Raw genomic sequence first — 288358 nt, 5'->3', positions numbered from 1 at the left:
TTGGATGATCCTAATATTGTTAAAGCTTTGACTTTGAATATTGCTTCATCTGGATATCACATGGAAGAGGGTAGTAAGCCTTTTGCTTTGATCTATCGCATTTATTACAAACTAATGGGTACTCAAATGAATCCTTGTGCTATAATGCCTAGAGAACCTTCAGGTAAAACCATGTTAATTCAATGTTCAACTCCTGATGCTAAAATCCAAGTTCCAAGAATGATTCAATGTTAGAACAAGAAACCCCTCCTGCTAAACCCATTTTTGATGAGCTTGATGTCACCCATATTCAACAATATCTTGATGGTACTGTTAAAATAAGTTTTCAAAACAATCCACCTTTGAAGATCAACGAAGGAAGACATTCCTTTGCTGGATCTGAAAGTATTTCAAAAAGAGATCGCGAGATCAATGAATTTTTGAAAAAGAATTTGGAAACATCCTCTGATTTAAAGCTAAAAGGTATTTCAAGTGATAAATCCCAATTTAGCTCTGTTTACTATTCAACTAAACCTGAAACTTCCACTCCATTTAGTAAAACTGCTAATGAAGATGAGGAAGATACTGTTTCTGTTACTCCATCTGATTTTGAGTCTTCTATTGAAAATCCTCCTGTTTACCAAAATCAATTAAGAGTTTTGACTGTTTTAAATAATGATTTTTAAATTGATTGGGATTCTTTGTACAATGAGTTTATGCTCGCTTCAAACAAAACCAAGAGAAAATATTTCCAAGATAATTTTGCTCAGTCTGATAAAGACCGTGTTAAAAGAAAATGGTTAGAAATGATGAATCAATTGAAAAGACATATTTTGTTTTTTGATTTTCTTGAAAACCATTATGTTCCAAATAATGAGGTTTCAAAACAACATTTGAATGTGATAAAGAAATCAAATTTTGTTAAGATTGATAAAACCATTGTTAGGTCTAGTCATCCTCCTCTTGATTCAATTTTGATAACTACTAAGAAAGATGAAGTGACAAAAGAGGAAGTGAAGGCCTCTCCTTTCAAAATTGCTGATGATCAAACTCCTATTGTTAGCCTTATTGAACAAAACAATTTTACTAATCAATCTTTGCATATTATTGATCAACAGCTTGACCGTATTGAAGAAAAATTTGTTGAAAAATCTGTTTCTGCTTCTGAAAAACCTGTTCTTGTTAAAACTGAGAAACCTTTGATTGATTTACCCAGTCAAAGAGAAAAAGTTGTGTTCAAAACTTCTCAGTCCAAGACTCTTGAAATTGTTGAAAAAATGCTTTCTGATTTAAAAGTTAAACCTGAGGGTACTTCTACAAGAACTCCAACTGCTCTCACTATTTCCAAAAAAGACAATGTTTCTGAAGAAATTACAGATTCTGATACTGTGTCTTCTGTTTCTTCTGTTCCTGTTGATGAACTTTATGAATGGAATATTGATGGTTTGTCTGAACTAGAAATCGTTACTAAAATGATTCACATGTCTATGGTTGGTATTGCTTATCAAAATAACCATAATCTTGATCAACCTGATGTTATTAACTTACTTGTTACTGGGTTTTCTGGTGCTCTTCGTGGATGGTGGGATTCATATCTCACTAAAGAATTCAGAGAGTTTATTAAACATGCTGATAAAAAGAATGATGACTGTTTGCCTATTTTTGATGGAAGTATTGTTTGTAATGGAGTCAATACCTTGGTCTGTACTATTCTCAAACACTTTGTTGGTACTCCATCCAATATTTCATCTCATGATTATTTAAATAATTTGAGTTGTCCAACTATGTCTGAATACAGATGGTATCAAGATGTTTTTATTTCCAGAGTGATGCTCCGGAAAGATTGTCTTAAGTTTTATTGGAAAGAAAAGTTTATTGACGGTCTGCCTCCTATCTTTGCTCATAAGATAAAACAAGAATTAGTGGGTAAAAATGATTCTATTGATTATAATAATTTAACCTATGAAGATATTTTTAGTACTATTAAAAAACTTAGTACCAATAGGTGTAATGATAAAAAATTGTTAAAACACCAACTAAGGTACAGATATAACTTTGTTAAACCTAATTATTTCTATGCTAAGAAGAGATTTGTTAACTGTGGAAAATCTGGATACTTTAATAAAAATTGTAAAAGAAAACCTAGAAATTTAAAAGACAAATCCAACATACTAAATATTGATAATTCTTTCGATATTAAAATTGGTAGTAGAAATTCTTGCTGCAATGTTATTAAAACCAATGTTCTCACCAAGAGTAAAGAGGATAAAACTTTGGAAAAATTTAATAAAAAGAAAGCTAAAGAACTAAATGTTAATGATTTACAACATGAAATTAATATTGTTAAACAAGAGATAAGCGACTTAAAACATGATTCTAAAGATGTTAAAAGTGATAAAAATAATCTAAAACAAGGACTTGAGCATAATGATGGAGATGAATCCTGTCAACAAGCTCTTCTTTCTGGTAAAGGTATCCCTGATGATGTTACTATTTCTCAACTTGCTCTTGTTAATAAAATAATTCCTCCAAAATGGTTTACAAAAGTTAAAATTGTTGTTTCTCTTGATTATCATTTCACTGTTATTGCTATGATAGATTCAGGGGCAGACATGAACTGTATCCAAGAAGGACTGATTCCTTCAAAATACTTTGAAAAATCTACTGAAAGATTGGTTTCTGCTAATGGTTCTCAGATGAAAATAAAGTATGAATTGAATAATGCTCATGTATGCCATGCTAATGTTTGTTTCAAGATTCCTTCTGTTCTTGTTAAAAATATGACTAATAAAGTGATTCTTGGTTTGCCTTTTATAAATGCTTTATATCCTTTTTCTTGTTGAACATGATGGAATTACTACTGATCCTTTTGGACAAAAAGTAAAGTTTAAATTTGCTTCGAAGTTTGATATTGATACTAATACTGCTTCAAACATGATTCATGCTAAAATTAAACATCTTCAATTTCTTTAGCAAGAAGTTAGATACAAGAAAATTGCTGAACAAATTTCTGATAAATTGTTGCAATCCAAAATTGATAATTTTAAGAAAATGTTGATTGATGATGTTTGCTCCGATGTTCCTAATGCTTTCTGGCATAGGAAAAAACATATTGTTGATTTGCCATATGTCAAGGATTTTGATGAGAAAAATATTCCCACTAAAGCTCGTCCTATCCAAATGAATGTTGAAACTGTTGAATTTTGCAAAAAAGAAATCCATGATTTGTTGCAGAAAAAATTGATTAGGAATAGCAAGTCTCCTTGGTCTTGTTCAGCCTTTTATGTCCAAAAAAATGCTGAAATTGAAAGAGGAACCCCAAGATTAGTCATTAACTACAAACCACTGAATAAGGTTTTAGAATGGATTCGGTATCCTATTCCCAACAAGAATGACCTTGTCCATAGGTTGAATGAAGCCGTTGTGTTCTCTAAGTTTGATATGAAATCTGGGTTTTGGCAAATTCAGATTAGTGAGAATGATAGGTACAAAACTGCTTTCACCACTCCTTTTGGACATTATGAGTGGAATGTTATGCCATTTGGCTTTAAAAATGCCCCAAGCGAGTTTCAAAATATCATGAATGATATTTTTAACTCCTTCAGTCATTTCACCATTGTTTATATTGATGATGTTCTTGTTTACTCTAGCTCTATTGACGAACACTGGAAACATTTGAATTCGTTTCTAGATACTATCAAAAGAAATGGTCTTGTTGTCTCAGCCAAGAAGGTTAAACTATTCCAAACCAAAGTTCGTTTCCTTGGCTATGATATCTCTGAAGGACAGATTCGTCCTATAGATAGAGCCATCCAGTTTGCCGATAAGTTTCCTGATGTTATCATTGACAAAACACAACTCCAAAGATTTCTTGGGTCATTAAACTATGTTGCAGACTTTTACAAAGATATGAGGAAACAATGCAAACCTCTGTTTGATCGGTTAAAAAGTAATCCTCCTCCTTGGTCTGATGTTCATACTTCTATTGTTAAACAAATCAAAACTCATGTTAAGACATTGCCTTGTCTTGGTATTCCTATTGTTGGAGCTTTCAAAATTGTTGAAACTGATGCCTCTGATGTTGGTTATGGTGGTATTCTAAAACAAAGAATTTCTCCTGAGTCATCTGAACAAATTGTTCGTTTCTATTCTGGTATTTGGAACAATGCACAGTTAAATTATAGTACTATTAAAAAGGAAATTTTATCTATAGTACTATGTATTTCAAAATTTCAAAGTGATTCGTTAAACCAAAAATTTTTGTTACGTATTGACTGCAAAAGTGCTAAATATGTTATTGAAAAAGATGTTGAAAATATTGCCTCAAAACATATTTTCGCTAGATGGCAAGCTATTTTAAGCGTTTTCGATTTTGATATTGAATATATTAAGGGTTCTCAAAATTTTATCCCTGATTTCCTTACCCGTGAATTTCTGCAGTGTCACCATGACAAGTAGAAGACCAAAAGATAATCCTCCTGCTGAAACTGATAAACAAATTGTTAAAAAGGAACCTGCTTCTCCTCTTGAAATAACCAACCGCTTCACCACCCTAGGAACCATCCCTAGGATTAATTACTCCACTGTTCTTGCTTCATTTTATGATCCTTATGCCTTAACCCCTGTTAACTGGCCCATCAAAACTGTTTATCCAAAAAATTCCCCTCAATACATCAAAAAACAATATTTCCAACACCTGTTTTATATTGAACCCAACAGAGCCTCTATTTCTGATCCGCTCAGACTTGCTAGGAGTTATTTCCCTCCAAAGTTTCATTGGATTCCGGAGCATAGGGAAAAGAATTTAAATTATTATTCTGATCTTCTGCGCCATGAAAGATCTATTATTATTAACACCATTTCTGATCACAACGATGTTTCCAAAATTATTTACCACAGTGTTTACTTGGCCAATTTTATTTCTGAAGAACAATGGGGCTCTTCTCTTACATCTACCCGAACAATGCCAAGTTCCCCCATTCCCTATTCATATTATGATTATATCATGGCTTGGTCAAGATTCATGCTGCACCAGAATGAAAACATGTCTCATTCCTGGTTTGTTAACTTTGACAAAGAATTCACTGGTGATTTGCCCCTTTGGTTCAACCGCTGGTGGGCCCAATTTGGTCCTATTGTTGATTTATTTCCTGCACCATTGCTTGAAGCTTTCAACAGTTTCAAGAAATGTTTTAGGTGTGATGCTTATGGAGCCAAATTTCCTGCCTTGCTTCATTTTGTTAAAAAATATAAAATACCTTGGATATTGAAATGGCAATATGAGAAAGATGGTGATGTTCTCTCCAGGCATTGGTATGTAAAATGGTGGGGAAAATTCCCTCACACTCAAAAGATCATTACCGCTATTGCCTTTATCTCTAGAGAATCTTCATCTGCTGCTGCTTTGCCCATGACCAAAGATCATTCCCCCATTCAAACCCCTGCTCCTGCTGATGCTCCCTCTTCTTCTTCCAGCAAAAATGTTCAGACTAAAAGCTCCTCTATTGACAATTTGAGAAAGAATCCTGATGCTCTTCTAGCTTTACTCAAATGGGCAGAAGAAGCTGTTGCTAATCAGGAAGAATCCAAAGAGTCCTCTGAAGAATCTGTTGCTCACAACCCTTATTTCCCATATGACCAGGAGCTGTTTGGACATGATGAAGATACTCCAAATCTTCGAGAAGATTGAGCTTATTTGTCTAGCCTGCATAAAGGCCAAATGCTACACTGTTTACTAGTGGACTTTCACTGTTAATTTCCACTCCTGATGATACTGTTTACTAGTGGACTTTCACTGTTAATCTCCACTCCTGATGATAAGTTGATTCTCCGTGTTTCCTGTGACTTTTAGTCACACCAAGATTGCTTTCAGCAATTTATCTTTTACTGTTAACTTTTACTGTTCATGAGTACTGTTTACTCAAAGCTTTGCCTATTTAAGGGGGGATGTCCCTTAAGGGGTTTTTTCACAAGCAAAGTTACAAGAAAAGTTAGAAGTCAAGTTCACTTCTGATTTCTCTTCCCTTAGAACTAGCCTTCTTAGAGAGAGAACTCACCCTACTTCTACTACTACTACCTTGTTCATCCTTGTTCACTACAAACTTTGTAATCCTACAAACCTTGTAACTAGGACTAGTTCAAGCTTTGTAATTGTTAACCTGTAACTGTTGAGATCTTGTATTCACTACTACTACTGTAAGTGTTTATCCTACTTTCAATAACAAGTATTTTCAGTTCTATGTTCATTACTTTACTTGTTGCTACCACCACCTTGGACGGATTACCGCCATACCGGATGGTTTTAAATTGCTTTCATTTATTTTGAACTATTGCTTTTATTTACTTTGAATTATTTTGATATATACTGCTTGGCTGGTTCTACCGCCTTATTATTGTTCTTACATTCAAGTTATTTATTTTCAAGCTATTTACTCTCAAGTTCTTTACATTATCTCCATTTACACTATTACTGTGCTTCCGTCTCCTTCTCTTCAGCAGCGTGTCCCCTTCCCCCTTTATGATATATATATATATATATATATATATATTCCTATTTTGTAGAATTTATTTTGAAGTTAGATCAAGAGTTCTATATTAAACATATTAAAGTTCAAGTGCATTATTAATACTATATTAATTTATAATGATATTTTTATGATCTATAAGTTTATTTTTAAGGCTGTTTGGTACTATCAACAACATTGCATAAATGATAATTTAAATTCTTCTTTCATTGTTGGATTTTTTTTTCATAGTCGATAGGTTTCCCGTGCATCGCTCAGGTTAGCGACTAGTATTAGTTATATATAAACTTATGCTTGTCTGATTATGATTATTTTAGTTTTAGATTTTTTTTTTTTTTTTTTGGTTGAGAAGTCCCCTTTTTTTAGTTGGTGTATAGAACTATGAAATATGGAAATAATGAAACATTTTTTTTAATTTGTAGATCATGAGTAAGTCCACTACAATATTAAAATTTTTAAAAGAAAAAATCTGATGATTTTCTAATGGACTCTATGATTTTGTACTTTGAGAAGGAGATTGCTGCAAAATTTGGTACAAAATCAATTATAGATGACTTTCGAGACTTAAAAGAGCATTGAGTTCCATTTTAATAAATGTGTTGAAATGTTTAAAAAACACTTATTTTGTATGTTATACTTTGTCGACATTTTTATAATATCAAATGTTTAAGAAACACTTATTTTATATGTAGTATTTTGTTGAATATAAAATAAATGTTAGTTTTTATTTTCATAAAAAAAATTAAAAAAAAAATTGTTTTAAGCTTTGGCCCTCCCAGGTTCAAATCCTGGTTCCATCCCTGTATGTTTTGTTGCTTTTGTACATTCATGTACTCTTAATTTGTGAGTCTTGATATACAGAAACAATCGGAGGGATCATGATACTACTCTTTTCATAATAAAACACTTGAAGAAAGATATACCTGAAGACCCCAACTCACCTACAGAATCTAGTTGTGGGGGCAACTCAAAAAAAGAAAGTGGTTCCACAGGCTGGTCTGATCAAAGAGAGACTGTTGATAAAGAACTTCCATCAACATTCTCAGACACGATTATGGTTAGAAATTTTCAAAGAAAGCCAAGAAGATTTGGAAGGAGCGCTAATGATAGCAGGCGTATTCAAATTCTTGCTACATGCCTTTAGATGTATCATGCAAGTGTAATTGATGACAATGGAAGCAATTTTGGTTATCATTATATCACTGCATTCTAGGTCAAATTATCTCATATTTTTAACATTACGAGAAGTCCTGAAATTTATGATTGTGTCATGTTGCGATGGGAATGCAAGTCAAAGGTACAATGAAAAGGATATGCCATTGTCCACACCGGGCTCACCCTTGAAATGTTGATCAAGAATGAGGGGAGTGGGTTAGTTGTGCTATGTAGCAGAATAGCAGTTGGTTAAATGGAAGTATACTTGAATCTAATCCGTGTGGGATTTAATGAAATCAAATGGAAATATACAAATAGTGAATAGTATTGTTCAAAAAACATGTAGATAGTGACACACAATAGAACTCTCTCTCTCCTTGGGTTCAATACTATATAATCATACTGATATTTTGCTACAAGCCAACAGATTGATAAATAAGGTTGAGCAAGTTGTTGCTTAAGATGATTGGCAACTAGTAGTGGTATAAATCCTAGCTATGACCAAGGCCGATTTGTGCATTACAAAATCATGGCAAAGAGATCAAGTCATGGGAATAACATTCATGGTACAAACGGAAAAAAAGGGTTTATTATCATTCCAAAAATGTACTATTAGAGCATTCTCATCAAGAGTTTTAAAAATTTTAGCATTTAACACCTAAAAAACCAATTTTATAGCATTTAACACATCACTTTATAATACACCTAACATCAAAACTTCTATTTTTTTTACCACTTAATTAAAATATTATTTATTTATCATTTTTTATACTTTTTGAGAGAGAGTGGGGAGTGAGATGTGAGAGGAGAGAGAGAAGGTGAATAAAAAAAAAATTTGAGTAGCAACTTGCTATAGTAGGGTGTTAGTAATAACATCTTATTATAGCAAGGTGCTAAAAAATTTAAAATTTAGCATCATTGATGTAGGGGCTTTTTTAGTGGTTTTGTTGCTAAAAATAGCTTTTAGCATTTATCCCACCTTTGATGAGAATGCTTTTATAATGTTGTCAAACCCTTCAACATGGACGGTTATGTCATGTATTTCCTATTGACAAACAGCTAATACCTACACTTGATACAAACTCCCTCCTAATACTAAAAACATCTAGCTAATATTGATTGATTTTTAAGGTTCATATTTAAGACCTAAATACAATTCTTTAGATATTGTAAAATTTGTCAATTTCTTTTGATAAAAATTAAATTTAACCATGTAACTTGTTTTCAAAAAAAAAAAAAAATCCAACTATGTAACTTAATTTTCTTGAAGAGATGGAAAGCATAGTTCCCTAGTTTGAACATGGCAAAACATCCACACTGCCACGAAATCTTCATGCTCACGCAGGCTATGTTTATGGCAAAACATGTTCCACCCTTCCTTAAGAACATAAACCCTACAGGACTCCCAAGATTTAACATCGTTGAGTATTCCTTGCCTTTTATGTCATACACAATGACATGAATTCCATTAACAACAACTTCGTTCTTGTTTAGCAATCGTAAGAGAAAGTTTTTGACATCTAGTTTGTTCAAGGACAGCCCACTTTGCTCACCCCTTACTAATTGGATGTCAATTACTTCCCAAAAGGCTTAGAGCATGCTTCTATGAAGCTGTTGAGGCTTGGGACTGGTGGGAAATTAGGGGGCTTGTAGGCATAGGCTTTCATGGACAGGCTTAATAACTCTGGTGGTTTTGGCTTGCTAGTATTATTTGATACATGTTGCTTATGTCTAATTTGTTGATTTTTAATTTCATGCAAAGCCAAGGAAGTTTTCTCATCCAAATTGGAATGCTTTTTGTGAAGAAGAATCATGGCAGCATTGTCTTCCTCATTGAATTTGACAAGGAAGTCCTTGCCATTTACTTATTCACTCAGCCTTCTTTTCCCCATAGTTTATTTCAGTATGGAAGTTTTTGTGAGGAAAGGAGTACAGGCTATAAGAGTGTAATATAGTAATGGGATGTAATACATTGAAGCATAAGCAGTGGCTGCACATAATCCCTAATGGGTAAAGAAAAATTGTTCATCAAACTATAATTCATAAATTGTGTGTTCACTATTGGATCCAAAAACAAAATTGTAGGTTTACTAAAAATATTATTTAATTCATTTGAACAATTTGGCTAAGAGGGGTGGTAGAGCGTTAAATAATTTTTAGAGAAAATAAAGAATTTATTTTATTATTATCATAAATCATAAGACGTATAGAGTTGTAAGAGCATAATTATTTCTGGAAAATGAAAATAGATGTGTGAATGCATTGGAATAGGTTGGATTTTTTTTTTCTTTGTAAACCCGACATAAATTTCACATGTTGAGAAATTTTCAACTCAACTTGTTCTATAGGCAACATTTAGGGTTGGGTTGGGTCGTTAGAACCACTTTGTTAGGCCTAACAAAAAGTTTGGGTTTTCATTCACCAATTTAATCCTATTTTTTTATTAAATGATTAAAATTTCATCTAAACTAATTAAATTTCAAAATACTAAAATAAATTAAAAAAATTTATGGGTTTATAAATTCTACAATAAACTAAATTTTTTGATAGGTGTATAAAATCTAAAATAAATTAGATTAAAAATTTTAAAATACATATATATATTTTTTAGATATTAATTAACAGCGGGGGTTGGGTCAGGATTGAAATTTTTGTCAACTTCAACCTGATCCAACCCAAGTTTCAAAAAATAAGGACCCAACCAAACCCTTCAACCCACAAAAGAACAAACCCAGGCATTGGTTTGGACCAAGTTCATCAAATTGGTGGATTTAATGAATCTACACATCAAAGATGAACAAACAAAAGAACTATAAAACTCATTGAAACAATAGAAAACAATTAATGTGGATGTTAATGGTCTATACAAGCTAAATTACATTAAAAAAAAAAAAAAAAAAAAAAAACAGTAGCAATCTTCCTACAAACTGTCACAAAGGCATCTTGGAGTTCAAACTTTTACATTTATTACAAACATTTAAGAAACATAGTCTTGACTATTGATTTATTGAACAACAACCAGAAAACCCAAACAGTACTTAGAATTGGAACTCCAAACAAAATAGGATCATTTTGAAGCAAACTGGGTGAACTCATAATCTTCAGCATCATTCTGCCACGAGTAAAGCAAAAAACCAAACATATGGCTTATTAAAATTGACAAATTCCTGTTCCAAACCACAAATAAGACATCGTAGCCAAACCAAATCTAAGAAATCCCTGTACATACAATTGAAACTCACAAGCATGATTAGGAATATTGACATGCATGAAGGTCACATAATGAAAAAAACTCAGAAAAAGTCGGGGTTACATAAGTCACCATTTTGTATCTTCCAATCACACATCACTCATAGAGTACTAACTTGAAACATATAGTAGGTATTACGCACACATAGAACATGCCTACAAACACACATTCACACATGCCTACACACCAAAAAAAACATATTAAAAACAGTATTTTGACACATGATCTAGAAGCCAATTCATTCTATTTCAAGGAATTTGATGTATATATCAGTTTATGCCAAGTTGGTAACTAAATCAAACTCCAAAGAATTAAGCAATAGCAAGCATTGTTGGGCATGAACATGATTACTTATTTATCATGTCAGAAATCATTAGTTCCAAAAACTTAAGCCATTATAAAGTGGATAAATAATATTAGTCAAGCATGTTACGTACATAAATTTGTCAGTGAAATAACTTAAATGAAGCAAAGTTTTTTTTTTTTTTTTTTTGGGGAGGGGGGGGGGGGGGGGAAGGGGGGTGTAGATGAAAGATAAAAATGAATGCGATAACCATTCATGAAAAAAGATAAAAAGAAGAAGAAATACCAAGAGAATTGAGAAGCTACCTTCATGAAACATTCCCGAACTACTACTAGATGTAGACCTTTGGGATGAACTGTAACACTAAATCACAAAGAGTAACTTATGAGTTATGACTAAGAGTATGATAATAAATTCAAATAGATATTGCTAACTTAGGTAATACAAAGTATCAAGTTGTAGTTCCAATCACATAAAAGAAGAAAAACAAAATTGTTCAACAGGTATTAGTTGGAGATTATGACTTGGATCACTCATTTCTCTTCGTGAGTTTATGACAACCTAACAATGACGAATGCCATAAAAATATATTTCAATGCAAGAGATCTGCTACCTAAAAGAAGAATTGGAAAAATAGATAGAAAAATTGTAAATCTCATTAAGAATTCATATGTAAGTCTTGTGAATCTTCTAGCTAGTTGTTTGTGCATCTCTTGGTTACTAAGGTTAAGAGACGATGCAAAAAGAAAGTACAACCTAAGAGCCAGTCACGGCTCTAGGATTTTTTTTAGGGGGGTCAATAAGAAGATAAATCTTAGATAAAAAAAATGAATCTTGTGGTCTACGTTGTTTCTTTATTACAAATTTGTCCATAGTATTAGCAAGAAAATAAAATATAAACTATTAGTTCACTTGGCATTTAGTTTCATAATACAATGAACATATTAATTATTATTGCTAAGATGAAATCTTGGAAATCATCCATTGTTTTCAAATACAAAAAACATATTAATTCGTATCGCTATGTGAACTTTAATTGTTATTGCTCAAAATTCTTTTATCTATTAGTTTGTTTTAACTCTTTACAATTCTTGTATTTAACAATTCAACTCAACTTTGACAATTATTGTTCTTTGTAATTATATTAAGTGTGTTTGGGTCTTGATTATAAACCAACTTGTTACTTCATCTTTTTTCCTACTATTTGCGGGTCTCATGTGAGTTTCTACTTATGTTATATTTTAGCAAAAAGTTAGATAAATTATTCCCAAATAGATACTAAGAATTTTTTTTTTGTGTCAACATTTACTTTTGTCTTCACTCAATCACTCTTGGCTCATCCCACGCACCAAATCCTCACTCAACAGATAACAAATTATTTTATAAAAAAAAATAACAAATTAAAAGCACTTCAGATTCGACAATTAATTGTTAATTTCAAGGTTTTAGATTAAATTGGTTTGTTGTTGGGCTTTTTTTTGTTTTGTTTAAAAAATACCAAGATATTGGTAAGAGGATTATATTTAAGGTTATTATAGTTGTGCTTAGAAAAAAAAATATAGGATCAAAGTGTTCAAATTTTTATTTTAGAGGGTCAAAACAAATAAAAATTATATATATATATATATATATATATATATGGCCAAGTCAGGGGGCTCATTTGAACCCCCTAGGCTATAGCTAGCACTGCCCATGCTAAGGGCATCTTCACAGAAACAAGGCACAAGTCCCTGTCCCTACATGATCTCCTCAAAACAACAATGTCTCAGCACAAATGGGGAAAATAAGAGGGGACAACATGTATAAAGTCAAGAAAATTATTTCTGAACATGGATAGCAATATTTACACGCCCGTATAGGGGCATCAATGACAAGATGTAGGGAGCATGTGCCAAGCTAAAATGCAAGTACAAAAGACATCCTATCTTAAATTAGACTATACAACTATAACCTCAGTGTGGGAGACTAACAATGTGAGCACTTATCGTTCAAACATCCTATTATCTATGTCAAAAAAAAAAAGGTTGATGAGAAGCAAAGTCAGCACTTGGAAGTTCGAAACAAAAATATTTATATGTAAATAAATCACAGGCTAACGTGTGGCTTACTAAAACAGACAATACATGGTCCAAACCACAAATAAGACATCATAACCAAACCAAATCTAAGAAACCTCTATACATAAAATTGAAAATTAACATGTATGAAAGACACATAATGAAAAATCGAGCAAAAGTTACATAAGTCAATATCTTGTATCTACCAATCACACAATGTCCACAGAGGACTTTCCTTCGAACATATGGTGAGCTTGGCATACCCACATATAGAGCGCATTTATAAACACACTAACATACATGCATATGCACCTTAATACATATATAAACACAACATTAAAAGTCAGAACCTAAAACTAATTCTATCTATTTCGAGGAACTTGATGTGCCTATGCCAAGATGGTAGCTAAAAAAATCTACAAGCAATGAAGCAGTAGAAAGAATTAGTGAGCCTGATTCTACCATAGGTAACATAAATAAATAAATACAGAGATGCGATAAAGTAAAATTAATCGTAAGAAAAGATTATTTATTTATCATGTCAGAAAACATTAGTTCCTTTTCAAAGTGAATTAATAATATAATATAAATTAAGCTTGTTACAAACGTATACAAATTTATTAGTGAAATAGCTTAAATGATGCAATATATATATATTTTAAGGATAAAAGATAAAATAAATGCAATGACCATTCATTTAAAGATAAAAAGTAGAAGAAGAACAGATAGACATGAGAACGTACCTTCTTTAAACATTCCAAATTACTACCAGATGTACAACTTTGGGATGTGCTTCACCTTTGGAAAATCTAATCTTCCTTCTCTCTCAATGCGATTTTTAAGTTCCATTGAGACAGATTTCAAATCCAGTTGTCGAAGATTTTTAAGGTATTCAATGCCCTTGGGCACTGTCTTTAACTCCATGCAGCTGTCAATCTCTAGGGATTTCAGATTTGGCATCACCCCTTTTTCTATTATTATCTCATTCAATGGAGGCAAATTACGAATCTCCAATCTTGTAAGCTTAAGAAAGCCTGTACTGAAACATAGCTGTTGTCCATCATAGGCATTAATAAGTACAAGAAGTCCCAGATGGGGCAAAGCAGCGATGTAAGGGAGTAGATCTTCTTCTAGTCTTGACCAATGCAATTGCAAATTTGTGAGGCTTTGAAGTGAACAAAACCATTGTGGCACCTTCTCTAGTTTTCCAGTCAAAATAAGCTTTCGAAGGTTAGGAGGAGCAGATGAGAGTGCATCCATTCTGAGAGTTTCCTCCTCATTAGTTACCATGATACCCAAGCTCCTAAGACTTGTCATGTTTTGAATTGAGATACATAAATCCGTCTCATTTGCTGCTTTCACTTTTGAAATACCGAATGTGGTCAATTGGGTCATGCTTCGAATTTGTCTTATCAAGTCATCATCTGCTTCAATAGTACCCATAGTTTGCAAATTCTTTAACTGAGTGATATTTGATGGTACTTGCATCCCTGTAAAACATTTGGAAGTCATTCGAGTTTCCAATGTAGCGATAGTACATAATTAGATGCCGCAACTTTTGCAACTTTCCTATTCCACGAGGAAGGGTCTTTATTTGTGTCTCCAATGTCCAAGGTTTCAAGATTAAGGAGCTTTCCTATAGAATTTGGGAGCTTCTTAAGTAAGGTTCCCCTTAAATTCAAATATCTTAAGTTGAATAATTGGAATACTTCATCAGGCAATTCATCAATGGGGGCATCCTCCAAATCTAGAACCCTTAACATTTTACTTTCTAAAGGCAATGTTTTCAACGTCTTGTTAAAAACAAGAAAAGAGCGAATCTTTGACATATTTGTAAATGATTTGAGTTCTCCATCTGTTTTGTGAATTGAAATGTGGCGTGCTCTGCATTCTTTCATTCCTTCTCCTCCATCATGTGCAACACCGAACTTTTCTTTGACTGATATTGATAGAGCAAGCCCTCGCAAAAGATCATGCATTTTACATCTCTGTGGCCTACCAAATTCATTCCTCTTTACAACTTGAAGCATGTTCCTGAAAGTGAGTTTTACTAGATAGCTATCTGCTACTTCTTCTAGAGTGGACCCTTCAACTTTTTCCACAAATCCTTCTGCCATCCATAGCTTAATGAGCCTTTTTCTTCGAATCTCATGATCTTCAGGGAAAATAGAGCAATATAAGAAACAATGCTTCAATTGATATGGTAAATCGTTGAAACTAGGCAACAAAATGCTCTTCACTGCTTCTAGCTCAGGAGTTTTACTTAGATCCCAATTCAAGCTACTATAAATTTGATTCCATTGAGACGTATTCTTGGAGTACATAAGACTGCCCAAAGCCACTATAGCAAGAGGTAGGCCTTGGCATTTTCCCACAAGTTTTTTAGAAAAAGATTCAAGTTCTGGCGGACAGCTTCTGTTTGGACTGCTTAAGAATGCTTTCTTGCAAAAGAGTTCACACGCCTCTTCCGGTTCTAGCAATTGAATATGATGAACATAAGGTATACCAATAAAAGGATGGCCAGCTACATCATCTTTACGAGTTGTAAGGATGATTTTGCTCCTGGATTTGCTCCCAGGATATCTCTCTCGAAGTGATACTTTTAGTTCGTCCAAGACATTTGTGTCCCAAACATCATCTAGGACAAGAAGATATGACTTCTTCTCTAAGTAGCTCACCAGCATTTCTACTAACAGTCTGTAGTTCATGGAATTCAAGTCTGATGGATTTGTTTCCTTCCTTGACTCATAGAATTCCTAAATCATGCTCCTCAGTAAGTGTTCTACATCATATGTTTGGGAGACAGTGATCCATGCATAGCAATCAAAATGTCTCTTTACAGCGGCACTGTTGTAGGTGCTGGCAACTAGTGTGGTCTTGCCAGACCCTCCCATCCCTAAGATTGAAATGACAGTCTGTTGTTCTCTATCCTTCAACCACGTCTTCAATTGTTTTCTTTTATCTTTGATCCCTACAAGTTCATCTTCTTCAACAAACAAAGATGATTCAGAATGCCGCAGAACCCATTTGTGACTATCTTCTGTACTGCTCCCCTCTATGTGCTCACCATGATATTTCTGATTTAACTCTGAAATGGTCTTGATTGTATTATTGATTTTCTGCAACTTGCTGGCTATTTTATGCCTCACGCAAAGAGTCTGTGGAATATAAATTGTGCGGTGAAGGAACCAAGCAAATAGACCCCCAATTTGATGGCTATTGATGTGATACATGAACATATCAATGACATCTTCAACATCATATGCTGTGTTCTTCACTTGTGTCAGCGAAGTTTCCTCTCCGGCACTGCTTGCTCCCTTTTTATCTGCATCTATTAAAAAAGATCGCATTCTCGTCAACTCATGCTGGACATCTTCAATTGCATCACGGACCCCCGTTAACAGCGACGCTTCAGTTGCAACAGCTGAAAGGATATTGTCAATCAAGTGTTGCACTATAGCCGAGTCCATTTTCGCTTTCAAACTCGCTCCTAGCTCTATTGCTGAATTGTTAGGCTCCCCTTCTTCCAATCATATAAGTTGGAACTTGGAGAATAGAGATGAAGGAAGAGAAATAGAGGGTCATGCTCTGACTTGTTGCTCACCACACACAGGCCTACGGCTTAAGAATCAAGGTAAAAGTTAAAATGAATGAAGGAATTTTCCTTATATAGGCTTCTTTAATTTTTTTTTTTTTTTTTTTTTTTTTTTTTTTTTTTTTTTTTTGCATAATACTCTCTCTGTTCCAATTTATTTGACATATTTGAAAAGTCAAATTTTTTAAAGAAATATCATTTATTATCTTGTCTGCCGGTATAAAAATGTATAAATTTTCAAAACTATCCTTAAGTAAATGTATGAGTTTTTTAAAAAAAGAGTTATTCTTAATGAGACAACTAAAAATATGCCCAATTAGATTGATTTTTTTAAATTTTTGTTAGTTTTCTTTTCAAATAGTTTTGAAAATAAAGTAGAAGTATAATAAAAACATTAGTAAATTAATGATTTATATTTTTAGAAACAAGACAATATTTTGAGACATTCCAAAATGGAATAAAGGATAAACGAACTAGGACGGGAGAGAGTAATGGTAAGGGAAGATGAGGGTACCGAATTAAATGGTTATAAAAGGACTAAAATGAAATAATTGATAATTGGAAAAAAAAAATTTACTTTTCTAGTTCGATCAAAACAAAATAATTGAATCTTTCTAAAGAAATATCATTCTTATCTGACTACACAATTAAAACCTTTGAACAGATTATTACTTACTTTATAATAATCGAAGTCAAGATATTAAAAGACATTTCTTTGATTTGCCATTTTAAGAGATGCTTTACATTTTTATTTTATATTTTTTATGGAAGAGATGCTTTACAATTTACATTTCAATTTTTCCTCAATTTATTATTTCTATATTAAGAAACCATAAAGTCATTTCCCATGAGGGACCAGTTTATTTTAATTGTTTTGAAAATTTTCATTTTAAGACAAAAATTTCTATGTTATTTCCAATTTTTAGTGTTTGATTTTACACTCCATCAATTATGGTATGTAATGTGTTTGATTCAAATAAAAATATTTTTTTAAAATTTTTATTTTTTTTAAAATGTAACAATATGCAATTGGTGGAACATAAAATATAACACTCAAAGTTTGATTGTATTGTAGATTTTTATTCCTCTATCATTAATTGACCAAACAATTTGACCTTTTTTTCTTTTCAATCAATAAGTATTACTGATAATAAAAGCATTGCAATTTCAATTACAACCAATACAATTAGACAATGGGTGACGAATGAGAGAAAATAGAAAATTTAATACATAAAATGCAGTGATTCCACTAAGTGAAAAGATAAAAGACCCTTATTTATTCCTCATGAAATACCCCTACACTTGATTCAGACCCAATACAATTTATTTTTAGAAATGAGCATGCGGGCCAACGCTTGGGCTTCTTGACTTAATAGCTTGAAGAATAAAAGAAAAGTGATGAATCCATGATTTATCAACAATAAGGACGTAGAAAAAGATCAAATTTCTTATTTATCTTTCTCCTCGGGATGGCCGAGGATCACTATTACACTTGAGAGAACTTTACAATTTATATTTTGAGTTTGAGTTTTTGTTTTTTCAATCCCTGTTCACTTGAGATCTTTTCCCTTTTATAACAACCTGTTCCCATCTCAGCCTTTCACTTGGAGGGTTGCTAATCTTCCCTTAGATACTTGTCCCATCCTTGCCTTGCTGGTGGTGGTTGAGTAAGATACAGGTTGTGTGGGCACTTTTCAAGTGTCATTCTGCCATTAATGTAGAGGTGATGGTTGTTTTATTAGGAAGCTTCCTTTCTCTCTCACCTGCATCTATCACTGCAGCCTTCTTTGATTCTGTAACTCTTAATTTAGGTGGCTACCCCCTCGTCTTCGACAAGACAACCTTTGTGGTGCCTCCTTAGGTGTGAGGTTTTCCTTGAGTTTACTTGCTCATTGGTTAAACTGGGTATCTCAGCTAGGCTGGGCCTAGTTTGAAGGTGGTCGGACCTGGTCATTCCTTAGGCCTATTTTAACAAGGGTGCCACACCTAGACCCCCCATAATAGCCTCCCAAAACTCCACTTCCCTGGATATTCGAGGACTTAGGGTTTTGGTAAGGAGCAGGGGTGCTAACATGTGCATCGTATTTTCACACACAAGTATGGCTTTTCAAATGGCTCTGCATGTTCCTGACGATTCAGCTTCCTAATGCTATAGTTAATGCTGTAAGCGGCTACGTGTTCCCCACATTCTACAATGAGATGAAGATTGGCCGAGCTGTTTCTCTTGGGTGAACGAGAGGGAAAATTTCCGCCCCTTCTCCACATATATAAAGGGGTGGTTTGGGCTCATTCTCACCTTCAAAGAAGTCTCTCAAACCCAAAAAAAGTTGCCTGAAGAGTTATGCTCCCAATTCTATAAGTTTCTTACACCTCCTTCGAACCTTGGTCATTAGAGTTTTTCCTTTAGTTTTTCTTTTGGTTTTACTCTCCTTAGGATGTGTAGGTTTGCTAACTTAGTAGATACTCCCGAGAAAAGCAAGTTCTTTAAAACCAAATATGGCATTCCCCCTGATGTCTCTATAGAACACTGTGAAGTGGGGGAATAATACATGAAAAGGCCGATGGGGTTGTGGCCATTCCAATGATTGACTTCATAAAAGGTGGAATGAGGATTCCCATAGATAAGGTCATGAGGGATTTTTTTGTTATTTTTTAGGATTTGTCCTACCCAATGTTCCCCTAACCTTTTCAGAGTAGTTAATCGCATAGCTTGGCTAAACAAAAAGATGGGTATCAATCTTACCCACCATGACATTAACTAGGTATACAACTGTCATGATAGCTCCAGCTCTGGGTACTACCTTCAAACTAGGAATTCTCCCGTCAGGTTGATATTTTGTCTTCCTGAAACTAACAAAGGCTTGAACGAGGACTACCTAATAATCTTAGGGAACTGGCATGATGGACTTCATTGTTCCATTCAAGATAGAGCACTAAGTGGGGGAAAGGAGTCTAGGGGTGTGATCTTTCTTTTATAGCGTAGAGTTTTTCTTTGAATTTTTTGCAACTTAGTACTAATAGACGTTATTTCTTTATTCTCTTCCACAAAATCTAGTTGTTCGGTCATGGACGCATCATTTGTGCTTGAGGAAAAATCTGTAGTTTTCATGCTCAACAAGCCAACTTCCACGGGTATCACTACTTCTATTCCAAATGTCATGAAAAAGGGGGTTTCCCCCGTGGACCTTCTATGTGTGGTCCGATAAGCCCATAACACATGGGGTGATTCTTCAGTCCACTCCCCTTTGGCACTATCTAACCTCTACTTCAGTCCATTGACAATAGCTTTGTTCGTGACTTCGGCCTAACTATTGCTCTAAGGATATGTCGGTGACGAATACATGTCTTTAATCCTGAGGTCACTACAGTACTTTATGTATGCCTTACTATCGAATTGTAGTCTGTTGTCTGAGATTAGGGCTTTTGGTATCCCGAACCTAGTGACAATGTTCTTCCAGACGAATTTCTTTACATCGACATAATGGATGTTTGCCAAAGCCTCAACTTCTACCCATCTAGTAAAATAATCAATCGCTACTATAACAAACCTCCTATTACCCGTGGCTTGAGGAAATGGGCCCACAATATTTAGCCCCCATTAAGCGAAAGGCCACGGAATAGAGATTGGATTGAGATTCCCTTCGAGCTAATGGATGTTTGATGCATGCCTCTATCATTGGTCACACTTCTTAACATATTCCATGGCATCTCTTTGCATACTCGGCCGCCAAAATTCCTGTGTCATCTCTCAATAGGCCAACGACCGACGACCAGTGTGGCTCCCACAAACTCCTTCAAGCAATTTGGCAAAGAGTCACATCGTGGTCTTTGGGTGCACACACAATAGGTAAGGTCCCCCAAAAGATCGTCGGTATTGTCCTTTCTTAGCTAATAGCCAAAACCTGGCTGATTTTCTTCGTATCGTCTTGGCTTCCTTCTTTTCACTAGGGAGTTTTTTGTTAAAGATGAATGAGATAATGGGGTCCATCCAGCTTGGAGAGGCAGTTGAGGTTGCAGCTACGCAATGCGGATGATCTATGCTTTGGAGCTCCAACGACTCTACTGAGATAATCCAAGGTATACAATCTCACACGGATGAAGCTAGAGTGACTAAGGAATCTGCATAACTGTTACTCCCTCTAGAAATTAGAGATACCTTCACAAACCCAAAACTTGCTTGCAGTGACAGTACTAGCTTCAGGTATTTTGCCATTGTGGGGTCCCTTGCTTCAAAAATCCCTTCAACTTGGCTCACCACCAATCGTGAATCTGAATAAACCTCCAACTCTATGACACCTAGCTTCATGGCTACTCGGAGTTCGGCCATCGATGCTTTGTATTTAGCTTCATTGTTGGAGGTCAGGAAACCTAGCCTACGCAAACGTTCTAGTTTTATACATTCGGGAGATTCCAACACGATTCCTATCCTAGCCCCATAGGCATTGGACGCCCCATCCACATACACCTTCCATGGCCAAACTGTAACCTGACAGACCCTATGTTCGTTGCTAACTAGAGGGGTGAATTCCGCTATAAAGTCAACCAATACCTGTCCTTTTATAACGTTTCTTGGCATGTACCTAACATCGAAAGATCCCAACCTTGTCCCCCACTTGGCTATTCTTCCCGTGAAAGTAGTGGGGTAGGTTTCTTGTGGCATGCACCAAGGCTAGCGCCATCTTTTCCAAAGGAAAATATCAAGTTTCTGAATATACTAGGGCCTTGCTAATGTATTACCCATGCCTCTACACCCCGTCTTGGATCCTTATCAAAATCGTACTTACCGCATGCTCAGACGCTGCTAGGTACATGCATAAGTCTTCACTAGGCTTATCGAAAAAAGTCTTCATTGGGTTCTGGGTTAGACATAATAGAAGGGTAGGCAGATAGAGCTTCAAACTCTGGAAAGCACCGTCACATTCTTTGGTCCAATGTAACGTTTACCACCTCTTGAGAAACTAAAAGAACGGTTTGCATTTGTCAGCTTATTTGGATACAAATCGGTTTAGGGCTTCTATCATCCCCGTAAGCTTCTACACTTCCTTGAGATTGCTCAATGGATTGAGCTATTGAATTGCCTTGATTTAATTAGGGTTGACCTCCATCTCTTGGCATGTTATCATATACCCAAGGAACTTTCCAGACCCTACCCGAAATGCACACTTAGCAGCGTTGAGGTGTAACTTGTGATGCCTTAATATCTCAAACACTTCAATTAAGTTCGGGATGTGTTCTTCGGGCTTCTTACTCTTAACCACCATATCGTCAATGTACACTTCCATAAACTTTCCAATTTATTTTCTAAACATCCTTGTTGCCATCTGTTGATAAGTCATCCCAACATTCATCAAGCTAAAGGGCATAACCGTATAATGGTAGTTGCCTTCAGAGGAGATGAAAGATGTTTTCTATTGGTCTTCTAGTGCTAGGGAAATTTGGTGATATCCTTGGAAGGCGACCAAAAAGCTCATCCTTGGGAGACCATAAGTGGCATCCACTAGCTAGTCTATCTTCGGGATGGGAAATAGGTCTTTGGGACATGCTCATTTAAGGTTAGTAAAGTCAACGCAAACTCTCCATTTCTTATTCTTATTCTTCACCACCATAGTGTTAGCTAACCAGTAAGAACACCTCTTTGATAGCCCCAACCTACTTCAACTTCTCCACTTCCTCTTTCATAGCTTCCACGTTGTGTTTGGCAGATTGCCTCGGCTTTTGTTTCTAGGGTGGAAATAGGGGATCCACATTCAATTTGTGCACTATAAATTCTGGATCAACGCCAAGCACTTCATACAAGCTCCAAGCAAAAACATCCAAATTTTGGACTAGTAATAACAGCATCTTCACATGATCTTCGGTTGGGAGGTTCTTACCTATCCAGAAATACTTATGCTTGTAAGGAAAAATATGGACCTCAATTAATTCCTTGGCATTGTTAACCCCATTAGATTCCTCGGGGCACTGTAATTGTTATAACAAACCCAACTTTGCTTACTCTTTTTGTTGATCTCATGATTGATTGCAACCACCAAGTACTGATGGGTTGCTTTTTGGTCCCCCTTTACCACCACAATTCCCTACTCAGTGAGAAATTTCACCTTCACATGCAATGTGGATGGCATAGCGCCTATAGCATAGATCCAAAGTCTCGCCAAGATCCTTGTGTGTAGCTAGAATGCATTCACTACTGTAAAATTCACCATCACCTCTTTTCCTTCAGTTACCACTAGGATTGTAATCTTCCCATCTGGCATTACATTTTTTTATCAAACCCCACAAGCGGAGTATCGTACTTCGTGAGATTCTCAACTTTCAAACCCAAACCTTTATACAAATTTGGGTACATTATCTCTACCCCACTCCCCTGATCAATCATCACGAGGAAACCCCCAATCTTGGGGGTCACGACTTGTGCATTTTCGACCGATGGTCTATTGGGGAGTGATGCTTAGATTCCCCTCCAACGACTGGCACTCACTCTAATGAATGTTGCATGAATAACCTCAATGATCCTAATGGGGGGGGGGGAGGGGGGGGAGGAAAGGCAACTCCTCGGCTTCTTGACGTCTGTTCGACGATGCCCCCCCTAGTCGACCACGTACTCCCTCAAATGCTCAACTCTGATAAGCTACTCCAAGTAATCTTTGAACATCTTGCATTGTTTGGTGGTGTGCCCCTTGTCTTGGTGATACATATAATACAAACTTTGGTTGCTTCTAACTAGATCCCTACCCATCTTTCTAAGCCATGAGAAATAAGATTCGTGCTTTGTTCTCTCCAAAATCTTTTGTACTGGTTCTTTGAATGCCACGTTTACCCCCATTAGCTCAACCATCAGGATTTTATCCCTTTAGTTCTCTTCGGGGTCTTAGTTGAAAACCCATAGATCAGTGCTCCTTCTGGTATTGTAAAGCAACAAGAGCCTTTCCCTTACCCTGTAATTGGTCATCCTTTAGCCTCTTATGCTCTTCATTCCATCTCATTAATTGGTACATGTTTTCGGGAGGTCTCATAGTAAAGGAGTATCTTGACTTGGATTCTTGGGGAAGCCCTAACCTAAAGGTACTAGTAGCTACTTGCTCGTTGCCTTCTCAAATCTCATTGTACAACTCCCAATACTAGTCTGCCTACGATCGGAGTGTCTCTTTACTTCCCATCTTCATAGATATCAGGGCATTGATGGGCAGTGGGACTCGATTGCATGACATAAAGTGTGCTCCAAATGCTTGGATCAATTCCCCGAAGTTGTGAATGGAACCCTTCTTTAGGAAATTAAACCACCTCATTCTCGTGGGCCCAAGGTTGGAAGGGAATACTTTACACAAAAGACAATCATTTCCAGAATAGAATGCCACGAGTTAAGTGAAGTGGCTTACATGCTTAACTAGATTGGTCTTGCCATTGTAGCATGTGGATGGTGGGCGAGTAAAGTGCCTTGGCATCTCGGTGCACTTTATTTCCTCAGAGATGGGTAACCAGGCTACTCTCCTGAGCGCTTGGCTTATGGCATCCAAGGCAGCACTGGGATGTCCGCGTCTTTCCTTCCTCGGTGATAGTGAATGCAGCCTCTAGACTCATTTGATCTATCCCTTGACAGCCCAAAATGTCCGTGGTGGGACGATCCCCCAGTATACCCAGTCGTGGTGGGATGTCTCTTCGAGATTCCTTCTTCAGCGCCTACCCCTCATCTCGAGCTCTAACTCTTTGATTTACCTTTGCAAGCTCTCCATCTCAAAGTCTCGGTCATTGTAAGATGAGTCCTTGGGCTCATAAGACACGATTTTCTCTTCTCTAGATGATGTTGCATGCAAATCTACCCAAGTCTCATGCTTATCCTGACTGTGACGCTCTCTCCTATGCTCTTGCTCAATTAGCCTTTAGGCTCAGGATGACCCACTTAACCGATTTCCCCCAGACCTTGTTGATTCCTCATTTGCATGTGGATTCTCCATCTTACAAACCCTCTCACCAACTCTAAACCTTCAACGAAATAGGATTCCCCACAGACTGAACTAATTGTGGTAGCTCAGCCCAACAATATGAGGACTTTATGCTAAGGGCTCCAATTTATTTGTATTCTGGGTTAGGTTTATCCCACAGTGGGAGGCCCAAGAAATGGTGTTACAAGTTTCTGATGGAGTTTAAGAGAGGTTTGCACCCATAACTCTATCAATCCTAGACTAGTCAAGAAGATGATTGTATAGCCAACCCTCTTTTCTAAAATCCAAACAGGATTTCTTAATCCCCAAATATGTCTTTCCTTGCTACTCTCATGTTTCTCTCTCCCAATTTTTCCAACCCCTTTCTTACACCCTTCTTCCCCCTTTTATAGCCTTCCTTTAGTGGGTTTGTGTAAGGTTGAATTTAATCAACCATGTGTTGGCTTTATTCCATGACAAATTTGCTTGTAATATAGCTCTTAGAAACCTTGTATTTAGGTGGGAATCATGTAAGGGTAGTGTGTGAGAGAGTGTGAAGAATTGCTCAAGACAGTGCAGTGAAGCAGAGTCTCGCGGCTAGGACTCGCGGGTGTCTCGCGGCTTGCAAGCCGCCAAAAGTTGCTCACGTGCAGAGCATGCAGGGGAGCTGAACAGTCACGCCACCTGGAGCACTACACGACAAAAATCCAGACTGGCCATTAAGTTAGCTCGCGACTTGAACTCGCGACTCAGTCAAGTCGCGAGGTCAAGTCGCCAGCCAGCCCTGTTTTTGGAAAAACTGACTCTTCGTATTCCATTCTCACACCAGTATAAATACCCCTCATTCCCACAAGATATGTGTGGCTATTCAGAAAGAAAAACCCTAAGAGAGGTTTCTTCAAAACACCCACCCAATTAGAGAGAGCTACTCATTCTTAGAGAGAAATCTTTGTAGTCTCTTTTTATTCCCTCTCTCAGTGACATACCTATTGAGAGGAGATTTCTGTCCAAAGACTACCCACACCCATTTAGAGTGTTGAGTGTTCTTGGAGTTTTGGGAAGCATTGGAAGATGCCAAAGATGGCGGATGCTATGGTTTAGTAGCGGAATCCGGTAAGCTAGAAAAGAAAAAGGTTCGGCGCAACCTCGTTGGAGCAAGAAGCTTAGAGGGCTTAGGTACATCGGGTAGATTAGGCTTGGAGGGTCTATTGCTGTTCATGTATCCCAACTACATTTTCTAGTGGATTATTGACCGCTTGGAGGGCGGCGGAGAGGTTTTACGCCGAGGGCTTCGGTTTCCTCTTCGATAACACATCGTGTGTTGTCCTTGTGTTTGCATCTCTCTTCCCTTTATCTTTGCCTTTTATTTTCTGTTGTGGATGTGATTTATAATTGGCTTAGATTGTTTTCCAATTCTGTTTATAGCTTATGTTCATTTTCCGCACACTTGTTGTTTGACATAAAGCTTGAATTGGTTAATTTGTAATTTGGGGTCTAAACGTTCAAGGGAGTTTATACACGTTTTTGAACTTTCAATTGGTATCAGAGCGGGTACACTTGTTGTGGTTTAAATACCTAAGTGTGATCCTTGACCCCTTGTGTTTATTTGCCATGGATTGTGCTTTGTATGACTCTTTGCATGATTTGGTTGGTGATGAATGTAACATGCCACATGTTTGTGAAAATGCCTCTATGAGTGTTAATTCTCATAAGTGTGATGACATGTTATTTGAATCTATGGGTGTTGTTGACAAACTCTTGAAGAAAAATGCTAAGAAGTTTCAAAAGAATTTGAGCAAGTTATTTTGTGAAAAGGATGATTTGATTGCTAAGCTCAATGAATCCAACAAATTGGTTGAGAAATATAAAAAACTTGCTGAAATTTCTCTTGAAAAGCTGAAAGAGTTTGAACGTTTGAATATGGACTTGGATGCTAAACTTGTTTTGTCTAACAAACTTGTTGATGATCTTAAATGTGAAAATGAATCTCTTAAGATGCATGCCAAGTGTTTGATTGCTGAACCTACTGTTAAAAAGGATAAAAATATGTGTTGCAATCATGTTGTGGTACCCGATTTTGTGCCTAGTGTGTGTTCTACCGTAAAGGACAAATCGGCGTACATTCCTCCACATAAAAGAAATCAAAAGGTGGAGAGAAAGGCTGTTAAGTCAAAGCCTCTGTTTAGGTCTCAACATAAGGTTTTGGATGGATCTAAGTTTGTTCCAACTTGCCATCATTGTGGTGTGATTGGTCACATAAGACCCCAATGCCCCAAGTTAAAAAGAGAACAAACCTTTGTTGCTAGATCTCTTCCCAAAAAGCCTAGTAGACCTAAACACATTGTGTGTCACCATTGTGGTGCCTTTGGTCATGTAAGACCTCAATGCTCTAAGTTTCATGCTTTTAAAAGAATCAAAAGAAAAGAAAAACTTGAGCTTTTTGGAAGTTATGCTAAAAAGAGTAAACCGGTTTTAAGTGAAAATAGCATGTTGTTAAAGAAAATGTTTAATGCTCTTAACTCCTTGACTATGTGCATCTCCGGTTCTCATTCTTCCAACCCTCATCTCATTTCTCAAGAGACACTCATTCCAAACAATTATTCCGTTTGGATGAGGAAGGGTTCCTATGGTTGAGCTTTTGCTCTTTTGGTCCTTGATCTAATTCTTTCGATCTTTGTAGGACCCTTCATGCATTAAATGTCATAGCTTCATGCATTTTGTGCATCTTGCATTCATTTATATGCATTGTTTTGTTTTTGATCTTACTTTTATATTTCAGTTTTGTGTGAGTAAAAAATCCAAAACCACATAAAAAGTGAAAAATTCAAAAAGTTTGATCGTATATGTTTGAGCACATATCACATGTGAGTTTGGCCTTGTACCTTTGTACAAATGGCTTTGTGCATTTACGAGCTTAGCTTGTTATTTTTGCACTTATATCTTTGTGGGAAAAATCTTGACATCTTTGTGTGATTGTTGTAAATCGATCTTCAAGCTTGTCATGAATGATTTGTCAATAGTCATGTTGGTTTTGATACTTGCGTAGACTTGTGCTTATATCTCTTCCCACTCTTTTATTTTTATTGCTTAAAGAGCTCAATAAATGTAAATCTCAAAATGAAAAGAGATAATGAGCTGCAAAAGCCGTCGCACATACTAGTATTCGACTAGGAAAAAGGGAAAGCGACTTATATGAAAATGTATGATGCCCAAAAAGCCGAAGGCTTGTTCATCAATTTGAAATATCAAAAATTTCAGGCATCAATCTCAAAAATGAGATGTATTGCTCAAAATGAGTTGTATTGATTCAAAATGATCAAATGTTATGAATTGTAAGAAGCCAAATGAAAAGCTTCAATCTTATGTAATCATTTTCTTGTGGGAGGTCATATATGTTCATTTCTATAATTGAGATAGACCACTTGACTTAGTACTAGTTGTGTATGACTTGATTGAATTGATCATTGAAACTTCACTCTAGACTAAGGACTATTCCACATTCGATACACACACAACACACTTGCCTAATGTTCAATGAATGTCTTATTCATTTGTTAGATTGTACTTGTCTAAATGTGATGTGCGTGTGCTCAATCTTATATGGATTAATCCAAAAATATTTTTGATCATTTTATATGTTTTTGGAAGTGATTTTTATCACTTTTTGTGTTTATGTTTAGTGCTTACTTTGTTTTTCAATGTTTAAACATGTTCTGGTTTGAAAAACAAGTATCAGATTTTTTGGCCACTCATTTTGGCTACTTGCGTGAGCTGCCAGCAAGCTGCCAGTTTTGGCTGGTCAGTTTGGCGGCTTGCAAGCCGCGAGTCTAAGCCGCGAGTTCAGACAGAGAGGTTTCGCGGCTCACTCGCGACTTGGCTCGCGACTCGCCAGTCGCGAGTCGCCCAGAATCAGCTTTTTAAAGAGCTTTTTCGTGGGAAACTTGTTTTAAACCTCTCCCATCCTCTCTAAAACCCCTCTTTCAATATTTTTACATCAAAACCCAACCAATTTGAATGGTTTTTCAATCCATTAACACCTCTAAGGTAATTATAAACTCTTTTCATTGATTTTGATCCTTAGATTATGTTTTGGAGAGTTTTGTGCTCTTGGTTGGGATTTTCATCATAGGGGTTGGGAAAACTTATTTTCTTGTCAATTTTCTTCATGGGATTGGTTTCTTTTGTTGATATGCATTGGATGTTGGCCCCTTGTGGCAGTAAGAACATGTATTAAGGGTGGATTTCATGATGTTCATGCATTGTTTCACATTTTTGTTCATAGTGTGCATGTTAGGTGTTTGATAAAATGCCTCTTAGACATTTTCTCGCTTGTTTGGACTCCGATGAGTATCAAACTTTGGGGTTTCTCATGTTTCCTCATTAGGAACATGTTTGGTTCATTGGTTGTGTTTTTAACACACCTTGCCCCACATGTGCATTTTTCATGCATTGGTCATGCATTGCACTTAGCCACCTCTTGCACACACCATTGCTACCCTTGTCATGCATTGGTCTTGACCTTGCTGTTTCATCCTAGCATGTCATGCTTACCTTATGCTTTGTAGCATGTTACTTTGTCTTAGGTTTGAGCTTCATTTTCTCATTCATCTTGCACCCCTCATGCATCATTAGCATTGTTCATACCTTCATCTCTTGCCCTCGTTTCTTCTTGACCGTTTGTCTATTCATGACAAAAAGGGGGAGAGTATACTCTAGAGAATGTTTCGGAGTATTTTGTCATTTCTATATGACTCTTGTGCACATCCTTAGGGGGAGAAATTCTATTTCTCACATGCACATTTAAAGGGGGAAAGATATTCCATAGGGGAGATGCATATACCAAGGGGGAGAAGACATTGTGTTAACTAGAAAACTTTGTTATGTTTGTTCTCTTGTTGGCTTTATGGTGTTTTGAGTTATGCTTTGTTGTTCTCATTGCATCATGTTTGTGCTTTGGACATGCATACTTCCTTATGCTATAGTGCTTCATTGAATGCATGTTCGGATGATCAATTGCTTTGCTATGTGTTCATTGTAGTCATTTCTATATGACTGTTTTGGTGTTTGATCAAGTTGCTCATATGTTTTACATCATGTTTACTTGATCGCAATTTGCTTGTTACATTATACTTGTCCTTTTATTACTTGCTTTACCTTGAGGGTCTAATGTGTTTTGTGCAAGTGTTTCAGGTTACAAGTATATATGTTCCAAGTGCATCACAGCTTCTCATCACTTTGAAGGGGAGAAACTTTATTCACTTTTAGTTTATATTGTTTAAGTTTTTATTCAATATAATGTGTTTGTACCCTTGTGCTTTTGTAAGCTTTTAGGGTTAATGTTTTATGCATAGTTTGTAGGCTTTATGGTATGTACCTTGCTTAATGCAGCCTTTATGCTATGTTGAAATCAGCACTTTAATCTAAATGTCTTGCATTTTGATTTATGTACTGTCACTCTTGTGCCCTTGTAGGATTGTTCCTAGATGCATATACCTTGTGTGTTATGCATTGGTTGAGTGTTGAGCATACAAGTGTCTTGCCTTGTGCTTGTTAACTTGTATGTCCTTGTGTTCATTCCAAGTGTGAATGAGCACTGTGATCACTACCTTGTGGTGTTCATTTGGTTGATCAAGCCATGGCTTGTTTCTTAACTCCATCTTTGCTTGATCACATATTGCCTGTTTCATATGCATTTATAATTTTCTGCTTGCAATGATCATGGTGTATTGTTGTGTTTCAGGAGATTCATGTTCATATGATTCAAGAGCTGCACAGCTTCTAGATTTAGGTGTGAGTGAGTTTTGCCATTGTTCCCAAACTCACGTTTTAGTCTAGAGTCTGTTTTAGGGTGTTTTGTCATGGAATAGCCAAAGGGGGAGATTGTAAGGTTGAATTTAATCAACCATGTGTTGGCTTTATTCCATGACAAATTTGCTTGTAATATAGCTCTTAGAAACCTTGTATTTAGGTGGGAATCATGTAAGGGTAGTGTGTGAGAGAGTGTGAAGAATTGCTCAAGACAGTGCAGTGAAGCAGAGTCTCGCGGCTAGGACTCGCGGGTGGCTCGCGGCTTGCAAGCCGCCAAAAGTTGCTCACGTGCAGAGCATGCAGGGGAGCTGAACAGTCACGCCACCTGGAGCACTACACGACAAAAATCCAGACTGGCCATTAAGTTAGCTCGCGACTTGAACTCGCGACTCAGTCAAGTCGCGAGGTCAAGTCGCCAGCCAGCCCTGTTTTTGGAAAAACTGACTCTTCGTATTCCATTCTCACACCAGTATAAATACCCCTCATTCCCACAAGATATGTGTGGCTATTCAGAAAGAAAAACCCTAAGAGAGGTTTCTTCAAAACACCCACCCAATTAGAGAGAGCTACTCATTCTTAGAGAGAAATCTTTGTAGTCTCTTCTCATTCCCTCTCTCAGTGACATACCTATTGAGAGGAGATTTCTGTCCAAACACTACCCACACCCATTTAGAGTGTTGAGTGTTCTTGGAGTTTTGGGAAGCATTGGAAGATGCCAAAGATGGCGGATGCTATGGTTTAGTAGCGGAATCCGGTAAGCTAGAAAAGAAAAAGGTTCGGCGCAACCTCGTTGGAGCAAGAAGCTTGGAGGGCTTAGGTACATCGGGTAGATTAGGCTTGGAGGGTCTATTGCTGTTCATGTATCCCAACTACATTTTCTAGTGGATTATTGACCGCTTGGAGGGCGACGGAGAGGTTTTACGCCGAGGGCTTCGGTTTCCTCTTCGATAACACATCGTGTGTTGTCCTTGTGTTTGCATCTCTCTTCCCTTTATCTTTGCCTTTTATTTTCTGTTGTGGATGTGATTTATAATTGGCTTAGATTGTTTTCCAATTCTGTTTATAGCTTATGTTCATTTTCCGCACACTTGTTGTTTGACATAAAGCTTGAATTGGTTAATTTGTAATTTGGGGTCTAAACGTTCAAGGGTGTTTATACACGTTTTTGAACTTTCAGTTTGCCATAATGAGGGGTGGTCTTCCCCAAGCAGGTGGGTCCCTCTTTGCTCTATATTCCTAACTAGATGGGACTCTCTGCACACTCTTGAGATAGCATCCTTGGAACTTGCACCAAACGCTAGGACATGCTCGATAGGCGGATTACCCCAAGGCATTACCTATCATCCACAACTATGCTCGGTACCGTTCCTTGAGTCGTCACATGCTCGGTAATGTTCGATTTAGTATCGAGATATGCCAAGTTGACTTTAGGGAGCAGGCCATAGTCTTAGGTCATGCTTCTGTTTATAATCCATACATATGATATAGACATAATTGAACAACAATTACAATATCTTTAAATTAATAAAATAAATAATTAATAAATAAATAAAAATTTTAGCTCCAACCTTCCCTAGAAAATGGGTACCCAAGACTTAAACCATCTAATATTCAATTTGAAGTTTGATGCAGGAACCTTCCTATTAAAATAAATGTAGGAACTTAGGAGATCCAAAAGATTAAATTATCAAGGACGATGCTATTAGATGCATTTAGGACAATAGTTAACAATCCATTTAAAGAAAGTTTTTATGGGAAAAGAAAAAAAAGAATTAATTAATATTTTGACAGTTTTTTTCATTTCCGATAAAAGTGGTGTCAAAACTTTCCTAAAATGAATTGTTAATCATCACTCTAAGGATACTTGTTAGCATAACCTAATTATCAAATACAGAAACAAATGCTAATTAATGCTTTTAAATATTTAAAATACTCAAAATAAAGTGATGAAGTATTTTAAAACAGAAACTTACTTGAAAATTACAATTGAATATATTCTTCAGGAAACTTGCGGACTTCGAGAGCTTTTACAAGAGGAGTTTACAATTGAAGGTGATAAAGAAATACAAATAGTGAGGATTGCAAAAGAGAATAATACAAAGAAGGCTTTTCTCCACTCTCTTCACTCGAGAATGAGTAGACTTTTCTTTCTTCTCAGCTAAACAGAGGATGAGCAGACTTCTACTGTTCTACAGACTTGAAGTAGCAATTTGTTGACCACTTCTTTCTTCTTTTAGTCTTCACTTGGCTTTTTCCTCGCGCTTTCCTCTTATTATTTAATTTCCCAAATGGGTTGTCACGGACTGAAGAATCTTGACTTTTTAAACTTCATGATTTCTGCTTCATTCTTTTAAAAAATTGGACCAAAAAAAAAATAATAATAAATAAATAAAAGCTTAGTTAACTTTAAGGCATCAACGCTTAAAAAAAAAAAAAAAAAAAATACAATTTTTCAAAATTATTATCAATAGTTTAAGGGAAAAGTTAAAAAACGCTCAAGGGCATTTGTTAGTGAACTATATTAAGAAAATTTTTAGAAAACGTCTAGAGATGACAATGGGGTGGGGCGGGACAGGGCTAAAGGATGAGATCTTCACCCTCGACTCGCATGGTTTTGTCTTACTCCATTTTCACCCTGTCTCGTATGACGGGAAAAATCTTCTTACCCCATCCCCATCCCTAGAGCCATGTGAAGCTCCATTCCACCTTGTAAAACTTTACTTTTTGTTAATTTGCCTCACAACTATTATACTTTTTTTCAATAAAACTTGTTTCATTAATAACATTATACTTAAAATTACAACTAAATTTATCCCAACAAATCAAACTAATTTTTAGAAAAAAACTTAATAATATTATCCAAGTGTTTAACAAAACAACATCACAACAAAAACAAAAATCTCATAGTACAACAAATAACAAAATAAAGGCTAAGAACCACGTTGAGTAGAATAAAATAAGATAACATTGATATGTTTGTTTAAATAGTGAGGTTTTAGAATATGAAAAATTTACAATTATAACATTATTAACATCGGGTGAGGTGGGGCAGGGTGGGTGTAAAAAGTCTAAACCCATCCCCACCTCACCACCTTTACAGGGCGGGGAAAACTTGCCTGGGGTAAAGCGGGGATGGGCAGGTCAAGTAAGGTGGGGCAAAATTGTTATCCCCAGCTAAGTCTACAACATTTTCACAAAAAATTATAGGTGGTATGTTTTTATTAGCTCTAACTTGAATCCACAACTCAAATTATTTTTTTGTCTATCCATAACAACTAGTAACAATCTACCATTTTAGGATTTGTTGTGCAAATGTTGTACAAATATTGTAAACATAAAATTTCTCAAGTTTTTATGGAAAAAGAAAAAAAAACAATTAAAGTTTTAATAACTTTTTCTATTTCCCATAAATATAGTTTTAAAATTTTCTTAATATAGTTCATTAACAGATACTCTAAGGGCATTTGTTAATTGGACCTTTATTTTTTTGAAAAAAGTTAATTGGACTCTTAATTTAATAGAAGTGTTACATTCACAATATTTTTACAACAAATAATAAGTGATAAGTTGTTATTGTTCTAATTTAAATCTATCACTAAATTTTCTACCAACAACAACCCGTAATGGTAAGATAAAATTTAGAATGCAACGGAAATAAAACAAACATAAACATACATTCAACCATAGTTGTTTTAAGTGTTTAGAAAATAAGAAGACTCACTATATAATAACGTATTTATAAAAAATGTCTTCTAGTCTATGACATTTATCTTACATATTTACTTTTAATGGTGATGATGCCGAAAATGCCACCAGTAAGCCACACGGTCCTCGCGCGCCCTAAGTAGCACCTGCACAGCGAAAAGAAATTATCTAATAGAGAGTACCGGTGTGGTACCGGCCAAATACCCTCCAAAAATCAAGTCAGAACTATTCTCACTACTCTAGAGTGCTAGAGAGGGTAAATTATGCGTACCTTGGTTCGTGAGGGTGCACGGGTTTCTATAATAGTAGGGATTGATCCCTTTTCTTGGAATAGAAGTCTTTTCCTTATAGGAGTCTCCTTGGACGTATTTTACGAGATCCTTTCCATATAGGAATCCTTCTTAGGTTTCACGAAACGTGGAGAGCAAGCATTCTTTGACTAGTGCCGTCAGTCTATGACGTGCCTTCAGTCTACATACCATCAGTTGTTAAACAAAGGCTGACGGCCCAATAGGTACCGTCACCCTTATCTCTCATTTGACCACTCTTTTATCCTTATCAGTTGCCCCCTACTCCATACCTCTGTCATTTTTTATACTGGGGGGTTATGGAGTTAATGTCTCAGTTGATTGTGTTATTTTCTAAAGAGGCGGGAATATTGTTCACATGGGTCTCCTCGAGCCGTCGTGCACTTAATGCTTTAGACAGGTGGCTTGTTTTTATTGGCTTTGCTTCTGACGAGGGTGTCGCTTCGTCTTCCGCTCCCTTTTATCCCATATATAAACAGCACCTTCTCCCCATTTTCCTCTATTTCATTCCTGCTGATCTTTGAGAGGGAGACCGTCGCCCTTTTTTGTCAGCTCAATCTTTAATTCCGTCGCTGTCTTTGAAGTCGTCCAGAGGGCCATCTTATCAGTAAGGTCCATCTCCTCTTCTTTTCCATTTTTGCCTATTTCATTAGTGAGGACGTCAGCCTAGGTACTTAGATTGGATCCGTCACTTGTAGGTAGTCAGATGTCAAGTGACGCGTCGTGTGAGGAATCGTTAGTCCGCGAAGGAGCGGGCTACGACGAGGCCTTTGGTTCTGGTAATGAGTCAAAGGACTTTTCCCTTTCGTCAGAGAGAGAGAGACGTCAGCCCGATCTCTTGACGGTGATGAGAGTTACGCTGAGGGAGATAAGGATGAGGAAAGAGGGGACAGAAATGACAGGGATAACATAGACGTTGACAGAGACGATAATGACAGAGATAAGGGATCCAGTGGAGGGACCTCAGAGGGTCCCGGAGATAACAGTCCCTTCATTCTCCCTGAGGATTAGGCTGTCAACAAATTTTTGCCTAGGATGAGTGATAAGGTTTTTAGGGAGTTGCGCATTCGTTACCAAATCCCAAACCATATCCCGATCCGTCTCCCTAGAGAGAATGAGAGTTGTTATTCCGGGAGGACCGTTGACGTTGGCATGTATGATGCCATGTTTGCTACGGGCCTGAGGTTACCATTGACGGCCCTACACCATCAACTTGCTGACTTCCTGAGCTTATCCGTCACTCAAATTGCCCCAAACGCCTAGAGGACTTTCATAGGAGCTGAAATCCTGTGGGGCCGTCTAAGTGGAGGACACAGTCAGCTTACCTTAGACGAATTTTTTTACTGCTATAAGCCCCACCATATTACCTCGTCTAAGGGTACATACCATTTCAATGCCAGGGAAAAAAGTTTGAGGCTTGTGTCAGATATACCAGATTCCAATAGGAACTAGAAAAGTAGGTATTTTTTCGTTGAAGGGCCGGATTGGGTTTGCCGTCAGGAGGAGTGGGTGACGATGCCCCGTGGTTACTTTGACAACACTTGGGCTTTTGTCAGGGACTCAGGTTAATCCCGTCAATTATGTTCCTTTTGTTTTTGAAGTGACACTACTAACACCTCTTTTTCCTTTTCAGCCCATACCCGTCCTCACATAACCGACGAACAGGAAGAGTTCATCCGTTGGGTTCTGGAAATCCCTTTGGAGGAATGTAAGTGTAGGGATTTGATCACCCTCGACACCATTCATTTATACTGTGGGGGTCCAGAATCATTAAATGAAGCTCAAAGGTTGGATGAATTTTCACATCGACGTGAGTAGATTTCTTATTGACTCTGTCAGTTTTATTCCTCCGTCTCTTGCTCTAACTATCTTTTTTGTATTGTAGAGATGGAATCCGCAAAACAAAGGATAAGGGCTGCCGCAGCTCGTCAAAAGGAGGAGAAGAGGGCAAAGGAGGCAGGAGGGGAGGCCTCATCAACCCCCAAGGCCGTCACTAAGGCGGCGAAGAGGAAGCCCGACGGGAGTGACGGCCATCCATCTAAAAAGGCCATCGTCACTCCTGGGGATAGAGCAATAAAGGAAAAATCCCCTCTGAAGCCAAGCCACGGTGCGGGCAAGGGGGCAATGACTTCTTCTGGCCCCATCAGCGAGGGTCCTTGCTGCCTCTTGACCCATAAGGACTAAAACCGTCGGGGAGGTTTGAGTCCCTAATAAAACCGACGAACATAGAACCTTGTGATCAGGTGGGGATAGAGGATTTAGGGGCGTCAGCCCTTTTTGATCTCACCAGGGTATACTTACTACTTTTTTGGTCGAACTGATTTTATTTTGTTTTGATAGAATTTGACTGACGGTTATGTTCTTTTCTTAGGCCTTGGTGCACGTCAAGGCCCTTCAAGACCGTTGCATTGCGAAGGAGGGAGTCGTCACCCGAGTTTGGAAACACAACGCAAATCTGATGAATGAACAGGCTCAATACAATGATGCCATCCGTACCCTGAACCAGGAGCTGAAGGAAGCTAGAGAGAAGCTGGTGGAGGCCAACCGTCAGAATGACAAGCTCTAGGAGGAAGTGATGGTTCTAGGCCAAAAGTTGCAGACAGCGGGGGCTGATGCAATTCGAGACTTTAAAGTGACGCAATCTTTCATTGACTCCTGTGCCGAGTATTACGACACTGGGTTTGATGATTGCCTTAAGCAGGTCGTGTCGGCCTTCCTAGAGTTGGACTTGTCTGGGATTACCATGGATGATGGAGATGACGACTCCTCTCTACCTAATCCTACTCCGGAGCCTGACGGCGTTGTAGTCCTAGCTCAGCCTGCTGCAAACCCTTCTGCTTCCAATACTCCAGCTGTGATCATGAACGTTGAAGATCAGCAAGCTGACGGCAATCCTACTGACGCTCATGCTTCTTAGTTTTTATTTTCATTTTAACCTTGTATTCCAATTATTTTGCAAACAATCGTTGTATTTCAATTATTTGGCAAACAATTTGTTTAAGTGCCCGTTTGGTTTTTTCGGGCTTTTGTTTATATATAGCTGTGTTGATGTTTATTTCTGTTGCTTTCATATCTCTTAATCAATGATTGAGCCATACGAAGTCCTGGTAAACATTCCCGTCTGTTTTGGGAACCTGTCAGTTTCTGAACTGGTTGGAAGACTTCGTCGATATGACTAACGTGTATATCCTTCTTACCTCGTCGGTTTCTCGGCCTTGTTCATCATTTTTCAAGGTTCGTCCACTTAGTTGCATTGTCCAAGTATAGGTTCCGTCGCCTGGATCCCATCAGCTTTGCAGCTTTGCCCGTTAGTTGTACTGCTTTTTATGGCCGTTAATTTCCTAATTTTTTAGTTATCTTATAGGCTTAGTGTAAGTCTGTCGACCTAATCTGTTTGATGAGACCGTCACTTTTTTGGTTTTAGTTTGTTATGGGCTTGATGAACTTTTCACCTTTGTAGGCCCATTGGCTTTTGAACCTTGTCCATATGATGATGGTTTCATCTATTAGGACCGTCAACCTTTTAGCTTCAGTCTATCATGGACTTGATGAGCTCGTCATCTTTTGTAGGGCCGTTAGTTTTAGGACCTCGTTCATATGATGATAGTCTCATTTATTAGGATCGTTAGCTTTTTAGCTTTGGCCTTGATGACCTTGTCATCTTTGTCGGTCTGTTGGTGTTAGGACCTCGTCCACATGAGGATAGCTTTATTTATGGGGCCATCAGCTTTTTAGCCTTAGCCTTGATGACCTTGTCATCTTTGTGGGTCCGTTGGTTTTAGGGCCTCGCCCACATGATGTTAGCTTCACCTATGGGACCGTCAGCTTTTTAGTCCGTGTGTTATGGACTGAATCGTTTTGGTTGTTCACTTTTGTGAACTTAGTTGCCCACTTCTATGGACTTTAAACCGTAGATTTCTAAAATAGATACTTCAGCAATTTTGAATAAACTCCTCTTATTGCCATGCATTTGTAAATAAAAGTAATTCTAAAACCGAATCCTGCTTTTTGGGCATAAAACAAAAAAAAGAGGCATTGTTGCAAAAAACTAAAGTAAATGATAAATCTGAGGAGTAAGACTAAAATTTGCTGGAAAATAAAAAAGGTTGGTCTTCATGCTGGTGCTCCTACTGGTAATACTTTCGTAGGTGCTCGGTGTTCCATAGGTGTGGCAGTTTCTGTCCTTCCAACGTCTCCAGGTGGTAAGTACCTTTCCTCTGCTATGATGTAACTTGGTAAGGTCCTTCCCAATTGGGGCCGAGTTTCCCTTAGTTAGGGTCCTTAGCGGCACCCATGACCTTTTTAAGAATAAGGTCTCCAACTTGGAAGTCTCTGTGTCAGACCCGAGAGTTGTAGTGTTTGGCCATGCGGTCTTGGTACCTAGCAAGTCTTTGTTCTGCTGCCGCCCTGATCTCGTCCACTAGGTCAAGCTGTAGTCGCATCGCCTTATCATTTTTGTTCTCATCATGGTTGTGTACCCTGAAGCTTATGAGCCCAACTTCGGCTAGGATGACTGCTTCGCTTCCGTACGTCAGTCGGAACGATGTTTCTCTCATTGGTGTCCTTGCCGTCGTCCTGTATGCCCATAGTATGCTTGGTAACTCTTCAGGGCATATACCCTTTGCCCCCTCGAGCCGAGTCTTGATAATCTTGAGCAAGGATCGGTTCGTGACTTCGACCTGGCCATTAGCCTGAGGGTGGGAAGGGGAGGAGTAGTTGTTTTTTGTTCCTAACTATGAGCAAAAGTCCCGGAAGGAGTCATTGTCGAATTGTCTCCTGTTGTCCGAGACAAAGACCCTAGGAATGCCAAACCTGCATATGATGCATCTTCAGACAAAGTTTCACACGTTCTTCTTCGTAATTGTGGCCAGAGCTTCAGCTTCCACCCACTTTGTAAAGTAGTCGATGCCCACCACCAGGAACTTCAGCTATCGTACTGCTGTAGGGAATGGGCCCATAATATCCAACCCCCATTGTGCGAATGGCCATGGGGCCGTCATCAGGGTTAACTCTTCGGTTGGTTGTCTAATAATATTGCTGAACCTCTGGCATTTGTCACAGGTCCTGACATAAGCTTCGGCGTCCTTCTGCATGGTGGGCTAATAGTACCCCGCTCGCACAAGCTTGTGTACCAATGATCTAGACCCCGAATAGTTTTTGCAGATTCCTTCAAGTACCTCTCTCATGACGTAGTTTGCCTCTTTCGTACCTAAGCATCTTAAATATGTTCGGGAGAAGTCTCTTTTGTACAGGACGTCTTTTATTAGGACGAACCTCGCTGCCTAGACCTTTAGTTTCCTTGCAGCCTCCTTTTCGTCTGGTAAGACCCCGTCTTTTAAATATGAAACTAACGGCACGGTCCAGCTACTGTCAGAGCCTATTTCCTGCACGTTGCTGGGGTCTATTAATGGAGAAAGCTGAACGAAAGAGAGTACATTACCAGGGATGACCATTTGTTTTGTTGAAGTAGCCTTTGCGAGGCGGTCGGCTCGCTCGTTTTCTCCTCTGGGAATTTGGACGATTTTGGCTTCTAGGTCATCCACTCTCGCCCTTACTTCATCAAGGTATTTTTTCATCCTTTCGCCCTTGCACTCATAGTCTCCATTTATTTGGTTAGTGATGACCTGAGAGTCGCAGTAGATGACTACCTTCGCGGCTCCTGCTGCTTTGGCGGGGTCGAGCCCTGCTATCAGCGCTTCATACTCTAATTCATTGTTGGTAGCGGGGAAGTCGAGACGGACCACACATTCAATGGTGTCTCCTTCGGGTGATAGTAGCACAATGCCGACCCCTCCGACTTGTCTGTTGGACGACCCGTCCGTATATATGCTCTAATGAGGGAACTCTTCTGCCCCCTTGTCTTCGTCATGAGTGAATTCAGCTATGAAGTCTGCGACGACCTGTTCCTTGATGGCGGTCCGTGGGCGGTACTGAATATCAAATTCGCTCAGTTCTATAGCCCATAACGCCAATCGACCCGTAGCCTCAGGATTGCTCATTGCCCGTCGTAAGGGCTTGTCAGTCAATGCGTTCACCATATGAGCTTGAAAGTATGGTTTGAGCTTGCGGGCCACCGTAACTAATGCAAAGGCAAGTTTTTCCATGGGCGGGTATCTTTCTTCAGCACCGCGAAGCGCTCGGCTTGCGTAGTACACGGGCTTTCGTACTTTCTTTTCTTCTCTGACAAAGGCAACACTAACGGTTGCAGGGGAGACGGCTAGATAGAGAAAAAGCTCTTCTCCTGGCTGCGACGAGCTCAGCAGTGGTAGGGAGGAGAGGTAAGCCTTCAATTCCTCGAACGCTTGTTGGCATTCGGTAGTCCACTCGAAGGATCTCTTTAGCGTTTGGAAGAAGGGCAAACACTTGTCTGTTGCCCTTGACACGAACCTATTCAGTGCCGCTATTTTTCCGTTGAGGCTTTGCACCTCCTTCACATTTCTTGGTGGTGCCATCTCCATATTGGCCCGAATCTTGTCCGGGTTTGCCTCGATTCCCCTTTGGGACACCGTAAATCCTAGGAATTTTCCTGCCATTACTCCAAAGGCACATTTTCCTGGATTGAGCTTCATGTTGTAGGAGCGAAGTGTGTCGAATGTTTCTTTGAGATCTCCCAGATGATCTTCCTCCCTCCGACTTTTTACTAGCATGTCGTCAATGTAAACCTGGACATTCCTCTCAACTTTGGTACGTTGTGCCTGCGTTCTTTAGGCCGAAAGGCATCACTTTGTAACAGAAGAGGCCTTGGCTGGTCACGAACGAAGTTTTTTCCTGATCAACTTCATGCATTTGGATTTGGTTGTACCCTGAGAAAGCGTCCATGAAGCTCAGCAACTGGTGTCGAGCCGTTAAGTCTACTAGGACATCGACCCTTGGGAGGGGGTAGCTATCTTTGGGACAAACCTTGTTAAGGTCAGTGAAATCCACACACATCCGCCATTTCCCGCTCGCTTTTTTTACCATTACTACGTTTGCTAGCCAGTCGAGATAGTATACTTCCCTAATGAAGCTCGCTTCCTGTAGCTTTTGGACTTCTTCTACTATGGCTCGGTCTCGTTCGGGGGCGAACACTCTCTTCTTTTGTCGGATAGGTGGAAAGGCAGGCGATACATTCAACCTGTGCACCATGACTGAAGGGTCTATTCTTGGCATATCTTCATAACCCCAAGCAAATACGTCTCGATTGCCTCTGAGGAAGGTTATAAGCTCCTGACGGATCGCGAGGTTAGCAAGTGTTCCAATTTTGGTCGTTCGGCCAGGATCGGAACTGTCAAAGGGTATCTCTTCTAACTTCTCTACTGGCTCCATTACCGTCCGGTGCTCTTCTATGCTTAAAGCCTGAACCTGATCCTTTATTTCCATCATGGCTACGTAGCATTCGCGCGCGGCCATCTGACTTCCGTGCAGCTCCCTTACCCCATAGTCAGTCGAGAACTTAATCATCAGGTGGTAGGTGGAAGTTACCACCTTCCAAGAATTGAGCGTGGGTCGTCCAACGATAGCGTTATAGGCAAACGAGTAATTAACCACCAAGAATGTCACGTCCTTGATTATCTGCTGAGGGTAATCGCCTACTATTACGGACAATGTGACCGCGCCTAGGGGGAATACCTGGCTCCCTCCGAAGCCAACGAGCGGGGCATTTGTCGGAATCAATCGCTCCCTGTCGATCCTCATCTGTTGGAACGCAGGGTAGTATAAAATATCTGCTGAACTGCCGTTGTCGACCAACACTCGGTGCATGTTGTAGTCTTCTACCCGCAAGCTGATGACGAGCGCATCGTCATGTGGATGGTGAAGGCGTCGTGCGTCCTCTTCTGAGAACCCGATTATGGGGCCTTCTCTTTGTGCTATCTTTGGCACGACTCCCGTCAACTGAACATTTTGTACCATCCGAAGGTAGGTCTTGCGGGCCTTCTTAGATGACCTGGCTACAGCCGTTCTCCCTACGATCATCTTTATGTCCCCTATCGGGGGCCTTGGTCACTCATTATCCCGTCGGGGGTGTTGGTCTTGTGCGGGTGGATTCTTTTTCTCCTTACTAACGAACTTCTGCAGTTTTCCTTGTCTGATAAGGGCCTCAATCTGCTGCTTGAGGTCATAGCAATCAGCCGTATCGTGACCATGGTCGCGATGGAAACGGCAATACTTATCCCTGGAACGTTTGTTGGGATCACTCTATAGCTTTCTCGGGAACGTCAGAGCCTCCTCGTCCTTGATTTGCATAAGGACTTGATCTATCGGGGCTGTCAACGGAGTGAAACTCGTCAATCTTCCTCCCAGGGGCTTAGGGCTCCTCTCGTCCTTTCGGTCTCCTGTTCTTGCCTTCTTTCGGCCTTGGTCCTACCGAGTGTCTTCCTGCCTCTCTCTTTTCTTTGGCCTCTCTTCTCGGGCTAACAGAGCGTCTTCAGGGTTCATATACTTTGTGGCATGATAAAGTACTTCCGACATGGTCTTTGGGTCATTTTTGTATAGGGAGAACAAAAACTTACCCTTCTTCAAGCCATTCGTGAATGCCGCAACAAATATCTTATCGTCGACTTCGTCAATCGAGAGTGCCTCCTTGTTGAAGCGGGATATGTAGGCTCTTAAAGTTTCATCCTCTCACTGCTTCATACTCATCAAGCAAGCCGTAGACTTCTTGTACCGATGGCCTCCGATGAAGTGTGCAGTAAATTAAGCACTGAGTTCTTTGAAGGTGTTGATGGAGTTCGGTGTTAATCAGCTGAATCAAATTCTCGTTGTGCCCTTCAGCGTTATAGGGAAGGCCCTACACATGATCGCGTCTGCTACTCCTTGAAGGTGCATTAGGGTCTTGAAGGTCTCCAGGTGGTCCAGAGGGTCCCTGACCCCGTCATAACTGTTTATCTGTGGCATGCGAAACTTACTCGGTAGGGGGTAGGAGTTGACAGTGGCGGTGAACGGCGAGTCAGTCTGGTTGACAAGGTTGTCAAGATCGCTGGACATTCACCCCTTGAGAGCGTTCATCATAACCTCCATTTGTTCCTTCATAGCCTGCGTCTCTACGATAATAAGTGGCAGAGCTGTATCTGCAAGGGAAGGGAGGCTCACGTTCTGTCGCTCCGGTTTGCTCAGGGCGTTGCTGGCCTGGGGTCCCTCCTGGTTCCTTCTGTCGGCACTGGTTCCTTCTTGATCAGCTCCTTGATTGTTTGGTGCTGCGTTTTTTTGGCGTAGCTGCTTTTCCAGGTCGCGGTTTTGTCGGGTGAGACGTTCCACGGCCGCAGCGAGAGTCTTGACTTGCTTCTCAAGGGCGGTCGTGGGTGGTTCTTCTTCTTGAATGTCGTTAGTGGTTGCCAATGAGCGGGTGAGCACCATGTGACTTTTGTCCGAGAAGTGGTAATATGACTTTACACTACACGTTCCCACAGACAACGCTAACTGATGATGCCGAAAATACCACCAGTAAGCCACACGGTCCTCGCACGCCCCAAGTAGCACCTGCACAGCGAAAAGAAATTACCTAACAGAAAGTACCGGTGTGGTACCGGCCAAATACCCTCTGAAGGTCAAGTCAGAACTATTCTCACTACTCTAGAGTGCTAGAGAAGGTAAATTATGCGTACCTTGGTTCGTGAGGGTGCATGAGTTTTTATAGTAGTAGGGATTAATCCATTTTTCTTGGAGTAGAAGTCTTTTCCTTATAGGAGTCTCTTTGGGCGTATTTTGTGGGATCCTTTCCATATAGGAATCCTTCTTAGGTTTCACGAAACATGGAGAGCAAGTCATTTACTTATACACGCAAACGTGGTTAGCAAGCATTCTTTGACTAGTGCCCGTCAATCTATGTTGTGCCTTCGGTCTACATAACGTCATTTTTAGGACGCCCTTCAGCTTTATTATCCCGTCTGCCTGTGGAACTCTTCACTTCATAGCGCCGTCAGTTGTTAAAAAAAGGCTGACGGCCCAATAGGTACCGTCACCCTTATCTCTCATTTGACCACTCTTTTTATCCTTATCAAATGGAGATAGGTTATATATATAGGCTAGACTAAGAACCCTTTTAAATTAAGATTTATTTCATAACCCTCCTTCCAGTTTAAAACTTGTAACTTTAAGGTGTTTATTAACCAATTAAGTTATACCAATTGAGAGTTACCTAGAAATTGTTATTCACCATAACATTTTTCACAAATAAAATCCTTAATACATGAGTTTTCGTTTATCACATAAATGTGAACCACAAAAATTCTTTTTAAAATCTTACAGTAATAACCTGTTATGTATGATTTGTTGTGAAAATATTATGGATACGATATTTCTCTTAATTTAAACTCTAGTGAAAGAATAGTATTGACATTAAAAAAAATTAAATAAATTAGAAAATTTAGTTTTAACTTATTAAGGAATACTATTTTGAAACACATCAAAATAAATAAAAGAACAGCAATTTGAGACGGATTATTTTAGTTTAATTTTTTGGGCATAGTCTAACAATAAAATAAAATATTGAAAAAAAGTACTAATTTTGTCTCTATAGTCTATATTCAGTATGCACTGTAAATTTGGTGTCTCCAGGAAAAATGTTGTCGGCCCACCAAATATGAAATATAATTGTGGGGCATGTTCCCAGTCAACTTTATTTAAAATAAAAAAATAAAAAAAATAAAAGATTCCTGGTCAACTTTATTCGCAAAAAAATAAAATATATATATATATATATATAATCCAAGCCAACGAGAACGGGCAGGTGGCGAACACGAATTTAGATTGCAGTCCACCAAATCACGTGGTATTTTTACAGTGTTGTGTTAGAGCATCCACAGCAGTGGAGCTAAAAATTTAGCTTTTTAGCTCCACCAAAAGTTACTTTATCTATTTTACCTACATACATGCTGCAGCAGTGGATCTATTTTAGCTTTCCACACAATAAAATAATATAAACATCACAATAAAATAATATATCCATTACAATAAAATAATATATCCACTACAATAAAATAATATATCTTATATAATAAACAACAACCACAACCACCTTCAACCGCCACCGCCACCGGGGTCGCCACCGTCACCGCCGCCGCCGCCACTGCCGCCACCGCCGCCACCGCCAACGACTTTTTTTCCACCGCCGTCGTCGCCGCCACCACCACCACCGCCACCGACGACTTTTTTTTCCGCCGCCGCCGCCGCATGATAGCAAATAATCGTCTAGTGTTATATTTTTTTTTAACCCCAAATTATACTCTAATATTTTTTTTTTACTAAAACAAATTTTCAATTATCATGATAACGTATTATCATCTCAATTATCCGGAAGCAACCTTGGAACAATGTGAACTATAAAATGAAGGAACTTTATAATGTAGTCCATAGATTTATAAGAAAACATATAAAATAAAATACATATTATAGCAAGAACAATGTAGTCCATAGATTTGCTCACCTACATAACTCAAACCAAATTACAATAAAACTCACACACTCGCACAATAATATGGTTTTGTGCAACACAATAATTTACAGAGATCAGGTTTTGTGCAACACAACAATTTACAGAGACCACCCATACAGAGACCACCCATACGTAAAAATTACACTAACAAACAGAAAATTCCACTAACAAATTACAGAAATCACAACACAACAAATTACACTAACAAAAAAACATAAAAACTTTCCCGCACAAATTACAGAAATCACATAATCCAGACAAGAAATTTCTGCAAATAGAAAATTCTCAATTCAGAGCCCACATAATCCACGCAACCAATTCCCTGCAAACAGAAAATTCCCAATACAGAGTGCACAGCATCCACACAACAAAATAACGGAAAATTTCCAAAACACAAAATTTCCAATACAGAGACCACATAATCCACACAACCAATTCCTGCAAACAGAAAATTCCCAATACAGAGAGCACAGAATTTACGCAACAAAATAACGGAACATCACATAATACAGAGAGCAAACGGAAAATTCTCAATACAGAGACCACAAATAACGGAAAATTCCACAAAATCACAATAACCCAGAAAAATTAAGCTATGAAAAAATTCACTACAAAAGAAAAGAGAGAGCACTGACCTGAAGTGGATCGGCTGGGACGGCGACGGCGACGGCGTGGGCTGGGCTTGGACGGCGACGGCGTTGGCGAGGGCTGGTCTGGGACGGCGATGGGTGAGAGAGATGAGTGCGATGGGTGAGAGAGAGGAGTGAGGGAGATAAGTGAGGGACGGCGACGGACGGCGTTGGCGAGGACTGGTCTGGGACGGCGATGGGTGAGAGAGATGAGTGCGATGGGTGAGAGAGAGGAGTGAGGGAGATAAGTGAGGGACGGCGAGGGACGGCGTTGGCGAGGACTGGTCTGGGACGGTGATGGGTGAGAGAGAGGAGTGCGATGGGTGAGAGAGAGGAGTGAGGGAGATAAGTGAGGGACGGCGAGGGACGGCGTGGGCTGGGCTGGGCTGGGACGGCGAGGGCTGGGCTGGTCTGTGGCGGCGACGGTGACGAGTGATTTGGGAGAAGGAGATTGAGGGAGAAGGAGATTGTGACTGAACGGAATGAGATAGAGAAATAAAAGAATGAAAAAAAAATGGGATGAGCGATTATTTTAATCGGTTGCTGGTTAAAATATTATTTTTTTTTTTTAGATGAGCGCTACAGTGCACATCTATATATAGATGTGCACGGTAGCAAATCAGCCAAAATATTTGGCTTTAGCTCCACTGCTGTGAGCTTGTTTTGCAATATTTGTGGAGCTAAAATAGCATTATAGCTTTTTAGCTCCACTGCTGCAAATGCTCTTAGTGTTACGTAGAGAAGTATAACTTGTGCCAAAATATATCCATATAACGAGTGATGAGTGGTAAAAAAATAATAATAGGTTTATGTAAAAGAGTAATTCTTAGGTACACTAGTATAACTTATTTTCACATGACCTGACAACACGTTTGTCAGTCTCCTAAGCCATTCAATTCCATTTGTCAGTCCACTAGGCCACGTGAAACTCAAAATGCCATGTAAAAAACTCATGCAACTTCAAGCAAGAGAGTTTTAAATTCAGTAAAGTTGTACTCCCTTGTCTTGTTTTGTTTTGTTTGAAGAAATGTTGTCTTGTCTTGTCTTGTACTGTCCAGGTTGGAAGCATGAAAAAGTAGAGTCAAAAACTTTTTTATTTTTTATTTTTTATAAAATAAAAAACTTTTTTACTTTGTTGATAGAGAAATAAGAAAATAAAAAATATATATAAATTAAAGAAATTTACTTTCATGTTTCTAGTAAATAATTTTAAAAAAAATATCTTATTAGAGAAAAAAATTGAACGTGTAAATTTGCACCATGTCACTCACATTTGCCACCCAAGTTTTTTTTTTTTTTAATAAATTATGTTAACGGGTGTTTTTAGAACAATAGTTAACAATTTATTTTTAAAAAATTTTGCCACTATTTTTATGGAAAATAGAAAAAATTATTAGGACTCTAACTTTTTTTTTTTTTCTCATAAAAAATTTTTTAAAATAATTTTTTATCAATTACTCTAAAAACATCTGTTAACATTTATTTTATTTTTTTTAGTGTAGAAAGAAATTCATATAATATACTTCATGACTCATAGAAAAATTCATGTAATATACTTTTATGTCCACGCTTACAATGATCAAGTCATTGCAAAAAATTTGAAAATTTGTATAAAAAAAATACTATGTATATATTATTATATACTTTCTTTGTCCCAAATTGTTTGTCAAATTTAGAAACTCCAACTTTTTAAAAGAACATAATTTAATGTGTTGTCTTTTAAGTAAAAGAATACTATATTCAAAACAATTATCATTAACTTAAGAAAAAAGTTAACGAACTTCTATAGGTGGTAAGTTTTTATTGATTTTAATTTGAATTTATAACTTAAATTATTTTTGTACCCATCAATAACAATGGATAACAACCTATCACTTTAAGGATTTGTTATGAAAATGTTATGAACATAATATTTTTCAAGATTTTATGAGAAAAAGAAAAAAAATAATATTTTGATAACTTTTTTATTTCTCATAAAAATGGTATTAAATTTTTTTAATATAATTCATTAATAAATGTCTTAGATCTGGCACAATTGCAATTACCCTAGACTATAGCATCATATCAAATCCTTGTGTAACATGGGTTCAGTTTAGCAAATGATGGAAAATGGTACTATGGTAGCGGGTTAACTCATATTTGTGATGTATTGATTGTTTTTTTTTCCTTTTTACAATGAATTCTAACTAGGATATGTGTGTGTGTGTATATATATATATATACATGTAAATTGCAATAACTTGCTTCAAAGTTTTTTTAAAAAAAAAAAAAATAGAAAATGAGGTTTCTGGTGTGGACTCATCGATCCCATCCCACATGACGACAATGAGTAATACCACATGTACCACACAGACTTTGTTGGAACTATTGTTCAAACAACTCTTTTTTAGGTGTTGGAACAAAGACTCCTACCATCGAGCCACATCTCGTATGGTCCTCCTTCAAAGTTGGGAGAAAGGTCAACCCCTTATTTTTATAAATGACATTCTATCCCTTGATATTTTGATTTATTATTTTATACAACAAGTAACCTCTTATGACCAAATAAATTTAGAGTGTTTATACTTAAAGACCCTTTATGTTTCTACCATGTGGATTTTTTCTCATGAGATGAAAGTGTATTTTTTAGTTAAGTAATTACATGACTCAATTTTAAGTTAGGAACTTAAAGAACAGCACCTCTAGGTGCTATTGTACCTAAGTTTTATTCTGGACAGTTATCCCCTATACTCCTTTCCGCATGTGACTTTTGGAATAATTGTGATTGGATCTTGGTTTTTTTGATGAAAGTTTGGTATTGAATTATTGATCACTTGGACTGAACGATCGATATATATATATATATATATATATTTTGGCTGAATGAAAAAGGGGATTTTTTTTTTTTTTTTTTTTTTTTTTTTTTTTGTGTGGGCTTATTGACCCCACACCACATGACGACAATGGGTATACTACGCGTACAATACGGACCTTGCTGGGGCAATCGCTCGAAACTCTTTGGATGTTTAGAAAAGGACGCCTACTATTAAACCACACCCCCATGTGGTGACTGAACAATTGATTTTGAATCTACATTATCAGCTTAGCGAATATGAGGCAATGTTTGATTTCTCTAACAAAAATAACTTTTACAGCTTCCAACTTGTATCCCAACAAGTCCAACAAGTTCAAAAGTTCGTATGTTTGTCTTGGAATCGTTTATTTTCGGTAATTTATTTGTGTAGTGTTTAATAAAAACTATAATTTTTATGTTAAATATGTTACAAAAAAACTAAAATTAGTTTATTTCGAAAAAGCTAAAAGTTAAAATATTTGCAAAAAAACAAAAAAAAAACAAAAAAAACAAAAGAAGACAAAAAGCAAAAAACAAAACTTTTCTCAATAATTTCCAAAAGGCAAAACTAATATTTCCAGCCGAAACTTTAAGCCATAAGGAATCCTTTTTTTTTTTTTTTTTTTTTGATAGTTCGTTAAAAAGTAAAGAAAAAAAAAAATTCATGAAGACATTATCCGTGGGCTTCAATTCTCACGGATTGAGCCCAGCCTCGAATTTCCACGTATTGAAGATAGAAAAAAAAAAAAAAAAAATATATATATATATATATATATATATATATATATACACACACTCCTAACTTAGGTTGAAAAGGCTGAATCCTTGTCATAAGGATATCATACGCTGAATCCTTTCATTTCTCTCGAACTGATCATATTCACTACCTACACGTTTTAAGACATGGCAAAATGTTCGTCATATCATAAATGTTAGTGTATAGTTTAGACTAGTTTAACCCATTGGGCTTAACCCAGTATACTATACTTGTAGTTTACTCTTTTTACTTGTACTGCACACATATCTAGCCTGTATAAGGCTCTCTATTGTACATTATTTCTCACACATCAATATACAAACTATTCAGTCTTTCTCACACTATATATTGTTAACATGGTATCAGAGCCATTCCTCTGACTTTCTAGTTTCTGTGGACATCTCCAATGTTCTTTCGCTGCCCTCACCTTCATCCAGTAGTCACTGTCAGTAGCGAGTCACCACCGTCACGCTCACAGTCCTAACAACTCTCGGATCTCATTGTTATGCTCATCCAACTGTCAAAGCAAAGGCACAGAGTGACAGAATAGAAAATCCCGAGCAAAACTCAACCAAGAACGGCCAAAAAACACCTCACACACACCTTCACGCGCCGCCTGAATTTTCTGCCTCACGAGCACGCGCCGCCACGCATAGTCAGTATCCCTCACGCCCCACACGAGCCAGGACGCATTGCCACACACGTCCCCACGCGCTCACACGCGCTTGCTCCGTTTCACGAACTGCCACGTCAGCCTTAGAGTGACGTCACACTGCCACGTCAGCACACGTCATCCGTTGACCGTTGACTTGACCAGACAGTTGACCGTTGACCGTTGACCATTGTTTCTAACCAAGTCAATTTTTCAACAGGACCTATCTTGCTTAGTTTTTTGCTTAGATTCTGATTTTGGGCTCCGTTTCTACATTTGAGATATCTAAATCTTACTTTTTGGTCATTTTCTTTATTATGGCTCAACAAAGTGAACGAGATATCATACGTCCTATCACCATTATGTTGGATGGTCCTACTAGCTATCATGCATGGTCTCAGAATATGACTGTCTTTCTCAAGGGTCATAAACTGTGGAGATATGTGACTGGTTCAATTTCCAAGCCAGTACCAAACCCTAAGTCCAGAGCCACAGCTGCTGAAGAATCTTCCAAGACTGCTGTTACAACAGATGATTATGAAGAGCGCCTAGAGGAATGGGAGAGTATTCAGAGTAAGATTTTTTCTTGGTTTATCAATACCTCTATTCTCTCGATTCATAATCTTCTTCCTCATCTTGAAACTGCTGAGGCTGCTTGGAAATTTTTGGCCGATCGCTATAATTGCACTAATGATTCAAGTTTAGAGTTTCACATTGAATCAAAGCTTTATCAAATGCGCCAAGAGACAGGTCAGTCCATTTCTGATTTTTATTCTTAGACCTCTACTATGTGGGAACAACTCTGTGCTGCAGATCCTCCACTGGTGTGCTTTAAGGACATTGAGCTCTTTGTCAAATATCGACTTCTACTATGTGGGAACAACTCTCTGCTGCAGATCCTCCACTGGTGTGTTTTAAGGACATTGAGCTATTTGTCAAATATCGGGATCGCCGTAAATTTATGCACTTCATGATGGGTTTACATGAGGATTTTGAGCATACTAGGGCTTCTCTGCTTAGCCAGTCTCCTACTCCTTCTCTTGATGCTGCAGTAAAGGAGCTCATTTCTGAGGAGAATCGTCGGCCTACTTATCACATGACATCATTTGATCATGTATTGGTTACACCCTCACCACAGCCTCTCATTGTTGCATTCACTGCTTCTCTACGAATAAACTCCGGGCGTCCCACCTCTCAGTCTTCCAGAGGTACTCACTGCAAGTTTTGCCGTGCCAAAGGCCATGACATCTCTGTTTGTCGCAAACTACAGAAATTTGTGCAAGAGTAGAATAAAGCTTCTCTTCCTCAGGCAGTTGCTATATGTCCTTCAGATTCATTGGTTCCTATAGGTCCATCTTTGGCTTCCTCACTTACTATGGCTGATATTGAGGCAGTTGTTCAAAAGGTTTTATCCAAAACTTCCACTGCCCTTTCTATCATCTTAGGTAAACAACCTTGTTTTTTTGATACTACATGTTGTAACTATATGACTCTTGATGAATCCCAATTTTCTGATAAGACACCCTTAGAAAATCCAATCACCGTTTACACTGCTGATGGAACTCCTATGCCTGTTAGTCATAAAGGAACAATCTCTTCTACTTGTTTATCCCTTAGTGACACTTTTCATATTCCAAAGTTATCCCTCAATTTGCTTTCTGTTGGTCAACTTTGCGAATTAGGCATTGATCTTCTATTTACTAATCATGGTGTGGATGTGCTGGATCCCCGGATGGGTCAAGTGCTTGGGACAAGCCGTAAGGTTGGTCACATGTTTGAGGTTCATGACTTGAAAATTCCTTCACAAGTTGTTTCTACAATTGCTACCACTACCACCTCCTCACCTGATCTATGGCATGCTCGTCTTGGTCATCCATCCTTATCTCGTCTTCAGTTGTTAGCTTCTCAAGGTTATTTAGGTTCAGTTCAGTTTCAAAAATTTGATTGTACTTCTTGTCATTTTAGCAAACAAACAAAATTTCCCTTTAATAAAAGTGACTCCTTTTCTTCTGCCCCTTTTGATCTTATACATTCTGATATTTGGGGTCTTGCACCTGTTCCCACTGAGGGGGGATCTAAATATTTTGTCATATTTGTAGATGATTTTTCTCGATATACTTGGATTTATTTGCTTTACCATTGGTCTGAACTTGTGTCTATTTACCAAACATTTCATAAAATGATTGAAACATAGTTCAATCGCACTGTTAAAGTCTTTCGATCAGATAATGCTCAAGAATATAATGATAAATCTTTCCTATCCTTTTTAGACAGTCATGGTACTCTTCTTCAACAGTCTTGTCCTTACACCTCTTAACAAAATGGTTGTGTAGAACGAAAACATCGTCACATTCTTGATGTTGTCCGCACCCTTCTCATTTCTGCCTCTCTTCCTGAGTGCTTTTGGGGTGAGGCCGCACTCACTGTTGTGCACACCATTAATCATATTCTTTCACCAACTACACACAACAAATCACCATTTGAGCTTCTTTATGGTCAAACTCCTAACTACTCCTCTCTTCGGGTTTTTGGTTGTGCTTGCTTTGTCTATCTTCCTCCTCATGAACGAACAAAGCTCCAACCTCGTACTCGTCTCTGTTGTTTCCTTGGTTATAGTGTGTCTCAAAAGGGGTTTCACTGCTATGATCCCATTTCTCATCGCCTTCGTGTCTCCCATCATGTTGAGTTTTGGGAACATCGTCCTTTCATGAGTCTTCAGCAGTTTCCTGCATCTTTTTCCTCAGAGTCTCCCATTTTTACTGATCTTTTCCTCCCTCTCTGTCTTGAACTTGTGGAGGATTCTTCAACATCGGCTGCCTCTCCAGATGACTCATCTCTGGTTCTGTCTCCGGCATATGACCCGCCTGTCTTGGATCCTGTGGCACCACCCTCTCCTGAGTCTCCTGTTGGTCTTGAACTTCGTCGTTCCACTCAGATAAGCATTCTTCCCCCTTATCTTGCTGATTATCATTACTTTTTTGCTCTTGCTACCCTCTATGAACCTCACACCTTTCGTGAGGCCCATACTGACCCTCTTTGGCAGCAAGCTATGAACGAAGAACTAGATGCCCTTCATAAGAATCACATTTGGGATATGGTAGATTTGTCTCCTGGTCAATCTGTAGTAGGTTGTAGGTGGGTTTACAAAATCAAGACCAAGACTGATGGATCTGTTGAATGATACAAGGCTTGTCTAGTTGCTAAGGGCTTTACTTAGGAGTATGGTATTGACTATGAGGAAACATTTGCTCCTGTTGCTCGCCTTACATTTGTTAGATGTCTTATTGCTGTGGCTGTTGTTTGCCGTTGGCCTCTTTATCAAATGGATGTGAAGAATGCTTTCCTCAAAGGAGATCTCCATGAAGAAGTGTACATGCAACCACCCCCTAGCTATCCACACTCAGGCAGTCAAGTTTGCCGCCTTCGCCGTGCTCTTTATGGCCTTAAGCAGGCTCCTCGAGTTTGGTTTGAAAAGTTTAGCTCAGTTGTTGCTCAGAAGGGTTTCACTTCGATATGATTATCACTGGAGATGATTCTGCAGGTATCCGCTCTCTTCAGCACTTCCTTAGTCGGCATTTTGAGATGGAAGGTCTGAGCACTCTCAGCTATTTTCTTGGGCTTGAGGTTACCTCATCCTCTGATGGAAACTATCTTTCCCAGGCTAAATATGCTTTTGATCTTCTCTCCAAAGTCGGTATCGCCGATAACAAGACTGTTTCCACTCCTTTAGAATACAATGCAAAGCTCACACCCTTGGACGGTGAACCCATATCCGATGCTACTCGCTATCGTCAGTTAGTTGGCAATTTGATATATCTAACTATTACTCGTCCGGATATTTCACATGCTGTGGGTATGGTTAGTAAGTTCATGAATGCACCTCATTCTGTCCACTATGCTGCTATTCTTCGGATTCTTCGATCTATCAAAGGCATACTTTATCATGGTCTGCATTACTTCTCTCGATCTTCTCTAGAGCTTCATGCTTATTCAGATGCTGACTGGGTAGGTGATCTGACTGATCGATACTCTATCACAGGTTTCTGTTTCCTGTTAGGTACTTCTCTTGTCTCGTGGCGCAGCAAGAAGCAGGATGTGGTTTCCCGTTCTAGTACTGAGGCTAAGTATCGTGCCCTTGTCGACACCACTTGTGAGCTTGTTTGGCTTCGCTGACTCTTGGCTGACATGGATGCTCCATAGCCCACTACCACTCCTCCTTATTGTGACAATCGTAGTGCTATCTACATTGCTCATAATGATGTCTTCCACGAACGCACCAAGCATATTAAGATCGACTGCCACATCACTCGCCAGCATCTCAAGAAAGGAAATCTCAAGTTGTTCTCCATCTCCTCTGCTGACCTGTCTGCTGATATCTTTACCAAGACTCACCTGCCTGGTCATCTTCGAGATCTTATATCCAAACTCCAGTTGGCTTCCTCCTTGCCACCTCGAGTTTGAGGGGGGATGTTAGTGTATAGCTTAGACTAGTTTAGCTCATTGAGCTTAGCCCAGTATACTGTACTTGTAGTTTACTCATTTTACTTGTACTGCACACATACCTAGCCTATATAAGGTTCTCTATTGTACATTATTTCTCACACATCAATATGCAGATTATTCAGTCTTTCTCACACTTTATATTGTTAACAATAAACAACACAAAGGATAAGAGTTCGGCATCTAAGCCTAAAAGTAAGCATACGTTTAAGAGCATGAAAAGGCAATAATTGGCAAGATTTACCATTGCCAAAACAGGGAACCATATGATACATAACTTAAGTATAAGATTCATCTATATATGCTGCCCTTGAAGAGGATGGAATAATCAATAGTTGGAAAAGATTTACAACTTTTAAAGCAGTGTACCATGTCTTAATTTACTAATACTAAGATTTTGAGACCATGATATCCTTTTCATCAAATAATCATTTAACTAGTGAATAAAAAAATTTCAGCTTCAAAACAGAATAAGAATTAAATAAATGTCTTTGTTCAAGGCTTAGGATTTATTGTCACGCCCCAAACCCCAAAGGGTCCAAAACATGAGAGAGACGTCTCAAGTACCTGTAAATTTTTTCCTTTTTGACAATTCAATCCACATGATTATTATCGAGTGCCAACAACAAGGATTATCATAATCATCCCATAGAATATACTTTCAGAGTAAGTCAAAGCTCTAAGCATTAATTACAAGGACCATAGGCCACAAAAGAATAGAAGTCTAAAAACAACAATTACATAACAACAGCTTGTCCCAACAGTGGAAATACAGTCATAACCACTATAATATACAAAAGAATGAGTCAAGCCTAGACTAAGATGTACACCATCTAATATATCCATTACACAAAAATTCAGCCTCCATCAGTAGTTAGTCTAACTATTATTAGCCACCAAAAAGCTGTCTCAAAAGATTGTTGCCTACTCTGAAAAGTTATAAAAATAATGGAATGAGACAAAGCCCAGTAAGTAGCATAATTAAAGGGGGTGGGGAAATGCAAGTTTCATGATGGTAACAATTTACAAATCATGCTTTTAATTCGGGAGTTTCCAAATAGTTTCTACAAAACCATTTCCCAAAAATAATATGACAATAATGAATAAATTGACACAGCACAAAACTTTTCAAAATGTTCTCATGAGATTACATACTATATATTCCTCAAAATATCTCAACATGAAACTACTTACTATACTGTGAGCAATAACACACCGTTCCAAACCAGAAAATCTAACCCAAGGCCACATGATAATCGCCGACACAAAGCCGGAACTCATTGCCGACACAAAGCCGGAACTAAACTGCCGACACAAAGCCGGAACTCATCGCCGACACAAAGCCGGAACTAATAACCATCACAAAGACGGGTGCTAAGATACTAATGTCATGCAGACTATAGTATCTAGCTAGGTAATCACCGAGTAATCACATGGGTAGAACATAAAGAGCTCACATAACTTTAATTCAAAATACATAATTTCACTTCTAAGTAGTTTCATAAAACATTTGAATGCCCAAGATATTCACAAGGTTCTCAATGCCTTCAACTTATTTCTTGCCCAAGAGATTTTGTATTAACTTCCCAAATAACATAAGCCAAGATAAAGCATCTTTATATTTTTGCAAATAATGCAATAAATCCATAATACGCATTTTCTAGAATTTAATCAAAGATGCTAGTCTTTTCTTTGCTAACAAATCATGCAAATCCCCCATATGCAATAAGACTATGCATTTTCATATATAATCATATATAGTAGGGTCATAACACAACACCTTTTAGAAAAACAGAGTTCCACCATTAATTTTCCAAAATGTGTTTGACCCAAAAACAATATTTATAAGATATGGTTATTTTTCAAAAATACCCATTAAAAAGCTACTTACCTAGCAACCGCAAAATCCTAATTCTCCAAGCTCCAAGGGGAGATTAGCTAGAACCTAAACAATGTCAAGCAAATCTATCACAATGAGCACAAAGCTTGAAATTGTATCTAGCTACATATTAGGAATTGCCAAATAAGCACTAAATTAGGCAAGCCTAGATTTATCCTCACAAATAATATTTTCCATCTCCAAAGTTTCTCAACCAATTACTTTACAAGACATAGACTCCCATTATACTTATGAATCATAAAAGGTATTATTTCTAACATCAAAACCTCAAAAATTTATAAATAGTTTCCACATGGTTTTCACAGCATCATCAAGAGACCCATGACACCAAAATCACAATATCCTTTCAAACAAACAATTTAGATCTTTAACTAGCTCCAAATAAACCATAAAAATTATATTCACAATTTCATTTCACAAGATATACCTCAAAACCCCTAAATTTTCACCATAACAAGCCCTAGATACCCAACATTGTAAAAAGCATGAACTCACTCAACAATTACATCCACCAAGACCAAAACCCATATGTATAACACATGAATATCATTTCCAAAGCTCTTAAATCACATGAAAATCATTATTAAAGCTTGGGTAAAATAACCTCAAATAAGAACATAATACTCATCAAAAGAGATTAAAACTTTTACCTCAATTAACTTATGTGAAGGTGTGATGTTCTTGAGGATTTTCTAGTTATTTTGCCGGAAAAATGGTAGAGGTGAGGATGAGGAATGTACCGGTGAGAGGGTGAGGGAGAGGAGTGTGTGTATGTGTGTTGTGTTGACTGAAAAAGAAAAAGAAAAGGAGAACAAGAGTTCCGGCCAAAGAGAGAAAAGAGGGAGTGGATTGTGTGATGGGTAGTGGGGTTAGGTGGGGGCACATTGGTCCACAAAAATTCTGACTTACCTTTTTTTTTAAAAAAAAAAAACTCACGGGATGTTACATTTATGGTTTCAAAGACACTGGCAATTAACGACGACAACCCAATTAAATTAGGACTCTTAAGCTGATTCAACTGTTTCTTACCTTGGAGAAATAAGTACACGATGTAGAGGAAATTTTTCCGATGTACTTGCTTGGAATTACAATGGAACTCAGCTGACCCAATTGATTCAATCTTATGTCGATCTTCAGCAGATTTGGAATGAGCTGCTCACAAGTCACAAAAACCCTCTATATAGACGTAAGTACTTGCTCTTGCAATCCAGAAAGCCTTGGACTACTAGAGGTTCCCATAGCATCTTCTCGTTAATTTTGAAATTAGATATGCTTTCTAAACAGTCAGAAAAGGAATTTATGAAGTTTCTTCACTCACACTGCAAAGCAATATAAAACACTATTTATTTGTAAAACTTAAACAAAATTAACCATAACTACATTTTGAGGAAACAAAAAGGCAAGCATGTTTGAAAGCAAAGAGAAAAGACATCAGTACTTCTTCCTTTGTAAAATGATTACAAGATAAAAAGAGTTGCATATGATAGAGGAGAAAAACTGCACAAAGAGGCTATTATATTTGAAAGTTCAAAAACGTGTACAAAACACCTTTGAACGTTTAGACCCCCAAAATACAACTTAACCAATACAAGCAATATGTCAAACAACTAGTGTGCGGAAACTTAACACATGCTATAATATGAAATTGGTTAAAAACTATCTAAGCCATAACAAAATAAAATCCACAGTAGATAATATAAAGGCAAAGATAGAGAGGAAGGAAGATGCAAACACAAAGACAACACGCGATGTGTTATCGAAGAGGAAACCGAAGTCCTCGGCGAAAAACCTCTCCGCCGCCCTCCAAGCGGTAATCAATCCACTAGAAAATACAGTTGGGATACAAGGACAGCAATAGACCCTCCAAGCCTAATCTACCCAGTGCACCTAAGCCCTTCAAGCTTCTTGCTCCAACGAGGTTGCGCCGAACCTTTTTCTTTTCTAGCTTCCCGGATTCCGCTACTAGACCGTAGCATCAACCAATGAAGATTGGCTCCTTCCTAACTGCTTCCCAGAAACCCAAACAACTGTCTCACAGTGATGATGATGATGGTGAGAACTAGGTTTGGTATAATGCCTCTCAAGGATTTGACAATGGAGAGGAAGAGAGTAAGGGAATTTGAAGAGACTCTAAGGTATAGATTGTGGGTGAAACAATCTTGTTTTTCTTTAGGGTTTCTCTCTCAAAATTCTCTCTGGAAGCTCTCCTTCAATCGTGGGTAAAAGGGGTATTTATACTGGAGTGGGAGAGGAATGTGAAACGTCAGGTTTTACAAAACAGGGGTGGCTCGCGGCTTGACCTCGCGGCTTGACTAAGTCGCGAGATCCAGTCGCGAGTTAACCGTATGGCCAGTTGTCTTGTTTTGTCCTGTAGTGCTCCAGCTAGCATGACTGTTCATCTTCCAGCATGCTTGGCACGTGTGCTGCTTCTGGCGGCTTGCAGCCGCGAGTCCACCCGCGAGTCCCAGCCGCGAGTCTCTGTTTTCTTGCACACTCTTGAGCAATCTTCACTCTATCTCACTCACTACCCTTACAACAAACCCACCTAAATACAGGGTTACTAAATGCTGAATTACAAGCAAATTTGGCACGGAATAAAGCCAATTAGATGGTTGAATAAATTCAACCTTACAATCTCCCCCTTTGGCTATTCCGTGACAAAACCCTAAAACAGACTCTAGACTTAACATTTGAGTTGGGAACAGTTGAACAAAACTCACTCACACCTAACTCTAGAAGCTGTGAAGCACTTGAAACATATGAACATAATACTCCTGAAACACAACAATACACCATGATCATTGTAAGCAGAAAATTATAAATGCATATGAAACAGGCAATATGTGATCAAGTAAAGATGGAGTTAATAAACAAACCATGGCTTGATCAACCAAGTGAACACCACAAGGTAGTGATCACAGTGCTCATTCACACTTGGAATGATCACAAGGACATACAAGTTAACAAGCACAAGGCAAGACACTTGTATGCTCAACACTCAACCAATGCATAACACACAAGGCATATGCATCTAGGAACAATCCTACAAGGGCACAAGAGTGACAGTACATAAACCAAAATGCAGAACATTTAGATTAAAGTACTGATTTCAACATAGCATAAAGGCTGCATTTAAGCAAGGTACATACCATAAAGCCTACAAACTATGCATAAAACATTAACCCTAAAAGCTTACAAAAGCACATGGGTACAAACACAAAAGCATTCTGAATAACATCATCAAAATATATTAAAGTTTAAACCAAGAGTATAAGTTATGAGTTAGGAACAGCTATACACCAAAACACAGTGTATCAAAACCATAAAAACACTAAAAGTACCCAACAAACATAAACCTAAAACCATAAGTTTAGAGGATAAGACTAAAAACAAAAGTATGACAAAAGTATGTGTGTACTCCCCCTATCACTATGCACACTTCCCTTTGAACTTTTCTCCCAACTTTTCTCCCCCTTACTGAATGCTCTCCCCCTTTTTGTCACGAATAGCTAAAGACTCTCGTCCAACTTTCGTTGAATCTCATCTAGCTGATTCTCCATAGTCTCGAGGCGCATTTGGACATGGTTGTTTGTGGAGTAGAGAAGTGCCACAAGCTCATCAACACGTTTCTGAATATGCTCAAGTACACTGCCGACTCTATCAGTATGAGGAGCAGTCTGTGCTTGCGGAATACTAGCCGGTGAAGCTTCATGAACAGCACGTGATGTAGATGTGGTATGTGCAGGTGTCTCTGAGTCAGGGGCAGATGGTGTAACCGGAGAGATGTGAGCACTTCTTGGTGATTTAGAGGAGTGACTTCTGCTAGCTTGAAGAGTTAACATGGAAATGGGACGTTGACGAGTCAACATTTTTCCATCTGCAGGAGGAATAATGCCTGCACGAAGAATGAGCTTCATGATGAGGCTACAAAATGGAATAATTCCTCGAGCTGCAGATCGACACGCGGTCTTCCTCAAGGTGTAGTATATGTGAGCACATATATCAATGGGGGCTCTGTAATAAGGTCACAAAGAAACAGAGCTCTCCCAAGATTGATGAATGTAGTGTTGGACAGTGGGTATAGATTGGTGAACATGATCAACTTCAGTGTGGTTAGCTCAGGTGCAAACTTTGCGGTGTTGATGGATGTTCCTGCACTGGATACTTCATGATCGTGTCCTAGGATTTGTAAAATTTCTCCAACTTTTGGATTTCGTTCATCATAAGGAGTTAAATTCACATTCTGAGGTCTGGTGATGCTGAGAAGATCTGCGATGGAGTCTGGGGTAACACTAAACTCTGTTCCTCTGACCCAGAAAATGAGTTGAGGTCCAAGATCAGTTGCATTGGAGAAGCATTCTTTGACCAGCTCATCCATTGGATCATCAAAGTTCCCGAACAAGTTTGCCCAATCTCGTTTCTCAAAGATTCGAGGGATGAAAGTGGTCCCTAAAGTATTGAACTCTACCACCCGTTCCACTATAGTGGTTGACTTGTCAAACACATTTGAGTAGGCGTGTGAGTTAAGCGGAAGTCTGAACCTATCCTCATTGGGATCTTGAGATGCCTGAGATGATAGACGAGTCCTTTTAGCAACTGGTGTTGCTGGTTCGTCAGCAACAATGTCTTTACCCCTAGAAGATCGACGAGACATCTGCAAGAGAACAGGCCCACAGCAAAGAACCAAACAACAATACCACACAAGATAATTGTCAACAAGATTCAGTGTAAACAAAATTTCAATATATAAACACAAACTGAGGATAGTGCAGACCCAACCAAACTTCCAACAATACAAAGAAGCACAAAATAACAGGTGCAGCAAATAGGTGATAGTGCACCAAGATATAGATAGACAGCACAACTGACAAAGCTGTCAATGAGACAGGTTATCATGACCATGAAATGCAAACAGATACAGCATTCGAACAATTAGAGCAGATAATATAAATCACTCCATCAGAGATATGAACAAGGGAAAATTTTTCAACATGAAGAAACCAATCAACCACACTAGAGCACATGGTTTAGAGACATAAAATATGTTATCATAAAAACTCAGTAACCAAAACCAAACACCAACATCAATACTTAAGCAAGTGAAATGAGTAAGTCAAATAGACACCAAACCCATTTAGGAAAAAATTTTCAGACTCAATAATAGGCAAAAATCAGAACAATGAAAAACACATTGTGACCGCTCAACATGAAAACAGGAGAGAACAATATCAAACGCGACACACCATACCCATTACACAAAGAGAGAAGTATTTCGAACAAACTAACAGTCCAAACGGTAACAAAAATATGCAGGAAAAAGAAAATGAGATTGAGACAGCAAAACCCATACCTTTTCTTGATGATTTGGATAAGAAATGAAGCACCAAAGAGGTTTGAATAATGGATTCACGAAGAGTTTGGAAAGAAAATAGTTTAGAGAGAAGATGAACAGTTCCAAAAGTTCGAGGGAAAACTGAAAAGAGGTTTAAAAACTGCTCCTGTTTCTGCAAAACACGCGATTTTCGCGACTTGATTAAGTCGCTACACAGTTGCCAGCTCAAGCCGCCAAAGCACTCAAGAACAAAAATTTGAAAATTTTTTCTAAGTGTTTTTTGCGACTGGAAGGTCTACCCGCGAGTGAGTCGCGAGCTGAGCCGCGAAAATCTCTGAGTGAACCTCGCGACTGGACCTTCCACTCGCGAACAAGTCGCCAAAAATGACTAGCGAAGATGCGACTGAGGCTCGCGACTTGACATACCCGCGACTGAGCCGCCAAAACAGAGCAAAACTGGATTTTTGAAATTTTCAGATTTTTTAACACAAAATACTTTCCAAAAACACCTAAAACACTCAAAAATCTTTTTGTGCTTGAATTAACAAAGATTGAGCATGTGAAAACACATTTCATCAAGTACAGTCACACAAATGAATATGGCATTTATTGAACATAAACTTGTGTGTTGTGTGTGGATATCAACAATGAGATAGTCCTTCGTCTAATGTGAAGTTTCAATGATCAATTCAACCAAGGCATACACAATTAGCACTAGATCATGTGACCCATCTCAATTATAGAAATATGTATATATGACCTCCCACACAACTTGATAACATAACTTGGAGCTTTTCATTTGTCTCCACTTTCAATCATAACATTTGATCTTTTTGATCTTTTAAGGCAATCACCTCTCATTGTGAGAGTGATATTTGACATTTCACCTTAATGAACAAGCCTTTGGCTTTTTGAATAAACATTCACTTTAATATAAGGTCGCTTACCCTTTTTCCTAGTCAAATACTAGAATGTGTGACAGGCTTTTGCAGCTCAATATCTCTTTTCATTTGGAGATTTACATTTGGTGAGCTCTTTTTAGCAAAACAAAAATAAAAAGTGGGAAGATATATAGACACAAGTCTATGCATGTCTCAAGATCAACATAACCATTCACTAATCATTCATGACAAGTTTGAAGATCTATTTACAACAATCACATAGATTTCAAGATTTTTCCACAGTGATATGAGTGCATGAAAACAAGCAATGCTCGAAAATGCACAAAGCCATTAGCACAAAGGTACAAGGCAAAACAAGTTTTGAGACAAAACTCAACAAAGTCAATCAAGCTTTTTGATTTTCTAATTTTTTATGTGATTTTTGGATTTTTGACACAAGAAACAAAAAGATTGATAAAACAAAATTAAAGATATTCACAAGATGACAAGCAAACAACCAACATCAAAAACAGCAAACAAACCAAACAAACATAGTCGCAAAGCATAGGAAGTATTAATGCATGGACATGTTGTAATGCTTATGCATGAGTACCCTTTTTCACCCACACGTCACTTGCGTTTGGGGTGATTTCCTTATAGGATTGGGTACGGGAGTTAGGGCTTTCAAACCTTCGTGAGAAGCTTTCCAAGTAGTTGGTGAATGCACCAATCATCTTCATCACGTTCATCATTCCGGGATCTCCATTTTGATCTCTAGATTGATCACCTGCCCAAATTCTCCTATCATTTCTGGGTCCTCCTGACCTCTGAGGAGTTGCACTGTTCTTTGCTCTCAGCTTTTGGCAATTTGGTCGAGTATGCCCTTGAAGTCCGCAATAATGGCACACATAAGTTCCTCTAGGACCTCTTTGTGGTCGTGGACGTGACTTGGCACGAGATTCAGACCTGCCCACAGACTGATTACGGGGATTCAGCATCCGTTGGTTCACCACATTCTTCTTCTCCTCCACCTCGAGCTTCTCACCAGTAGGGTCAGCTACAACTGGATCTTTGGCCTTTACAAACTTCACTTCTTTAGTGACATTTCCAGATGAACTACTTCCTCCGGTATATCCCAATCCGGATTTGTCTGAAAAGCTCTTTTGAGATGAGATAACATCATCTAGCTTCTTGGTGGTGACCCTCTCTATTTTAACATTCGCTTGCACAATCTCATTCTCAAGAAATCTCACTTTTGTGTAAGCTTCGGACAACTCACCATTCAGTGTCTCTATCTCACATTTGGCCTCCCTATATCGAATTAGGAGACTTTTGTAGTCCTCCTCAGCCTTCTTCATCTTTCTCACAGCAGCCTTGGCCACCCTTGTGTACTCACCCGACTTCTCCAAGAGTGAGTTATAATTCTCTTGAAGATTTGCTGTGCTTTCATCTTCTTCAGCTTCTGATTCTTCAACAATTCCTAGTGATTCATCATCACTATGTTCTCCAAGGTCTCGTACAAGCAGATTCAACTCATCCGAAGACTCAACATGAGCAATAGTCATAAAAGCTGAATAATTCCCCTCTCCATCACAGCTCTCTTCAGATTCTGAGTCAGACGAATCCGAGTCACTCAAGGTCGTGGCATACACTTTGCCTTTCGATTTCAAATAATTCGGACATTCCTTCTTAAAGTGTCCATACCCGTTACATTCAAAACAAGTGACACCTTGTGTGGGTTGGGATTCTTTTCCATCTTTCTTTTTGAAATCCCTCTTCTCCCTTCCAGAATTTTGGAATTTTCTTTTATCATCAAATTTGCCATTATTTTTGAATTTCAAGAACTTTATGAAATTTTTGACAAGGTAGGCTACATCTTTGTCAACCACATCTTCTCCCGATGAGTTTTGATCTTCCACCTTCTCATTAATGGTCTTTAGAGCAAGGGATTTACTCTTCCGTTGATTGGGCAGCGACATCTCATAAGTCTGCAGAGAACCAACCAGCTCCTGTACTTTGATGTCATCAAGATCTTTGCTCTCTTCAATTGCTGTCACTTTAGCACGAAAACTTTCCGGCAATGATCGAAGGATCTTCCTTACAATCTTTGAGTCCTCTGTTTTCTCCCCCAAGTTAAACTTACTGACAACCACCTCATTTAGCTTCCCATAGAAAGAGTCAAAAGACTCATCCTCACTCATTTTAAGCTCCTCAAACCGAGTGGTCAGCATTTGTAACTTGGTGTCTTTCACTTTCTTCGTGCCTTCATAAGTGGTTTCTAGAATCTCCCATGCTTCTTTGGCAATGGTAATGTGAGAAATCCTGTGAAATTCATCTGGAGACACACCACAGAAAATAGCATTGAGTGCTTTGCTGTTAGCATTAGATGCAGCAAGTGCTGCCTTATCCCATGTGGATTTTGCTGCCTCAGGTTTGGTCCAACCAATCTCAACAGCATCCCAAACGGATTCATCAATAGAACACAGAAAAGCTCTCATACGAACCTTCCAAAAAGCATAATTACTACCATCAAAATATGGAGGTGCATTTAGGGATTGAGACCTATCCATCTCAAAAGGGAGTCAAGGATCACACAATGGTAATGAAACCAATAGCAGTGTACCCGCTCTGATACCAATTGAAAGTTCAAAAACGTGTACAAAACACCTTTGAACGTTTAGACCCCCAAAATACAACTTAACCAATACAAGCAATATGTCAAACAACTAGTGTGCGGAAACTTAACACATGCTATAATATGAAATTGGTTAAAAACTATCTAAGCCATAACAAAATAAAATCCACAGCAGATAATATAAAGGCAAAGATAGAGAGGAAGGAAGATGCAAACACAAAGACAACACGCGATGTGTTATCGAAGAGGAAACCGAAGTCCTCGGCGAAAAACCTCTCCGCCGCCCTCCAAGCGGTAATCAATCCACTAGAAAATACAGTTGGGATACAAGGACAGCAATAGACCCTCCAAGCCTAATCTACCCAGTGCACCTAAGCCCTCCAAGCTTCTTGCTCCAACGAGGTTGCGCCGAACCTTTTTCTTTTCTAGCTTCCCGGATTCCGCTACTAGACCGTAGCATCAACCAATGAAGATTGGCTCCTTCCTAACTGCTTCCCAGAAACCCAAACAACTGTCTCACAGTGATGATGATGGTGAGAACCAGGTTTGGTATAATGCCTCTCAAGGATTTGACAATGGAGAGGAAGAGAGTAAGGGAATTTGAAGAGACTCTAAGGTATAGATTGTGGGTGAAACAATCTTGTTTTTCTTTAGGGTTTCTCTCTCAAAATTCTCTCTGGAAGCTCTCCTTCAATTGTGGGTAAAAGGGGTATTTATACTGGAGTGGGAGAGGAATGTGAAACGTCAGGTTTTACAAAACAGGGGTGGCTCGCGGCTTGACCTCGCGGCTTGACTAAGTTGCGAGATCCAGTCGCGAGTTAACCGTATGGCCAGTTGTCCTGTTTTGTCCTGTAGTGCTCCAGCTAGCATAACTGTTCATCTTCCAGCATGCTTGGCACGTGTGCTGCTTCTGGCGGCTTGCAGCCGCGAGTCCACCAGCGAGTCCCAGCCGCGAGTCTCTGTTTTCTTGCACACTCTTGAGCAATCTTCACTCTATCTCACTCACTACCCTTACAACAAACCCACCTAAATACAGGGTTACTAAATGCTAAATTACAAGCAAATTTGGCACGGAATAAAGCCAATTAGATGGTTGAATAAATTCAACCTTACAATATTAGTATATATATGTCCAACAGTGAATGACAAAAGAGCAACTTACGAGTTATGACTAAGATTATTATGTTCACAAATTCAAATAGATATTGTTAACTTAGGTAACGCAAATTATCAAGTTGCATTTCTAATCACAAAAAAGAAGACAGACAAAAATGTTCAACATGTAGTACTTTTTTTTGCTAACCCTCAACACTTTGTACTTGGATATTATGACTTTGAGCACTAATTTCTCTTCATGTGACAACCTAAGAAATAAGGAATGCGGTAAAAATATAGTTTAAAGCAAGAGATTTGATTCCCAAGAGAAGAATTGGAAAAAAATTACTACTAGGAACCTCATTTAAGAATTTTTATGCAAGTCAAAGATTTTTAACTAAGACTCAAGAACCATAGGTTAATAGCCAAAGGTGCTCAATAAAGTACAACTAACTAAACTATGATAATATTTTCCAAAAATAAATAAACCTTAATCACATTGCTTGCATGTATAAATAAACCTTAATCACACCTCATTTACAAAGGAATTGCAAATTAAAGAGCATAGGGTGTAAAACAAAAACTGAAAACGCTTTTCCTAACTTGATACAACCACATTTTCAAGCATGGGTACAGAAATGGATGGGAATCGTGCATCTTCTGGATGGTAGTTCGTGCATCTCTTGGGTTCTAAGGTTAAGAGACAATGCAAAAAGAAAGTACAACCTAAGAGTGTCTTCCCAAAAACAAGGCACTTGTCCCCCCTCCCGTACATGATCTCCTCAAAACAACAATGCCTCGGCATAAATGCAAGGGGAACACCTGTGAGGAAAATACGAGGGGACAACATTTATAAAGTCAAGAAAATTATTTCTGAACCTAAATGTTGCGTCTCATATGGATAACATAATAGTATGTAAAAGGGCATCAAGGAAAAGACACTGGCAGCTTGTGTCAAGCTAAATTGCAAGTACAGAAGACATCCTATCTTAAATTAGACAATAAACCTACCACCATAGTGTTGGAGACTAAGGGTCCGTTTGGATTGAGCTTATTGTTGCTGAAACTAAAAACTGAAAATTGAAAACTGAAAACACTGTAGCAAAATAATTTTTAAATGTGTAAATAGTATTGGTGGACTCATTTTTAATATTTTTTAATACGTGAACAGTGTGTGAACAGTGAATTTACTGTTCATAACAGAAAAAAAAAAAAGAAAACGTGAACTGATCAAATGCAGACGCACAAAACGCCCAGCCCAAACGCCCTCTAACAATGTGAGCACCGAGAATTCAAACATCCTAGTATCAATGTCATAAAAAAAATAATTAAAAAAAAAGAAAAAGAAAAAAAAGAAGCAAATATTAATCAAAGTTTCTCACGAGGACTAGTTCTCATATTATACAAGAAGCAAACACTTAAAAGTTTGGAACACAAATATCTATATATAAACAAATTGCGGGCTAACATGTGGCTTATAAAAACAGACCAATACATGTTCCAAACCACAAATAAGACATCATATCCAAACCAAATCTAAGAAACTTCTGTACATACAATTGAAAATCATATGCAAGCTTAGGATAATCAACACGCATGAAAGATACATAATGAAAAATCCAGCAAAATTCGTGGGGTTACATAAGTCACCATCTTGTATCTAATCACACAATATCCACAGAGGGCTTTCTTCAAACATACGGGGGGCTTGACATACCCACATACAGAACACACCTACAAACACACTAGCATACATGCATACACACTAAATACATATATAAACACAGCATTATGAGTCAGACCCAGAAACTAATTTGATATATTTCGGGGAAATTGATGTGCTTAAGCCAAGATGGTAGCTAAAACAAAGTACAAGTCTACAAGCAATCAAGCAGTAGAAAGCATTAGTGAGCCAGATTCTACCACAGGTAAGAAAAAAAAAATTGATATGGTAAAGTAAAATTAATCGTTAAAAAAGATTACTTATTTATCATGTCAGAAAACATTAGTTCCAAAAACATAAGCCATTTCAAAGTGAATTAATAATATAAATCAAGCATGTTACAGGCATATATAAAATTATTAGTGAAATAGCTTAAGTGATGCAATTTTTTTGTTTTTTAAAGATGATAGATAAAATGAGTGCAATGACCACGCATTGACGATTAAAAGAAGGAAAACAGATAATTAAAAAGCTGCCTTCATGAAGCATTCCGAATTACAATCTTATGTAGATCTTTGGCGTGTGTGTGTGTCTGTGTTGTTTAACACAAATTCACTAGTCATGCTTAGGAAAAAAAGGAGAGAAATAATGATAGTGCTTCCAAATTCATGAGAAGATTGATATTTCTCCCTGTAAACTCTGCTAAATTATGATCAAACAACTGCATTGCTTGCTTAATAGCCTTAACACTTCTTTATATATTATTTTCATTTCATTCCTTCTTTAATATACTTCATGAGCATTAGCACATCAAGGTCAAGTATACATCTTGACGACAATCTGGTGCTCTTGTTTCTACAGAGCTAGCTGCCTCGGTCCCTCGCACTGAGATAGTGGGCAAGAGCGATTATTTTCGTTTTGGGATGAGGGATTCTCTTGCGATAGAAGCATCTTTCTTGCAGGTAATCTTTTTAGACTTTTTAGTTAGTTTAATAATAAGCTTTTCCCTTCATGTTCATCTTGGATTGCCGGATATCCTTCAGAAACTACAGACATAGGAAAAAAATGCTGATAGTTCCTGTTGCTAGTGATTGGTTTGAGCCGGATGATTGTTATTTGTTGAGTTGGCGGCTAATCTAAATGATTTTCTCTATTAACTGAATCACTTGTTGAATATACATTTACAGCAAGAAGAAGACTTGCTCTCTAGTTGGTGGAAAGAATATGCAGAATGTAGTGAAGGTCCAAGATGACGACCCAGCTTTAGTAGGGTGGATAAGCAACAAAGTGGATCTTCTTTGGAGGGTGCTCGATCAGCCCAACTATATGAAGTTGAATAATAGAGAGTTGGTGTCCTTGTAAAGGGAGGACTCTATGAGGTATCTTTAAAAACAATTGTTTCTGCTTTAAGATATTCTATCTTTCGATATATATATATATATATATATATCAATAGTTTTCAGTGAGCAATCTATCTTAATATTTTTCTTTTTCTGGTGACTTCTTCGATATATATATATATATATATTAATAGTTTTCAGTAAGCAATCTATCTTAATAGTTTTCTTTTTCTGGTGACTTCTTTGAAAATTCCATTTTGAAATGAGACAACTACTAAATTTGATGCATATATTTGTTCTTTGATCAATGTAGATGAGAACTTAATAGAATGACTGAAAAAGAAGAAAAGATTGTCCGAGTCTTTAATTTCTTAGCCCTCAGTGAAGAAAATTGAAGACCTACAGAAGGGATCCTATAGAAAATCAGGAAAAACCAATTCAGATCTAAAGCTTTGTTAACATTTGAGAAACCATGTTGCTCTTGGTGAAATGGCAAAAATGGAAAGGGAATGAAAATCATGCAGAAGATTGTTTTACCTTATGATATGTCAGTGTGCCTTTTTAGATGACAAAGGCTTTGTTTACTTAACCTGTATCTTATTTGGTGATAGTTGTCACTTTTATGCTCAATTGAACTTTTATCTATGAAAGTTCAAAAACGTGTACAAAAACACTTTTGAACGTTTAGACCCCCAAAAACCAACTTAACCAACACAAGCAATATGTCAAACAACTAGTGTGCGGAAACTTAACATATGCTATAATATGAAATTGGTTAAACAACTATCTAAGCCATAACAAAATAAAATCACAGCAGATAATGTAAAGGCAGAGATAGAGAGGAAGGAAGATGCAAACACAAAGAGATAACACCCGATGTGTTATCGAAGAGGAAACCGAAGACCTCGGCGAAAAACCTCTCCGCCGCCCTCCAAGCGGTAATCAATCCACTAGAAAATACAGTTGGGATACAAGGACAGCAATAGACCCTCCAAGCCTAATCTACCCAGTGCACCTAAGCCCTCCAAGCTTCTTGCTCCAACGAGGTTGCGCCGAACCTTTTTCTTTTCTAGCTTCCCGGATTCCGCTACTACACCGTAGCATCAACCAATGAATATTGGCTCCTTCCTAACTGCTTCCCAGAACTCCAAACGACGGTCTCACAGAGATGATAATGGTGAGAACCAGGTTTGGTATAATGCCTCTCAAGGTTTTGACAATGGAGAGGAAGAGAGTGAGGAATTTGATGAGACTCTAAGGTATAGATTGTGTGTGAAACAATCTTGTTTTTCTTTAGGGTTTCTCTCTCAAAATTCTCTCTGGAAGCTCTCTTTCAATCGTGGGTTAAAGGGGTATTTATACTGGAGTGGAGAGGAATGTGAAATGTCAGGTTTTTCCAAAACAGGGGTGGCTCGCGGCTTGACCTCGCGGCTTGACCAAGTCGCGAGATCCAGTCGCGAGTTAACCGTATGGCCAGTTGTCCTGTTTTGTCCTGTAGTGCTCCAGCTAGCATGACTGTTCATCTTCCAGCATGCTTGGCACGTGTGCAGCTTCTGGCGGCTTGCAGCCGCGAGTCCACCCGCGAGTCCCAGCCGCGACACTCTGTTTTCTTGCACACTCTTGAGCAAACTTCACTCTATCTCACTCACTACCCTTACAACAAACCCACCTAAATACAGGGTTACTAAATGCTGAATTACAAGCAAATTTGGCACGGAATAAAGCTAATTAGATGGTTGAATAAATTCAACCTTACAATCTCCCCCTTTGGTTATTCCGTGACAAAACCCTAAAACAGACTCTAGACTTAACATGTGAGTTGGGAACAGTTGAACAAAACTCACTCACACCTAACTCTAGAAGCTGTGAAGCACTTGAATCATATGAACATAATACTCCTGAAACACAACAATACACCATGATCATTGTAAGCAGAAAATTATAAATGCATATGAAACAGGCAATATGAGATCAAGCAAAGATGGAGTTAATAAACAAACCATGGCTTGATCAACCAAGTGAACACCACAAGGTAGTGATCACAGTGCTCATTCACACTTGGAATGAACACAAGGACATACAAGTTAACAAGCACAAGGTAAGACACTTGTATGCTCAACACTCAACCAATGCATAGCACACAAGGCATATGCATCTAGGAACAATCCTACAAGGGCACAAGAGAGACAGTACATAAACCAAAATGCATAACATTTAGATTAAAGTACTGATTTCAAACATAGCATAAAGGCTGCACTTAAGCAAGGTACATACCATAAAGCCTACAAACTATGCATAAACCATAAACCCTAAAAGCTTACAAAAGCATATGGGTACAAACCACAGAAAATCCTGAATAACAGTTTTACAAAACACAATATATCAACTTAAGGAGAAAAATGAAACTGAAAAAAAATAAAGACATTCCCCCTTAGATAAAGACGCTCCCCCTTAGGGTAATATCCTCCCCTCTGATTATGCCTATCACTCCCCCTTTTTGTCATGGAATAGGCTAGTCATCCTCTTCTAGCTTTCTCTGAATTTGATCCAATTGAGTTTGAAGAGAAGTAAACTTCATATCCCATCGGGTGCTTTGATGGTGTAGAGAAGCAGTGAGTCCAGACATCTTTGTATTCAACTCGTGGACAGAGGAGACAATGCGATCAAGTTTCTCATCGAGGGAGAGATTGCTGAACTGAGAGTCACTGTGAGATGCAGAAGTTTCTGGTTTGGCTCTCTTCCGACTATGTCCAACACTTGCATTGTATGTACGCATGTTGATTGGACTCGGTTTGGGGAGAGGAGACTCATCAGCCGTTGGATAAATTCCCTTGAGCTTCAAGATCCGTGAAATGAGACTGCAGAAAGGAATGCATATCCGAGACTCACTTCGAAGAACCGTTTTGCGCAGAACATGAAAGATATGAGCACAAATGTCGATTTTCTTCATCAGAGATTAGATCATGAAGAAACAAAGCACGTCCAAGGTTCATATACCCAGTACTTGATAAAGGGTACAAATTGTGAAACATCACAATTGTAAGCACTCTCAGTTTTGGAGAAAGGGAGGAAACACTGATGGATTTGCCATTGGGTGAGAACTCCAAGTCTGGACCAAGACTTTGTTTGAGAAGCTCCTCATCAGGACATAGATCATCATAGACCGGTGAATGTCGAAAAATGGGTCTGTTGATGTGAAGAATTTCTGCCAGGTATGTAGGAGAGACAGAAAAGCTCCTTTGCCGAACCCAGCACTTAAGTTCATCTCCTTCCACAATAGCGTTAGCATAAAATTCTTTAACCAACTCTTCATACACGATATCCGGATCAGAGAGAAGGTAATTCCAATCCTTGTGTGCAAACCATATCGGAATGTCCGTGTTATGAAGTGAGGGCAGATCCACAGCTCTCTCTAGTAATGGTGTGGCATGAAGAAAAAAATTATCATATGACTGATAGGCTGCATATGATCTGAACTTATTGGGATCGAATCGCTGTGATGAAGAGCGAGTCACTTTCGGAAGAGGTGTGTCTTCATCAACATCAATTACGGGTTCCTTCCCTTTGGAAGAACCTCCTTTCACAGCAGCCTTTTTGAATGGAGACATGACCAGTCTGCATTATAAACAAAGGAAATGACAGAACACAATCCAACAGACTATATCAGCAGTGGGTTAGTGAAAATTTATGGACAATGAAGAAACCCTAACAGCTGAATGAGAATGGTCAGAAAATATCAATGAGGGACACCAAAGGCCCAAATTTGAACTACACAGTATAGAGAGATCAAATACAACCACATAATTAGCTGAAAAGGGACCAAAATCAATTATCACATCAACAAGATACCACACAGGATCAAAGTGAAACATGATAGCAACTGCAGATCAGACAAAAATTAGCTAACCCTAGCTAAGCACAGGATGAAGAACACAACCAGCAAAATCAACTAGCTCAAAACCAGAAGCACAAGCTACCATAAGCACAGAAAGGACAACGAGAAACAGTTGAGCTAAAAACCCATCACAAAACTACACTCAAAAGTGAATAATCCAGAGGGAAAACCATGACAGCAGGAAAATTAGAGTGCAAGACAGAAAACCATACCTGTTAGTCGACGATTTTTAGCTGAGAAGAAGCAAACAATGGAGATCGACAATGGAGGCACGGTGTGAAAGGGAAAGTGCAGAAGAAAAAGACAATGAACAGTCACAAAAAGATCGAGGGAAAACAAAAAATTTTAAAAACTGCCCCTGTATGTCCAAAACACGCGATTTTCGCGACTGAAACAAGTCGCCAAACAGTCGCCAGATCAAGCCGCCAAATTACTCAAAAACAAAAATTTGAAAAATTTGTCTAAGTGTTTTTCGCGACTGGAGGGTCTACCCGCGAGGGAGTCGCGAGCGGAGCCGCGAAAATCTCTGAGTGAACCTCGCGACTGGACCTTCCACTCGCGAACAAGTCGCCAAAAATGACCAGCGAGGATGCGACTGAGGCTCGCGACTTGACATACCCGCGACTGAGCCGCCAAAACAGGGCAAAACAGAATTTTTGAAATTTTCAGAATTTTCAAATAAAATACTTTCCAAAAACACCTAAAACACACAAAAATCTTTTTTTGTGCTTGAATTAACAAAGATTGAGCATGTGAAAACACATTTTATCAAGTACAATCACACAAATGAATATGGCATTCATTGAACATAAACTTGTGTGTTGTGTGTGGATATCAACAATGAGATAGTCCTTTGTCTAATGTGAAGCTTCAATGATCAATTCAACCAAGGCATACACAATTAGCACTAGATCATGTGACCCATCTCAATTATAGAAATATGTATATATGACCTCCCACACAATTTGATAAACATAACTTGGAGCTTTTCATTTGACTCCACTTTCAACCATAACATTTGATCTTTTTGATCTTTTGAAGCAATCATCTCTCATTGTGAGAGGGATAGATAACATTTCTCTTTGAAGAACAGGCCTTTGGCCTTTTTGAATGAACATTCACATTTAATATAAGGTCGCTTACCCTTTTTCCTAGTCAAATACTAGAATGTGCGACAGGCTTTTGCAGCTCAATATCTCTTTTCATTTGGAGATGTACATTTGGTGAGCTCTTTTTAGCAAAACAAAAATAAAAAGTGGGAAGATATATAGACACAAGTCTATGCATGTCTCAAGATCAACATAACCATTCACTAATCATTCATGACAAGTTTGAAGATCTATTTACAACAATCACATAGATTTCAAGATTTTTCCCACAGTGATAAAAGTGCATGAAAACAAGCAATGCTCGAAAATGCACAAAGCCATTAGCACAAAGGTACAAGGCAAAACAAGTTTTGAGACAAAACTCAACAACGTCAATCAAGCTTTTTGATTTTCTAATTTTTTATGTGATTTTGGATTTTTGACACAAGAAGCAAAAATGATTGAACAAACATAAAAAGAAACAACAGTATTCACAAATGGACAAACAAACTAGAAACATGATGCACAAAAAGACTAATCAAAAGGTGTGTGCCCCAACACAGACAGATTTAGCTTATTATAAATATGTGAAGCACAAAACACACAAGAGAGTCAAGGAATTGTACCAACACCAATGGTCTTACGGAGTGATGCAAACCGTGGACCATCGAGAGGCTTGGTGAAGATATCCGCCTTTTGATTGTCGGTGTGTATGAACTCAAGACACACAACTCTTTCCTCTACCAAATCCCGAATGAAATGGTAACGTATCTCTATGTGTTTGGATTTTGAATGCTGAACAGGATTCTTGGAAAGATTGATGGCACTGGTGTTGTCACAGAAGACACACATCGTTTCTTGAGGAATTCCATAGTCATGAAGTAATTTCTTCATCCAAAGAAGCTGAGTGCAGCAACTTCCAGCAGCGATGTATTCTGCTTCTGCAGTAGATAGAGACACTGAATTCTGCTTCTTGCTCATCCACGAAACAAGATTGTTACCAAGATAAAAACAGCCGCCTGAAGTGCTTTTCCGATCGTCTACACTGCCAGCCCAGTCAGCATCTGAATACCCAGCAAGACACGCATTTGAGTCTTTTAAATACCACAGACCATAGTTTGCAGTACCGTTCACATATCGAATGATTCGCTTAGCAGCAGTCAGATGAAATTCCTTCGGATTAGCTTGGTACCTGGCACAAACGCCCACACTGAAAGCAATGTCCGGTCTACTTGCTGTAAGGTAGAGCAAACTTCCTATGATGCTCCTATACAATGTAGGACTTACTTCAACTCCTGATGAATCCACATTCAGTTTAGTGGAAGAGCTCATGGGAGTGGAGGCATGTTTTTTGGAGTCTAGGCCAAACTTCTTGACAATGTTTCTGGCATACTTCTCTTGAGATACAAATATACCCTCCTTCTGTTGTTTGACTTGAAGACCCAAGAAGAATGTGAGCTCCCCCACCATGCTCATCTCAAACTCCTTCTTCATCTCCTCAGAAAAATCAGTAGCACGATCTTCGATAGTTGCCCCAAACACTATGTCATCAACATAGACTTGTGCCACAAGGAGATAATCTTCATCATTTTTGACAAACAGAGTTCGATCGGCGTACCCTCTCTTGAAACCTCTATCTAGAAGATAATGTGTAAGACGATCGTACCAGGCTCTAGGCGCTTGTTTCAAACCATAAAGTGCTTTCTTCAATCTTAATACATGGTCTGGAAAATGAGGATCCTCAAATCCTTTTGGTTGCTCAACAAAAACTTCTTCATTTAGATATCCATTCAGAAAAGCGCACTTAACATCCATTTGATAAAGTTTGAAATTCAACGTGCACGCAATGGACATGAGGATTCGAATGGATTCGAGTCTTGCCACCGGAGCAAATGATTCATCAAAATCCACCCCTTCTACTTGTGTGTATCCTTGAGCCACCAACCGAGACTTGTTTCGAATTATCTCTCCATCTTCATCAGTTTTGTTTTTAAAAATCCACTTTGTGCCTATAACATGAACGTTCTCAGGCCGTGGAGCAAGTTCCCACACGTCATTCCTCACAAACTGATTCAGCTCTTCATGCATTGACTCAACCCAATTCTCATCTTGAAGAGCCTCTTCAACCCTTTTTGGTTCAAACTGTGCAAGATAACGGTGATATGTTACATGATTGGCTAGTAGAATATTTCCTTTCCTGAGGCGAAGACCGTCATCAAGTGATCCTATGATATTACTTTCCGGATGATTCTTGATAACTCTTGAAGATGGCCTTTTTGAAGTGGAAACTTCATCACTACGAGAGATAGGAGGATGAACTTCTGGAGGAGTAAGAGGACTTGAAGTTCTAGTCATCGATCTCGTTTCCATTCTTGGAGTCGATTCTACTTCTGGTATAGGTTCTTCACCTTCTATATCCAAAGCTTCTACCTCAACATCAGGCTCTTCGGTGCTCGACCCTTCTACATCATCAATCATTTCCACCTTAGGTAAGGCATCATCAATCTTGACATTTATGGATTCCATCACAGCCTTTGTTCTCTTGTTAAACACTCTATACGCTCGACTTGTAGTAGAGTAGCCAAGAAAAATACCCTCATCACTTCTTGCATCAAACTTCCCAAGATTCTCTCGATCATTTAAGATATAACATTTGCTTCCAAATACCTGGAAATACTTCACTTTAGGCTTCTTCCCATTCCATATCTCATATGCAGTCTTCTTTGTACCAACTCGAAAGAAAATCCTATTGCCAATGTGACACGAGGTGTTGACAGCTTCTCCCCAAAATTTTTGAGGTATTTGCTTGTTAAGCAACATGACTCTTGCCATCTCCTGAATCACACGATTTTTTCTCTCTACCACTCCATTTTGTTGTGGAGTTTTGGGAGTTGAAAACTCTCTTTTAATACCATTCTTCTCACAGAAGGACTCGAATCTTGCATTCTCAAATTCTCTCCCATGATCACTTCTAACTTTGGCTATCGGAATCCCCTTTTCATTTTGTAGTTTCTTGCACAGAATCTCCAACCTCTCACAAGCTTCTGATTTTTCTCTAAGGAATTCAACCCAAGTGTATCTTGAGTAGTCGTCCACAATGACCATAATGTATCTTTTTCCCCCTAGGCTTTCAGTTCTGGTGGGCCCCATCAGATCAACATGAAGTAACTCCAAACATCGAGAGGTGGCTATCACATTTACCTTGTGATGACTTGCCTTAGTTTGCTTCCCCATTTGACATGCACCACAAATGGTCTTCTTTACTTTTCCAAACTTAGGAAGTCCCTCGACTGTTTCAAGTTTGGAGACTTTTGCTACTTGTTTGAAGTTGGCATGCCCAAATCTGTGATGCCACAGCTCCAACATATCCACTCGAGCACTTCTACACGATATTGGTGCCGTGGGAACTATTCCATAACAATTATCCGTAGTCCGATTTCCTTCCAAAACCTGAATCCCCTCTTCATTGATGATCAAACATCCTTTCTTGGAGAATTGTACCAGGAAATCGTCATCACAAATTTGAGTGATGCTAAGCAAATTCGCCTTCAGCCCTTTTATGAACAGCACATCTTTCAACAGAGGCAAACCGGGTATCTCAATGGTTCCTTTGCCTAGGACTTGAGCATGGCTTCCATCCCCAAAGGTCACATAGTCACCTACCTTTTCTTTGAGTGACTTAAACAGTGACTTATCCCCTGTCATATGGCGAGAACACCCACTGTCAAGATACCACAAACATGCATTAAACACCTTTAATGAGGTATGCACAAATAGGTTCACATGTGACAGACATTCTTGACCTTCAAACACAAACTCATCATCAGGTTTCATGCTACTTTTAGATTGATTTTTCATTTTCAGATTCTCAATCATCTCACACAACATTCTATTCTTTCTTTTATATTTCTTAATCAATGATTTTGATTCAGATATGCTACTGTGTAAGACAAGATTCTGATTCTCAAGATATTCCAGCATGTGAACAAAAACTCTAGCATGTTTCTTAATTTTTAATAACTCTACAAGATCATCATTAAGACATCTTTCAGACATATGCATAGAGACATTTTCACAAACACTTGAGCTACAATTCAGCATGGTATAAACGAAAACAACAACCACAACACAGGGGTCTAGGATCACACTAAGGTAATAAAACCAACAGCAGTGTACCTGCTCTGATACCAATTGAAAGTTCAAAAATGTGTACAAAAACACTTTTGAATGTTTAGACCCCCAAAAACCAACTTAACCAACACAAGCAATATGTCAAACAACTAGTGTGCGGAAACTTAACATATGCTATAATATGAAATTGGTTAAACAACTATCTAAGCCATAACAAAATAAAACCACAGCAGATAATGTAAAGGCAGAGATAGAGAGGAAGGAAGATGCAAACACAAAGAGATAACACCCGATGTGTTATCGAAGAGGAAACCGAAGACCTCGGCGAAAAACCTCTCCGCCGCCCTCCAAGCGGTAATCAATCCACTAGAAAATACAGTTGGGATACAAGGACAGCAATAGACCCTCCAAGCCTAATCTACCCAGTGCACCTAAGCCCTCCAAGCTTCTTGCTCCAACGAGGTTGCGCCGAACCTTTTTCTTTTCTAGCTTCCCGGATTCCGCTACTACACCGTAGCATCAACCAATGAATATTGGCTCCTTCCTAACTGCTTCCCAGAACTCCAAACGACTGTCTCACAGAGATGATAATGGTGAGAACCAGGTTTGGTATAATGCCTCTCAAGGTTTTGACAATGGAGAGGAAGAGAGTGAGGAATTTGATGAGACTCTAAGGTATAGATTGTGTGTGAAACAATCTTGTTTTTCTTTAGGGTTTCTCTCTCAAAATTCTCTCTGGAAACTCTCTTTCAATCGTGGGTTAAAGGGGTATTTATACTGGAGTGGAGAGGAATGTGAAACGTCAGGTTTTTCCAAAACAGGGGTGGCTCGCGGCTTGACCTCGCGGCTTGACCAAGTCGCGAGATCCAGTCGCGAGTTAACCGTATGGCCAGTTGTCCTGTTTTGTCCTGTAGTGCTCCAGCTAGCATGACTGTTCATCTTCCAGCATGCTTGGCACGTGTGCAGCTTCTGGCGGCTTGCAGCCGCGAGTCCACCCGCGAGTCCCAGCCGCGACACTCTGTTTTCTTGCACACTCTTGAGCAAACTTCACTCTATCTCACTCACTACCCTTACAACAAACCCACCTAAATACAGGGTTACTAAATGCTGAATTACAAGCAAATTTGGCACGGAATAAAGCCAATTAGATGGTTGAATAAATTCAACCTTACAATCTATAATTCAAGCCCTCATAAATCTCTGCAGAGGTGGAGACTCATAAATCTCACAAGTCAGCACAAAAAAATTGTTTTGGGCTCATGCTTAGAGGAAGGTGGTAGACTGAAGTGACCAAGGCCATCTTTTGTAACCCTGTTTTGAGTACAGAGTGTCCTTTTTAATTCATAATTGAAATCAAATTTGGGTTTGTGTAATTATGTCATTAGCAATCATCGAAGGGGTATATAGTGGAGATCTATTAGATGCCAATGAGAAGAGAGGACTGATATATGGCGGAACCGCTGTACCTTCCTTGAATCAGGACAGCTAGGTAAAGCTTTTTAAAGCCGAAGCTTTTTAGGTATAGTTGTAAATTTACGCAGCTCTCACATTCACCACTTTGAGGCCATGATGATATTATACGAGCATTTTGTTTGGAATAGGTTAGGAAGCAACCCTTGAACCTGTTGATTGGTTGCCTTGGGCCACCTGCAGTTTTGTTTTTTGGTGGGTTTGGGTGGGATTAGGACGGGGGCAATAGGGTTCATCAGGTCACCATATTCTTCAGAGGTGTATGCAGTTACATATATTTAAATGAGCTTCGTCTGGACCCATTCTTAGTGATGGTGAATTGTGGTGGATTCCACTGGTTATATTAGTTGTATTTTCTATTTTGGTCTGTCCAGTTCAAACTTTAAAATTGATGTGATAGGCTTCCTTAATGCCAACTGTCTCTGGCAAGGTTCACAACAGGATCCTCTCAAGGACCATTGGCTGTACCTCAACTCTGAGTCTGAATTTGTTTCTTATATCATTTGTAGTATCCACCGGCCTCCCCCAAACTCTGAATCTGATTTCGTTTCATATATTATTTGTTGGAAATTATAGACAATTACCTTAAATCATATATCTTCTTTGATCCTTTTGTTAGTTTTACAATTTTGATGTATTTATTTTAGTGTATGAAAAATTTCTTAGAAATGATATTCTATGGTTTTATAGGCATTTTGAAGAACTTTGTTGTTTTTGTTTAACTTAAATCATTGTTTGTAAAAGTGAAATTACAATATTTATGCAGGTAGATTTAGTGAAAAGACATTGTTTCCCTGTTTATTGGAATGGAGAAAATCGGCTTGTTTTAAGAGGTCATTGATTTGCCCGTAAGGGGGGCCTTGATTGGCTTCCACTTCGTGAAGACGTAGCTGAACAACTGGAGATTGCATATCGTAGCCAGGTTTGACAATACTGGGTTTTGACATTTTGGATTATTATGTCTTTTGACTATGAGGATTTTATATGTATTCTATTCGTTACTACTAGTTGTCTGTTATACTCAAGCATGTATATGTACGACACTAGAGTAAGAAAATTTGAAGTTTACGTGGATGTTGAAGATTGTGTTTTCTTCTTTAAGCCTAAAGGGTACATAATTTCAGGTCCATGGTATAGCTTTCAGTTGTTGCAGTCTGCATATTCCTTTTGAAAGATTTTTGAAATTTTAAAACGTTGAAAGTTAATATAAGATCTTTGCACCATTTGGTTAAGCGGAGATTTGAGCATTTATTTGTTTGTTTGTGCTTTTTTTTTTCCTTGTTTATTAAGTTATAAACAGATGATAAAAATGAATTTCTTGTATCCAGGTTTGGCACCGTCGAACATTTCAACCATCAGGTCTTTTTGCAGCTCGAGTTGATTTGCAAGGCTCTACGCCAGTATGTGTATTGTTTTCGTAAAGCAAGAGTCCCATTTAACTCATTGTTAATATCTGGTGCATGAATACATCTTGGGGATGTTCTTGTAGTGGTTGCATGCACTTTTTATTGGAGAAGATGATACTTGGGAGACTTGGCTCAACGTTGATGCCTCTGGTTTTTCTGGTGTAATGGGTTTTAGTGGAAGTGGAATTAAGATAAGGCGTGGCTATTCCACATCTCACTCACCAAAACCTACCCAGGTTTCTAAATTTTCTCCTTTTTAGTTTTGTAGAAACTTTATAGCCTTCCTTTTTATTTCCTGTTATATGTTTGTACAACATATATGGCTTATGCCGATGGTATTTGGACTCATTCCCCCTTGAAAATAAGGGTGGAGGGTTCCTGTATGGGGGTGTGAGTTGTGTTATGCTTGTATGCATGTGTATGGGAACAGTTGTTTCCATTTATATAATGGCTGCTACCCCCTGCCTCCCCCGCCTTTATCTCTTTTAACAATCATTTGATCTTCCCCCTCTATTTCTCTTTAGGATGAATTACGTCAGCAAAAGGAGGAGGAAATGGATGATTACTGTTCACAGGTATGCACCATAGCATTTTTCTTGTTATGAGTTTGTTCATTTTTTTAATGCACTTTGTTTGTAATATTTGTATGTTTGTCCCTATATTTTCCCCCCCTTCTAATTTAGACATGTTGTCTTCATTAAAACTCTAAAAATCTTGTAACGGTTTTGATATTACAAATATGAGGTGTGGGAGGATAAATATATAAGTGATATCTTTTAAGTAGTCTCAAGCATTTCCTCAGTTCAATGGACAAAGAGATTTTTTATTTTTTATGCGAATGGACAACGAATTGGGTGCGGTGTTGCCATGTTAGCTAAGCAACTAGTGTTTGTAACTAAAGAAACTGTGCATATTTATAGTTAATGTGATTAGATGTTGAACACAATTTTTAAACGTGTGGGCTGCATATCTAATAATTTGGGCCATCCAATGTAACATAAAGTTATGTGGCCAGAACCTTATAATCAACTTACATTTTGGCTATTAGATAGTTTCATCTGTGTTTTTCCACAATTGTTGCATAAAATTATAATTTTAAGAGATATTTTGTAAAGAATATTATCTTGGGCTTAATTTGTTCTACAGCATATTTGGAGGGCTGTTTATATTGTCTCTTTAATTTGAAGGTAAGGTCTGTTTCAATCATTAAAAGCAACTTCAAATTATAAAGCCATATATTTGATTATGGCAGTACACCATGCTTGATGTTTTTTATTCGTAGATGGCCTGATCTTCCTTTGTAGGCTGTAATGGAGCTGATTGAACTTCTTTTTTGAGCTAGGCTCGATCTCCACTTGAACACTTCAACTTCAGCTCCAGCTAGGTTCAGTCACCATTTAGGGTCCCATGTCACCCAAGGGAATTTGGTTAAGCATTTTTTCTTCCAGTATTTATCTGTTTTTGTAGAAAGTGTCACCCCCCTAGTATCTGCTCGTGTTCAATGTGGGTCACATAAGTAGGGTGGGGATTAGGTTAAGCACAGAAGTTTTAAGAATCAGAGGATAGAACCTCGCTCAAGTACTTCATATTTTTTTGGGGGGTATATGGGAAGGTAGTTTGAGAGCTCCCACAATTTTACATCTTTGCATGATTCTAACCTGATCAGGAAAGAGTAAGATTGAATTAGCCATTCCTTAGCAGGTTTAAGTGGACCTTGAGATCGCTTGAGCTATTGGGTTTCCTTGGGCTTTCAGTGTCACTTTCTAATATGGGGCTTGCTTGTGACTACTTATGTCCTTCTAAAAGAGTGGGTTCATAAGCGAAGTTGTACTATGTTCGAGTTTGACCTGCTTTTATTGAGCTTGGGATTTGCATGTTTTTTATATGAAATGAGACCAGCTGAACATCAGTTGTTTGCAAATGGCTTGACTCAGTTGCAGCCTTCAATAACTCCTGTGATAGACAAAAAGGGGAAAGATAACATTATTTATTCATATTCATTTTCTCTGTTTCAACTTTTCCTTTCTTCTTTTGGATCCATGGTATGGCAACCTTGTCCAAAGACATGTTCCATGCTAGTGTTACCGGCTTGTTTTGTTGAGACAGGTGTGTTAAGGGACAAGTCCATATGCATAACTAGATTTCATGTATTGAACCCAGAAACTCATCTTCCTCTTTAGTATTCAACACAATAAACTACCATATCATTTAAATGATCTTTGTCTGACTGAAATTGTTCTAGGTACCTGTTCAACACTTAGTTTTTATGATTCATGGTATTGGTCAAAAATTGGAGAAGTCTAATTTGGTTGATGATGTTACTAATTTTCGCCATGTCACATCAAGTCTTGCTGAACATCACCTTACTTCGCACCAACGTGGCACACAGAGAGTCCTTTTCATCCCATGCCAGGTAAATGCTGCCAATTTATTTTACATGAATAAAGAATTCCTAGGCATTTAGTTTCCTGTGATATTGACAAGATCAAGCTTTGTTTATTTGAGGAAAATAGGATATAGAAAATATGAATGTATGGATGAGGTTGGACAAGCTATTTGTTATAGTGATAACTATCTTCCTCCTTTCCTTTTTTTTTTTCGAAGTTTTTTTATTGGTAATTTAAAACCCTGTGGGTTTTGAATTCACAAACTCACCTTCCACCCATTCTTATGGAGGAGGATGTGCAATTTGAGCCAAAGCTGTTTAATTTCTCTCTCTCTCTCTCTCTCTCTCTCTTTCTTTCTTTCTTTCTTTGGTGGGTAAATGTGAGATTATCATAATGTTTAGACTATATTGAATCAATCACATAATTTGAGATGTATAGGGAGTGAATGTGCTTATAATCTTCTCAAACTGATATGCCATTCAAAAGGTGGAAGCACTCTCCTTCAATTTAGAGCATTATAGCACATTTATCATCAAATTATAGGGGTTTCTTAAGCTGCAAATTCTATTACAGGTCACTTGTTACCGCTCTATAGTATTCTACAATCTGTCTTGGGCATTGTGTTTTAAATTTATTGTAGAGATTTATGCCATTAATAGATTCACCATTAGTTGTCTATTTTCATAGAGATGGCTATGCAATTAGCAAAAAACATGGTCCCTAAATATTTAAGTTGTTCCTGCAAGGAAAACAAATTAATTCATTGATTCTTGCAAACATTGATAACAATGGTCCAACCAATCTATTGGTGTAAGCATGTTTAAACCATTTTCTGAAAATAGAAGCAGCATAAGAAGTAGATTGAAGCTGAAAGTATTTTTGGGTTTGCTTTTAAGCAAATCTTTGGAGGACAGAATTTGCAATGTTTTAAAGCAAGAAAAGTTCTTTAAAAAAAGTTGTTAATTGGATAGTACCTTATGTTAAGTGGTGCAAGTTGTAAGGAATTCAAATTGTTTTCGAAAAAGATAATGGTTCTTCTGTCTCCTTTTTTGAAAGATTTGAGTGCTTGGGTTCGGGTTTATATCTTGTTAATTGGAGTATTTGGTGTATGTATGTACTCTAACTAACTTGATGGTATTTGTATTCTAGTGGAGAAAGGGTTTGAAGCTTAGTGGTGAAGCTACAGTTGACAAAATTACTTTAGGTGGAGTTCGAGGTTTACGTGTCACATTGAGTGCAACTGTTCATGATGTCTTATACTACATGAGCCCATTTATTGTCAGGATATTATTGACTCGGTATGGCTCTTGTGTTCTCTTGTAGTCATTTCTATTTCTATTTTTTAGTTCTTTATGTATAATTAGTTTGAATCTATTTAATTTCAGTAAAATCATCACTTACTGGAAAAGGATTTTTTCAACTCCGCACTTCTAACTATCCTTCCATTTTATAATATTTTGTTGAAGATATCATGTTCACTATTGGCAATTCTTAAGCATCTTCATAATACATATTTTATCAGGGATACTTTTTTCTATTAAACTGTCTATATCATAGGAATTTTTCTCCTTCCAGCGGGGGGTAGATAGGAATTCATGTATTGAGTTAAGTTGTTGGACGCTTAATTCATTAGTAAATTAATATTCTAAAACAGTACAAGGAAGGTTAATTCATAAGTATATTAGTACATAGGTACATTAACTCAGTTCCTTGCTTCCTTTTAATTGTTGGGGGGTGGGGGGGGGGGGGGGGGGAATTTCATTATATGGAAATAATGAAACTCTAATGTTGCTACATAAGCTTTTGAAAGTCTACATTTTTTTCACTGTCATTGATGATGCCGAAAAAATCACCAATAGGTCACATAGCACTCGCACCCTCAAAGTAAACCTGCACAACAAAATAAAAGAAGACCTCACAGAGAACACCGGTGTGGTTCCGGCCAAATACTCTCCGAAGGTCAAGTTAGAATTATTCTCACAACTCTAGAGTGTTAGAGAGGGTAAATTACGCGTACCTTGATTTGTGAGGGTATTGGGATTTTTATAATAGTGGAAGGTTGGCCTCTCTTCCTTGATATTGAAGTCTCTTCCTTATAGGACTCTACTTGAATATTTTCGAATGTGGTGAGTAAGGTTTTTTCCTTGTAGAGAAGATCTTCCTTTGGCGCGCGTATCTTCTAGAATCCCCTTTGCGCTAGGACTTCTATTTTGGGATTCTAGGGTGATTCAGGCGTAAGTAGCAAGGACTCTATATCCAGGGCTTTTACTGTATCTACCAGCGATGGGTTTTAGCGAGCGTTGGGCCAGCTCCTCGTTGGCCCATGGAACCGGATCCGTCAGGCCCATTACAACAAGCCCGTCAAGCCATATTTTGTCCTCTTCAGTCATTATTCTAATATATATTTTAAATTGAATTTAAATTCTACAAACCTTCTTTATTTACATCCTTTGTTAAAATCTTTCCACATCATATTTTCTTTAAATAGTATAATATGGTTCTGTATAGAAACACCATACTAATAAATGCCTATTAATAGCTACCATAAATATCAAATTTCATAGTTAGTGAAGAGAGAGAGAGATAGAGAGACAATTATATTTTGTTTTATTTTTCTCTACATTACATGGGTTATTGATTAGTTATTTTATTAAAAGAAAGGTTAGTGTACATGATCATACACCAAGAACTAAAATACCATGATAAACAACTGTTGGGGTTTCCTTAGAAAAAAAAAAAAAAAAAAAAAAAAAAAAAAAAAAACCCTATTGTTTGGGAAATTATTCTTATTTAAATAGTGGGAGAGGAGGAAATTTCATTCCATGAAAATAATGAAACATTACCTATAAAAAAAAAATGAAAAAATTGAAACTTTATATTCCTTTATTAGACTATTAAGGAAGGTTGGTCTACATTATCATACAGCAAGTTCTACAATACCATGATAAACACATGTTGGGGCTTCCTTAAAATAACAACACCACCAAAGCTGTAGTCCCAAAAAAACTGTTTGGGAAATTATTCTCTATTTAAGAAGTGGGACAGTGTCACAGTGATCAGATTAAGATCCAGTCAATTTAAGAGTATTCATGATATTCTAACATCCAAGTGTCAAATGGGTATCAATTGCACCATATGACTGTAGGTAAACAATATTAGAAAGAACTGGCTGGTGCAACATAAAGCTGATGCAATACCAGTCATGACGAGGTAGATTTACAATAAAGAAACAGATTATAGCAAAAGGTGGGGAGAGGTATAAAGTTAAAGCTTAAGGTAGGGAGAGGTATAAGAGTTTGGGACTCCAGGCTCTAGTGGCACAAGAGATTTTTTAAGTCTTAAATTTCAGATATCATACGAAAAAAGAAAAAAACTGTGTTCATAAGGCGCTTAGAAGACTAATGAACAGGGTTGTTTTTTTTTTTTTTTTTTTTTCCTTGATAAACAGATTCATATCAGCCTTTTAGGATTTTTTTGGGTAAAAGGTGAAGATGTGCTCTGGGTTTGGTCTCATAGGAATTTGGTTATGATCAATGAGAGGATCATTAGAGGATTTTTATGCATAAATATGCAACAGTTGCAAGGGATTTGCTGATCATAGTTATTGATTAAGGAATTCTTCATGCATTACCTTTTGTTGGAGATATCTTGAGCATATAAGATTACATTGATTTGTATTCTTTTTTGAAATGACATTAATAGATATATTTGTATTAAATATTTTATAACTATTTATTTTCTTCCTCAGCAACTTCAGCTGTTGCTTTGGAAAAGTAATTTTTTTTAATTAGTAGTGACCAACTCAAGCTATTAAGGACATTGCAGGTAACAGCATGATTAGTGCTTGAATTGATAAAAATACTTCCTCCTCCAGGTATCCATCCAATTGAATCGGTTATACTTGAAGTTTTTGAAGAGGAATCCAGGCTATGATGGAAAGGTTTGCAGCGGAATGCATCCCTGGTTTTTCTAATTTTTTAAAATGAAATATAAGTTATGTGCATAGAATGATATGAATCACGCTAACATTTATATAGGTTTCAATATATGGGCATTCGTTGGGAAGTGTCCTTTCCTATGATATTCTCTCTCATCAGGAGAATTTATCATCCCCATTTCCAATGGATTGGATGTACAAAGAACGTCCTAGAAATGAAGAAACATCTCCTGATGTCATCATTAGAATTTATCCAAGCAACCAGGTGGTGAGAAAGATGTTGATGAATTACTTTGTGATTCTAGTGACATACTTTCTCAGAAGAGGGATGCCTTGAGTGAAACTACGAACATGGATTCTGGCATCCAGATTGAGGGTTTGGAGAAAATGACTGAGGACATGTGTGAAGATGAAGGCAATAAATACAAAGCAATCAAATTGCTGAAGAAAGAGGTGTGACTATAAAAAATGATCATTTTTCTTCATGGGTTTCTATGTAACCTTTTGTATAACATGTAATATTTGCTGCTTCAGATTGATTCGTTAAAGACCAAAATAGTGGAATTGGAAAAGCAATGTGGTGGTGGAGATACAAGGTTGCATCAAGGTGACCTCCAATGTTCACATAAAATTTTCCCCCTTTTTTTGTTTTTATATGTCTGAGTTTTGATGTGTAAAATACACAGGAACTAAGAAGGATCTTACAACTATTCAAGAGCAACACATAGATGAGAAGCTGCCATCTGGGCAAGATGATGCACCAATGAATTACACCCCATATATTAAGTACACGAAGCTTGAATTTAAGGTAAAGAAGGGAGATTTCTGGATCTTTTTTCCTTTTTGCATAATGGAGTACCTTGTTCTTTACTTTATCTAGTGCTTGTGGATTTTCAAAAGTAAATGCTTGCATCTCTGAAGAAGAATGAAATTGGTTCTATGTTTAGTTGCAAATCAGATCTGCTCATATTTTGGAATGGGTATATTTTCTCATATGACTAAAATCTTTTACATCAGGTTGACACATTCTTTGCAGTTGGATCTCCTCTTGGACTATTCCTCGCCCTTCGTAATATTCGTATTGGCATTCGTAAGAGTTAATATGCACATGGATTTAAGACCCTGTATATGTATTGGTGCATGAATATCCTTTTTGCTAAGAATGTTGATATCTCTCTGAAATCTTCCAAAGTTCTTAAACGGTTATAATTATCTTATGATTAATTAGTCTAGATATTTAGTTCGTACTGGTAGTATAACTTTCTTTTCTGGTATGAGCTTAAGTGTCTAACATCATGTGTTTATACTTCCATGTAAAATTTCCGCTTTTTTAGAGACTAAAATGTAACTGAACTTGATGCTCAAAGTTTCTAATCAATGTTCATTCAAATACTTATTTGTGGACAAGAGCTTCCGTATTTCTTAATTTTGAGTTGGGCTCTGACTATTTTTTTACTTTATTTAAATGTAATCTACCTGATAAATATGCAGAGGTCTGTGCAGAAAGTTAGTTATCTATAAATGAATTTGTGGTTTGTGTTCTCCTAGTAATGGGCATAGGTTTGTTCAGGATTTGGTGAATTTTGGTAGGTGTCAGTCTTTTCTCTTGGGGTTGCTAATTTGCTTTGTAGCTTTAGGCTGTGTCTTTTTCTTTAGTTTTGAATCTCTGTTACTCTTTTATAAAATTAAGTAGTTTCAGATACGTGTTCCAGATTTAATGACTTGCTTTTCGTCTTCATCCCAGGAAAAGGAAAGGAATATTGGGAAGAAGAAAATATAAGCGAAGAGATGCCAGCCTGTCGGCAAATGTTTAACATTTTTCACCCGTTTGATCCTGTGGCATACAGGTCAGTCATAGTTCCTCTATTACATTGATGTTTCTCGTTTTTGTTTTGTTTTCATTTGCTTAGTAGACATTGTATTTTGTTAGAATTAGGTGTATGAAGGGCCGGATGTGGGTTCAACCAGCTAGTTTGTCTTTCCTCTTCTTGATTTTGTTGGTGGATTGATTTCTGTGTGCTAGTTTCTGGTTCCATTTTTATGGATTTATTCATCATTATTTGATTCCTCTTGCATACTTAGATGTGTACTTGGGTTGCAACTTGCAACCTTCCAATGAACTTATTTGGTAAGTAATTTTAATTAGATCCGTGTAAAAGATGTAGTGTTGATGGCTAGAGAGGAGAGAATATAGAAAGATTGTGTGAGCTTGACTCCAGAGTGGCTGCCTTCTCTTTTATATATCACTAGCCGCAAACCCACGCAATGCGTGGGAATATAAATATTATGTAATGACATGTAATATATAAAGAATAACAATTACTTCAAGTATTGTCTATCCCAAGCCAAATAATTAAAAATGAACAGACCTATATAAGACCCACAACACAAAAGAGGTAGTAATAAAAGAGGGGAAAAAAACCAACAATCAAAAGAACCAATACTATTAATCTAATCCTTACATTGAATTATAAGTAATAGACATTAGTTGTGAATTTAAATTTGTGCCAAGGAACTGCATAAATTAATAAAGACACATTCCACAGGTGCAAGTTATTAACAGTTTTGTACCAAGGAACTACATAAATCAAATTATTTGCATCAAGGGGCTTGTTGATTTTTTTTGTGTTTTTTTTTTCTTGCAACAAATTCCGAACCCAAAGAAGTACATTCTTGAAAGTGGGAAACTTTTACACCCACCTAATTAGGAGAGAAGATTGCAAAAGCCGAAAGGTCCACGGGACAATGGAGTGACATCCTAAAAAATCCACATACAATAACTATGAGACATGGTGGGAAATAGAAAACCCCCCACCTTTGCCCAAACATGTCTGCAGAATTTCAATGATACACACAGTATGTTCCTAAATCCAGGAATACGGACTATATGACAGTGAAAAGATAAAACCCGCATCTTTTCTCAAAACATGTCTGAAAAAAATACAAAATTAATTGAATCACCCGAAACAGGAATTCAATCATATAAACAGAGAAATAGGTACATAGCTAGCTATGTTCATATATGTTAATTATGCAAGAAAAAACTCACAAACTTCATGCGGAGATGCAGAGGGAAAAACTGCAAAGATGTTCACCTACAAATATCATAATGATCAAAATAAATAAAATCCATTATACAAAATTTAACATTTAAATAAAGCAAGAAGGTATGGTATGTGTTTAAAAAAGTACCTGGAGTCTGTGTGAATTAAAATAAAAAAGAATATGAAAAACATAAAAGTGGTGTGTGTGCTATAATTCTTCTTAAGCTATGAAAAATTACAGTCTGCATCTATCTCTATTCCTCTATAAGTTATTTTCTCTAATTTCCCTCTTTTATTATTTCAATTCTCTTGGAGGTCAGGCTACCTCGAATTAGCCATAAACTCTTGAATTAGGATCTTAACTATGGGGTCTTTTTATAAAAGACAATGACAAAACACTAATGTAGTTGTCCTGAACCTAGACATTCCGAACTCATGACCTTAGAAGGGATACACCCAAAAAAAAGAGGAAAAAGAAATTCTAATCACTAAACTGATTATACAAATATAAGAGTATGGCCTTGAACTTCAAGTTATCATAGTTAGAGGTGGGAGGTGTTTAGGCAAATCCAAATTGAAATAGCTAAAAGAGGATCTCTGCCAGTTATATAAAAGGGTACAACTTATTTCTCTCTTTTCTTCTTAAATATTCTGTTCTTATATGTTAAAGAAAAGAGAAAAATTATTGAGCTGCAACCTGAATGAGCTTAAACAAATATAGTTATGCTTCTGTATAACTTTGAAGACACTAAGGCAAATAAATAAAATGAAACTGAGTTAGCATGAAGCTAGGTCCCACCATTAGATTTTCCCAAAAATACAAAATTAATTGAATAGAGAAATAGGTACATAGCTAGCTATGTTCATATATGTTAATTATGCAGAAAAAAACTCACAAACTTCATGTTGCGATGGAGAGGGAAAAAAATTAGCGACTGCAAAAACTGCAAAGATGTTCACCTGCAAATATCATAATGATCAAAATAAATAAAACCCATTATACAAATTTTAACATTTAAATAAATACATAAAAAAGCAAGCAGGTCCGACAGTATATCTGGACTATCTGCAGCACTGGAGAAGAAACAACTCATGCTACCAGATACAACAATAACAGATGATAGCAAATATAAGGCCCCCAACTATGTGCACAATACCTGTCAAGGGACACATCATAAGTAGATTTAGTATCACGTTTTCTGCCCATCCCATAACCGATTTTAATAGCATCTTCCAAGACAATTTGTCTACTTACAAATATTGGTGCCTGCACAAAGCAAATTTTAAACTGATTATAGAAGCTTTAAAGAAACATTCATACATAATCAAGGAATGTTATTAGATCTGTTGAAGTCTTAAAGGACGTCAAGAGGGATAAGGGGGTGGCATTGTTGTGCAGTCCCTGTCAGATTTCATGACACACACACACACACACTCAAACAACAGCCTATTAAATTTTTTTTTTTTTTTTTTTTTAAAAAAAGAACCACCAATTGGAAACTCCATTCACATCAAGGTAACTTCAACTGTCTTGAACTTGAAAGTCTGAATTTCATTATTGTGCAAAATTGACTTGTACCAAATTCAATGCTAATCTATGGAAAATATATACCTTGCATCTATTTGCCACATTTATGGCATCTGAGGGACGTGCATCCACACTTAGAATGCCATTTTTCCCAGGCTGCAGATAACAAATGCCTTGATGTAACATAAAACTGAATTAAACATAATCAAGACATACTGATCGTAAATTTCTAACCACCTTGCTAAAATATAGTCTGGCAAAGTAAAATATTAATGACTCTTTTTGTAATTCTCACCATAGTAACCTGAAACCAAAGGGGAAAAGAAGAAAGAGAAAACTTTAAAATAATTGAATAGATTTATACCCCCAGTTTTCATATAAAAAAGGACTTAATAAAACAGATGTGCAGTAATATTAAGTCAGAAATTGAGAGACATACACCCAGTCATAGTCACACCTTGGACCTCATAAGTTCTTTTTCGATCGGCAAACTGACTGAAGTTTGCAATATTTGTTCTATTATCAAGATCCAGTGTTACATCATGGGAGCATATTAGCACTCCATCTTAACTGCCGAGGATGTCTGTTTCTATGAAATCTGCCCCCTCTTCAATAGCTCTCACCTAGTGTTGCGTTCAAGTTTTAAAGGTCTGAAGTGAATCATCAAATATACTGTTTTAGAAAGCCAAAGGTCTGAAGTTTTGAAACTATCTTTGGAAGAAAGAGAGGTTGGCGTTAGCTAGCTGAAGGGCTGAAGTTTTGAAACCGTGGAACACTGGTAGAGCAAAAGGAGGGGATATAGAAAGGGTTGGTGTTATAAAGTAAAGGCTATTAAGAATGGGTTTGGGCGTTATGGTGGACAGCATTTTGATAGTCCTCTGTTAGAATGTGGGGAAGGGGAAGGAACACGGTTTGTGTGAGGAATCTGCCGTTAGAAGGTGGGGAAGTGGAAGGAACACGTTTTACGTGAGTAACAAAAGGGAAGGAAATCCAAGAAATTGTAACCGTGATTTTCTAAGGGTTTTCGGTTGAGAAGGCTTGGGTTTGGGCTTTTATGTTAGAAATAAATTTAGAAGAAGTGGGCTGCTGGAATTAAATTTATAGGAAGTGGGCTTTATGATAGACATAGACTGGAAATAATTGTAGTTTTATTAGTATTTTAAAATTGATAAAAATTATTTTAAAATTATAGGATAAATTTAGGAAAGAGGATGGGAATGACATGGCTGTTGACGTGGCTTAACGTGAACGTAGCAACATTAAATACATGCTACGCTTCAGCTTTTAGTAATATATAGATTTATGAAGTAAAATTACAAGTTTTCTCATGTTGAATATTAAAAAAAGAAAAGAGAAAATGGTGCATGTAAGGCATTGCATTGCTTACTTATAAGGGAAAATGATGTAAGCAAGACATGTATTTAAGTGTGCTATTTAATAAATTTTAACTCGATTGCTGGAAATGGAGAAGGGCCTCCTTTCCTCCTCCACTCTCTTGCTCTTTCTACAAACTGATACAAACGCACACACACCTACCCCTTTTTTACTTTGCACAAACATACACATCAAACCATGGTGGTGCCACAGGACCAATAGGAGACTCAAGAGAGGGTGGTGCCACAGGATCCAAGACAGGCGGGTCATATGCCGGAGACAGAACCGGAGATGAGTCGTCTGGAGAGGCAGTCGATGCTGAAGAATCCTCCACAGTTCAGGATAGAGAGGGAGGAAAAGATCAGTAAAAATGGGAGACTCTGAGGAAGAAGATGTAGGAAACTGCTGAAGACTCGTGAAAGGACGATGTTCCCAAAACTCAACATGACGGGAGACACGAAGGCGATGAGAAATGGGATCATAGCAGCGAAACCCTTTTTGAGACACACCATAACCAAGGAAACAACAGAGACGAGTACGAGGATGGAGCTTTGTTCGTTCATGAGCAGGAAGAGAGACAAAGCAAGCACAACCAAAAACCCGAAGAGAGGGGTAGTCAGGAGTTTGACCATAGAGAAGCTCAAATGGTGATTTGTTGTGTGTAGTTGGTGAAGGAATACGATTAATGGTGTGCACAGCAGTGATTGCGGCCTCACCCCAAAAGCGCTCAGGAAGAGAGGCAGAAATGAGAAGGGTGCGGACAACATCAAGAATGTGACGATGTTTTCGTTCTGCACGACCATTTGTTGAGAGGTGTAAGGACAAGACCGCTGAGGAAGAGTACCATGTCTGTCTAAAAAGGATAGGAAAGATTTATCATTATATTCTTGAGCATTATCTGATCGAAAGACTTTAATGGTGCGATTGAACTGTGTTTCAATCATTTTATGAAATGTTTGGTAAATAGACACAAGTTCAGACCTATGGTGAAGCAGATAAATCCAAGTATACCGAGAAAAATCATCCACAAATATGACAAAATATTTAGATCCCCCCTCAGTGGGAACAGGTGCAGGACCCCAAATATCAGAATGTATAAGATCAAAAGGGGCAGAAGAAAAGGAGTCACTTTTATTAAAGGGCAATTTTGTTTGTTTGCCAAAATGACAGGAAGTACAATCAAATTTTTGAAACTGAACTGAACCTAAATGACCTTGAGAAGCTAATAATTGAAGACGAGATAAGGATGGATGACCAAGACGAGCATGCCATAGATCAGGTGAGGAGGTGGCAGTGGTAGCAGCTGCAGAAACAACTTGTGAAGGAATCTTCAAGTCATGAACCTTAAACATGCGACCAACCTTACGGCCTGTCCCAAGCACTTGACCCGTCCGGGGATCCTGCACATCCGCACCATGATTAGTAAATAGAAGATCTACGCCTAATTCGCAAAGTTGACCAACAGAAAGCAAATTGAGGGATAACTTTGGAATATGAAAAGTGTCACTAAGGGATAAATAAGGAGAAGAGATTGTTCCTTTATGACTAACAGGCATAAGAGTTCCATCAGCAGTGTAAATGGTGATTGGATGTTCTAAGGGTGCCTTATCAGAAAATTGGGATTCATCAGGAGTCATATGGTTACAACATGCAGTATCAAAAAACCAAGGTTGTTTACCTGAGGTGACAGAAAGGGCAGTGGAAGTGCGGGATAAAACCTGTTGAACAACTGCCTCAATATCAGCCGTAGTAAGTGAGGAAGCCAAAGATGGACCTGTAGGAATCGATGGATCTGAAGGACATACAGCAGCTGCCTGAGGAAGAGAAGCTTTATTCTGCTCTTGCACAAATTTCTGTAGCTTACGACAAACAGAGATGTCATGGCCTTTGGCACGGCAAAACTTGCAGTGAATACCTTTGGAAGACTGAGAGGTGGGACGCCCGGAGTTTATTCGCGGAGGAGCAGTGAATGCAACAATGGGAGGCTGTGGTGAGGGTGTAGCCAATACATGATCAGATGATGTCATGTGATAAGTAGGCCGACGATTCTCCTCAGAAATGAGCTCCTTTACTGCAGCATCAAGAGAAGGAGTAGGAGACCGGCTAAGTAGAGAAGCCCTAGTAGGCTCAAAATCCTCACGTAAACCCATCATGAAGTGCATAAATCTACGGCGATCCCGGTATTTGACAAAGAGCTCAATGTCCTTAGAACACACCAGTGGAGGATCTGCAGCAGAGAGTTGTTCCCACATAGTAGAAGTCTGAGAATAAAAATCAGAAATAGACTGGCCTGTCTCTTGGCGCATTTGATAAAGCTTTGATTCAATGTGAAACTCCAAGCTTGAATCATTAGTGCAGTTATAACGATCGGCCAAAAATTTCCAAGCAGCCTCAGCAGTTTCAAGACGAGGAAGAAGATTATGAATGGAGGGAATAGAGGTATTGATAAACCAAGATAAGATCTTACTCTGAATACTCTCCCATTCCTCTAGACGTTCTTCATAATCATCTGTTGTAACAGCAGTCTTGGAAGACTCTTCAGCAGCTGTGGCTTTGGACTTAGGGTCTGGTACTAGCTTAGGAATTGAACCAGTCACATATCTCCACAGTTTACGACCCTTGAGAAAGACGGTCATATTCTGAGACCATGCATGATAGCTAGTAGGACCATCCAACATGATGGTGATAGGACGTATGATATCTCGTTCACTTTTTTGAGCCATAATGAAGAAAATGACCAAAAAGTGAGATTTAGATACCTTAAATGCAGAAACGGAGCCCAAAATCAGAATCTACGCGAAAAACTGAGGAAGACAGGTCCTGTTGAAAATTTTTGACTTGGTCAACGGTCAAAGTCAACGGTCAAACTCAACGGTCAAAGTCAACGGGCAGGCCTGGTCAAGTCAACGGATGACGTGTGCTGACGTGGCGGTGTGACGTCACACTAGGGCTGACGTGGCAGTTCCAGAAACGAAGCTGGCGCGTGGGGCGCGTGTCAGCGCGTGGAGCGCGTGGGAGGACGTCTGATCTGGCGCGTGGGGCGCGTGAGTGAGAGTGGCAGCGCGTGGCGGCGCGTGGAGCGCGTGCTCGTGAGGCAGAAACTTCAGGCGGCGCGTGTGAAGTTGTTTCTGGCCGTTATTGGTTGGGTTTTGCTCGGGATTGTCTGTTCTGTCACTCAATGCCTTTGATTTGACAGTTGGATGAGCAGAACAATGAGATCCGAGAGTTGTTGGGACTGTGGGCGTGACGGCAGTGACTCGCTTCTGATAGTGGCTACTGGATGAAGGCGAGGGCAGCGGAAGAACGCCGGAGATGTCCACAGGAACCAGAAAGTCAGAGGAATGGCTCTGATACCATGTTAAGATTATAAAGTGTGAGAAAGACTGAATAGTCTGTATATTGATGTGTATAGAACAATGTACAATAGAGAGCCTTATATAGGCTAGATATGTGTGCAGTACAAGTAAAAAGAGTAAACTACAAGTACAGTATACTGGGCTAAGCCCAATGGGCTAAACTAGTCTAAGCTATACACTAACAGTATAAATCAGCTATAAGTTTTGTTTTAGTTGTTACCATTTTTCCCTTTTATATTATTTATTGGAATTTGGTAATCTATGGCAACATTACAGCACATTAAAGAATATTTTTTGAAATTTCTTACAGAATAGAACCACTTGTCTGCAAAGAATACACCAATAAACGCCCTGTTCTTATACCTTACCACAAGGGTGGAAGGCGGTTGCCTATTGGATTCCAGGTACGGCTCTTTAACAACACATAAATGTGGATTAAAGTCTCGTTCTCTCCCTGTTTTTAATATGCTCATGGCCTGTGGTGTAGGAATTTACTGAAGATTTGGCAACTCGTTCTCATGCAATCATGGATCATCTACACTCCATAAGGGTGGGCTCTATTAACCGTTCCAAAGTTAATATATCTCTCTAATTTCTTACATGCAAGAGTTTTATTTTTCAGATATAGAACTTAAAGAATGAGTCTAATATGCAAGTCCTGTGTCATAATTGGCATGTGATTCCATTCTTCTTTGAGAGTTCTCGACGCAGAACGGATTTTCATGAATAATAAATAAAAGGGAAAAAAAAAAATCCTAGACTTCACCACCTAAGGGTGCTTAGAATCACCACCAACTTGTAGAGAAAACTCTAACTCAAATTGAACTGTCTCAAACTATTCTTGGAGTCTCTTTTTAATAGGCTTCAAGGCTTACATCACGTTACAATTACATCCCATGAAATCCTCAATAAAATTAGAGCCAAAATTTAAAATTCAAAATTTAAAAATGAAATCTTGTATCTTAAATAAGAAAATATTTGTAACAAATAAATGTTAGAATTATGGTTAAATGATTAAATTAACCATTTTCTAACACCTTAAGCTTTTGGGGAATTAGTAATTCAACATGGTATTAGAGAAGGAGGTCCTAAGTTTGATCGTTGTCTCCACTGTACCTCCCATTCTTAATAGCTTAAGCTTTTGGGAGAATCGGTAATTTGACAATAAACTCTGAATAAATTTGATTGTGCTCTCTACATCACTTCTTTTTGTTAGGGTCACTGGATCTTTACACACATTCTTTAACTTCTTTTCTAAGCTTTATGTCAGCCACAAGTTTTAATTTCAAATGCGTAGTAACATTACATTCTGAAGAGCTGTAAGATAATATAACTTCCTTGATTACCAATTAATAGTGGAAGATAAAGAATATTGTAGTAGATATGTGGCTATGGTTTGGAGATGCTCCCTTCTGCTTCAAAATTTTTTGCTAACATCTTAATTGTCGTCTGAAACTTTGGTTTTATTTCTCTTGATGATTGATCAGCACCTGCCTTTTGATCAAGTTTTCTATCCTTTTTGCCTGCTTTGTGCAAGCAGATTTTAGGTGATCATAAGGTTTCTCTTTAGACATATTACTAGGTTAAAATTACAGTTCAGGGTACCTGCAATATGGATAGAGGTTAAATGGTTCTTGTAAATGAAGTTGGCAGAGAGGAGTAAGAAAAGGGCTCATAAAGGAGTTGACAACATTTTGAGTGGGGCTTCAAAAAGAATCTAGATATGGAAAGCTTTGGGTGGGGGAAGGTTGCTTTAGTTTAACCTTCCCTTTGCATTTTTCTCTTTCTTTTTAATATCAATAACTGGGATTATAACTCCCAACTTATTAGTGGGGAATCAAATGTCTCTTTGAAGATAAATGAGATTGAAAATGAAATAGAGTATTCTTTAGTATTTTTAAAGGGGCATGTGCCTTGGGCGGGGGTTTCATTTCTTTGAAATTCTGGCTATGCTATTTGGTGAAATTTAAAGGTGGATTTGCCAATGAGCTGTGGCTCAATTGGCACTTCCTTGCCCCTTAGAATGGGGTGGACAGATTTTGAAATCCACTAGATGCATGTATAACTTGCCACTTATAAAAATAATGTTGGAGTTTGAGCTCTTGAATCTGTTGGTTTCAAGTACAATGGCACTTGTACACCACTAGTTAAAAATTTAAATCTGGAAGAAATGCCTTAATCTGGAAACACCACTTTTATATACTTACGTATGTGACTTTTAAATAGTTTATTTTTGCTAAATAGTTAAAAGTAAACATTCGTCCTCTTCTAATCCTAGAAGTTGAAATATTTTCCAAATTAATCTCAAGATTTTCACATATACTAAAGCTTCTACTTGATTGGTGGGTTCGATTTTGGCTTGACCCATAATTTAGCATGGCCATTGTCAGGTTCCCATTTCTCTCAACTTTGAATGAAGTAGTGTGTATGTGCATCCAAATTGACTACACTGGTTGGGCTGGTTTCCAGTTTGGGAGGATAGAATGCTAGCTCAATAAGTAATCATGTAAATATAAATAATCTCATATCGTTTCTGTTTATGATTAACTGTTCTCGTATTCATTTATAGTACTAATGACGTTGAGCTTCAGTCGGGCCCCTCAATCGCTCTGTTATATTTTACCATATTATATGTGTGTGTTGGTTGCTTTTTACTCATGCAAGATGTTAAGTTCTAAGCTGTATGCTGTTTAAACAAGTCAAAGTACTCACAGTTTGCCAATCCAGAAGCATGGATAGACTAGAAGGTAACATAATCTTTCACCCATCTGTTTTGCATTACTTTTCCTGTTTCCCCCCTTTCATGGTTACTTCATATTCTCCTCCTTCCGTTCATAAAGGTAAGGAGGATTGGGGTAATATATCTTAACAGAGTTGTACTCTTCCAAGTATCTACATCAACCCCCCACCCCCCTTTCTCCACGCCCCTGTTTTTTTTACAAAAAGAAACAAGAAAAACAGAGAAAAATAAATCAATCTCTTGCCCCACGACCAAAAAATAATTTTGATACTATAATCCAGCTCCACTGAGTGGTGGCTCAAACTAATCAGTATTTATTATGGAAATCCATTTTTTGCTATTTAAGCCTATCTACGGTCGTGTGCTGAAGTATTTTAATCAATCTTATATTCTTTGATCTATATTATTAATACGTGTAAAAATTCTAATGTTTATATTGCAGAAGAGGGAGAGGATTCCCAAGAAAAAGAGGGGAGATCATATGGTTCTCTTATGATTCAGAGATTAACTGGAAGTGAAGAAGGACGGATTGATCACATGCTTCAAGTGCGTTGTTTTACCAATTTGATGCTAAATCTTACAACCATGTACATGGTCATGCACATGCACATACTGATACTGCACATATATTTCTAATGATAACTGGGATTAGCATCTTGCATTTGTTACTTGTTAGAAGTCATTAAAAATGGATAAGGTAGTACCAGTTCAACATTCAAGGACCTAATCTGATCATTGGAGCAGCTTTCTTGCTAAATTCTTTGTATGTATCCCCACCTTGTTACATTCTAATCTTAAAACAAGGATATGGACATGGTGCTGTGTACCCAGCTCATGTAGGTCTTAGACATGGCAGCATTAAGATAAATGCCATGATGTGAGTGTTAAGAGGGTTCAGATGGATGACTCACAACATGGAAAATCAAATGAGGAGTTGAGATATTGATGCAAAGATTGGCATTGCATCAATCATGGATAAGATGCGGGAGTCACCTCAGATGGTTCATTATGTGTAAAGAAGATCTACAGATGCGCTAGTTTAAAAAAGTTGATACAAGTGGAAGGAGTGTTAAGAGTAAGCCGGTAAGGGGATTAAAAAAATACGTGGGTAGTAGTAAGAAGATTTCCAAAGAGTTAGCAAAGAACATGACTTTTGAAGTGTTGAAGTGGAAAAAGACTCATGTAACTGATATCAATGTTGTGATTAAGATTAAGTTGAACTTGAGTTGTATTTGCATGTTGAAATATGTTTTTCCAATAATAGTTTGATGTTGTTCGTGCAGGATAAAACATTTGAGCATCCATACTTACAAGCCCTTGGAGCACATACGTAAGTACCCGCTTTCTACTTTCTAAAAAAAGTCATTTTATACATAATTTTGGTTCTGTCAAGTATTGCTTGTTATTGGGCAAGTACTCACTATCTACATTGTGTGCAACTATTATCATCTGCCTTCCATCATTAACTTCTCGTTTGAACATTTGGCACAAAATGTTCATGCAATTAGCATGTAATGATTAATGTATTTGATCCCACCAAACCATGTTTAAGCAACAACTATCACTATGATTCTTCTTGTGTTTACATTTATTGGCCTTTTTTGCATTTTTTCAAGCTATCCTATTTGGTTCTTATCTAATAATCTGTTTCTGCTAACCATAAGGTTTTCACAATGTCAATGATTACTATATACTTGCAGTTGCTAAAAAGTTTTTTTTTTTTTGGTTTCTCTTTCTTATTCTTACACCACAGAAGGGTTAAAACATTTTTAACAAAATGTCAAATTGAGTTTAGGATATTTATGTTCTTAGAAATTCTTTTTTATCTGTTCATAATCATTTGATAAATTGCACTGATCTTTTTCATCTGTTTGTAATTGTTAAATTACCGATTATCCCAAAAGCTTAAGCTATTAGTATATGGTAATTTAATCATTTAACCATAAACTTCTTACATTCCCCCTCATGTGTGGGCCGAAATTATCTTTTAAAAGGTGAGGCCCAATACGTGGGAATTTAAATTAGAGGTAGAATGGACGAGACAAGGATCAAACTTAGGACCTCCTGCTCTGATGCCTTATTAAATTATCATTGTCTCAAAAGTTTAAACTATTAGGATATGGTAAATTTAATCATTTAACCATATACTTCTAACAGTAATCTTGTTTATGACTAAGAAACTGAATTAATAACATAACTACAAAGAACAGATGTAGCACCAGCTTGAATTAATAACATAAGTACAACAGCAAAATCCGTAGGCAACAAAAATTGTCACAAATCCATAATTTCAGTCAGAAAGAAAGAGACTAAGTTTCAAAATTGGAGAAAAAGATTAGGGAAAATTACATTTTACACCATATATTTTATGGGTTCTTTCAAATATAACCCAATAATTGTGGTTCCAAAATAAATCCTATAATTTCAAAAATTTCAATTAAAATCGTGAAGTTTTAGACTGTTACAAATTAAACCTTATAGTTTTGTTAGTTTCAAACTCTGGACTTTTAAAATCGTATCACTTTAAACTATGGGCCTTTTGAGTTTGATTTGGGGGCTTGATTGTGGGGTTTAAAAATTTAACAGTTTTCTTCTCTTTTATCCCCATTCTCTGTAGTGGGGAATATAATAACAGACAAGTAACTTGAGCCTGCATGTTGTGTTGCTTTTAATTTGTGAATCTTGGCATACAGAAACTATTGGAGGGATCATGATACTGCACTTTTCATATTAAAACACTTGTATCGAGATATAACTGAAGACCCCAACTCACCTGCGGAATCTAGTGGGGGCAACTCAAAAGAAGAAAGTGGTTCCACAAGTTGGTTTGATCAAAGAGAGACTATTGATGAAGAACTTCCATTAACATTCTCTGACACAGTTATGGTTAGAAATTTTTCAAGAAAAGCCAAGAAGATTTGGAAGAAGCGCTAATGATAGCATCAACAGCAATATTCGAATTCTTGCTGCATGCCTTTAGATGCATCAGGTAAGTGCAATTGATGACAATCAAAGCAATTTTTGTTATTATCATATCACTGCATTCTGGGCCAATTATCTCATATTTTTAACATTGCGGAAAGTCCTGAAATTTATGATTGTGTCATGCCGCGATGGGAATGCTAGTCAAAGTTACAATGAAAAGTATATGTCATTGTCCACACCAGGGCTCACCCTTGAATTGTTGATTGAGAATGAGGGGAGTGGGTTAGTTGTGCTACGTAGCAGAGTAGCAGTTGGTTAAATGGAAGTATACTTGAAACTAATCCCTATGGGATTTAGGTGAAATCAAATGGACATATACAAAAAGTGTATAGTGTTGTTCAAAAAAACATGTAGATAGTGACATACTATAGAATGATATAGAAAGGTGTTAATGGAACTCTCTCTCTCTCTCTCTCTCTCTCTGGGTGATGAGAATTGCAAAAGATGGTGTAAATTTATAGCTTTATTGTATAAAAATACTCCTTTTGTGGTGATTTTTTGAGCTATCAAATGGAAAACTGTTGTGGTGTGTAACTTTAAAAATCAATGCACTATATTGAAATACTATTTAGTCATGTTGATATTTTGCTACAAGCAGACAAATTGATAAATAAGGTTGAGCAAGTTGTTGCTTAAGATGATTGGCAACTAGTAGTGGTATAAATCCTGGCTACGAACCCATTGAGGCCAATTTGTGCATTACAAAATCATGGCAAAGAGATCAAGTCATCGGAATAACATCCATGGTTCAAACGAAAAAAAAAAAAAAAAAAAGGTTTGTTGTCATTCCAAAAATGTACTATTATAATGTTGTCAAACCCTCCAACATGGGCGTTATGTTATGTCCTGTACTTCATACTGACAAACTAAAAATATTTTTGCTCAACCTCCCCACTCTAGCTAACAGTAATAGTTAATACCTTCACTTAATACAAACTCCCTCCTATCACTAAAAACATCTAGCTAATATTGATTGATATGTAAGGTTCATATTTAAGACTGTGTGTGTTTGGCAAAAATTAAAAAGCCAACTTATTTTACTATTCAGCTTATTTTTGCTACTATTCATGGGTCTCACTATACTATTTCAGCTAACTTTTAACTTTATCTACAGTACTTTCAGCAAAAAGTTTTCAGTTTCAACAAAATAAGCGAATCTCAAACAAATCCTTAAATATAATTCTTTAGATATTGTAAAACGTGTCATCTTCTTTTGATAACAATTAAATCTAACCAGGTAACTTCTTCTCAAAAAAAAAAATTCAACTGTGTAACTTAGTCTTCTCGAAGAGATGAAAAAGCATAGTTCCCTAGTTTGAACATGGCGAAACATCTACATTGTCACAAAATCTTCATGCTCACGCAGACTATGTTTTTGGCAAAATGTGTTCCACCCTTCTTGAGAACATAAACCCTGGACTCCCAAAGTTTGAACGTCATTGGGTGTTCCTTACCTTTTATGTCATACATAATGATAGGAATTCCATTATCAACAACTTGTTCATGTTTAGCAATGGTAAGAGAGTTTTTGACTTCTAGTTTGTTTAGGGACAGCTTGCTTTGGTCACCCCTTTCATAATTGAATGCCAGTTGCCCCTCAAAAGGCTTAGAGCATGCTCCTTTGAGGCTATTGAGGCATGGGAATGGTGGGAAATCCAGGGGCTTATAGGAATAGGCTTTCATGGACAGGGTTAATAACCATGGTTTTCTTTCGAAACATTGAATGGGTTCTAGCTTGCTAGTATTTGCTACATGTTGCTTATGCCTAATTCTTTGGTTTTTGATTTCATGCAAAGCTATGGCAAGTTTCTCATCCAGCAATTGGCATGCTTTATGTGAAGAAGAATCATGGCAACTTTGTCTTCCTCATTGAATTTGTAAAGGAAGTCATTGCCATTAACATATCCACTCAACCTTATTTTTCCCAAAATCTAATTTCAGTATCTAAGTTTATATGAGGAAAGGAGTACGACTACAAGACTACTATAGTAATAGGATGAAAAAGGGTTCATCAAACTATTATTCAGATTGTGTGCTCACTATTGTATCCATGAAAAAATTTTGTGGGTTCTCTAAAAATAATATTTAATTCGTTTTAACAAATTTGCTATGAAGAGGGGTAGTAGGGTGTTAAATAATTTTTAGATAAAATGGAAACTTTATTTTATTATTATCATTAATAATAAGATGTACAGAGTTACAAGAGCATAATTGTTTATGAAAAAAGAAAATAGAGGTGTGAATGCATAGGAATAGGTTGGATTTTGTTTTGTGTTTTTTTTTAAAGCCAACAATTTCACATGTTGAGAAAAGTTCAACTCAACTTGATTAATAGGGAACATGTAGGGTTGGGTCGGCTCGTTAGAACCATTTTGTTAGACCTAATAAAAAATTTTGGTTTTCATTCACCAATTTAAACCCATTTTTTAATAAATAATTACAATTTCATCTAAAATAAATCTCAAAATACTAAGATAGTCCGAACTAACAAATTTAAAGTAACTTTAAAGTCTGTGCTATGTATCTAAGAGTTAGGCTTTTTTGGATATACACTACCATCAGTTTCTTTAAGACCTTCTCCCCTTTCTTCATGTGCATGTGTTAAAACACTTAGTATTAAAAAAAAAAAAATGATAGGTATATAAAATCTAAAATAAAATGAATTAAAGAGTTTATACATATATTGTTTTTTAAAGTATTAATTAATAGGGGGTTGGATCAAGTTATTTGGATTGAAATTTTTGTCAACTTTTCAACTTGATCCAACTCAAGTTTCAAAAAATAAGGACCCAACCAAACCCTTCAACCCACAAAAATCAAACCCTGATGTTGGTTTGGATCAGGTTCATCAAGTTGTTAAAAAAGAATAAACAAAACAACTATAAAACTCAGAAATAATAGAAAACAATTCACACGAATGTTAATGTTTTACACAAGCTAAATTACATACAAATTACAACACAAAAGATGAGTAAATCCATGGTTGAACCAGTAGCAATCTTCCAACAAACTGCCACAAAGGCATCTTGGAGTTCAAACTTTTACATTTATTACAAACAAATAAGAAACAAAGTCTTGAGTAGTAATATATTGAACAATAACCAGAATACCCAAACAATATTTAGAATTGGAGCTCCCAACAAAACAGAATCCTTTTGAAGCAAACAAGGCAAACTCATAATCTTTAGCATCATTTTACCATGAGTAAAACAAAAAAAAAAAAAAAAAAAAAGAGAGACATGGCTTATTAAAACTGACAAATTCATGTTCCAAACCACAAATAATAAGACATCATAGCCAAACCAAATCTAAGAAAGCTTTGTACATACAATTGAAAATCACAAGCAAGATTAGGATTATTGACATGCATGGAGGAAACATAATGAAAAAACCCAAAAAAAAGTCAGCGTTACATAATTCACAATCTTGTATCTTCCAATCACACATCATTCATAGAGGACTTTCCTGGAACATATGGTGGGCATTACTCACATACAGAATATGCCTACAAACACACATTCACACATGCATACACACCAAAATACATATTAAAAACAGTACTTTGACACAGGATCTAGAAGCTAATTCATTCTATTTCAAAGAATTTGATGTATTTATCAGTTTATGCCAAGATGGTAACTAAATCAAACTCCAAGCAATCAAGCAATAGCAAGCATTGTTAGACATGAAAATTGTTACTTATTTATCATGTCAGAAACCATTAGTTTCAAAAACTTAAGCTATTACAAAGTGGATAAATAATATAACTCAAGCGTACATAAATTTGTTAGTGAAATAACTTAGATGAAGCAAAGCTTTTTTTTTTGGGGGGGGGGGGTGGGGGGAGGGGGGTTTAGATGAAAGATAGAAATGAATACGATAACCATTCATGAAAAAAGAAAAAGAAGAAGAAGAAGAAGAAGAAAAACACAGAGAATTGAGAAGCTACCTTCAGGAAACATTCCCGAATTACTACCAAATGTAGATCTTTGGGATGCACCGCAACACTAAATAACAAAGAGTAACTTATGAGTTATGTCTAAGAGTATGATAACAAATTCAAATAGATATTGCTTACTTAGGTAACACAAAGTATCAAGTTGTAGTTCCAGTCATATAAAAGAAGACATAAACAAAATTGTTCAACATGTATTAGTTGGAAATTATGACTTGGATCACTCATTTCTCTTCATGAGCTTATGACAACCTAACAATGAAGGATGCAGTAAGAATACAATTTAAAGCAAGAGATTTGTTACCCAAAAGAAGAGTTGGAAAAACAGAGAAAAATTGGAAATCTCATTAAGAATTTATATGTAAGTCAAGGATTTTTAACTAGGACTCAAGAACCATAGGTTAATGGCCAAGATGCATCAATAAAGGGAAAATAATTAAATTGTGATTATACTTATTAGAAAAAGAAATAAACCTTAATCACATCTCATCCATATATGAATTGCGAACTTAAGAGCATAAGGTCTAAAACAGAAACTGATAACTTTTTTCTTAACTTGATACAACCACTTTTTCATGCATGATGCATAGATATAGAAATGGAGAGAAACTGTGCGTCTTCTGGCTATTAGTTTTTTCATCATTGGGTACTATGGTTTAAGAGATGGTGCAAAAAGAAACTACGACCTAACTCCTAAGAGCATCTTCCCAAAAACAAGGCACTAGTCCCCCTCCCCTATATGATCTCCTCAAAATAATATTGTCTTAGCCTAAATGGGAGGGGAACACCTATGAGGAAAATACGAGGGTACATAAAGTCAAGAAAATTATTTTTTAAATTATATGTTGCTTCTCAAATGGATAGCAATATGTATAAACGAGTACAAGGGGCATCAAGGAAAAGACAAAGGGAGCATGTGCTAGGCTAAAATAACAATTACAGAATACATCCTATCTTAAATTAGACTATAAATATATGACCTCAGTGTGGCAGATTAACAATGTGAGCACTTGAGAGTTAAAACATCCTATTATCAATGGCAAAAGAATAAAAGTAAAATAATAAAAAGAAGAAGCTATTATTGATCAACGTATTTCATGATGACTAGTTCTCAAATTATATAAGAAGCAAAGTATGCACGTGGAAGTTTGAAACACAAATATTGATATATAAACAAATCACAAGCTAACATGTGGCTTACTAAAACAGACAATACATGGTCCAAACCACAAATAAGACATCACAATCAAACCAAATCTAAGAAACCTTTATACATAGAATCGAAAATTATATGCAAGCTTAGGATAATCAACACCCATAAAGGACGCATAATGAAAAATCCAGCAAAAGCCGTGGGGTTACATAAGTCAACATCTTTTATCTTCCAATCACACAACATCTACAGAGGACTTTCCTCAAGCATATGGTGGACTTGACATACCCACAAACAGAATACACCCAAAAAATACATATAAACAGTAATTTTGAGTCGGCCCAAAAACTAATTTTATCTATTGCCAAGAATTAATTTTATTTATTTTATTTTTCTATGCCAAGATGGTAGATAAAACAAACTCTAAACAATCAAGCAATAGCAAGCATGATTCTACCGTGGGTAAAAAAAACAAAGATACGATTAAGTACAATTAATCATTAGAACATATTACTTATTTATGATGTTAGAAACCATTAGTTCAAAGAAATAGCTTAAATGATAAAATGAATGCAACCATTCATTTAAAGGTTAAAAGTGAAAGAAAAAATAGATTGAACTGAGAAGCTACCTTTGTGAAACCTTCCGAATTACTACCAGATGTATATCTTTGGGATGTGTTGCACTTTGGAAAATCCTCGTTCTGACTGCGATTTTCAAGTTCCATTGAGACAGATTTCAAAGTCAGTTGTTGGAGATTTTGAAGGTATTCAATGCCCTTGGGCACTGTCTTTAACTCCATGCAGCTATTAATAATTAGGACTTTCAGATTTGGCATCACCCCCTTTTCTATTATTATCTCATTCAATTGAGGGAAATTACAAATTCTCAATTTTGTAAGCTTAAGAAAGCCTGTACTGAAACATAGCTGTTTTCCAACATAGGCATTAGTAAGTGAAAGACGTCCCAAATGGGGCAAAGCATCGATGTGAGGGAGCACATCTTCTTCTAGTCTCAAACTAATAACACGAGTTATGATAATGAAAAAGGGCGTCGTGTCTAGGCGGGCGGGTGGGCAGAATGGATGAGTGCTTGAGTTATTGCATGATAACAAAACTTAAAAAGACCTCTAATAACCCAACAATAATTTCAACCAAAGATGGCAAAAATTCAGCCACCCCCAATAAACCCAACACACATTTTAAGCAATCCTCACACTAATAAAGCTTTCAAAAGACTGCTAACTCAATTGACAAAGTCTCTTGTCATAAAATAAAGGACTTGTACTAAAACTCATTTGGCGTCTTGGCCTGTGACAATAGATTTTAGATCAAGTTTTTTTTTTTTTTTTTTTTTTTTTTTTTTTTTTTTTTTTTTTTTTTTTTTTTTTTTTTAATGGCCTTTAAAAGGAGGAAAATGCTAGAGTTACAAACATTTTTTACAAATTGCTAATGTGATGAGTGGTTATTGGTAAGTTAAAAAGTGATGGGACTAGATACGAACTAATAAGAATTTACTACCTTAGTAGTTTGTAAAAATATTATAGAAAATTTTGTAGCTATAGCATTATTCGTAAAAGATTCAATGATATTGTTAAAGGAGTAAAGTATAATTTTATAGAATAAAATTGCTAAAATTAATACCTATATTATATTAGTATTATTTAAAAAAAAAAATTGAGGGTGGGGCCATTGCCCCACTTGGTCCAATTATGCCTCTGACCCTGCATGGGTTCAATACTATTTAATCATATTGATATTTTGCTACAAGCCAATAGATTGATAAATAAGGTTGTGCAAGTTGTTGCTTAAGATAATTGGAAATCTAGTAGTTGTATAAATCCTAGCTATGAACCCACTGAGGCCGATTTGTGCACTACAAAATCATGGCAAAGAGATCAAGTCATGGGAATAACATTCATGGTACGAATAAAAAAAAAAAAGAAGAAGAAGTTATTATCATTCCAAAATTGTGCTATTATAATGTTGTTAAACCCTCCAACATGGACAGTTATGTCCTGTACTTCCTACTGACAAACAACTAATACCTACACTTAAAACATTTATCTAATATTGATTGATTTTTAAGGTTCATATTTAAGACCTAAATACAATTCTTTAGATATTGTAAAATGTGTCAAGTTCTTTTTATAAAAATTAAATTTAACCACGTAACTTCTTTTCAAAAAAAAAAAAAAAAAATTCAACTATGAAACTTATTCTTCTCGAAGAGATGGAAAAGCATTGTTCTCGAGTTTGAACATGGCAAAACATCCACACTGTCACGAAATCTTCATGCTCACGCAGGCTATGTTTATGGCAAAACGTGTTCCACCCTTCCTTAAGAACATAAACCCTGGACTCCCAAAATTTGAACATAATTGAGTATTCCTTGCCTTTTATGTCATACACAATGATATGAATTCCATTATCAACAACTTCGTTCTTGTTTAGCAATGGTAAGAGAAAGTTTTCGACATCTAGTTTGTTCAATGACAGCCTGCTTTGCTCGCCCCTTACATAACTGGATGTCAATTACTTCTCAAAAAGCTTAGAGCATTCTCCAATGAAGCTGTTGAGGCTTGGGACTGGTGGGAAATTAGGGGTCTTGTAGGCATAGGCCTTCATGGACAGGCTTAATAACTATGGCGGTTTTGGCTTGCTAGTATTATTTGATACATGTTGCTTATGCCTAATTCGTTGGTTTTAATTTCAAGCAAAGCCAAGGAAGTTTTCTCATCTAAATTGGAATGCTTTATGTGAAGAAGAATTATGGCGGCTTTGTCTTCCTCATTGAATTTGACAAGGTAGTCATTGCCATTAACTTATTCACTCAACATTCTTTTCCACATAATTTATTTTCAGTATGGAAGTTTTTGTGAGGAAAGGAGTACGTGCTACAGACTACAAGAGTGTAATATGGTAATGGGATGTAATTAATACATTAAAGCATAAGCAGTGGCGGCACATAATCCCTAATGGGTAATGAAAAAGTGTTCATCAAACTATAATTTACAAATTGTGTGTTCACTAGCTATTGGATCCAATTTTTAATTTTTTTTTTATTTTTTTAGGTTTACTAAAAATATTATTTAATTCGTTTGAACAATTTGGCTAGGAGGGGTGGTAGGGCGTTAAATAATTTTTAGACAAAATAGATATTTTATTTTATTATTATCATAAATCATAAGACGTATAGAGTTGCAAGAGCATAATTGTTTATGAAGAATGAAAATAGATGTGTGAATGCATTGGAATAGGTTGGATTTTGTTTTTTTTGTTTTTTTTTTCTTTTCTTTTCTTTTTAAACCCAACATAAATTTCACATGTTGAGAAATTTTCAACTAAACTTGATCCATAGGGAACATTTAGGGTTGGGTTGGGTCGTTAGAACCATTTTGTCAGGCCTAACAAAAAATTTTGGTTTTCATTCACCAAATTTAAACCCATTTTTTTATTAAATGATTAAAATTTCATCTAAACTAAATTTCAAAATACTAAAATAAATTAAAAAAAAATTTATGGGTTTATAAATTCTACAATAAATTAAATTTTTTGATAGGTGTATAAAATCTAAAATGAAATAAATTAAAGAGTTTAAAATACATATATTTTTTAAAGAGAAATGCTAAAAGATGCCCTTAGGGCAATGGTTAATAAATTTTTTTTATTTTAAATTTCATGGGAAAAAAAAATTAATATTTTGACATTTTTTTTTTTCATTTCCCATAAAAGTGGTGTCAAAACTTTCCTAAAATGGATTGTTAACCATTGCTCTAAGGGCACTCGTTAGCATGACTCTTTTTTAAAATATTAATTAACAGCAAGGGTTGGATCGGGATTGAAGTTTTTGTTAACTTCAACCTGATCCAACCCAAGTTTCAAAAAATAAGGACCCAACCAAACCCTTCAACCCACAAAAAAAAAAAAAAACCTAGGCATTGGTTTGGACCAAGTTCATCAAGTGGGTGGATTTAATGAATCTACACATCAAAGAAGAACAAACAAAAGAACTATAAAAATCATAGAAACAATAGAAAACAATTAACGTGGATGTTAAGGATGTTAATGGTTCATACTTTATACAAGCTAAATTACATAAAAAATTGAAAAGATGAGCAAATCCATGGTTGAACCAGTAGCAATCTTCCAACAAAGTGCCACAAAGGCATCTTGGATTTCAAACTTTTACATTTATTACAAACAATTAAGAAACAAATTAAAGTCTTGACTATTAGTTTTTTGAAGGGTAAATTGCAAATCACACCCCTGAAGTTTGGGGTTGACTAGATTTTACACCCCAAAGTTTCAGAAACTTGATTTTACACCCTGTAGTTTGATTCCATTAGCAATTCACACCCCACAGTTAGTTTTTGGTGTTAAGTGACACATATGCATGCTGACGTGTTTTATTTTTGCCAAATCAGCCCCAAAAATAAAAACTTACCTGCCACTATACAAACAGTACCGTTTTCCCTAAGCTAAAAAAAAAATCCAATCCTAAAATTACACCGTTTCAGCCTAATTCTAAAATCTCAAATCAATGAATCCCTATTCCCGTTCATCTGAGCAAGCCTCATCTTGTGAACCCAAGCAGCAGCGGCGGCTCTAGGCAGCCACGTCGACGATAAAACCAAATAAACCTGAGCTGCTCTTCTTGTGTGATTGATTTGTTGATTGGGTTTGGTGGGGGGTTTTGTATAAATGTTTGGGTGATTGATTTGTTGCGGGAACCTCATATGATTTAAACTCGTTGTACAACTTGCATCTTTATTGAAACTATGTGTTTATGGTGAAGTTTTTTTCTCTCTGATTTTTTTTTTTTTTTTTTGGTTTCTATATCACTTGAATTTTTTTTTTTTTTTTTTTATAGGTATTCTGTATCACTTGAATATTGTTGATTGGGATTAGTTTTGTATTATTTTGTTGTCAATGGATTATAATATAGTTGGTTGTATTTTGTCTTGTTCTGGTTACTTTATTGATCTTTACTTTTGGTGGGTCAGCTTGTTGGATGATGATTAGTTGTATGTATTATCTGGTGTAAAATAATGTGTATTTTTTATTGATAAATTGACCGAGTGCGATGGTTGTGGTCCAAGTGAGCAATACATGTGTTGTGCTTTGTGCCTCATATCTACATGTATGTTTTGTTGCATTTATGTGTGTATTATATTTTAGTAATATATTAATTATAGGTTATATTTTAGTAATGCATTTATACGTATGTGCAGGGCATTGAATATGGATCAACTATTTGATATGTGTATACATCATGGAGGGGTATTTATTATGCATAGTGATACACATGTTGAATATGTTAGAGGGACTGAATCAAGGGTTTCTGATATTGATATTGACACTCTTGCTATTTTTGATATGCCTAAGTATGCCAAAAATCTTGGTATTACGAATGTAAAAGAATTTCTTTACCAAATTCCTCAAATGGAACTTCATAATGGCTTATGTTCATTGACTAAAGATGGTGATGTTAGAGGGGTTGGATCAGGTTATTTGGATTAAAATTTTTGTCAACTTTGAACCCGATCCAACTCAAGTTATAAAAAAATAAGGACCCAACCAAACCCTTCAACCACAAAAAACAAACCCTGATGTGTTGGTTTGGATTAGGTTCATCAAGTTGTTAAAGAAGAATAAACAAAAGAACTATAAAACTCAGAAACAATAGAAAACAATTCACATGGATGTTAATGGTTTACACAAGCTAAATTACATACAAATTACAAGCCACAGTTGAACCAGTGACAATCTTCCAACAAACTACCACAAAGGCATCTTGGAGTTCAAACTTTTACATTTATTACAGGCAAATAAGAAACAAAGTCTTGAGTATTAATTTATTGAACAATAACTAGAATACCTAAACAATACTTAGAATTAGAGCTCCAAACAAAATATAATCCTTTTGAAGCAAACAAGGCAAACTCATAATCTTCAGCATCATTCTGCCGCGAGTAAAAAAAAAAAAAAAAAACAGAGATATGGCTTATTAAAATTGACAAATTCATGTTCCAAAACACAAATAATAAGACATCATAGCCAAACCAAATCTAAGTCTGTACATAAAATTGAAAGTCACAAGCAAGATTAGGATTATTGACATGCATGGAGGACACATAATGAAAAAACCCAGAAAAAGTCAGCATTACATAATTCACAATCTTGTATTTTCCAATCACACATCATTCATAGAGGACTTTCCTAGAACACATGGTGGCCATTACTCACATACAGAACACGCCTACAAACACACATTCACACATGCATACACACCAAAATACATATTAAAAACAGTATTTTGACACAGGATCCAGAAGCTAATTCATTCTATTTCAAAGAATTTGATGTGTTTATTAGTTTATGCCAAGATGGTAACTAAATCAAACTCCAAGCAATCAAGCAATAGCAAGCATTGTTAGGCATGAACATGGTTACTTATTTATCATGTCAGAAACCATTAGTTTCAAAAACTTAAGCTATTACAAAGTGGATAAATAATATAAGTCGAGTATACATAAATTTGTTAGTGAAATAATTTAGATGAAGCAAAGCTTTTTTTTTCTTTTGGGGGGGGGGGGGGGGTTAGATGAAAGATAGAAATGAATGCAATAACCATTCATGAAAAAAGAAAAAGAAGAAGAAGAAGAAAAACACAGAGAAGTGAGAAGCTACCTTCATGAAACATTCCCGAATTACTACCAAATGTAGATCTTTGGGATGCATTGCAACACTAAATAACAAAGAGTAACTTATGAGTTATGTCTAAGAGTATGATAACAAATTCAAATAGATATTGCTAACTTAGGTAACACAAAGTATCAAGTTGCAGTTCCAATCACATAAAAGAAGACATAAACAAAATTGTTCAACATGTATTAGTTGGAAATTATGACTTGGACACTCATTTCTTTTCATGAGCTTATGACAACCTAACAATGAGGAATACAGTAAAAATACAATTAAAAGCAAGAGATTTGCTACCCAAAAGAAGAATTGGAAAAATAGAGAAAAATTGGAAATCTCATTAAGAATTTATATCTAAGTCAAGGATTTTTAACTAGGACTCAAGAACCATATGTTAATGGCAAAGATGCATCAATAAAGGGAAAATAATTAAATTGTGATTATACTTATCAGAAAATAAATAAACCTTAATCACATCTCATCCATATAGGAATTGCAAACTTGAGAGCATAAGGTCTAAAACAGAAACTGAAAACTTTTTTCTTAACTTGATACAACCACTTTTTCATGCATGATGCATAGATATAGAAATGGAGAGAGACTGTGCGTCTTCTGGCTATTAGTTTTTGCATCTATTGGGTACTATGGTTAAGAGTCGGTGCAAAAAGAAAGTACGACCTAACTCTTAAGAGCATCTTCCCAAAAACAAGGTGTGGGGACCGGCCCAAAATAATAGGCTGGCTGGGCCCTAGGCCCGTCCGAGAACGAAGCCCGTCCGAGAAGACATCGTGGCCCAAGCAATCCTTATTTAGGCCCACTGGGGCAAAGAGAACATGTCCGAGGAGTAATTTCTCCTCGGACACTGCAAAATCCAGATCAAAGGCGCGTCCAAGCCACTACAGTCCATCTTCCAAATACGTAAAAAAGGAAGGAAACCCAAGATATCTCAGCAAAGGCTGCCACCACCACATTAAATGCATTACAACTACTCTCCTGGCCGCATTAATGAAAAGAAGACCTCTGAACAGTACTACCTTGGCTATCGCAACTCACAAAGAATTGATAGGGGTGTCTGATGGGATAGGTGCTCAAGTAGGGGTTTGGATGATCAACAAGTGTAAAGCCCAGATGATATGAAAGGGCCTATATAATATGTAAAAAGTCCCCCAAGAGAAGGGACAGAGAAAAAAAGGAGGAGAGAACACTGTAGAGAAATCTTACTGCATTAATATGTGTCCATTAATCAAGTTTTATGCCTCATCATTTGTGAGGGACCTCTCTTTACGGTGGCATTTTTCGTCCTCATTTCTGTATTCCCTTAACCCATGCATCAAACCGTTTAAGTTAACTGAAACTAAGTTCTTTAGTCCATACTCTACAAAAAAATTCATTGTGTGAGACTTCTTGGGCCAAGACTTGACCGACAAGGATTGGGCCATCAAAATTGTGCCCCTACAATTGGCGCCGTCTGTGGGAAGAACTTAGGTGTCAGTAGGCACAACGGTTAAGCATGGTAGGACTAGGTCCACACCAGGAGAATCCTCACCAGGCTAACCCTCAACAGACAAAACCCATTGAGTCTCAGCGGCAAAATAATCCTACCAACCCAGGCAACAAAAGGAATCATAAGGGAAGCGTACATACTACCCAGACGAGCCAAAGTCATACCCAAATAGGTAGTCACGTATCCCAAAGGCGAAACAATCATCAGGCTATGCAGCGAGAGATAGATGACCTAAAAAGAAAGTTGCGACGTGCGCAGCGAAAGCGATCTCCCTCCAGCTCAGATGCATCCTCTAACGAGGATGACGTGAGTTATCGACGGAGGTCGAGAACACCCCCAAGTGAGACCTTTTCTTACGAGAAGGAGTCTCACCATGTGCGAAGGTATGAGAGCCCGTCCAGCAAGGGTTTGGGAAATGACGCTATGAACAAGGCATTAGATCAGATCTCCAGATCACCTTTCGCGCACAGAATCGAAGGGGCTAAGTTACCTCGACGCTTTAATCAACCAACGTTTGCCATCTACAACGGCCGAGCAGACCCGGTGGAGCACGTAAGCCAGTTTAACCAAAGAATGACCATCTACTCCCAAAATGAGGCTCTGATGTGCAAAGTTTTCCCGTCGAGCTTGGTGCCAATGGCGATGAGGTGGTTCAACAGCCTAAAGACAAATTCCATAGGCTCCTATAAGCAGCTCACTCAGGCTTTTTGTTCTCGCTTTATTACAAACAGCAGGGTCCCTCGACCCCTAAGTTCGTTGGTAAACCCGTTGCCAACGTTCATCAGTTGATGGATAGGATTGATAAGTACAAAAGGGTGGAAGAAGATCAGCTACAAGGAAGGGGAAAGGAGAAGATCATTCCCCCCAAAGGGAATGATTTCAGGTCGGAACGATATAACCATAACCAGCCGAGGAGAGATTTTTCGAGATAGGCTAGACAAAGCAACATGCAGACGGTTAATGCCGTGTTCAGAGAGCCAGTACAACAAGTTCTGGAGAAAGTGAAGAACGAACCCTTCTTAGATGGCCGGGAAAAATGGCTGGGGACCCTTCGAAACGCAACCAGAGCCTGTATTGTCACTATCATTAGGACCAAGGGCATGCCACTGAGGATTGCAGGAATTTATGGAACCACCTAGATCAGTTGGTCTGAGAAGGAAGGTTACGTCACCTTTTGCACCCCTCTAGCGGTCATCTGAGCCAGGCAATGCAAGAACCTCGAAAAGATGTGTCGTTACGGCCTCCCACGGGAACGATACATGTCATCCTCGCCGCCCCAGGAAGAACCGGCTCATTTCCTTCCAGGGTGCTGTCTGTAGTGCGAATCTCTGCCGAGGACAGGGAAAGAGAGTGTAAAAGGTTTAAAAAGGGAAGCCCTTTAATATTAGGATTCTCGGACGAAGATAAGAGGGGAACTATCCAACCTCACGACGATGCCTTAGTAGTTACACTGAGGATCGGAGGTTTCGATGTGAAGAGGGTACTGGTAGACCCGGGCAGCGCGGTAAAGGTAATGTACCCTAATCTATACAAGGGGCTGAACTTAAGGCCGGAGGATTTGACGGCTTATGACTCTCCCCTTATCAGCTTCGAGGGAAAGATAGTTGTACCAAAAGGGCAGATCAGATTACCCATCCAGACCGGGTCAGAGGTAGTGGAGGTAGACTTTATCGTGGTCGATGCCTACTCGCCCTACACGGCGATAGTGGCCAGGCCATGAATCCATGCCCTAGAGGCCGTGTCTTCCACACTTCACCAAAAGGTGAAATACCCATCCGGAGGCCGAGTGGAAGAGATTCGTGGAGATCAGGCCATGGCTAGGCAATGTATGGTGGCCGCCATCTCACGTCGGTCCAGGGCCGAGTCCTCAGCTCCTGAAAACTTATAGCAACCAGCCACCTCGGCGGGGCATATTAGCGGGCTAGCCGAGGAGATAAAGTGTGAAAGTTTGGAAAAGTTTATCGTTGACAAGGACCCAGAAATATTTTTCCAGGTTGGCTCGGAGTTGCCTCCTCAAGAGAAAGAGGAGCTGGTCGGGTTTCTGAGGAGAAATGTTGATGTGTTTGCATGGGACGCTTATGATGCCCCAGGGGTTGACCCTAATCTCATTTGTCACCACTTGAATGTGAACCCTTCCTCCATTCCAAAGAAGTAACCACCCCGACGTCCCTCGAAAGAACATGCTAGTGCCATTAGAGACGAAGTGACAAAGCTGAAAAGGGCAGGGGCTATCAAAGAAGTCTTTTACCCCGAATGGTTGGAAAATACGGTGGTGGTAAGAAAGAAAACAGGGAAGTGGCGAGTCTGCATAGACTTCACAGATTTGAACAAGGCATGCCCGAAAGACCTATTCCCGTTACCTCGAATTGACCGACTGGTAGATATGACTGTAGGCCACCCTCGAATGAGCTTCCTGGACGCCTTCCAGGGCTATCATCAGATACCACTGGCACTAGAGGATCAAGAGAAAATGGCGTTCATGACACCCGTCGGAAACTATCACTATAAGGTGATGCCTTTTGGACTAAAGAACGCAAGGTCAACCTACCAAAGGATGATGACAAGAATGTTCGAACCTCAGCTAGGCAAAGTTATTGAAGTCTACATAGATGATATGGTGGTAAAAAGCAAGGTGGTGTCCGAGCACGTGAAAGACCTGGAGATCATCTTTGGCATCTTAAGGGAGCATAAGTTGCGGCTCAATGCTTCCAAGTGTTCATTTGGGGTCGGATCTGGGAAATTCCTAGGCTATATGGTAACTCACAAAGGGATAGAGGTAAGCCCAGATCAAATCAAAGCGATTAATAGCCTACAGGCTCCTCGGAATCCGAAAGAGGTGCAGAAACTCACTGGCATGATTGCGGCATTGAACTGGTTCATATCACGATCTGCAGACCGATGCCGACCTTTCTACCTCTTAATGAATAAGTGGAAAGCGTTTGAGTGGTCGGAGGAATGTGTCTTGGCCTTCCAGCAACTCAAAGAATACTTGTCGCGACCACCCATTATGTCTAGCCCTGAGGCGGACGAGGTACTGTTTGTATACATAGCGGTAGCCCCTCATGCTGTAAGCCTGGTACTAGTACGGGATGATAATGGAGTACAACGACCAGTGTATTACGTAAGTAAGTCGTTACATGAGGCTGAAGTGCGTTACTTACCATTGGAGAAGGCAATTCTAGCAGTGGTGCATTCCACACGAAAACTCCCCTATTACTTTCAGGCATACACGGTCATTGTTCTAACCCAGCTTCCCCTTCGATCGGTGCTTCGAAGCGCCGACTACACAGGAAGGATTGCCATGTGGAGTGCACTTTTGGGGGCCTTTGATATTAAATACATGCCTAGGTCCTCTGTCAAGGGTTAAGTCCTCGCGGACTTAGTTGCAGAATTCGCTGAACCCTCCGTAGAAACAATAACCAAGAAGGAAGACATGGATGGAAAATCGGTTGGCACAATCTCAGCACGTGAGATCTTGCGTTGGAAAGTCTACGTGGACGGCGTAGCCAACCAAAGAGGATCTGGAATTGGGCTAGTTCTAATATCGCCCGAAGGTATTGCCATTGAAAAATCGCTAAGACTCGGGTTCTCGGCTATGAACAACGAGGCCGAGTACGAAGCTTTACTTCAAGGAATGATGATGGTTCAAAAATTGGGCAGAAAGGCAATGGAAGCGTTCTCGGACTTCAGATTGGTCGTTGGCCAAGTGATGGGTGAGTTGGAAGCTAGAGATGCTAGAATGCAAGAATATCTCGGTCGAGTCAAACGCCTGCAGTCAGACTTTGAATCCTTTAACCTGACGCATATTCCTAGAAGTAGGAACACACATGCGGATTCGCTGGCCACTCTTGCCACGTCCTCTGCACATGATCTGCCACGAATAATCCTTGTTGAGGATTTATGCTAGACAAGTTCAACCGGTAGAGAGATAGCTTGGATCCATCAGATTAGAAAGAATCCCAGCTGGATGGATCCTATAGTGAACTTCCTCAAAGACGATACATTGCCAGAAGGAAACCTGAAAGTCGAGAAGATACGGAGGAATGCTCCTTGGTTTTGGTTATCAGAAGGCCGCAGGCTATACCGGCGCTCCTATTCTGGGCCGTACCTGTTATGTATACACCCAGAGGAATCCGAGTCCTTGCTTGAAGAGCTACATGAGGGGATTTGTGGAAGTCACACAGGAGGGAGATCGCTGGCACACAGGGCTTTCACTCAAGGATATTGGTGGCCGAACATGCAAAGAGAGGCCCAAGAATATGCGAAGAAGTGTGATCAATGCCAGAGATTCGCCCCAAATATTCACCAACCATGAGGAGTCCTTAATCCCCTCTCCAACCCTGGCCGTTTGCTCAGTAGGGTCTTGATATTATCGGTCCTTTCCCTAAAGCAGCAGGGAATAAGCGATACATAATAGTCGGCACCGACTATTTCACCAAGTGGGTAGAGGCTGAACCTTTGGCCAACATCAGGGATGTGGATGCCAAGAAATTCATTTGGAAAAACATTATTACGCGCTTCGAAACTCCTCACACCCTCATCTCGGACAACGGTCTTCAATTTGATAGTAAGAACTTCAGGGAATACTGCAACGAGTTTGGCATCACGAACCGATATTCCACTCCCGCCTACCCCCAAGGAAATGGGCAAGTCAAGGCCGTGAACAAAGTCATAGTGAGCGGTCTGAAAAAGAGATTGGATGATGCAAAGGGGAGATGGGTGGAAGAGCTCCCGCATGTTTTATGGACCTATTGAACGACGCCGCGACGGTCAACGGGCGAAACCCCCTTTTCAATGACTTATAGGGCCGAAGTCGTACTCTCGATCGAGAACAGCTTCCCCACATTGAGGTCTAGCACTTTTACCCCAGAAAACAATGACGAGTTACTGGGGAGAAGTCTAGACTTAGCTGAGGAAAAAAGGGAAAAAGCGATGATCCATATGGCCTATTATCATCAGAAGCTAAAGTAAGGATATGATGCTAATGTAAAGCTGCGACCTTTAAGTCCAGGCGACCTCGTAATGAGGAAGATTCTCGACAGCGCTAAGAACCCTTCTTGGGGCAAGCTGGGACCCAACTGGGAAGGACCGTATCGCATCACATCTGTGGCCGGAATAGGTGCTTATTACCTAGAAGACTTAGATGAAAAAACTGTGCCTCGCCCGTGAAATGTAAATAATCTAAGAAGATATTATTATTAATGAAAACAGCTCTGCCTATGTTTTGTTCCATGATCATCGCATACCCATTGGTCCATTTCCATCTATGCAAGTTTTAAACAGAACCTAAGTCCTGCATGGCTCCTCAGACCACTGGCTTAGGGGAAATTAATAACTTATGGTGTCTATCCAAGTTTTAAACAGAACCTAAGTCCTGCATGGCTCCTCGGACCACAGACTTAGGGGAAATTAATAACTTATGGCATCTATGCAAGTTTTAAACAGAACCTAAGTCCTGCATGGCTCTTCGGACCACAGGCTTAGGGGAAATTAATAACTTATGGCGTCTATCCAAGTTTTAAACAGAACCTAAGTCCTGCATGGCTCCTCGGACCACAGGCTTAGGGGAAATTAATAACTTATGGCATCTATCCAAGTTTTAAACAGAACCTAAGTCCTGCATGGCTTCTCGGACCACAGACTTAGGGGAAATTAATAACTTATGGCATCTATACAAGTTTTAGACAGAACTAAAGTCCAGCATGGCTCCTCGGACCACGGACTTACGGGAAATTAACAAATTGGGACACTTGTGCGATTTTAAGGTACGTGTGTAGTTTAGTATAAGGGCATCTATTGTTCTAAGTTCGCCGCACGGCATTGCCTTTTCTCATTCGTTTATATTTGTTTATATTGTTGCAAACATCAAATAGAGGAACTGTATTAGCTTTGAACAAAATAATGGAACTATATCAACATCAATCATAAGTACCAAAAGAGAATGGAAAAAAGAACATTCTATATCAATAAGCCAAAGTCAATACAAAGAGAGGTCTTTACAAAAGAACAAAAAATAAGACAACTCCCGTTCTAAAAAAAAAATGAAATACAGTAATTAAAAACCCTACAGGCTAAGCCTCAGCAGGAGGATTCTCTTTCTACTCTGGTTGAGGAGGAGGAACCACTTTGGCTTGGGAATCTGCCCCAAGACCCTCGGAGACGGACTCCTTGGCAGGATCCTTGGCATTATCAAGCAAGGGGATGGCATCAGGGATAACCGGGGCCTACTCAGAAGCTTCAGGGGCGTCGTCCGGGATCTCTCGGATCTCAGGAGGGAAGAAGACCTTCTCGGGCAACCTCAAGGCCGAGTCTGCAGGAACCCCTGCAGCATCAAGAGCATGAGCCCATGAGATGCTGCAGTAATCCCTGCATACCTCTGGAATCTCCTCAGAGAGCCTGGCTTCAGTCTCCTCCGCCCCAAGCTGATAAGAGGCCTTCTTTTCAACCTCAGCTGCTTCCCAAACTAGCTGAGCCTCTTCTTTAGCCAGCCGGATCTCCTCCTCAGCTTTCTGTAGCGCGGCCTTGAGATCCAACACTTTGCTTCTCAGTGGCAAGGCTGGTCTCGGTCACAAACAATTTTTGGCGCTGGTCCTCGGCTTGGGTTTCAGCATTCTTTAGCCCGGCCAGGGCGCTCTTGCGGGCTTTCTCTGACTCTTTGAACTTCTTCGAGAGGTCAAAATTCTCCTGCTTGAGGGACCCTACAGATTTCTCAACCTCGACACGAGACTGAGCCTCAAGTTCAGCTAAGTTGCGGTTGTTGCAGCAGTACTCCTCGGCCACAAACACCTACTGAGTGATCTGCCCACAAAACAACAAGACAATGTGTTAGAATGCAACAAGGTCTAATGATTTAATGGAAGGATAGAAGAGTCACTTACCATTGCAAGGTCCCTCTTGAGGGATAGAAAGAGCTCGGGCTGGAAGAATCGCCTGTAGGCCTCCATGTCCCGAGGAAGGAACACTGGCTGCTCCAAGGCTTCAGCTATGTATCCTGCTCGGCCCCTATTGTATTCTCGGACCAAGGCAGTATAGGGGATAGCGACCCCGTCTACCTCCAGCTTCAGGCTCCAAGTGCGCGAATTAACACGCACTTCGGCCCGATTCTCTTCCTCCTGGCTTTCTACGGAGGAAGCCATTTTATTCTTCTGCCCTCGGGTGGTTTTTTGCTGCTTGATCGGGCGGGGGACCACCTCGCCTTCCTCGGGGGTGTCAACTGGCCTTTTCTTCTTTAGGTCCGGGTTAACCTTAAGGCCGAGGTCAGACGGGAGCTGAGGAGCGACTAGAGGAAGAACAGGGGTCTGCGACTGAGCTGGTGCCTTGGATGATTGACCCTTGCCTCGGGTGGCCATCAACTCTTTAAGGCTTTTTCCTTTGTCGGAGGCCATATTATCTACCTCTTCGTCTGAGGAGTCTTCCGAGCAGGCTATAACTATTGGCGCGCCGACCACTGAATTTCGGTCCTGCTCTTCCTCGGGATCAGAAAGCTCAATCAGAGGAGCTTTGGGAATATCTTCTTCGAAGTAGAACTCGTCTATCTCCTCCTCTAGAGAAAGACGAGATGATTCAGCTTCTTCTTCAGGTTGTGCAGCAACCTCAAGATTGTCTGGTGGAGGCAATTGCGCAACTGGTGGAGGATTCCGAATGCCAGGTAACACGACAGGCTTGAGATCTTGTCGGGCCAAAAACTTGGGCTTGGATACGTCAATCCTAGCTAACCTTGGACTACCAGCTTTTATGGCGTGGCCAATGGCTTGGAAAGAGCGGGTTAGGGGTTGGTAGCCCAAAACCAAATGAGTTGCGCATAGCTGCCCGTCCTCGGTAACGTAGATCTCTGACCTCAACAGACAGTTCAAGGCCTGAACGTTTACGTGGCTCAGCTTAGGAGCAACTTGAGCTCTATCTACAAAATAGCCGAGAAGGAAATTAGAGTTAAGTTATAAAATTTTTTGATTCTCAAGCAAAAAAGGGAATGAATCCAAAGAGCTAAGCCCCCTCCCTAAAGGATTGGCCTTAAAGGCGCCACACCTGGAATTCCTGCCCGAGTTGGACAATGAAAACCATCGCTCCACTCTCCTGAGGCAATGAGGAAATCATCCTTCATAGTCTTATTAGATATGGGGAGGCAGGAGATTAGCCTAACGACCTCGGATCGAGAATTAAGATAATACCCCCCCCTTCTCGATGTAATGGCACTCGTACAAATGAACCACATCGTGCCAGGTAAGGCCTAGACCCATCCGCTCGTTCAGAACATCTACGCAGCCTAATACCCTGAACATGTTTGGAGCGCACTGATGCGATGTCAACCTATGGTGGTACAAGTAGTCCCGGGTAATCCTACGCATGGGAAGTGTCATTCCCCCTTCTATGAAAGCAATCATGGGAATGACGACTTGACCCACATCTCTATCTGTTAATATTCCTTCTGGGGGACAATACCGCAGAACCACACCCGGTGGGATATGATATTTTGCCCTAAAGGCCTCCATGGCAGCCGGGGTATCTACTAGATCCTTGAATCTACCCATCTAAGCTAAACTGGGGGGACAGAAAGAAAACCGAGATGAAAATTGAGAGCCGAGGAGAAATTCGAAGCAATGAAACGAGCGGAACTTACGAGTATCTTCACAAACGATCAGCAAGATGCGTGGAAATCTTTTCAAGGAAGGATGCTTTGCAGAAATGGCTATAGAAATTTGGAGGTTGGAAGTGCTCGTAAATCTCTGGGCGCTGGACTTCTCTGGAGTTCTCTGGACTTCTAATATGCAGATAAAAAAAAAAAATGAACCTCTCTAGGGCTTTATATAGCTAGGTGGAAAAAAGGAAATCATTCCCGCTCAAGAATTCAGGGAAGAATGTCAGTCGTTAGATCTACGCCTCGCCGTTGGATAAGGGAGACACAAAGCCACTTGGAGTAAATAGCTGCGCCTCGTAAATTGTAGCGCGTCAAAAGTAGTTGCCCTCACAAGCGTGAACCAGGATCTAATTAATTCCATCCTTTGTAATGTCAAAACCCCGCTTTTCTCCTCGAAAGGAGATCAAAAACCAAAGTTTTGAGGGGCTATTGTGGGGATCGGCCCAAAATAATAGGCTGGCTGGGCCTTAGGCCCGTCCGAGAACGAAGCCCGTCCGAGGAGACATCGTGGCCCAAGCAATCCTTATTTAGGCCCACTGGGGCAAAGAGAACATGTCCGAGGAGTAATTTCTCCTCGGACACTGCAAAATCCAGATCAAAGGCGCGTCCAAGCCACTACAGTCCATCTTCCAAATACGTAAAAAGAAAGGAAACCCAAGATATCTCAGCAAAGGCTGCCACCACCACATTAAATGCATTACAACTACTCTCCTGGCCGCATTAATGAAGAGAAGACCCCTGAACAGTGCTACCTTGACTACCGCAACTTACAAAGAATTGATAGGGGTGTTTGATGGGACAGGTGCTCAAGTAGGGGTTTGGATGATCAACAAGTGTAAAGCCCAGATGATATCAAAGGGCCTATATAATATGTAAAAAGCCCCCCAAGAGAAGGGACGGAGAAAAAAAGGAGGAGAGAACACTGTAGAAAAATCTTACTGCATTAATCTGTGTCCATTAATCAAGTTTTATGCCTCATCATTTGTGAGGGACCTCTCTTTACGGTGGCATTTTTCGTCCTCATTTCTGTATTCCTTTAACTCATGCATCAAACCGTTTAAGCTAACTGAAACCAAGTTCTTTAGCCCATACTCTACAAAAAAATTCATTGTGTGGGACTTCTTGGGCCAAGACTTGACCGACAAGGATTGGGCCATCAAAATTGTGCCCCTACACAAGGCACTAGTCCCCCTCCCCTACATGATCTCCTAAAAATAATATTGTCTTAGCCTAAATGGGAAGGGAACACCTATGAGGAAAATACGAGGGTACATAAAGTCAAGAAAATTATTTCTTAACTTATATGTTGCTTCTCAAATGGATAGCAGTATGTACAAACGAGTAAAAGGGAAATCAATGAAAAGACATAGGCAGCATGTGCCAAGCTAAAAAAAAATTACCGAAGACATCCTATCTTAAATTAGACTATAAATCTATGACCTCAGTGTGGTAGACTAACAAATGTGAGCACTTAAGAGTTAAAACATCCTATTATCAATGGCAAAATAATAATAATAAAATATAAAAAGGAGAAGCTATTATTAATCAATGTATTTCATGAGGACTAGTTCTCAAATTATATAAGAAGCAAAGTATGCACTTAAAAGTTTGTAACACAAAGATTTATATATAAACAAATCACAGGCAAACGTGTGCTCACTATAACGGACCAATAAATTATATGCAAGCTTAGGATTATCAACACCCATGAAAGACGCATAATGAAAAATCCAACAAAAGTCGTGGGGTTACATAAGTCAAAATCTTGTATCTTCCAATCACGCAACATCCACAGAGGACTTTCCTCAAACATATGATGGGCTTGACATACCCACAAACAGAATACACCCAAATACATTTATATAAACAGTATTTTGAGTCAGGCCTAGAAACTAACTTTATCCATTGCAAGGAATTTATTTTATTTTTTTATTTTTCTATGCCAAGATGGTAGATAAAACAAACTCCAAGCAATCAAGCAATAGCAAGCATGATTCTGCCGTGGGTAAAAAAACAGAGATACGATTAAGTACAATTAATCGTTAAAACGGATTACTTATTTATGATGTCAGAAAGACAGAAACCATTAGTTCAAAGAAATAACTTAAATGATAAAATGAATGCAACCATTCATTTAAAGATTAAAAGTGGAAGAAAAATTAGATAGAACTGAGAAGCTACCTTTGTTAAACATTTTGAATTACTTTGAGATGTAGATCGCTGGTATGTGTTGCACCTTTGGAGAATCCACTTCGCGAATGCGATTTTGAAGTTCCATTGAGACAGATTGCAAATGCAGTAGTTGGAGATTTTGTAGGTTTTCAATGCCCTTGGGCGCTGCCTTTAACTCCATGCAGCTGTAAATCCCTAGGGATTTCAGATTTGGCATCACCCCCTTTTCTATTATTATCTCATTCAATTGAGGCAAATTACGAATATTAAATGCTGTAAGCTTAAGAAAGCCTGTACTGAAACAAAGCTGTTTTCCAACATAGGCATTAGAAAGTTCAAGATGTCCCAAATGGGGCAAAGCAGCAATGTGAGGGAGTAAATCTTCTTCCAGTCTCGACCAATGCAGAGCCAAAGCTGTGAGGCTTTGAAGTGAATGAAACCACTTTGGCACCTTTTCTAGTTTCCCAGCCAAAACAAGCTTTTGAAGGTTGGTAGGAGGAGATGAAAGTGCATCCATACGGAGGGTTTCCTCCGCATTTGTAACCACGATACCCAAGCAGCGCATAAGCTTCATGTTATGAATTGAATCACATAAGTCCATCTCATCTGCTGCTTTCACATTTGAAAGAACGATCATGGTAAGCTGAGTCATGCTCGGAATCTGTTTCAACAAGTCACCTTTTATTTCTAAATATGTCACAACTTGCAAATTTTTTAATCTACAGATATTTGATGGTGCTCGCGGCCCAATAACAAATTTGAAATCATTCCAATTTCCAGTGTATTGGTGTAGAATTAGATGCCGCAAGTTTTGCAACTCTCCTATTTCACAAGGAAGGATCTCTACTTTTGTGTCTCGGATGTCCAAGGTTTGAAGGTTTTGGAGCCGTCCTACAGATTTTGGAAGCTCCTTAACTAAAGTTCCCCTTAAATTCAAATATCTTAAGTTAAATAATTTGAACAGTTCATCAGGCAAGTCATCAATAGGGGCATCTTCCAAATCTAGGACCCTTAACATTTTACTTCCAAAAGGCAATGTTTTCAACATCTTGTTAAAAACAAGAAAAGAACGGAGCTTTGGCATACTCGTAAATGATTTGACTTCTCCATCAGTTTTGTGAATTGAAATGCGGCGTGCTTCGCATTCTGTCATTTCTTCTCTTCCAACATGTACAACACCAATCTTCTCTCTCTCTGATATTGATAGAGCAAGCTCCCGCAGAATATCATGCATTTTACATCTCTTTGGCCTTCCAAATTCATTCCTTCTTACAACTTGAAGCATGCTTCGAAAAATGAGTTCTAATAGGTAGCTCTCTGCTACTTCCTCTGGCATGGACCTTTTATCTTGTTCTACAAATCCTTCTGCCATCCATAGCTTTATGAGCCTCTTTCTTCGAATCTCATGATCTTCTGGGAAAAGAGAGCAATATAGGAAACAATGCTTCAATTGATATGGTAAATCGTTGAAACTAAGCAACAAAATGCTCTTCACTGCTTCTAGCTTTGGATTTTTACATAGACTCCAATTCAAGCTGTTGTAAATTTCGTTCCACTCAGACATATTCTTGGAGTACATAAGACTGCCCAAAGCCGCAATTGCTAGAGGTAGGCCATCACATTTTCTCACAAGTTCCTGAGCAAAAGATTTAAGCTCCGGTGGACAACTTCCATTAGGACTGCTTGAGAATGCTTTCTTGCAAAAGAGTTCCCAAGCCTCTTCCGTTAGCAACAATTCCATTTTATGAATGTGATGTTTACCTCCCATTTGATGGCAAGCTACATCATCTTCTTTACGAGTTGTAAGGATGATTCTACTCCCAAAACAACTATCTCGAAGTGATACCTTTACTTCATCTAAGAGGTTTGTGTCCCAAACATCATCTAGGACAAGTAGATACCTTTTCTTCTCTAAATAATTCACCAGTGTTTTTATTAAGAGTCTGTAGTTCATGGAATTCAAGTCTGCTGGATTTGTTTCCTTCCTTGACTCGTGGAATTCCATAATCAAGCTCCTCAATACGTCTTCTAATTCATATGCTTGGGAAATTGTGATCCATGCACAACAGTCGAAATGTTTCTTTACATCATCATTATTGTAGGTGTTGGCAGCTAGTGTGGTCTTGCCTGAACCTCCCATCCCAACTATCGAAATGACAGTCAGATGTGGTTCTCCATCCATCAACCAATCCATTATCAATTGCCTTTTCTTTTCAATCCCTACAAGTTCGTCTTCTTCAAAAAAAAGAGATGATTCAGCATGACGCTTCACCCATTTCTGATTATCTTTAGAACTAGTTCCCTCTATACGATCAATACCATATCTTTGGTTTCTCTGTGGTATGGCGCCCTTGATTTTCCCATTAATTTTTTGTATCTTGGTGGCTGTTTTACGCCTCACCCAGAGATTTTTTGGAAAGTAAATGGTGTGGTGAAGGATCCAGGAAGATCGACCCCCAATTCGTTGGCGATTCATGTGATACATGAAGTAGTCAATAATGTCTTCAACATCATACGCCATGTCTCTCACATTTGTCACCCAAGTCTTCTCTCCTTCACTCCCTACTCCCTTTCTATCAGCATCTACTAAGAACGATCGCATGCTTATCAACTCATCTTTGATATCTTCAATTGCATCACGAACCCCCCATAACAAAGATGCTTCATTTGAAAGGATTGAAATGATATTTTCAGTCAAGAGTTCCACTACAGCCTGATCCATTTTTAACTTCACAATTCAGACTCCCTCCTAGCTTTAGCCACCAAGTTTTTATGCTCCTTTTCTTCCAGTTATATCACATCCAAAGAGAAAGAGAATGCCATGCTTGCCGGTCCTAGGAGACCTGCACAAAAAAAGAATAGAGGTGAGAAACATAATGCATGAAAGTATTCTAATTCTCAAAAAGTGTACCAGTACGTCAGTTAAGTTGAAGAATGATTTTTTTGGGGGGGATAAGTAGTGTAGATACAGTGATTTTTTGAATTTATTTAAATTAAACAATGGTCGTTGTACTTCAGTACTTGTCTAAATTAAACAGTGAGAAATATTTCTATTTGTCGCTGGCAACATTTTCATTTTTTTTAAGGAACTTGTAATATATATATTTTTAAACAGAACATTTCAATAATTAAAATATCATTGTTTCCACATGGTTTGTATTTATGACACCATATGTTGTCTAATATGTGATTTGTACATTAAACAGAATACTAGAAGGATGTGATTCGTGAACTTTCAAAAAAAAAAAAAAGGAGGATGTGTACATTAGTCTTTATATTAGATTTTTTTTTTTTTTTTTTTTTCCATAATAATGGTAAGGAAAGGTGAGGTACCAATAAATGTTTATAAAGATTTAAGGAGTAAGATTCTAAAAAAAAAAGAAAAAGATTTAAGGACTAAAATGAAATAATGATAATTTGATAAAAGAATTAAAAAAATTATATAATTTATGGACCAAAATTTTGACTTTTCTTTTTATTTCTTTCGAAACAAAATAATTGAGTCTTTCTAAAATATCATTCTTATCTTAATACGAAATTTAAAACTTTTAAATAAATAAATACATGATAATAATTGCATTTATTCTCAGGTAAAGACAGTAAAAGACATCGATAAAATTATGAATTTTCACATATTAATCTTGTTCAAGTGACAATTAAATCATAAAATAAGAGATGAAGTTTAACACATTTGTTTGATTTTCCATGTTTAAGAGATGCTTTACAATTCCTTCTCAAAAAAAAGAAAAAGAAAAAAGAGATGCTTTACAATTTACATTTCAATTATCCTTGATCTATTATTTCTATATTAATAAACCATAGAGTCATGTTTCCATAAGGGACCAATTTATTTTAATTGTTTCACTTTATAGTAGAACACCCAAAGCATGACTGAGGGTTTTTATTCCTCTTTATCATTAATTGGTCAAACAATTTGGCCTTTTTTTTTTTTTTTTTTCAAATCAAACATAAGTTTCATTGATAATAAAAGCATTGCAATTTTCAATATAAACTAATACAGTTAGACAATAGGTGACCAATGAGAGAGAATAGAAAATACTAATACATAAAATGAAGTGATTCCACCAACTGAAAAGATAAAAAAACCCTTATTTATTCCTCATGAAATACCCCCACACTTACAAATGAAATTTACTAATAAATGTACAAACTAATTGATTAAAAGCAGCACAACTAGAAATTCAAACTCCCCTAAAAAAAAAAAAAATTAAAAATTCAAACTGACCCAATCTCAACCTCAACCTCAACCTCAACCTCTTGAAGTGTGGTCTCAATAATTAATAAAGAATGAATATATGATATAGACATAAGTAGAATTGAACTAAAATTTACAATATTCAAATTAATAAAATAAAAAATAAAAATTTCAACTCCCACCTCCAGTCCTGAGCCCACTAATCGAAATTGGTACCGAAGATTTACACCATCTGATATTCAACTTGAAGATAGATGTAGGAACCTAGGGATGATCGCAAACGAGAGAAATAAATTAAATAATATAAAGATGGTTTTTCTCCACTCTGTATTTCACTTGAGAATAAGTAGTATTTTCTTTCTTCTCAGCAAAACAGAGAATGAGTAGCCTTTTACTACAGACTTGAAGCAGCCATTGCTGACCAGTCAACCACTTTCTTCTTATTTTGTTTTCTCCAGTTCACACTTTAGATTGACAAATATCTCCTATATTCCTTTTTTCGTAGGAGACTTTGAAAATAATATCTAGATGATTTTTCAACCGTCTTTCATGGTGAGAATAAGTGGCCTTAATGGAGTAGCCCTTCTCGACCACTCTCGACCACTTATTACAGAGTCACAGCTTTATCTATTTTGTTTTCTTTTTTTTTTTTTTTTTTTGATTGGATATCTATTTTGTTTTCAAATGGGTTGTATGCATCTTTTAATTATTGTGGTCTATGGTTTGGTTTCATCTGAATTATTGTTTCACATTTAAGTGGGAATTCGTGATTTCGGGTTAAGGGAAGTGCTTAGGGATTAAGGGTAATTAAGTTGTGTAATGGTGCAGCCTAGTCTATAGCTGTGGCTGAGGGGGCAATGATCTAGAGAGTCCTTCATTTTTGCTACTTCTTATTGTACAAAATGACGTCACTACATTGATAAGCAGTGCCAAAAATTGTCGCAAATCAATAAGTTTAGTCACCAAGAATGAGATTAAGTTGCAGAGGAGGAGAATAAGATTAGGGAAAATTACATTTTAAACCATATATTTTAGGGGTGGTTTGAAATCAAAATTCTATAATTGTCGTTTTAAAATCTCAAAGTCTAAAATTTATCCATGAAGTTTTAGATTATTACAAATTAAGTGTCCGTTTGACAAAAATTATTTTTGCCAAATTATTTTATTATAATCTCAAAGTCTAAAACTTATCCATGAAGTTTTAGATTATTACAAATTAAGTGTCCGTTTGGCACAAATTATTTTTGCCAAATTATTTTACTATTCAAATTATTTTTGTTACTATTCATGTGTCACACTGCACTTTTTGTATTATTCATGAGTCTCATTGGACTATTTCTGCTAACTTTTACCTTTATCTACTATTCTTTTGCAAAAAGTTTTTAATTTTAGTAAAATAAACGGATTCCAAATAGATCCTAAGCCTCATGCTTTTTGTTAGTTTCAAATTGAAATCTGGACTTTTAAAATAGTATCTCTTTAAATTCTTATCTTTTTGAGTTGGATTTAGGGCTTTGATTGTGGAGTTTTAAAGATTTAGGTTGCCTTTGGATAGATTATATTTAGCATTTTATTTTACTATTTAACTTATTTTTGTTACTATTTATGGGTCTTATTGCACTTTTTGGTACTATTTATAGGTCACACACTATATTATTTCAACTAACTTTTAGCTTTATCTACAGTACTTTCAGGAAAAAGTCTTCAGTTTTTAGCATGTGCTCCTTATGTGAACTTTGCGGGTTGCACCACTCGAGCCAAGTAAAGAGATCAACTTCTCAAGCATATCTTTACTGCTTAAGACTAAACCCTTTACAAAAAAATCCCACAAAATACAAGAAAATAAATTAAAGAAATTACAATACTTTTTTTCATGAAATAAGCCAACATAAATGTTTCGTGAAAAACTATAACATAACAAAGGTGATAAAAAATTACAAATAGGGAGGATTGCAAATGAGAAATAATATCAAGATGGTTAGAAATAATATCAAGATGGTTTTCTCCACTCTGTTTTTCACTTGAGAATGAGTAGCCTTTTCTCTCTTCTCAGCAAAACAAAGAATGAGTAGCCTTTTACTACAGACTTGAAGTAGCCCTTTGTCGACCACTTTCTTCTTCTTTCGTTTTCACTTGGCTTTTTTCCTCTATTTGAGATAGTCTTCAACAATCATATTATTAAGAAAGATTGTCACCATGTTCACAATTAAACGTGGACAATTATCCCCTATACTCCTTTTCGTATGAGACTTTTGGAATAATTGTGTTTGGATCTTGGCTTTTTCGATGAAGGTTTGGTATTGATGACTTGGACTTAACAATTAATTTTGAATATCAGATCAGCGAGTATGAGGCAATGTTTGGTATCTCTAACAAAACTAACTTTTACAGATTTCAATTTGTATCCCAATAAGATCAGAAGTTCTAGGGTGTGTTTGGATAGAACTTATTTTGCTGAAATTGAAAACTGAAAACTGAAAACACTGTAGCAAAATAATTTTTAAATGTGTGAATAGTGCTGTGGGACCCATTTTTAATGAAAAAATTGATAAAAAATGAAATTTGTGGGTCCATGAACAGTGCACGGACCCACTGATTGACAGAAAAGTCAAAAAATCAGGGCCAAACAGTACTAAACAGTACTCTACTGTTGCGCTTGTCTCCTGAAAGTCTGAAACGCGTGTAGAAAAAAAAAAAAAAAAAAAAAAGCAAAACGCAAAACGCAAAAGTAAACGTGGATCCAAACTTACACCTAATGTCCATTTCCAAATCCCCTATTTTTTGTAACTTATTTGTATAGTATTTAATAAAAAATATAATTTTTGATAATTTCTATAAAACCAAAATATAGTTTATTTCAAAAAAAGCCAAAAGCTAAATATTTGCCAAAAAAAAAAAAAAAAAAAAACTAGTTTTCAACAATTTCAAAGGCAAAACTAATATTTCCAACAGAAATCCTTTTTTTTTTTTTTTTTTTTTCATTTTTGATAATTGGTAAAAAAAAAAAAGAAGTAAAGAAAAATGCATGAAGCACTTGATAAATACTAGCTCGAATGAGCCTTCATTATTGAACTCATTTTTCAAAATACGTTAAAGTTTATCAAGCTTTTGTTTTTTGGTTTTTGCTCAGACTCTCCTGGGCTTCAATTCTCACGGATTGAGCCCAGCCTCTAATTTCCACATATTGAAGATAAATAGAAAAATTATAACGATATCATAATAATTTAGGTTGAAAAGGCTGAATCCTTCTTTACAGGGGCGGAGCTATAGCATGGCTTGGGGGGGCCATGGCCCCTCCAAAATTTTAAAAAATTATTTTATATTATGTATAAGTATTAAAAATTTAAATATTTAGTTACAAAAATAGAAATTGGCCCCCCCCAAATGTTTGAGTTAGTCCAATAATGCTCTTAAAAACCAATAGAATTTGTCAGTTGGTCTAATAGTTATAGAGACAAGGTAGTTTTTGTTTTCTCTAATTTATTTTTTTGTACATGTTTAATATCAAACTAGACAACTTTTGTATACTCATTGGAGTTTAAAAGATGATAAGTTTCCCTAAAAAATTATCTTGTGAATATATATATTTGAAAGTTGTTAATTTTATATACAATATATTTATAAATTATGAGCTACTCTAGTATCAAAATATTAGTGTTTATATTTGTGTATGTACATTTATGCATGTGCAGGATGGTTTATCTTGACTCAAAACTAATATATTAATATCAAAATTCGGCCCCTCCAAACAAAAAATCCTAGCTCCGCTCCTGCTTCTTTATTTCTATGGAATTGATCATATTCACGACTACCTACACGTTTTAAAACATGGCAAAATTTTCATCATATCATAAACAGCACAAAGGATAAGAGTTGGACATCTAAGCCTAAAAGTAAGCATATGTTTAAGAGCTTCAACAAGAAATAATTGCCAAAACAGGGAACCATATGATAAATAATTAAAAGTATGAGATTCATCTATAGATGCTGCTCTTGAAGAGGATAGAATAATCAACAGTTGGGAAGATTTGCAACTTTTAAAGCAGTAGACCATGTCTTAATTTACTAATACTAAGAATTTGGGTCCAAGATATCCTTTTAATCAAATAATCATTTAGCTAGTGAATAAAACAAATTTCAGCTTCAAAACAGAATAAGAATTAAATAATGTCTTTGTTCAAGGTTTAGGATTTATGGTTTCAGAGACGCAAACATTTAACGACAACCCAATAGTATCAGGGCTCTTGAGCTGATCCAAATGTTTCTTAGCACAGCGAAGAAAGTACTCAATACAGAGGAAAATTTCCCAATCTACTTGCTTAGAATTACTGCAGAACTCAGCTGACACAATGGAAGCAATCTTATGTCGATCTTCAGCAGATTTGGAATAAACTACTCACAAAAACCCTCTATATAGAAGTGCTTGCTTCTGCATTCCAAAAAGCATTGGACCCTTAGAGGTTCTCATGGAATCTTCTCATTAAGTTCGCAATTGAAGATGCTTTCTGGGCAGCAAGTAAAGAAATCTATGAACTTTCTTCTCTCACACTGCAGAGCAACATCAAATAGTACTTATTTATAAAACTTGAACAAAAATAACTGTAACTACATTTTGAGGAAAACAAAAATGCAAGCATGTTCGTAAGCAACGACAAAAGATTTCTTGCTTCTTACTTCCAAAATGATAAAAAGATAAAAAGAGATGCATATGATAAAGGAGAAAACCTACATAAAGTGCTACTGTATATGGACATCCAACAGTGAATAACAAAAGAGTAACTTATGAGTCATGACTATATGAGTACAATCCCAAATTCAAATAGATATTGCTAACTTAAGTAACACAAGTTATCAAGTTGCGCTCCCAATAACATAAAAGAAGACAGACACAAAATTGTTCAACAGGTTGTACTTGGATATTATGACTTTGAGCACTAATTTCTCTTCATGAGCTTAAGACAACCGAACATGAGGAATGCAATGAAAATACAGTTTAAAGCAAGAACTTTCTACCCATAAGAATAATTGGAAAAAAAAGAGGGGGAAAAAAAGGACTACTGGAAATCTTATTTAGAATTTATATGTTAAGTCAAAGATTTTTAAGACAGACTCAAGAACCATATGTTAATGGCCAAAGATGCATTAATAAAGTTAAAATAATAAGACTCTGAGTATACTTATCCAAAAATAAATAAACCATAATCACATCTCATTTATATATGAATTGTGAACTAAAGAGCATAATGTGTAATACAGAAACTGGGAAACTTTTTTCCTAACTTGACACAAACACTTTTCATGTGCTAATACAGAAATGGAGGGGGAAAGCATCTTTTGGCTAATCGTTTGTGCGCCTACTGGGTACTAAGGTTAAGAGGATGCAAAAAGAAGGTTCAACCTCTGAGCATCTTCCTAGAAACAAGGCACTAGTGAATATGCTCCTCAAAACAACCACGTCTCAGCTTAAATATGAGGTAAATACTAGTATACATCAAGAAATTTATTTCTGATCTTATATAACGCATCTCAAATGGATAGAAGTACGTACAGGGGTCTCAATGATAAAACACAGGCAGCGCATACAAAGCTGATATGCAAGTACAGAAGACAGTCTAATATTCTGTCTAAAATTAGACCATAAATCTATAAACAGTGTGTAACACAAACAATGTGACCACTAAGCAATCGAACATCCTATTATCAATGTAAAGGAAAAAAGCTATTAGAACAGATAGTCAAATCTATTAACAAGGATGCCAAACCTAGAGTTGAAAGCAAAGGCTCCAACTGTGATTCTATCCAATATCGAGTATTTATGATGTAACTGGGACATGAAGGAATCTGTCCAGCCCAAGAATGTTCAAAGATAGTTGGTTGAAGTTGATGATTGCCTCAGGTGCTGCTCTGTGTTGAAAGCAGTCGGTGTTAATTAGGCCCTAAGATGTTTCCAATCTGGTGGAACTGTCATTGGCAGATCCTAGAAACTATCCCTGTTTATAGCCTGGCTTTAATAGTTTTGGTGTCAAATTGTTAGTCTTATTGATTTGTAGGCTAGCAATCTCAGTTAGGTGGTCTATAAAGGACTTTTTGTGCGTATCAGAGTGGTTGTACTCTGCTAGCTGTGAGCTTTTGCTCTTTATTTGTAATGTGCTTATTCATCAATAAATTTTCTTTAAAAAAAAAAAAAAAACCTACTATTAATCAAAGTTTCTCATTATGACTAGTTCTCAGATACAAGAAGCTAAAAAGCACTTAGAAACACGAATATATATATATATATATATATATATATAAACAAATCATGGGCAAACACGTGGCTTATTAAAACAAACTCATGTTCCACAGACCACAAATAGATATCATAACCCAACCAAATCTAAGAAACCGTTGTTCATACAATTGAATGTTGCAAGCTCAAAAACAATCGACACGCATGAAAGACATAATGAAAAATCCACAAAACTAAAGTCTTGGGGTACATAATATCTTCCAATCAGACAACCTCCACAGAGGACTTTCCTCGAATAAATGGTGGGCTTGACATACCCACATACAGAACACACTCACAAACACACTAGCAATCATGCATGCACACCTAAATACATAAATAAACACAGCATTATGGGTCAGACCCAAAAACTAATTTGATCTATTTCATGGAAATTGAAGTGTTTATGCCAAGATGGTGGCTAAAACAAACTACAATAAATGTAGCGGTAGAAAGCATTAGTTGGCCTGATTCTACCACGGGTAAAACCGAAAAACAAAGATTCAATAAAGTCAAATTAATCATTAGAAAATATTACTAATTCATCATGTCAGAAAGCATTAGTTCCAAAACCATAAACCATTTCAAAGTGAATTAATAATAAAATATAAATCAAGCATGTTACGCACTTATATAAATTTATTGGTGAAATAGCTTAAATGATGCAATTTTTTTTTTTTTCTTTTTTAGGATAAAATATAAAATGAATGCAATGACCATTCATTTAAAGATAAAAGGAAGATGAAGAACAGATACAATTGAGAAGCTACCTTCATTAAACATTTCAAATTACTACCAGATGCGGATGTTTGGGATTTGCCGCACCTTTGGGAAATGCACGCTACCTTCTCCCTCAATGCTATTTTGAAGTTCCATTGAAACAGATTCCAAATACAGTTGTTGGAGATTTTTAAGGTATTCAATGCCCTTGGGCACTGTCTTTAACTCCATGCAGCTGTCAATCTGTAGGGTTTTCAGATTTGGCATCACCCCCTTTTCTATTATTATCTCATTCAATTGAGGGAAATTACTAATACTCAATCTTGTAAGCTTAAGAAAGCCTGTACTGAAACATAGCTGTTTTCCAACATAGACATAAAAAAGTGAAAGATGTCCCAAATGGGGCAAAGCAGCAATGTGAGGGAGTAAATCTTCTTCCAGTCTCGACCAATGCAGATACAAATATGTGAGGCTTTGAAGTGAATGAAACCACTGTGGCACCTTTTCTAGTTTTCCAACCAAAACAAGCTTTTGAAGGTTGGTAGGAGGAGATGAAAGTGCATCCATACACAAGTAGCGCATAAGCTTCATGTTATGAATTGAATCACATAAGTCCACCTCATCTGCTGCTTTCACATTTGAAAGAACGATTGTGGTAAGCAGAGTCATGCTCCGAATTTGTTTCAACAAGTCACATTTTATTTCTAAATATGTCACGACTTGCAAATTTTTTAATCTACAGATATTTGATGGTGTTCGCGGCCCACTAACAAATTTGAAATCATTCCAATTTCCAGTGTATTGGTGTAGAATTAGATGCCGCAAGTTTTGCAACTCTCCTATTTCACAAGGAAGGACCTCTAGTTTTGTGTCTCGGATGTCCAAGGTTTGAAGGTTTTGGAGCCGTCCTACAGATTTTGGAAGCTCCTTAACTAAAGTTCCCCTTAAATTCAAATATCTTAAGTTAAATAATTTGAATAGTTCATCAGGCAAGTCATCAATAGGGGCATCTTCCAAATATAGGACCCTTAACATTTTACTTCCAAAAGGCAATGTTTTCAACATCTTGTTAAAAACAAGAAAAGAACGGAGCTTTGGCATACTCGTAAATGATTTGACTTCTCCATCAGTTTTGTGAATTGAAATGCGGCGTGCTTCGCATTCTGTCATTTCTTCTCTTCCAACATGTACAACACCAATCTTCTCTCTCTCTGATATTGATAGAGCAAGCTCCCGCAGAATATCATGCAGTTTACATCTCTTTGGCCTTCCATTTGCATTCCTTTTTACAACTTGAAGCATGCTTCGAAATATGAGTTCTAATAGGTAGCTCTCTGCTACTTCCTCTGGCATGGACCTTTTATCTTGTTCTACAAATCCTTCTGCCATCCATAGCTTTATGAGCCTCTTTCTTCGAATCTCATGATCTTCTGGGAAAAGAGAGCAATATAGGAAACAATGCTTCAATTGATATGGTAAATCGTTGAAACTAAGCAACAAAATGCTCTTCACTGCTTCGAGCTTAGGATTTTTACTTAGACTCCAATTCAAGCTGTTGTAAATTTCGTTCCAATCAGACATATTCTTGGAGTACATAAGACTACCCAAAGCCGCAATTGCAAGAGGTAGGCCGTCGCATTTTCGCACAAGTTCTTCAGCAGAAGATTTAAGCTCCAGTGGACAACTTCCATTGGTACAATTTATGAATGCTTTATTGCAAAAGAGCTCCCATGCCTCTTCGTTTTGCAGCAACTGAATATGATGAATATGATGTTTACCTCCCAAATGATAGCAAGCTACATCTTCTTTTCGAGTTGTAAGGATGATTCTACTCCCAACAAGTTCGTCTTCTTTAAAAAAAAGAGATGATTCAGCATGACGCACCACCCATTTCTGATTATCTTTAGAACTAGTTCCCTCTATATGATCAATACCATATCTTTGCTTCCTCTCTGGTATGGCGCCCTTTATTTTCTCGTTAATTTTTTGTATCTTGGTGGCAGTTTGACGTCTCACCCAGAGATTTTTTGGAAAGTTAATGGTGTGGTGAAGGTTCCAGGAAGATTGACCGCCAATTTGTTGGTGATTTATGTGATACATGTACTCATCAATAATGTCTTCAACATCATACGCCCAGTCCCTCACATTTGCCACCCAAGTTTTCTCTCCTTCCCTCCCTACTCCCTTTCTATCAGCATCTACTAAGAATGATTGCATGCTTATTAACTCATCTTTGATATCTTCAATTGCATCACGAGCGCCCCATAACAAAGATGCTTCATTTGAAAGGATTGAAATGATATTTTCAATCAAGAGTTCCACTACAGCCTGATCCATTTTTAAATTCACAGTTCAAACTCCCTTCTAGCTTTAGTCACCAAGTTTTTATGCTCCCTTTCTTCCAATTATATCACATCCAAAGAGGAAGAGAATGCCATGCTTTGACTTGTTGCTTGCCAGTCCTAGGAGACCTGCACAAAAAAAGAATAGAGGTGAGAAACATAATGCATGAAAGTATTCTAATTCTCAAAAAGTGTACCAGTACGTCAGTTAAGTTGAAGAATGATTTTTTTGGGGGGGATAAGTGGTGTAGAAAACAATGATTTTTTGTATTTATTTAAATTAATCAATGATCGTTGACTTGTCTAAATTAAACAGTGAGAAATATTTCTATTTGTCGCTGGCAACATTTTCATTTTTTTTAAGAAACTTGCAATATATATATTTTTTAAACAGAACATTTCAATAATTAAAATATCATCGTTTCCACATGGTTTGTATTTATGCCACCATATGTTGTCTAATAGGTGATTTGTACATTAAATAGAACACTAGAAGGATGTGATTCGTGAACTTTCATTAAAAAAAAAAAAGGAGGATGTGTACATTAGTCTTTATATTAGATTTTTTTTTTTATATATTTTTTTATTGCATAATAATGATAAGGAAAGGCGAGGTACCAATAAATGTTTATAAAGATTTAAGGAGTAAGATTCTCAAAAAAAAGAAAAAGAAAAAAAGATTTAAGTACTAAAATGAAATAACGATAATTTGATAAAAAAAATTAAAAAATTTATGGACCAAAATTTTGACTTTTCTTTTTATTTCTTCCGAAAAAAAATAATTGAGTCTTTCTAAAATATCATTCTTATCTTATTACAAAATTTAAAACTTTTAGACAAATTATTACATGATAATAATTGCATTTATTCTCAGGTAAAAAGACAGTAAAAGACATTGACAAAAATATAAATTTTCACATATTAAAGTTGTTCAAGTGACAATTAAATCATTAATAAGAGATGAAGTTTAACAAATTTATTTGATTTGCCATGTTTAAGAGATGCTTTACAATTTACATTTCAATTTTCCTTGATCTATTATTTCTTTATTAATAAACCATAGAGTCATGTTTCCATAACGGACCAATTTATTTTAATTGTTTCACTTTATAGTAGAACACCCAAAGCATGACTGAGGATTTTTATTCCTCTTTATCATTAATTGGTCAAACAATTTGGCATTTTTTTTTCTTTTCAAACAATAAGTTTCATTGATAATAAAAGCATTGCAATTTTCAATTTAAACTAATACAGTTAGACAATAGGTGACCAATGAGAGAGAATAGAAAATATTAATACATAAAATGAAGTGATTCCACCAACTGAAAAGATAAAGACCCGTATTTATTCCTCATGAAATACCCCCACACTTACAAATGAAATTTACTAATAAAAGTGCAAACTAATTGATTAAAAGCAGAACAATTAGAAATTCATACTCCCCCGTAGTAAAAAAAAAAAAAAAAAAAAAAAAAAAAAAAACAGAAAAAAAAGAAAAAGAAATTCAAACTCCCCTAAAAAAAAAAAAAAATAGAAATTCAAACTGACCCAACCTCAACCTCATTAAGTGTGGTCTCAATAATTAATAAAGAATGAATAGATGATATAGACATAAGTAGAATTGAACTCCAATTTACAGTATTCAAATTAATAAAATAATAAATAAAAATTTCAACTCCAACCTCCAGTCCTGAGTCCACTAGTCGAAATTGGTACCCAAGATTTACACCATCTGATATTCAACTTGAAGATAGATGTGGGAACCTAGGAGATCCAAAAGAACAAATCATCAAATATAGAAACAATTGCTAATAGAATAAACTTACTTGAATATTTAAAATATGCAAATACAGTGGTGAAAAATGAGAAATATTTAAAGAATAAACTTACTTGAAAATTAAACATGAATATTTTCTTCAGAAGAATTGTATACTTCAAGAGCTTATAAGAGGAGTTTACAATTGAAGATGATAAATAATTACATATAGGGAGGACTGCACATGAGAAATAATATCAAGATGGTTTTTCTCCACTCTGTTTTTCACTTGAGAATGAGTAGCCTTTTTTTTTTCTTCTCAGAAAAACAGAGAATGAGTAGCCTTTGACAGACATGAAGCAGCCCTTTGTCAACCACTTTCTTCTTCTTTCGTTTTCACTTGCTTTACCATTTGAGATAGTCTTCAATAGTCATTTATAATGATGAGAAACTTTGTCATCATGTTCACACTTAAACGTGGACAATTATCCCTGATATTGTGACTTTTGGAATGATTGTGATTGGATCTTGGTTTTTTCGATGAAAGTTTGGTATTGATTTATTGGTCACTTGGACTGAACAATTGATTTTTTTTTTTTTTTTTTTTTTTTTTGGGCTGAATGAAAAAGGGGATTTTCAGTGCAGACTTATCGACCTCACATCACGTGACAACAATAAGTAGTACCACGTATACAATACGGGCCTTGTTGGACAATCGCTTGAACCACTCCTCTCTAAATATTGGGATAAGGACTCCTACTATCAAGCCACATCCTATGTGGTGACTGACCAATTGATTTTGAATCTACATTATCAAATCAGTGAATGAGGCAATGTTTGATTTCTCTAACAAAAATAACTTCTATAGCTTCCAACTTGTATCCCAACAAGTCCATCAAGTTCAGAAGTTTTGATGTTTGTCTCATAATCATTTATTTTCGGTAATTTATTTGTCTAGTGTTTAATAAAAACTATAATATTTTATAATTTTTATGTTAAATGTGTTACAAAATACTAAAATTAGTTTATTTCAAAAAAATCTAAAAGTTAAAATATTTGAAAAAAAAAAAAAAAAAAAAAAACTGAGACAAAAAGCAAAAAACTAAACTTTTCTCAATAATTTCCAAAGGCAAAACTAATATTTCCAGCCGAAACTTTAAGCCTTAAGGGTTCAAATCCTCTTCTTTCTTTCTTTTTTTGATAATTGGTTAAAAAGTAAAGAAAAAAAATGCATGAAGAAAAAAAAAATGCATGAAGCCTTCATTATTGAACTCATTTTTCAAAATAGAGCAGTTCTCAGTTGATACGTTAAAGTTAATCAAGCTTTTGTTTTTGCTCGTTCACTCCGGGGGCTTCAATTCTCACGGATTGAGCCCAGCCTCGAATTTCCTCATATTGAAGATAAATAAATAAAAAATTATATACACTCTTAACTTAGGTTGAAAAGGCTGAATCCTTATCATAAGAATATCATACGCTGAATCCTTCTTTATTTCTCTGGAATTGATCATATTCAGTTATTCACTACCTACATGTTTTAAGACATGGCAAAATATTCGTCATATCATAAACAACACGAAGGATAAGAGTTGGACATCTAAGCCTAAAAGTAAGCATATGTTTAAGAGCATGACTTAAGTATAAGATTCATCTATATATGCTGCCCTTGAAGAGGATGGAATAATCAATAGTTGGAAAAGATTTACAACTTTTAAAGCAGTATACCATGTCTTAATTTACTAATACTAAGATTTTGAGACCGTGATATCCTTTTCATCAAATAATCATTTAACTAGTGAATAAAACGAATTTCATTGCATCAAAAAAAAAAAAAAAAAACGAATTTCATCTTCAAAACAGCATAAGAATTAAATAAATGTCTTTGTTCAAGGCTTAGGATTTATGGTTTCAAAGACACTGGCATTTAACGACGACAACCCAATTAAATCAGGACTCTTAAGCTGATCCAACTGTTTCTTACCTCGGAGAAATAAATACACGATGTAGAGGAAATTTTTCCGATCTACTTGCTTGGAATTACAACAGAACTCAGCTGACCCAATTGATTCAATCTTATGTCGATCTTCAGCAGATTTGGAATGATCTGCTCACAAAAACCCTCTATATAGACTTAAGTACTTGCTTCTGCATTCCAGAAAGCCTTGGACTGCTAGAGGTTCCCATAGCATCGTCTCATTAATTTTGAAATTAGATATGCTTTCTGAACAGTCAGAAAAGGAATTTATGAAGTTTCTTCACTCACACTGCAAAGCAATATAAAACACTATTTATTTGTAAAACTTAAACAAAATTAACCATAACTACATTTTGAGGAAACAAAAATGCAAGCTTGTTTGAAAGCAAAGAGGAAAGACATCAGTACTTCTTCCTTTGTAAAATGATTACAAGATAAAAAGAGTTGCATATGATAGAGGAGAAAAACTGCACAAAGAGGCTATCATATTAGTATATACATGTCCAACAGCAAATGACAAAAGAGCAACCTATGAGTTATGACTAAGATTATTATGTTCACAAATTCAAATAGATATTGTTAACTTAGGTAACACAAATTATCAAGTTGCATTTCTAATCACAAAAAAGAAGACAGACAAAAATGTTCAACATATAGTACTTTTTTTTTGCTAACCCTCAACACTTAGTACTTGGATATTATGACTTTGAGCACTAATTTCTCTTCATGAGACAACCTAAGAAATAAGGAATGCAGTAAAAATGGGGGAATTTGTTGACTAATAGTGTGAAGGGGTTGTATATAGTAAGTTAACTATTGTTTGAAAGGATTATGGAAAATAGCATCTTGAGTTTCTAAAACTCGAGATCGATGACGAAAATCATCGCTTTCAAACTCCAGTTTTACTACTGCCGTGTGCTGATTTAGCCACATAGATCTCGAGTCTATAAGACTCGAGTTCTAAAAACCGTGCTGATTTAGCCCCATAGATCTCGAGTCTATAAGACTCGAGTTCTAAAAACCAAATCCGAGTCTTACAAACTCGATTTTTGTCGGACTTGAAAAAAAACAAAACCTGAAGAACGCAGCGCCGAAGAAGATGATTTTGTTGGAGAAGAAGGAAGAAGAACAGAGCGATCTGGGTGGGCGATCTGGTGCTGGTGGACGATCTGATCTTCAACGACTGGGTGGACGAAGAGACAAAGAATAGAGCAAGAACGCTGGAGCTCCGATTGGACGCGATCTGGTGCTGGTGTTCTTCTTCTTTTTTTCCTCTTCTCCGTGTTTTATTCTTCTTTTTTTTCTTTTTCTCCGTGGATCTGTTCGTCTTCATGTACGAGTACCCACTGGAACTCGAGTCTCTAAGACTCGAGTTCCACGTGGAATTTTCATCCACATCATTAGGTTCTAAGGTTAAGAGATAATGCTAAAAGAAAGTACAACCTAAGAGCATCTTCCCATAAACAAGGCACTAGTCCCCCCTCCCATACATGATCTCCTCAAAACAACAATGCCTCGGCATGAATGCGAGGGGAACACCTGTGAGGAAAATATGAGGGGACAACATTTATACAGTCAAGAAAATTATTTCTGAATCTAAATGTTGCTTCTCAAATGGATAACATAATAGTATGTAAAAGGGCATCAATGAAAAGACACTGGCAGCTTGTATCAAGCTAAATTGCAAGTACAGAAGACATCTTATCTTAAATTAGACAATAAACCTACCACCATAGTGTGGGAGACTAACGATGTGAGCATTGAGTATTCAAACATCCTAGTATCAATGACATAAAAAAAAAAAAAAAAAATTAAAAAAAGAAGAAGCAATTATTAATCAAAGTTTCTCACGAGGACTAGTTCTCATATTATACAAGAAGCAAAGTAAACACAAATATTTATATATAAACAAATTGCAGGCTAACATGTGGCTTATAAAAACAGACCAATACATGTTCGAAACCACAAAATAAGACATCATATCCAAACCAAAACTAAGAAACCTTTGTACATACAATTGAAAATCATATGCAAGCTTAGGATAATCAACACGCATGAAAGACACAATGAAAAAAATCCAGCAAAATTCGTGGGGTTACATAAGTCACCATCTTGTATCTTCCAATCACATAATGTCCATAGAGGACTTTCTTCAAACATAGGGTGGGCTTGACATACCCACATACAGAACACACCTACAAACACACTAGCATACATGCATAAACACCTAAATACATATTTAAACAAAGCATTATGAGTCAGACCCAGAAACTAATTTGATCTATTTCGAGGAAATTGATGTGCTTATGCCTAGATGGTAGCTAAAACAAAGTACAAGTCTACAAGCAATCAAGCAGTAGAAAGCATTAGTGAGCCTGATTCTACCACAGGTAAGGAAAAAAAAAACATTGATATGGTAAAGTAAAATTAATCGTTAGAAAAGATTACTTATTTATCATGTCAGAAAACATTAGTTTCAAAAACATAAGCCATTTCAAAGTGAATTAATAATATAAGTCAAGCATGTTACAGACATATATAAATTTATTAGTGAAATAGCTTAAATGATGCAATTTTTTTTGTTTTTTTTTAAAGATGATAGATAAAATGAGTGCAATGACCATTCGTTTGACGATTAAAAGAAGGAAAACAGATAATTAAAAAGCTACCTTCATGAAGAATTCCGAATTACAACCTTATGTAGATCTTTGGGATGTTCTGCACCTTTGGAAAATCCATGCTACCTTCTCCTTCAATGCAACTTTTAAGTTCCGTTGAGGCATATGTCCAAAATAGTTTTTGGAGATTAAGGTATTCAATGCCCTTAGGCACTGTCTTTTAACTCCATGCAGCTATCAATCCATAGAAATTGCACACTTGGCATTACTCCCTTTTTTATTATTATCTCATTCAACTGAGGGAAATTACGGATCCTCAATTCTGTGAGCTTGGGAAAGCCTGTAATGAAACATAGCTGTTTTCCAACATAGGCTTTAATAAGTGAAAGACGTCCCAAAATGGGCAAAGCAGCAATGTGAGGGAGTAGATATTCTTCCATCCTTGACCAATGCAATTGCAAATCTTTAAGGCTTTGAAGTGAACAAAAAAACTGTGGCACCTTCTCTAGTTTTCCATTCAAATAAAGCTTTTGAAGTTTGGGAGGAGCGGATGAGAGAGCATCCATTCGGAGAGTTTCCTCATCATTATTTACCTCGATTGACATGAGCCTAAGATGTGGCATGTTTTGAATTGAGACACATAAGTCCATCTCGTCTGCTTCTTTTACGTTGCCTATACCAATCGAGGTGAGTTGAGTCATGCTACGAATTTGTCTTACCAAGTCACCTTTTGCCTCAATAGTGCATGCAGTTTGCAAATTCTTTAACCACCTGATATTTGATGGTGCTTGCATCCCTATAAAATATTTGAAGTCATTCCAGTTCCCAGTGTAGCAATACATAATTAGATGCCGCAAGTTTTTCAATTTCCTATTCCATGAGGAACGGCCTCTATTTGTGTGTCCCTAATGTCCAAGGTTTGAAGACTAAGGAGCCTCCCTATGGAATTTGGAAGCTTCTTTACTAAAGTTCCCCTTAAATTCAAATATCTTAAGTTGAATAATTTGAATAGTTCATCAGGAAATTCATCAATGGAGGCTTCCTCCAAATCTAGGACCCTTAACATTTTACTTCCGGAAGGCAATGTTTTCAACGATTTGTTAAAAACAAGAAAAGAATGAAGCTTTGACATACTTGTAAATGGTTCAAGTTCTCCATGGGTTTTGTGAATTGAAATGCGTCATGCTTTGCATTCTTTCATTTCTCCTCCACCATCATGTACAGCAGCAAACTTTTCTTTGTTTGATAATGATAAAGCAAGCCCTGCAGAAGATGATGCATTTACGGAAATTGAGTTCTACTAGATAGCTATCTGCTACTTCTTCTAGAGTGCACCCTTCAATCGGTTCTACAAATCCTTCAGCCATCCAAAGCTTAATGAGCCTTTATCTTCAAATCTCATGATCTTCTTGGAAAAGGGAGCAATACAAGAAACAATGCTTCAAATGATATGGTAAATCATTGAAACTAAGCAACAAAATCTTGTTCACTGCTTCTAGCTTAGGATTCTTACTTAGACTCCAATTCAAGTTGCTGTAAATTTCGTTCCATTGAGACAAATTCTTGGAGTACATAAGACTTCCCGAAGCTGCAATTGAGAGAGGTAGGCCTTCACATTTTCCCCCGAGTGTTTGAGCAAAAGATTTAAACTCCAATGGACAACTTCCATTGGGATTGCTTGAGAATGCTTTCTTGCAAAAGAGTTCCCAAGCCTCTTCCTTTTGCAGGAGCTGAATACGATGAATGTGATGTTTACCCCCCCAAATGATAGCAAGCTACATCTTCCTTTTGAGTTGTAAGGATGATTCTACTCCCAAGACAGCTATCTTGAAGTAATACTTTTATTTCATCCAACACGTTTGTGTCCCAAATATCATCTAGGACAAGTAGACACATTTTCTTCTCTAAATAGTTCACCAGTGTTTTTACTAATAATCTGTAGTTCATGGAACTCAAGTCTACTAGATTTGCTTGCTTCCTAGACTCATAGAATTCTGTAATCAAGCTCCTCAATAAGTCCTCTAATTCATATGCTTGGGAAACTGTGATCCATGCAAAACAGTCAAAATGCTTCTTTACATCATCATTGTTGTAGGTGTTGGCAACTAGTGTGGTCTTGCCTGAACCTCCAATCCCGACTATCGAAATGACAGTCTGATGTGGTTCTCCATCCATGAACCAACCCATTATCAATTGCCTTTTATTTTCAATCCCCACAAGTTCGTATTCTTTAAGAAACAAAGAAGATTCACCACGACGCACGATCCATTTATGATTATCTTTAGAACTTGTACCCTCTACATGATTAACACCATTTCTCTGGTTCATTTCTGCAATGGTCTTGATTGCCTTATTGATTTTCTGTAACTTGGTGGTGGCTTGATGCATCACGCATAGTTTCTTTGGAAAATAAATATTTTGGTGTAGGAACCTGGCAGATCGACCTCCAGTTTGTTGGCTAATGATGTGATACATGAACTGATCAATAACATCTTCAACCTCATATGCCAAGTCTCTCACATTTGCCACCCAAGTTTTCTCTCCTTCATTGCTTGCTCCCTTCTTATCAGCATCTACTAAAAAAGATCGCATACTTATCAACTCATCCTTGACATCACCAATTGCATCACGAACCCCCCATAACAATGATGCTTCAATTGCAAGAACTGAAAGGCTATTGTTAATCAAATATTTTACTACAGCCGAATCGATTTTTGCCTTTAAATTTCCTTCTAGCTTCATCACGGAGTTTTACATTCCCTTTCTTCCAATCATGTATTTACAATATCAAAATGGATTAATGGAAAGAAGGGAAAGAAAATGATAATCTTTTTGACTTGTTGCTCGATTGTTGTTCATAGGAGACCTAAAGAATCAGAATAAAGGTGAGAGATATTGGATGAAGGTATTCTTATTCTCAAAAATGTGTAGCAGTACAAATCAGCTATGTTTGAGTTCACAATTTTTCTTCAAGACTCAAGAACCTTATGGTCCAATGGCACTGCACAGGAGAACTTGAGTTCATTCGAATCCCCAATTAATGCTGTCATTAACAAACAATGACAAAGCTATGAAAGCAAACCTTCAAAATATAAATTTTTGCATAAAGGAGTAGTTCGAGTTGAAACTAAACCATTAACAAGACTAAGTTAAATGGATCTGTTTTGTAACTTTTCTTGATTCATTATTAGGATAAAATAAAGTTTGAATGAGGGACCAATTTATTTTTATTAACTCCGAAACCTTAATATAAGATATAGAAATACCACTTAAACTGAAAGGTTAAAATGTGTTTGGACCCAAATATGTGATGTTAATTCTTCAAATTCTGTTATTTTTACTTCATGTAGGACTTTTAATTTCCTTCACTATTACATATAAAAAGGTCAATCACTAGGGAAATTCCAACCTAATCCAGTATATCTTCATGGATTTAGCAAATGTAAAATTATATAGAATGGGTTTTCTTAAGTAAAGTGAAATACACCAATCATCTAAGCTTAAACGAGAGAGCAAACCTTAAATGTGATTGTTCAGTAACATGATTAGCCCATAACATCAAATGATATTTAAAAAATTATATAGCTAATGAACATGGAGAGATTGCTCGGATATCAATTTATTAAATAAAATCAAAATTTTAAGCATGGATGTATCCCAAATACTTTGCAATTAAACTTTGGCTCTATCTTACATCATTAGCATATGTAAAAAATGAAATAAAACATGTCTACCATACCCTAAAGCTGAACACTCTAGTCCTGTTGCTGGATTTTGAGGTTCACGTCCTTTCTAATATCCCATTTCTTTCTTATTCTCTAAAGATAAGTACTGCTGAAATGAAGAGAAATAGAATGGATGCTATGACTTATTGGAGGAAGTATAACGCATGAAGCTATTCACCTTCTCAAAAAGGGTGTAGCTTATTTACTATTAGTCTGGTAAGACTTCCTCAATTAACATCCAAGATATATATTTTCATCTGTTAGAAGATGAGACGTAGTCATCATTGACTTAGTATCTCTTTTTTTTTTTTTTTTGATGAAGCAAACAATTCATGTAATATAGTTCATGACTCATAAAGCTGAGCTGTAGTCAACAATTGTTAGTAGCATAACACACAGAAAATTTAGATAAACTGTAGCTTATTGGTTAGAGTATACATCTTGGATGTTAATTAATTGACCAAGCCTTACCCAACAATAACTCATCCTTTATTAATTATGAAAATATTTTGGATCTGCTTTAATTTTGGTTGAAAGTATAAAAATAAAAAATAAAAAAATAAAAACACACTTTAATTTTGGTTTAATTTGAGAATTAATCATCATGTGAAACTTCTACCAATGTTAGATATTGTGACCAATTGCTCGTATTAGTCAGCCCTTTTCATGATGATTGATTCAAGAAGCAAAGTAAGCAATTAGAAGTGGGAAACACAAATCTATATATTACTAAAAGCTGAAACGTAGCATTTAATGTTGCTACGCTCACATTAAGCCACGTCAGCAGTCACGTCATTTCCATCGTCTTTTCTAAATTTTTAATTTAATTTTAAAATACATTTTACCAATTTTAAAATCCTAATAAAACTAAAATTATTTACAGCTCTATCTCTACTTTAAAGTCCAGTTCTTTTACATTTAATTCCACTGTAAAGCCCAAGCTCACACCCCAAACCTTTTCAACTAATTCCCTTTGTCAAACCTGATGTTTTTTCACGGTTACAACTTCCTGTCTCCCAGTCCCACGTTTTGTTTCATTGTTTCAGGTTTAGTCCCTTCCCCTTCCCCACTTTTTGATTCTCACGGTTTCAGCTTCTGTTCTACCGTTTCAATCACGGTTTCATCTTCCTGTTCTACGGTTTCAGCTTCAATTTCAGCTTCTAACGGTAGCCTCTTTGTCTTCCTTCCTTCCTTCCTCTCCTCACATCAAATTTGTATATTTGGGTTGTTTTGATTTTGGATTTCACCTTATAATTCGAAGAAAGATGAAGTTTTGCTCTCCACACATCATGCACAATCAGTGAATGTATTTTAGCATCATTTATTATTATGTTTATGAGTTTTGTTTTGTTAATTTGCAAAATTTGTTTATTATTAAATAATTCTGCCTTTCTTATGTTATTTTCAATCTATTCTATTTAATATTTTATACCTAATTTGTAAACCTAATTTATCATATTTGCCTTCTGTTTTGAAGATATTGGGAGTGTCACCCTTGATTTTAATAGTTAAATCTGAAAGCTTAATTCTGACCCTGTAATTCTATTGAAATTACAAATTTGTTGAGATCTTTGTCAATTACAACACTTGGGTAACTTCCAAGAAGAGTTGCTGGAACAAACTGATAGGTTAGGATGGTCTGATTTCCCTTCTACTAATCTTATACTTCGTATTAGATTTTGTCCATTTAGTGTATTTGTGTTTGAATTGATTCTGATTTGCATGTTTTAGCAAGCTTTTTTCTTTACAGATTGATTTTATTAGCCAAATCTGAAGTTTAGAGTGAAGATTTTGCTAAACTCTGTGTTAATGCATATTAAGGAATTATTTACCTGAGTTTTTGATCTTGATATTCATATTCAAGCTAATGAGGACAATGTAATCGTTAACTGCAACTGCCATATCATTTGCTGCTCTGCCTCATCTCTTCTCTGCAACATTATTTTTTAAAGGTTAGCACTCTTTTTTTACATCAAATAGTCTTTTTCCCTGAAACTTCTCACCACTGCATTTAGTTTACGAATTATCATATTAGATCTCCAATATACATTCGTTTCTGTTTTAAACTGTTTAAAATCTGAATTGTCAACTGTTGTTCTTTGACCCCTTTCAAAAAATAGATGGGTTCTGCCATTGTTTTTCCTACCGTTTGGCATGAAATGTAAAAAACGTATGCATAAGGGGAGATAGGGAGACATCTTGGGCCAGCACCACCGTCGGACTCTAACCACCAAAAAACTGGCTTCCCTCAACCGGTGGTACACTATTACAGGGTGAGTTTTTATTTATTTATTTTTCCTTTCTTTGTTTTCTGATTTTATTTTAATTTTTAAAAGAAAAAACCAAAATCTTGCGATAACTATGATTTATGTTTGGCAATTTGGGTATTTGCTTTGTTTTAATCTAGGCATTTCGGTTATTTATGGTTTTAATAAAGGTTTTTCGGTTACAATTTGGTTTTTTCTTAGCATTTTGTTTGTTTTGGATATTTGAATGAATTCTGTTCCGCTTCTTCTTTGCAACACCATATATCTAAGTTTAAGCATAACATTGTTAATTATCCTCTTAATACTTTTCCTTCCCCAAAGATGGTTTCTGTTGTCTATAATTTACTACAATTGCTTTTCCTTAGCACCTGAATTTTTCAATATCTACACTCCTAATCATTAAAACCTACTGATCCACACTTTATTTATTTTAAAAAAAAAAAAAAAACTTAAAATGAGAGCCCATAACCGTTAATAAACTTTAAACATAGAACAAAATGAGATAAATAAAGAGAGAGGGAGATAGAAATAAGGTCAGCCCCTCTGTCAAGCCAGCTTCCTGCCAACGTGTACCCTCCCACCACTAACTCGCCAGGACTGCTAACAGTAAGTTTTCCTCTTTATTTTTATCTTTTTCCCCCCTAAATATGTTATTTGTTCGTTACGAGATGTATATGTGTTGATTGTGATTTTTATGTTGCAAAAGCCACTGAGAGTAGGGAATAATCCTTAAAATTGCTTCTAATATTGCTGCATTTGGATTATTTAAAAGTCATATAAGGCATGGCTTTATGCATAAATTTGTGATGTTTCTTTTGCTGCTTTTACGTGTTTGAGATTTTGACATCTTATTTTCAGATTAAATGATCTATGAGATTTTTCTCCTTCATGTATGTGTGTGTTTTAATGTGCTGTATATGTTCTATATACTTTCAGCCTCAAAAATTTCATTTGAAGTACTAGCAATTGCAATTTGGAGAACTTAGTCTACCAAAGGATTTAGTTGTTGGGTTTTGAGTTGAATGTATTTGTAGGTAGTTCTTTGATAAGATTATATGCAGCAGTGGTTGCAATAATAATGCATGATGTGTGTTTGATAAAATGCCTGCCTTGAAAAGATTATATTATGTGGAATATTTTGCTAAATGGTTTACTTATTGTAGTAATTCTCTAGAACTTTTTTTGAAATCAAATCAGCATGTGCATGAAATGCTTACTTATTGGATTAATAATAGATTGTTAGTGTTTAATTGGAAGAAAAACTAAGCTTGAAATTGATCCAATCAAACTTATCCAACATAGGCATTTCTGCAGTAGATACAACTGTTAGGTCCTAATAATGGACTTAAGTTCAAGACTTCAAGTTTTGTACAAGCTGCCTCGAGGTCCACTTAAGTTTGTTGCCTAAGATATATGGTTATTTATATTTGTATAATTGGAGCACGTGAGGATTGATCTGAAAGTATGTACGTAATCAGCTATATGTTCTGATTCAACAATTACAGGGTGTGGCCTGCATGATTGAATTTATGGCCTATGGGACCAAGGTTAGAGTTAGATTTTGGCCTTATTCCCAATGTTAACCATGCAATTCATTTTGTTATGAGTTTTCCTTGATAAGTTATTGATAGCATGGTCCTTAGAAATCAACTATTTTTAAATTTGTGATTACCCCTTCCTACTGCTTGCAGTTCATTTGTACAGCCATGTTGTAGTTTTTGAAAGTTTTTGAGCACCATGCTTGGTAGCCAAAAAAAAAAAATCAATGTTATGCAGAAGGTAGAAGTGTTTGAGAATATGAAACTGCCTTCAGTACTGTTTCTTTTTTGAGAATTTTGGTTAAGAAGGTCAATGATAGGAGGGTTTAAACCTTTCTCTGCAATTAAGGCCATTGCAACATGTAAGAAAACTCCCCACTTAAAAATCTACCACTTTGTTCCGTTTCTTCTTTCTCCTCTGGGTTTGTATCAGTTTGTTTTATATTTTCCTTTTGTTTTTATGTAATTAGTAATGTACTTCATATGTTATAATTGTTTTCTTAATTTTGTAATCACTATGAAATCAGAGGGTGGGGTTAAATATGATCTGTCATGATTTATATTATTGCATAATATTCTCCTTGAGTTTGGCAAAGATTAGATTTGATTTGATGCAATGATTTTCTATGTTTGGGTTTTTACCAGAATGAGACTAATTTTCAGGATTTATGATGGCTGAACCAATGCTCATGATTGGTGGCAATAATGCTCAACTTAAGTTGCTGCATAACTCATGTTGGTGCTGCTGCTGGAGGCTTAAGTAGCTGCATAATTGCTGGTGTTGTTGTTGCTTAAAGTCAAATTCTTTTTTTAGACACTATATGCTTAAATATACTACATTATTTAAGTCAAATTCTTTTTTAGAAAGAGCATGTAATTCAGTAACTTATCATTATGTTTAGCTATTTAATTCCATGAAATTTCAGGTCAATTGAGCCACAAGTGAAAGGAAAAGATTTACTCTGACTGTGATATTGCTTTAAGTCCTTTCTCTTTCGGGTTTGCTTTCTACTAAATTATCTCTATCTTTATCTTTATCTTTTTTATAATTCTTTTGTTAGCATTGTATAGATTTTCATTATTAACATAATAAAGCATTGTATTAAAGTTACCTAATATATGTGTTAGATGAAGATGACGTTGCCAGTTTTATTTTTGTGCAGCAATTGGTTATATGATTATTTACTAAATTCAACTTTTGAATGGTGAAACTAGAGAAAGAGATTATTTAATTGATTAAGAGGAAATTTTCTTTTCTATTTCCTTGAGGAAATTAATAAGATTTTTTTTCCCCGAAGGCGTGTGAGCTCTACACTTTTGGGAGCATATAAGTCACCATGGGAAAGGAAGAACTCAGCCAAGAGCTTGGAAACCACTTTTTATTAGTACTTTGAGACCACGATTTAACTTTGCCCTATCTTGTGGTGAAAAAAGAGACTACAACATACAGTGATACGATGTATACAATAAATGATCATTGTCATTCATGACAAGTGGAAGCCATGTATAATCACTAATTAGATTAGTTTTATATTTATTGGGATGTGATGTGAGTTTTCATTATTAAAATTATTTCCTCATCTAGAAGGATTATATGGTATGGTGTAGCCAATGTTTCATATCAAAAAAGTTTACTGGGAATAACATAAACTTGATGTTATGCACAGACATAAATTGATGTACCAATTCAACACTACAATGTCATTAATATAATTGTCTTAAAGGATGAATGTCAGATCTGCCATGTGACCAATAGTTGTTCTGAGTTTTGACGCCCTTAATCTTTCTTATACAAGCTTTGATATTTTGACATGGTGGTAATGCATGCTTAATATGTATAATTATTACAGTGTAATAATTTGTATAAAATGAAAATTATGGCATATTGGCTCTTACTTATATCAAACTTCATTACTTCAATAATCTCTTTCTTTTCTTTTCTTTGAACTTATATCAAACTTCATTACTTCAATAATCTTTTTCTTTTCTTTTCTTTTCTTTTTTTCTATTTTTTTAAGGCACATGCCTCATTTTGAATAAATTAGAAAAAATACAATTATGTGTATCATTTCAATAGCTTTCCCGTGCATCGCATAGGTTTGAGGCTAGTATTTATAAATAAATTACAACAGACAAGCACATGTTCTAAACCACAAATAAGGCATCATAACCAAATCAAATCTAAGAAAACTATGTACATACAATTGAAAACCACATGCAAGCTTAGATAATCCAGTAAAGTCCATCAAGGACTTTCCTCAAACATATGGTGAGCTTTATTTACCGGCATACAAACCATACATTCATGCATGCACACAACTAAATACATACAAACACAGCATTTTGAGTCTGACCCAAAAACTGATTTGTTCTATTTCTAAGGAATTTGATGTGTTTATGACAAGATGGTAGCTAAAACAATTTGCTTTAAACAAACTCAGTTTTCAACGCTATGGAACAAGATTTTTATGGCGCTTTGATCAATCTTGGAAAAAAGAATGAATAATTACTCTGTTTTGAAAAAGAAAGAACAAAACAGAGTAATTTGGGATGGAATTCTAGAGAGAAAGTTTGAGAGGAAATGAGTGAAAATGTTTTTTTTTATTTTTTTTTAGAAACGAAAAATGGGGGCCTTTATGGCTATATTACACCCCCGAGCAGGATGCTAGATGGTCTCGGACGGGGTAGCCCGATCTCGGGGGCCTGCCTGTACCACTGTGTGGGGAGTTACCCCACTAAGGATGCCCACTAATGGACTCCTGCGAGCAGCGGGATTCGAACTTAGGTGTGGTGCATGAAGCGAAATAACTTTACCCACTTAACCAAGCCCCCGTTGGCAAGTGAAAATGTTGATTGTATATTGCACAAGTAAAATCACAATTACAATAGGCTACAAAAATTTATAGTACAGCCAAGCTAACAAATATTTAAATACAACACGTGCTAATCGTGTGAGGAAAGCAAGCTTAAGTTAATTTCCTATTCTTCAGTCCTTTTAAATAGGACAGCGTTTTTATCCCACTGATGCTCTTGTCCTCAACGTTATACCGCATATCACAATTTACAAGGAAATAAATCACTATTTCAAACTTTGAAATATACAAATAGTGTACAATGTTGTTCAAGAAACATGTAGACACAAGAGAATGATATAGAAAAGTGTTAATGGAACTCTCTCTCTCTCTTTGGGTGATAAGAATTGCAAAAGATGGTGTAAATGTTTAGCTTTATTGTATAAAATTACAACTTTTGTGGTGATTTTGTTAGCTATCAAATGGAAAATTGAAGCGGAGTGTAACTTCACAAATCAATTCATTATATTGAAATACTATTTAATCATATTGATATTTTGCTACAAGCCAACAGATTGATAAATAAGGTTTAGCAAGTTGTTGCGTAAGATGATTGGTAAATGGCAACTAGGTATAAATCCTGGCTACGAATCCACTGAGGCCGATTTGTGCATTCCAAAATCATGGCAAATAGATCAAGTCATGGGAATAACAATCATGGTTCAAACGAAAAAAGAGTTTATTATCATTCCAAAATGTACTATTGCAATGTTGTCAAACCCACATTTTCATCAAAAAAAAAAAAAAATGTTGTCAAATCCACTTCTTTCCAGTACTTACTAGTTTACTACTGCCGAATAAAAAAAATAAAAAATAAAAAAATAAAAAAGAAGAGAAGAAGAAGAAGAAGAAGAAGAAGCTAAATCTCCCTTCTAGCTAATATAATACTTAATACCAACACTTAATGCAAACTCCCTTTCCTAGCACTAAAAATATCTAGCTAATATTGATTAATATGTAGGGATTATAATTAATATTTAAATACAATTCTTTATATGTTATACCTTAAGTTCTCTATTTATATTCAACTATGTTACTATATTAACTAATGTAGCTCAAATATGCTATCTTCCTTTGATGACAATTAAATTCAACAATGTTATTGATTAATGCAGCCACATTTTTGAATACCTTAGACCCCCAAAACTTGAATGCCATTGGGTATTGTCTACCTTTTATGTCACGTCACACACAGTGACAGGAATTCCATTATCAACAAATTCAATCTTGTTTAGCAATGGCAAGAGAAAGTTTTCCACACCTAGAGGCCGTTTGGTCTGTCTTTTCAAAACACAGTGTTCAGTGTTTAAACACTGAACACTAGTGTCCAAAATTTGAAAAAATGTGTTTGGTCACGGAGTTCAAAACAGGGTTGTTTGGAAATTGTTGCTCCAAAACCCATGTTTGAACAACATTTTTTGGAATGTGCTCGGAGTTGATTTTAAACAACAAACCGATGTTTCCGATGGCACTTCCGTAATAAAATTGAACTCACTTATCAACTTTTTTGGACTGTGCTCGGACCCACCTGATCAACTTTTTTTTAATCTTTGTCTCCTCTCCTCTATGTACTCTCATCTCTTTAGCCCCCAAACCCAAATATACAAAGAAGATCACACAGTCCGAACTCACCCACCTCCATAATTCTCACCCACCTCCATTACTCCTCTGACCCAGCGCCATTCCACCTCACCCCTCACAAATCCAGCGCCATTCGATCTCGGGCTGGATCTTGGAATGCTGACGGTGGAGATGAGATCCGAAGAACGTGAAGCCTAGCCATGGATGTTCTGAGGCGTTGATGGAGATGAGGAGTGCAGGGGTTTGGTTTTCTGCTGAGGGAATAGAAGGGATATAGGTAGTGGAAAGAGATGAGCAACGAACGGGAGTATTCTCTCTCCTGATTTAAAAATTGTTATTTCATACATTTGCTCAGCTTTTTTTACAAAATTAAACACACGTACCAAACACATTTTTTATGTTTTTTGAACACTGAAACACGTTATTTAAACCATGATACCAAACACTTTTTTTTTTTTTTTTTTTTTTTTTTTTATAAACACTAAAAACACATTTTTCAACAACACTTTTTAAACTACAATTTTCACATCTTTTTAAGCAACAATTTTTGAACTCTATGACCAAACGGGCTCCTAGTTTGTTCAGAGATAGCTTGCTTTGGTCACCCCTTACATCGCTAGATATCAATTGCTTCTCAAAGGCCTTAAAACATGCTCCTATGAGGCCGTTGAGGCGTGGGAATGGTGGAAAATACAAGGGCTTGTAAGCATAGGCTTTCATGGACAGGCTTAATAACTTTTGTTTTCCTGGAAAACATTGAATGGGTTATGGCTTGCTATATTTGCTACATGTTGGTTATGCCTAATTCTTTGGTTTTTGATTTCATGCAAAGCTATGGCAAATTTTTCATCCAGCTTGGCATGCTTTATGTGAAGAATAATCATGGCGGCTCTGTCTTCCTCATTGAATTTGTCAAGGAAGTCAATGCCATTAACATATCCACTCAAACTTCTTTTCCCCATAATTTAATCTCAGTATGGAAGTTTATATGAGGAAAGGAGTACATCTAGAAGACTACAAGAGTGTAAAATAGTAATGAGATGTAATACTTTGAAGCATAAGTAGTGGCAGCACATAATCCCTTTATGGCTTGGCTCACTCACTCTCAGGGTAATGAAAATGGGTTCATGAAAAGTATTATTCAATTCGTTTGAATAGTTTGGCTTGGGGTGAGGAAGATAGGGTGTTAAATAATCATTAGACCAAATGTAATTTCCACTTAATTATTATCATAAATGAGGACAGATTAGGGGTTTAGGGTATTTTTCAATCCAACATAAATTTCATATATTGAGAAATCTCCAAACCTAACTAAACTCATGTAGTTCTATAAAGACCACCTAGCTTGACCTGTAGGAAACACGATGGGTTGAGTCAGGTCATTGGGTTGAAATAATTTTGCCAAGCCTAGTAAAAAAATTTGGTTTTCATTCTACAATTTAAGCCCACTTTCAAATAAAGAATTACAATTTCATCTAAACTAGTTACAAAAATCAAAATAATTTAAAATAACAAATTTAAACTAAATATGTTTTTTTAACTATTAAGTAAGAGCATGGATTGGATTTACTTGGACTGAAATTTTTGCCAACTCAAAGCTGATCCAACCCAAGTTTCTAAACTAAAAAGCCCAACCAAACCCTTCAACCCATAAAATACCAACCCTAGGCGTTGGTTTAGATTGGGTTGGATCGGGTTCATAGAGTTGGTGGATTTAATCTACACACACATCAAAGAAAAATGAACAGAAGAACTACAAAACTCACTAGAACAATAGAAAACAATTAATAGGGATGTTAATCATTTGCGCAAGCTAAATTACATACAACACAGTGAAGAGGAGCAAATTCCACCATTGAACCAGTAACAATCTTCTAACAACTTTGCCACTAAGGTATCTTAGAGTTCAAACTTTTAAATTTGTTACAAACAATTTAGAAAGAAAGTCTTGAGTATTAATTTATTGAACAATAAAACATAATATCCAAATGATACTTAGAATTGGAACTCCAAACAAAACAGTATCCTTTTGAAGCAAACAAGGCAAACTCATAATTTTCAGCATGATTCTACCACTAGCGAAACAAAAAAATAGAGATATGGTACATTTTGTCAAGGTTCACTCATAAAAATTTATGATATTATAAAGTGGTCTAACAATGTATATATCTAGCATTTCACAGACATATATAAACTTTTTAGTAAAACTTATATATATATAAATATATATATATATATATAAATAATATGGGCTAACATGTGGCTTATTAAAACAGACAAAATCATTTCCAAATTACGAATAAGACATCCTAACCAAACCAAAACTAAGAAACCTTTGTACATACAGTTGAAAATTATCAAAGATTTGGATTATTGACATGCATGAAGGACACATAATGAAAAATCCAAAAAAAGTTAGGGTTACATAAGTCACCATCTTTTATCTCTCCCAATCACACATCATTAATAGAGGACTTTCCTGGCACATATGGCAAGCATTGCCCACATACAGAACATGCCTACAAACACACATTCATACATGCACACACCAAAATACATATAAAACATAGTATTTTGAGAGAGGACCCAGAAGCTAATTCATTCTATTTCAAGAAACTTGATGTGTTTATGCCAAGATGGGAACTAAATCAAACTCCAAGCAATAATGCAATAGCAAGCATTGTTGGGAATGCTTACTTATTGATAAGTAGGGGTGTTCGTGGTACGGTGCGGTGTGGTTTAACTAAAACCATAACTGCACTGCACTTCATTTTTGCGGTTACATGTGTGGTGCGGTGTGGTTTAGAGTTTAGCCAAAACCATAACTGCATCGCATCTCATTTTTGCAGTCATATGTGTGGTGAGCTATATAAGATTCAGTTTGAAGCCAGTCAATTTTTTAAATTTTGGGTTTTTCCTGCCCAGCCCAAAACTAATTTTTTCCTTTGTTTTGGGCAAAGTTTTAAATTATTGTGCTAGTTTTTCTTTATTTTGAGTTGGCTTTCCTAATCAACACTTGTTAGGGTTATTAAACTTTTTTTTTTTTGAAAACTATGGTTATTAAACTATTAATTATATAATTAATATTAAAAAAATAAATATATTAATATATAGAGAGAGTGCGGTGCGGTGCGGTTTTCTTATTATAAAATCGCAAACTGTACCACACCATGCGGTGTGGTGCATTATTACTTGTGATGCGGTGCAGTTATGTCATTTTGCGGGCAGTTTTTGCGTTTTTTGTGGTTTATGCGATTTGGTGAACACCCCTATTGATAAGGATAATGCAGCACACCATCATGATAATGATAAGGCTCATCATTCAGATAGAGATAAAGGCAAATTGTAATCTGCTATGTAAACTATCGCTTGTGTTTGTAATTACCAATTAGAAAAAACCATTCTATATATATATATATATATATATATATATATATATATATATATTACAATAACTCCCTCAACCATTCACCAAGGGAGATTCATTTACTTTTTGTTTATAAAATGATGATTGGTAGCTTTATCACTATGTTAGTCGTTTGAATGATATAGTATCCATTGTATAGGTGAAATCATAGTATCCATTAGCGGACGGCTTTATTTCATTTTCAAATGGGTTGTTGTCTTCCCCTGACATAAGAATCTCCACCCCTCCTTGGCTCCTTCTATGAATTTTGCTTTCACCTTCACAATTTGTCTGCTTTTTTTATTTTTTATTTTTAATTATTGCTGTGACATTAATTGTTTTGGATTATTACTCCACATTTGTATAGCCATCATCTTTTTATATTGAGAAAGATGTCACGGTCTACGTTGAGATGGCATTTAGCAATAATCTCCTATATTTTTCTTTTTTGGAGGCATCGGTGAGTAATTGTCATTGGACATTGGATCTTGGCTTTTTCAAATATGACTTGGGATTGATCACTTGGACTGGATGATTGATTTTTTGAATCTGTTTAATCAGATTATGCAGCAATGTTACATGACCATACTCTAAATTACTTGGTACTCTTTACTGGTCCAAAAGTAATAAACCGCTACTCTAAATGTCAAATTAAGCATTTGAGATGGAATACACCGTGGTATTTGCTTGAAATTCTTCCATTTTTGGATTCATAAAATTAAGATTTCAGAGGAAAAGGTCACGTGAGGATTAGAATGTAGTGATCATTTTATTAAGGATTAGAATACAGATTTGTTAAATACTTCAGGACACAATCATGTATTCCTGTTGGTAAAAAAAAAAAATCATAAAAAAAAAGTTGGAAAAAATCACTGTAAGCTAAGAACATCTTCTATAAGATGTCCCACTGGGCCACACTTTTGATGTGTCGCAAAATTTGCAAAATATTTATATTAATTTTTTACATTGACATTGTTTTGAAATTATTTGAGAATCTAAACTTTTTTGTTTTTTTTTTTAAAAATATTCTTTTTTCATCCCTTAAAACATTGTTCTTAAAATGCGATTTCAACTTGGACAAAATTTAATTAAAATTTGTATTATCAAAATACGATTTCAACATTTAAAATTGTATTTCTTAAACACAATTTAAAAACAATCTAGATTCTTGAATAGTTTCAAGAATCTACTTGAAATTTTAAGCACAATCTGAAATACACCAATATCCCAAGCAAACTCCATAGCATCCAAACATCCAATTAATATGGTTGTTCATGTACAGTGTTTCTATGCGTCTTAGCAGCAATTTAGTGCCTTTAACATCACCTGTTACAGGTGGCCACCACCGCAAAGCTGGTTCCCCATGTCCTCCGTCTGGACTTTTAGGGCCATCACCTAGACAAGACTCATTTCAGTGAAACCACAACTTCCAAGATGTGGTAAAGAAAAAATCAATCTGCTAGAATGTTAATTAAATGATTAAATGCATCTTTCTTAACAGTTTAAGTTTTAAAAATAATTGGTAATTTGTCATGATATCAGAGTAGGTAATCTATATTCTATATCTATATCATATCATATTATATTATATATAATAAAAGTTGGGTTTAGACGCCGTGGTTGCGTCACTTGGCTTCACCAAATTGTAGAAATTTTATTAAATTTTTAGATTTTTAAAGAACTAAAAAGGAATAATATACTATCAGGACTCTAATTCATTTTTATCATTAAGTAGTTTATCTCAAAAAAAAAAAAAAAAAAAAAAAAAAAACCTATCATTAAGTAGTTTATCTAAGAAAAAAAAACTACTTCACGTTAGTTTATCTCAAAAATGAAAAAATAAAAAATAAAAAAACTGAAAACTATCACCTCTTTATGTAACTATCATTAAGTAGTTTATCTAAGAAAAAAAAAAAAAAACTACTGGAAAAAAAAATACTTCTTCATATTAACTTTAACGTAAACAAAAAAAAATATATAATAATAATAATAATAACAATCTAGCTAATAACGTTAACTATATTTCTGGGATAAATTATTTATTAAAAAAAAAAAAAAACCTAAACTTCTTGATTGGGTAAACTCCATTTTTTTTTTTTTTTGTTCATATCAAGTTATCAACTTTTTTACAACTTAAAATTATCTAATATAAAAGTGGGGGTATATATACGGTTGGTGCATTTTTCCCTTAAAAGAAATTCTGTGTCAATTATGTGTCAATTCTGTGTCAATTCTATAGTCATATTTCTTCTGTGTTGCTTTGAGCTCAGGTTTGTAATCTAGATGTAGAGCTTTGCATTTTTTTTTTTTCATTTACACTAATTTTATGTATAAAACTGTGCGTTGCATGGAAAAAATTAGAACAAATGTTTTATTTCTCGAATAGTTCTATCTTTTAAAAGTGGCTAATTTTATGTTACTTTGTCTAAAGATTTTAATCATTAATATTATTGTTAACAATACTGTAAATCACTTATATTGTAGATTCATTAGATATAATATTCATATGCAAATAGTTTGATACATGTAACTACAAATGATATTATAGCACAATTGGCATATTAGAAAATAATTTTGTATTGAGGTGTTATCATTTTATATTTGATGTACCAAAGCAATTTATTCCTTCCGTTTGATAATTACTTATTTGGTATAATGATTATATATATATTCTATAAATTTTAATATAAAACCGTGCAACGCACGGGCCTTTAACTAGTATATATATAAAAGCAGAAGCTGAGAGAAAATGAATTTCTAGAATTAAGGAGATAATGACAAATAGAAAAAGTCTCTACCTAAAATTCAGACATGTGTAACTTTAAATATTGTTTTTAAAAAATTAACACTGTTTGGCTGTAATTGTTTATATTAAAAAGAAAAAAAACCTGTTAAAAGAAAAAAAAACGTAGGAATTAAAAAATATCTACCGATCTTTTAGACTACTTAACATTTTCTCTCTTAAAAAAAAAAAAAACCCTGCCAATATTGCGATACAGAGAAAGGGAAAAAAGGGCTTACAATACTCCCAAAAAACACTTGCGTTACTGAGAACAGAGAAGGAGAGAGAGATCGAGAGATCAAAAACTGAAACCCAAAACATCAGACACCAATCAAGATGAAGAAGAGCCATACAGTCTCTTCTAATATCCCCAAACTCTCTCTCTCTCTCTTCTCACGAACCCTAATCTTTTTCTTCAAGAATATTCAATCCCTTCAATCCAGGCTACAGGTTTGTTCTTTAATTTAATCTTTTTCCAATTTAAGATTCACGTATTTGTTTCTTTCTCTCTATATTATTGAATTCCTCAAATTTTTAAAGTTAAATTAATTTTGTTATATGTTTTCCACTTATACAATTGCAATGAGATTTTGTTTCCTGAAATTAGGGTTAAGGAATTCGGAGTTATGATATTTGACTATTTTTATTAAATATCTTCGGTAATGGTTTGTTTGAATTCTTCTTTTTTGGATTTAAATCATTCAATTTCTTTCTCTGCAGATCTAGAGTCTCTAATTTAATCAAAGCAAAGATATTAATTTCTTTTCCTTACATTCTCTTCGATTATGGTTTGCTGTCAATTTAGGAATTTGGATTTATAACCCTTTTCCTCTCTATTTGTTAAAATCAGGGAAAACACTCACAATATGAAAATCCTACCTGTGTTTTATTGGCCTCTTATCTGTTCTGTTTTTTTAAGGGGAGTGAAATTGTGGGATTTTGAAATCTGATAGAATAACTTTCTCTATATATTTTTTAAAAAGATACTTTTAAGTCTTGATTTTGTTGTTTTTGATGTTGGATTTTAATGGGTTTAAATTGTGAAATCTAAAAGTATAATAGTAAAAGGAAATGGATCAAGTTCTAAAGTTTTTTTTTTTTTTGTTTGTCTCAAATTTCAATTACATTTGTTAGTATACTTTTATAATTGTGGATTACTTCTGGTATTTAAATACCATGAAATTTCAGTAAGTTGCGGAGATAAGTAGAGAATCTGTCATGTAGCCAGAACCACTACAGGTAAAGGTTATTGTTTATTCGTTTTTAAATTATACCATAACTTGATTTTATGTTTAGTCCATAACTTGATTTTATGTTTAGTCATTTGGTTGGATAGGTTTGGATTTATGTATTTCAGTTAGATTTGGATTTGGCTACAGTAATTGGGCTAGAATTTATTTTATTTTATGTTTTTTCCCGTAATGAGCATTTTTAAATTCATGCCTTTGGTTTTTTGTTAAATTCCTGATTCAAAATCTTGGTTTCTCTATTTGTGTTTGCCTTTTGTTGGAGCCCCTGGATTGTGTGGAATTATAATGGTGTGGACATCAGTTATTTTTAATTGGCATGGACCTATTAATGTTCCTCAAGTTTTTTTTTTTTGGATACCTCATCGGTTCTTTCTTTGTTTTAGAGTTATGATTGAATTTTAACCTATGGTGTCTATTGTTTCTGTTTGTGTTATTTATATTTCAATCTATGTAGAGAGCAAAGAGTAGGGTGGCAATGAGACATGAGAGAATTAGAAGTGTTACCAACAAAGGATGCAATTTCAACATGATTGGTAGACCCAATGCGGCTGGCTAATCTTCTTTGCAGGATAGCCTTTATTGTCTACAACAATCTGTCATTAACACAGGTTTTAAACTTTTAATTCTTTTTCACCTTTCTTATATGGCATACTTTGTACTTCTCTCTATTTGTGTATAGGACTTCTATTATTTCTGTTAATTGTTTCTTCAAACTTATCTTATTTTAAAATGTTATTTTATTTCATATTTTTAGTGCATATTGGCATGACCAGCATGAAGATTTATTGAGCTTTTTTAATGCCTCTTATAAGTGTTGAATATAGAGGACAAAACAGGGTATAATAAAGTTGTTGGTGACAGATAATGTCTATATTCCCATGTATTTTCTTTTTAAGTTCTTTTTGGCACTTAAATGTGAAGAGAAAACAATAGAAGACCAGCAATTGTTGTGGAACATTCCACTTGACAATATGCAACTAATCCTAACCATGAAGAATAGATTATCATTGTACAAATACATATTATCATTTCTTAGAGTATGAGTTTTTGATGGCCGTAGGTAATATTTTGAATATTATAATCCACCTTTAATCTTATGTAATGAAAATTATCATAAATAGAGGGGTTATACGTCTTTAGTAAACTTTGGTGCTTGGTCTTACTATAGTTTGAAAATGTACTAAAATTTGACAGTAGGCATGATCTATTGACAAACAATCCTTAATTTCCAACCTGTTACTTAAGATTGCATTAAGAAATTGGTCTTACAGTCACCCATCAATGTGTAGTAGTCTCTCTTTTGTTTCGGTTTTGCCCTTGCAACACGTGAATAAAATGCTTTTTGGAAAAATCTTGATAGAATTTTGGAGGGTTAAATTATAATGGAAGTAACTACTGCCATCCTATTTCCTTTTTTTTTTTTTTTTTTTTTTTTTTTTAATATATCAAAATTAAATATTCAACAAACTAACAGAAAAACATGTCAAATGGTGATGCATAGATTGAACACCACAATGGACATTAATGTTACACAAATTATACCAAGGAGACCACGTGAAGTACATGATAGAGAACTTTCCTTGCATAATGGAAAATCAATATCTTAAATAAAGGACTTGGAGTGGAACTTAGAGACAAAGGTATCAAAGGTAAACGAGAAAAACTATTTGTAAATTTACAAATGCACACATAATAAAAATATACATTATACTAACAACTTTGCAACTGAAACAAGTATAGGATACATGTCCAAGTAGAAAGTAAAACCGATTCAACAACATTCATTTCATTTGACAAAGCGACTGAGAAATTTGTATCTAAGACTATAAAAGAACTTGCAGAGATATAAGCAGAGGTAATTTCAATTAGAAATATCAATTCTATTTACGTAGCTTTTCCTCTTACATACATTATCCCCAATCTGTCCTTGCACTTGAAAACAATGCCAGTCAATTTTATTTCTATTAGCAAAACACCTGCACTTTATGAGCATCATTATTTGAACAATTAACCATCCGCCCCCTTTCATATTTTACTATTACATTAAGTGAAATAAACCAACCTTCAAATACAATTTTGTTCTTCAAAAAACACACAGAATCTCATGCAAAGCGTTAATCATGATGTATGTATGTTTACTTTGCTAAATTTATGAGCTCTTAGGTTTTCTTCTTTTCCTATTACTAACCAATCATATTGACAATTTATGCCTGATGTGTTAGTGTACAATATTGTTGATTAAAATCATAATGGTTGTTGAGGTTGTACTACTCTTTGTATTTCTATGGTAGGTAATGTAGAAGTAACAACCATATAGTTTATCTCTACTATATACAATCTCTTGTATCAAAAAAAAAAAAAAAAAAAAAGAAAGATTGGTGGGGAGAGATTTCTAAGAAAGGGGCTCTGCCTTGGCAAATAACAGCTGTGATGGAAGACATCTGAGACTTCCTGGCTTAGTGTAGACATTTATATTTTGTACATAGAAATTTATTGGCAAAAGAAAAGTCTTAGGTGCATTTTTTTGGGACAATAACTGCAGTGCTTAGTAGTTTTTCTTTCTTCAAGATTTATAGAAAGCTTATAGAAATGTTCGAAGGGCTTAAAAAGGTTTGTAATTCCGTATGCAATATATTTGGATCAATGATGATTTAAATGCCAGTCAAGTTTTTTGGTTGGCATGTATGTTATGCATTATAAAATGCATATAAGTTTAGACTTAAATATGATTTTTTATTTTATTTTGTTAGTTAGTATGGTTTAGTAGGAGTTGTGAAATTGGATTAAACATCTATTGAATGGATAGACTAAGGAGAATGTGTCTAAAATTAATGAGGTTAAGAAAATTTATGTCATGAGGTAGCTTAAACAAAACATAGATTATGATCAAACTTTGTGGTTTATATGCATTTATGTTTTTTTTTTTTTTTTTTTTTTTTTTTTAAAAAGTTCCTTATCAAGTTTCTAAGATACATTTACTTTGTGCAGTATATAAATGTTAGAGGCACATTGGAATTCAAAAGAAAAAAAAAAAAGTTAGCTAATGCTGAATCAGCATCTTCGAATGCACTTGGTTGGATTGTTTTAGATTAGATATTTGAGTTAGATTTGGTTTTAATTATGGTATTGGGTTTAAAATAAATTTTTTTTTGAGTATTTGAATTAGATCTGGATTAAAACTGTAATACCGTATGCAATCATCTCATCTCTTTTATAAACCACTAATCTCTTAGGTGATAAATATCATGGGTATTTTGATTGGATTGGTTTTGTTTTAGGTATTTGGGTTAGATTTATTTATTTTAAATAATCTGAATTTTTTTGTAATTAAGGTACGTATTTAGGTTAGAAGCAGTTTTGCTGTGGGTATTTGTGTAAGATTTGGTTTTGATTTGTAATATATAATTGCTAAACTTCTATTCAGTCATAAGTTAATCTTTGACTTGGGAGGGGAGAATGTTCCACATGGAAGCCTTTCAAAATTGGATATGGAATTTGAGCATATTGGTTTGATGGGCATGTTTCCTTTTCTTTGCAAGTATTGATTTTAAAGCTTTTCAATCTGTGAGTCTTTACATTGTCAATTAGTTAACAGTTTTTTTTTTCTTCAATTTCCTTTGGGGCTTCTTGAATGCTGAAAAAACTATAAGAAAGACAGAGAATTACCATTTTCTGTTTGCAAGATTTGGGGCTGTGCAAGCTTGAAAATAATATAATTTAGCTTGATTTAAAAAAAAATATATATATTTTTGTTTGTTTAGCTTTTGAGAAAATTAACTACTATGAAAGAAAATATCATGTTGATTCTCACAACAATTCTCTATTTGCAGCTTATAAACCTGCTGAAGATGGAAAATGAGAAGATGATAGCATGCTTATTCAAATGCTTCGCAAACGAAACAATGCTACTAAACAAAATGCATCAAAGAAGAAGAAAAATTGAAGGAGGAAAAATAGCAACTACAGAATTCAATTTAATTTTCAGTTTTTGTTTTTCCTCCTACCTGGTGGGTGAATTTTTAATAATAAAACAATGAATGTGATTGCTATTAAGTTGACAGGTTTTTAGTGGTATCATCTTAATATCTTTTGGTTAATTTTTTGTTTATAGTTTGTGAAATTTCTATTGCTATGACAGCCTTGCAGCTATTCTTTGATGATAACTTCATATTATCCAACCAACTGATGTGAATGCTCTTAGGGTGTTTATGTGTTGATCATCCTTATGTTTGGTTTATTTGTTTTACCATTAAGCTGCAATTAAATAATGTGCCAAGAAAAAGACATATTTTAAAACTAGGAAAAAGCAAAGTCACCATCAATTATTGTTCTTATTATCACAAATTTTTTGTCACTGATGAATAATTATTGGAGGATTTACAGACAGTTCAGTCAACCTCAACTAATATACATAGATGGTTACAAATTAAAGAATGACCATATATACTTCCTTTTCTAAATTTTTTGTTTCCTTACATCTTTCCTTTTCCCCCTTTTATGTACCAACTTTAAGTCCATACTTTCGGGTGAAAGAAGTTTCGGGGCAATGCAAGATGGACTCAAGGGACTCCTTGGGCTGACACTTAATTGAGATGGCTCATGTCCCATGAGGAAGTACTCCAATGGTATTAACTTAGCATGGGGCTGCTCCTCTGTCACCATTGACCCACATGCCTGAACCTATATGTCCCCATATTCATAACAGCTTAATGTATATTGTTTTAGGTATTGGACACTATATGCTTAAATATACTATGTTATTAAAGTTTGAATATATGTAGTAGAAGTATGATAAGTTTATGTTAAATGCAAAGTTCATTAATATGTAAAACGATTCCGCGCATTGCGCGGGTTAAACACTAGTCATGAATAATGCTCAAGATCAGACCCATGCAAAGCTGTAGCCAACAAAAATATATTTCGAGGAAAACAAGAAGGAAAGCATATTTGTAAGCAAAGAGAAGAGACATCTTACTTCTTACTATCAAAATGATTACCAAAAGAGAAAGAGATGCATCTGGTAGAGGAGAAAAACTACAAAAAGTGGCTGTTATATTAGCATATGCAAAGGCAACACTGAATAACAAAATAATAACTTGAGTCATGACTAAGAGTACGATTACAAATTCAAATAGATATTGCTAACTTAGGTAACACGAAAGTATCAAGTTGCAATTCTGATCACATATTAGAAGACTGAAACAAAATTGTTCCAACATGTATTAGTTTGATATTATGACTTTGAGCACTAATTTCTCTTCACGAACAGACAACCTAACAATGAGGAATGTAATAAAAATACAGTTTAAAACAACATATTTGCTACCCAAAAGAAGAATTGGAAAAAAAACAGAGGAAAAAAAAGGGAATTCTCATTAAGAATTTATATGTAAGTCAAAGATTTTTAACGAGGACTCAAGAACCATAGGTTAATGGTCAAAGATGCATTAATAAAGGGAAACCAATTAAACTATGATTATACTAATCAAAAAATAAAATAAGCCTTAATCACATCTCATTTATACAGGAATTGCAAACTAAAGAGCATACGGTATAAAACTAAAACAGAAACTGGGAACCTTTTTATTTTTTCCTCAACTTGAGACAACCACTATCTCATCATTTTCAAGCATGGGTATAGAAATGGAAGGGGATTGCTCATCTACTGTCTAGTAGTTTGTACATCTACAGGGTACTAAGGTTAAGAGACGATGCAAAAAGAAAGTATGACTAAGATCGTCTACCCATAAACTAGGCACTAGTCCAGTAGCCCCCCTACACAATCTCCTAAAAAGTAAAAACAACCATGTCTCAGCTTTGGGAGGGGAATACCTGTGAGGAAAGTATGAGGGACAACATGTATAAAGTTGGGAAATTTATTTCTGAACTAAAATGTTGCTTCTCAAATGGATAGAAGCATGTACAAGGGAATCAACAAAAAGATACAGTAAGCATGTACCAAGCTGTTATTAATCAAAGTTTTCCATGATGACTAGTTCTCAAATTATACAAGAAGCAAAGTAAGCACTTGGAAGTTTGAAACACAGATATTTATATATATAAACAAATGGAGCAAATATGTAGCTTATTAAAACAGACCAATACATGTTCCAAATCTCAAATAAGACATCATATATATCCAAACCAAGTCTAAGAAACCTCTATACGTACAATTGAAAATCATATGCATGAAAGACGTAATGAAAAATCCAGTGAAAGTCTTGGGGTTACATAAGTCACCATCTTGTATCTTCCAATCACACAACGTCCACAGAGGACTTTCCTCAAACCTATGGTAGGCTTTACATACACACACAGCATTAAGAGTCAGACCAAGAAACTAATTCTCTCTGTTTCGAGGAACTTGATGTGCATATGCCAAGATGGTAGCTAAAACAAACTACAAGCAATCAAGCAATAGAAAGCATTAGTGAGCCTGATTCTATGGTACCAAAGAAAGTAAAAAAAAAAAAAATCCTAAAGCACTCACAGTTTGCCAATCCAGAAGCATGGATAGCCTAGAAGGTAACATAATCTTTCACCCTTCTGTTTTGCATTACTTTTTCTGTTTCCCCCCTTTAATTGTCACTTCATATTCTCCTCCTGTTCATAAAGGTAAGGAGGATTGGGGGAATATATCTTAACAGAGTGGTCCTCTTCCAAGTATCTACATCAACCCCCCAACCCCCTTTCCACAGGCCCCTGCTTTTTTTACAAATAAGAAACAAGAAAAACAGAGAAAAATAAATCAAACTGTTGCCCCACGACCAAAAATTAATTTTGATACTATAATCCAGCTCCACTGAGTGGTGGCTCAAACTAATCGTTATTTATTATGGAAATCCATTTTTTGCTATTTAAGCCAATCTACGGCTCTGTGGAGAAGTATTTTAATCAATCTTATATTCTTTGATCTATATTATTAATACATGTAAAAATTCTAATGTTTATATTGCAGAGGAGGGAGAGGATTCCCAAGAAAAAGAGGGGAGATCATATGGTTCTCTTATGATTCAAAGATTAACCGGAAGTGAAGAAGGACGGATTGATCACATGCTTCAAGTGCGTTGTTTTACCAATTTGATGCTAAATCTTACAACCATGTACATGGTCATGCGTTTCTCAACAAAAAAAAAAAATGTACATGGTCATGCACATGCACATACTGATACTGCACATATATTTCTAATGATAACTGGGATTAGCATCTTGCACGGGTTAATTGTTAGAAGTCATTAAAAATGGATGAGGTAGTACCAGTTCAACATATAAGGACCTAATCTGATCATTGGAGCAGCTTTCTTGCCAGATTCTTTGTATTTATCCCCACCTTGTTGCATGCTAATCTTAAAACAAGGATATCGACATTGTGCTTTGTACCCAGCACAGGTAGGTCTTAGACATGGCAGCATTAAGATAAATGACACGATGTGAATGTTAAGAGGGTTCAGATGGATGACTCGCAACATAAGGAAAATCAAATGAGGAGTTGAGATATTGATGCAAAGATTGGCATTGCATCAATCAAGGATAAGATGCGGGAGTCACCTCAGATGGTTCATTATGTGCAATGAAGATCTACAGATGCACTAGTTTAAAAAAGTTGATATAGGTGGAAGGAGTGTTAGGGGTAAGCCGATAAGGGGATTAAAAAAATACGTGGGTAGTAGTAAGAAGATTTCCAAAGAGTAAGAAAAGAACATGACTTTTGAAGCGTTGAAGTGGAAAAAGACTCATGTAACTGATATCAATGTTGTGATTTATAAGATTATGTTGTGATTAAGATTCAGTTGAACTTGAGTTGTATTTGCATGTTGAAATATGTTTTTCCAATAATAGTTTGATGTTGTTCGTGCAGGATAAAATATTTGAGCATCCATACTTACAAGCCCTTGGATCACATACGTAAGTACCCGCTTTCTACTTTCTAAAAAAAGTCATTTTATACATAATTTTGGTTCTGTCAAGTATTGCTTGTTATTGGGCAAGTACTCACTATCTACATTGTGTGCAACTATTATCATCTGCCTTCCATCATTAACTTCTCGTTTGAACATTCGGCACAAAATGTTCATGCAATTAGCATGTAATGATTAATGTATCTGATCCCACAAAACCATGTTTAAGCAACAACTATCACTATGATTCTTCTTATGTGTTTACATTTATTGGCCTTTTTTGCATTTTTTCAAGCTATCCTATTTGGTTTTTATCTTATAACTAGTCGCATACCCACGCGTTGCGCGCGGTAATTTTTTTTAGGATGGTCTCATTAAATATTTTATTAATACTATAATTTTAGTTATTAACCATTTGATTTTCATTAGTTTTTAAGTTAACAAAAACCTTAAATATACCCTTTTTTTTTTTTTTTTACCTTTACACACACACATAGTGAATCTTTACACATACCTTTAAAAAAAAACTCTATATATTCCACTTTTTTGGATGCGTAAAATTATAGACTACTACTCCATAATGATAGTGGCTAATTAATTTTATATTTTTTTTAGTGATCTCATTTGTAACGCTTCTTACCATTATCATATATTTACTAACTGATGATTTGCATAACAAAGACGATAAATGAGAGGTAGCATTGTTCATTAGATTTTCGAAAGTAATAGTGCATGAAAATTATATATATATATATATATATATATATATATATATATTATAAATAAGGTTAAATGAAATGTCAAAAAATGGATTTTTAAATTTTCTAACTTTATTTCTTATTCAATTTCTACTACTATCAGAGAACATCTCTTTTTTAGTTATGATTAATATGGTTTCCATAGTTAGAATTTGATTAGTTTTAAATTTAAATTTAGTACTATGATTGTATTTAATTATTGATTGTTGATTTAATTTTTTAAGTGAATTAAACAGTTTATGTTACTACACTGTAAAGTTTTTAATGTTCTCCACACGGTAATCTCTATTTTATTTTTTACTTCTCCTAACAACCTCTTTGTTTTCCAATCAACGATTACTAATTGACGTTTGGTTTTTTTTTTTCTTTATCTACTCTTTATTACTTTGTATTGGTTTTTTTTTTCTATACCATCTCTCTCTCTCTCCACTGGCAACCTATCGTTTTCCAAAATTTGATGATGATTCTATGACATTAAATATGCATTATTAATTTTTTTTTTTATTATTTAGTGTTTCTAACTTGATTTGTTTTGTATTTCATTCTTCCTTTGATGCATTGGGTGTGAGAATGAGTGTTTCCCTATCATTACTCCACTTAATGTGGACAATTTTATTTATTTAATTTAGGCAAAATATTATATTTAAAATTTTTAAAAATAAAAAAGGAGTGGAAATATAAATAATTTAATGATATATATGGGGGATGTGGTTGAATTTAAATGTTAAATAAAATGATATGAGAAAAAAAATAAAAATAAAATACATAACAATAAACACTAACTTATCCAAATAATTCTATGTAATATAATAATAGTACATTCTTATATACTATTTTTAATTATTTATAATGAAATATGATAATATTTAACAATCAAAGACATAAAAAATAAATAAATAAACTTAAAACACAAAGCTAAATCCCATAAACCAAAATAGGGCTCTAAAGAATACAAAACTTTATCAGGCTAAAAAATTGAGGGAGAAAGAGTGGGAAATAACCACTTTTCTGTGAGATAAAATTATGTAAAGAATAGAAGAGTGAATGATACATTTATATTAAGAGGATGATAATATAAAAAAACAAAATAAAGGAAGATAAAAGGAAAGAGGAAGAGTGATATCAAGGTAGAATTTTTGGGGAGATGAAAAGGTAAAGAGAATGAGAAAGGTTGAAGAAAGTGTAAATGTTAAAAAAAAAAATGAGTACAATTTGATGAGCACAATTTTCTTTTATTTGAATTTAAGTAAAATATTACATTTTTTATTTTTTTAAACAAAAAGAGAGAGAAAATATAAATAATTTAATGATAAGGAGGATGTGGTTGAATTTCAATATTGAGTAAAATGGAAGAGAAGAAAAAAAAAAGAAAAATTAAAAGATATAACAATAAACACTAAATTATCCAAATTATGCTATGTAATGGAATACTATTTTATTTTTATCTACTATCTTTAATTTTTTATAATGTAATCGGATAAAATTTAACAATCAAAGAGCAAAATAATAATAATAATAATAACTTAAAACACAAAACTAAATCGTATCAACATAAATTAGAGTTCTTAAAAATACAAAATTTTATCAACCTAAAGCAGAGATACAATAAAAAATAAAAATCCACCAAAACATTGAGAGAGAGAGAGAGAGAGAGAGAGAGAGAGAGAGAGAGAAAACCTTTTTGTGAGAGAAAACTATGCAAAGAATGGAAAAGAGTGACAAATTTATAGTAAGAGGGAAGGGATAAGAAAAGACAAATAAAGGAAGATGAAGAGAAGGATGAATAGCAATATTAAAGTAAAGGGTAGTGGGGAGATGAAAAGGTAAGGGAAGAAGAAAGGTTGAAGAAAATGTAAATATTTTAAAAAATAAGTGAATGTAAAAAAAAAAATTATAGAAAAATTGGAAATAAAAAAGAAATATATATATAGATGTTAAAATCGACAAAGATGAATATGTAAAGTCAATAATCTATTTATATATATATATATATATATATATATTTGTAAAAAAAATAGGAATAAATATTAATTATATATAGATGTTAAAACCGACAAAGATGAATATGTAAAGTTAATAATCTATATATATATATATATATATATATATATATATTTGTAAAAAAAATAGGAATAAATATTAATTATGTGGCGAATGACGTGGTAATGAGGTGGCGCAACAGGAGCTCAGCAGCTATAAATGCCACGCTTCAGCTTTTAGTAATATATTGATTTGTTTCTGCTAACCATAAGGTTTTCACAATGTCAATGATTACTATATACTTGCAGTTGCTAAAAAGTTTTTCTTTTTTCGTTTCTCTTTCTTATTCTTACACCACAAAAGGGTTAAAATATTTTAACAAAATGTCGGATTGAGTTTGGGCTATTTATGTTCTCAAAACTTTTTTCTTTCTTCTGTTCGTAATCATTTGATAAATTACACTAATCTTTTTCATCTATTTGTAATTGTTAAATTACTGATTGTCCCAAAGCTTAAGCTATTAGGATATGGTAGATTTAATCATTTAACCATATACTTCTAACACTTCCCCTCACATGTGGGCCGAAACTACATTTTAATAAGTGAGGCCCAACACATGGGAATTTAAATCAAAGGTAGAATGGAGGAGACAGAGATCAAACTCAGGACCTCCCGATCTAATACCAGGTTAAATTACTGATTGTTCCAAAAGATTAAGCTATTAGGATATGGTAAATTTAATCATTTAACCATATACTTCTAATAATAATCTTGTTTTATGACTAAAGAAACTGAATTAATAACAGAACTACAAAGAACAAATGCAGCATCGGCTTGAATTAATAACATGAGTACAACAGCAAAATCCGTAGGCAACAAAAATTGTCGCAAATCCATAATTTCTGTCAGAAAGAAAGAGATTAAGTTGCAAAATTGGAGAAAAAGATTAGGGATGAAAGTTCAAATAGTGTATAAAACACCCTTGAATTTTTAGACCCCCAATTACAAAATAACCAATTCAAGCTTTATGACAAACAACTAGTGTGCGGAAAATGAACTAAAACTATAAACAGAATTGGTAAACAATCTAAGCCAATTAAAATCACAACCCACAGCAGATAATAAAAGGCAAAGATAAAAAGGAAGGAAGATGCAAACACAAAGACAACACCCGATGTGTTATCGAAGAGGAAACTGAAACCCTCGACGTAAAACCTCTCCACCGCCCTCCAAGCGGTAAGTAATCCACTAGAAAATGTAGTTGGGATACATGAACAGCAATAGACCCTCCAAGCCTAATCTACCCAGTGTACCTAAGCCCTCCAAGCTTCTTGCTCCAACGAGGTTGCGTCGAACCTATTTCTTTTCTAGCTTCCCGGATTCCGCTACTTGACCATAGCATCAACCAATGTAGATTGGTTCCTTCCTAACTGCTTTCCAGAACACCAAACAGCCCTCTCATAGTAATGGATATGGTGAGAAAAGGTTTTGGTAAAAAGACCTCTCAAGAGTTTAACAATGGAGAGAAAGAGAGTTGAGGAATTTGAAGAGTCTCTTATGTGAAGATTGTGGATGAATCAATCTTGTATAACACTAGGGTTTCTCTCTCAAAATTCTCTCTGGAAGCTCTCTTTCTTTTGTGGGTATAAGGGGTATTTATACTGGGGTGAGAATAGAATGTGAAGAGTTAGGTTTTTCAAAACAGGAGTGGCTCGCGGCTTGACTGAGTCGCGAGATCCAGCCACGAGATAACAGAACGGCCAATCGTCCTATTTTGTCCTGTAGTGCTCTAACTAGCATGACGCTTCAACTTCTGGCATGCTTGGCATGTGTGCTGCTTCTAGTGGCTTGAAGCCGCGAGTCACTAGCGAGATCCAGTCGTGAGTCTCTGTTTTCTTGCACACTCTTGAGCATTTCAACACTCTATCTCACTCACTACCCTTACAACAATCCCACCTAAATATAGGGTTACTAAATGCTGAAATACAAACAAATTTGGCACGGAATAAAGCCAACAAGATGGTTGATTAAATTCAACCTTACAAGGGAAAATAACATTTTACACCATATATTTCTGGGGTTCTTTCAAATCAAACCCAATAATTGTGGTTTCAAAATTAATCCTACAATTTCAAAAGTTTCAATTTAAATCATGAAGTTTAAGATTGTTACAAATTAAACCTTATAGTTTTGTTAGTTTCAAATTGAACTATGGACTTTTAAAATCGTATCACTTTAAACTCTGGGCCTTTTGAGTTTGATTGTGGGGTTTAAAAATTTGATAGTTTTCTTCTCTTTTATCCCCATTCTTTTTAGTGGGGAATATAATAACAAACAAGTAACTTGAGCCAGCATGTTGTATTGCTTTTGTACCTTGATCTTCTTTTAATTTATGAATCTTGGTATATAGAAACTATTGGAGGGATCATGATACCGCTCTTTTCATATTAAAACACTTGTATCGAGATATACCTGAAGACCCCAACTCACCTACGAAATCTAGTGGGGGCAACTCAAAAGAAGAAAGTGGTTCCACAGGTTGGTCTGATCAAAGAGAGACTGTTGATGAAGAACTTCCATTAACATTCTCTGACACAATTATGGTTAGAAATTTTTCAAGAAAAGCCAAGAAGATTTGGAGGAAGCGCTGATGATAGCAGCAGTATTCAAATTCTTGCTGTACGCCTTTAGATGCATCATGCAAGTGCAATTGATGACAATGGAAGCAATTTTTGTTATTATCATATCACTGCATTCTGGGCCAAATTATCTCATATTTTTAACATTGCAGAAAGTCTTGAAATTTATGATTGTGTCATGCTGCGATGGGAATGATAGTCAAAGTTACAATGAAAAGGATATGCCATTGTCCACACCAAGGCTCACCCTTGAAATGTTGATTGATAATGACGGGAGTGGGTTAGTTGTGCTATGTAGCAGAGTAGCAATTGGTTAAATGGAAGTATACTTGAAACTAATCCCTATGGGATTTAGGTGAAATCAAATGGACATATACAAATAGTGTATAGTGTTGTTCAAAAAAACATGTAGACAGTGACACACAATAGAATGATATAGAAAGGTGTTAATGGAACTCTCTCTCTCTCTCTCTCTCTCTCTCTCTCTCTCTCTCTCTCTGGGTGATGAGAATTGCAAAAGATGGTGTAAATTTGTAGCTTTATTGTATAAAATTACTCCTTTTGTGGTGATTTTTTGAGCTATCAAATGGAAAACTGTTCTGGTGTTTAACTTTAAAAATTAATTCACTACATTGAAATACTATTTAATCATACTGATATTTTGCTACAAGCCAACAGATGGATAAATAAGGTTGAGCAAATTGTTGCTTAAGATGACTGGCAACTAGTAGTGGTATAAGTCCTAACTACGAACCCACCAAGGTCGATTTGTGCATTACAAAATCATTGCAAAGAGATCAAGTCATGGGAATAACATCCATGGTTCAAATGAAAAAAATAAATAAATAAAATTAAAAATTAAAAAAAAGGTTTATTATCATTCCAAAAATGTACTATTATAATGTTGTCAAACCCTTCAACATGTGCGCTATGTTATGTCCTGTACTTCCTACTGACAAACTAAAAATCTTTTTGCTAAATCTCCCTACTCTAGCTAACAGTAATAGTTAATACCTACACTTAATACAAACTCCCTCCTAACACTAATAACATCTAGCTAATATTGATTGATACGTAAGGTTCATATTTAAGACAAATACAATTCTTTAGATATTGTAAAATGTGTCATCTTCTTACGATAACAATTAAATTAATTTAACCATGTAATTTCTTCTCAAAAAAAAAAAAAAAAAAAAAATCAACTATGTAACTTAGTCTTCTTGAAGAGGTGGAAAAGCATAGTTCCCTTGTTTGAACATGGCGGAACATCCACACTGTCACGAAATCTTCCTGCTCGCGCAAGCTATGTACTCCCAAAGTTTGAACGTCATTGAGTGTTCCTTACCTTTTATGTCATACATAATGACACGAATTCCATTATCAACAACTTCGTTCTTGTTTTGCAATGGTAAGAGAGTTTTCGACATCTAGTTGGTTTAGGGATAACCTGCTTTGGTCACTCCTTACATAACTGAATGTCAAATGCTTCTCAAAAGGCTCAGAGCATGCTTCTATGAGGCTGTTGAGGTGTGGGAATGGTGGGAAATCCGGGGGCTTGCAGGAATAGGCTTTCAAGGACGGGTTAATAATCATGGTCTTCTTTGGAAACATTGAATGGGTTCTGGCTTGCTGGTATTTGCTAAATATTGCTTATGCCTAATTCTTTGGTTTTTGATTTCATGCAAAGCTATGAAAAATTTCTCATCTGGCGATTGACATGCTTTATGTGAAGAAGAATCATGGCAACTTTGTCTTCCTCATTGAATTTGTGAAGGAAGTCATTGCTATTAACATATCCACTCAACCTTATTTTCCCCATAATTTAATTTTAGTATCTAAGTTGATATGAGGAAAGGACTACGTCTACAAGACTAATATAGTAATAGGATGAAAAAGGGTTCATCAAACTATTATTCAAATTGTGTGCTCACTATTGTATCCATGAAAAAAATATGTGGGTTCTCCAAAAATATTATTCAATTCGTTTTAACAATTTTTCTATGAAGAGGTGGCGGTATGGTGTCAAATAATTTATAGATAAAATAGAAACTTTATATTATTATTATCATCAATCATAAGATGTACATAGTTGCAAAAGTATAATTGTTTATGAAAAAAGAAAATAGAGGTGTGAATGCATTGGAATAGGTTGGATTTTGTTTTGTGTTTTTATAAAAGCCAACAATTTCACATGTTGAGAAATGTTCAACTCAACCTGATTAATAGGGAACATGTAGGGTTGGGTTGGATCGTTAGAATCATTTTGCCAAGCCTATTAAAAAATTTTGGTCTTCATTCACCTATTTAAACCCATTTTTTTAATAAATAATTACAATTTCATCTAAAATAAATCTCAAAATACTAAGAGGCCGTTTGGATTCAGCGTTTTCTGCTGAATCCAAGCTGCGTTTTCTGAATTTTTTTTTTTTTTTTTTTTTTTACTTTAGCCGCACATTTTGACTTAATCAACTGTGAACAGTGCATTCGTGCACTGTTCATGGACCCACAAATTCCACTTTTCAGCAACTTTTTGATTAAAAATGGGTCCCACGATACTATTCACATATTTAAAAATTATTTTGCTACAGTGTTTTCAGTTTCAGCAAAAATAAGCTCAATCCAAACGGACCCTAAGACAATTCGAACTAACAAATTTAAAGTAAGTTATGAAGTCTAAAATAAACTAAATTTTTTTTATAGGTATATAAAATCTAAAATGAATTAAATTAAGGAGTTTTTACATATATATTTTTAAAGTATTAATTAATAGCGGGGTTGGATTGGGTTATTTGGATTAAAATTTTTGTCAACATTGAACCCGATCCAACTCAAGTTATAAAAAAATAAGGAACCAACCAAACCCTTCAACCCACAAAAAACAAATCCTGAAGTGTTGATTTGGATCAAGTTCATCAAGTTGTTCAAGAAGAATAAACAAAAGAACTATAAAACTTAGAACAATAGAAAACAATTCACACGGATGTTAATGGTTTACACAAGCTAAATTACATACAAATTACAATCCACGGTTGAACCAGTGACAATCTTCCAACAAACTGCCACAAAGGCATCTTGGAGTTCAAACTTTTAGATTTATTACAGACAAATAAGAAACAAAGTCTTCAGTATTAATTTATTGAACAATATATAACTAGAATACCCAAACAATACTTAGAATTAGAGCTCCAAACGAAAAAGAATCCTTTTGAAGCAAACAAGGCAAACTCATAATCTTCAGCATCATTCTGCCACGAGTAAAGAAAAAAGAAAAGAAAAAAGAGAGACATGGTCTATTAAAATTGACAAATTCATGTTCCAAAACACAAATAATAAGACATCATAGCCAAACCAAATCTAAGAAACCTCTGTACATAAAATTGAAAGTCACAAGCAAGATTAGGATTATTAAAATGCATGGAGGACAAATAATTAAAAAAAACACAGAAAAAGTCAACACTACATAATTCACACTCTTGTATCTTCCAATCACACATCATTTATAGAGGACTTTCCTGCAACATATGGCGGCCATTACTCACATACAGAACACGCCTACAAACACACATTCACACATGCATACACACCAAAATACATATTAAAAACAGTATTTTTACACAGGATCCAGAAGCTAATTCATTCTATTTCAAAGAATTTGATGTGTTTATCAGTTTATGCCAAGATGGTAACTAAATCAAACTCCAAGCAATCAAGCAATAGCAAGCATTGTTAGGCATGAACATGGTTACTTATTGATCATGTCAGAAACCATTAGTCTCAAAAACTTAAGCTATTACAAAGTGGATAAATAATAATAGTCAAGCATACATAAATTTGTTAGAGAAATAACTTTAGATGAAGCAAAGCTTTCTTGTGGGGTGGTGGGGGGGGGGGGGGGGGGGGGTTAGATGAAAGATAGAAATGAATGCGAAAGCCATCCATGAAAAAAGAAAAAAGAAAAAGAAGAAGAAAAACACAGAGAATTAAGAAGCTACCTTCATGAAACATTCCCGAATTACTACTAGATGTAGATCTTTGTGATGCACTGCAACACTAAATAACAAAGAGTAACTTATGAGTTATGTCTAAGAGTATGATAACAAATTCAAATAGATATTGCTAACTTAGGTAACACAAAGTATCAAGTTGCAGTTCCAATCACATAAAAGAAGACATAAACAAAATTGTTCAACATGTATTAGATGCAAATTATGACTTGGATCACTCATGTCTCTTCGTGAGCTTATGACAACCTAACAATGAGGAATGCAGTAAAAATACAATTAAAAGCAAGAGATTTGCTACCCAAAAGAAGAATTGGAAAAACAGAGAAAAATTGGAAATCTCAATAAGAATTTATGTCTAAGTCAAGGATTTCTAACTAGGACTCAAGAACCATAGGTTAATGGCCAAGATGCATCAATAAAGGGAAAATAATTAAATTGTGATTATACTTATCAAAAAATAAATAAACCTTAATCACATTTCATCCATATAGGAATTGCGAACTTAAGAGCATAGGGTCCAAAACAGAAATTGATAACTTTTTTCTTAACTTGATACAACCACTTTTTCACGCATGATGCATAGGTATAGAAATGGAGAGAGACATTGCATCTTCTGACTATTAGTTTTTGCATCTATTGGGTACTATGGTTAAGAGTCGGTGCAAAAAGAAAGTACAACCTAACTCCAAAGAGCATCATCCCAAAAACAAGGCACTAGTCCCCCTCCCCTACATAATCTCCACAAAATAACATTCTCAGCCGAAATGGGAGTGGAACACCTATGAGGAAAATACGAGGGTACATAAAGTCTAGAAAATTATTTCTTAACTTATATGCTGCTTCTCAAATGGATAGCAGTATGTACAAACGAGTACAAGGGGCATCAATGAAAAGACATACGGAGCATGTGCCAAGCTAAAAAAAAATTGCCGAAGACATCCTATCTTAAATTAGACTATAAATCTATGACCTCAGTGTGGCAGACTAACAATGTGAGCACTTTAGATTTAAAACAACCTATTTTCAATGGCAAAATTATAATAATAAAATAATAAAACGAAGAAGCTATTATTGATCAATTTATTTCATGAGGACATTTCTCAAATTATAAAAGTTTGCAACACAAAGACTTACATATAAACAAATCATAGGCTAATGTGTGCTCACTGAAACAGACCAATATGTGGTACAAACCACAAATAAGACATCACAACCAAACCAAATCTAAGAAACCTCCATACATAGAATCGAAAATTATATGCAAGCTTAGGATAATCAACACCCATGAAAGACGCATAATGAAAAATCCAACAAAAGTTGTGGGGTTACATAAGTCAAAATCTTGTATCTTCCAATCACACAACATACACAGAGAGCTCAAACATATGGTGGGCTTGACATACCCACAAATAGAATACACCCAAATACATTTATATAAACAGTCTTTTGAGTCAGGCCCAGAAACTAATTTTATCTATTGTGAGGAATTTATTTTATTTTTTTATTTTTCTAAGCCAAGATGGTGGACAAAACAAACACCAAGCAATCGAGCAGTAGCAAGCATGATCCTGCCGTGGGTAAAAAAAGAGAGATACGATTAAGTACAATTAATCGTTAGAACGGATTACTTATTTATGATGTCGGAAACCATTAGTTCAAAGAAATAGCTTAAATGATAAACTGAATGCAACCATTTATTTAAAGATTAAAAGTGGAAGAAAAAATAGATAGAACTGAGAAGCTACCTTTGCGAAACATTTTGAATTACTACCAAGTGTAGATCTTTGGGATGTGCTGCACCTTTGGAAAATCCACGTTGCGAATGCGATTTTCAAGTTCCATTGAGATAGATTGCAAATTCAGTTCCTGGAGATTTTGAAGGTATTCAATGCCCATGGGCACTGTCTTTAACTCCATGCAGCTGTTAAGATTTAGGTATTTCAGATTGGGCATCACCCCCTTTTCTATTATTATCTCATTCAATTGAGGGAAATTCTGAATACCCAATCTTGTAAGCTTAAGAAAGCCTGTATTGAAACATAGTTGTTTTCCAACATAGGCATTAACAAGCATAAGACCTCCCAGCTGGGGCAAAGCAGCGATGTAAGGAAGTAGATCTTCTTCTAGTCTTGACCAATGTAGATACAAATTTGTGAGCCTTTGAAGTGAAAGAAACCACCGTGGCACCTTTTCTAGTTTTCCCACCAAAATAAGCATTCGAAGCATGGGAGGAGGAGCAGAGAGTGAATCCATTCGGAGAGTTTCCTCCGCATTAGTTGCCATAATAAACAAGTAGTGCAGTAGTTTCATGTTTTGAATTGAGAGACATAAGTCCATCTCATCTGCTTCTTTCACATTTGAAATACCGATCCTGGTAAGTTGGGTCATGCCACGAATCTGTTGCATCAAGTCACCATTTGATTCAATAGCGGACACTGACTGCAAATTCGTTAGTCTACTGATATTTGATGGCACGTTTGTCCCATTAACATATCTGAAATCATTCCAATTCCAAGTGTATCGATACATAATTAGATGCCGCAAGTTTTGCAAATTCCCGATTCCACGAGGAAGGGCCATTATCTGTGTGTCCCTGATGTCCAAGGTTTGAAGATTTAGGAGCCTCCCTATGGAATTTGGGAGCCTCTTAAGTAAAGTTCCTCTTAAATTCAAATACTTCAAGTTAAAGAAGTTGACTACTTCATCAGGTAATTCATCAATTGGGACATCCTGCAAATCCAGGACCCTTAACATTTTACTTCCGGAAGGCAATGTTTTGCAGTTGTTAAAAACAAGAAAAGATCGAAGCTTTGACATGCCCATGAACGATTGTAGTTCTACCTTCGTTTTGTGAATTGACATGTGGCGTGCTTTGCAGTTTTCCATCGTTTCTCCTCCATCATGTATAACACCAAAAAATTGTTTCTCTAATATTGGCAAAGCAACATCACGCATAAGATCATGCATTTTACATGCTTTTGGCCTTCCAAATTCATTCCTGTTTACAACTTGAAGCAGGCTTCGAAAAATGAGTTCTACAAGATAACTTTCTGCAACTTCTTCTGGAGTGAACCCTTTAACTTGTTGTACAAATCCTTCTGCCATCCATAGCTTAATGAGCCTCTTTCTTCGAATCTCATAATCTTCTGGGAAAAGGGAGCAATATAAGAAACAATGCTTCAGTTGATGTGGCAAATCGTTGAAACTAAGCAACAAGATGGTCTTCACCATTTCTAGCTCAGGATTGTCATTTAGACTCCAATTCAATCTTTTGTAAATGTGAGTCCATTGAGACTCATTCTTGGAGTACATAAGACTTCCCAAAGCCGCTATTGCAAGAGGTAGGCCGTCACATTTTCTCACAAGTTCTTGAGCAAACAAAACAAGGTCAGGTGGATAGTATCTATTAGAACTACTTGAGAATGCTTTCTTGCAAAAGAGATCCCACGCCTCATCCTCTTCCAATGGTTGAATACGATAGACGTGCTTCGTAACTTCAAAATTGAAGCTAGCTACATTTTCTTTTCGTGTTGTAAGGATGGTTCTGCCCATATGACAATTATCAAGAATTGACAACTTTATTTGATTCAAGATACTTGTATCCCACACATCGTCCAAGACAAGTAGATACCTTTTCTCCTTTAAGTAGTCCACTAGCATTTCTACTAACTCTGTGTAATTCATGGAAGTCAAGTTTGTAGGATCCACTTCATTCATTGACTTGTAAAATCTCTTGACCATGCTCCTCAATAAATCTTCTAATTCATATGCTTGGGAAATTGTGATCCACGCACAACAGTCAAAATGTTTCTTTACATCATCATTGTTGTAGGTGTTGGCAACTAGTGTGGTTTTGCCTGAACCTCCCATTCCAACTATCGAAATGACAGTTCGGTCTACTCCATCCATTAACCATCTCATTAACACTTGCCTTTTCTTTTCAATCCCTACAAGTTTGTCTTCTTTAAAAAAAAGAGATGATTCAGCATGCTGCACCAACCATTTTTGATTATCTTTAGAACTAGTTCCCTCTATATGATTAATATCATATCTCTGGTTTCTGTATACGCCTTTGATTTTCCCATTAACTTTTTGTATCTTGGTGGCTGTTTGATGCCTCACCCAGAGATTCTTTGGAAAGTAAATGGTGTGGTGAAGGATCCAGGAAGATCGACCCCTGATTCGTTGGTAATTCATGTGATACATGAACTTATCAATAATGTCTTCGACATCATACGCCATGTCTCTCACATTTGCCACCAAAGTTATCTCTACTTCACTCCCTACTCCCTTTCTATCAGCATCTACTAAGAACGATCGCATGCTTTTCAACTCCTCTTTGATATCTTCAATTGCATCACGAGTCCCCCATAACAACGATGCTTCATTTGCAAGGATTGAAATGATATTGTCAATCAAGAGTTCCACTACAGCCTGGTCCATTTTTTAACTTCACAGTTCAAACACGAAACACCCCTTCTACGTTGGTCACCAGTTTTTAGGCTCTCCCCCTTCACCAATTATAACATCAATGAGCAAGAGAGTGCAATGCTTTGACTTGTAGCTCACCGGGATACCTACACAAAAAAAAAAAATAGAGGTGAGAAACATAATGCATATTCTAATTCTCAAAAAGTGCAGCAATACGTCAGCTGAGTTTAAGAATGATATTTTTTTTTTTTTTTTTTTGGTTAAGCGGTGTAGACACGTAGATTTCACTCAACAGCGTTGACTTCACTTAGGAAAGGTCATAAAGGCCATTAGAATTCCATAAAGACAATGACCTTTGTATTTATATAAATTAAACAATGACAAATATTACTATTTGTCGCTGACAACATTTTCAATAATTAAAATATCATCGTTTCCATATGGTCTGTATTTATACACCGACATGTACAGCTGCACATTTACGTTTTTTTTTTTTAATTGAATAATGATGGTAAGGGAAGGTGAGGGTACCAGTAAATGTTTATAAAGATTTAAGAACTAAAATGAAATAACGTATAATCTGATAAAAGAGTTAGAAAATTATATAGTTTATGGACCAAAATTTTGATATTTTTTATTTCTTTTGAAACAAAATAATTGAAATTTTCTAAAATATTATTCTTATCTTTTCTAAAACATCATTCTTCTCTACACAATTAAAAATTTTGAACAAATTATTACTTTATGATAATCACATTTATTCTCTAGTAAAGATATTAAAAAACACCGACAAAAATATAAATTTTTGCATATAAGACTAGATCAAGTGAAAATTAAATCATTAACAAGATGAAGTTTAATAAATTTGTTTTTGATTTTCTTTTTAAGAGATGATTTACAATTTACATTTTAATTTTCCTTGATCTATTATTTCTATATTAAGAAACCAAGAGTCATGTTTCCATGAGGGGACCAATTTATTTCAATTGTTTTGAAACTTCCCCCCTTCAACAAAAATCTCATGCCAAACTCAAGAATTTCATTTCATACTCCATTATTTATAGCAAATAATATGTTAGATTTTTTTTTTAAAAGTGTGACTGTATAGTGTATACCACTTTTTTTAATACAAAATAGAAATTTTACTCTAACCTAATCTAAATATATATGCATGAGAAGCTTCCTTCTAAAGGCTTCAACTCTAGCCCTTACCCCTACAACAATTTTTTGTACTTATGGAGTGAACATTGCGTTAAGGGTACTCAGTGTATAGTGTACACAATTGGTGGTGCATAAAGTGAGGATTGGGGATTATTTTTTCCACTTTATCATTAATTGAACAATTTGGCATTTTTTTACTTTTCAAAATTTTTTTTAAGAGAATTTCAACCTCTGTCATCCACTCTTTATAATAGCTTTTTACTATCAGACCAAAATACCAATCGATTTTTAGTCTAACCAAAGATTGAATCTCAAGTTTCTTATTCAATCATCAAAGACTTTACTAGTTGAGTTAACTGAAATCCACTATTTTCAAACTTAATAACAAAAGCATTGCCAATATTCAGTTTAAAGATAGAGGTAGGAACCTAGGAGATCTAAAAGAACAAAATATCAAATATTATATCAATTATATTCTGTCTTATATCAACAAATACATCAGTCACACTCTCAATATATTTTTTATAAATCGATAACATTTAAACATTACTACTATTTTTAAATCACTTTAATTTGATAACATGAACGTAAAAAAATCTTTTGAAAAATATTATTACTATCTTTTTTAAATCTCTTTTTAAGTTTTTTTTTTTTTTTTTTTTGTACATCACATGGGATAGTGACTAGTTAATAATAACAACCAATACTTTGTTACATGAATAATAATAATAATAAATAAATAAATTATAATCCTACAAAATATAGGCAAAATTCTTCAATTTCGTTATTTATTTTTTTATTGTTCAATGTTCCCCGTGAAAACAAAAATTACAAGTTACTTTACTAATAAAAAGACAAACTAATCAATGATAACATTTAAACATTACAACTTTTTGTAATCTCTTTAATTTGATAAAATGAATGTAAAAAAATCTTTTGAAAAATATTATTACTATTTTTTTTAAATCTCTTTTAAGTATTTTTTTTTTTCTGTACATCAATACAAAATAACAAGAATAATAATAATAACAACCAATACTTTGTTACATGAATAATAATAATAATAATAATAATAAACTATAATCATAAATAATAATAATATATAAAATTATAATCCTACAAAATATGGGCAAAATTCTTCAATTTTGTTATTTGTTTATTTTACCGTTCAATGTTTCACATGAAAACACAAATTACAAGTTACTTTACTAATAAAAGACAAACTAATCAATCAATATTATATATAAAAGTAGAGACCTCATGTGGGAGTGCATGAGGTCATGTCATGTGACACTCTAATTTTGTATTTTGTCTTTTTAAACTCTTTCTATTAAGTCTTTTTTACTGTTATCCAATATATCATAGTAACTTTTTTTTACTAATATATAAAATATGTGCTACCTTTTAAAAACAAACCAAGCCTTATGAAAAGCTCAAGCCTAGTTAATATTTTACATATTATGACCGAGGTCTAATCCTTTCTACGTGTAGATCAAAACCAAAACTCTTACCCACTTACAAACTCTCTTCCACCTTTCCTACATGCAAATGATACTTCTAAAAAATCTCATGCTCATGAAAGCATGTCTATGCAATTTATGTAGGCAAATTCTCTTTGTCATCGACCAATGCAACAAAAATATATATAAAAATTGAGATTCTTAAGGTTGATGCAATAATTGACAGATGCATATTTTTAAAATTATAAATAACAAAAAATTTGATAAATAACATATACTATCTCACAAAATATCATTTACATAATATTTTTTAAATAAAAAAATCAATGACAGCAATGGTCAAAAACATGATTTAAAGATTACGAAGACAATAGAAAAGAACAAATGCATTGAATGGGATCCCTCATGTTTATTAATCATTTCAAATTATACTCATCATTTACATGTAAAAATAATAAGACATCACACTATTTACATTAAAAAAATTCATATTAACTTTAAAGTTCATTGCAGGATAAGAACTACTAGGGCATTACAACAAACAACATTGATACAATGATGGGTTGGTATTACATTTCATGCGTTCTTTATGGAAAGGATGTCAACCCACAATCAGCATCATTTTGGTTTACAAAATCTGAATATATACATATATATATATATATATATACATATATATATATATATACACATATATATCTTAATATCCCAAAGTTAAAGGCACTCACATTAATTACATACTCTCTAAATATTTATAACATATTCCTCTTATTATAAGTACTATATATACAATTGCAAACTACTTCAGATACAAGATTCAAGTTGAAATTTTCAATACAACTAACAAAACAACTTTTGTGATATTTGATCAAGATGCTGAGAAAATCCGAAATAAATCTGCAAGAAATCTTACTGAAAAACAAACTGAGATACAACTTATTTAAATTATTGCAAAACTTTTGATAATAATATATATTAAATATATTCCTCACATGCAAATTGATATTGGAGAAGGAATCCCACATGATCTAAAGAAAATGTTAGGAAGAAAATATTTTTTCCTACTTCATTCAAATGAATTCAATCTAGAAGATAGTTTTGAAAATTACACAGTTACTAAGTTTTTTGATGCACTTTCAAACAACCAAAAGGTATGGAAGAAAAAAAAAATACACAATCCAATATGCTATATTAAAGCTTTTGCTACACTATTCCTTATAAAGTAACAAAAAAAAAATATAATTATTTACAAAAAAAAGTCACATCACTAAAATTTAATATGAATGCAAGTGCAAAATCTTAACGACAATAAATCCACAAGTTCAAACTTTGTAAGATCCAGTCATGAATCTTCCAATGCCAATTCATTAGAATGATTAACACAAATGATGTAACAAAAAGAAAAAAGTGATGAAATTTCAAAATTGAACAAATGGGGATGGACCAAACTTCAAACGTTGAAGATGAAGAAACTAGTAATGATAATATATCCCTCAACAAGATTTACAAGCATCATCATACTACAAAAACAAAGCATTGAACAAACAAAAAAACAAGATCTAGTAGTAAAGTTTTTTATTACAACACAAAATCTATATTTATATATATCTAAAAGCTGAAATGTAGTATTCATTATTGTTACGCTCCAATTGAGTCACATCAGTGTCCACATCATTATATTTTTTTTATTTTTTTCTTTCCAATTTTCTTATAATTGTTTTTAACATTTTTTTTTTTTTAATATTTACATTTCTCTAATATTTCTCCATCCCTTATCTTTGCATCTCCCCATTACCGTCTAAATTATTATCATTCTTCCTCTTTCCTTTCATATTCCTTTATTTTTGTATCTTCTTATTCACTCATTCTTACTATAAATTTGTTAGTCTCTTCTATTCTATGCATAGTTTTTTTGCACCAAAAAAAAAGTTCTCTCTCTATCTCTCTCAATTTTTTGATGGAATTTTTATTTTTCTTGCATTTCTGTTTTAGTTAATAATTTTTTATATTCTTTAAAACTCTACTTTTGGTTAATTTGATTTTAGTTTTGTTTTTTAAACTGTTGTTGTTGGTTTTTTTTTTTATCCTCTTTGATTGTTAAATGTTCTCCTATTGCATTATAAAGAATTTAATATAGTATATAAAAATATATTATTATTTTATTACATAGCATGATTTGGATAATTTGGTATTTATTGTAATTTGAAATTTATTCTATCACACAGCATGATTTGTTTGTTTATTGTGCTCAATTTAGATGTTGATCTATGAGATCTTACTAATTTTTGTTTATTTTTTAATCCTTTGTGGTGGTCAAAGTAGTCTTAATAGTTGTATTAGAAGTTCCTTATAATGTCCTTTATTTAGAAAAAAAAAAAAAAAAAACAAAGGTTAGATAATCGAAAATATTCAGATGGGTGACAAATTTTAGCTTTTGTAATTTTCTTTTTATTATTATTATTATTTTTATTTTTATTTTATAACAATGCATATATAGAAATTTAATTCTTAGATTTTTCTAATAATTATTTATTTGCTAATATATTTTAGGTAGAAGAAATTACCATTTTTGCAAAGAAAATAATCTTCATAGATTATCAAAAACAAATTATTTTCCTAATTGTTAAGTTTTATTAATTTTTTTTAATTACGTTTTTCGATGTTTTGAATTGTAGGCAAAAAAAAAAAAAAAAAAAAAAAAGTTTGAGAAAATTTGTTTAAAACTAGAAGAATAATTTTTAAATTTTATATTCATTTTAATAATACATAAAATGTTATAAATAACTTTTATTAAAAAATAAATATTTTCGTTATCTTGTCTTTTGAAATTCTGAAAAAAATTGTATTATTTTCATTTTGGCATTTATGATTATTTCTCTTTTACATTATGATTATTCTTATAATAAATAAAAATATGATTAAAGAATACATTACTTTTTATTAAATTAGTTTAAATTATTAAAAAAAAAAAAATCTAATAACACCACCATAAAAATAGTTATTGCACGCAGCGAGGTGATTAAAAAGTAGAACAATTAGAAATTCAAACTCACCTCATCCTCAACCTCATGAGGTGTGGTCTCAATAATTAATAGAGAATAAATATATGACATAGACACAAGTAGAATTGAACAACAATTTACAATCTTCAAATTTATAAAATAATATATAAAAGTTTTCAATTCCAACCTCCACTTCTCGAAATCGGTACCCAAGACTTGCACCATCTGATTTTCAATTTGAAGATAGATGTAGGAACCTAGGAGATCCAAAAGAACAAATTATCAAGTACAGAAACAAAAAGCTAATTAATGCTTTTAAATATTTAAAATAGAATAATGCTAAATAAAAAAAAAATGAGATTAACAGTAGACTTAAATGAAAATCAATAAAAGATTGACGAAATCAATATTTTATAAAAATATTATAAAATAATTTGTGTCGGTATGATTATTCTAATATGCAAATACAGTGGTGAAATATTTTAATTAAAGAAAAGACTTACCTGAATATTTTCTTGAGAAGAATTGTAGACTTCGAGAGCTTTACAAGAGGAATTTACAAATGAATGTGATAAAGAAATACTAAATAGGGAGGCTCTCAAACGAGAGAAATAAATTAGATAATATAAAGATGGTTTTTCTCCGCTCTGTATTTCACTTGAGAGTTGAGAATGAGTAGCATTTTCTTTCTTTTCTTTTTTCGCTAAGCAGCATTTTCTTTCTTCTTAGCAAAACAGAGAATGAGAGTGGCCTTTTAGTACAGACTTGAAGCCATTGCTGACCAGTGACCCACTTTCTTTCTTCTTATTTTGTTTTCACTTGGCTTTTTCCTCGCGCTTTACTCTGCACTGTAGAGTGATTATTCACTTTCTGCACTTTTCTGACTATTTGCTTGCCTTTTTACGACTTTCACCTGTCTGTTTCTTGAATTGTTACTGTCGCACAGCTTTTTAATGATGATAGTTAATGTGCTTCACTATTTGAGTCAGTCTTCGATAGTCGTATTATGTTGGAAAAGATGTAACCAGTTCACACTTGACATTGAAATAGGAGGGAAAAATTTTCCCTCCTATTTCGGCGATGCCGTTGCCACATTTCACTCTTTTTTTTCTTTTTTTTTTTTTTTTTTTTAAGAAATGATATGTGCACATAATTTTTACAATATTTTTACAACAAATTTTAAGTGGCAAGTTGTTATTGTTGGATTAAAAAAGTAATCTCAGTGTTAAATTCAAATTTTAACTAATAATAACTAATTACCTGTGATTTGTTGTGAAAATGTTGTAAAATTATTGTAAAAATTGTGTACACATATCATTTCTTAAAAAAAAAAAAAATTTGAAATGTGCAGAAGGAATTTCGGTGATGGTGTTGCCGAAAATCAAAAATTTCTCTCTCCTACTTTTGTTGAATTTCGGCAACGGTATTGCCGAAATTCACTCTCTTTCCTCAAATTCCTAAATAAGTTAGAACAGTACCTATAGCACAAATTAACTTTGAATTTAACAATATTAAGCCAAAAGACTCATGAGATATGGGTGATGGTGGCAAAGTTGTAATTAACTAAAGCCAAGTGAGTCCCAGCCAAAGGTCAAGTCCCATCACATGCAGAGCAAGTGTAGAGAACTTATGAAGCCAACGGTCACATACACTATTTCAATTTCTGCTTTAATACAATCACCTCAGTCACTCTCATTTCCTCTCTTCACTTTCACATATTGTGAGACCCAATGAGTGACATAAAGCTGAGTTTTTGAATTGGAAAATCCATTGAGATATTCCACTCTGGGTGATGGTGGTTGTAAACTTGTAATCAATTAAAGCCAAGTGGGTTCCAGCCGAAGGTCCCATCACATACGGAGCAAGTGTAGAGTACTTATGGCGCCATTGGTCACATGCACTATTCCAATTTCAGCTTTAATACAATCACCGCATTCACTCTTATTTCCTCTCTTCAACTTTCACATATTGTGAGACCCAATGAGTGACATAAAGCTGAGTTTTTGAATTGGAAAATCCATTGAGATATTCCACTCTGGGTGATGGTGGTTGTAAACTTGTAATCAATTAAAGCCAAGTGGGTTCCAGCCGAAGGTCCCATTACATACGGAGCAAGTGTAGAGTACTTATGGCGCCATTGGTCACATGCACTATTCCAATTTCAGCTTTAATACAATCACCGCATTCACTCTTATTTCCTCTCTTCAACTTTCACATATTGTGGGACCCAATGAGTGACATAAAACCATGGATGTCAATACCGTACCGTACCGGCCGTACCGGCCGGAATATACTGTACCGGCCAGTAATCCGGTACACTCGACCCCCATGTTTCGTACCGGAAAAAATACCGGCCGTACCGGCCTCGTACCGGCCGTACCGGCCAATTTCGGGCAATACCGGCCGGTACAGAAAAAAGTTTTTTTTTTTTTTTTTTTTAAAGTTTTGTAATTTTTGAATTTTTGTTAGGACAAAATGGTAACTTATTTGTATTAACTTATTAGTACTATTTGTTTTCTTAGTATGCAATGGTAACTTTTAAGCTTTCTATTTTTTTTTTTCCCTTTTAATTGATACTAAAGTCTAAAACCATGAATAACTAGTTCTAAATTGAGGAAATGTTTTATGGTAAACTTTTATATTTATTATAATATATATATATATATATATATATATATATACACAAACACATACATACATATATATATATATATATATATATTTATAAATATAAAAAATAGCGGTAAACCCGAAACGGTACACCGGTATTGACCGGTATCCGAAATATATCGTACCGGTGGCCAAACCGGTACGGCCTCCGGTACGGTATTGACATCCTTGCATAAAACTGAGTTTTTGAATTGGAAAACCCTTGAGATATTCCACCCAAACGACCCGCCAAGCAGAGTTATGAGTTTTTTTGAGTTTTTTTTTTTTTTGAGAAGATGAGTTTATTTGAATTAGGGTTATAAGAATTGAGTTACAAGTTTGAGCAAGGAGATTTAAGTTATAGGTGATGAGTGACCTCCAAACCAAACAGGGCCTAACATTTTAAACCATATATTTGAGGGTGGTTTCAAATCAAAATTCTATAATTGTTGTTTTAAATTAACCCTAAAATTTTAAAGTTTAAAACTTATCCATGAAGTTTTAGATTATTAAAAATTAAGCCTAATATTTTTTGTTAGTTTCAAATTGAAATCTGGAATTTCAAAATAGTATCATCTTAAATTCTCATCTTTTTGAGTTGGATTTGGGCCTTTGATTGTGGAGGAGTGGAAAAATGGAAGGATGGAAAATTGTGGAAGGATGGAAAAGTGGGAGGATGGAAAATCTTTAATTTTCCCTCTTATGTGTTTGGTTGGAGGGGTGGAAAAGTAGGAGGATGGAAAACTTTTTTGTTTGGTTGGAGAGAAAAATGGAAGGATGGAAAATGTAATTTATATAAATTGACTATTATACCCTTGTTACATAATATGTAAGAAATAGATTTATTTGTACTCATTAAATAATATAAAATTTATGACATCATATATATAAATTTATATTTATATTTTTATTATTATAATGTAAAAATTACATTATAATCTTTTTTTTTCACGTTGATTGTAAAATAAAAAAAAATACATAACAAAAAACAAAAAACATGAGAGATGACCCTGAACTTCTCTGGACGGTGTGCTAGATGAGAAGATGAGAAGGGTATGAATGAGGGTAGGTGGGCAAAAGTCTTCAGCTGGGTAGATGGAGGGTATGAATGAGGTTACGTGGATGGGTATTACGGTAAAATAACAATGAGGGAGTTTTCCCTCATTGATTTTCCTCCCAATTTGGGAGGAAAGTTTTTGTGGGCCCGGGAGAGAAAAGTTTCTCTTGGGTTTTCCACTCCTCTGATTTTCTCCCCATTACCAAACAGTGGAAAACTGAGTTTTCCACCCTATTTTCCCTCTTATATTTTTCATCCTCCCTATATTCCACCCATCCAAACACAGTGTTAAAGATTTCTTGTCTTCTTGTCTTCTATCCCCATTCTTTTCAGCGAGGAAAATAATGACAGACAGGTAACTTGGCGTTGCATGTTGTGTTGCTTTTGTGCATTCATCTACTTTTAATTTGTGAGTCTTGATATATAGAAACAATCGGAGGGATCGTGATACTGCTCTTTTCATAATAAAACGCTTGAAGAAAGATATACCTGAAGACCCCATCTCACCTGTGAAATCTAGTTGTCAGGGGCGGCTTTACATAGAGTTTAGGGCGGTAATAGGACCACCTCACTTGGAAAAAAATACAATTATTATTTATAAATTTTATAAATTTATGATTTAAAAAAAAAAATCTATGATCACCCTAAATTTTTTTTATGCTAATTTAATTAAATTCTTGGCAAAATTTGGCAACAAGCTTGGTTGTAAATTAAAGTTACAACTCTATTCAATATTTTTTATTGAATGTGAATTTTAACAAATCTACCATTTAATTACATTTTCTTCTTAAATCATTCATACTTGTAACATTTCAAGAAGATAAAAGATCAATAAGTCAATCGAATATTTAAATTTCAAGTTTTTGTAATCTAAAACTATACATAAAAAATAATTTTATGGATCGAATGGCAAATAACATCCGATTAGTATGAAATTTTAATATGTTTTAAGAATATAGAGAACATGCAATTCATAAATTAGATTTTCAAAATATGTAACAATGTTAATTCATATAGTGAGAGTGACTATAACAAAGTTTGTAGCTAAATTTTATTCTTAAACTTTGGTCTCCTTAACAATATATTAGGTCCTTACAAATAAAAATAAAAGTCCAAAAAAAAATTTATTTAACTAAACGTTTGAAGAGATGTAACTTGCAACATTAATAATGAGACTATCATGTAATAATTTCAAAATAAAAAGATTTGTAGAAGGAAATTGTAAGATTTTATGTATTTGCGTGTGTGTGTGTGTGTGTGTGTGTGTGTTTGGTCAATGTATGAAATTCTTTTTTTATTAGATTTTGTATAATTTAAGTTTCTTAAGGACCACTCTCAAAAAAATTCCTAGAGCCGCCACTGCTAGTTGTGGGGGCAACTCAAAAGAAGAAAGTAGTTCCACAGGCTAGTCTGATCAAAGAGAGACTGTTGATGAAGAACTTCCATTAACATTCTTTGACACGGTTATGGTCAGAAATTTTTCAAAGAACGGCAAGAAGATTTGGAAGAAACATTGCTAGCAGTATTCGAAATCTTACTACATGCCTTTAGATGCATCATGCAAGTGCAATTGATGACAATGGAAGCAATTTTTGTTATTATTAATTATATCACTGCATTCTGGGCCAAATTATCTAATATTTTTAACATTGTGGAAAGGGATTTTTTTTTTTTTTCAAAATAACATTAATTTTCAAACTATTTTGTTAGTTAGCATGTTTTCAAAACTATTTAGGAAACTAACATCTCGAGTGTAATAGACTCGATTTTGGGAGTGCTAAATCAAGTTCACTTAAGTCGATTTTAGGATCATTGCATGAAAATCGAGTTTGTAGAACTTGATTTCATTTAAATTGAAATCGAGCCTTGCAGACTCGATTTCTTATCCATGCGCTTTCCTTTACACTCCATCTCAACCTTCTACCTTGAAACCCAGAAATCATGAAGAACAAAACCCAAACACCCAGAAACCTTGAAACCCAAATAGAAACCCACGAAGAACAAAACCTCCACGAAGATAGAAAAAACAAACTAGAGAGGCGGCAACAGCAAAGGCAACGGCAACGATTGAACCTAGGTGGCGAAGGCTCTAGGTGGCGACAACGAGGTTTGTTAATGTTTTCTCTGTAGATCTTTGGGTGGGCTTCTTGATTCTTGTTCTTGATTCTTTCTGGGTCTTTGGGTAAGCAATTCTTGATGTTTGTTGGGTTTGTTGAGGGAACTCGTTTCTTGCTTCTTGATGTTTGGCCGAGAAATGGAGTCTATAAGGCCTGATTTCAATTTAAATGAAACCGAGTCCAATTGACTCGATTTCAGCACTCCAAAATCGAGTCTATTGCACTCAAGATGTTAATCTCCTAAATATTTTTGAAAACGTGCTAACTAACAAAATTGTATGAAAATTAATGTTATTTGAAAAAAAAAAACACGTTGCGAAAAGTCCTAAAATTTATGATTGTGTCATGCTATGATGGGAATGCAAGTGAAAGGTACAATGGAAAGGACATGCCATTATCCACACCAGGGCTCACCCTTTGAAATGTTGATTAAGAATGAGGGGAGTGGGTTAGTTGTGCTGTGTAGCAGAGTAGTAGTTGGTTAAATGGAAGTATACTTGAAACTAATCCCTGTGGGATATAGGTGAAATCAAATGGAAATAAACAAATAGTGTATAGTGTTGTTCAAAAAACATGTAGATAGTGACACACAATAGAATGATATAGAAAGGTGTTAATGGAACTCTCTCTCTCTCCTTGGGTTCAGTACTATTTAATCATACTGATATTTTGCTACAAGCCAACAGATTGATAAATAAGGTTGAGCAAGTTGTTGCTTAAGATGATTGGCAACTAGTAGGGGTATAAATTTTAGCTATGAACCCACCAAGGCCGATTTGTGCTCCAAAATCATTGCAAAGAGATAAGTCCTAGGAATAACATTCATGGTATATTTAGCAAAAAAAAAAAACATTCATGGTACGAACAAAAAAAAAAAAGTTTATTATCATTCCAAAAATGTACTACTATAATGTTGTCAAACCCTCCAACATGGATGGTTATGTCCTATACTTCCTACTGACAAACAGCTAATACCTACACTAAATACAAACTCCCTCCTAATACTAAAAACATCTAGCTAATATTGATTGATTTTTAAGGTTCATATTTAAGACCTAAATACAATTCTTTAGATATTGTAAAATTTGTCAATTTCTTTTGATAAAAATTAAATTTAATCATGTAACTTCTTTTCAAAAAAAAAAATTCAACTATGTAACTTAATCTTCTTGAAGAGATGGAAAGTATAGTTCCCCTAGTTCATGGCAAAACATCCACACTGTCATGAAATCTTCATGCTCGCGCAGGCTATGTTTATGGCAAAACGTGTTCCACCCTTCCTTAAGAACATAAACCCTGCAGGACTCCCAAGATTTGAACATCATTGAGCATTCCTTGCCTTTTATGTCATACACAATGACATTAATTCCATTAACAACAACTGCGTTCTTGTTTAGCAATGGAAAGAGAAAGTTTTTGACATCTAGTTTGTTCAAGGACAGCCTGCTTTGCTCGCCCCTTACATAACTGGATGTCAATTATTTCTCAAAAGGCTTAGAGCATGCTCCTATGAAGCTATTGAGCCTTGGGACTGGTGGGAAATTAGGGGGCTTGTAGGCATGGGTTTTCCTAGACAGGCTTAATAACTGTGGCGGTTTTGGCTTGCTAGTATTACTTGATACATGTTGATTATGTCTAATTCGTTGGTTTTTAATTTCAAGCAAAGCCAAGGAAGTTTTCTCATCCAAATTGGAATGATTTATGTGAAGAAGAATCATGGTGGCTTTGTCTTCCTCATTGAATTCGACAAGAAAGTCATTGCCATTAACTTATTCACTCAACCTTCTTTTCCCCATAATTTATTTTCAGTATGGAAGTTTTTGTGAGGAAATGAGTACGTGCTACAGACTACAAGAGTGTAATATAGTAATGGGATGTAATACATTGAAGCATAAGCAGTGGCAGCACATAATCCCTAATAGGTAATGAAAAAGTGTTCATCAAACTATAATTCACAAATTGTGTGTTCACTATTGGATCCAAAATTTTTTTTGTAGGTTTAATAAAAATATTATTTAATTCGTTTGAACAATTTGTCCAAGTGGGGCGGTAGGGCGTTAAATAATTTTTAGACAAAATAGAAATTTTATTTTATTATTATCATAAATCATAAGACGTACAGAGTTGCAAGAACATAATTGTTTATGAAAAATGAAAATAGATGTGTGAATGAATTGGAATAGGTTGGATTTTTTTTTTCTTTTTAAACCTGACATAAATTACACATGTTGAGAAATTTTCAACTCAACTTGATCCATAGGGAACATTTAGGGTTGGGTTTGGTCGTTATAACCATTTTGTCAGGCCTAACAAAAAATTTTGGTTTTCATTCACCAATTTAAACCCATTTTTTTATTAAATGATTAAAATTTCATCTAAACTAAATTTCAAAATACTAAAATAAATTAAAATTTTTTGATGGGTTTATAAATTCTACAATAAATTAAATTTTTTGATAGGTGTATAAAATCTAAAATAAAATAAATTAAAGAGTTTTGTGGGGTTAGAGAATTTATGACCCCGGCCCATTTCATATTAAGGCCCAAGGCCTTCGCCGAGGAAAGATAATGCCGAAGACGTACCATGGAAATCCAGAACGGCCTAAGGAAATGGCCGAGGATGACCTTGTGCTTGGCATCCCATAATGCCCCTAAAAGGAAGAGCGAGCACAGTGCAGGAACAGCCCAAGTAAAAGGCTGCCAGTACTGCAGAAAAGCATTCTGCACCTGACAAGACCATACTCTTCAGCTTTTTGCAACCACCCCCCAACCACTCTAGGTATGGGCTGATAGGACAAGTCTTAAGCCCTAGAAAATTGAGCTTACACGTGGACGTTGGAGAGAGGGTAAACGCCAGTATAAAAGGTAAAGAGAGGCACTGCGAAAAAAAGGGGTGACAACCCATCTCCCAAGCCAGGGAGTCCTAGAACAAAGAAGGATAATGAGAGCACAAAACTCCGCAAACTCCTCGAACAAGATTCACTGACCGGAGCCATCCAAACCACCACCCGGTGACCAAAGCCTAGCCTTTCAAACCCACGCTCTACAAATTATATTGTTTGGGCCCTTTACGTACGAGCCCAATATCAACTTGGGGTCGTTACGAATTTGCATCCCTACAAGTTTAAAATACATGTATTTTTTAAAATATTAATTAACAGCGTGGGTTGGATTGAGATTGAAATTTTTCTCAACTTCAACCCAATCCAACCTAAGTTTCAAAAAATAAGGACCCAACCAAACCCTTCAACCCACAAAAAGACAAACCAAGCGTTGGTTTGGACCAAGTTCATCAAATTGGTGGATTTAATGAATGTACACATCAAAGGAGAACAAACAAAAGAACTATAAAACTCACTAAAACAATAGAAAACAATTAACACAGATGTTAATGGTTTAAACAAGTTAAATTACATAAAAAAACAGAAAAGATGTGCAAATCCACAGTTGAACTAGTAGCAATCTTCCAACAAACTACCACAAAGGCATCTTGGAGTTCAAACTTTTACATTTATTACAAACAATTAAGAAACAAAGCCTTGACTATTAATTTATTGAACAATAACCAAAAAACCCAAACAATACTTAGAATTGGAGCTCCAAACAAAACAAGATCCTTTTGAAGCAAACTGGACAAACTCATAATCTTCAATATCATTCTGCCACGAGTAAAACAAAAAAACAGAGATATGGTTTATTAAAACTGACAAATTCATGTTCCAAACTACAAATTAGACATCATAACCAAACCAAATCTAAGAAACCTCTGTACATACAATTGAAAATCACAAGCAAGATTAGGATTATTGACATGCATGAAGGACACATAATGAAAAAAACCCAAAAAAAGTCGGGGTTACATAAGTCACCATCTTGTATCTTCCAATCACACATCATTCATAGAGTACCAACCTGAAACATATGGTAGGCATTACTCACATACAGAACATGCCTACAAACACACATTCACACATGCATACACACCAAAAAAAAAAAAAAACATATTAAAAACAGTATTTTGACACAGGATCTAGAAGCCAATTTATTCTATTTCAAGGAATTTGACGTATTTATCAATTTATGCCAAGCTAGAGACTAAATCTAACTCCAAAGAATCAAGCAATAGCAAGCATTGTTGGGCATGAACACGATTACTTATTTATCATGTCAGATTTCATTAGTTCCAAAAACTTAAGCCATTATAAAGTGGATAAATAATATAAGTCGAGCATGTTATGTACATAAATTTGTTAGTGAAATAACTTAAATGAGGCAAAGTTTTTTTTTTTTTTTTTTTGGTGGGGGGGGGGGGGGGATGTAGATGAAAGATAAAAATGAATGCGATAACTATTCATGAAAAAAGATAAAAAAGAAGAAGAAATACCAAGAGAATTGAGAAGCTACCTTCATGAAACATTCCCGAATTACTACCAGATGTAGATCTTTGGGATGCACTACAACACTAAATAACAAAGAGTAACTTATGAGTTATGACTAAGAGTATGATAATAAATTCAAATAGATATTGCTAACTTCGGTAACACAAAGTATCAAGTTGTAGTTCCAATCACATAAAAGAAGAAAAACAAAATTGCTCAACATGTATTAGTTGGAGATTATGACTTGGATCACTCATTTCTCTTCATGAGCTTATGACAACCTAACAATGATGAATGCAGTAAAAATACAATTTAAAGCAAGAGATTTGCTACCTAAAAGAAGAATTGGAAAAACAGATAGAAAAATTGGAAATCTCATTAAGAATTTATGTGTAAGTCTTGTGAATCTTTTCTAGCTAGTATTTTGTGCATCTCTTGGTTACTAAGGTTAAGAGATGATGCAAAAAGAAAGTACAACCTAAGAGTAACAAGGCACTAGTCCCTGTCCCCTACATGATCTCCTCAAAACAACAATGTCTCAGCACAAATGTGGAAAATAAGAGGGGACAACATGTATAAAGTCAAGAAAATTATTTCTAAACATGGATAGCGGTATTTACAAGCCAATACAGGGGCATCAATGAAAAGACATAGGATGTGCCAAGCTAAAATGCAAGTACAAAAGACATCCTACCTTAAATTAGACTAAAAAACTATAACCTCAGTGTGGGAGACTAACAATGTGAGCACTTAGCATTCAAATATCCTATTATCTATATCAAAAAAAAAAAAAAGTTGATGAGAAGCAAAGTAAGCACTTGGAAATTTGAAACAAAAATATTTATATATAAACAAATCATAGGCTAACATGTGGCTTACTAAAACAGGCTTAATAAAACAGATAGTACGTGGTCCAAACCGCAAATAAGACATCATAACCAAATCAAATCTAAGAAACCTCTATACATAAAATTGAAAATTAACATGCATGAAAGACATAATGAAAAATCGAGCAAAAGTTACATAAGTCAATATCTTGTATCTACCAATCACACAATGTCCACAGAGGACTTTCCTTTGAACATATGGTGAGCTTGACAAATCCACATATAGAACGCACCTATAAACACACTAACATACATGCATATACACCTTAATACATGTGGGGCCCAATGATTTGAGGCCCTGGCCCATTTTATTCGTTGGGGTCCAAGGCCCGAGCTGAGGAAGGTTATAGCCCAGGCTCGGTAATACAAGTACAAAATGGTCTTGGGATACAGCCGAGGACGATTCAGTCCTCGGCGTGTCCGAGGTCTCACTAAAAGAAAGGGCAAAAACGGTACAAAAACAGTTTGGAAAAAGAATCTAAAATATCTAGGTCAATAAAGAGGAAGACTCTGGATAGAATAACGGCTAAGGACAAAAGAAAAGCTGCCATTACTGCCATTCAAACACTCTGCACTTGGCAGGACCATACACCTCAGCTTTTACAAACACCCCCAACCACTCTGGGTAGGGGCTGATGGGACAAGTATCAGTCCTGGAAAGTAGAACCCACACGTGGACGCTGGATAAGGGATATAGGCTAATATAAAAGAGAAAGGAAGGAAGCCAAAGAGGAGGCTGGGAAAAATGGCCAGAATCCATAGCCTCCCAGCCCGCCTCCAGGAGAAAGACTCCCAGGGCGATGACGACTTAACCATGTATTGATATCACGTAAAACCCACCGTTTGGCGACCAAGGCCTAGCCTTTCAAACCCACGCTCTACAGATGATATTGTTTGGGCCTTTTTACGTGCGAACCCAATATCGTTACGGTTCGTTACGATTCGTGTCCTTATAATTGGCGCCATCTGTGGGGAGGCTTGTGTGTTGGCATAGGGGGTAGGTCGAGAGAGTTCCTTTGTCATTTCTAAACGGTTGGTTATAGAGTTCTAGCGTAAAGTTCCGCTAGGGGCTATGGTTCTTGATTAGGGGCTACGCTTGGTAGTGTCAATCGCATGGATGGTTCTAGGGGCTTGGCCGAGGAGATAATTCCCCTAAAGCCAAGGTCCCACTCCAAAAATTGAGTTTTGGACAGAACCAAGACATTGCATGGTCCACGAACTCAAGCCTATGGGGAAACCAACTACTTGTATGAGAAAACTGAGTTTTGAACAGAATCAAGGTATTGTATGGTCCTCGGACTAGAGCCCATGGGGAAACCAACTACTTGGATGAGAAAACTAAGTTTTGGACAGAACCAAGGCATTGCATGGTCCTCGGACTCAAGCCTATGGGGAAACCAATTACTTGGATGAGAAAATTGAGTTTTGGACAGAACCAAGGCATTGCATGGTCCACGGACTCAAGCCTATGGGGAAACCAACTACTTGGATGAGAAAACTGAGTTTTGGACAGAACCAAGGCATTGCATGATCCTCAGACTCAAGCCTATGGGGAAACCAACTATTTGGATGAGAAAACTGAGTTTTGGACAGAACCAAGCATTGCATGGTCCACGGACTCAAGCCTATGGGGAAACCATCTACTTGGATGAGAAAACTGAGTCTTGGACAGAACCAAGGCATTGCATGGTCCTCGGACTCAAACCTATGGGGAAACCAACTACTTTGAAAAAAAACTGAGTTTTGGACAGAACCAAGGTATTGCATGGTCCTCGGCCTCAAACCTGTGGAAAGGTCAGCTACTTAATAAGAATTCTAAATTGCTCAATCCTCGGATCAAGTACCAGAAGAGGCAAAAGCTATGAAAGTTATTAGGAAGATGGTGAAACGCCTTATTACTCGGCAACCTGTAGGGGCTGTTCATTTTCGGGTTATACATCCTCGGATGATTATCTCCTACACTGCATCAAGCATTCAGCTGTCATCTCGGCTATTTTTGGGGTAAGTGTTGTTTTCTCTGGACGGCATTATTGTGCCAAGCAACTCTGTTAAGTTCATAATAATATGTTTTCTTTAGCAAGGGTTTCGACCCTAAGTGCCATTTATTCAAGTCGGCACTATTACACCAAATAGTTCCAATTAGCACAAAGCGAGATCTTTTCATTAACGGGGATTTCGTCCTCAAACATCGTTCATAGTATAAAAATAAAAAGAAAGAAGTTACAAGATAGTACGTCTATTCACGGCATAACTATTTTAAAAGAAGAGATAGAGTATACGAAATCAAGAAATGACAACCTTTATTAATGTAAAGAGGTGTTACAGTGTACAATGAAGGGCTTAAACAAAGCCTATATAGAAAAAGAGTCATAAAAAACAATAAAAAAATAAATAAATAGCAAACCAACAGAAATCTTTTTAAGCTCTGCTCTCAAGTCTTTCCAAACTCTACCCCAGTAGCGCCCATATTGAGAGGAGGACCTTCTTCAGAAGAAGAAGGAGGAGATGAAGAGAAAGAAGGAGGAGAAGAAGAGGAAGAAGGAAAAGCGCCAGGATGGATCTGGCGGTGGAAAGAAGAAGAAAGAGAGGCAAAAGGAGGCACCAGTGAAGGAAGAGAGGAAGAAGCAGGGATATTTTGTCCCTGCGTCAATCCTGACTCCTAATATGCTGGTGCCATGTTAGTTATGCTCATAAGAGAGCGGCTGATACTGATAATGGGTGATCCCAGCTCAGCCGCACCAAAAGTTCGACGCAACGAGCCCCTGCTTCGGATTTTGACTGAAAGGAGGATGAGAAGCATCTTGAGTCTCTCCCATCCCTGTCCTGACCGAGCCATTTTGAGCTTCCCAAGAACATAGCATTTCTGGGAAGGGTATGGTCCCTTCATTCCCACTCCTATCTTAGACTTATCACGGTTCAAGGTGTAAGCAAGCGGGTAAGGGAAACTCTGGGGGAGGCCAAGGATTTTCAGACTTCAAAAAGGGTTGAAAGGGCTTTGTGTAAGAGAGGTAACCTCTTGCTTTCCTTCTTATACGAAGAGCAAAATGGGAGGCATTCAATCCATTCATGTTTCCAAGAAAAACGGCAAACGAGAATATACTCTTTCCACTTCCCTGCGCCATCAATAACCGTCGAATTTAAAGGGTCTCGTAAAGGAAAATCATTAAAGGCGCGTTTTGGGTAATTAAACGGCTGGAACGCATTACGAGTGAAAACAGAGGAATGTCTCGCAGCCTGGTATGTTCCCTAGGTAGATAAAGAGACACCAGCATTAATGAAGGACAGAGTTAAAGCAAGCTGTAATAAAAGCTTGGCATTACCAAACTCCTCCTCTCTAACCAAGAGGTCGGACAGCAGGAGTGTGAGGGGCTATTGTGGGGCCCAATGATTTGAGGCCCTGGCCCATTTTATTCGTTGGGGTCCAAGGCCCGAGCCGAGGAAGGTTATAGCCCAGGCTCGGTAATACAAGTGCAAAATGGTCTTGGGATACAGCCGAGGACGATTCAGTCCTCGGCGTGTCCGAGGTCTCACTAAAAGAAAGGACAAAAACGGTACAAAAACAGTTTGGAAAAAGAATCTAAAATATCTAGGTCAATAAAGAGGAAGACTCTGGATAGAATAACGGCTAAGGACAAAAGAAAAGCTGCTATTACTGCCATTCAAATACTCTGCACTTGGCAGGACCATACGCCTCAGCTTTTACAACCACCCCCAACCACTCTGGGTAAGGGCTGATGGGACAAGTATCAGTCCTGGAAAGTAGAACCCACACGTGGACGCTGGATAAGGGATATAGGCTAATATAAAAGAGAAAGGAAGGAAGCCAAAGAGGAGGCTGGGAAAAATGGCCAGAATCCAGAGCCTCCCAGCCCGCCTTTAGGAGAAAGACTCCCAGGGCGATGACGACTTAACCATATATGGATATCACGTAAAACCCACCATTTGGCGACCAAGGCCTAACCTTTCAAACCCACGCTCTACAAATGATATTGTTTGGGCCTTTTTATGTACGAACCCAATATCGTTACGGTTCGTTACGATTCGTGTCCTTACAATACATATATAAACACAGCATTAAAAGTCAAACCCTGAAACTAATTCTATCTATTTCGAGGAACTTGACGTGCCTATGCCAAGATGGTAGCTAAAAAAAACTACAAGCAATGAAGCAGTAGAAATCATTAGTGAGCTTGATTCTACCACAGGTAAGGTAAAATAAAATAAATAAATAAAAACAGAGATACGATAAAGTAAATTTTTTTTTTTTTTTGATCTAATAAAGTAAAACAAAGATACGATAAAGTAGGGGTGTGCAGAAAACCCACCGACCCGCCAAACCCGACCCAACCCAACCCAACCCGCCGGGTTGGGTCGGTTTTTAAGGCTTGGTGGGTTGGGTTGGGTTACAAAAAAAAATTTTATGGCGGGTTGGGTTGGGTTTGGGTCATAAAATTACAAACCCGCCAAACCCAACCCGACCCACCCATATTTAATATATATTTAAAATATATTTTTATATTTAATAATTTTTTTTAAACCAATTGTAGGACACTTATATATATATATATATATATATATATAAATATATATTATATATTTAATAATTAAAAAAAAAAACAGCTGTAGAGCAGCATTTCCTTAGTTTCTCCTACTAATACTAATTTAATATATATATATATATATATATATATAAAATAGATTATATAATTAATAATTTTTTTTAAATAGCCAGTTCTTCCTATCCTATATAAAAGCCAATTAGTTCACACAAATCCTAATAAATTACTATTGTTGTTTAGTCATTAATGTTGTTTGCCTTTAAGGAGTTACATTGATACTAATCTTTAGACTTTTTTAATATTTTAATATTTTTTTTTCTACTCAATTTAATAATAATAAAAAAAAATTTCAAACCCATGGGTTCAACCCGACCCAACCCGACCCATGTGGGTTGGGTTGGGTTGGGTTGGACTTATGTGATGGGTTGGGTTGGGTTGGGTTTTTTTTGACCCACCATGGTGGGTTGGGTCAAAAAACCCATGGGTTGAGGGGATTTTTTGACCCAACCCGACCCATGCACACCTCTACGATAAAGTAAAATTAATTGCAAGAGAAGATTACTTATTTATCATGTCAGAAAACATTAGTTCCTTTTCAAAGTGAATTAATAATATAATATAAATCAAGCTTGTTACGGACATATACAAATTTAGAGGTATTGTGCAAATCAGCTTCCTTCAACCATTCAAATTAGTTAGTTAGGCACGTTTTCAAACAATTTAGAAAACTAACATCTCGAGTTTTTGAAACTCGAGATCCATATTAGAACTCGAGTCTTAAAGACTCGCTTTAGATCTCGAGTCTTTAAAACTCGAGTTTCATGCAAAAAAAATTTAACCTATAGTGGCGTTTTTAAGACTTACAGTGACGTTTTAAAACCCTATAGCGACGTTTTCCTGCAAAAAAATTTTTTATAAGTACAGGTTTAAGGAGTCCTATAGTGGCGTTTTTAAGCCCTATAGTGACGTTTTATAGACCTATAGCGGCGTTTTTTGCAATTTATGAAAATCGAGTCTCTAAAACTCGATTTTCAGCGCAATTTTTTTTCTCCAAATCGAGACTTAAAAACTCGAGTTCCATCTGGAACTCGAGTTTTAGATACTCGAGATGTTATTTTTCAAAATTGTTTTGAAATATGACAATTAACTAAATAGTTTAATATTTATTGTTATTTTAAAAAAAAATTCTACAAATTTATTAGTGAAATAGCTTAAATGATGCAATTTTTTTCTTTTTAAGGATAAAAGATAAAATAAATGCAATGACCATTCAATAAAGATAAAAAGAAGAAGAAGAACAGATAGATATGAGAACCTACCTTCATTAAACATTCCAAATTACTACCAGATGTACATCTTTGGGATGTGCTTCACCTTTGGAAAATCTAAGCTTCCTTCTCTCTCAATGCGATTTTTAAGTTCCATTGAGACAGATTTCAAATCCAGTTGTCGGAGATTTTTAAGGTATTCAATGCCCATGGGCACTATCTTTAACTCCATGCAGCTGTCAATCTCTAGGGATTTCAGATTTGGCATCACCCCTTTTTCTATTATTATCTCATCCAATGGAGGCAAATTACGAATCTCCAATCTTGTAAGCTTAAGAAAGCCTGTATTGAAACATAGCTGTTGTCCAACATAGGCATTAATAAGCACAAGAAGTCCCAGATGGGGCAAAGCAGCAATGTAAGGGAGTAGATCTTCTTCTAGTCTTGACCAATGCAATTGCAAATTTGTGAGGCTTTGAAGTGAACTAAACCATTGTGGCACCTTCTCTAGTTTTCCAGTCAAAATAAGCTTTCGAAGGTTAGGAGGAGCAGATGAGAGTGCATCCATTCTGAGAGTTTCCTCCTCATTAGTTACCATGATACCCAAGCTCCTAAGACTTGTCATGTTTTGAATTGAGATACATAAATCCGTCTCATTTGCTGCTTTCACTTTTGAAATACCGAATGTGGTCAATTGGGTCATGCTTCGAATTTGTCTTATCAAGTCATCATCTGCTTCAATAGTACCCATAGTTTGCAAATTCTTTAACTGAGTGATATTTGATGGTTACTTGCATCCCTGTAAAACATTTGGAAGTCATTCGAGTTTCCAATGTAGCGATAGTACAAAATTAGATGCCGCAACTTTTGCAACTTTCCTATTCCACGAGGAAGGGTCTTTATTTGTGTGTCTCCAATGTCCAAGGTTTCAAGATTAAGGAGCTTTCCTATAGAATTTGGGAGCTTCTTAAGTAAGGTTCCCCTTAAATTCAAATATCTTAAGTTGAATAATTGGAATACTTCATCAGGCAATTCATCAATGGGGGCATCCTCCAAATCTAGAACCCTTAACATTTTACTTCCTAAAGGCAATGTTTTCAACGTCTTGTTAAAAACAAGAAAAGAGCGAATCTTTGACATATTTGTAAATGATTTGAGTTCTCCATCTGTTTTGTGAATTGAAATGCGGCGTGCTCTGCATTCTTTCATTTCTTCTCCTCCATCATGTGCAACACCGAACTTTTCTTTGACTGATATTGATAGAGCAAGCTCTCGCAAAAGATCATGCATTTTACATCTCTGTGGCCTACCAAATTCATTCCTCTTTACAACTTGAAGCATGTTCCTGAAAGTGAGTTTTACTAGATAGCTATCTGCTACTTCTTCTAGAGTGGACCCTTCAACTTTTTCCACAAATCCTTCTGCCATCCATAGCTTAATGAGCCTTTTTCTTCGAATCTCATGATCTTCAGGGAAAATAGAGCAATATAAGAAACAATGCTTCAATTGATATGGTAAATCGTTGAAACTAGGCAACAAAATGCTCTTCACTGCTTCTAGCTCAGGAGTTTTACTTAGATCCCAATTCAAGCTACTATAAATTTGATTCCATTGAGACGTATTCTTGGAGTACATAAGACTGCCCAAAGCCACTATAGCAAGAGGTAGGCCTTGGCATTTTCCCACAAGTTTTTTAGAAAAAGATTCAAGTTCTGGCGGACAGCTTCTGTTTGGACTGCTTAAGAATGCTTTCTTGCAAAAGAGTTCCCACGCCTCTTCCGGTTCTAGCAATTGAATATGATGAACATAAGGTATACCAATAAAAGGATGGCGAGCTACATCATCTTTACGAGTTGTAAGGATGATTTTGCTCCTGGATTTGCTCCAGAATTTGTTCTTGATTTTGCTCCCAGGATATCTCTCTCGAAGTGATACTTTTAGTTCGTCCAAGACATTTGTGTCCCAAACATCATCTAGGACAAGAAGATATGACTTCTTCTCTAAGTAGCTCACCAGCATTTCTACTAACAGTCTGTAGTTCATGGAACTCAAGTCTGATGGATTTGTTTCCTTCCTTGACTCATAGAATTCCTTGATCATGCTCCTCAGTAAGTCTTCTACATCATATGTTTGGGAGACAGTGATCCATGCATAGCAATCAAAATGTCTCTTTACAGCGTCACTGTTGTAGGTGCTGGCAACTAGGGTTGTCTTGCCAGATCCTCCCATCCCGAGGATTGAAATGACAGTCTGTTGTTCTCTATCCTTCAACCACGTCTTTAATTGTTTTCTTTTATCTTTGATCCCTACAAGTTCATCTTCTTCAACAAACAAAGATGATTCAGCATGCCGCACAACCCATTTGTGACTATCTTCTGAACTGCTCCGCTCTATGTGCTCACCATGATATTTCTGATTTAACTCTGAAATTGTCTTGATTGTATTATTGATTTTCTGCAACTTGCTGGCTATTTTATGCCTCACGCAAAGAGTCTCTGGAATATAAATTGTGCGGCGAAGGAACCAAGCAAATCGACCCCCAATTTGGTGGCTATTGATGTGATACATAAACATATCAATAACATCTTCAACATCATATGCTGTGTTCTTCACTTGTGTCAGCGAAGTTTCCTCTCCGGCACTGCTTGCTCCCCTTTTATCTGCATCTATTAAAAAAGATCGCATTCTCGTCAACTCATGCTGGACATCTTCAATTGCATCTCGAACCCCCGTTAACAGCGACGCTTCAGTTGCAACAGCTGAAAGGATATTGTCAATCAAGTGTTGTACTATAGCCGAGTCCATTTTCGCTTTCAAACTCGCTCCTAGCTCTATTGCTGAATTGTTAGGCTAGGCTCCCCTTCTTCCAATCATATAAGTTGGAACTTGGAGAATAGAGATGAAGGAAGAGAAATAGAGGGCCGTGCTCTGACTTGTTGCTCACCACACACAGACCTACGGCATAAGAATCAAGGTAAAAGTTAAAATGAATGAAGGAATTTTCCTTATAGTCCCCTTTCTTTTCCTTTTTTTTTTTTTTTTTTTCTTTTTTTTTTTAAATTGCATAATAATGGTAAGGGAAGGTGAGGGTACCAAATTAAACGGTTATAAAAGGACTAAAATGAAATAACTGATAATTGGAAAATAAAATAGAAAATTTTGACTTTTTTAGTTCTTTCGAAACAAAATAATTGAATCTTTCTAAAGAAATATCATTCTTATCTGACTACACAATTAACACCTTTGAATAGATTATTACTAACTTTATAATAATCGAAGTCAAGATATTAAAAGACGTTGACAAAAATATAAATTTTCGCAAATATATATACATACTTGTTCGAGTGACGATTAAATCATTAACAAGATGAAGTTTAATACATTTCTTTGATTTGCCATGTTTAAGAGATGCTTTACATTTTTTTTTTTAATGAAAGAGATGCTTTACAATTTACATTTCAATTTTCCACAATTTATTATTTCTATATTAAGAAACCCTAAAGTCATTTTCCATGAGGGACCAGTTTATTTTAATTGTTTTGAAAATTCTCATTTTGAACAAAAATTTCCATGTTATGTCCAATTTTTAGTGTTTCACTTTATACTCCATCAATTATAGTATGTAATGTGTTTGATTTAAATAAAAATATATATTTTTAAAAATGTAACAAAATGCAATTGGTGGAACATAAAATATAACACTCAAAGTATGATTGTAGATTTTTATTCCTCTATCATTAATTGATCAAACAATTTGACCTTTTTTTTCTTTTCAATCAATAAGTATTACGGATAATAAAAGCATTGCAATGTCAATTACAACCAATACAATCAAACAATAGGTGACGAATGAGAGAAAATAGAAAATTTTAATACTTAAAATGCAGTGATTCCACTAAGTGAAAAGATAAAAGACCCTTATTTATTCCTCATGAAATACCCTTACACTTACAAATATTAGAATTAGAAAGGGAAAAAAAAAAATCAAAATTAACGCTAACTCAACCTCAATTGCATAGTTGTCAAAATTAGAATCGTATCTGTATGGGATAAAAATCGAGAAACCTAAGCTCTAATTTAAGGTTTTGATTCAGGCCCAATACAATTTATTTTTAGAAATGAATATGCGGGCCAACGCTTGGTCTTCTTGACTTAACAACTTGGAAAATAAAAGAAAAGGGATGAATCCATGATTTATCAACAATAAGGACGTAGAAAAAGATCAAATTTCTTATTTATCTTTCTCCTCGAGATGGCCGAGGATCACTTTTACACTTGAGAGAACTTTACAATTTATATTCTGAGTTTGAGTTTTTGTTTTTCCAATCCCTATTCACTTAGGATCTTTCCCCTTTTATAACCACCTGGTTCCCATCTCAGCCTTTCACTTGGAGGGTTGCTAATCTTCCTTTAGATACTTGTCCCATCTTTGCCTTGCTGATGGTGGTTGAACAAGATACAGGTTGTGTGGGCACTTTTCAAGTGTCATTCTACCATTAATGTGGCAAGCTAGGTTGTTGCAGTGTATTTAATGCAAAGGTGATGGTTGTTTTATTGGGAAGCTTCCTTTCTCTCTCACCTACATCTGTCACTGTAGCCTTCTGTGATTCTCTAGCTCTTAATTCAGGTGGCTACCCCCTCATCTTCCACGGGACAACCTTTGCGGTGCCTCCTTAGGTGTGAGGTATTCCTCGAGTTTACTTATTCGTCAATCAAGCTAGGTATCTCAGCTGGGCCAGGCCTAGTTTGAAGGTGGTCGGACCTGGTCACTCCTCGGGCCTATTTTGACAAGTGTGCCACACTCAAACCCCCCATAATAGCCCCCCAAAACTCCACTTCCTTGGATATTCGAGGATGTAGGGTTTTGGTAAGGAGCAGGGGTGCTAACACGTGCATCATATTTTCACACATAAGTGTGGCTTTTCAAATGGCTCTACATGTTCCTGACGTTTTAGCTTCCCAATCCCAATGTTATAGTTAATGTTGCAGGCAGCTACATGAGATGAAGATCGACCGAGCTGTTTCTTTTTAGTGAACAAGCAAGAAAATTGCCACCCCTTCTTCATATATAAAGGGGTGGTTGGGGCCTAATTCTGTAAGTTTCTTGCACCTCCTTCAATCCTTGGTCATTAGAGTTTCTCCTTTTGTTTTTCTTTTGTTTTTACTCTCCTTAGGATGTGTATGTTTGCTAACTTAGTAGATACTCCCAAGAAAAGCAAGTCCTTTAAAACCAAATATGGCATTCCCCCTAATGTCTCTATAGAACACTGTGAAGTGGGGGACCAATACATGAAAAGGCCAATGGGGGTTATGGTCATTTCGATGATTGACTTCATAAAAGGTGGAATGAGGATTCCCATAGATAAGGTAATGAGGGATTTTTTGTTATTCTTTAGGATTTGTCCTACCCAATGTTCCTCTAACCTTTTCAAAGTAGTTAATAGCGTAGCTTGGCTAAACAAAAAGATGGGTATCAACCTTACCCACCACGACATTAATTGGGTATACAACTGTCATGACAGCTCTGGCTCTGGGTACTATCTTCGAACTAGGAACTCTCCCATCAAGTTGATATTTTGTCTTCCTGAAACTAACAAAGGCCTGAACGAGGACTACCTAATAATCTCAGGGAACTGGCACAATGGACTTCATTGTTCCATTCGAGATGGAGCGTTGGGTGGGGGAAAGGAGTCTAGGGGTGTGATCTTTCTTTCATAGCATAGAGTTTTTCTTTGAATTTTTTACAACTTAGTACTTAATAGACGTTATTTCTCTATTCTCTTCCACGAAGTCTAGTTGATCGGTCATGGACGCGTCGTTTGTGCTCGAGGAAAAATCTACAGTTCTCATGCTCGACAAGCCAACTTCCATGGGTATCACTACTTCTATTCCAAATGTCATGGAAAATGGGGTTTCCCCTGTGGACCTCCTATGTGTGGTCCAGTAAGCCCACAACACAAGGGGTAATTCTTCGGCCCACTCCCCTCTGGCACTATCTAACCTCTATTTCAGTCCATTAACAATAGCTTTGTTCCTGGCTTCGGCCTAACCATTGCTCTAAGGATATGCCGGTGACAAATACATGTTTTTAATCCTGAGGTCACTAAAGTACTTTCTATATGCCTTTCTATTGAATTGTAGTATGTTCTCTGAGACTAGGGCTTTCAGTATCCCAAACTTAGTGACAATGTTCTTCTAGATGAACTTCTTTACATCAACATAATGGATGTTTGCCAAAGCCTCAGCTTCTGCCCATTTGGTAAAATAATCAATCGCTACTATAACAAACCTCCTATTACCCGTGGCTCGAGGGAATGGGCCCACAATATTTAGCCTCAATTGAGCGAAAGGCCACGGAATAGAGATTGGATTGAGATTCCCTCCGGGCTAATGGATGTTTGATGCATGCCTCTATCATTAGTCACATTTCTTAACATATTCCATGGCATCTCTTTGCATACTTAGCCGCCAAAATCCCTGTTTCATTGCTCGATGGGCCAACAACCGACCACCAGTGTGGCTCCCACAAACCCCTTCAAGCAATTCGACAAGGAGTCATATCGCGGTCTTCGGGTGCACACACAATAGGTAAGGTCCCCTAAAAGATCGTCAATATAGTCCTTTCTCAGCTGATAGCCAAAACCTGGCTGAATTTCTTTGTATCATCTCGGCTTCCTTCCTTTCACTCAGGAGTGTTTCGTCAAAGATGAATGAGATATTGGGGTCCATCCAGGTTGGAGAGGCAGTTGAGGTTGCAACTATGCAGCGCAGATGATCTATGTTCTGGAGCTCCAACGACTCTACTAAGATAATCCGAGGTATACAATCTCCCATGGATGAAGCTAGAGTGGCTAAGGAATCCGCATGATTGTTACTCCCTCTAGAAATCAGAGATACCTTCACCAACCCAAAACTTGCTTGTAGTGACTGTACTAGCTTCAGGTATTTTGCCATTCTAGGGTCCCTCGCTTCAAAAATCCCTTCAACTTGGCTCACCACCAACCATGAATCTGAATAAACCTCCAACTCCACAACACCTAACTTCATGGCTACTCGCAGTTCGGCCACCAGTGCTTTTTATTCAGCTTCATTGTTAGAGGTCGGGAAACCCAACCTAAGCGAACGTTCTAGTTTTATACATTCGGGAGATTCCAACACGATTCCTATCCTAGCCCCACAGGCATTGGACACTCCGTCCACATACACCTTCCATGATTGAACTGTAACTTGACAGACCTTATGTTCGTCGCCAACTAGAGGGGTGAATTCTGATATAAAGTCAGCCAATACCCGTCCCTTGATAGTGTTTCTCGGCCTGTACCTAACATCGAAAGATCCTAACATTGTCCCCCACTTGGCTATTCTTCCCGTGAAAGTAATGGGGTAGCTTTCTTGTGGTATGTACCAAGGTTAGTGCCCTCTTTTCCAAAGGAAAATATCAAGTTTCTAAATCTACTAAGGTCTTGCTAATGTAATACACAGGCCTCTACACCCTATCTCGGATCCTTATCAACACCACACTTACCATATGCTCAGACACTGCTAGGTACATGCATAAGTTTTCACTGGGTTCTGGGTTGGATAGGATAGAAGGGTAGGCAGATAGAGCTTCAAACTTTGGAAAGCACCGCCGCATTCTTTGGTCCACCAGAACGTTTACCATTTCTTGAGCAACTAAAATAACGGTTTGCATTTGTCAACTTATTTGGATACAAATCGGTTTAGGGCTTCTATCATCCCCGTAAGCTTCTACACTTCCTTAAGATTGCTCGCTGGATTGAGCTATTGAATTACCCTGATTTGATCAAGGTTGACCTCGATTCCTCAGCATGTTATCATATACCCGAGGAACTTTTTAGACCCTACCCCAAATGCACATTTAGCAGCGTTGAGGTGTAACTTGTGATGCCTCAATATCTCAAACACTTCAACTAAGTTCAAAATGTGTTCTTCGTGCTTCTTACTCTTGACCACCATATCGTCAATGTACACTTCCACAGTCTTTCCAATCTATTCTCTAAACATCCTCGTAACCATCCATTAATAAGTCGTCCCAACATTCATCAAGCTAAAAGGCATAACCGTATAATGGTAGTTGCCTTCAGAGGAGATGAAAGATGTTTTCTCTTGGTCTTCCAACGCTAGGGCAATTTGGTGATATCTTTGGAAGGCGACCAAAAAGCTCATCCTCAGGAAACCATAAGTGGCATCCACCAGCTGGTCTATCTTCAGGATGGAAAATGGGTCTTTGGGACATGCTCGTTTAAGGTCAGTAAAGTCAACACAAACTCTCAATTTCTCATTCTTATTCTTCACCACCACGGTGTTACCTAACTAGTCCGAAAAGAACATCTCTTTGATAACCTCAACCTACATCAACTTCTCCACTTTCTCTTTCATAGCTTCCATATTATGTTTGTCAGATAGCCTCAGCTTTTGCTTCTAGGGTGGAAATAGGGGATCCACATTCAATTTGTGCACTGTGAACTCTGGATCAACACCAAGCACTTCATACAGGCTCCAAGCAAAAACATCCAAATTTTGGACTAATGATAACAGTATCTTCACACGATCTTCAGTCGGGAGGCTCTTACCTATCTGGAAATACCTATCCTTGTAAGGCAAAATATGGACCTCAATTAATTCCTTGGCACTGTCAACCCTTTTAGATTCCTCGGGGCACTGTAATTGTTATAACGAACCCAACTCTGCTTACTCTTTTTGTTTGATCTCATGATTGATTGCAACCACCAAGTACTGATGGGCTGCTTTTTGGTCCCCCTTTACCACCACAATTCCCTGCTTAGTGGGAAATTTCACCTTCACATGCAATGTGAATGGCATAGTGCCCATAGCATGGATCCAAAGTCTCACCAAGATTGTTGTGTATAGCAAAAATGCATTCACTACTGCAAAATTTACCATCACCTCTTTTCCCTCGGTTACCACTAGGATCGTAATCTATCCATCTGGCATTACCATTTTTTTATCAAACCCCACAAGTGGAGTATCGTACTTCGTGAGATTCTCAGCTTTCAAACCCAAACCTTTATACAGATTTAGGTACATTATCTCTACCCCGCTCCCCTGATCAATCATCATAAGGAAAACCCCAATCCTGAGGGTCACAACTAGTGCGTTTTCGATTGGGTGGTTCCCTCTAGATCATCGTCATCAAAGGCTATTTTCTCTTTGGCCAACCTGGGCCTTATCTCGGGATGATCTACCGTCTCTAGCTCCTATTGGGGAGTGATGGTCAGATCCCCCTCCGACGACTGGCAATCACTCTAATGAATGCTACATGAATAACCTCAATGATCCCGATGGAGGAGGGGGGGGGGGGAGGAAGGGCAATTCCTCGGCTTCCTAACGTCTGTTCGATGGTGCCCCCCCTGGCCGACCACGTACTCCCTAAAATGCCTAACTCTGACAAGCTGCTCCAAGTAATCTTTGAACATCCTACATTGTTTGGTGTTGTGCCCCTTGTCTTGGTGATACGTACAATACAAACTTTGGTTCCTTTTGATTGGATCCCCACCCATCTTTCTGAGCCATCAGAAATAAGATTCATGCTCTGTTCTCTCCAAAATCTTGTGTATTGATTCTTTGAATGCCACGTTTACCCCATCAGCTCTGCCATCGGGCTTTTATCCCTTTGGTTCTCTTTGGGGCCTTAGTTGAAAACCCCCCAGATCGGTGCTCCTTCTGGTATTGTAAAGCAATAGGAGCCTTTCCCTTACCTTGTAATTGGTCATCCTTTAGCCTCTTATGCTCTATAATCAGACTCATTAATTGGTACATGTTTTCGGTAGGCCTCATAATAAAGGAGTAACTTGACTTGGATTCTTAGGGGAGCCCCAACCTAAAGGTACTAGCAGCTACCTACTTGTTGCCTTCTCTAATCTCATTGTACAACTCCCAATACTGGTCTGCATACGATCGAAGAGTCTCCTCGCTTCCCATCTTCATAGATAACAAGGTATCGATGGCCTGTGGGACTCAGTTGCATGTCACAAAGTGTGCTCCGAATGCTTGGATCAATTCCTCGAAGTTATGAATGGACCCCTTCTTTAGGCCATTAAACCACCTCATTGCCATGGGCCCAAGGCTGGAAGGGAACACTTTACACAAAAGAAAATCATTTCAAGAATAAAGTGCCATAAGTTGAGTGAAGTGGCTTACATGCTCAACTGGATTGGTCTTGCCATCGTAGCATGTGAACAGTGGAAGAGTAAAGTTCCTTGGCATATCGATGTGCTTTATTTCCTCAGAGAAGGGTAACTGGGCTACTCTCCTAAGCACTTGGCTCATGGCATCCAAGGCAACGTTGGGATGTTCATGTCTTTCTCTCCTCAGCGATAGTGAAATGCGGCCTCTAGACTCATTTGATCTATCCCTTGATAGCCCAGAATGTCCCCGATGGGATGATCCCCCAGTGTGCCCAATCGTGGAGTCATGCCCATAGGATGTCTCCTTGAGATTCCTTCTTCGGCGCCTACCCCTCATCTCGAGCTCTAACTCTTTGATTTGCCTCTGCAAGCTCTCCATCTCACGATCTCGATCACTGTAAGATGAGTCCTTGGGCTCGTAAGACACAGTTCACTCTTCTCTAGATGATGTTGTATGCGAATCTACCCGAGTATCATGCTTATCATGACTGCGACGCTCTCTCCTGTGCTCTTGCTCAATCAACCTCTAGGCTCGAGATGACCCCTTTAACCGGTTTTCCCCAGACCCCGTCGATTCCTCACTACTCTCATGTTTCTCTCTCTCAATTTTTCCAACCCCTTTCTCACGCCCTTCTTCCCTCTTTTATAGCCTTTCTTTAGTGGGTTCACCATCATGAAGGGTGGTCTTCCCTAAGCAAGTGGGTCCCTCTCTGCTCTATATTCCTAACTAGATGGGACCCACTGCACACTCCTAAGATAAGATCCTTGGAACTTGCACCAAACGCCGAGACATGCTCGGTAGGCAAATTACCCCAAGGCATTACCTTTCATCCACGGCTATGCTCGATACCGTTCCTAGAGTCGTCACATGGTTGGTAATGTTCGGTTTAGTGTTGAGATATGTCGAGTCGACTTTGGGGGCAAGCCATAGACTTGGGCTATGCTTCCGTTTATAATCCATACATATGATATAGACATAATTGAACGACAATTACAATATCTTTAGATTAATAAATAAATAAATAAAAATTTCAGCTCCAACCTTCCCTAGAAAATCGGTACCCAAACTTAAACCATCTGATATTCAATTTGAAGTTAGATGCAGGAACCTTCCTATTAAAAAAAATGTAGGAACTTAGGAGATCCAAAAGATTAAATTATCAAGGACAATGCTATCGGATGCCTTTAAGGCAATAATTAACAATCCATTTAAAGAAAGTTTTTATGGGAAAAGAAAAAAAATCAATTAATATTTTGACAGTTTTTTTCATTTCATATTAAATTTGTGTCAAAACTTTCCTAAAATTGATTGTTAATCATCGCTCTAAGGTACCTTTTAGCATGACCCAATTATCAAATATAGAAACAATTGCTAATTAATGCTTTTAAATATTTAAAATACTCAAAATAAAGTGATGAAATATTTTAAAACATAAACTTACTTGAAAATTACAATTGAATATATTCTTCAGGAAACTTGTAGACTTCGAGAGCTTTTACAAGAGGAGTTTACAATTGAAGGTGATAAAGAAATACAAATAGGGAGGATTGCAAAAGAGAAATAATACAAAGAAGGCTTTTCTCCACTCTCTTCACTTGAGAATGAGTAACCTTTTCTTTCTTCTCAGCTAAACAGAGAATGAGTATACTTCTACAGACTTGAAGTAGCCCTTTCTTTGTTGACCACTTCTTTCTTCTTTTAGTCTTCACTTGGCTATTTCCTCGCGCTTTCCTTTTATTATTTAATTTCCCAAATGGGTTGTCATGGACTGAAGAATCTTGACTTTTTGAACTTCAAGATTTTTGCTTCAACTGCTTGCCTGTTGAATTATTGTTGTCACGCAGCTTCTTTTATATTATTTTTTAGATTAGTGCTTCACATTTTTACATTTATTTAGGAAAAAACTAACAGCCAGCTTGCTTTACCATTTGAGTGTTAAAATAACTAAAATTTAGTTTATTTTAAAAAAACTAAAAGTTAGAAAATTTGCACACACAAAAAAAAAAAGACTAAACTTTTCTCAACAATTTCTAATGGCAAAACTAATATTTGCAACAGAAACTTTAAGGGTTGAAATCCTCATTTTTATTTTTAAAAAGTATAGAAAAATGCATGAAGCAGTATGGCTCGAATGAGCCTTCATTATTGAACTAATTTTTCAAAATAGAGCAGTTCTCAGTTGATGCGTTAAAGGTTTCTTTTTCTTTTTTTTTAGTCCAATTTTTTAAAAGAACATCATCATTTAATGTGTAGTCTATTAAGTAAAAAAAAAAAAATTCAAAATTATTATCATTAATTCAAAATTGTTAGTGAACTATAGTAAGAAATTTGTTAGAGAACGTCTAGGGATGGCAATGGGGCAGGGCGGGGTAGGGCTAAAGGATGGGGTCTTCACCCTCAACTCGCATGGTTTTTTCTTACTCCATTTTCACCTTGCCTCGCATGACGGGAAAATCTTCTTACCCCATCCCTGGCCTATCCCTTGAGCTAGGTGAAGCTCCATCCCACCTCGTAAAACTCTACTTTTTGTTAATTTGCCCCACAACTATTACAAAATTTTTCAACAAAACTTGTTTCATTAATAAAATTATACTTAAAATTACAACTAAATTTATCCCATCAAATCAAACTAATTTTTAGCAAAAACTGAATAATATTATCCAAGTGTTTAACAAAACAACATCACAACAAAAACAAAAATCTCATAGTACAACAAATAACAAAATAGAGGCAAAGAGCCACGTTAAGTATAATAAAATAAGCTAATATTGATATATTTGTTTAAATAGTGAGGTTTTAGAATATAAAAAATTTACAATTATAACATTTATTAACATAGGGTGAGGTGGGGCAGGGCGGGTGTAAAAAGTCTAAACCCATCCCCGCCCCACCACCTTTACAGGGCAGGGAAAACTCACATAGGGTAAAACGGAGATGGGCAGGTCAAGTAAGGCGGGGCAAAATTGTCATCCCTAGTTACGTCTACAATATTTTCACAAAAAATCATAAGTGGTATGTTTTTATTAGCTCTAATTTGAATCCACAACTCAAATTATTTTTTTGTCCATCCATAACAACCAGTAACAATCTACTACTTAAGAATTTGTTGTGAAAATGTTGTACAAATATTGTAAACATAACATTTTTCAAGTTTTTATGGAAAAAAAACAATTAAAGTTCATTAACAAATACTCTAAGGGCATTTGTTAATTGGACTTTTTTTTTTTTTTAGAAAAGTTAATCGGACTCTTAATTTAATAGAAGTGTTACATTCATAATATTTTCACAACAAATCATAGGTGATAAGTTGTTATTATTCTAATTTAAACCTATCACTAAATTGTCCACCAACAACAACCCATAATAGTAAGATAAAATTTAGAATGCAGCAGAAACAAAACAAACATAAACATACCTTCAACCATAGTTGTTTAAATGTTTAGAGGATCAAAAGACTCACTATATGATAATGTATTTATAAAAAATGTCTTCTAGTTTATGGCATTTACCTTACATATTTATTTTTAATGGAGATAGACTATATACATAGGCTAGACTAGGAACCCTTTTAAATTAAGATTTATTTCATAACCCTCCTTTAATCAAGAAGTTTAAAACTTGTAACGTCAAGGTGTTTATTAACCAAATAAGTTATATCAATTGAGAGTTACTTAGAAATTGTTATTCACCATAACGTTTTTCACAAATAAAATCCTTAATACATGAATTTTCATTTATCACTTAAATGTGACTCACATAAATTCTTTTTAAAATCTTACAGTAATAATTTGTCATGTATGATTTATTGTGAAAATATTATAGATATGACATTTCCCTTAATTTAAACTCTAGTGAAAGAATAGTGTGGGGACCGGCCCAGAATAATAGGTTGGCTGGGCCCTGGGCCCATCCGAGGACCAATCCGTCCGAGGAGACATCGTGGCCCAGGCAATCCTTATTTAGGCCCACTGGGGCAAAGAGAACATGTCCGAGGAGTAATTCCTCCTCGAACATTGCAAAATCTGGATCAAAGATGCGTCCCAACTACTGTAGTAAATCCTCCAAATACGTAAAAATGAAGGAAACCTGAAATATCTCAGCAAAGATTGCCACCACCACATTAAATGCATCACAACTACTCTCCTAGCCGCATTAATGAAGAGAAGACCCCTGAACAGTGCTACCTTGGCCACTGCAACTTACAAAGAATTGATAAGGGTGTCTGATGGGACAGGTGCTCAAGTAGGGGTTTGAATGATCAACAAGTGTAAAGCCTAGATGATGGGAGAGGGCCTATGTAATATGTAAAAGCCCCCCAAGAGAAGGGAACGGAAAGAAAAAGGGAATGAACACAGGAGAGATTTTACTGTATGAATATATGCCTATGAATAAAGTTTCGAGCCTGATCACTTGAGAGGGATCTCTCTTCACGTCCATTTTTTTTCGTTCTTGTTTCTGTATTTACTTAACCCATGCAACAAACCGTTTAAGTTAATTGAAACCAAGTTCTTTAACCCATACTCTACAAAAAAAATTCATTGTGTGGGACTTCTTGGACCAAGACTTGACCGACAAGGATTGGACCATTAAAATTGTGCCCCTACAAATAGTATTGACATTAAAAATAAAAAAGTAAATTAGAAAATTTAGTTTTAACTTATTAAGGAAGACTATTTTGAAACACATCAAAATAAATAAAAGAACAGCAATTTGAGACAAATTATTTTATTTTATTTTATTTTTGGACATAGGCTAAATTTCAAGTACGAGACTTAAAAGAATAAAATAAAATATTAAAAAAAAAGTATTAATTTTGTCTCTATAATCTATAGGCAGTATGCACTGTAAATTTGGTGTCTCCAGGAAAAATGTTGTCGGGCCACCAAATATGAAATATAATTGTGGGCATGTTCCCAGTCAACTTTATTTTAAAAATAAAAATAAAAAAAATAAAAGATTCCCAGTCAACTTTATTCTAAAATATATATATATATATATATATATATATATATATATATATATTCCCAGCCAACGAGGACGGGCAAGTGGCCAACACGAATATAGATTCCCTATGGCAGTCCACCAAATCACGTGGTATTTTTACAGAGTTGTGCTGGTGTTACGTAAAGAAGTATAACTTGTGCCAAAATTTATTTAGTGAGTTGTAAAGTGGTAACCTGGTAGGGGATGATTGTAAATCCATATAGCACTTTATTATCATTCACAATTCGTTATGTGAGTGAGTTATAACACAAATTATACCACTTCACGTGACACTAACCTAACTCATTTTTTACACAACCTGGCAACACATTTGTCAGTCCACTAGGCCATGTGAAACTCAAAATGCCATGTAAAAAACTCATGCAATTTCAAGCAAGAGAGTTTTAAATTCCGTAAAGTTGTACTCCCTTGTCTTGTTTTGTCTTGTCTTATTTGGTTGGAGAAATGTTGTCTTGTCTTGTTCTGTCAAGAAATAAAAAAGTGGAGGGTTGAAATACTTTTTTATTTTTTATTTTTAATAAAATGGAAAACTACTTTACTTTGTTGAAAAGAGTAATAAGAGAATAAAAAATATATATAAATTGAATAAATTTAGTTTCATATTTCTAGTAAATAATTTTTAAAAGAATATCTTATTAGAGAAAAAAATTGAACGTGTAAATTTGCGCCATGTCTCTCACATTTGCCACCCAAGTTTTTTTATTTATTTATTTTTTAGTTATGTTAACGGGTGTCCATAAAATAATGGTTAACAATTTTTTTTTAAGGAAGGTTTTGCCACAACTTTTATGGAAAATAGAAAAATTTGTCAAAACACTAACTTTTTTTCTTTTCCCATAAAAATTTTCTTAAAATAGTTTGTTATCAATTGCCCTGAAAGCATCTGTTAACATTTCCTTTCTTTTTAGTGTAGAAAGAAATTCATATAATATACTTCATGACTCATAGAGAAATTCATGTAATATACTTTTATGGCCACTCTTACAATGATCAAGTCATTGCAAAAAATTTGAAAATTTGTATAAAAAACAAATACTATGTATATATTATTATATACTATCTTTGTTCCAAATTGTTTGTCAAGTTTAGAAAGTCCAACTTTTTAAAAGAACATAATTTAATATGTTGTCTTTTAAGTAAAAGGATACTATTTTCAAAACAATTATCATTAACTTAAGAAAAAAGTTAACGAACTTCTATAGGTGTTAAATTTTTATTGATTCTAATTTGAATTTATAACATAACAACGGATAACAACCTATTACTTTAAGGATTTGTTATGAAAATATTATGAACATAATATTTCTCAAGTTTTTATGAGAAAAAGAAAAAAATTAATATTTTGATAACTTTTTTTATTTCTCATAAAAATGGTATTATTTTTTTTTAATATAATTCATTAATAAATGTCTTAAGGGTATTCGTTAATCGGACTCTTAATTTAAACCCTAATGAAAAAATGGTTGACATTTATATATAAAAATGTAAAAGAGTAAATTAGGAAATTTAGTTCTTAACTTTTGAAAGAAGACTATATTTTTTAGATGCATTAAAATAAATAAAAGACTAACCATTGGAGACAGTAATTTTTTTTTTCCTTTTTGGGCGTAGCAAAACGAGTTTAAAAAAATAAAATAAAATTTTGAAAAATACTATTTTTGTCTCTATAGTTTATAGACGAAAATGCACTTTTGGTCCTTACATTTTAGGTCAATTTTCATTTTGGTCCTAAAATTGATTTCATTGTAAATTTCATCCCTAAAAAAAGAAAATCGTTTTTAAAATGGTCCCTGCCGTCAACCCACTGACAGAAACCTCTTACGTGGTAGACGGAGTGCCCTACTTGCTGACGTGGTGCAAATGTGGCCATTAAAATATTATTAAAAATAATTATTTGGCATTTTTTTAATGCCACGTCTGATTGAAATTAATAAAACATTAAAAAAAAAGGCCAGATCAGAAAATTCAAAAAAAAAAAATAAGTCCTCAATTTTAACTTTAATTAAAAACAAACAAAAAAAAAATTACTTTTTTTTAGATTAAAGGTTGAGGCAAAAGAATTGCCAAGCGAAGAGAGCTAAGCGGGGATAATGTCGGAGAGGGAGAGAGACTTGATCTGCTGAATCTGAATCTGATCGAGCGCAACGAATTTGATCTGATCGGCCTTCTTGGAAGCCTCGGCAGCAAGCTCTATGGATTTCTTGGTGGTTTCGGTGACCAAATCAGAAATGTTAACGAAACTCGTGAGAGTTTGAGATCTCCTCGCCGCTTCTTCTACCAAGCCTTTTGCTTTCTTCCAAATGTCCTCCATTGCTGTTGATTTTTCTAAATCTCAAAATCTCAAATCTGAAATTCTTTGTTTATTTGTTTGTGTTACTTTTTTTAGTGGGTTCGACTTGGTGGGATTTACTGGGTTCTAAGGTGGATTTCTTGGTTCGACTTTCTGGGTTCTGAGGTGGGATTGCTAGATTTGTTGGGTTCAACTTGCTTGAGATGGGTTTTTCTGGGTTTGAGATTTTTTTTGTTTGGGTTGGTTATGTTGTATTTTTGGATTAATTTGGTACTTTGGGGCTTTGGGATTTGACGATTTTGCTAGTGTTTGAAAAATGGTGGATTTGAGATTTATGATTTTGTTTTTTAGCTGAATTTTTTGGGTTTTTTTTGTGTTATTCTTAAGAAAATTTTTGGGTTTGCTAGTTTGTTTGCCGGGGAAGAACATGACATTCATGTTCTGGAAAAGAAGAAATGTTCTTACAAAAAAAAATGTAAAAAATAAAATTTAATTTAATTATATTAATGTTTATTTTTAAATTTTTTTTGAATTTTCTGATCTGGCCTTTTTTTTAATGTTTTATTAATTTAAATTTGACGTGGCATTAAAAAAATGTCAAATAATTATTTTTAATAATATTTTAATGGCCACGTATGCGCCACGTCAGTAAACAGGGCACTCCATCTGTCACGTAGAAGGTTTCTGCCAGTGAATTGATGGCAGGGACCATTTTAAAAATAATTTTCTTTTTTTAGGGATGAAATTTACAACAAAATTAATTTTGAAATCAAAATAAAAATTAACTCAAAATATAGGTACCAAAAAGTGTAACATAAACAGCTAATTTGGTGTTTCGAAGCAAAATGTTGTCAGCCCACCAAATATGGTTGTATGGGAAAGGCCGAAAGGGTATTAGATTCCCAGTCAACGAGTTTAGATTCCCTATGGCAGTCCACCAAACACGTGGTATTTTGACTATTTTGATGTTACATTACCTGTCAACATGAATTTCAATAAGTATTATTTTTTAAATAATTATATTAGAGACACAACTTTTGATATAATTTTGTGTTATAACTCGTTACCGGGCGAGTTGTGATTGATAGTGTGTTCTTACATGGCCCACTAACATGCCCTTACCAATTACAACTTCCCATATGGTGAGTTGTGGTACAAAGTTGTGCCAAAAATTATATCTCTAGCATAATTCTTTTTCAAAATAATGTGAAAATTGTGATTTAAAAAGTGTTATGAAAATATTTATTTAAAATATTCATAAATAATATAGATGTCAAAAAAAATATATATATATATTCATAATATAAAAAATGTGTTTGGTACTTTATTTTAACTAATATATTTTAAATTTTGAAAAAATTTAATTATATATTTGGTATGTATATGTATTTTTAGAAAAACAAAATGGTAATTTTTTTGACAAAAACAATATTTTTATTTAACCAGAGAGAAACTCCCACATTTTGAAGTTAGCCATACCTCTCTCCCTCTTTGGGTTAAAAGACCCAACAAACCAAAAATCTATAAAATTTCACCCAAACCAACCGAAATTGAGAACTTCTTCTCATCCCACATCTTTTTCCTTTCAAGTTAAACATACTAACACACAAATTTGCAAAAGAAATTTAAAATAGTTCACAAAGTTCCAATTTACAAAACCCATAAAATAACCCAATACACCAAATCTAAAAACTGAAGAGAGAGACAGCTGAAGAAAGCGTGCAAGAGAGAAAGAGGAAAAAAAAAATTTGAAGAAGACAACGTGCAAGAGAGAAAGAGGAAACATAAATAAATAAATAAAGAGAAGAAGAAGAGAGAGTGGTAGCGTGCAAGAGAAAGAGGAAAAGAAAAAGAAAAAGAAAGAAAGAAAAAGAATAAAGAATAACAATGTGCAAGAGAGAGGAAAAAAAAAAAAAAAGTTCGAAGAGAGAAAGAAAAATGGTTGTGCATTGTCAAATTCGTGGATCTCACATTTTTTCTTAATCAGCATTGTTACACGATTACTATAACAACAATGTAAATTTACACACTTTTAAATTGATTGATATATGTGATTTTTTTACTTAAATTGTGCAAAATCAACACCATATACAATTTTACATGCACTAATGTGATTGCTCTTATTCCCAATGATACGAACCATTGAAATGAAGAGAAATGGAGTAAATGTTATGACTTTTAGGAGAAATATAATGCATGAAGCTATTCACTTTCTAAAAAATGGTGCTTATTTACTATGGGTTAGGAAAGACTTCCTCAACTAACATTCAAGAAATATATTTTTATAAAGATAAAAGTTAATGGATGTCCGAAGCACATTGGATTAGGAAATGTTTTTATAAAATTTTTATGAGAAAAGAAAAAAGTAATTGATTTTTTTATAACTTTTTATATTTCTTATAAAAGAGGTATCAAAATTTTCCTAAAATAGAAATATAAAAGTTATGGAATTTCTATTTCATAATTGGTTATAAAAAATTTTGGATTTTTTTTTTCTATTTCTTTTTCATGCAGCAAACAATTCATGTAATATACTTTATTTAGAGCACTAGCATTGGGGGTATGAAAACCCCCCAGTTACTATTTTACCACCTAAACCCTCAAAACCATGCTCCATCCGGATATGTAAACCCAAAATTTTTTCCATCATTCCTACAATAATATATGCAACCTTTCTGTTCATGGGGTTGAAAAAAAAAATTGAATATTTTAATCTCTCACTTTCAGGTTTAGACTCCTCTCTCTTCTTTCTTTTCTCATCTCTTTCTCTCACTCTCTCTCCTCTCTTCCTCTCACGATGATTCAGACATTTGCTTCTCTCTCTCTCTCTCTCTCTCTCTTAATTCTGCATTGGGTGGGTGGGCTTCAGATCGGCCTTGGGTGGGTGAGTGGTTGTACGTAGATTGACTTGGTTGTCTCGGATTTTGGGTTGTGGGTTGCGGTAGGTGTAGGGTTGTAGGGCTGTGGGTTTTACTCGTTGTTGGTCGTTGTGGGTCTTGGGTTTGATCAGTATTTCTCTCTCACTCTCCTTCGCCCCCCTCTCTGACGCCTTGATGGGTATGGGTCGTGGGTCGTGGGTCATGGGGCCATGTTCAGCCACACCTTCACCTTCAATGGTTCCACCTCATCTTTCACCTTGAACTTGAGAACTGAGATGTCATCTTTCAGTTGACTTAAGAACTGGAGATTTGTGGTGTGGTGGTTGGTTATATTTGTAGTTGTGGGTGAAGAGAAAAAGAGAGTAGGAGGAAAGAGAGAGAGGAGTATTTTATATTATTTTATTAGGTATGTTATATTATTTTATTGGGTTGTATGTAAAAATAAAAAAACTAAGATGTAGGATGAGTTATAAAATGGGTTGGTAAATAGATAAAGTGATGTTTGAGAATGTAAGATAAGTTTTTTTTTTTTTTTTTTTTTTGGCATCCTCGGATACTAGTGCTCTAAAAGATGAGCTATAGTCAACAATTGTTAGCTGCATAAAACAGAAAATTTAGACAAACTGTAGCTTATTGATGAAAGAAAGCATCTTGGATGTTAATTAATTGACCAAGCCTTACCTAAGAACAACTCACCCTTTATTAATTATGAAAATATTTTGGATCTATTAATACTTTAATTTTGGTTGGAAAAAAATATTTTGGTTTAATTTTATGACATGGTATTATTAATTTTGGTTTAATAATTTCTTAGTTTTTATTTTTTTAGAAGACAATACTATGTTAGTTGTTTGAATTTAAATGCAGTAGGCAATTTTTTTTTTGAGAGAGTTTCAACATATGACTTCCGCTCAGACCAACACATCAATTAGTTTTTTGGTGTAGGTAGAGATTGAACCTCAGATCTCCTATACAACCATCAGAGACTTTACCAGTTGAACTAACTGAAACCCACAAATGCAGTAAGCAATTGACCCATTGTATTGGAGAAATTATAGTGTCCATTAGCGGACAATCCACTCAATGGGTGATATATTATATCCTTTCAGTCCTTTGTAATATGGTTCATCAATTTCAATTTCAAATTTTTTTTTTAGGGGAATTTCAATGTCAAAGTTGAAAATGCAAATTAGTTTTTTGGTGACAAACAATTAACATAGTGACTCAAGGCATGATAGAAGGCCAGCTTTTTTATTTTTTACTATGATTCAAAAAATGAATGAGAACCATGATAAAACTCTCTCTCTCTAAAAAATTTTAAAAAAAATAAAAATAAAAAAAAAACCAAAATTTGAAGCTAGAATAAATCCTACTTTCAAAATTGATAAAAATAAATTCTTCTTTTTTTGTGGATAAGGTATATACGTTTATAAATTACGGAAAACCAATTGTAGACTTATATTATAATAGAAATTACGGAAAACCAATTCTTCTTTTCTTGAGTTTTTTTTATGCACGACATTGTTGGTCCTTTTCATTGGGAAAGTTATAATATCCAATGGTCACTATTGATATGATCTTATATTAGAATAGAAATTAATCTATTCTTTGTTATTTGTGAGAGAAACTTCTTCGGGTTTTGTAAGAGTGTCTCCATATACTACTTTCTATAATCTCCAAATCTCAGTAAAACATTTTTCTTGTCGCTATCTGTGGACATAGAGTGACAAGTATAGAATTGTCTGAAAAATTAATAGGGATGTTAATTGTTCACACAAGCTAAATTACATGGACACAGAGAATTTGAGCAAATACTTGGTTGAACACCAATCTTCCAACAACTTGCCACTAAGGCATTAAGGGATTCAAATTTTTACATTTTTTACAAGCAATTTAGAAACAGAGTCTTCTTTTTCCCTTAATTTATTGAACAATGTATTTTATTTCGAGGAACTTGATGTTTTTTTATTCTAAGATGGTAGCTAAAACAAATTCCAAGCAATCTAGTAATAGCGAGCATTGGTAGACATGATTCCGCCACAGATAAGACCAAAAAAAAAACTATATAAATATAATAGTAAAATAGCTTAAATGATGCAATTTGTTTTTTAAAGATAAAATCAATATATATATATCTATATATATAATAATAGGTGAAGTTGAAAGAAACTCAAATTAGAATTCCAAATTAGAGTTCCAATTTTGCACCATGTGTCCTAAATTATTTATTCTTAAAGATTTTTATTTCTTAATTTTAGAATCAAATGTGGAATCATATCATAAATATTCATCCAAGTGAGTTATTAAGTATAAAAACCAAATAGTTTAAAATAAATTAATTGTAATATAAAAAAAAAAGTGTTTCACAATAATTTTTTTTTTTTAAAAATGGACAAATTACATTTTATACCTAATAATATCTTTACAAAATTTTTTAAAGAGTTAACAAAATATAAAAATGACTATCAATAGTATTTAAATTATATATATAGGAATTATATTATGCATCTTATTATATATTTTTAAGTGTATCAATGCATACATATGGGGTTACAAGCTAGTATATATAAAAGCAGAGACCTCATGTAAGAGTGCATGAGGTCCTGCTACGTGGCACTCTAATGTTGCATTTAACATTTTTTACCTCTTTTCATTAAGTTTTTTTTTCACTGTTACCCAATAGATCATAGTAACTTATTTTTATTATTTATATAAATTTAACATTTTTACCTTTTTTTATTAAGTTTTTTACTATTATATAAAATAAGGGTTGTTCTTGACAATTGGACCAATTAGACCAAAAGTTATTTACTACAAAATGGACTACCTTTTAAAAGTAGATCAAACCTGATGAAAAACTCAAGCCCAGTTATTATCTTACATATTATGACATAAGTTTGACCCTTCCCACATGTAAATCAAAGCAAAAACTTTTACCCTCTTACAAATTCTCTTCTTCCTCCCCCACGTATAGATGATACTTCCAGAAAATATCATTCTCATGAAATTATTTCTTCATTTTTCCCCAATTTCAATTCAATAAGCTTTTGTCCATTAATAACGTTCTATGCAATTTATGCAAGCAAATTCTTTGTCATTGACCAACGCAACAAAAATATATATAAATCTTGAGATCCCTGAGATTGCTGAAATAATTGACAAGTGCATATACAATCTCACAAAATGCCATTAACTTAATATTTTCTTTATAAAAATTCAATGATAAGAATGGTAAAAAACATGATCTATACAAGAAATACAAAAAATACATGCAAAACAATTTTTCATAGGAGGATTTATCTTTAAATAATATGAAGACAATAGTAAAGATAAAATACATTGAATGAGATCCTATGAAACAAGTTTGTTAATCATTTCAAATTATACTCATCATTTATGTAAAAATAATAATAATAATACATCATATTATTTACATTGGAAAAATAATACCTATTAATTTCAAATTTCATTGCAAAATGTGAACAACTAGGGTATTGCAACAATAAGTAACATTGATACAACAATGGGTTGGTATTACATTTTGTGCGTACTTTGTAAAAGAAATGTCAAACCACAAGCAGGATCATTTTGGTGTGCAAAATGTGAAACAAAAACAAATCTTTCTATCTCAAAGTTAGAGGCACTCACATTAACTACATACTCTCCAAACATTTATAATATATTTATCTCACTATAACTACTATATATACAATTGCAAACTACTTCAGATACAAGATTCATTGATGCAACTGATGAAACAAATTTTGTGATATTTGATCGAGATGCCGAGAAAATGCTAAATAAATCTACAAGAGATCCTGTTGAAAAATAAACTGAGGTACAATTTATTTAAATTATTATATAACTATTGATATTGGAGAAGAATCTCACGTGATTTGAAAAAATAATTTAGGAAAAAAATGGATTTTCCTACTTCATTTGAATGAATTCAATCTAAACGATGGGTTTGAAAATTACATAGTTGCTAAAAATTTTGATGCACCTTCAAGTGATAAAAATGTATGGAAGAAAAAAAATATATACACAACCCAATATGCTATATTAATTCTTTTTGTTGCACTATTCCAAAATTAACAAAAATAAAAAATAAAAGCATTTACAAAAGACTATCACATTATTGAAATTTAATATAAATGCAAATACCTACAAAAAATCTTAGCGACAAAGTCCAAACTTTGTAAGATCCAATCAAGAAATTCCCGAAGCCAATTCATTAGTGATTAACATAAATGATGCAACAAAAGAAAAAAGTGATGAAAGCTCAAAAAATGAACAAATATGGACGGATTAAACTTCAAACGTTGAAGAAGGAGAAACTAATGATGATAACAATAGTCACCATATCGCAATAACAAAGCGTTGAAGAAAAAAAAAATCGTAATGAAGCTTTTTATTACATCACATAATAAAAATCAATAATATAGAATGAATTAATATGGCTCAGAGTGAGGCCGAGGCGTGGTTGCGTGCTCTTGTGCGTGGCTGAGTGTGTGGCTGTGTGAGTGACAGAGAGATTGAGGGTTAGGGAAAGGCGGATGGGTACTAGGTTAGTGACTTAGGGTTCACAACTACATATATATATATATATATATATATATATATATATAAGGGGGGTTTTTAGTAATTTCATGGTAACGGGGTCATATCCGGGTCAGGTTTCGGGCCGGGCCTCGAATTTTTTGATAAAACCCGGACCCGTTTCAGGGTTTTTTTAAAAAAACTCATACTCAACCCTATTCTTTATCGGGCCGGGTAAAATCCGGCCCATTAGGATCGGGCTAGGTCGGGTATCCACAGGTCAGATCTAAATTACCATCCCTATTATCAATTGCCTTTTATTTTCAATCCCCACAAGTTCATCTTCTTTAAGAAACAAAGAAGATTCACTACGACGCATGGTCCATTTGTGATTATCTTTAGAACTTGTACCCTCAATATGATTAACACCATATCTCTAGTTCATTTCTGAAATGGTCTTGATTGACTTATTGATTTTCTGTAACTTGGTGGTGGCTTGATGCCTCACCCATAGATTCTGTGGAAAATAAATAGTGTGGTGAAGGAACCCGGAAGATCGACCTCCAGTTCGTTGGCTAGTGATTTGATACATGAACTGATCAATAACATCTTCTACGTCATATGCCACGTCTCTCACATTTGCCACCCAAGTTTTCTCTCCTTCATTGCCTGTATTCCCTTCTTATCTGCATCTACTAGAAAAGATTGCATGCTTATCGACTCATCCTTGATATCGTTAATTGCATCACGAACCCCCCATAACAATGATGCTTCAGTTGCAAGCACTGAAAGGATATTGCTAATCAAATATTTTACTACAGCCGAGTCCATTTTTGCCTTTAAATTTCCTTCTAGCTTTGTCACTGAGTTTTACTCTCCCTTTCTTACAATCATATATTTACAGCATCAAAATGGATTAGTGGAAAGAAGAGAAAGAAAGTGACAAGCTTTTTGACTTATTGCTCGGTTGTCGTTAATAGGAGACCTACACAATCAGAATAGAGGTGAGAGAGATATATTGGATGAAGGTATTTTTATTCTCAAAAAAGTGTAGCAGTACAAATCAGCTAAGTTTGAGTACACTGTTTTCCGTCAAGACTCAAGAGCCTTATAGTCCAATGGCACTGCCCAGGAGAACTTGAGCTCTTTCAAATTCCCAATTAAAGCTGTCTTTAACAAACAATTACAAATCTATTAAAGCACACCATCAAAAATATAAATTTTTGCATAAAGGAGTAGTTCAAGTTGAAATTAAACCATTAACAAGACTAAGTTAAATGGATCTGTGTTGTAATTTTCCTTGATTCATTATTAGAATAGAGTACAGTTTTAATGAGGGACCAATTTATTTTTGTTGTTTCAGAAACCTTAATATAAGATATAGAAGTACCACTTAAACTGAAAGGTTAAAATGTGTTTGGAGCCAAATATGCTATGTTACTTCCTCAAATTCTTTTATTTTTCCTTTACATAGGACTTTTATTTTTCCTTCACTAGTATGTATAAAAAGGTTGTTCATTAGGGGAACTTCAACCCAATCCATTATATCTTCATGGATTTAGCAAATGTAAAATTATATTGAATGGGTATTTCTGAAGTAAAGTGAAATATACCAATCATCTAAGCTTAAACAGGAGAGCAAACCTTAAATGTGATAGTTCAGAAACATGAGTAGTCCATAACATCAGATGATATTTAAAAATATATATAGCTAATGAAAATAGAGAGATTGCTCTGATAACAACTAAGTAAATAAAATCAAAATTTTAAGCATGGATGTATCCCAAATACTTTGCAATTAAACTTTGGCTCTGTCTTACATCATTAGCATATGTAATCATGTAACAAATGCAATAAAACATGTATACCATACCCGAAAGCTGAACACTCTAGCCCTGTTGCTGGATTTTGAGGTTCCCGTCCGTTCTAATCATATTCCATTTCTTTCTTATTCTCTAAGAATGTGGACTGCTAAAATGAAGTGAAATAGAGTGGATGCTATGAATTATAGGAGGAAGTATAACGCATGAAGCTATTCACTCTCTCAAAAAGGGTGTAGCTTATTTAATATGAGTCAGGTAAGACTTCCTTAATTAACATCCAAGATATATATATATTTTCATATATGTTAGAAGATGAGATGTAGTCATCATTGACTTTGGATCTCTTTTATTTTTCCGTTTCTTTTTAATGAAGCAAACAATTCATGTAACATACTTTATGACTCATAAAGCTGAGCTATAGTCAACAATTGTTTTCGAGATAGTTACAATATTTTGCTAACCCCACAATTCAAATCATTTTCCTCCTATATCTCCAAGCACTTTATGCATAGAGAGGTGTCAATTAAGCTACAAAGCTCTTGGCTATAGCTTATTAATTAAAGTATACATCTTGGATGTTAATTAATTAACCAAGCCTTACCTAACAACGACTCATCTTTTATGAATTATGAAAATATTTTGGATCTATGAATGCTTTAATCTTGTTTTAGAATATTCCTTGGTGTGGTTTTGAGAAACAAACACTAAAACACACTTGTCGTACTAGATTGCAAAGTACAATTAACTCTATGGTGTTAAAGTCTTCAAGTCATGAGCTAACTACGTGATCACTATTGTACAAGTGTATTCTGAGATAGTTAGTAATTGACTTTTTGTTAATTTCTTGGCTAGATTAGTTAGTTTTTTTATCTTCCCTCCTCTTTGTATCAGAGTATAAAAATAGAGGATTAGTTGTAATTATTCATTCTTTTTAATTCAATTAGTCAATTAGCTTTGAGCTTTTGTCCCAGCATTATCACACTTATTTATCATGTCACAAATCATTACATCCAAAACTTAAGCCTTTACAAAAACAGAAGATTAGTTGTAACTATTCATTCTTTTCAATCCAACAATCTTTAAGAAGACAATGCTAATAACATAAATTAAGCATGTTGTAGATATAAGTAAATTTGTTAGTTAATAGCTTTTAATGATGCAAAGTTTTTTTTTTTTTTTTATTAAGATAAAGATAAAAATGAATGCAATAACCATTCACTTAAAGATAAAAGAAAAAGAAAAACTAATAGGATTGAGAAGCTACTACCTTCATGAAGCATTTTGAATTACTACCAGATGTAGTGCAACTTTGGAGAATCCAAACTTCCTTCTCCTTCAATGTAATTTTGAAGTTCTATGGAGACTGATTCCAAATCTAGTTGTTGAAGATTTTAAGGTATTCAATGCCCTTAGGCATTGTCATTAACTCCATACAGCTGTCAATATATACTGATTTCATATTGGGCATCACCCCTTTTTCTATTATTATGTCATTCAAACAAGCAAATATATATATATATATATATATATATTTTGACAAATAAAGGTATTCAAACCTTTTCGAGTATCTAACTACTCTCTCAAGTGTATATAGTTCCTCCATCCCTTATACATCAAGTTATTACAGGGAGGAATCTTATGGAAGTGACCTTAAGATGTTGGCGAGAGTGACCCCAAGATGCTGACAAGAAGTTTCAAAATAGGATCTCATGAATATTATAAAACCTCAAAAACTACTAAGCCAGCCCTTAGGATAAACGAGGAAAATTATGAATCCTCAGGAAAGCCTTTACTGAAACATAGCTGATTCCCAACATGGGCATTAGTAGGTGAAAGACGTGCTAAATGAGTCAGAGCAGCTACGTGAGGGAGTAGATCTTCTTCAAGTCTCCACCAATGCAATTTCAAATCTTTGAGGCTTTGAAGTTTGAAGTGAACGAAAAAAGTGCGGCACCTTCTCTAGTGTTCCGGTCCTCCTCATTAGTGACCATGATATCCAAGCCCTTAAAATGCTACATTGTCGATGGACTAGATTATTAGGAGTAGGACTTTTGAGTTGGTCCATTTGGTCTTAGGAAATTAGATTTGGGCTTTGGGTATGGTGGGGTTGGGTTGACCATTGGGCTTAAATTGGACATTGTCTAGGGGGTGCTAAAATGGTGGATAAGTGGGTTGACCCGATCCCTCTTGGAATGGGCTTTAAAGGCTTGATGGACTAGGGTTGGGTTTGATTATTGTTAAATATTAGTATTATATTAGCAACGTGAAGTGTTATACCATGTTCTGTATGCTAGAGTGGATGCGGAAGGGGAAGCATAGAATAGGAACATCGAGAACACGAGGGTTACGTGGTTCAGCCTTGCCGGTCTACATCCACGGAGGAATCCCTTAAGGGCTACATCTTTATTGTTTAAGAGTGTAGTACAATAATCTCCTGTGTTACAATGAACCCTAACATGAGTATATATAGGCGACTAAACCCTAGACTACTAGTACAAGTAGGATTGGGCTTAGGCCTATTACATTGGGCTAATATATGTTTAATATATATCTCTAACACCCTCCCACAAACTCAAGGCAGAAGCTCGATGAAGGCTTGAGGTTGGATAAGCATGAGAAGATCACTTGGAGATGCCGTGAAGAATGCCTTTTGAAGAAATCACATAATGAAGAATGTGCCAGTTGACCGATTTCGGAGTCTCAAATGTAGAAACGGAACCCAAAATCGGAATCTACACGAAAAACTGAGCAAGATAGGCCCTTTCGGAAATTTTGACTTTTGGTCAAAGGTCAATGCAAAAAGTCAAAGTCAACGGATCCTGGTCAAGTCAACAGTCAATGCTCACGGGTCAGATCCGGGTGGTCCGGGTCGGGTCGGCCAGGTCAATCAGTCAGTTAGGTGACATGGTGCTGACGAGGCGACACTGCTGACGTGGCTGATGACGTGGACTAGGGCGTGTGTGGCATGCTGATGTGGATCAGTGACGTCAGATGACATCAGCAGTAGCTCTTCGGCGCGTGTGACTATTCCACCGGCGCGTGCAAGCGCGTGTGAGGGAGATTGATGCTCGGACTTTGGTGGTTTGGCAGATCGGCAAGCTACGAGGTTGTCATGGCGGCGCGTGTAACCATAGGAGGATCTAACCCTGTGAAATCAACGACGGCATGTGGAGAAGTCGGTAGAAACTGGGCTAGCGCGTGGTGGCACGTGCAGTGTTCAGTGGAGACCGGACTTCTAGGTTTTTCTCGCTGGAGGCCGTGAGGAACGTCTGTGTGGTTGGTTTCATCAGGCTTAGCTTGGATTTGCACAGATCTGAGATTGATGTCACGGGTTTGCTTGAGTTTGTTGGATTTTGACAAAGCACAGAGCCATGGTGGCTGCAAGATGCCGTGGAGTCTAGATCCAGCAAAGAAATATGTGTGACTTTAGATGGTGATATGCATGTGTGAATCTTCTTTGCTGTGTAGAGATGTTTGTTTGATGCCAAGAACGAAGTTTGGCTCTGATACCATGTTAAATATTAGTATTATATTAGCAACGTGAAGTGTTAGACCATGTTGTGTATGCTAGAGTAGATGCGGAAGGGGAAGCATAGAATAGGAACATTGAGAACACAAGGGTTACGTGGTTTAGCCTTGTCGGCCTACATCCATAGAGGAATCCCTTAAGGGCTACATCTTTATTGTATAAGAATGTAGTACAATAACCTCATGTGTTACAATGAACCCTAACATGAGTATATATAGGCGACTAAACCCTAGACTACTAGTACAAGTAGGACTGGGTTTGCTAGTCTAGGGTTTGGGTCTATTACATTGGGCTAATATATGTTTAATATATATCTCTAACAATTATATTCGGATCTGACATGTTACCATGTCTAACAATTTGGAGGCAGCTAGTGTGGAGGGCGAGCATTAGTTTTAGATTACAATTTACAAAGGCGAAGTTGTTGGAGGTAAACAAGGCAGATTAGTAAACAAGCTGATGAAGCATTGAAAATTAAAGCACCCTAAACTCTGAAAGCCATGCAGATTCTTCAAAGTAATGCCAGGACAATTAGGCAATTAGCTACCCAGCCTATGCTTACATGCAGAGATGGTCTGGACTCCGGAGCATCTGGACCTTGGAATTCAGTAGATATGAGAATGTTGGAGTCGTGCCCTTGCATGACTAAGGTTATGTTTGGAAGGGATGGCGAGGAGATGAGAGGAGAAGGTGACCGAAATATAGTAATAAAATTTAGTCAATTTTAGTTATTTTTCACTCTACCCTCCTCCTTTATTCTTTTCTTGTCTCTTTCCATTCGAAAAAGGCACACAAAAGAGACTCAAAAGGGGTTTTGTGTGATGGATTTAGATCCGACACAATTGTAATTACGCTAAACTATAGCATCATATCAAATCCTCATGTGACATGGGTTCAATTTAGCAACCGATGGAAAATGGTACTATGGTAGCGGGTTTAACTCATATTTGTGATGTATTGTTTCTTTTTTCTTTTTTTTTTTCTTTTTTTTACAATGAATTCTAACTAGGATATATGTATATATATGTATATATATATTTATGGGGAAAATTGCAATAACCTCCTTCAAAGTTTTTTTTTTTTTTTTTTTTTTCTCTAATTAAAAAAGAGAGTCTCTAGTGTAGACTCATCGATCTCACGCCACTTGACGGCGATGAGTAATACCACATGTACTACATAGACTTTACTAGAACTATCGCTTAAACCACTCCTCTTTGGATACTAGGACAAAAACTTCTATCATCAAGTCACATCTCGTATATAGTCCTTCTTCAAAGTTGGGCGAAAGGTCAACCCCTTATTTTTATAAATGACATTCTATCCCTTGATATTTTGATTTATTATTTTATACAGCAAGTAACCTCTTATGACCAAATAAATTTAAAGAGTTTATACTTAAAATTAAATTCTCAACCAAAATAATCTCAAAGTTATGCTTAGTCACCAATTACATAATAATAAAATTTCAAAAGATAAAATAAAATGTCATTTTATATAATAAAAGAGAATTCTAATATATTTCTTGAAAACTCAAGGAAGGCAATTGGTGCAATTTACCCATGTATATAAATATATGAGAGAGATTTTATCAAGTTCATCCCTGTAATTAGGAAGTATATCATATACCTATTCACTAATTGTAGGCATAACAAATTTTACCATCTACTAATTGTAGACAACAAATTTTGCAACATTTTAGGTGGTAGATCATCATTTTACATAAAATTACTATTAACATCATTTTGACTTAGACTGTGTTTGTTTTGGCTTCAAATCACTTCCGGAAATGTTTTTCCGTAAATGCGGGTGTTTGATTGGGTATGGAAAATAAATTTTCTGAAAATGCTTTTCAGTTGACCATATGTTGGGGTGTAAAATCATTTCCGTTTTTATTTTACCTTCAAATCTCATTTTCCGAAAAACAGAGAGAGAGAGAGAGAGAGAGAGAGAGAGAGAGAGAGAGAGAGAGAGAGAGAGAGAGAGAGAGAGAGAGAGAGAGAGAGAGAGAGGAAGAAGAGAGAACCCATCGCCGGCGACCCAGAGCCTTCGCGCCACGAACCCACGAACCAATCTTCAACTTCGCCGGCGAACCCAGAGCCCAGATCACGCCATGAACCCAGAGCCTTCTACCTAGAGCCAGAGCCTTCAACCCACTGATCTTCGACCCAGAGCCTTCGACCCACAAGCCTTCGACTTCGCCGACGACCTAGAGCCTTCGACTTCGTCGGAAATCCACGAACCGATCTCTCTCTCTCTCTCTCTCTCTCTGTGATTTTGATTTCTGTGTGATTTTGATTTCTGTTGTTGTTGTGGTGGTGTGGGTGGTGGTGTTTTGGTGGTTTTCCTGTTGTGTGGTGGTCGGTTTTGTGTGGGTGGTAGTGGAAAATAGCATTTTTCAAAATGTTACCAAACACATGAAAATATTTTCTAGAACAATTTTCATAATGCAACCAAATACTTGAAAATATTTTCCTTTCCCGAAAATAGCATTTCCAGCCGGAAAATATTTTACGGAAACCAAACAGAGCCTTAGTACCAATTACAACTCACTACCTCAATTATTGAAATAGTGAAATTTTTTTTGTATATATAAGTATTGTTATACACATACTCTTGAGTGTTGACTCCGATCCAAAGGTAATAAGGCACAAACTTGGCACTTCCTGCACCGCAGCAGAACCCAAAGACTTTTCTTTTTCTATTCTTTCAACTTCATTTTTATTTTTTGACTGGCTCAAACGGCTACACGTGTGTAAAAAGCACGAAAATTCCATACATCTAACCGTAACAAAAATAATTTTTCCTCTCATCAACCATTCCCAGTCACTCATCCAAAATCCAAACCAACCCAAACTGTCGAACAAAAACACAAACACTCCCCAAATTCTCATCAATAGATGGCACTTCCTCAACACCTCCCAGAACTAGAAGCCCCCTTATCCTACACCACACCCAATCCTTAAAATGCGCACCCTCCTCACTCTCAGGCCACCACAACCTTCACCACCACCATGTCTCTTCAGCTCCACATTTCTCTTCAGCTTCAGACCCAACAAGCGGTTTCACTTCCTCACACCTTGCTCTTCTCTAAAGCAGACCAAGAAGCAGAATAGAAGTACTGCCCCTAGCACTGCCCCACAGAGTCTCAGGTGGTTCTTTAGCAATCCAAGGAGTGAAGAAGAAGGTAGTGGAGGCGGTGCTGGTGGTGGTGGAGGTGGTGGTGATAAGAGAGGAGGAGATGGTGAAAAGGGTGGTGAGTTGGAGTTGGAAGGTGACACTGCAATTAAAGGTACCATCTTGGCTGGTGTTTTGCTGGTGGGTGTAGTTGGTGGCTTTGCCACTGTTGGGTATGTCTACAAGGACCAGATTAATGCCTACTTGACTCAATTTTCTACTTTCATCGAAGGTAATTCTGTGAAAATTTTGTACCTTTTTGAGGTGTTTTGTCAATTCGGCATTGGATTTTGTTGATTTCCGTTGGTATCATTGATATGGGATTCTCTGAATGTTGCCACTCTTTTGAGGACTTGTGTGGATTCCATTGATTGAATTAGAATTCTATACTATACCCTTTTAATGTTGTTGCCCATTTGGATTGGATTTTGTTGATTCCTGTTAGTATCATTGATTTGGGATTCTCTGAATGTTGCCACTCTGTTGAGAACTTGTGTGGATTCAATTGATTGGAATTAGAATTCGATACTATTCCCTTTTGATGTTGTTATGTCAATTTGGATTGGATTTTTTTTTTCTTGTATAAGAATATCAATGGCTTTTTTTTTTTTTTGTAATTCAAGACCTATTTAGGATCCTATATGTTCAAAACACTATCTAATCCTGTTGGTTATCATAACTAGATAATACCTTCTTATTGGCTGTGGAAGTGCAGTCTCTCAAAGATGGTTCATGTTTGTGATGCATAAGTTTCAAGTTGCAAGGTTGTCAAATATCAAATGGAAGGGAATCCCCTGAATGTTTAATTTAATTTCTTGCCAATAAGCTCTATAATGGGACACACTTTTGCTTAACTTCATCTGTTAGCTTTGGAACCAGCTCTAGTCTGATGTGTATGTTTTCCCTCCATTGTATGGGGCACTTGTCCTTTGAAGAGGGAGAAAGTGTGGAATTACCCTACAGAAACAGGTGCCAACTTCGCAAAATGGGAAGCTTTCACATGTGAAGCACTTGACTTCATTCTAATACTGCTGGTGCATCCTATTGCATGCCTTACATACCTGCTGAGACACCTTTTTCCATATTTTTGTTGTGATAATACTGTGATCTATAATCATGTGCTAATCATGCAATCTAATTTTGAAGTTGTAGTTTTATCTTGTGTAAATTGGATATAATTTTGCATGTATGAATTTGGTTGGAGTTATTTTTAAAATGAAAGTGCTTGCTTTATCTTGATGATAGGGCCTGCTCTATGAATTGGAGCAACTGCTTTCCTGATTTATGATGCCATTGAACTCCTAAATTGTGTTTCTTCCTAGCCCATGCTAGCAGCATTTTCAGAGTATATCTAGAGAGCAATATAGCGTTTAGCTCATCATAATAAAAGAATTCACTCTCAGCTTAATCTTATAAACTTCTTTCATTGAACAGGTTATGGCCCAGCTGGATATGCTTTATTTGTAGCGGTTTATGCAGGACTGGAAGTATGCACCTGGAACACTTTCTTGAGTATAGTGCATTTTATTTTCAGCAATACATTTCAGCCTTAATATGGATAAAAAATATAGTCTAGTTGTGATGCAACCGTAGAAGTTTAATTTATTACTTTTTGATAAATTCACCAATTCAAGACTTATTTTATGGGGTCCACATGTGGAGTTTTGTGGTTTTGACGGTCTAGTTATATGTGTCTGAATGTTAGGTTTTTTAACTTAATTAAGTTATGGTCAATTTTCTAGCCGGTGGTAAAATTGTAATATCTGTGAAAAATATGCAGTCTAGATGTGATGCAACCGTAGAAGATTAGTTTAAGGTCTAACTGTTCACCATCATGAACATGATGTCCTTTTTATGAAATAAATCTTTGATTACCTATCAAAAAAAAAAATTACTACTTAGAGAATTCACCGATTCAAGAATTTTTTTATGGGGTCCATATGTGAAGCTGTGTGGCTTTAAAGGTCTAGTTATATGTGTCCGGGTGTTAGGTTTTCTAATTTAATAAGTTATGGTCAATTTTGTATGAAGTGTCAAAATTGTCATTTCTGCAAACACTGCAAACTAAAGGTATTCTGGTAGTTTAGTTGGGTCTATAGGAGATCCTTAGTATCATCTTAGGTATCATTTTCTTTATGTCCAAGTTAGTTTTTTAGGTTTTTAGTTTACTAGTTAAACTAGGAGTGCTAATAATACTAGTAGTACAAGAAAGAGTCTTTAAACATATGTGGTGTTCAATTTACTCCAAAGAGAGATGAAGTTGGTTAAAAGAAAAATATTGAGTGTTTTGAGCATTGAGGCATGTTCGCCTTCATGTTTTACTTTCTCCCTTTCCCTTCTATCTTTTCTTCCTCTCTTTCTGATGGTACCGTTCCTGGGTATTGTTAATACAGCTGTCAAACACCATTAAATTCTCTCTTTTTATTCTTCCTTACAAACCAAAATCAAGCCTTTTCTATTGCCTATCAAAACCCTAAAACCTCACATACTTTCTTCTACCAAGTAGCCATCAAATAACTCATCAAAGCACCTTTTAATACCTAACACAAATCCATGACCTTTTCCTCCATAATTCTAAAGATCCACAAATTTTCCTAACCTGTAACCTGCCACAAGCACACGTATACAAATTCCTTTGTTTGTCCTATCACAAGATCTGCGTGCTAGTAAATGTCAATGCAATGTAATGTTTGTCTGTAAAGTAAAATAGGTAGGCATTTTTATTTTCCACATCATAAACTGAGAGTTTCATGATGTCTACATGTTCTCTAAACTCAAGGGTGATATTGCCAATGCATCTTCTCCCCTTATAAGAGTAAAGTGGAATGTGACATTGTGCATTCAAGGCTCATTGGGTGTGTGCATAACTTATCAAAATATTTATTTTTAAAAAAATTTAAGGACAATGTTTGACTGAAATCCAATGTTTTCCTTGGGCCATTATCCCGAACTTGTGCATTCTCATTCACATTGGTGCTGTAACATGTTCCAACAATTTCCAAAGCTATACACACACATACATGTGTTCCTATGTATATATATGTTAGCTGCTAATACTGACTTTGAATAGCTATTTTCCTAGATACTTGCGATTCCAGCCATTCCTTTGACCATGTCAGCTGGTCTTCTTTTTGGTTCTCTTATCGGCACTATCATTGTCTCCATCAGTGGAACAGTGAGTCAATTTCTTTTGCAAGTTAGAAAGATCAAAATGACAATATCTACTTAAGCTTTGTTTTCTAAATCAGTAACCTGTTTCAGGTGGCAGCAAGTGCAGCCTTTTTAATTGCTAGATACTTTGCTCGAGAGCGGATTCTTAAACTGGTCGAAGGAAACAAAAAATTTCTAGCAATTGACAAAGCAATTGGAGAAAATGGCTTCAGAGTTGTTACCCTACTTCGTTTAAGCCCTTTACTTCCATTTTCTTTGGGAAATTATCTATATGGATTGACATCCGTGAAGTTTGTACCATACGTATTGGGAAGGTTTGCTTCTTGTTGATTCTATTTGCTCATGGTTAATGGTTTTTGGTCTATTGTAAATGTTTTTGCTTCACTTTTTGGTGACATTTTTTGGATGTTTTTCTAATAGGAAATCGTTTGCCATTTTTATGGGCATCTGAGTTCCCCAAGATGATTTGACTTAAAACTTATAAATCATTTAACCTTTTAGCTTCAATTGGTCAAGATGTTGTTTTGACTAATTTATACTAGCAAAAAAAAAAAAAAAAAATGTAAAAATGCAAAAATGTGTCTATGTAATGCATGGCTTAGTCACTGTTGGCTTGATCATGGCTCCAGTTGTCATTCCTAATTGCTTTCAAGTAATATTAGTAACAAGATTTGAATTGAATATTTTTTCATTTTTGCCTGTTCAAAATGTAGAAGGAGTAAAATTATCAAATCAGATTGTGATTATGGTAAAAATGTGGAAATTTGGTGTGTAACCTAGCCAAAACTGGAGAGAATTTGTAATACTATAAAGATAATCTATTAACTCTTTAGTTAAGTTCTGTTGAAGCAGTGGCATACATTAGTCAATAATGCACTTGCCAAAATCTCACTATTGGGAATGTGTAGTGTGACAACACGTTTGTAAGCTAACATTATGTTTGGGAACTTACTTTTAAAACTTTTAATCACTTATAAATGACAATATAAGTTTCATATGATTTTGTAAAACCCTTGCAATCTTCTGCTTTCTAATTCAAATTTCAACAATATTTTGTGTGCAGTTGGTTGGGGATGCTTCCAGGAACATGGGCTTATGTGAGTGCTGGTGCATTTGGGCGGGCAATTATTGTGAGTTTTTAATTGGTTCCTCTTGCTGCAAACTTTATATGTAATTGTGCCAATTGTTTGAATATTACATTTTGTCTCTGTTCTTTTTTACTTAAAAAGTAAACATATGTGTCCATGAAGACTCATCCTAATAACCTCCAGAAGTGAGTGTGTGTGTGTGTGTGTGCGTGCACGTGTGTGTGCACTGTGCGCGCGTGTGTGCACGCTCTAACAGTCATACTTTATCCAACCATTTAAAACTTTGGACAAATCCTGCTCTAACTTCTTCAACCTATTAGCATCATAGTGAAATGAGATAAAAGAATGGGTTGGTAAACCAGAAGGTGTGTTTTTAAGAAGTGTGAGCCTTTCACACAGTAGAAGCTTTGAAATGCATGGCCACAGTCTAAACAACCAATTTTTAACTAAAACTGATTGCCTTTTGAGATTGATTGAAGGCATTTGATGGGTTAATTGGTTTGGTATTAGGCTTTTGATACACAAAGTTATCAGTCATTCATTATTTTCCAATTTTGGTGCTTGAATTTATTTTCTATTCTTTTAGATCACGACCTTCTACTAATGAGGATGATTTGTCATTAGATTCAATTTGATTGTCTGCCTATTGAATTTTTCCCCCCTATCTGGTGATGTTTCAGCAAGAAGAATCTGAGATTGGTTTACCTGGAGGAAATGGTCAGCTATTGACACTTGGTCTAGGACTATTGGTCACAGCAATTGCTGCAGCTTATGTGACACAGCTTGCTAAGGTAATGTCTCTATTGCAATTTGCAAAGTATTTCTTTCTTGTAACCTATTATGTTTAAGGTTACTGTCCTAATCCCTCATTTTGCCAATAGGGTTAATATCAGTGTAAAAAACTAAGCAACTTTATTTATTTACTTTTATAAGACAACTTTATTGCCAAACACATTGGCAAATTATGTGTGTCTAAGGCTGCATTTGGTTCATGTAAAATATTTTCCAGAAAATATTTATTTTCCGGAAACGCTATTTTCCGGAAAGGAAAATATTTTCAAGTGTTTGGTTGTATTATGAAAATTTTTCTAGAAAATAATTTCATGTGTTTGGTAACACTCTGAAAATGCTATTTTCCACCACCACCTCCACAAAACCCACCACCACACAATAGGAAAACCACCAAAGCACCACCACCCACGCCACCACAACAACAACAACAAAATCAGAGATCAAAGAGAGAAAGTAAAAAATCAAAATCACAAACAAATTTTATTACAAAAATTTCAAATGAGAACGAGAACGAATCGGTGCGAGTGGGTTCGTCGGTGCGAGTGGGTTCGTTGGGGTTCGTCGGTGTGAGTGGGTTCGTCGGGGTTCGTCGGTGCGAGTGGGTTCGCGGTGCGACGATCTCTCTACTCTCTCTGTCTCTCTCTTTGTGCGTGGTCCGGAAATGGTGAGACGATCACGATGATCGGTGACTGGGTTCGACAAGGGTGGGTTTGAACGATCCAAGCGGTGCGATTGTCTTGCTCCGATGCGATCTTCTTGCTTCGACGTCGGCGATCTTCTTGCTCTTTCTCTCTCTCTCTCTTCTATTTTCCAAGGCCGGAAATCATTTGAAGTGAAAATGAAAACGGAAATGATTTTCCGTTGTTTTGGCTCTCATTTTCGGTCAACTGGAAATGCTTTTCGGTTTGACCGAATTTGAAGTAACAACCAAACACCCAATTTTCCGGAAAATCATTTCCGGAATCAGTTTGAAGTCAATTCAAACGCAGCCTAAAACTAGTGAATTTTAAGTGCCCAAGCCATCATGCTAATGACCCTTATCTCATGGCTAAAATTCATAGTCTCACTATCTCTTAATTAAGTAGTGGCATAATGGGTGGTACCTTCATGTTGCTGACTCCAGAATTGGAAATGAGGCAAAATTTTGGTTGAGTTAGTGTGGCGTTACAGCATCTTCAACAGCCATGCTTGAGGCTCTTCCTCTTCATTTTCTACATACCTCACTTGAGGCTTTGTAGAAAATCCAACTGCTACAGTGGCTCTCTAAATCCAGAAAGCCACTGTAGCTCTCCAAGGAATTATATTATATTTTCCGTCAATAATACACTGCTTTTAGACTCTTAGAGAGCTAAATTTAACCCATGGTATTTTTCTCTGGCTTTCTTATTCCTATCTCCAACAAACACATGCCTCTCGGATATACCCAAACCAACAATCTAACCCAAGCTAGCCAGCCCTGAGCTCCAATGTTGCTCTATCTCCAATGCCAACCAAACCCATACTATCAAAAACCCCATTAGCCCATCAAATAGATAAATGGCAGAGTTTGTCATTTTGTTAAGTTACTTAATTTAAAAGGTAGGTAGTTAGGTAGGTAAAACAAAAAAAAAAAAAAAAAAGATTTTTTAAGGTTAAATATGGGTGAGAATTTGGAGATGGGGCTCTTATAATTTTGTCTAAATGATGTATGTAAGGATGTGGGATTACTTGAATGGCTTCACTTGCCAACGATTTTAAATTCTGAAGTTAGTCAATTTTTATACTACTTATCATTCTTCCACAATGCTGACTCTTTTCTATTCTAATGCTTATGATGCAGGATGCCGTAAAGGATATTGATGAGTAGAACAAGAAGAAAATGGTTTTGCCCAATTTATTGGATAACAATTGAAATTGTAAACTTTAACAGATGCATCTGTCTTGTAAATTGTAGTACGTTACTTAATCAAATCAAATAGGAACTTTTGATTTATTATATATATCATCTATAAAATGCTTTTTTAAAAAAAAAAAAAAAAAAGCGTGGTTATAGTTTATTTCTCATCAATTTTCTCGTTCATTTCCTCTTTTAAACGTTCTCTTTTGTGTTGGATAAACAATGGACCAAAATTCCGACATTATCTATATTTATACTATATATAAGATGATTTTCCTCTTTTAACTGGACTTTTATATAGTTCAAAAATACCTCTATTAATAAAGGATAACTTCATTTAGAAATAGTCATAAATGTCAAATAACAAATTCATTTTGAATTCAAAAAAAAAAAAAAAAAAAAAAACTCCTAAAATTTAGGATTTTTTTTCCAATCCCTTCTTATTCAAAAAAGAAATTACATTTACTACTTATCTCTAAAATTTATTCTTTTTACTTGTTTAAAAAATAAAAAATATATATATTTCTAAATTATAATAGATATAATTTATTAACCTTTAAAACTTCTGAGCATGCACGTGAGAGGCTAGTCCATATATATATATATATATATATATGAAATTGAAACCTTTAAAGTTCTCACAATTTTTAACGTTAGCATAATATTTAAATAAAATGTATTTAAATAAATTATTTTTGTTTACCTTTTTCAGAACTTACCACATCATTATTATTTTTTAAAACAAAATTATTTTTATTTTTATTTACCCCATACATTGCCTAAAGAGTGTTGGAAACCAAAAATTATTCTCATACTTTGCCTAAAAATAGTTGGAAACCAATAGGTTAATCAAAGTAGAATTGAAAACTGATTACAACCCAACAAATTATCCACTGTCCTACAACTATAAATAAATAAATAATATATATATATATATATATATATATATATATATATAACAACAATGTACAAACTGAAAAAGAATGAAGAGCCATGATAATTGAAAGATTTTTATTTAGGATTTTTATTTTTAGCTTTTACTTTTGCCACTGCTAATAGAATTAGACATAGAATGAAGTTGGTATGGCTGGCTATTGCTAACATGCTCAAAGATCATGCATGGCTCCATGCAAACCATATAGTACATATGGTATTCTTTTTTCATGGTTTAATTTAGCATGTGTTTAGGTAACGCATTTTGCAGCATTAGGCAATGTTCATGCGTTTTAAGCATGGGACCCACAAAACTGTTGCAAACAAATGAAGAAAAATGCAGACCCACGGCACAGAGTGAATAGTATTTTGCCATTTAAAAAATATTTTACTATAGTATTTTCAGCAATAAGTTTTTGATTTTCAGTAAAATAAACGGTATCTAAACAAACCCTTAATTGTTTTAGATGCTATGGTATTGAATTACTCTTTGCCTCAACTCTCGCATCTTAAGCTTGGTACTTTTTTTTTGTCATTTGCATTATTATTATTTTTTTAACCTACGTTTTTTTAATTCTTTTGTTACTCCATTTGGTTTTGGTGAACATGTTGGATATTTGAAATACGTAGGTTTGATTTTGCGCCTGTGATTGTTTTTGTTGTTTAGAGTTTGCACCAGTAAAACTTATTGCTTTATATATATATATATATATATATATATATATATATATTTAAAAAGCAACTATTTTCCACAATTATCATTTTATTTAAATAAAATTATTTTTGCTTAGTCCATACTTAACAAAAAGTGAAACTCCATCTCTCTAACAAGTCCAACTTAAACTTAAACTCAATCTCATCATTATAATTTTTTTGTAACAAAATTATTTTTGTTTAATTCAAACTTAACAATAAATGAAACTCTATCTCTCTAACAAGTCCAACTTAAACTCAAATTCAAACATTGATAATTTATCTCGAATTTGCTAGGTTAATTATGAACACTATAAAAGTAAAACAAACCCCAATATATATTTTTTTTAAGCCAAGTAAAGGTATGAACTCTTCTTATGTTATTTTCTTCTCCTACTTTGTTAAAAAAAAAAAATTATGGTTTTTCATGTATTTTTTAAAAAGTAATTTTCATACATGAACCACCAAACTCTCTTTAGCCGTTTTTTACAAGATAAAAAAGTTTGCAATAATTGAAATTATTCTTTTAAATGTAACCCATCTTTCTCTTATATTTCTCTATTGTTTAGTCATATATATTTTGTTTTGTTTCAATAATTTCTAAGCAATGAATCATCTAATTCTTTAATATTTTTTGGTTTTTCAGAAGTTTTAATATCTGAATTTTTGAGTTATTTTTTTGTAGTATCTAAAATTGTCTAACAAATTTTTTGTAAGCTATTGCACTTTCCAGCAAAGGCTTTAATATTTTTTGGTTTTTCAGAAGTTTTAATATCTGAATTTTTGAGTTATTTTTTTGTAGTATCTAAAATTGTCTAACAAATTTTTTGTAAGCTATTGCACGTTCAAGCAAAGGCTTTTTCATCAAATTATAACACAAATTAAAGTCATACAAGAGCAACTCATGCAATGACATAGTTTCTTAAATTTTTTATAAAATTATTTTAATCTATCTCACAAATAGGTAAGTTCTCGTGCATAGCATGGATAAGCGACTAGTAATTTATAATTTATAATGACATGAATTAATTATTTTGTGGACAGAGTGTCCATTATTAGCATTCAGCAAGCATCCGTGCATGCACATGTATAATTTTAGTTGTAATATAAAGATAACGAGAGATTCATTCAATTTAGATTGTCCACATGAACAATAATTGTTGGCAAAATTCCCACCATACCTCTCACAAGTATTCTTCACCAAAGCATTATCCTTAATTGAAATGATGAAATAGAGCAATAATCTTTTGTTCCATCCAACGCACATATAGTAAACACTGCACACGTTAAACAGCCACGAAAAATTTAATGAAAATCCATTTTTCTAAGCAAGTAGGCATCAAGGTTTGCAGAATTAAGTACATAACAATTTGACAGCCTCCCATCCTTAATTTTAATTGTATTGGTTAAGCATATCAAGCACAATCTAAGTAAAGTATTCTACTTGTACTACATGTCTAGTAACCATGGGCTAGTGTATGCTTAATCGATATTGTTTAACCACTTATAAATACCCTACATTTGGTACATTGTAATACAATTAACTTGATATAGTGAAGGTTGCCCTAATAAGGGTTTTTCATATAAACTGTTAGGTTGAACCACTGTATCATCTATATTAGTATTCGCACTGTATATATATACTCTCCTTATCTTAGTATTATAGGAAAAATTGTTGCGTTTGTGTTTGATAATATTGCGTTTTCATTGATTTCGACAAATGTTTAAAATTGTGAAAGGTTCTTATATATGGCACGCATGTATCACAATGATTGATGTTGACTTCTCAACAATTAGAATATACATCCAATTATTGCACTTAGGTGACATGAATGGCTTTATATAGAAACCTTGGGTGAGTTGCTTTCTTTTGACAGCAAGAAATACGAGTAAGCACTGTGGAAGAATGATAAGAAGAAAATTTACTCTGCAAAATATGAAGAATGAGGGCTAATGGGGTTTGGAGATGCTTTCATTTACGAGTCAGCACTGTGGAAGAATGATAAGAAGTATGGTTATGCAAAATGTGCCAGACACAAGCATGGTTATGCAAAATGTGAATGATCACATCAAGGAAGAAATGGTTCTTAATCACAGTGAGAAACTGACCATTACTCTTGGGCTCATTATCACACCTCAGGAATCCGTATCCTGATTGTTAAGAATGAAGGGAGATTGTTGCGACTTGCTAGAGATTCTAACCAATTTCATCATTTCTATAATGGATCATGCTCTTGTGGAGATCACTAGTGAGAGGTATGGGAGGATCTTTGCCACAAATGATTGTTCATGTGGACAATTTAATTGACTGGATCTCTCGTTATCTTTATATTACAACCAATGTTATGCATGTGTGTGGCACGGATGAATAAAAAAAAAATCTTGTGTAAACTAAAGAAAATGTCTTCAAAACGAAGGTGGAGTGTTCAGATATTCAAGAAATTTTGCAATGGAATGAGAGCATCATCAAGTCACAGAAAAGCTTGCGTTAGGAGGTTCGTTTTGATGAGTCTGCTGCCGTGGAAATTTGTGAGTCCATAGCATAACGCCATAACCTTCAAGTGGTTGGTGTTGCTCCTTGTGCTTGAGCAGTGCATACTAAGACTGGAAATTGGCTCAAATCAATCTTCATCTTTGGGCTTCAGCTTCAACTTGGTACATTAGAGTTCCCTCGGGCATTGCAGAATGAATTGAATTTTAGCCGAAGTTAAAACATTTACATCAAACAATGCAAAATAGAAAAAGTATCAATTTTACATATTCAAACTCCAAAAATATCTATATAAATTTGTAAATTTATTACAGTGTGCAAATTTACACCGATCCTATTAACTCTACATTTAGTTTTTTTATTATTTCTTTACGTATCTCAAAGATAGAGGAAGAAAGTGGATGATGATTGTCATATGTGAAGAAAAAAAAAATTTTTAAAATGAAAAAAAAAATTGATATTTTAATATAATGTAGTGTAAAATAAATAATTTGATGTGAGGTATTTTGAAAAAATGAATATGTAAAATTAAAATTAAAAAAAAAAAGTAGGTTCTTATGCTAAAATAAACAAAAATTTTTACACCTTTGTATTAAATTTATAATTTAACCTAAAATAAAAGGAGATATGCGAGTGGAGAAAATCTCAGTGAAAAAAAAAAAAAAAAAAAAAAACAAAACAAAACAAAAGAAGAAAAAAGTTTAAGTCATACCCAACAGGTTATTGGGATGGTACGCTGGTACAGAATGTTAGAGGGTGTTTGTTATTGTTGTTTAAACAACAATTGTTTTCATTATTTAAACAATATTACATGTATTTTTACATTTTTTTCACTTACATATATTTTCACAAAACAATAACAACGTTATTAAAAACCTCTTACCAAACAGACCCTAAACAAGCAGTGGAAAGATTGCTCTTGGCTTATTGCTTGGGAAAGTTGGTGGAAGATGTTGAAGGTAACAGCTTGGAAAGGTTCCGAAATTGATCGTTTTTGCTGGTCCTTGTAAAAATGCATTAGCTATAAATGCCTTTCCACTTCAAGCAGACTAGACACCCCTTCAAAAGAATAAAAACCTTTCAACAGCCTTTCTACTTTAAGACTTTAAGTAGACCCCTTCAAAAGAATAAAAAGTAGACTCTTGACTTCTGGATGAGGAGACTTCAACTCTATTAAGGCCACTCATACTCATGTTTAAGTGTGGGAAAAACAGAAGAAACAAACATCAAGATAATTTTATCATTTGCAATCCTCCCTGTTTGTAATACTTTATCATCTTCAATTGTAAACTCCTCTTCCTCTTGTAAGCTCTCGAAGGTTACAATTCTTCTGAAGAAAATGTTCAAGTGTAATGCTAATTTCAAGTAAGTTCTCCACCCCACACCCACCCCCCCCCCCCCCCCCCCCCCCCCAAAATATTCCACCACCGTATTTTGCACAGTTTAAATGTTTAAAAGCATTTATTGGCATTTGGTTATATATTTGATAATTTGTTCTTTTGGATCTCCTACACTCCTACATCTTTCTTCAAATCGAATATTAATTGTTGTACGTCTAGGGTACCAATTTCGAGTAGTGAGGGTTTGAATTGAAATTTTTTATTTTTTATTTTATTAATTTGAAGATTATAGGTTGTTCAATGCTACTTATGTCGATATCACATATTTATTTTTTATTAATTACTAAGATTAATTTTTTTAAAGTAATTATAGATTACTTTCGGATATCATAAATGCATATTCCCTTCTTTTATATAATTATTATAAACTCTACTAATTAAATTAAGGGTGAGACCTACAATACACGTGAGAGAGGAAAGTACATATTTATAATACTTCCTGAGTATTTAATAATTTTCCATTTTTTTTAGAGTAAATTGCATTGATTTCTCTTAAGGTTTTCTATTATTGTATGTACCTCTTTTTCATTTGGAATAAGACACTCACCTTCCTTAAAATGCAAATTATTTACGCTGACTTTTCATGATTCAAAAAAGGCTATAAAAAATCCTTTAAAAAAAAGCTTTAAAAAAACCCGGAATATCTTATTAGTGGAGGTGTGGATGATAGTTTACATGGAGGGTAAAATTCAAAATTCAAAATTTTTTATAAACCTTTTTTTGGGTCTAGAAGAAGTAGAGGTCAATGTAAATATTTTGCATTATAAGGGATGTGAATGTTTTATTCCAAACTAGAGGAACAATGAACATAATTATAAAAAACCTTAAGGGAAACCAGTGTAATTTTTCCCATTTTTTAAGATTGGCGTTAGGTTAGTTTGAACTTCAATATTTCTTATTGTTTTGCTATTTAATCGTTGTTCATCCATTTTATTGGTAAATTTTATTTGTAAGTGTGGGGGTATTCCTTGAGGAATCAAATAAGGTTATCTTTTCACATGGTGGAATCACATCATTTTGTGTATCAAATTTCCTATATATTCCTTAATCGGTCACATATCAAGCAAAAATCATATGTGTGAGAGTGTGAGGTATCGCCATGTGGCTCATTTTTAAACTCTTTCATTTAGCCTTCTAGCTCATCATCTTCTAATTACCACAATGTAACACTCTATAACCTTCCACCTAAGAAAAAATTTAAATGAAAGTGTTCAATTAGCCTTCCACCTAAATTTAGTTATCTATCTAAGCAAAGATTTAATGTTTTATTTAATGTTTTAATATTTATTTGTATTCAACTACAAATATTTTTATTTCCTTATTCCATAAATTTTAATAAAATTTATGGAAATTTATGGAACCACATAGCATGATATATATAGATGATAAACACACAAATTCAGATAATATCAAGAGCAAAAGGTGTTAGTTGATGCTCTAACGTAAAGAAAGCAAACTAATAATTGACTTGTAAATCCAAGAAAGCAAACTAAGGAGTTAGATGATGCAGTCACCTCCTCATTTTCTCTCTCAATTATAGAATGGACTTTTTTTTTTTTTTTGAGAAAGAATTATAGAATGGACTTAACATCAAATAATTGTCATTCGATTGTTCGTCTTCCTTTTCCAACCTTTTGGATTCTTATACTCCTAATTTCCTTGTTTTTGAAATGAAATGGCTTTCTCCATCAAATGAGAGTTCTACATAACATAGGTATATTCCCCTACGCATATATATATATATATATATATATATATATTTTTTTTTTTTTTCTTTGTGTGGAGAAAGAAATTTTCCATAATTTGTCATGCTATATTTTGGATTCCCTTTTTTAGAGGTATGTTAAATTCCAATATATTATGTTGCTTTCAAATAGTTGATGTAGATATATATGATCATCTAACTTTGCTAATATTGCGTTTGTGAAAATTCTTAACAAAAACTAGAGGAAAAAGTGTTGAGTTGTTCGTCCACAAGATCACAATCATTAGTCTTCAAAAATGTACTTCATTTAGCTTTGCAAACATCATGTAGAAGAAATAAAAATGGTTTAAAAGGAGATATTGGTAGGTCCCAAATTGGTTCTTTGAAATAAAGAAAAAATCCTCTAATAATTTGAGTAGAGTATCCTAGGGGGAAAAAAACAATTAGAAAATAGAGGCCGCAAGGCGTGCACATCAAAGGAGACATGTGATCATATACAAGAAAAAGATGTGTCCTCGCTCTTTAATGAAACTAGTCGCTAACCCGTGCGATGCACGGGAATGCTAACAATTTTTTTAATTAAAAATTAAGATGAACCTCCAAATAATGTGACATTAGAATTGTAACAGCCATCAAATAATAACAAAATATACATTTTTCTAGATTAAAAAAATGACACAAATAGCTTAGTCATTTACTCGTGTGACACTGTTGCACCACTCTCAAATGACATATACACCACAGAATCATTTGGTTGCTTGTGTTACTTCTGTTGATGTTCATCTCTTCTTGAATTGTCACTTGTGGTTTAAATTGCTTTGGCATTTGTACTATTGGTTGGTTATTTTCCACAAGCCTATTATATTACATAAAGATATTAGACATAGTATTATAGACATGGTATAGTATTATGACCTTTCAAAAGGGTAATTTTGTCACTTTTTTAAATATCTATATTAAAAAAATAAAATAAAATAAAAAGTTAAAGGGAAACATTACAATAGGTAACTAAAGAAAGCAGAAAGTTAAAGGTTATGGAAATATGTTTGCTCTGAGTTTCTGAAGTAAAGGTTCAGAGATCATAGGATTTCTTAGTTGGATAAATAAAGCATAAGGGGATATTGTAAGAAAACATGAAACATGAGCTTTGCACATAAATGAATTGCATGATAAAGGCAATATATGTATGTATCATGGGAGGATCAACTATGAGAGTCACCTCTTTTTACAATACATAGATCTATCACAAAGTCCAGAACTAACACCTTATAATATAAAGTTTCTCATGATGTTTGGGCTAACACATAGATCTATTATTTTAATCCAAAACTAAAATTAGTGATCAAAAATATATTATTAATCATTTATATTCTTTACTCGATGTGAGGAAAAAATTATTAAACCAATCATTTAGTTTGGTGGGGACTTTATAATTTTTTTGCTTGCTGACTATGTTTGAGAAAGTGTAATCCTATGAGTAAACCTACTATTTCAATCAGATGTGGCCATTTGTGGTTGCAGACCTATTACCCACCAAACATGGTGCCATGCATCAGTTTTCACAATACGGCTTGCATTGATGCTTTAAGCAGTATTGTAGAGACTATAAATAAATTAAAAATGTGAATCCAAAACAAAGCACTTACTGATCTTTGAATTTAGTAGTCTCAGGAATGTCCAAATCAATATAAACTCTTGTTCCACTTGTTGACGATAATTTATACTCTCCTGCAATACACGGGATTCATTAGGAAAAAAAAAAAAGTACAATTGTCTACATACAAACTTATATTTGTGGTAAAAAGACCATTCCATTCAGGCCCATTATTTGCACACTATTGAATATTGAAGTTTCAAAGGAACCTTCACAGTAACAGAGAGAGGTCTACATCAGAGGGCATAGTATCTTGTGGACATGTACAATATAGAGGTAAATAATCCAACTTTGCTATGCTAGATATAGATGCTAAAGATAATGACATTTGAGTAAAGGAAAGGGAAGGAATGGGGTCTCTCAAAGCCAGGAAAAAAATCAATAAAGTAACTGGAAGAAAAATCAAAATGCCTCAGAATTTGAAATGACATCCCAGTATCCCACCCATCTACAGTAGGTTATTCCAGCTTCTTAGTGAGTCCATCCCTCACTCAAAGGTCAACTATCTCTACAAAACCTAATGAATATATCAAAAATTCTAACTTTTACACTCATTGACACATCCCTTAACACACAACCATCATAACTGATTGTAAAGAACTATTTTCCCAGTTCTTATCAGGCTTGCCTGGGCCTATTAGTTTCTTGTCTAAACAATGCAGCTAACAGGAAAGCTCTTTTATTAACCCCCAAAAGAAGCATATTTAGTATCAGACAGCTCTGCAGGCTGTATGGTTCAACTTTGAAGTTTCCACAGTTTCACCTTAATAAAAAAGTTGGAAGTTTTGAAAACTTAAGTAAAAAAGTATATCAAAGTTTCAGAGGTAACTCAAGTTTAAAAAGTGGTTAAGAGAATCTGCAGATTGTAAGTCTGACACATAGTTTAGAAAAATGCCTATATGTTTAAGATCGTATTGAATATTTATCAGCTGTTTTAATTGGCAGTTGATGTTTGCTATGAAATTTTTTAGATCGTGGTTCTGACTCCGTTTTTATAATACAAATTCTACACATTCAGATGATGTTGTATATATCTGCCATGTAATTTGAGGGTAGATTAACATCTTTTAGTATCCCTTTTAGTATCCCAGCTTGTAAGGTAGTGCTGTTTTTATTTTTCTTCCTTTTTAAATTAGATCATGTTTCCAATATATTGCAATTGCCCCTTTTCCATTACAGTTTTCAAAAAACTTCTTCACTATACACATTTTATCAGCATTGTTGTCTACCATTCTAGAAAGCAGAAGTTTCTCCAAAAAAAAAATTTCTAGAAAGCAGAAGAGTTAGAAGGGGGGAATCTCAAAATATATCAAAAATTGTAAAACCAAAAAACAACAATACATAGTTTAGTTGTAAACAGAATGTGGTAAACCATTTAAAAACAAAGACCCAATACAGATTTGGTTCTACAAATACAAAATTTGTATTTAAAGCAACGCAATACACAATTCAAGTTAAGTGAAACAGTCAAGACTAACACAGTAAGATTCCAGTGCTATTAAAGACGCAATTTAAAAGCTATAAACACAGCACCTGATCTGATTCAGATAATAAGGATAGTTTTCTGAGAACTTTATTTGAATATTGTAGTACGAATCAAAATTAAATTGCCGAAAAACCCTAACAGAACAAAAAGGCCTAAAACAAAATTGGAGCAAAAAATTAGTTATTCCGTAAGATCCAAAACTCTAAGCAATCTTTTTTGTAATTTTCGTAATCTATAAAATACCTTGACTTGACTATGAAAAGAGAGAAACAAATTAGAGGTCAAGACTTGAGCCAGCAAAGGCTATGAACCAAATAGGATTAAAAAAACGTACCAATTAGAGGTCAAGACTTAAGCCAAATAGGAGTACAAAAACGTACCAATTAGAGGTCAAGACTTGAGGCAGCATAGGCTATGAACAGATAGAGCCAGACTGAGAGAAGAGGGATGCTCTGAGAAAGGAATGAGGGGCAGCGTGAAGAGAGGAGCAAACCTGCGTGCTGAGTTTGCGTTTGTGTGTATTGAGTTTTGTTTATTTTTAAAGTTAAGTATAGGGTTAAAAAAAAAAGGTTTTTTAAAGATAAGTATCGGGTTAAAAAAAAAGTTTTTTAATTCTATTTTTTATTTTTAAATGTTGTGTTATGCTGATGTGGAAAATTGTGGTGCTAGCAAAGGTTTCGGTTTTATATATATATATATATAGATTTGACGGTCAAAATAATAGGAGAAAAAATTCTAATGACACAATAATTATCAATGATACAAAGAGTTATAATAGAGTAAGATTTTAAAGGCGGAGAATGCTACAGAATCTCTCTTAGGAATGTAGTCGTGCATCATGCAGAGCATCGTTTAGTTGTCTTACTGTTTTGGTTGTAATTGTAATATTTTTAAAGAAACTTATTATTTGAAAAAGAAAAAAAAAAATTACTATATCAAATAATGATAAGAAGGAATAAAATTTCTTGATCCCACTTCATGTTCCGCCAATCCTAGACTACCACACTTTTTTTTTTCTTTTTAAGTAATTAAAGTTTGAAGAAAAAGAAAGAAGTAGACACAACTCATAACCTACTATAATATTTATGAAATATAAAGTGGAATACTCAAAGGATGATATAAAGGATTTTTTTTTTTTTTTTTTTTTTTTTGAGAATCATATAAGGGATTTTTGTTTAATAATAGTGTCAGAAAAATTTAAATAAACTGGTTCTGTGGGGGTAAAATCCGTCAGCCGATGTTGGGCCTTAGTACATGCACCAAGCCCAACCACGACAAGAAGAAAAAGCATGGGCATAGGATATCCCATCCTAACCATGTTGGGCCGGGCCTGCTTAGGGGCATCCGAGGAGGAGTACCTCCTCGGACTCGCCAAGTGAGCGTCCGATTCGCACCCTATACATGGCGAAAAGTCACCCAATACGAAGGAATAGTGCATGACGTTCAGGAAGGGGGGCAATCACAACTGCCGCATTAAATGCCAAGGAACTACTTTTCCAGCCGCATTAATGTGGAAAGGACAGGAGCACAGAATTATCTTGGCCAGTGCAACTCACAGAAAAGGGGGAAGATGACCTATGGGACAGGCACTCAAGTAGAGGGCCAGATGATTAACAAGTGTAGGGTCATGATCTCAGGAAGGATGCTATATAAGAGAAGGAGATCCCCATGGACAAGGGATCGCGAGCAGGAAGAAGAAAAAAGAGAGAAAAGAGGAGAAAGGAGTTAGAGACAAAAAGCGGAAGATACAACCCCAGGGATTGTCATTCCAAAAGCTTGGAGGAATATCCCTACGTCCAACTGGTTGCATGGCTTGTCCATAACTACGTTTCCTCTGTCAAAGACCTAGTTCTGTAACCTACTCTCTACAAATTCATTGTTGAGAGACTTTTGGGCCAGAACCACCCGCCTGTTGGGCCTGAGCCCCAAAAATCGTCCCCTACAATTGGCGCCGTCTGTGGGAAGAACTTGTGTCTTGACAAGTGAAGCAGTAAGGGATGGAAGGATCAGGTCCGCGCCAAACCGGACGTGCAGAATCCCAACGACAGGACAACTTTGTAAACCTTGAACGAGCAAAGGATCAAGATAATCAACGAGAGGGCAGTGTGAACACCTCTCACACGAGTAGAAGTCGCTCGAAAGGGAAAGATCACGCGTCCCACCAGCACAACGAGCGGAAGGCTCTACAGCAAGAGATTGATGATTTGAAGAAAAAGCTGCGTCGAGCCCAGCAAAAACATCCTTCGCCCATTTCGGATACTAGCAGTGGTGAGGATGATGAATACAGACGAAGGACGAGAACCCCTCCGAGCGAGACGTTCTCCTATGAGGAAGAGCGGCCTCACAAACGCGGTCGCAAAAGCCCACCTTACCAAGGCTTGGTCAATGACGCCATGAGCAAGGCCCTAGATCGAATCTCCCAGTCGCCATTTACCCGTAGAATAGAGAGGGCGGTGCTCTCTCGGCGGTTTAATCAGCCAACGTTCACCCTATACAATGGTCGAACTGACCCAGTGGAGCACGTGAGCCAATTCAACCAAAGGATGGCAGTCCACTCCAGGGACGAGGCGTTAATGTGTAAGGTGTTTCCATCCAGCTTGGGACCCCTGGCCATGAGATGGTTTGATGCCCTCCCACCAAATTCCATAGACTCCTTTAAACAGTTGACGCAGGCTTTTGGTTCCCGTTTTATCACCAGCACTAGAGTCCCTCGGCCCCTCGATTCCCTCTTATCCTTATCCATGCGAGAAGGAGAAACGCTGAAGGCCTACTCGGACAGATATTAGGAGATGTACAACGAGGTAGAAGGAAATCACGATGACGTCGCCATCAGTACCTTCAAAAGGGGCCTACCGACAAAGCACGGCTTGAGAAAGTCTCTCACTGGGAAACCAGTCGCCAGCGTGCGACAACTCATGGACAGGATAGACAAGTATAAAAGGGTCGAAGAGGACCAGCAGACAGGGAAGGGAAAGGCGAAGTTTGTCCCTCAGGAGAGAAGGGACTTCAGGTCGGACCGCTTCAGTAGCAGTAATAAGCCGAGAAGAGATTATACGGAACAATCGGGATCTACAGGGGCTCAGGTAGTCCACGCTGTGTTCCGAGAGCCATTGCACGAGATCCTGGAAAAGATAAAGCACGAACCCTTCTTCCAATGGCCGAATAGGATGGCAGGCGACCCTTCAAAACGCAATCAGAATCTGTATTGTGCGTATCACCAAGAGCCCGATCACGTCATTGACGAATGTAGGAACCTGAAAAACTATTTGGATCGACTTGTCCGAGAAGGAAAGCTAAGGCATCTGTTGCACCGCCCTGAGCAGTCAAATGTCGATACCAGGCAAAGCGCCTTGAGGCCACCCATAGGCACGATAAATGTCATTCTTGCCGCACCTGGGAGAACCGGTTCCGGCCCGTTCAGAGTAATGTCAGTGGGTAGGTTCCCAACAGAGCCAGGTAAAGGGGATCCAAGAGAGCCAGAGGGAGGGCACTGCCATTAATTGGGTTCACGGAGGAGGACAAGGAGGGAACTATTCAACCCCATGAGGATGCCCTAGTCGTGACGCTCAGAATAGGAGGTTATGACGTGAAGAGGGTGTTAGTTGATCAGGGTAGCGCCGTGGAGGTGATGTACCCAGACTTGTACAAGGAGCTGAATTTGAAGCAGGAAGAACTGTCGCCAAACGATTCACCCCTGCTTAGCTTTGAGAGAAAAATCGTCATCCCGAAAGGCATGATTAGGTTGCCTGTGCAAACAGACACAGAAGTAGTGGAAGTGGACTTCATCGTGGTGGACGCATACTCACCTTACACAGCGATTGTGGCACGGCCATGGCTTCATGCACTAGGGGCTGTGTCGTCTACCCTGCACCAGAAAGTGAAATATCCGTCAGAGGGCCGAATCAAAGAGATAGTAGGGGACCAAGGAATGGCCAGGCAATGCATGGTGTCGGCAATTGCTCGACAAGTAAGCAGCGGACCCTCCACTTCAGCCGGGAATGGCTTATAGCAATCAAGGACCCCGGTCCTAGCTACGGGTAATGAAAGACCGGCCATGGAGGTGAGCTGTGAAGAGCTGGAGAAAGTGCTCGTCGGATCAGACCCCGAGAGATTTTTCCAGATTGGCTCGGAATTACCAGCACAGGAGAAGTCGGCGCTAATTAATTTTCTGTGACGAAATGAGGACGTATTCGCCTGGGATCCTTACGAAGCCCCTGGGGTTGACTCAGACCTAATACGCCATCACCTTAACGTTAATCCGGCTATTACCCCAAAAAAGCAGCCTCCCCGGCGCCCGTCAAAGGAGCATGCAGAAGCTGTGAGAGAGGAAGTGGCAAAATTGAAAAGAGCTGGGGCTATCAAAGAAGTATTCTACCCCGAATGGTTGGCGAACACAGTCGTGTTGAAGAAGAAGAGCGAGAAATGGTGGGTCTGCGTGGACTTCACGGACTTAAACAAGGCCTGCCCGAAGGATCCTTTCCCAATGCCGCGGATAGACCGACTGGTTGACGCAACTGTTGGGCATCCCCGAATGAGTTTTTTGGACGCCTTCCAAGGCTATCATCAGATATCCTTGGCCACCGAAGACCAGGAAAAAACTGCTTTTGTCACCCCAATTGGCAACTATCATTACAAGGTGATGCCTTTTGGCCTGAAGAATGCCGGGTCGACCTATCAAAGGATGATGACTAGGATGTTTGAGCAACAGATGGGAAAAACTGTCGAGGTGTATATAGACGATATGGTAGTAAAGAGTAAATTGGTGACCGACCACATCAGGGACCTCGACGAAGTGTTTCAAATCCTGAGAAGGTACAAGCTGCGATTGAACGCATCCAAGTGCTCATTTGGAGTGGGATCGGGGAAATTCCTTGGCTACATGGTAACCCACCGGGGAATCGAGGTCAACCCTGACCAAATAAGGGCCATTCATAGTATGCAGCCTCCTCGGAATCCCAAGGATGTCCAGAAGCTTACCGGCATGATAGCAGCTTTAAACCGTTTCATCTCCCGCTCAGCAGACAGATGCAGACCTTTTTTCCTCCTATTGCACAAGTGGAAGGGTTTCGAGTGGACTGAAGAGTGTGATTTAGCATTCCAACAGCTCAAGGAATTCCTCGCCCGACCTCCGATCATGTCCAGTCCTGAGGCCGATGAGGTGCTGTATGCATACATCGTAATCGCCGATTATGCGGTGAGCCTAGTACTAATCCGAGAGGACAACGGCACGCAGCGGCCCGTGTATTACGTAAGCAAGTCGCTACAGGAGGCAGAGACACGGTACCTCCCCCTCGAAAAGGCAATATTGGCTGTCGTGCAAGCTACAAAGAAGCTTCCCCACTATTTTCAGGCACATACAGTGGTTGTGCTAACCCAACTTCCATTGAAATCAGTCCTCCGTAGCGCCGACTACACGGGGAGAATAGCCAAATGGGGAACCATCTTGAGCGCCTTTGACATTAGATACATGCCACGCACCGCCATAAAAGGTCAAGTCCTCGCCGATCTGGTAGCTGAATTTGCGGAGCCTATCTTGGGAGGGGTGGAAGTGTCGGGATCACCGAGTGACGATAGGAGATTGGTCAGCACGATTTCTCTGCAAGAACACGATAAGTGGAGAGCATACATCGATGGTGCAGCAAACCAAAAGGGTTCCGGAGTGGGGCTCGTTTTAATCTCTCCCGAAGTTATAATTTTGGAAAAGTCGTTAAGACTGGGATTCCCAGCAACGAATAACGAAGCCGAGTATGAGGCACTGCTGGAGGGGATGTCCATGATCCAGAGGTTATGTGGGAAATGCGCGAGCATGTTCTCGGATTCGAGACTCATAGTGGGGCAAGTAAGCGGGGAATTGGAGGCGAAAGATGAAAGAATGCAACGGTACCTTGCCCAAGCTAAACGCCTACAAGCCCACTTCGACGATTTCCGTTTAACGCATATACCCAGAAGCGGGAATTCCCACGCCGATTCTCTGGCAACACTGACCACCTCCTCGGCTCAGCCCCTTCCGCGGGTTATTTTGGTCGAGGATCTCTGCCGCCCCACGGATGAGGAGGCTAACGGTATTCGGGTACACAACGTCGGTGAGGGACCAAGCTGGATGGACCCTCTTGTCCGGTTCCTGAAGTACGACTCCTTACCGGACGACAAAGTCGAGGCTGACAAAATCAAGAGGAGAGCTCCTCGATTCTGGTTGTCCGAGGACTCCAAGCTTTACAGACGTTCATTCTCAGGGCCATACTTGCTGTGTGTGCACCCAGGGGCTACTGAACTCATTCTGGAGGAGTTGCACGAGGGGATTTGCGGAAGCCATACGGGGGGCTGGTCCCTCTCCCATAGGGCTATGACGCTGGGTTACTGGTGGCCGAGCATGCATAAGGAGGCTCTGGAATATGTGAAGAAGTGTGACCAATGCCAAAGGTTTGCTCCGAATATACATCAGCCGGGTGGGGTACTTAACCCATTGTCCAGCCCTTGGCCATTCGCATAATGGGGCCTAGACATATTAGGTCCATTCCCCAAAGCTGCCGGGAACAAGAAGTTTCTTCTCGTCGGCACCGATTACTTCACGAAATGGGTCGAGGCTGAAACGCTGGCAAACATTAGGGATGTTGATGTCAAGAAGTTTGTCTGGAAAAATATCGTCACCCGGTTCGGTACCCCACACACCCTAATCTCAGACAATGGCCTCCAATTTGATAGCAAGGCCTTTAGGGAATATTGCAGTGAACTGGGGATTGTCAACAGGTACTCTACACCAGCCTACCCGCAGAGTAACGGACAAGCAGAGGCCATCAACAAAACCATAGTGAATGGGCTGAAGAGGAGGTTGGACGACGCGAAAGGGAGGTGGGTTGAAGAACTCGCCCATGTCTTGTGGACGTACTGCACCACGCCCCGCCGATCCACGGGAGAAACCCCCTTTTCGATGACCTACGGGGCCGAGGCCGTCATCCCATTAGAGATAAACTTCCCCTCCCAGAGGACTGCTACCTTCGATCCCATTGCTAACAACGGGCTTCTAGAAAAAAGCCTGGACCTCCTCGAAGAGAGAAGGGAATGCGCAATGGTGCATCTAGCTCAGTATCAACAAAAGCTCAAGCGGGGCTATGACGCCAAGGTGAAGTCGAGACCCTTGACGCCCGGGGACCTAGTGCTGAGGAAAGTCCTGGGCAACGCGAGGAACCCTGCATGGGGAAAGCTTGGACCAAACTGGGAGGACCCATACCGTATCACATCGGTGGCTGGCATTGGAGCGTACTTTTTGGAAGACTTGGACGAACGTGTAGTGCCACGTCCGTGGAATGTAAATAACCTTAAAAGGTACTTTTATTAATGAAAAACACTTTACTTGATGTCGCTTTACTGTACAATTATCTGCAATAAGTGTTAAACAAAACCCAAGTCCTGCATGGCTCCTCGGACCACAGACTTGGGGGGAAATTAACCACGCAACGATTCTCATTAAGTGTTAAACAGAACCCAAGTCCTGCATGGCTCCTCGGACCACAGACTTGGGGGAAATTAACCACGCAACGACTCTCCATAAGTGTTAAACAGAACCCAAGTCCTGCATGGCTCCTCGGACCACAGACTTGGGGGAAATTAACTAGGCAACGACTCTCACTAAGTGTTAAACAGAACCCAAGTCCTGTATGGCTCCTCGGACCACAAACTTGGGGGAAATTAACCAGTCAACGACTCTCATTAAGTGTTAAACAGAACCCAAGTCCTGCATGGCTCCTCGGACCACAGACTTGGGGGAAATTAACCACGCAACGATTCTCAGTAAGTGTTAAATAGAACCCAAGTCCTGCATGGCTCCTCGGACCACAGACTTGGGGGAAATTAACCACGCAACGACTCTCCATAAGTGTTAAACAGAACCCAAGTCCTGCATGGCTCCTCGAACCACAGACTTTGGGGAAATTAACCAGGCAACGACTCTCACTAAGTGTTAAACAGAACCCAAGTCCTGCATGGCTCCTCGGACCACAGACTTGGGGGAAATTAACCAGTCAACGACTCTCACTAAGTGTTAAACAGAACTCAAGTCCTGCATGGCTCCTCGGACCACAGACTTGGGGGAAATTAACCACGCAACGACTCTCCATAAGTGTTAAACAGAACCCAAGTCCTGCATGGCTCCTCGGACCACAGACTTGGGGGAAATTAACCACGCAACGATTCTCAGTAACTGTTAAACAGAACCCAAGTCCTGCATGGCTCCTCGGACCACAGACTTGGGGGAAATTAACCACGCAACGACAAACCATAAGTGTTAAACAGAACCCAAGTCCTGTATGGCTCCTCGGACCACAGACTTGGGGGAAATTAACCACGCAACGAATTTCAGTAAGTGTTAAACAGAACCCAAGTCCTGCATGGCTCTCCGGACCACAAATTTGGGGGGAAATTAACCATTGTGCAATTCTCAATAAGCGTTAAAGGGCCACGGACTTGGGAGAAGTCAGCATTGTAATCGTTTTTGCCCAATTATAAAGTATCGACCATTCTAACGTACTCATTCATTATTGCTTGACTTTCAGCAGTAAAATGGCAAAACCGATATCCATTCATGATGAAAACAAAATAGAATAAAGCAGCGATATATGAAATGAAATAACTTTTGCCATATAATGTTCAAAGTAACTCAGTTTAGAAACATTAGCAAGGATCAAACAAAACGAGGTACAAAAAGCAAAACAGACGAATTCCTATACTACGCCCCTAAGGGCCCTGAGTCGGGACAGGCTGATCATCCGCTGCTGGGTTCTCCGGGGTGATCTCCTTGGCCTGGGCAAGGATCTCGCTGATGCGAAGACTGTCCTCGGGTGACTGGCCCTGCGTAGCTTGCTCCGTGCCCCCAGTCTCGGGAACGGAGGAATCTGCTGGAAGAGGCTCAGTGGAGGCGACCTCGCCAGGAATCTCACGTATTTCCGCAGGAAAAAAGATGTTCTCAGCTTTCCTGAGATCAGAATCTGCGGGGACGGCTGCCCGATCCATGGCCACTCCCCAGGTCGAGGTGACGTATTCCCTGCAGACGGTGGCGACTTCCTCGGCCAGCCTCTCCTCAGTATCGTGAACTCCACGTTCATACGAAGCCGCCACAGCCTTCTCGGCAACCTCCCTGGACAAGCGAGCTTCTTCCTTGGTCTTTGCAAGCTCAGGCTTAAGCTCCGAAACCGCCTGTTGCTCCGCTGACAGTCTTTCCTCAGAGTGACGGAGCTGCTTGCGCAGCTCGTCGGCTTGCTTTTCAGCATTTTTTAGGCCAGCCTCTGCACTCGCATTGGCCTTCTTTACCTCTTTTAGCTCATTATCCTGACGATCAAGATCTCGTTTGAAATCGCCAGCGGCCCTCTCAGCTGCAGCACGGGACTGAGCCTCCCTATGCATATCCTCACGGGTCTTCTTGGCCCACTCCTCAGCAACATAAATTTGTTGGGTGACCTGCGCTCGGACGAAAATGAAGACGATATCAAGATAAAACGATAAGAAGGTACTCAACACAAAGACAAGATAGGAGGTTCCGCTTACCACTGCCAGGTCCCTCTTCAGTGACATGAAGAGTTCTGGCTGACGAATCTTCCTGAGGTTCTCCATGTCACGGGGCAAGAGAAGAGGCTGCTGCAGCGCCTCGGCCATGAACGAAGCCTGCTCTCTCTAGGATTCCCATAAGGTCGCATCCCAGAGGATTGGAGCGCCATCTAGCTCGATCCGAGGAGACCATGTTCGTGGTCCCCTCAGAATGGCCGCCTCATCTCGGCTCTCAGTGGACCTGGTCCTTTTCTCTCGGGGCTCTTTCGTTTCCTTGCCCTTCTTTTTAGGCCCGGCTTTCTCACGGGCAACCTCTCCCTCCTCCGTCTCTTCTACAGGCCTTTTTCGCCTTAAGTTAGGCATAGGCTGCAACGCCGCATCCGACGAGAGAGGGGGAGGAGGTCTGCCCTTTGGACCTGTTGGATAGAAGACCCCTGAGGCCAGTCCTCGGCTGGAGGTCCATTCCTTCTTCTTCTTCTGTGTCTTCGCTGATATCAGGTTGTGCGATGACCAAACCAGTACCAGGAGCCGCTGAGGTGCAATCTAAATCAGCGTCAGAGTCGGAGATCTCTACTACTCTGACCGAAACCTCCCCTTCCTCAGTAAATTGAAACTGGTCTGTCTGATCCGCTAAGGACGAGTGTGAAGAGCCAGCCTCCTCCTCTGGGATAACTACTGGGGGAAAGGCACGTTGGGGAGGTAACTGAACAGGAGGCAAGTCTGTGGCAGCGAGAAACCCTGGTATGGAAACGTCAATGCGTGCCAACCTCGGACTGCCAGCCCTTATAGCTTGTCCGGCTTCCACCTGTGCTCGAGTGAGTGGAGTGAAGTCCAAAATCAAAGGAGCCGACCGTAGTTGTCCGTCCTCGCTAACGAAGATCTCGGACCTCAGGAGGTAATTTAGGGCCGGGATATTGACCAAGCTCAGCCAAGGGGACGTTCGCTCCTTGTCTGCGAAGGCCATTAAAAGGTTTATGTTAGTCCGAGGAGACATGCAACCAAACCAACAAGATTAAAATAAAAGAAAAAGGAGGGGGAGAAGCTTGAAACTAAAATCCTCCCCACGGAATCTAGTACTACGACACCCCACCTGGCGTTCCCGCCCTAGTCGGACAGTGAGGGCCGTCATACCATGGTCCGGAGACGATCAAATGGTCGTCCTTCAAGCCTTTGCTGGACTTTGGAAGGCAGGATATCAACCTCACTTCGTCAGTCCTGGACTTTAGATAGTACGAGTCGCCGAGCCTATGGCATTCATAAAGATGAACCACGTCATGCCATGAGAGGCCGAGGTTCATCTGATTGTTCAGGGTTTCGACACACCCCAGGATCCGGAATAGATTAGCGGTGCATTGATGGGGGGCCAATCTATGACCACGTAGGTAATCCCTAGTTATTCTCCCCATTGGAATAGTCATTCCTCCTTCCACGAAGGCTATCATTGGAATTGCGACTTCCCCTGTACTCCGCTTGAACAAAATGTCCTCCAGATGACAGTACTCTAAACCTACCTCCGGTGGGATACGATACTTCGCCCTGAAGCCCGCCATACCGGCCGGAGAATCTACCATTTTCTGAAGCCTACCCATCCCCTCTAATCCTAAAAACAACTTGAAGGCAATATGATTAATGAAGAATAACGGAGAAGAAGCGCGCACTTACGGGTAAGAAGCTTGTAGGAGTCTTCAAGAGAATGGCAGCGGGAGTGAGAGCGGACTGAAGGAGAAAGCTCTGAGACGTTCTGAATATTGGAATGCTCGTCAAAAGTGAAGGACAACCGCCCTCAAAACCTATTATATTCGGTAGAAGTTGAACAGGCGCACTTACGTCTAAGGCGAGTGAAATGCTGTCCACCGTAGATCCTACCTCCAACCGTTGGATTGGGCGAGTGTAAAACCTCGAAAGCTGCGGTTACTTTCCCCTGGGTCATTAACTGCCCTCAGCATTAATGAGGCACGTGAAGGCGTGCTTCCCCCCTACACGTGTGAAGCAGTGATTCACCACGAACCGTCTAGTGAGTATCAAAATCCCGCCTTTTCTCCTCGGACCCAGAAAAAAGGCAGGCATTTTGAGGGGCTATTGTGGGGGTAAAATCCGTCAGCCGATGTTGGGCTTTAGTACATGCACCAAGCCCAACCACAACAAGAAGAAAAAGCATGGGCATAGGATATCCCATCCCAACCATGTGGGGCCGGGCCTGCTTAAGGGCGTCCGAGGAGGAGTACCTCCTCGGACTCGCCAAGTGAGCATCCGATTCGCACCCTATACATGGCGAAAAGTCACCCAATACGAAGGAATAGTGCATGACGTTCAGGAAGGGGGGCAATCACAACTGCCGCATTAAATGCCAAGGAACTACTTTTCCAACCGCATTAATGTGGAAAGGACAGGAGCACAGAATTATCTTGGCCAGTGCAACTCACAGAAAAGGGGGAAGATGACCTATGGGACAGGCACTCAAGTAGAGGGCCAGATGATTAACAAGTGTAGGGTCGTGATCTCAGGAAGGATGCTATATAAGAGAAGGAGATCCCCATGGACAAGGGATCGCGAGCAGGAAGAAGAAAAAAGAGAGAAAAGAGGAGAAAGGAGTTAGAGACAAAAAGCGGAAGATACAGCCCCAGGGACTGTCATTCCAAAAGCTTGAAGGAATATCCCTACGTCCAACTGGTTGCATGGCTTGTCCATAACTACGTTTCCTCTGTCAAAGACCTAGTTCTGTAACCTACTCTCTACAAATTCATTGTTGAGGGACTTTTGGGCCAGAACCACCCGCCTGTTGGGCCTGAGCCCCAAAAATCGCCCCCTACAGGTTCCTAATGCAAACTTGACTCTATGGTTTCCTAATAAAGAACTAATAAATCAAGGAAAACTGAAATGTATAGCATCTCTTAAACATGGCAAAACAAATGTATTTAACTTGGTCTTATTAATGATTTAATTGTCACTTGAACAAGTCTTACATGCAAAAATTTATATTTTTGTCAGTGTCTTTTAAATTCTGATGTTTTTGCGTGGAAATAAATGTAAATTTTTATAAAGAAATAGTTTGTGCAACGGTTTTAATTGTAAAATTAGATTAGAATTACATTTTAGAAAGACTTAATTGTTTTTTTAGAACGAAATAAAAAAAAAAAAAAATTGTCAAAATTTTGGTCCGTAAACCATGTAATTTCTAATTTCATTATCAAAATGAAAATATTATCAGTTATTTCATTTTTAGAAATCTTAGGGGAAAAAAAACAGTTCTTTTTTTTTTTTTTTTGATAGGGAAAAAACATTTTATGGTACTCTCGCCTTCCCTTATAATTATTACAATCAACATTGCTATTATAAAAGACAAAATGTATGCATCGATCCTTGATCCAACTAATGTTTTTTGTTAATTTCTTTGTTATTTGATAGGTAAATAGAGGAAGGAGCTAGCTGGTGGGGTTCAAACCGTGTTAAACCACAATAAGTATTGGAATCATTTGGTATCCCTCTAACCCTACATCCTTCTAATGTTGGCATGACAAATTGATCAAATAAATACAGACACTGTTGTCTTGTCACCGAAAAATAGTAGTTTTTAATTTTTGTTAAATTAAGTTTACTTTTCTTCTTCTAAGGTGCGTTTGGTTTCAAATTAAAAAGTTAACTTATTTTACTATTTAGTTTATTTTTACTACTATTCATAGATATTTATGAGTTTCACTATACTATTTCAGCTAATTTTTACCTTTATCTATAGTACTTTTAACAAAAAAATTTCAATTTTAACAAAATAAGTAGATCCCAAACAGACCCTAACTATTTAAGAGTGAAAGAGCTTTTCATCAATAGCTTTGGTTTGACGTCAGTCACAGCTTATTTAATTGAAATTTTTTTTAAAAAAAAATGCTGAAAGTAATGTAGATAAAATTAAAAAGTGGTTGAAATAGTATAGTGGAACCTATAAATAGTTTCAAAAAGTAGAATAAAACCTATAAATAGTAGCAAAAATAAACTAAATAATAATAAAAAAAAAACTAATTTTTTAAGTCAATACCAAACGCACACATAATTTTGTCTTTTATACCGGTAATTTTGGTTTGGTATAATTTTTTCTGAGCTAAAATTGTGAATTTGGATCAGGAATGAAAAGCTTTAATATAAAGAAATATTATACCTACCATATTTTTACAATATTTTCATAGTAAATCCTAAATCGCAGATTATTATTGACTATTATTTTTGAAAAAAAAATAATTTTAATGATATGTTCAAATTAGTACCAATAACAACTTATCATCTCAAATTTTTTGTAAAAGTATTGTAAAAATATTGTAAATGTAATACTTTTATTTTAAAATTATATTACCTAAATGAGGAGAATCAAAGGCCAACAATTAAACCTCAAACCTGCAACAGTTAAATCGGCGGACCGCAACACCGGTATGAAAAGGTCTTTTTGGTTAGTCAATTGGTGAGTCAAAACTCACCGTTTTAGCCGGCCACTTTTTCTCTTTTTTTTTTTTCTTTTTTTTTTAATATTTATACACACTTTTTAAAAAAAGTTTATATGTGCTGCACAGTGTTTTTGTTTAGAAATAGTTATAACGACACAACAAATTTTCACAATATTTTCATAATTGCTAAGTTATTAGTTCTTTATAGGTCAAAACAAAATATTGTGATAATTACATTCTCATCCCTTGAAGTTTGGGGGAATAACACTCTATCCTAAACCTGAAGGAAAAAAACACTTTCCTTCCTTGAGGTTTGAAGAAATTAACACTCTTCCCTCCTTTCCCCTCTTTTTTTTTATATTAGGATGAAATATTCTAAATTTTTATGAGAATCTCTTAACAAAAGTTTAACCATGGTTAGTAAAAAAATAATTGATAAAATTAGAATAAAAATGAAAAATTTATCAAGCACCAAAACACTTGTAACATCAAATCTCTCCATAACAAGTTGAAAAAAGAAAAAAAATAATAGTAAGAAAAATTCACACTTAATATTTTAAAATAAAATTTAATTAATATTTTAAAACAATGATTTTTAATTATGAAATAAAATAATTTTAGAAACTTGTCTTGCCCTTAAGCAATTGGCAGGTTAGTACATAAAATTTTTAATATTAAATTAATAAAGTTTCGTCAATTGGATGATAAAGGGGAAAAGTGCTTTTTTTTTTTTTTTTCAAGTTTGAAGCGGAGTGTCATTTTCCTAAACTTCAAGGGAGAGGAGTGTAATTACCCCTAAAATAATTATTGTGAAAATATTGTAATATTTTGTTGTTGTTACAATATTTGCACAATATTACAATATTTTCATAACTGCTATAGTGTCAATTCCTTATATGTCAAAATAAAATAATAAAATATCATACCAAAATCCACCATACTAAAAATAAAGATACTGTGAAAATGTTAAGACATTTTGTTTATGTCATAATATTTTCACAACTAATAAGGCATAAGTTCCTTATAAGTCAAAACAAATATAAAATAAAATAATAAAATATTAGACCGATTGCAACCACAACTATAAATAATGATATTGTGAAATTGTTGTGATATTTTGTTGTATTCCTAGACTTCTTTTTTAGATTAGTCACCTTTGGTGAGCCAAAATTCACTATTTCATGCACAGCTTTCTTGGGCTAACTCTTTGTTTATTTGTATGTTCTTTTTTTACGCGCCACTTTAAAAGTGTGTGTGTGCATAGTTTTACACACAAAAATACTTAGGGAAAATGTCATTTCTCCCCTTTATACTTGGGTAGTTTAGAACTCCCCCTAAACTATAAAACCAAGCAATTTTGCCTTTTATATATTAGAAATTAGCAAATACACCCTACTATTACTCTCTAAATTATACTCTAATGAAATCGTATAATTCCTAAAATATTCCATTGTGTTATATCTAAAATACCTCACTGAATTTTAATATCTCAAAAATATTCTTCACGTATTTTGAGTTTTATGTAGTAGTCATGCTTAGGAAGTTGAAATTATGATATAAGGTATTCTATTTGTTACCTAGAGAACACTAATTTACTAGTTTTTTAATCTTCTAGACCTATAATTTTATCTAATGGAAACTTCAATTGCACATATGCATTTTCTTATATTGTTTTTATTTTTTTTATTATTATTTTAATTTATTTTCTTGCTTAAAAGGTTGTCTATTGAAAGATTAGTAAGCTAAACATCATAGATACATATAAAATGTAGGATAATGATATTCAATATCATTTTTAAAAGTTTTTAGTATATTGCCTTTAGAAAATAGGTTATAAAAAATTATCATAGAAAAATTAATATATATTTCATATGTTAAATAGTTACTTGAAGTTTATGTGTAATCAAAAAAATTTATATGAACAATATTAGCATTATGTGGCATGTATTTTTGAGCATATGACTTCATAGTTCTTTAAATAGAAACTCTATCTTAATTTTTGCAATCAGAGGGCAGCACGAGTCTTGCACATGCCACCAAAACTAGTGATAAAAACAAAGATCATTGTATTCTAATTTTTACATGACCTTTGCTTGATGTTGGCATTATATACCCTCGCCCCCTCAGCCTAAGGAAAGAAAAAACACCATTTATAAATTTAGTTGACTTGTAAATACAAATTTTTGGTCCAATCTTTTTGTGTTTTATTTTATACTCCACTAATCATGTGCTATATTCTATATTCTTTGGGTTGTACCGCTACACTACTTTTTTGAGAATTAGAATACATTATGCATGCATTATATCCTCACCTCTATTTTTTCTGTGTAGGATCGGACATTAATAAGTCAAAGCATAACACACACTCTCCCTCGCTGGTGTGGTTAAAGTTGAAGAAGGGGAGCGTAAAAACTTTGTGACTACATCCAGAAGGAACTTTGAAGTTAAAAATGCACACAGCTGTATTGGGACTCTTAATTAGAAGTATCCCATTAATCCTTTCAATCCTTTCATCTGAAAGTTCGTTGTTATGGAAGGTTAGTGAAGCTATTGAAGAAATCAAGAATGAGTTGATAATCATGCAATCCGTCTTAATAGATGCTGAAAAGAAGGGAGCAGGCAGCGAAGGAGAGAAAGCTTGGGTGGCAACTGTGACAGACATAGCATATGATGTTGAAGACGTCATTCATAAGTTCATGTATCAGATCAGTAGAGAAGGAATCAGTGGTCGATCTGCGAGGTTCCTATGCCACACCATTTACTTTCCAAGAAATCTATGGGAGAGGCATAAAACCGCAAGCAAGTTACAAAAAATCAAGAATAAAATCAAGGTCATTCCAGATATAAAGCAAGGATATGCTATTGATCAGATGGAGGGCTCAAATTCAAACTATAATCACAGACGGAACTTGCATCATGCTGAATCACATCTTTTTCTTAAAGAAGATGAACTTGTGGGGATAAAGGATAAAAGACAATTGCTAATGGGTCCGTTGATGGATGGCGAGCCAGAACGAACTGTCATTTCAGTAGTCGGGATGGGAGGATCAGGCAAAACCACACTAGTTGCCAACATCTACAACAATGATGATGTAAAGAGACATTTTGACTGTTATGCATGGATCACTGTTTCCCAAGTATATGACACAGAAGACTTGTTGAGAAGCATGATTAAAGAATTCGACACATCATGGAAGAATTCTAATCAAGTCTATCCAGAGGACTTGAGTTCCATTGAGTACAGAGCATTATCAGAAAGGTTGGTAAACTACTTAGAGAAGAAAAAGTATCTACTTGTGATAGATGATGTTTGGGACACAGACCTCTTAGATTATTTAAAGGCGCCACTTCCAGATGGTTGTCCTGGGAGCAGAATCATTGTTACGACTCGAAATGAAGATGTAGCTAGCTATCATTTTTGGGGTGAAATCCATATTCATCGTATTGAGCTGCTGGAAAAGGAAGAGGCGTGGACACTCTTCTGCAAGAAAGCATTCTCAAGTAGTCCAAATGGATGTTGTCCACCGGAGCATGAATTGTTGGCTCAAGAACTTGTGGGGAAATGTCGAGGCCTACCTCTTGCAATAGTGGCTTTGGGAAGTCTTATGTACTCCAAGAATATTTCTCAATGGAACAAAATTCACAACAGCTTGAATTGGAATCTTAGTAACAATCCTAGGCTACAAGGAGTGAATAGTATATTGTCACTTAGTTTCAAGGATTTGTCACACCATTTGAAGCATTGTTTCTTATATTGTTCCTTTTTCCCAGAAGATTATATCAGGGCCGGCTCTATGGTGGAGCAAAAAATGCAACCGCCTAAGGCCCCATGTAAAAAAAAGGCCCCTAAATTTTAACCAATAGGATTATTTATAATCAATAAATAAAATAATTTTTTTTATTAGATGAAAAACAAATAAAAAAATAGAGAAAAATGCAACGTCGTCCACAATATTTTTCACAACATTTTTACAACTAATACTAAGTAGCAAGTTATTACAGCCTATTGTTGATGGCAAAAAAATAATTATAGTGATATTTTCAAATAAAAAACAAAAAGCAGTTTAAAATCTAGGATTTGTTGTAAAAAATATTGTGAATGTTGCACTTCTAAAAAAAAAAGAATAATAATAAGAGTTTAATTAGCAAACTTTTACTAGTTTTCATCTAAATCTACCACTAATACCACTGTTTTACTTACCACTATCAATCTACCACATCAACAAGTATGAAAAATTTTGTCAAATTTTTTTTGTCTTAAAAATTCAAAAAAAAAAAAAAATTTCTATGTAGTTCATGTTAATTAGTAGTAATTTTGCATCTAAATAAGATGATCAATTTTCGCCTTAGGCCCCCAAATGCATCAAGCCGCCCCTGGATTATATGATTAGAAGAAAGAGGCTAATGAAGCTATGGTTTGCAGAAGGATTTATTGAACAAGTTAAAGGGTCTACTCCAGAAGATGTAGCAGAGGGATATCTTGAAGAACTTGTTTTCCGAAACATGCTTCAAGTTGTAAGGAGGAATGAATTTGGAAGGCCAAAAGCATTTAAGATGCACGATGTTATGCGGGATCTTGCTTTATTAATATCAAAAAGAGAGAACTTTGGTGTTGTACATAACGGAGGAGAAGAATGGCAGAATGCAAAGCACGCCGCATTTCAATTCACCAATAAAGAACTCAGATCATTTTCTGGTGTGTCAAAGCTTCGTTCTTTTCTTGTTTTTAACAAGTTGAAAACAATACCTTCCAGAATTAAAATGCTAAGGGTCCTCGATTTGGCAGGTGCTGAAATTGATGAATTGCCTAATAAAGTAGTCAATTTATTCAACTTAAGGTACTTGAATTTAAAGGGAACTTCAGTTAAAGAGCTTCCAAAATCTATATCCAGGCTCCTTAACCTTCAATCCTTGGACATCAGTGACACAAGGATAAAGGCCCTTCCTCGCGAAATAGGAAAGTTGAAGAACTTGCAATATCTAATTATGCATAGCTACAATAGAAATTCAAATGATTTCAGAATTGTTAATGGGGTGCAAGTACCATCAAAAATTTGTAGGCTAACGAATTTGCAATCTGTCTCTGTTATTGAAGCAAGAGATGACTTGATAAGACAGATTCGAAGCATGACCCAACTTACCAGCCTTGGTATTTCAAATGTGAAAGCAGCACATGAGATGGATTTGTGTGACTCAATCCAAGGCATGACTCTACTTCGCCGCTTGTTAATCATGGTAACGAATGAGGAGGAAACTCTTCGGATGGATGCACTCTCATCTCCTCCTCGCAACCTTCTATCTCTTGTTTTGGTAGGAAAATTAGAGAAGGTGCCACAATGGTTTTCTTCACTTCAAAACCTCACATTTTTGTATCTGCATTGGTCGAGGTTGAAAGAAGATGTACTCCCTCAGATTGCTGCTTTGCCCAATTTGGTACGTCTTTCAATTAACAATGCCTATAGTGGAAAGCAAATGGTTTTCCATACAGGCTTTCCTAAGCTTACTAGTTTGACGATTCGTAATTTCCCTGAGTTGAATGAAATAATAATAAGAAAGAGTGTGATGCCAAAAGTGCAATCCCTTTATATTGCCGACTGCATGGAGTTAGATACAGTGCCTTAGGGCATTGAATACCTTGAAAATCTCCAAGAACTGATTTTGGAGTCAGTCTCAATGCAACTTAAAAATCGCATCAACTTGGGAGAAGGTAGTGTGGATTTTGCAAAGGTGCAGCACATCCCAAAGATCTATATGAGGTAGTAACTCGAGATGTTTCATGAAGGCTTGTCCTGAATCTCCTGATTCGTTTAGAAAGGTAAAGCCTCTTAATTCTATTTGTTATTCCACTTTGTAATGGCTTAATTTTTTGGAACTAACGTTAATCTTTTCTAAGTCAAACCTTCACGAAATTTACCATATCTTTTTTTTTTTTCTTTTTTACCCATGGCAGAATCATGCTGAGGAAATTATGAGTTTGCCTTGTTTGCTTCAAGAGGGTTCCAGTTTCTATTTGGAGTTCTAATTCAACGTATTATTTAGGGTATTTGCTTATTGTTCAAATTAATACTCAAGACTTTGGTTGTTAATTGCTTGTAACAAAATGTAAAAGATTGAACTGAATGATGCCTAGTGGCAGATTGTTGGAAGATTGCTACTGGTTCATTCATGGATTTGCTCATCCTCTTTGTGTTGTATGCAATTTAGCAGCTTATGTAAACAATGAACAATACACGATTCATCCCAATTAATTGTTTTCTATTGTTTCAGTTAGTTCTATACATGCCAGTTCTTCAATTTACGTGCTATTTCTTCTTCTTCTTGCATAAAGTTGTGTGATTTATAAATTTTATCTGACCAAATGACTCTTCTCTTAGAAAAATTATTAGGTTATTGGGAGGATTGTTGAAGTAGTTCTTCCAACTAAAAAAACGTTGTCACCTATACAATGCCATTGCATAAATATTATTGAGCTTGTGGGGTACGTACATTCATGTTACTGAACCCAAAACTGGGAATATCGCAAAATTTTGGTATATTAGGATGTGGAAAAAATGGAATGGTTTTACTTGCTAACGATTTTAAATTCTGAAGCTAGTCAATTTTTATACTTTTTATTATTCTTCCACAATGCTGACTTATTTCCATTCCAATGCTTATGATACAGGATGTTTTAAAGGATTTTGAGTAGAACAAGATAAAGGCTTTGGCTTTGCCCAATTAGTAAATAACAATTGAAATTGTAACATTAACAATTGCATGAGCATCTGTCTTCTAAATTGTAATATGTTACTTAGACTATGTTTCGCAACATGTGAACAATTTTCCGAGTCTAAAATATTTTCAGGTGAAAATATTTTCAAATGTTTAGTTGCATTTTAAAAATTGTATTGTAAAATATTTTTAAGTGTTTGGTAACATTCTAAAAATGTTATTTTTCTCACATTTTCTCGGTCATTTTCTCAAATTCCAAACAAATTTTATAATAAAAAATTTCAATATATAAACTTAAAAGAAACAAAAATCAAAATAAAACCAATCCTTAAACTCTCAAACTCGGTGAAACTAAGAGAGGGAGGATGAAAGAGTGCAAAGAAATAGAGATCTGATCAAGGGGGGTCGATTTAGAGTGGTGGCGATGAGATCGAGAGGTGGAGGAGACGAGTTATAGGGCGGCGGCGACAACAAGCTGCAATCTAGAGCTTCAAACGATGACAAGCTTTAGGTGACGGCAATCTAGAGCTTTGAATGATGACAAGCTTCAAGCACAGAGGCGGGGCTTTGGGTCGGGGGCAGGTTCTGGACTTCACCCGCAGTACCCTCTCCTTCCTTCTCGGCATGGGCTTGGCGTGACTAGCTCTCTCTATCTCTTGGCTTGTGTGAGTTTGGAAATTGTTTGAAATTAAAATAGATGTATAACCTATTTTACGGATCAATGGGCATATTTTACAATCAAACTTTTCTATTTTCAATTTTACTTTATTTTACCCGTGCATCCAAACACACGCAAGGGTGTAAAATATTATCTCAATTTTATTTACACCCGAAACAAACACAGCCTTAATTAAATAAAAAATATATGAAATTTTGATTTTTTTTTTTTAAATGTATCATCTACAAATTAGTACTACATGATAAAATAAAGAAGCATGGTTATAGTTTAATTCTTATTAAATTTCTAATTCATCTCCTATCTTTTTTCGCTCTCTTTTGTATTGGAATTAATATTTGAATCTACTTATTCATGATTCGATTCTCCAAAAAAAAAAAAAGAATCTACATATATCCATTATAAAGTTTAAATATCCGTGACAAAACGGATTAGAGCAAATAAAGTTTTAATATCTGTGACAAAACTTATGTGCTTTTCAATTAAGTGCTGACTGCTAATTCAAAGTTTTGCTCATAAGATTCTCAACCCAAAAAAAAATCTCATAATATTAATTGCCATCCCTTGTTTCTCTACGTTGATTTTCCCCATCTAGCCAAGAGCTTAAAGATAGCCCGATGGTTAATTGACAGAAAATAGGTTTTTCCATAATAAAAATTATTATAAAAAAAATAAAAATAAAAACACTAATTTTCACAGGATTTGCATAGTTGCTATTTGAAATGAACCGAATTAGACCAAATTGGACCAACATCGACCGAACTAACCAAAGTGGTAGACTAAATGTTATTAGATATAACAGAAGGGGAAAAAAAGGAAACAAATAAATACTGATTCATGCCATTTGAGTATTCTTAAATTTCTTACATATCTACTGTAGGGACATGATTTTTAACGACCCAAAGATGACGTTGGGCTCGTATGTAAAGGGCCCGAACAATATGATTTGTAGAAAATGGGTTTGAAAGGCTAGCCCTTAGTCACCGGGCAGCGGTCTGGTCCTGATTGTATGGGAACTCATACAAAAGTGGGTTTGACCGGAATAGCCAGGCTTTACATCGATATAACTTGAAGGGTTTGGTTCCTCGGATTTAGTCCGAGGAGCATTATACTCTTTCTCCCTTTTTTTGTAGGATTCCCCCGCTTCTTGTCTCAGCTCTCTTTCCCTTTTATACTAGTATTTCTTTCCCGTTCTTCACCTACGTGTCCGTTTTTCCTTGTTTGGGGTAGTTACTCGTCTTATCAATCCATACGTCAGAGTGGTTGGGAAAAGCTGGATAGCATGGTATGAGTATGGGCTTGTCAGGCGCTGGGCTCCGCATTATGGTGTTGGCAGCTTTCTCCCTTGTACTGCTCTTGTACTGAATTTGTCCTTTTCTTTAGGCGTTTTTATGAGATGTTGGACGTGAGGTCGTCCTCGGCCACATCCTTGGGCCTTCAAGGAGCTTTCATTGAGCGTCCTCAGCAGCAGAGCTTATCAGACTGGGCTTTGGGCCCTTAACACCAAGTGGGCTGGGACCTCAGATTTCGGGCCCCACAATAGCCCCTCAAAATCCTGCTGCCCGACTTTATTGTTGGGGAGGAGGGTTTTGGTAACGTCAGGCCCAAACCATGACTTGCCCAGCTCCGCATTTCATTGATATCGAGGTTGCTGTACTGGCCTGGGGAGCGCGCCAAGGCGTGAGACATCTCTCTAGATTTTCTCAGGCGGCATCCTTGACGTTTCAGTGTTCAAGGCCCGCCATTAATGTGCTTCCTTCACGAGGTTATTCAAACCTCGTGGTTGCAGATGGCGTCGGAAATTGTGCCAGGACTATCTTGTCTGTAGCACTTATTGGAAACTTGCGCGGATTGAATGCCACTGATCTGCTCCCTATATAAATAGGGTAAGGGATTACTCCTTGTGCATATAAACCCCTATGCTCTCTTTAAAATCATAATCTTTCCTCCATAATCACAATCTCCACATCCGGTACTATCCACCCTTAGTGCAATATGTTTGAGGCTCGGATGTGGGTGAAGGAGCTACACCCGCCACAGAGACACCGGACCCTTCCAAGACTTAAGGTGATGTAATCTGGGCAGGGGAGGCACAGGTTCAAGATAATCTTCCACCTTGATAAGGGGGAAATGGTATTTCTCCCTCTTTTAGTCAAAATTCGAAGCAGGTACTGGTCGCACCAAATCCTTGGTGCGTCAGGAGTAAGGTTTTCCGCCATCAGCGCCGTCTGCTTTATCGCAGGCATGATTACGTGGAGGCTCATCATCTTCCGGTTCCCGGCATCTTTTCTTCAACTGTGCTGGCCGCAAGTTGGGTTCCCTGCACCTTTTCTTCAGCGGCGCTAGCCCGGAGTTGGGCTCTTTTGCTGCCTGAGTTAGAGGCATGTAAAAGTATTGAGGAATGGCTTCCTTCGACGAAATTTTAGAGCGGCAGCACGTCTCTTCTCTGCATTTCTTCTTCGGCTTTTCCTTCATCCCTTTGTATCTTTTCTTTTCGCTAGTGTAGTTAGTTTCAGTATGAGCTTATTTAAGCTCTTTCATTGTACACTGTACTGTTCCTTTGTCTTAATAAGAAATGAATTTGCTTACTCTCAAATACTTTTCTTTTCTGCAAAAACTACTTTGTGCATGAATATTAAATGGGCATTTTCCTTTAATGATGCTTAGAGCAGGAAAAAACCTTGAAACAAATTCCTTCTAGTTTGAACTTACTAACATTATCAAGTATAATAATGGTAATTCTCAATAGATTAGACTCCTGAAACTAACCGAGATAACGGCTGAGCGCTTCGTAATGCATGTAAGGCGACCGTTCGAGAACGATAAATTCTAAATAATTCATCCGAGAGGGTAGCCGAGCAGTGAAGGACTTCGACTGTGTTTTTGGCAACATATTGCCCTTTATTGCATCGATCCCCTTGGTATTGAGGATCCGAGGATGGACTGGGGAATCCATGCAGTTTAGAGATTAGCCCAACTATCAATGGGGAACTCTCCTCTGGGGTAGATTCTAAGGGCCATGTAACGTTCAGGTTGCGTCCAAACCCCGTATTGTCTCTTCTAGGTAGTCGGTTTCTTTCTTTTAAGTAGTTGGTTTCCCCATAGGCTTGAGTCTGAGGACCATGCAAGGCCTTGGTTCTGTCCAAAACTTGTACTTTTTCTTTTAAGTAGTTGGTTTCTCCATAGGCTCGAGTCCGAGGACCATGCAAGGCCTTGGTTCTGTCCAAAATTTGTACTTTTTCTTTTAAGTAGTTGGTTTCCCCATAGGCTCGAGTCCGAGGACCATGCAAGGCCTTGGTTCTGTCCAAAACTTGTACTTTTTCTTTTAAGTAGTTGCTTTCCCCATAGGCTTGAGTCCGAGGACCATGCAAGGCCTTGGTTCTGTCCAAAACTTGTACTTTTTCTTTTAAAGGTTAGCCCCTCGACCAAGGTGGGAAGAGTTAACTTGGGGTTGGAAGCCCCTAGAGCTGCCCGTGCCATTGGCATCACAAGGCGTAGCCCCTAGCGGAAGTTTATGTCGGAGCAACAACTGCATGTCGCTGGAAATGGAAGAAACTTTGCGGACCTCTGATCGATAGGGACTTGACTCCACCGCCACCTGCGTCACCGCGCAAGCCTTCCCACAGACGGCACCAATTGTAGGGACACGATTTTTAACGACCCAAAGATGACGTTGGACTCGTATGTAAAGGGTTCGAACAATATGATTTGTAGAGAATGGATTTGAAAGGCTAGCCCTTAGTTGCCGGGCAGCGGTCTGGTCCTGATTGTATGGGAACTCATACAAAAGTGGGTTTGGCCGGAATAGCCAGGCTTTACATCGATATAACTTGAAGGGTTTGGTTCCCCGGATTTAGTCCGAGGAGCATTATACTTTTTCTCCCTTTTTTTGTAGGATTCCCCCCCTTCTTGTCTCAGCTCTCTTTCCCTTTTATACTAGTATTTCCTTCCCGTTCTTCACCTATGTGTCCGTTTTTCCTTGTTTGGGGTAGTTACTCGTCTTATCAATCCATACGTCAGAGTAGTTGGGAAAAGCTGGATAGCATGGTATGAGTATGAGCTTGTTAGGCGCTGGGCTCCGCATTATGGTGTTGGCAGCTTTCTCCCTTGTACTGCTCTTGTACTGAATTTGTCCTTTTCTTCAGGCGTTTTTATGAGATGTTGGACGTGAGGTCGTCCTCGGCCACATCCTTGGGCCTTCAAGGAGCTTTCATTGAGCGTCCTCAGCAGCAGGGCTTATCGGACTGGGCTTTGGGCCCTTAACACCAAGTGGGCTGGGACCTCAAATTTCGGGCCCCACATCTACCATTATCTACTTACAAGTTTTAAATTTTTTTTTAAATTGTTTTTAATTATTTTAGACTAATCATATATAGAAGGAAAAGAAAAATGAATAAACAAATAATGTTCCATACCATTTGGCATTTTGTATTTCATGTTATTTGTTGTCAAATCCGTTAGTAAAAAATTACAAATAAACACATGCATATCAACGTTGCTATAGATCAATAAAAAGACCTCATTTGTTATTTTAAAAAATATAAAGAAAATAGTTTGCATTTGCTATGAATTCATCCAAAAAAATTGCATCTAAAATGGAAAATAAAACCTTTATTTTGATGAATATGTTGAAGATGAGACAACACGATTTGCTGGAAAAAAAAAATTAGAATTGATTATCATATTCCAAGGCTTACATATTGTTATACAGCCACTAGTAATAATTTCAAAGCAAAAAAAGCATTCAAAAATAATATAATGTCAAAAAAATTTGGAAGAAAAAGGAAAAATTGTATTGCAAATTTGCATTTAGTCTTTGGAGACGACTTCATCACTTTTACGGCGGAATAATATCGCTTCCAAAACAAATTAACTGTTACAAAAATATCTGGCAGTTCCGTAAATAAAATGAAAGCATAAAGATTCGTATTTAAACAACCATTTGAATGCACAAACCAAAAAGCTCATTTTCCCGCTTCTCTCTCTCTCTAGAATTTTCGCTTGAGCTTCACAAAAATGGCGAATCTGGAAGCAAGATACAGAGATCCGACGGCTCAAAATCCATCCA

At 36.2% G+C, this 288358-nt stretch overlaps 7 protein-coding genes, 5 long non-coding RNA genes and 2 pseudogenes across 29 annotated transcripts in view; 6 read left to right on the top strand and 8 right to left on the bottom strand.

The window, feature by feature from the left end:
* Positions 1-14777: 14777 nt before the first annotated feature.
* LOC126699733 (disease resistance protein RPM1-like) lies at positions 14778-16876 on the bottom strand (annotated as a pseudogene).
* Positions 16877-58190: 41314 nt separating this feature from the next.
* On the bottom strand, positions 58191-58524 carry LOC126699726 (uncharacterized). Its single transcript, XM_050397687.1, is given in 3 exon segments — positions 58191-58194; positions 58263-58468; positions 58471-58524. Coding segments are annotated over 3 exon segments (264 nt in total).
* A 10556-nt stretch (positions 58525-69080) lies between these two features.
* Positions 69081-180723, top strand: LOC126699725 (phospholipase SGR2-like; annotated as a pseudogene).
* On the bottom strand, positions 90921-94094 carry LOC126698438 (uncharacterized). 3 transcript variants are annotated; one of them, XR_007646468.1, is made up of 7 exons: positions 93557-94094; positions 93355-93421; positions 93202-93273; positions 92747-92856; positions 92486-92549; positions 91595-91640; positions 90921-91303 (listed from the first exon to the last, which is right to left on the bottom strand). It is a non-coding gene; the product is annotated as an uncharacterized LOC126698438 (long non-coding RNA). The 3 variants fall into 3 exon arrangements; XR_007646467.1 differs by having other exon boundaries at positions 90921-91640; positions 93575-94094; XR_007646466.1 differs by having other exon boundaries at positions 90921-91640; positions 93557-94093.
* On the bottom strand, positions 95604-97197 carry LOC126698433 (uncharacterized). Its single transcript, XM_050395657.1, has 2 exons — positions 96170-97197; positions 95604-95891 (listed from the first exon to the last, which is right to left on the bottom strand). The coding sequence occupies exons 1-2, from the start codon at positions 97167-97169 to the stop codon at positions 95854-95856; spliced, it is 1038 nt and encodes a 345-aa protein (XP_050251614.1). The 5' UTR covers positions 97170-97197; the 3' UTR covers positions 95604-95853.
* Positions 114388-214142, bottom strand: LOC126698432 (disease resistance protein RPM1-like). 10 transcript variants are annotated; one of them, XM_050395646.1, is made up of 5 exons: positions 212216-214142; positions 186016-186926; positions 184259-184316; positions 183427-183511; positions 114388-114560 (listed from the first exon to the last, which is right to left on the bottom strand). In XM_050395646.1, the coding sequence occupies exons 1-2, from the start codon at positions 214042-214044 to the stop codon at positions 186038-186040; spliced, it is 2718 nt and encodes a 905-aa protein (XP_050251603.1). In that variant the 5' UTR covers positions 214045-214142; the 3' UTR covers positions 114388-114560; positions 183427-183511; positions 184259-184316; positions 186016-186037. The 10 variants fall into 10 exon arrangements, with proteins under 10 accessions (XP_050251603.1, XP_050251611.1, XP_050251609.1 ...); XM_050395654.1 differs by lacking the exons at positions 183427-183511; positions 184259-184316; positions 212216-214142 and adding exons at positions 115373-115430; positions 194512-194581; positions 194828-195166 and having other exon boundaries at positions 114388-114645; positions 186016-188847; XM_050395652.1 differs by lacking the exons at positions 183427-183511; positions 184259-184316; positions 186016-186926; positions 212216-214142 and adding exons at positions 115373-115430; positions 127705-130538; positions 132094-132175; positions 143145-143189 and having other exon boundaries at positions 114388-114645.
* On the bottom strand, positions 144884-146250 carry LOC126698434 (succinate dehydrogenase assembly factor 1, mitochondrial-like). Its single transcript, XM_050395658.1, is given in 2 exon segments — positions 144884-145132; positions 145134-146250. Coding segments are annotated over 2 exon segments (297 nt in total). The 5' UTR covers positions 145182-146250.
* Positions 152867-156117, top strand: LOC126698437 (uncharacterized). 4 transcript variants are annotated; one of them, XR_007646463.1, is made up of 4 exons: positions 152867-152943; positions 153180-153267; positions 153436-153588; positions 155784-156117. It is a non-coding gene; the product is annotated as an uncharacterized LOC126698437 (long non-coding RNA). The 4 variants fall into 4 exon arrangements; XR_007646465.1 differs by having other exon boundaries at positions 153066-153267; XR_007646462.1 differs by having other exon boundaries at positions 152873-153267.
* LOC126698439 (uncharacterized) lies at positions 164156-173385 on the bottom strand. The gene is made up of 2 exons (XR_007646469.1): positions 173163-173385; positions 164156-164354 (listed from the first exon to the last, which is right to left on the bottom strand). It is a non-coding gene; the product is annotated as an uncharacterized LOC126698439 (long non-coding RNA).
* LOC126698435 (uncharacterized) lies at positions 165937-171191 on the top strand. 2 transcript variants are annotated; one of them, XR_007646460.1, is made up of 4 exons: positions 165937-166191; positions 166930-166980; positions 167446-167599; positions 170822-171191. It is a non-coding gene; the product is annotated as an uncharacterized LOC126698435 (long non-coding RNA). The 2 variants fall into 2 exon arrangements; XR_007646461.1 differs by lacking the exon at positions 166930-166980 and having other exon boundaries at positions 165940-166191.
* A 30161-nt stretch (positions 214143-244303) lies between the features above and the next one.
* Positions 244304-251696, top strand: LOC126698322 (uncharacterized). Of its 2 annotated transcripts, XM_050395467.1 has the most exons (7): positions 244306-244879; positions 246082-246134; positions 247730-247822; positions 247909-248132; positions 248882-248948; positions 249587-249697; positions 251518-251696. In XM_050395467.1, exons 1-7 carry the CDS (start codon positions 244438-244440, stop codon positions 251542-251544), a joined length of 1017 nt encoding a protein of 338 aa, XP_050251424.1. In that variant the 5' UTR covers positions 244306-244437; the 3' UTR covers positions 251545-251696. The 2 variants fall into 2 exon arrangements, with proteins under 2 accessions (XP_050251426.1, XP_050251424.1); XM_050395469.1 differs by lacking the exon at positions 247730-247822 and having other exon boundaries at positions 244304-244879.
* Positions 251697-259326: 7630 nt separating this feature from the next.
* Positions 259327-262462, bottom strand: LOC126698321 (uncharacterized). Its single transcript, XR_007646427.1, has 3 exons — positions 262317-262462; positions 260443-260524; positions 259327-259652 (listed from the first exon to the last, which is right to left on the bottom strand). It is a non-coding gene; the product is annotated as an uncharacterized LOC126698321 (long non-coding RNA).
* A 15778-nt stretch (positions 262463-278240) lies between these two features.
* LOC126699715 (disease resistance protein RPM1-like) lies at positions 278241-281711 on the top strand. The gene is made up of 2 exons (XM_050397665.1): positions 278241-279700; positions 280272-281711. Exons 1-2 carry the CDS (start codon positions 278354-278356, stop codon positions 281523-281525), a joined length of 2601 nt encoding a protein of 866 aa, XP_050253622.1. The 5' UTR covers positions 278241-278353; the 3' UTR covers positions 281526-281711.
* A 6517-nt stretch (positions 281712-288228) lies between these two features.
* LOC126700566 (protein PARTING DANCERS homolog) overlaps positions 288229-288358 on the top strand; it is a 7431-nt gene continuing 7301 nt past the window's right edge. For both annotated transcript variants that reach the window (XM_050398762.1, XM_050398761.1), the window contains exon 1: positions 288229-288358. This exon is cut by the window's right edge and continues 15 nt beyond it. In XM_050398762.1, coding sequence (XP_050254719.1) covers positions 288307-288358 — 52 coding nt within the window. In that variant the 5' untranslated portion in view covers positions 288229-288306.

This window comes from Quercus robur, chromosome 9 (assembly GCF_932294415.1).
Source record: "Quercus robur chromosome 9, dhQueRobu3.1, whole genome shotgun sequence".
In the NCBI taxonomy this organism is placed as follows: Eukaryota; Viridiplantae; Streptophyta; class Magnoliopsida; order Fagales; family Fagaceae; genus Quercus; species Quercus robur.
This window is presented reverse-complemented; position numbering and strand designations above follow the sequence as displayed.

Coding starts and splice junctions, on each gene's coding strand:
- LOC126698433 (XM_050395657.1), bottom strand. CDS start 97,169: ATGTTGGATGGTCCTACTAGCTATCATGCATGGTCTCAGAATATGACC. Junction 95,892..96,169: donor TGCCCTTTCTGTCACCTCAG/GTAAACAACCTT, acceptor GCGGATGTGCAG/GATCCCCGGACGGGTCAAGT.
- LOC126698432 (XM_050395646.1), bottom strand. CDS start 214,044: ATGGACTCGGCTATAGTACAACACTTGATTGACAATATCCTTTCAGCT. Junction 186,927..212,215: donor TATTTGAATTTAAGGGGAAC/CTTACTTAAGAA, acceptor TTTAAGAGGAAC/TTTACTTAAGAGGCTCCCAA.
- LOC126698322 (XM_050395467.1), top strand. CDS start 244,438: ATGCGCACCCTCCTCACTCTCAGGCCACCACAACCTTCACCACCACCA. Junction 244,880..246,081: donor ATTTTCTACTTTCATCGAAG/GTAATTCTGTGA, acceptor TTCATTGAACAG/GTTATGGCCCAGCTGGATAT. Junction 248,133..248,881: donor GTACCATACGTATTGGGAAG/GTTTGCTTCTTG, acceptor TTTTGTGTGCAG/TTGGTTGGGGATGCTTCCAG.
- LOC126699715 (XM_050397665.1), top strand. CDS start 278,354: ATGCACACAGCTGTATTGGGACTCTTAATTAGAAGTATCCCATTAATC. Junction 279,701..280,271: donor ATATCAGGGCCGGCTCTATG/GTGGAGCAAAAA, acceptor AAATGCATCAAG/CCGCCCCTGGATTATATGAT.